Source organism: Cnephaeus nilssonii (genome assembly GCF_951640355.1).
Source record: "Cnephaeus nilssonii genome assembly, chromosome: 3".
Classification (NCBI taxonomy): domain Eukaryota; kingdom Metazoa; phylum Chordata; class Mammalia; order Chiroptera; family Vespertilionidae; genus Cnephaeus; species Cnephaeus nilssonii.
Genome location: NC_137074.1, coordinates 77,363,866 through 77,652,223, shown reverse-complemented (window position 1 = coordinate 77,652,223; position 288,358 = coordinate 77,363,866). Strand labels below are relative to the sequence as shown.

At 40.6% G+C, this 288,358-nt stretch overlaps 2 protein-coding genes and 2 pseudogenes across 6 annotated transcripts; 1 reads left to right on the top strand and 3 right to left on the bottom strand.

Annotated features, from left to right (window-relative positions):
* Window positions 1–82,072: 82,072 nt before the first annotated feature.
* DCBLD2 (discoidin, CUB and LCCL domain containing 2) lies at window positions 82,073–186,638 on the top strand. 2 transcript variants are annotated; one of them, XM_079766832.1, is made up of 16 exons: window positions 82,073–82,681; window positions 102,897–103,124; window positions 133,026–133,163; window positions 152,081–152,132; window positions 155,044–155,116; window positions 155,420–155,553; window positions 157,443–157,483; window positions 158,960–159,175; window positions 159,972–160,096; window positions 165,349–165,499; window positions 166,297–166,383; window positions 166,532–166,657; window positions 171,837–171,930; window positions 175,240–175,289; window positions 178,530–178,667; window positions 182,768–186,638. In XM_079766832.1, exons 1-16 carry the CDS (start codon window positions 82,468–82,470, stop codon window positions 183,235–183,237), a joined length of 2,337 nt encoding a protein of 778 aa, XP_079622958.1. In that variant the 5' UTR covers window positions 82,073–82,467; the 3' UTR covers window positions 183,238–186,638. The 2 variants fall into 2 exon arrangements, with proteins under 2 accessions (XP_079622958.1, XP_079622959.1); XM_079766833.1 differs by lacking the exon at window positions 102,897–103,124.
* Window positions 131,053–148,364, bottom strand: LOC307096997 (E3 ubiquitin-protein ligase KCMF1-like; annotated as a pseudogene). Its single transcript, XR_013815246.1, has 2 exons — window positions 145,868–148,364; window positions 131,053–131,426 (listed from the first exon to the last, which is right to left on the bottom strand). The product of XR_013815246.1 is annotated as an E3 ubiquitin-protein ligase KCMF1-like (transcript).
* Window positions 186,386–273,290, bottom strand: ST3GAL6 (ST3 beta-galactoside alpha-2,3-sialyltransferase 6). 2 transcript variants are annotated; one of them, XM_079766834.1, is made up of 11 exons: window positions 272,588–273,290; window positions 251,343–251,497; window positions 232,302–232,401; window positions 220,641–220,718; window positions 210,179–210,282; window positions 209,115–209,178; window positions 196,366–196,461; window positions 193,255–193,441; window positions 193,013–193,150; window positions 189,846–189,998; window positions 186,386–188,637 (listed from the first exon to the last, which is right to left on the bottom strand). In XM_079766834.1, the coding sequence occupies exons 3-11, from the start codon at window positions 232,388–232,390 to the stop codon at window positions 188,551–188,553; spliced, it is 996 nt and encodes a 331-aa protein (XP_079622960.1). In that variant the 5' UTR covers window positions 232,391–232,401; window positions 251,343–251,497; window positions 272,588–273,290; the 3' UTR covers window positions 186,386–188,550. The 2 variants fall into 2 exon arrangements, with proteins under 2 accessions (XP_079622960.1, XP_079622961.1); XM_079766835.1 differs by lacking the exons at window positions 251,343–251,497; window positions 272,588–273,290 and adding an exon at window positions 247,294–247,719.
* Window positions 224,079–224,764, bottom strand: LOC307097225 (PRELI domain containing protein 3B-like; annotated as a pseudogene). The gene has a single exon. The product of its transcript is annotated as a PRELI domain containing protein 3B-like (transcript).
* Window positions 273,291–288,358: the final 15,068 nt, after the last annotated feature.

Below are 288,358 nucleotides of genomic sequence, written 5' to 3'. Positions count from 1 at the left end.
ATTTTCAAAAGACTGGGCTTTTAAGAAAATTATGCTAGATGGTAATGAGATAAATCATGCTTTTTGAGGAGCCAGTAAGAGAACAAAAGAGAGATGTACATGGTGAGGCCCTACTTCTCATTCTCTCACAGCTTTTCAAGGGGGGTTACTGACAAACTGCCATGGTGTACGTCAGGAGCTGGCAAACTATAGCCCGGGGGCTGGCGCCTGTTTTAATAAATAAAATTTGGAGGGACACAGACATGTCTACTCATTAATATATTACCTAGGGCTGCAACTATTTTTGCAACTATTGAATTGAGTAATTATCACAGAAGCCTATGCCCATTGGCATATTTACTATCTGAACAATTTTACTCCTGGTCTATGTGAAAGGCACCCCCTGGAGTTGAGTGTTCCAAAGCCTACACAATCACACAGCAGCCCTGAAAATGTAGATACCTGGCAAAGACTAGCATGGCTACTGAGGCAGGAACCACTTCAGATTAATTGTGCACCTCTGTGGGATCATATTCGTGTGACTGTAACAGGATGTATTTTAAAAGGGGATAAAATCATGAATATACAAATATAAAATGAACACATCAAGGATTTTATTTAACCCAATAATTATTGATGGGACCAGTAAGATATATAAAAACAAGTTCAAATGGAAATTTAACTTCCAGAGATTTATATTCTCTATCTGAAAAAATTAATTTGCATTGCCATGAATAGGAATCATTTACTTAGTTATGCACAGAATACATTTACATAATTAGTAATGTTCTACAAGTTAACTATTTCTGCAGAGTTGTAAGATACATAGTCAAACACAACCAAAAGCAGAAACAACAACATGGATGAGCTAGCCAGGATTCCTACTAAATTGCAAAGTATTGCACAGTTTTCCCCTATGAGACCAAAGACCATAGACAAACCCCCAAAGATGTTGCTTTTTTATAACCCTTGGAACATTCAGATGACCCTAAGGAAGCTGTATAATGACTAAGATTAAGTTATTTGCCAAGCAGCTGTCTTGGTCTCAAATTCAGAATAAATTTGATTTAAATAAAATAAAGTATGTTGATATTTCTTGAACCTCTGAGTTTTTGGAATAAAATTCATCTGTTGTATTCAAGTTCCTTGACAGCAGCCTTGTCTAATCTACCTCTGTTTTCTTAGACCTGGCAACAGATAAGTAGGTAATTGGAAATAGAATGAATGCTAAGGAACAAGAGAAAATTGGTTATTTCACACAGTTAAATAAAACTTCAACTGGCCGGGAGACACCTCAAACTATGTACTGTCTCACATGTGTACTATGCAAATTCTGACCTAAGTACACTATGTTCTGAGCAAGGAAATAAATATCCAGAAGAATCTGATATGGAAACCCAGAGGTTGAAGAGTAAGCCTTGAATCTGCCTGTTTTCTAAGAAAACTGATAGAGAAAAGAGTTTCAAACAAAAAAAATTATCTTCTCTTGTAGGAAAAAAAATTGTGCTTCATTGGAAAACTCTGTGTTATCTGGGCTCTTGAGAACACTTTCAGGATTATCTGATTCCAGCCTTTTATTGCCCTGGAGGTAAGAAGTAACAATGCAAAATAATTATTGTCTATTGATCTACAAATTGTGCTCTGCCCAGTAGGGGTTCAATTGATTTCCCTTTCCCTCCTGTGGAAAAACCAATTTTGCCTCCATTTGCACATTCATTTCAATATTCCTGATTTATAAATGTGTTGTTTTTTTTTCAGATTCTCTCTTTTAAAAAAATGCTTTTATCGATTTTAGAGAGAGGGGAAGGCAGAGGGAGAGAGAGAGAGAAACATTGATGAGAGAGAAACATCAATTGGCTGCCTACTGCACACCCCATACTGAAAATGAGCCCTGGAATATGCCCTGACCTGGAATGGAACCCACAACCTTTTGGTGCACAGGATGATGCCCAACCCACTGAGTGACGCCGCCCAGGGCAAGATTCTCTTTTGAACCAGTTTTAACATCTATCTGATATTCTCACTGGTTAATGAGTAGAATAAAATTTTTACACCTATTAATTTTTATCCTTATGAGAGTTATGATTTTAACCTTTTTGAAAAAATTGTATTTTAACATTCTCCAAAATAGTGTTCGTTTTAGGAGAAAGTGAATATTCAATTCAAAACACGGGGAGGAGGAGAAACAAAACAAGAGATTGGGAAGGGGATACCAAGCTGTCAAAATGAATTGGGAGCTGCATTTGGAATAATTATTAGTGTGCTATAAGGATGCATTTAAACATTTATGCTCATACATGACGCCAGCTCACTGGTATAGCAACAGTATTCAGGTAATACTCTGAAAGCTGCCTGCAGGTACACTTTTTAAAATGATGTACCCCATTACCGTAATCAAAATGTCAAGATGAATGTGGAGATGAGCCTAATCCAAAAGTCAATTTTCTATTTCTTTCTCTATTTACATTTATTTCCTGCATCCTCTGTGTGTTAAATATCAGTGGAAAAGTCACACTAGTGTTAAAATGTGTAGATGTTATAGGGCTCAGTTATCCAATTTGAATCTAATAAGTCATCTCCTCTGGGCTTTCCCAGGTGAGTCATTAGAACAGCTCACTTCCTACAGGACTGACTTCACCTTCAGAAGACAGAAATCAATAAGATAACCTCAAGTTTATGTCCAAAGGACCTTATTTATGTCCAAAGGACCCAACAGAATTTGACACAAGGTATCTATCATTTCTCATCTCCGGAATGCAACTGCACTATTAATTCTCCTGGGAGACTAAGAGCTCTCCAGGGATAAACACGGAAAGAGCTTCCTTCTAAGTTATAATTAGTTCAGCTCTGTGGAAAATAAAACTCATGCTGGAAGAGAAATGCTCATTTAGTAAATAAATGCAGTCTCTCCCCAGACACCAGAGCATTGTTTGGGGAAGAAAATTTCCAAGTTCAATATTCAGAAAATAAAAGAAGAGGTAACACATGATGTCCTTGGAGGTTTTGTCAAGCTCTGGAAACAACACATTATGTGCAAGAAAACCCCAAATGTTCCCCTAGAATCAGAAACAATAATCTTGGTTGATTACGCTTTTCTAAAGCTGCTCTAATGGGAAAAACATATTACAGACTTTCACCAGTAGAGGGGAATACTATCCTAGGGAAAACATGCCATCTCCTTATCCGCATCCTTTTCACTGTAATTTTTCTGTGGTATAGGAGACAAATGTTTCTTCCTTGCTTTTCTCATTTGTAGAATGTTTAACAGCAGGAAATTTGCTCCTCCGTGCCTAGAGCATAATTGTTTTGCAGGAGCAGGAAGGAGAATGTGGGGAAGCTGAGAGGGGAGAGTCCTCTGGGAGTTGTCAAGCATTGGAAAGAGGAGCTTCCCTTACATATTCGCCACTCACTCCTTCCTCAAATTCCCCAATCCGAAACTTAGTCTAGAACCTCTGTCGTTCCTACAGAGCTCCTCCCTGTGGGAGACTATTATCTATTCACAATCATATGGGTGGATAGGAATTCATACTTTGTCCTACAAGAACTATAGATTTTAAAATGTCTAGCTGTTTTCCACTTAGAATCACCATCAGCTGATGGCTTTCTTTTCCAGCATTTCTAACACTGCATGGATTTCATGGAGGGAAGCTGTATCCTGAGTGGAATTCCACCGGGAGTGCCCTGGTGCTGAATGAATGGGGGTGGGGGATCCATTTCCTGTGAGACCCTAGGACTGGAAAAGCTCCCTGCCAGACCAGCTTTAAAGCCCCTCCCACCGCCACAGCAAGCAGAAGTCACTGCTAATCTTGGGAAAGAAAGCAGGGCGTCCTCAGCAGAACACCAGGGCAGCATCTCAGGTGGAGAGAGACCAAATGCCACATTGTCCAGCCGCCAGTCTTCAGAGCTGAGAGAAAGAGAGGGAAAGAGAAAAGGAAGGAAGAGGGAGGGAAAGGAGGAAAAAGAGAAAGAAAACAACAAAGAGCTTTTTGGTTAAAAACTCTGAGGGAGGAGGAACGAGTCTGACACCAGAACCCATTGTATATGTTTTGTTGCACATAAACATCATGAGGCAGTTCAGGCCCAATCAAGAGACAGAAACCACAGTGACTTAAACAGACAAAGTTTAACATCACGGATTATTAAACTATGACCAAAGAGTAGCTGTAAGCTGTCTTTTAAACCATATGTGGAACCCCAGGACTGAGAGAGTACCTAAGAAAGGCCAAATTTGGACGGGGGACCTCTTCCCCAAGGCTGAGTTCAGACCTCATTGGAGAAGATGAGCTTGGAGGCAGAGAAGTTTGCTGGTTTGTGTGGACCAGAGCTGCTCTCCAGTTGCTGGGCAAGGAAGGAAGCCACCTTCTGGGGCACAGGCTTGCTGCAGTCTGTGGCCAGCCCTCCTAGCACAGCTGGAATACTGGTGAGCCACAGCCCGCAGCCTGGGATGTGAGCATGCTGAGGAAGTGGAGGTGGCTATGGGGGCCTGGGCTGCACTGTTCTATGTCAAGAAGGAAGCAGCAAATGATCACCAAGCTGGGCTGGAACGGCAGAGGGGTGGAGAGTCACGCATCCATCTGGGTTCTTGTCTGGGGCAGAGGACAGTCCTGTGTTCTCACACCCACAGCTCTCACTGACTCTGCAAACGCTGTAACAGGAGGTCCCCTTCCTCCTGCCAGGTCCTTGCAGTGCCCTCTACTGAGAAAGCTGAACTTCATGCTCACTGTAAAGAGGAACTGCTCCCAGGAAGTCCATCCTTTGTTCACAGCATAACAGATATTGGAGGGTAACTCTGGGGCTGAGAAGCAATAAATGGGTAAGTGGCACATATGAATAAGAAGCTGTATGTAATTAAATACAGAATGTGACTGTGGTGATCCTCAAAACAATATTTTTGTATTCCTAAATACAAATACTTTTTTTTTTAAATTCTTAAAGCACTAAAGGCAGATACCTCCAGGTATTGATAAATGGATTCTTGGACTGGATGGACCCTCAGTGACCATTAAAACTAAGATTCTGAAGTCTAGCAAGCCAAGCAAAAAGGTCCCACCACAGCCATATACATGAGTGAGCTCAACTGTAATTTTGTAATATCCAGTATCACAATAACCCTCTGATATGGTTATTAAAATTCCTATATTGCACACAAGGGAGGCCACTGGGATGCAGGGAAAGTTAATTCTATGATGATAGGGCTAGAAAACGTCTCATTAAGGGAAAGTTAAACGGGCTTCAAAATACTTTCAGCATTGATTTCTGGCTTATCATAATAACTGAAGACCTTCTAAACAGGAGAGGATAAAATGATCTAGATCTAAAGGCACACAAAAGAATAATCTAGTAGAATGAGAGTACTATCACCAAAGGAATGGGTAAGAGCCAGGTTTTGTAGTCAGACTGCTGAGGTTGAAATCAGGGTTCTGCCACTTATCCATGGCGCAATCTTGAGCAAGGTGCTTAACCTCACCTCTCTCAAACTCAGTTTCCTCACTGGTGAAATGGAGATGGTCATCATGATGCCTCTTTAGAGAGATGTTGAGAGGATAAAGAGGCAAATATCTGTGAAGTATTGAGGACAGTGCCTGGCACAGAGTCAGTGCTATAAAAGTGTGGCAATCCCTATAGTTTACTTTGTATAGCAGAAGAGGCAGGCAAAATTAAGAGAAGGGCTTTAAAAAGTGAAATTAAGACCATCTGTAGAAATTGGAAAGAGGAAGACTGTGACAAAAATGAAAACATATTTAGAATTCCATGTCTCTAGACTGTGTGAAGCATGAGGCTCCTCCTTTAAAGATTAGTACAGAAATTTTTTTAATTTATTCTTTAAAATCCTCACCTGAGGATAGAGGATATTTTCCCATTGATTTTTAGAGAGAGGGAAAGAATGAGAGAAATATGTGAGAGAAACACATCGATTGGTTGCCTCTTGCACGAGCCCTGACCAGGGCCCAGGCCTGGGAGGAGCCTGCAACCGAGTTACATGCCCTTGACCAGAATCGAACCCGGGACCCTTCAGTCCGCAGGCCAACACTCTATCCACTGAGCCAAACCAGCTAAGGCAAAAGATTAGTACAGAATTTTGAAGGAAGTCACAGCATCCCACACTTTCCACAAAATAAGAAAGTGCCTCAGCAGATATGAGGTTCTATTGTTCTCTCAGGAAGTTAGAGCAGAGGTGGTCAGTGAGTGCCTGTGCAAGGGCGTAATTACATGGAATGGGATGCAGTCAAGTTTAGATAAGGAACTTTACACACAGAGATTATTTATATTTATGGGGTTTTTATGTGTTGGGTGGGTTGGTTGGTTGGTTGGTTGGTTGGTTGGTTTTACTATATTGGTTCCTACTGCCTTTTGAAAGACTCTAACATTATTGAAGATAAATGTTAGAATAGGTGAACAGGTGGCCAGCAGGCAGTCGCAGGAAATGGCAAACCAGCCTCTAGAGCAGGGGTGGGGAATGCCCAGCACCTGAGCTGTATAAGGCCTGAGAAATCATTTGGTCTGGCCCTGCCAAGGTATTAGGGGTGAGTTAATTAAATGTTTGGCCAAATATAGCAGGCTAACTTTTAAGTTGATAATTTTGTATGGCCCGCGAATGATGTTACACATATCCAAATGGCCCTTTGCAGAACAAAGGTTCCCCACCCCTGCTGTAGAGTATGAGGAGTGAAGGGTGAAATTTAATGGGCATAGTAGAATCAGAGTCTCCTGATGCCCTGGATCATGGGCTGGTACTTTATAAGGTCTAATAGGTATCTCTTAATGTCCATTTCCAAGGCTTCTTGCTGAGGTTTATATTGTTGGTTTAGAATTTGTGATCCATCTGAGCTTCTTTCATATAGGAAAAGTAGTCATCTGCAGTTCTTACCAAATATTCCTTCTCCTTTCTTGATCTCAATGAGTATACCATTTGTGTTCATTTCTGCTTATTAAATGAGTGACTTACGTTCCAACGTTTTGCATCTAGCATTTAGATATTTGAAGGTAAACATACTCATTGCCGAATATTTCCATTCACTCTAACAATCCAGAAATCTCAATCGGAAATTTCTTGGTGTGTCCCCAACTATAATAATACTAGAGGCCCAATGCAGGAAATTTGTGCAAGAGTAGGCCTTCCTTCCCCCAGCTGCCGGCACCAGTTCCCTCACAGCCCCGGCTTCATCTGAAAGGTCGTCTGATCTAACTAGCATATTACACTTTTATTATTATAGATATTTTCTTACTTGGAACTTCCATTGAATAACACACTTGCACACACTGCTTGTGAAAAATAATTGAAGTTAGTCATGCTTTCTTTCTTAGGCAGCCTCATTTTCTAGGAAGCAAATGAATGGAATATAGGTCCTGCCCTTAATTTTCTCAATCCAACATGCTTGAAATGATTGCATAGTCTTTCGTTCTACTAGGATAATTCCATCAACTGTTTAATTCTTTATTCTGTAAAGATATTAAAAATGAGTATTTTCTTTCTTGTGCATGTCTGTGCGCCTATTTTTGTTCATTTCTACTTTTCAGTTTTTCCACTAAAATTTCATCCTTTAAAACTTGTTAAAATTCTGCCCACTTACTTTAAATCCTGATAAAATTATATATTAGCAATGCACTTTATACATATTAAAATAATCATTTCTTTCTGCATGGTGAGGAAAACATAAATATACACTTAAATTTAATTTTTTTAATTAAAACAGCTTACCTCAGGGATAATTCTATTGAGTCATTAAAGGATATTACATGTACATATAGCCCCTGATAAATAAATCACAGGCACTATTAGGAAGTCCAAATCCAAGCCCCTACTATTCATGGATTTAACTGCCCTTTGTTCACCAAAATGGTAAGTTTTAATAAATGGTACCCATTATTATTCCACAGATTCAAACTCTAGCCAAAGACAGGGCTAGGGTGGATGCTCACACAGGAGGCACAGTAACTCTCCCTGAGCATTCTGCGTTTTGAGCTCATTTATGAGGAAAATATGTTAGCATTATGGTTGTTAGCACCATAATGAAAAGACAACAAAGAAAAGTGAGTGAAAGCAAGACTCCAAATAAGTAGAAGAGGAAGTTAAATTGTAGGGTATCTTTTTAAGGGGTTGTTTCCTTGTTGATTTTAGAAGCTTACTGCCCAGCCAACTACCAATCAATAAAGACTTTGCTTTCTTTCCCGTCCCCCCCATCTCTTCCCCCATCCTAGGCTCCTTCCCCTGAAGTGAGAGCCACATTACATATTTGCCTCCAAATTTGTCTTGCCTAAAGTCTCACAATCAATATGTGCCGAAACAGGATCTGAACCCAGGTCCCCTTGGCCTCATTGGTCTCTGATTGGCCTTTAGGTCTATCATACAAATGCCCAATGTGCGGCTGGCCTGGAAAATAGAAGGCAAATACCACCTCAATCCCTTATCTGGAGTTCCAAAATCCAAAAAGCTTTAAAAACCAAAACAAACTTTTTCATAGTTTTTGGTAAATTTCTTTGGTGGTAAATCTGACCTGAACGGACATAACAATATCGATGGTGTTCATTTATCCCGTTGAGTGTGAATATTCATACATTTCACTAGAGAAATGTTCATGTGTCTCATCACTGTCTCCGCCCTTTGCTGTGGGTGCATGCTGAGACACTGTGTAAACAGGGCACTCACACAGGGCCCCACTCCAAGAAAGGTCCTGCCCTGGGCTTGAAGCTCTGCTGTCAGAACTTTAATCATTTTCGAAACGAGGTGTTGCATTTTTTATTGAGCACAGGTCCCTGCAATTATACAGCTAGTCCCGAGTATAAGCAATGTAGTATCTTTCTAAAATCTGAACAGTTATGAATTTCAAAACACATCTGACCCTAAAGGCTTTGGTTAAGGGGACCAATACTACACTACCGTATTACTGCTATTTACACTAACACCACGGATTGAATGCCTTCTGTAAGCAAGTGATTTTCTAAGCACTCTATACATGTTAAATATAACGCCATGAGATATTTTCTACAGGTTAAACATTTGAGTAAAGTAAGGTTCGGAAAGTTCTCCTAAAGTTTTTCAAATCACCCATCCAGTAAATGGCAGAGCTGGAATTCAAACTAATATCTGCCTGACTCCAGGACTCATGAAAGAATACTTACTCTCCTTGAAGGCAGGCGCTTTGGCAGTATTGGGGTGAAGCATGTGACATGGCCAATATTCTATCGTTTTGACCTAGAAAAACTGCTATTTCATCTGGCACCTTTTATTTCATTTATCTTTTTCTTTTAGTTTGAAATGATGACCAAACTAGTCTTTCTGCAAAAATAAATAAAAAGTTGCAGTGAAGTCAGAAGAAAAATTTATGTAGTCCAATTTAAAGCAAGTTGCATGTCTCATCTAGTCTCACCAGAGATGACATCACTGCTCCTAAATGGGGAGGACCGGTCACATGGGAGGCCCTGTTTTTATTGTGATCAGCTGCAGATGATCAGCAAGGATGACCTCATCTGCAGCTGAGGAGGTTTGACCTTTGCCCCTTTAGGCATGTGAAGCAGAAAAAAAATGCTTCGCAGGCTGAGGAATGTAAAACAGACAAGCATCCTTCAGCCTGGCAGAGTTTATCAAGCATGTGCTGAGTGCAAACGCTCAGACTTGGACATGATGTAAAAGCCATTAAGAGAAAGAACAGTGAGTAGCCTGGGAATTGGGTGGGTCCTTTGGCATTTCTTGGTAATACTAGAATAATATATTTTTCATTTTCCAATAATAAAAGATAAGAAGTGAGCCTTTTAAAAAATTATGCTTTTATAAATCTTCCATAAGGTGATGGTAGAATTTAAATTCTCATTGTAATCAGCTTTCATGAGACTATCTTAGACCTAGTCCAATCAATTACGAAGAGGTTAATTGCCTAGTTAAAAAAAATTATGACATACTCTTCAGCTAAATATTTTTACTATTGCAGTGATAGTGAAGTATTGACAATAAGAGCCTGGGTTATCCACTCACATATGCCCAGAAATGTGTGGAAGGCCAGTGGGGGAAGTTGTCTACTGGGCATTCTTTCCCTGGTCGGCTTACTTCACCGAACAACTCACGGACAGAAAAGCTTCCAATGCTACAGATTTTTTTCCTGTTCCAGAGCCCCTTAATAACCAGAAACTGTGTAATACTTTAGGATTTTTGACATTTTCCCCTTGATATAGCACTCACGGGCACCATGATTGGAAGCTCTCAAAGTCATCTTAAAAGAACAGTGAACCAGAAAAATCAGAAAAGATTGTTCCCATCTCCTGGCTGGTAATTGTTCCTCAATATCTCCTAAGTCATACAGCCTGTGAGAAGCATGTTGTCTGTGTTTCACTTGCAACTAATTGGAGAGATGGAAGTCTTCCAAAAGGGTGCTGAAATCTGAAACATGAGATATATTTCTCCCAGGTTAAAAAAAAAATGCAGTTCATTATTCTCATTCTAAGCTGGGCAGTTGCCCAACTAAACGGGCCAAGTCCTTTATGTTCCCTGAATGATTTTTATCTTACCTCCTGCGTCCCACTGTCCAAGGGGAATGTATCACATTCCTTCAAACTGAGAACCTGAGAAGACCCATTGCTTTAAAAGATGAGAGAAAACCAGCTGATTTAGGAGGTTAGTGTTCTAATTATTCACTCCATTTTTATTGTTTTTGTAGTGCTAGTGGTAGTAATTGTAATATTTGTCCAATATATTTCCATTTATAAAATCCTGTCCAAAGTGAGATGTCAAGTGTTGTAAAAAGTGCTTATATTACAGCAATAGTTTTGATAAGTAGAGATTAGAATTTTAGAGAGTTTTCCTTGGTTTTCCCTCAGCATACCAGAAAACAATAGTCACTACAATTTATCATCTGGGACTAATGGGCCCTTTTAATTTACATATTATAAATTCATTTTTGAATACTTATAGAAGTAAGCATAAAGAGATAGTGTAAAACTTTATTACAGAAAAAGAAGTTCAAAAGGTATTATTATACCTTTACTAGGGGCCCGGTGCATGAATTTGTGCACCTTGAAAGGAACTGTGGGCCGAGAGGCTGCAGTGGGCACAGGGGCGGGTCTCAGCCCATCCTCCGCACCCCTGCGTGGCTCCTCCAGCCTTGGCCCCCAGTCCCATCTCTGCGGGCCGCCCCGCTCCCTCCTCTGAAGGTGCTGGCCCCACTTGCATCCCCTGATGGCGTGGAGCAATTGAGTCCGGTGCCAGCAGCGGGTGTGAGCGTCAGCTCTGGCACCAGCAGCGGGTGTGAGCTCTGGGCAGGACCACAGTGAACGGGAGCAAAGAATTTTCAGTAACCACCAAAGGCTTGCCCTGATGATAACAACCGGCACCCCACCTTAGTCTGGTGCCCCCACTCACCTGCTCCACCATCCTGCCGTGGCCAACGCCCACCATGTTCTGTGCACACCCCCTGGTGGTCAGCGCACATCTCAGTGACCAGTTATTCAGTCGTTGGGTTGTTCAGTTGTTCCGCCATTTGGTCTATTTGCATATTAGTGTTTTATATATATGTCTTCCCCCTGCCCCTCACTCTTTAGAGTTTATTGGGTTTATAACTGGATGAAATGAATGGATAAATAAATTGTGGTTTATCCATGCTCAGCATAAAAAGGACTAAGCTATTGATATACTCAACAACATGAATATATTTCAAAATAATTATGCTGAGTGAAAGAAACCAGGCCAAAAAGAAAATACATTCTGTATGACTCTTCCAGTTATATAAAATTCTTAGAAAATGCAAGCTAATATATACTGACAGGAAGCATATCAGTGGTTGCCTGAGAATGAGGGCAGGAGGCAGGGAAGGACAAGAGGGAGAGATTACAAAGGGGCAAAGGAAACTCTCCCTGGTGAAGGATATAGTCGTTATCTTGATTGTGGTGAAGGTTTCATAAGTGTATACATATGTCAGAGCTTACCAAGTCATACACTTTAAGTATGTGCAGTTTATTGTCTGTCAATTATATCTCAATAAAATTGCTAAATGTATTAATGGAAAACAAAAGGGTTAGGCCCTGGAAGAACAAGGACTTGCATCAGGCCTTGACACAAAAGCCAGAAAAGAGCAAAAGGTAACTCTGCCAAATGACAGGCCTGCGGTTAATGGGTTAATGCGGAACCCTTGAAGGGAGGGCTGCCTGTGGACAAGGAACTAGGTTAGCCAGGTCAAGGGTATTTCACTGGGGAAGTCTTCTAGGAGAGGATTACTCAATTGGGAAGTTTAATGTGAGAGCCTGTCTTAGGCTTTGACCTTTAAAATTAAAACAGTGATTTTAATTCATCAGAGAAAAATAAATATGAATGATTTCATCTGGTTTATGCCTATTTAGCAAGTAAGTTTAAAGGATCAGGAAATAAACAGATACCACAACATGGAAAATTCTAGGGAAATCTTCACATTCTTTTTTATACATAGGAAAAAACAACACACAAGGATGAGGGAGTACACCAGAGTTTCTCAGCTTTGGAATTAATGACATTTGGGGTTGGATAATTCTTCCTTGTAAGGGTACCTGTGCATTATAAGATGTTTAGCAGCATCCTGTCCTCTAACCACTAATACCCTTCCCCCAGCTATGACAACCAAAAGTGTCTCCAGAGATTGCCAAATGTCCCTTGGGGTACAAAATTACCCTTGATTGAGAACCATTGCATTAGATTCTGTAATATGTGATACAAATTCAGAAATTTTAAAGACCCAAGCAATGAATTTAGAAATATTATTTGCTTAACATCAGAGAAGGTTGATATCCTTTATATACAAAGAGCTTTTTGAAAACCAATAAAAATGTACAGCTAAAGAAAGAAACAGAAAACCAATAATAATTTTTAAAATTTCAGGTCAGTTTACCACTGGTAAAGAGTTTTAAAATTTAGATTACTTCCAAGTTTGGTCCTCTCCACTGTTTAATGTGTTAGGCCAATATTCTCAGATCTCATTGCCTGAAGCATACAGTATGTCAATCAGTGATAGCAGCTGATCATTTCTCAGCCAATAATCATCTGGTAGCATCAAATCTTCCCCTAGCATTCAAACAATAGTAGCCAGTCATTAAACAGTTCTAATGCCCCTTATATAAAATCTCTTGGGATAACTTTCTTCAGTATTATATTTGAAATAATCTTATGTTAACATTAATCAAATGAGATTTGAGTGACCCTTCCTGATTTAGCCTGGACTATAAATAACCCAGAACTAAAAAAAAAAAAAAAAAAAAAAAAAAAAAAAGCTCAGTCATATACCCATGTGAATAGAGTGTGTGAGAATTATAATGATAACTTCCTGGTTTGTTGGCTTGCGTGTTTTTTAAACTCAAATTTTAAACTCAAGTAAAACAGGCTCATCACTGTTTAGGTTATTTCTGAGTTGCATAAATTCTCTCCATGTTTTTCCCTGCCCCCCTCCCCTCCCATTCCACCATTCAATCTTGGCTGCCATAATCAGATCGACAGAAAGTGCAAGCACACTGTTTTTGCATCTGTAGTAGAAACCTTGGCAGCAGACAGTAACTGCTCCGGGTCTGTCAAATAGATGCAGATATTTTCTTTTTGTAATTTTCATTTTGTACTTAAGTCTAAAGCTTTATGGTATACATATATATCAATGCAAACCATATTAAAACGTGGGGGAAACATAACGAATACATTAACTAATTAGTAAATCTCCTTTTGTTAAAATTACAGTACCAATCCTAAATAAAAGAAGCACTGTAAATGTTTGGAGAAGGCCTCTAAACGTGGATTCTTCAAAGGAACATTTGTACACAGGCCATTTATAAAAGATATATTGTAGACGTAATCATTTCAGGCCCTTCCACAATGCAGAGAAAGGATTTATCTGCATGCTAATGTGTGCCAAAGGGTAAGTAATTCCTCCCCTTCTTCTCCTGATAAATACTGATCACAAAGCTTAGATTCAATGTCAAATTAATCTCTGTAAGCTGGTAGTCAAAGTCACTGCTGGGGAAGAGAAAAGCTTTATGCCTCTAGCTGGGCAGTGGACAAAGCCAAGGTTTCAGTCAAGTACGAGGCTTACATTCCAGCTGTGCAATCATCTCCCTCTGTGACCTCAGTCTATTGATTGCACTTCCACATTTCTATTTCTTCATCTATAAAAAATGACAAGAGAAGTTCGGTGGATGAGGGGGCGGATCTCCATGTTCATATTCAAACTATAGATCAAATGTTATAATTAAAACCACAACATTACCCAGTCCCACAAACCGACAGTAGATGCCATAATATTATATCATTTGTCACTAATTATCTGTTTGTATTCTATCTGGTCCAGACACAAAAGCGATGTGTTCTTTAACCGGCACAATAAATTCAACTAGAATGTGCTGCTGACATTGTTCTCTCCCTGCATTCTTTTAACTCCTTCAAAACAGAATGATCTGTGAGCAGCATGAAAAAAAAAAAAATGACTGGATATACAGACTGAAATTCTTCTTTTAAGAGTGAATAAGTTTAGTTTTAATCCAAACTCCAATTATACTTTTAATATTACTCTTCATCTGAGAATGTGGAAAACAAACTTACTTGGATTATGATAATTAGCTGAAAAGAGAAAGTTGCTTTTAGTGCAAGTTCTGTGAATAACCAGCTATGTGAACTTGGACAATTATGGCTGATTTATAAAGGAAAATTATATAATATTATATATATATATACACACATATATATATATGAAACTTTATAAAAACATTGAGAATATGTATAAGATAAAGTTAAAAATCCTTAAGAACATTTTTTTGCATTTTTATTAACTTAGGAACATATTCGCAGAATACTAAGTGAAGAGGCAAAAAATGAGTACAAATTATATGTTTAGTATGAGGTCATCTGCCAAGACTAAAAATGCCGAAACTAGAAGAAAATTCACCAAAATATTAGCAATAATTGTTTTATTTATTGCAGTGGAATTGTTAATGATGTTTTCTTTTCACTTTTCTCCACATTATAATATTTTCTAGTACCCATACATTACTGTATAATCAGAAAATAACAAACTATTTCTATTAAAATATAGTTAATATACAATATTATATTATTTTCAATTGTACAGCATAGTTATTCAATTTATATACCTAACGAAGTGATCACCACGATAGTCTAGTAACCACCTGTCACTGTACAAATTTATTACAATATTATTGACTATATTCCCTATGTTGTCCATTATATTCCCCATGATTTATTTATTTTATAACTGGAAATTTGTATCTCTCATTCCCCTTCACCTTTTACACACTTCCCCCCACCTTCTTCTGGTCTGACAATCATCAGTTTGTTCTCTATATCTATGAGTCTATTTTTGTTTTGCTTTGCTTTGCTTGTTCATTTGTTTTTTAGATTCAACATATAAGTGAAATTAAACAGTATTTGTCTTTCTCTGTCTGACTTATTTCATTTAGCATAATACATCTAGATCCATCCATATTGTCACAAATGGAAAAATTTCATTCTTTTTGTGGCTGAGTAATATTTCATTGTAATATATACCAACTTTTTTTTTACCTATTCACCAACCAATGAACAGTTAGGTTTCTTCCATACTGTGACTATCTATCTAAAGTAATAAAAGAGTACTATGCTAATTAGACCAGGAGACTTTCTGGATGTCCTTCCAGACAAAGCCATGGTGGCGGGGCCAAGGCAGAGGTGGTTAGGGGCAATCAGGCCGGCAGGGGAGAGCAGTTGGGGGTGATCAGGCAGGCAGGTGAGCAGTTAGGAGCCAGTGGTCTCAGATTGCGAGAGGGATGTCCAACTGTGGGATTGAGCCTAAACTGGCAGTCGGACATTCCCCGAGGGGTCCCGGATTGGAGAGAGTGCAGTCCGGGCTGAGGGACCACTTCCCCCCCACCCCCACCGTGCATGAATTTCATGCACTGGGCCTCTAGTATATATATAAAAGCCTAAGTGACCAGCCAGAAGCTATGATGTGCATTGACCACCAGGAGGCAGATGCTCAACACAGGAGTGGAAACCACAGACATGGAAACATGGAAAAGACTGATGAATCTCAGAGGGAAGTGGGGGTAGGGGAGGGCAGAAAGAGATTAACCAAAGATCTTATATGCGTACTAGAGGCCCGGTGCATGGACTCAGTGGGGGTCCCTCAGCCTGGCCTGCAGGGATTGGGCCAAAACTGGCTCTCTGACATCCCCCCAGGAGTCCCGGATTGCAAGAGGGCACAGGCCAGGTCAGGGGACCCCACCAATGCACGAATCCATGCACCAGGCCTCTAGTTATAAATAATACTGCAGTGAAATTAGGGATACATAAGTCTTTTCAAACTGGTGTGTTTTTTTTCTTCAGAGAGATACCCAGAAGTGGAATTGTTTGGTCATATGGTACTTCTATTTTAAATTTTTGAAGAATCTCCATAGTGTTTTCTATAGTGTTTGCATCAATTTACAATCCCGTCAACAGTGCACACACTTCCCTTTTCTACACATCTTCACCAACACTTATTAGCCACTGTCTTTTTTATAATAGCCAACCAGATATGTATGAGGTAATATTTCATTATGGTTTTGATTTGCATTGCCATGATGACTAGTCATGCTGAGTATCTTTTCATGTTCTGTTGGCTATCTGTATATCTTCTCTGGAGAATTATCTATTTAAAACCTTTGCCCATTTTTAATCAAATTGTTTTTTTATGTGGATGTATAAGATCTTTATATATTTTTGCTATTAATCCTTATATGATATATCATTTGCAAATATCTGTTCCTATTCAGTGAATTATTGCCTTTTCATTTTTCTGATGTTTTCCTTCACTGTGCTATTGCTTTTTTCTTTAATGTAGTCCCATTTGCTTAGTTTTTGCTTTTGTTTCCCTTGCCTTGGAGACATATCCAAAAATATGCTTCTAAGAGCAATGCCAAAGAGTTTACTGCCTATGTTTTCTTTTAGGAGTTTATGATTTCTGGCCTTACATTTCAGTTGTTACTTTATTTTGAATTTATCTTTATATGGTGTAAGAAAGTGGTCAGTTCAGTTTAATATTTTTGCATGTAGTGTCCTGTTGTCTGAACACCATTTACTGAAGAGACCGTCTTTTTCCAGTTGTATATATTTTTCTTCCTTTTTCATAGGGTAATTGGCCATATAAAGCATAGGTTAATTTCTGGGTTTTCTATTCTGTTTCATTGATACATGTGTTTGGTTTTGGCCAGTACCATACTGTTTTTATTACTATAGTTATGTAGTATACTTTGAAATCAGGGATCATGGTAACTCCAGCTTTGTTCTTCTTTCTCAAGAATGCTTTGGCTATTGGAGATTTTCGTGGCAATATACAAAGTTTAGGATTATTTGTTCTTGTTATATGAGAAATGCCATTGGTATTTTGATAGGGATTGCATTAAACCTATAGATTGCTTTGGGTAGGATGGACAGTTAACAATACTAATCCTTCCAATTCACGATCACAATATGCATCCATTTATTTGCATCCTATTCCATTTCTTCCTTCATGTCTTAACATTTTCAGAGACAAGTCTTTCATCTCCTTGGTTAAATTTATTCCTAGGTATTTTATTCTTTTTGATACAATTATAAATGGAAGGGTTTCCTGGATTTCTCTTTTTGATAGTTTGTTAATGTATAGAAATGCAACCAATTTCTGTATATTAATTTTATATCCTACAATTTTACTAAATTCATTTATCAGTTCTAATAATTTTTATCTAGTTTTTAAGGTTTTTTTATATGTAGTATTGTGTCATCTGCATATAGTGATACTTTTACTTCTTACACCAGAGAACAAATAAGATAAACCCCCAGAATGGGGTGCCACATTGGAAGGTGCTTGCTGGCCTGGGTGGAAAAATTGGGCTGGCTGGGTCATCCGGGGAATGTCAGGTGGGGCAAACAGTGAACAGGTAATGCAGAGTGTCAAACCTGGGACCCCCATGGGCCAGCTGAGTATAAATAAAGTAAAACAAGGAAAAATGGTGTCTGCCAGTGCTTCCATCTGTTGGAAAGATTCCCAACTAATCTCTGCCAGCTCTGGCTCATGCCCTAAAATTAGTCAATATACCGTTTGACCCAGGTCCTTGTCAAGCTGATTTCTCGGTGCTGGGACTCAGAGTGAGTGAGTTTGTGAAGCCCTTTAAGAGAGGATTCTTGGTTTCATACCCTCCAGTATTGAGCTTTCCAGGATGTAAGCCTCACTGGTTTTCAGTACCACATGTTATGGAGTCTTTTCTTACAGGTGCAGGCCACCTAGGCTGGGGAACCCAAGGTGGGTATCAGACACTTGCTCTTCAGGTGGGGGCTCCACAGTCGTGATTTCCCTCCTGCGTGTGATACACCGTACCACTGCCACTCTTACCATGTCAATGTGGTTTTTTCCTTATATCCTCAATTGTACTGAATCTGCTTTGCTAGTCTTCAGATCATTCTCAAAGGCCATTGCTCTATATGTAGTTGTTTTGGGTGTTTCTGTTGGAGGAAGTGAGCCCAGGATCTTTCTACTCCGCCATCTTGACCCCCTTCTGAAAATAACAAATTACTTATGACAGAGAATGTGTAACTCCTATGCAGAGAGAATACTTTAGCTTCCATCTGTTAATTCTTCAAACAGTGGTGCAATTATTCCTGAGAATGCTCAGATAATCTTACATACGGCCAACATTTCAGTATCAAAAGATTTGTGATAACCCAAGCCTTACAAAAATCAATTCCTAGTTATTATTTGTTTCCTCTGCTAATGACTACAGTCAATGATGCAGCGATCAGGGTTGGTAGTTAGAGAACAATTGCCCTTGCTGCAGACCAGGAAGCCATCGACTCCTGTAGAAGCAGCAGCAGGGGCATGCTGGGAAACACTTTTTAAAGAAGCCACAAAATGACTTCCTAAATGACTAGAAGTTGTGTCTAGCAAATGTTTCAGCAAACCTCTGTGGCTTTATTACCCAACCCCCTTCCCATAGCAAACCACCTCCTTCTCACACAGAGGAGTGATAAGCAGTCAGCTCGGGAGCTGCCACAACTGCACACATGCTCCGAAAGAGCTCTCCAGTGTCTTTCTGAAATGTATGCACGGAGCTCTTTTCTAGTATCACTATGACCCATTTCCTCACTTATAATTCTGTGTTTATCAAGTACCAAGTACGTGCCAAAGCCAGGAAATGTATTTTATGTATTTTATGTGTTTTATGTATTTCTGACAGAGGCACTAATTTTAGCATACAAGCTCCCCAAATAGGCTACTGACCTAAAATAGGGTATCCTACCAGAACCACTTCTCTATGATTAATCCAAACTACTGGGGGGGGGGGGGGGAATCTCACAAACTATTGAATTTTGGCTAAAACCAGAAATAGGCAATCAGCTCAACCAGCTTGAACCATCCTCATCAAGGAAACAAGTAAGAAGATTCTCCTGTGTCCTCAATCATTGTTATTTTACATGGCACGAGATAACCCATGTGTTTCTGAATGAAAATAGAAGAGATACTTTCTGAAACAGAAGAGACACATTCCATATTTAATGCTATTTGATTTTGTTGAAGGTGAGAGTACATAGAGCAATGATATAAGACTGTGTCGTGGAGAAGACTGTAGATTCCAAGCTGAAATATTTGTATTTATGCCATCATTATTTCATTTAAATCTTGCAACATATGACCTGAGCATTTTAGAGAGGACAACAAAATAGATAATTACTAAGGTACTTGACCAAATTTACCCTGCACGAAGGCAGAGTTGACACTCAGTTTCCTGATTCCCAGGCCAGGGTTGATTCCCACCATCCCATGTAACTTAACAGACTTCTTTCCAATGGACTAAGTTCAATATTTGGCAGACTGAAATAGAGAAATTTTCTTATATTTATTACATTGTTTTGTTATACAGTCCTGTGGCATGTGAAATGACAAATTTGTTTTGGTAACTGCCTTGGAGTTAGTATAAACAATAGATGTCAACAGGTATATGAAAAAATACACAAAGAAATCATATGTGGATACTAACTAAAGATCACTTGGATGATAAAGTAAATCATCAAGATTTCCGTTTCTAGCAAAATGAGCAAACAGGAAAATATGGCTTACCAGGTTGATGGTTTCCCCTCACCTGCAGATGAATTATTTTACTTCCCAGATATTTTCTGCCATAAAATGCTTGATATTCAGATTAATTAAAATGTGGGATGCCCACTGTTTGCTGTGAGTAGAAGAGAATTATAACTCTGTTCACAATTCGTCATCTGTGTTTTTCAAGCAATGATAGGATCTAGAGCAAGGAAATATCTGCTAAGACAGTGGTCGGCAAACTCATTAGTCAACAGAGCCAAATATCAACAGTACAACGATTAAAATCTCTTTTGAGAGCCAAATTTTTTAAACTTAAACTTCTTCTAACGCCACTTCTTCAAAATAGACTCGCCCAGGCCGTGGTATTTTGTGAAAGAGCCACACTCAAGGGGCCAAAGAGCCGCATGTGGCTCGTGAGCCGCAGTTTGCCGACCACGGTGCTAAGACATTGAAGTGCCATCTATATGCCCCTGTATATACTGTTTCAGGAAAGTCAGGCCCGGACTATTCCTGACCTATATAGCCTTCTTTTCCTCATACATGAAATTGCTTGTTCCCCATCTGCAGACTCTGCTTCTTACTCCCAACTAAGAGGCCAATCCTTATATTTAGCATAAAAGACATACGGAATGCCAGCTCTCTACCCTAGCATTCATCATCTTGTGCTATTTGTTGCCAGTTAGGTCATAAACTTTTGTTCCAGTCTCTAATTGTGAGCAATTAGAAGGCAGCAACCATGTTTTGTTTTGTTTTATTTTATTTTATTTTATTTTATTTTATTTTATTTTGTTTTGTTTTGTTTTATTTTATGTTATTTTTCGTACCCTCAGACCCTAGTATACTAATGGCACACAGTAGTTATTTAGTATATGTTTGTTGACTGACTGACTGGACTGAGCCTGTGTCTTGGTGAAACTCAGCCACCATCAGTTTGATGACTCAATCCCATTTGTTACCTTCCTAGTATTCTAGCTCTTCCAGGATTCATGGCCTTTCTTTACTCCTAGAAATTCACTCACAGACCTTAATTTCTATCCTTGAGCCTCATAAGTGACACATTTTGGACAAAGGTACAATTTGCTATCTTGTTGGCTCCCCAAATGTCATCTCTTCCTATCTTCAACATCACTCTGACCTTCTGACTTGCCAGGACATTGCATCAGCCTAGGTGAAATCACATGAGGGCTATCTTCTCCAGGGTATCACTTTGGTGAATGTAAGGTATACTACTAGATGTCTTTTGCTTATCAATTTTGCATGACAATTGATAAGCAGAATTACTCTTTTAAAAAATGATTTACATCTTACCCATTCCACTTACTCATAAAACCTGTGACTATCCAAATTATATCAGAGTTTCATGCAGTAGTCTGTCAAATGCTGCAAAGAAATAAGCAAACTACATTTTATTTATCAAAATAGAACAATTAAGTCACCTCAAAACTTCTCATTTTCCTTAACAAAGTTGTTTGTATGAACGTGTGTGTGCATGCATGTTAGTATGTATGTTTGGTTTTTGTTTGAATGAGTTAAACAATTATCTCTACCCTCTACATTTTTTTCCAGTTTAAACAACAGGTCAGTCAACAAATTACCTTATATTGAAAGTTTTAACCTTAAGCTCTTGCTTAATCTTATTTTCCATAGAGTCAAATAGCCTAATGGGCTGAAGCAAATAAGTTTGGAAAGTTCCTTTAGTTTAATTCATCAATGACTCAATTCATCAAGGAATTTGCAAATCCCAGTGTCTGGGCCATGACCATTAGAAACTCACCTCTAAGAAAAACCAAACCAAAGAATAACCTCTGCTAGTTTGCTAACTATAAACAAGACAAATGCTTAGAAAAGTCCCCGGGAACTTGGGGGGAAAAAATCAGAGAAATTTGTTACCTTCACAAAATAATGGACAACATTGTCATCCGTTTTTCAAAATTATTTCTGAGTCATTGAGTGATGAGTTGTTTTAAGAGCATTTTTGCTTGCTAAGAGGAAGCTGACTCAGGGTTTCACAGACAAGTTGGTGCCAAGGTGAGGCAGGGCAGTGCTTCCATTTACCTACCTCGATGCTCCAGTTCTTTGGAAAATTGGCTTAATCTTCCTCAAAGGTTCACATTAGCAGAAGGGTCACGAGGTCATGTTTGTTCATCTAACACTACATCCTGCTGCTGCAATGGCAAGCAGAGAATTCCTCAGAGGAAAGGGTGATGTTCATAACATTTCTTGTTAACAATGAGATGAAACACTCCAGTGAAAATATTTTTTCTAACATTTCTTCCCTGCATGAGAATATATGAGATTACATTTAATATTTAAGGATAAAGGAATATTACAACAATTTTCTCCTCTTCAACTTCAAAATCAAACTGGGTCACAAAATGTTAAAACTGGGTAATTTTGGTTAGGTCAGCTTTTGCCAGTATCTTGATTTAAAGTGCAGGGAAAGTAAACTATTGAGTTCATATATAATTACATTTAAATTTATCTTCATAACTAATTAATATAGCAAGTCATAAGAGGAGAAAGATGGATGTAATCATTTGATTGCTTTTAAATGCCCAAATGCTTCCTTTTGAAATAGATCATACTCTTTTCTCACATGTGGAGGAAAGAAAGCCTCCTTTTCCCTTTTTCTGGGAGTGTGAGGTGTCTGTCACTGGGGCTGGGCTGGAGGAATATCCTGAAGCATTTAACCGTGGTTGCCCATGACCCACAAAGCACAGGAACTAAACAACCACAATCTATAATACTTTGTACAATTTTGCCAATAATATTACATCAGTACATATTGTTAAATACCTTTATACTGCTCATTCAGAGAGTGTAACAAAATTTTAAAATTTACCCACTGATTGATCCTTGGCCTTTACCCTTGAAATTGAGCTAACATGCACATTGGCTTCCTATACGGGGGATCAGAGGCAGCTCTGTAACAAGCAGCTGATAGTCCCTCTCCAAAGAAAACGATTTGAAGTGCTGAACAAATAAATGACACCGACATCTCTCAACTGTAACAGGAATAGGAAATGACTGAGTAACTTTCAGGTTCTCTGAAGACAGAGGCAGAAAGGTAAGGTCAGGACTCGACTTTTAATGTATCCCACCTTTTCCCTCAATGTTCCAAAGGAAAAGCCTGTTAGAACAGGAAGAAAAATTAGGACAAGATCAGAGATGATTAAAAGAATGGACCTGTGAGAACATAAGGAAAGCACTGGTGCAATAAAAGCAGTGTGGCCATGTGTATTTAAGAATATAAATGGAAAGGAGACAAAAAAAACTATCATATGTAAGAATGGTGTGACAAAAAAAAGGTGAGATTTATTAATAATAACAATAGTTAAATTGGTGTACTCTGCTAAATGCTATACAGGCACTGTCGCTTTTAATCTTCATGACAACCTGGAGAGGTAGGTGTTACTATTGGCTCCATTTTGTACGTGAGGAAATAAACACATAGAGAGTTAAGGTGATTTGCTCACACTGCAGGGAATTAGTGTAGCTGGGATTCAAACCTAGGCTGTCTGAACACAGAGCCCACTCTTGTACTAGTAATCACAGCACCATATTGCTTTGGAGTCTCGCTTTTTTTGTTTAACTAACAAGCTATGTGATAACATCCACCTGCCTCAGTTTTCCTCAAAAAATGCAGTGTGATACATTCTGTGTGTTTGTTTATGAGCTTGACAAGGTGGAGCACTTTTCTGAAAGGTAGTGTTGCATAGTGGTTAGGGTAGATCTGAAGTCAGAATGGCAGTGTCCAATTTCCAGGACTGATCTGCCCTAGCTATCTGTGTGACCTTGGGCAAGTTACATAACCTCTCTGTGCCTCATCTTCCTCCATGGTAAAATGAGGGTGTGAATAATTCCTATACCATGGGTGCATTATGAGAATTAAGTGAGTTGTTATTGGTAAAGTGGTTAAAACAGTGACTGGCACATAACTAGTACCAAAACATTTTGGTTAAGTATATTTTAAAAATCTGAATAGGGTAAGGCAAAAAGTGTTTAAGCCAGTACAAATTGACAGCTTGCTGCTTAAGAATCAATACTGACTCTCTATATAGCCCATGTTGGCCCTCTGCTAATTGTTTTAACCAGAAATCTGACCTAAAAAGCCAGCATCTTCTTAAAACAACTTCTGTAAAGCATCTCAAATATGGTCATCAGCACTCAGTTCTTTTCCTCCTTTCAACATCACTTTCTTCTCTGTTGTCTCTCTTCTCAGGCTGGTTTCACCTGTGGGGTGGTTTTCAGTACCTACAGGTCTCCATCATTCTTCAGCTATACCAGTAAAGGAGATTCTTACTACCAGTCTATACAACCAAGTCCCAGAACTGACTCTCATTGACATGAATTGTGTCACTTGATGAGCCTGGAACCAAATACTGTAGCCAAGAAATTGAATGTGCTGATTGGCCAGGCCCAAGTCACTCAGCCAAGGAGAGGTAGAGTCAGTCTCACCCAAACCATATAAGTGGAGAGTGGGAGAAGGATTATATCTTAGGGAAAATAAAGGTGTTATCATGAGAAGATGGGGTAACTGATGCTAGGGAGATGAAACAATAAATCTCTATCCCAATGGTCAATAATATTTTTTGCCACAAAAAAAATTTGCACTGAGAAATAAAAAACTTGTGTACATATTTTGAAAAATTATTACAAATGCTTATGCCAAGGTTAAGAAACTCTCATGATTTTGTTCCTATGGAATTTGCCCCCTGCTGAAAGAAAAGATGCCTTTCATAAACTGAAACTTTTTAAGAAATTTTTCACTTTTTAATTTTGTTAACTATTTGCAAATCTTATTTGGAAACTCCATTAACCTTGTTCCTTTTAGTTCTCTTATTAATGGCAAATGAAAGATAAACTCAATAAAAGCATGGAAGACCAACAGACTTGTTGAAAGTGCAATAAGTTTACTGTTTTGTTTTGTTTTAATTTTTCCATGATGACTCCTGGGAAAGAACCACTGGGATTTATGTTTCTTTCCAATCCTTCCCTCCCCAGAGTGAGATCATAGCTTATTCTGTTCTTATGCATTTTCTTTACATTAATACCCTCTTTCCACTCAAACACATTAAATACATCCACAAAAATCTTAGTTAGGGTGAATAAGCAAAACCTTAATGTCAAAATTCATATAGGAGAAATGTTGCTATTTTATCTTCTTAAAATTGAAAGGAATAATCATTAAAAAGCCAGTTTTAGTTTCATGTCATGAAATCTTAGTGTAGTTCAACAGAAGCACAAGATAAAAGTGGTATTTGCAAATTCCCTGTATTTCATACTGTGGTTAATGTTGTCATGCAGTCTTATCTGGGAATTTTTCTGTACTCTCCAATGGCAATCGTCACATTTTAAAATGCTATCTTCTACAGTTGTTTACCTCATCCTTTTGCTAAGTCACTGGAATGATATTTCTAAAGAGTTACTTTAGATAAAACTTGTCATTGACCTTATTTCAAAAAAGTGTAGGCCATTTTATAAGCCATGGTAAATTCTTCACAGCACAAAACCAATATGACATATTGTCTTTGTGCAATGATGACCTCCAAGCCTGTGAAGTGTAATAATCTGCTCACAAGTCCTCAGCTCCCTACTGAGCCTCCCTGATGAGCATGCACTCCCACATGCACACTCGGGAGGTAGTCCTTGCTCTGACCTTCTCCATATCTTGTTCTCAAGTGAGGTGTAAGAATTGTTGAGTGCAGAGGTGTTAGTCACCTGGCTCTGATGTGTGTGTGTGTGTGTGTGTGTGTGTGTGTGTGTGTGCGCGCGTGTGTGTGTGTTATCTCCCTTACCATACACATCTTTCCACAGGCAGAACATAACAAATCCTATCTAATAAAGAGGGAATATGCAAATTGACCATCATGCTATCACAAAGATGGCGACTCCCACAGAGGAGGCAGGGTTTCCGTAAAACAAGATGGCTGCGCCCATAGCGGAGGCGGGGTTTCCAAAACACAAGATGGCTGCACCCACAGTGGAGGCGGGGTTTCTGAAACACAAGATGGCTGCACCCACAGCAGAGGCAGAGTTCCCATAACAAGCCTTAAGGAGCAATCAGCAGGGACCTGAGGCTGTGTGGTGCTGGGCCGGAGCAGGGGACCTCAGGCCATGTCCCCCACCCGGCGGGGCTTGACTGGGGACCTCAAGGTGCACCCCCCGCCCCAGTGCTGGGCCAGGGGACCTCAGACAGCTCCCCCAGCCCCAGGCTGGGAGACCTCAGGCCACACCCCCCACCCCAGTGCTGGGGGACCTGAGGCTGTGCCCCCTGCCTGGCGGGGCTTGACAAGGGTGGGGCTGGCTAGGTCTGGATCTTGCCCAATGGGGGTGGGGCCACCTGGGTCTGGGTCTTGTGTGATTTTGAGGCACCGCAGGTGGGCGGGGACTTGACTCTGGGTCCCACGGCACGCCCCAGACTCTGACAGGAGGAAGATTTTCATATACATTTTACTAATTTTCTTTCATCTCTGACACTTCTATTATAGAGAAAAGGCAAATAGCAATATTGAAATATTTCCTCTAATTAATTCCCTTTTAATGTGCACGAATTTCGTGCACCAGTCCACTAGTATGTTTATATTTTCCTATGAACAGAGAAAAAAACTTATCCAAATTTCTCAACCTCATGCAATTCTGTAGGTGGTTTAATCAAGCCCAACCTCCAATTCCAAATCTTGCCCCCAGAAAGGTCCATTATCCATTATCCCTCTTTTTTGTTGAGGGCAAAATGGCTCAACTACTTGCTCAGCCACAGTTTTCTCCCTCTGATGCCTCTGGAATCTCTGTTTCATAACCTTCAGCAAATGCCTCATCTAGAAAACCACCTTAATCCTTTGCACTCGCTTGCTTTTTTCTTGATTCCTGCTACCGATGCTAACTGTGTCGAGTCACACTCGACATCTGAGTGCAAAAGGTTAACTTTCTTGGGGGATGAAAGGACAAGAGTAGGAATGATGTTTTGTGTGATTTATTGGCATGCAATTCACAGAAAGTAAATGGTTAGAATAATTTTAAATGATGTGTTGGGAATCCTGTCTTGCCTCTTCATATTTCTTTTACAGAAACTGAGGTCCCCAGGTCAATAGCAAGTTCTTCAGCACAAACACAGGAATAATCCTGATGTTTTGAAAATTCTATTGCCATGTTCTCTAAGTAAGCAGTCTTTTTTGAGACAGAGAGCTTACCTGGGAAAAGTCATTCTAAAATATGTATTCATTTTTTTAAATGAAGCAACAAAGGAGGTTTGCTTTTTTAACACCACACAATTAATAACCTCAGGGCTGCTATGAGAAAAGCAATGCCCTTGAGTGTGCCAATTGATATCAGTGACAAGCTGGAAGCAAAGGCAACAAAAAAATGGAAGAGGATGAAGGCTGTGGGATCTGAAGAGGAAAGGGAAGTAAAGGGAAAGGAAGAGAAGAGTTTAAAGGGAAGAAAAAGGAAAGGGGAAAAAAGGAAGCAATGAAAGGATGTAAATATAGCCTACATAAAAGTATCCTTGGAAGTTTAAAAAGCAACTGTTCACAAAGGGAGGGAGGGCCTGACCTCTATGCACAGGAAACATGACACAGTTCTCAGACCTATGTATAGATATGGCATTATTTTTCAGTTTAGATTAAGTCTAGAGATTTGTTTCTATAGTCCAAATCTAAATATATAAAGTCGTTCCACTGTCACATTACAATTCAAACACACACACACACAAAATAGTCATACGTACTTATCTTCCTTCCTGAGTAGGAAAGAATAACTTCCTGAATAACTCAGTTCACAAACCATTATATGGGGTCTTAGTGAGCTAGTAGTTCATGTGGGGTGGGTGGAAGGATGGGGTGCAGGTCCTGGCAACTGGTAATAGCTCAAGTGGCTAAGGGGAGCATTTCCACAGAGGGTGGTAGTAACTAGGCATAGGGTCAGGAGATTGAGTACATACAGTAATTAAGTAAATATATTGAGAATATATGAGAATAATGGGAATCAACTTTCTCACTGTCATATAAAGGCCAAAAACTAGAATGAATCCTGTGGTGTTAGATTGAATTTGGAGGTGTTGGCATAAACACTTATAGAAAAAGAGACGGAGAGAGGGAGAGAGAGAAAGAGAGAGAAAATATTGATAGATGATAGATATGGATAGATAGATGATAGATAGATAGATAGATAGATAGATAGATAGATAGATAGATAGATAGATATGATAGATGGATTGATAGATTGATAGACAGACAGATGATAGATAGATAGATAGATAGATAGATAGATAGATAGATAGATAAGATAGATAGATGATTGATAGATAGGTAGATATGGAGAATGAGATGCTGTTGTAGCCTGCCTCTAAAGTGGCCTCAAATGATCTTGCCTCCAGGTATTAATACCTTTGTGAAGTCCCCTCCCATACTAAATGGAGTTCACCTGTGTAAGCAACAGCATATAGTGGAAATGACATAGTGAGACTTTTGTCGTTAGGTATAAAAGACATTCTGGCTTCCTCACTCTGGGGGAGGCAAGCCACCATGTTCTGATGACACTCAAGCAGCCCTGTGACAGGAGCAAATGAGGCCTCCTTCCAAGAACCAGTCCCAGGCTGCCAGACATGGGAGTGAGCCACCTTAAAGGTGGATCCTCCAGCCCCAGTCAGGCCTGAAGATCACAGTCCTGGCCAACATTTTAACTGCAATCATCTCATGATAGGCTCTGAGCCAGAACCACCCAGCTAAACCACGTCTGAATTCTGGACCAACTATGAAGTAACAAATGTCCATTGTTTTAAGATGCTAAGTTTTATGTGGCAATAGATAATTAATACACTTGTGAATGTGTGTATGTATTCAGAGCACATACTTACATCTGTTCCCTAGCTCTATCCATTGACAGGGTCTGGGTTCATTGACATGTCAAAACCAAAGAGCATATCAAATGTCCAGATATTGGTTTTTAAATACAATTTTCCACTAAAAGGAACCAGGAATCCTTGGAGAAGTGACTGGCTAGCGCAAGAAAAATTAAGATCAGCATGAATATTCTACTCAATAGAATAAGAAAATTGTCAAGCAATTATGGAAGCTATCTTGAAAGGGTTCACACTAGCAAATCTGGGCCAATCTGACCATCAGAATGGATAATGTCAGTAAAAGATTATAACCCATTGAATAAAACAGGAATTCATAAGTCCACACTGATATAAATAAATAAGTGAAAAAATAAATTTGAAGGAATAAATTCCTCATAGTAGAATTCCAACCAATAAACCTGGGAAGAATGATTAAATTAGAAAATAACTATTTGGCAACTACCAAAATAATACTTAATTCAGCCAAGAAATAGCAATAGGTGCTAATATTAGTGAGTGCAAGTTTGATGAGGAATGGAATGTTTACACAGTCTCAACTATCCACAAAATGCTTATTAATCACAAAAAAGCAAAGAACAGTTTTTCAGAAGAGAAATCTGGCAGACACTGCTAAAACAAATAATTAAAATTAACATCACCTTATAAGGGGACAAACTGAACACATGTGCCACCTAGTTGGCTGCAGTAAGAACACAAAATCATTACTGTAGTATTCCAGCCCTAAAAGGGGCACAAGTTGAATCTAATCAAAAGGAAATATTAGATAAACCCAAATTTAGAGACATTTTGTAAACTAATTTGACAAATTGTCGAAGTATAAAATTTTAAAAAGACTGAAGAACTGTTCCTGATTAAAGGGGACTACAGAGATATGACATCTAAGTTCATCATGTGATCCAGGATTAAATTCTGTTTACTATAAGGAACAGTATTGTGACAAATGGCACAACTAGAATGATATCTGTGATTTAAGTGGTAGCAATGTATTACTGTTAATTTCCTGACTTTGATGATGTTACTGTGGTCATGGAGTACATTATACTTATTTATAAAAAATACACACTAGAGTATTTGGTGGTTATAGGGCATCTTATCAACCACTTGCTTAAATGGTTCAGAATGAAAAAACTCTTCAAACTATTTTTGTATGTTTTTAATTATTTCCAAGAGGAAAAAAAAAAAACATAATACCAATCTGAAAATTACAGCTCTCATTTGGCAGAAAATATAAAGGCCGTTTAGAGAGATACACAATACTAAATTTTTAAAAAAAATCATAGAAAGGTTCTGCATAGCAGATATCATACGCAGGTAAAGTGCCAACAGCAACAGCAGCACCAAAAGAGAAAGCACATACCTGGAGAGAAGATTCAGAGTCATCCACTGAATTATTAGTGTCCCAAGAGGAAACAGGTAGTGTGTCAAAATTGATTAATTTAATGAGAGTTTTTATGTATACAAAGCAACATTTGCAATGATGTGAATTATGTCTGTAACCATACTTGTAAAAGTTAGTAATAGCCTAATACCCACACTATTATGAGGGGAGAAAGTCGTACAGGAATTCAGAGAAAGAATCATGCCTTGAGAGAATCATGACTCTCTGTGGAGGGACACAGCAACTAGAGGAAACCTTGCAGAAAGGGTGCCAGAGCCTCCCCTCCTTCCCTCCCTGCAATCTACTGCCAGAGCTACCCACTGGCAAACCTCAACCAGAAAACAGTGGGCATGAGTCAGCCTGTCTGGGCAGAAAGCCAGGTATAGAAGAGTTGAGGGTAAATGGGGGGTGGGAATGGAGTCAATGGAAGAGATCTGGCCTATCTACCTTAAATATATGAAATTAAGATCAGCAATGTGTAGCTCTGTAAAAATAACTATTGACAAGGACTCTCTATTTAAAATCTTTGAGAAAAATTTAGAAAGAGATACTAAAATTTTTTAAAATATATTTTATTGATTTTTTACAGAGCGGAAGGGAGAGGGATAGAGAGTTGGAAGCATCGATGAGAGAAAAACATTGATCAGCCGCCTCCTGCACACCCCCTACTGGGGATGTGCCTGCAACCAAGGTACATGCCCTTGACCAGAATCGAACCTGGGACCCTTCATTCCGCAGGCCAGCGCTCTATCCACTGAGCCAAACCGGTTAGGGCTAAAATGTTTTTTAATTGAAAAAAATTAACCATTCCAATCCCATTAGGTAGGTCATCAACATCAAGGGACACAAAAGTCATTGGATGGCTCAAACCTGTATGAAGAAGTACAGCTGTTTAGTGGGTCAGATAAAACTCTCCCTTCTTTCCCCCTTCCCCTCCTCCTGCCTTAGCAGCTATCTTTCCTGCCTAGCATTCCCCAAGCGATATTTGTCCTTGGGTTTAGCTGGTGCAAATAGTATTAATGGGTCTTTGTTCTATTTTTTTCTCAGGCCAGGGTGATTTAAGCTACGTATTCTCTGCTTTGGAGAAGATAAGGTCTTGTGATTCACAAGCTGGCTGCCCAAATTGTTTGGCCTTGTCTAATTTCCTTGTCTCAGTTTCTCCATTCCACTTGCCCAGGAATTTTCCTAGCTTCTTACTATCCTGCCACAGTACTATTGCATGCAGAGACTTGGAAGTCATCTCCTATGGCTCTTTAGCCAGGAGTTTCAGAATAAAATGGTGGGAAGCAGAGCATTAGTACTATATATTGGTGGCTTTTTGTTGCATTTACCAAAAAGAAGTGAACTCAAAAAAAAATTAACCATTTGAAAACAGCCTTAAAGAGAATTAGGGGCAGACAGAAATCTGAGGTCTCCCATGTTGGAAAGTCAACTGCTCCTACGCTTGCAAAGTAAGTAACAGGACTAAAAAACGCTTTGAGTGACAAACATGGAATAAACATTCTTGGTTGAAGAAAGTGCTCCCAGGCAAAGCCAGATTAAAGTTGTAATTTTCCCATTTAAATTCAGTAGCCCTAAGTCATCTAGAGAAAGAAAGATGTTTACTGGAAGTAAACAGACCAGAAGCCTACTTTTAAGGCAATGAATTTCCAAAGAATTAGGAACATTGACCAAAAAAAGCATTTGACTTAAAGCAGTTCTTGGTAAGACTTCCTTGACCAGAATGAGCTGAGAAAGCTATTCAACCCCCATTTCAGATTCATGAAGAATAAAGAGAAAAGTACACATCCTATAAAAGACCTGTGGACAAAGAGGTTCCTCAAAAGAATAGCGTCACAGACCAATGAATTAAGGAATCTTTCTACTACTCACAAAGTCCGCTCAGTGGGATTTCAAAACTGCCACATCTCATTGCTTGCTGACTATCTTCATTCTCTCCTCCCCAAATCAGTGTGTGTGCTGCCGTTATCATATGCTTTTCCCCCATTGTTATAATATTAGGGAATAGAGAGAGAATGAAAAAACTGTTTTGTGATTTTTAAGTCTCCAAACAATAGCAGTCGCATGTGGACCTGATGGGCAGACTTCACTATGGCGGCACACACTCTGAGTCACCACTGAGGTGACACAAAGAAACAGCAAAAGTCTCCACATTTTAAACGTCTTGCGCTCTCTCACTGCTAGAATTTAAAACATTTGTGTTTTGATTTTTAATGGTATTTTGAGAAACATTTAGAGATGGTAGGGAACCAATGTGGATTACCCCTACTTTTGTGTCCCTGATCAAGAATGAGGGAAATTTTCTGTAAGAGCTGATGCTTCAAATCCCAGTCTCATGCTAGATGCACATTCCCCATTGTATTACACCCTTAGCTAAGGGATAACTCTGAGTTAAGATTTTTTTGGTTACATATGACCACAACCCAACAAAAATTAAGCATAAAAAGGGAAGTGAGTTGAGTCCTCTGGTTAGGAAGCATACTGAGATAGGTCATGAAACTGGAAGAGAAGCCACAGAAACCAGTCATTTAGAGACTGGAGCCGGGCCCCCAGTGCCACCACAACCTTTGACATCTAGTTCTTATTTCCATTGGTCCCTGTTTCTGTTTACATGTTGACGTCTCTATTTTCTACTCCATGCATCGTCTCTTCCTGTATCAGAGAGGATGGCCACTGACAAGCCTGCTCCATATCCTTACAGTTTACTAAGTAAAGAAAAAGATTCCTCCCACCTCCACCTGTAAAGGTCTGGAGAAGAATTCTGATTGGCCTGATTTGGTTGATAAGCATGCTCTTGGGAATAACTGTCCAGATAGATGTGGTACTATGATTGGCCCAGCCTGAGTCATGTGTTCAAACATGTGCCTTGGAAGGAAGAGGATAGAGGGCAATGTTCAATATATCAGGATCATATAAAGAAGAGAAGAATTCCACCCCCACCCCCACCCCACCCCCCGGAAAGGAAATGCTGTAGCAGTAAAAAGAAAGATGGAAAAGATAAGTTAACAGAAACAAGAGCTACCAGACTCCTGTATGATAAGGATTATCATGCAATGCCCACCATGAACTATATTAAGAAAGCATGCCTCTGAGGAGAGGCACAGACACTTTCATCCAGATATGCCTGACTTTGGTCAGTTCTAGTGGCTACCAAGTATCCCTGTCATGGTTTCCCCACATTGATCCATTCCCACACTTCTGTAGAATAAACAAATGCCCTGGGACAAGGAGTATGATTATAGCAATGCTCTACTGCCTCCTTCTCATTATTCTTACAAGCTTGGGAGTGACCCCAGATTAAGTTCACATGCTCTCTTCAGCACTGAACACCACAATATTTACATAAGTCTCATATACATTATGATTAAATGATTAAGTGCTTTACAATTACCAAACACTTTCTAATACCTCCACCAGATTAATGTTTCTACAGTACCACTTCGTGTCACCCCCTTGATTTAAAAAAAAAAAAATTATAGTTTCTCCTAAACCTCCCAAATAAACCACTAACTCTAGGCTTCTAAAGCTATAATCCAAGCCCCAAATATCTTTACAGTCTGACCTTTTACTACTCTATCGTTCATGCCTTTCTTTCCATTTAAATTAGATTATTCCCCATTTCTAGCACACATATAATTTTTTCATCCCTCCTTATTCATTTATTAAATTAATATATATTGGGGGTTTTTATATGCCAGGTATGTGATAAGTACCAAGGATGCAGAGATGAGTAAAACATGAACCCTGTCTTCAAAGAACTCACTCTAACTGTAGAAGAAATATACATTATAAATAATTATAATTTTCTGTGAAGCATGTTGTCAATGAGGTATGAGGAAATTGCTTAACCAACTGATTATATGGAGAACTAAGAAAATTTTCCCCTTGAATATGGTATTTAACCTGGGTTTTGAAAGATAGGTGTAAGTCTGCCAGGTGAAGGAGTAAGAAAGAGAATTCCAAGTAGAGAGGAAATTGTGTGCCACAGTCTAGCAATAAGAAGAGATGTAGTTTGTTCGGGAAAATACTAGTACAAGTAAAAGCTTCCTTAATTAACATCCACTAAAACATCAATCAGAACGTCAAACCTCAGGGAAGGTAGGGGATGGTGGGGGTAAGGAGAGATCAACCAAAGGACTTATATGCATGCATATAAGCCTAATCAATGGACACAGACAACTGGGGGCGGGGGGGGCATGAATGGGAGGTGGGGGGTAATGGGGGAATAAGGACACATATGTAATACCTTAATCAATAAAGAAATTAAAAAAACAACAACACTGGAGATTAAACTGTATTGACTGTGTTAACTACTGATGGGTAGAACATGCTAATGCTTATACGCTAATAGGTTTACTATATTATACTTATATTCTCCTATTTACCCATGGAATTCTATAACTGCTGGTTGGGTTTTACATATATTAAGTGTAAGTGGTCTCTTACACAATTGAATTAAGTGTTATGTAAACCAGAGTTTTTCAACTTTGGTACTATTGACATTTTGGACCAGATAATTCCTTGTTATGGGAAGCTATCCTGTGCTTTGTAGGATATTTGGCAGCACCCTTGACCTCTCCCATTAGATGTTAGGAGCATGCTTCCTTTAATTGTGATAACCAAAAAGGTCTCTACAAATCGTTAAATGTCCCCTGGAGGGTACAAAATCATAACTGGTAGAATTGGGCCAGATTATAAAAGGCCTTGTAAATAGACTTTATTTTTTAGGTATGCCATGAAAAACATTTAACGTTTTTTAGTAGTAGAGTAACATATTAGCAATATATTTCAGAGGATAAATTAGAAGAGGCGAGACTGGAGACAAAGAGACCTATTAAGGAGGTGATTGTCATAGGGAAGCAAGAAGGAATAAGAGTATTGATGAATACAGTGGCAGTGATTTAAGAGGCAAACTAAAGAGAGATTTTTGTAAGATAATAGATGTCTTTCACTCTACTTGTGATTCCCCTGCACTTTCTCTTTCTCACTTGTGTTCACCTATTAAGCCCAACTCAACCTCAAGATTCAGCTCAAATTTCATGTCCCCAAATCAAGCCATAGGGGAGAAAAACAAGTCGGGGGGGGGGGGTGTCAATGTAAGAAAAAAAGGGGACAAATGTAATATTTTCAACAATAAATATTTTTTTAAATAAAAAAATAGACCAATATTCAGCACTTGAAGAAGAAGAAGAAGAAGAAGAAGAAGAAGAAGAAGAAGAAGAAGAAGAAGAAGAAGAAGAAGAAGAAGAAGAAGAAGGAGGAGGAGGAGGAGGAGGAGGAGGAGGAGGAGGAGAAGGAGGAGAAGAAAACAGGTCCTCTTTTGAACCCTTTAACTCATTATTTCAGCTTCTCTCAGGGCACTTTGTGACATTGTTAGTTCAATACCTAGATTATAAACTAAATTTTAATTCTAGGTTATAAAATTCTTAAATACACGACCCTGTTTTCTTCATATTTGCTTTCAACTCAGTGCCAAAACCATAATTTTCATATAGCAGACAATGAATATTATTAAGTGAATTGATCCAATAGATTTGTGTATCCCTTGAATTCTCCTAACTATAAGCATTGGGAGAGTCTGGGCTTAACTTAACCAGTACTGCATTCTTATATTTTTTTAAGATATTTTATTGATTTTTTACAGAGAGGAAGAGAGAGGGATAGAGACTTAGAAACATCGATGAGAGAGAAACATCGATCAGCTGCCTCCTGCACACCCCCTACTGGGGACGTGCCCACAACCAAGGTACATGTCCTTGACCGGAATCGAACCTGGGACCTTTCAGTCTGCAGGCTGACACTCTATCCACTGAGCCAAGCCGGTATATTCTTTATAGATCTGTTTCTCACAGTTCCTATCTACTCACATTACTGGAGGAAGTTCATATTCATTAATCTTATAGCTTTTTTAAATAAATCACTCCTTGGAGAATCTTAGCAAAAGAACATCTACATGCCTTAACAAAAACAAACAAAAAAAAACAAAAACAAAAACAAACACAGAAACAGTAACTAGAGACTATATGGTATCAAAGTAGTGAAAAAGATACTGAACTATGTGTTAAGAGATATGAATGAGTGTTAAGCAAACACACCCACCTAGATTTTTCTCAAGGTAAGTCTATCTTCCTGCCCATGTAAGTCACCAAGACCATTACTCACTCTATCCTTTCAACTATATTCTTATTCAGTTATCCAAAGCTATCCTCTTAGTTTCCACCAACAATTGGCAGGAAATATTAATGGTGAACAAAGCTTTAATTACATATTAGGAAATCAGGTACCTGAAAGATACATATCTAGTGATAGGGGTTAGGAGAGGTATGTAAAATGAAACTGGAACTCAGCCAAAATGAACCTCAGTTGTCTTTCTGCATTAATGAAAATGTCCTTATTGTTCAAATAGATATTTTAAAATATGTATTATGAGCTTCATACTCTATTGGCAAAGCAGGAAGTATAAAAGGAACAAAAGTCAAAATCTCTGTTAATAAGGATTTTACAGGGACACAGAAAACAGATATAACTCATATCAATGGTAGCAGGAGGAGTAAGGGTGGGGTGGCTCTCCTGGTTACATCTGCTTCAAGCTCCTATTTCAACTTATGAACCAATTTGAGGTGTTACATATGTTGTCTCTACCCCACACCAGGCAACCCACACATCCTATCTATATGATTTTTACCAAATTAACTCCACTCACATCATGTGTTTGTGCATGTTGTAGAGTATCCTATATAATAAAGAGGTAATATGCAAATTGACCCTCACACCCTCACAAGATGGCTGCCTACGACCAGGCCAGAAGGGGGGTTAGTGAGGGATGACCAAATGACTGAACAAGCAGGCTGTGTGGGGTGACCAGGCCGGTGGGTGGGCGGGCAGTTGGGGGCAACCAGGCCAGCAAGGGGGGCAGTTGGAGGCAACCAGGCTGGCAGGGGGCAGTTAGGGGTGATCAGGCCAGCAAGGGAGGCCATAAGGGGTGACCAGGCTAGTGTGGGGGGGGGGGTAGTTAGGAGCGACCAGGCCAGCAGGGGAGGGCAGTTAGGGGCAATAGGGCTGGCAGGGGAGCAGTTAGGCGTCGATCAGGCTGGCAGGCAGAAGTGGTTAGGGGCAATCAGGCAGGCAGGCAGGCGAGCGGTTGGGAGCCAGCAGTCCTGGATTGTGAGAGGGATGTCCAACTGCCCTCGAGGGGTCCCAGATTGAAGAGAGTGCAGGCTGGGCTGAGGGACACCCCCCACCCGTGCATGAATTTCATGCACTGGGCCTCTAGTAGTAATAATAATAATAATAATAATAATAATAATAATAATAAATAGTTACTATTATTATTCATTGAAAATATCTAAATGTCAGACACAGGACAGGTTTTTGGACAGGATCATAAGACCAAGTTTGCCAAAACCACTAATTGAGACTTTAAAAAAGTAAGATTTTTTTTTTATATAGAAGGATATTATATGCCAAACCAACCAGGGTAACCATGGGCCATTTGTAACCATAAACCCAGGCAGTTCCATTAGGCTGGCAATAGCAAGCTGTCAGAGAGGGGTTTCTTATACATGTATTAAGACAAGATAAAAACAATCTTAATTCTGTAATGACCACCATGAACATTTTTTTACTAGGAAATTCGTCTTGAAGGAGATTACAGATTAGCAGATAAACCAAGCTAAACAAGGTTAATTACTCAAGTCCTACCATGAAATGTTTTCTAAAGAGAAGCAAACCTATTTCTCTATCATTTGCCACTGCTTCCTAACCTAATTATAGCACTTTTGCTCAGATTTTTCTGGACACCTACAGTGTACGTGATGGTGTACAAATTTCACCACTTCTCAGTATATTTACACAGTAGATTAACCTTTTCAGAAATTATAACACCAGGATTCTGGTAAGTACAAACTGAATAAATCTTAAGGAGAAGGCATGAAGGACCCCTTTAGGATGAGTTCCATGACACCTGCCCATTACCTTTCTAAGTCCACCCCAGTTTGGGGGCATCAGATGATGGTTTTTATCCTGATATAGATTTATCCAAATTACTATTTGACTAGAACACAAGGTGTTATGTCACTGAGACAAAATGCATTGCAATATTGGGGATAAGGCATCCTCCAGAATTTAAACAATAAAATGGGGTTTAATTCACAGGAAATATGCAAATAATTACATCTAGTGGTCTTTTGATGGTCATTCAGGGAGCACATTTTTTTAAATATGATTTTATTAATTTGAGAGAGAGAGGTATAGAGAGATAGAAGCATCGATAAGAGAGACACATCGATCGGCTGCCTCCTGCATGCCCCTCACTAGGGATCAAGCCCACAACCTGGGCATGTGCCCTGACAGGGAATCGAATCAGGGACCTCTAGATTCATGGGTTGATACTCCACCACTGAACCACACCAGCTGGGCCTAGCAAGCAAATCTCTTGATTGTTTTTATTTGAAAACAAAAGCAAATGTCTTTATAGTGCATGCAGATCCAATAGTAGGATTTCCAGTTTATTATATGAAAGTGAGAATTATGTGATTTAGAGGCTAAGTATTTTTTAGGATAATGAGTGATTATTACTCTAATGGTCAGACTCTAAGAAGAGGAAAACTCTGATATGTGAAATTTATTGAAATATCTTATTCACATTAATAACTAATGCTAATAATACTCAGGCACTAATTTAAATACTTTATATGTATTAATGTAGTTAATCCTTCCAATAAAACTTCATAGTAGTACATTATAATTATCCCATCTTACAGATGAAGAAACTGAAAGTTTAAGTAACTTGCCTAATGTCATACAACTAGCAAATGTTAGAGGCAGACTTTTAACCTGGACAGTCTGGGGCCAGCCCCATACACTTACCCACTATGCTGGGAAGCCTCTCTATTTAGTGATACTTTAGCTGCTGCTGCTACCGTCTCCATAATTTGTTGAAACCATGAATTAGCATGCTGTTTCTTCAATTCAATCCATTATTCCAATAATATTTAATCAGGGATTGTCAGGCGTACTGCTTCCCATTTGGTCATGATTATCATAAATTGGTCTTGGTGCCATCCAAACAGGAAGTCCCCTGTATTAGTCTTCTTGGACTGCTATAACAAAATACCACAGAGAGGTGGCTCAAACAACAGAAATTAATTTTCTCCCAGTTCTGCATATTCTAAGTCTAAGATCTGAAGGGGCCAATAGGATTGGTGTTTGGTGAGGCCTCTCTTCCTGTGTTCTTGCTGTGCCTTCATGTGGCCTTTCTTCTGTGCAGACAGAGAGAAAGAGAGCTCTAATGTCTCTTCCTCCTCCTCCTCCTCCTCCTCCTCCTCCTCCTCCTCCTCCTCTTCTTCTTCTTCTTTTTTTTGTTTTGTTTTGTTTTGTTTGTTTTTTGTTAATCCTCACCCCAGGATATTGTTCCATTGAATTTTAGGGAGAGTGGAAGAGAGGGAAAAACAGAAACATCGATGTGAGAGACACACATCGATTGGTTGCCTCCCGCATGTGCCCCAATGACCAGGGACTGGCCAGGGAGGATGCTGCAACCGAGGTACATGCCCTTGACCAGAATCAAACCCGGGACCCTTAGTTCCACAGTCTGAAGCTCTATCCGCTGAGCAAAACTGTCTAGGGCCTCTTCCTCTTCTAACAAGGATACCAGTCTTATTGGATTAGGGCCACCCCCTTTGATCTTATTTAACCTTAATTGCCTCCTGAAAATCCCTATCTCCAAATACAGTCATTTTAAGTGTTGAGGCTTCAGCATATGAATTGAAGTGGGAGAAACAATCCTACCTAATAAAAGAGTATATGCAAATTGACTATCACTCCAAGACACAAGATGGCCACCCCTATGTGTACAAAGATGGCTGCCCCCATGTGGACACAAGATGGCCACCACAAGATGGCTGGCAGGGGAGGGCAGTAGTGGGCAGTTAGGGGTGACCAGGCTAGCAGGGGAGGGCAGTTAGGGGTCACCGGGCCTGCAGTAGAGTGGTTAGGGGGTGATCAGGCTGGCAGGCAGAAGCGGTTAGGGGCAAGCAGGCAGAGGCAGGAGAGCAGTTGGGAGCCAGCAGTCCTGGATTGTGAGAGGGATGTCCAACCACATTGGGATCGGGCCTAAATGGGCAGTCGGACATCTCTCAAGCAGTCCCAGATTGGAGAGGGTGCAGGCTGGGCTGAGGGACACCCTCCTCCCACCCCCCCCCCTGTGCACAAATTTCGTGCACCAGGCCTCTAGTTAAGTCTATAAAAGCCTCCTACCAAATATGCCTCTTGAAATGAATGAAATCTCTCTATTTCTGGTGCTCCCCCTGGTCTACCCTTCAACATAATGTTATCATTTTAATCATTTATACCATCTATATATTATTCCCAACTTCCAAGTTTTTCACCTGTTGGAGTAATATAGTCAAAACACGCATACAGACATACACATGTACATATTCATAACCAGACTGAAATACAAAATGGGGCCCACTCACTTTAATATTCAAATAAAATGATTCTGAGTTCTCATCCCACTTGTTGCAAGGATGCCCCTTTTCTCCTCTCCAGATCTCCCTATTTGTGATAACTCTTCCGCAATTTAAGAAGGTAAGAAACTCAGTTACTGTCACCTAAAGGAGAGAAATCAGAAAATATGATCAGATAACTGAGGATTTCCACTGCTTTCTACTATTGCTGTTGGAACACAGGATTCTCCAGGTTTAGAGTGGAAGAAGTTTCCGTTGAGCATTATTTATGATCAGGCTAATAATACTATAGGTTGGAACTCTCAGTGTTTCAGCAATTTAATCCCTAAAGCTCTTTCAGGTAATACCCACAGACATGTTCCTTAATGCTAATCTACATTAGTGCCAGGGTGTTTGGCTCCAGAGGGGTCTTCACTGCTAGGTCCACCTACTCTCTCTCCACCTCCATCGCCTAACTCCAAAAGTAGAAAGATTTCCTCTCATTTTTTGTGTTCCTATACCCATCTCTCTCTCTCTCTCTCTCTCTTTTATTTTTTATTTTTGTGTGTGTGTGTGTCTCAGGATGAATGACATTTATTTCCTGGGAGAACTCTGTTATTAGACTCAATCCTTTTAAAAAAGTTTTTAATCTTTATTGTTGAAAATATTACATATGTCCCATTTCTCCTCCATTGATTTCTTCTAGCCTGCCCCCACCCCCTACCCCAGGCCTTCACCACCCTATTGTCTGTATCCATGGGTTATGCATATATGCATACAAGTTCTTTGGTTGATCACTTCGCACCCACCCACCTCCCCCATCTTCCTTCTGAGATTCCGCAGTCTGTTCTATGCTTCTATGTCTCTGGATCTATGTTTTTCATCAGTTTATGTTGTTCATATGAGTGAGATCATGTGATACTTATCTTTCTCTGACTGGCTTATTTCACTCAGCATAAGTAGAGAAAGATCTGTTATTATTATTTATACTTAAGAAATAAGAAAACTGGAGGTCACAGAAGTTAAATGACTCACATGAGGCCATAACACCAGTCAATGACAACCTAACCTCAAACATAGGACCTCTAACACCATATGCACTGCTCTCTGCCACAACTTCATATCTCTTTTTATTGTGGGATCCTGATGTCAGTCAATCCTTCTGATAAGTCCTATCTTTTCTCAACAAAATCTCGTTTTTTTCTTTGATATTATCCCACTCCTCTATACTCTGTCACTGTTAATCTTGTGAATGTAGATGGTCGAATTGGAAATTTTAAATAATCAACTTCTAACAAAATGAAACTAGCTATCAAGCTCATATAACTGTCTTAAAAAACACTCTACATTTGATGTTATTGTTCTATGTCAGGTTTCCAAAAGTTCCAACGGACCAGGTCTATATGCCCTCTGCAGCATCACTTACCAAAGTACCATTCCATTTTACCTGCAAAGAGAAAAGATTCTGCACGCCACATTTTTATCAGGGAAAGAGCCTTTCCAACATTTTATGTTGGCAATATGAAATGCTTCTGCATGTTACTGTGATATGCTGCCTCTGTCTCAAAGGGTCTGTTATCAACCCAAAAGAGAATCTTAGAGTTTCTACAATTACAATAACCATCTTTTTTTTTTAGTCTAACCAAGAGTTTTTGTGATTTCTACATTTGTAAGTAAAAAAAAAATTTTTTTTTCTTACAAAGATATAAACACTAGGCAATTTTTGACAAGAACACTAGATAATTTGGCTACAGTTGTCCAAACAATTTCAGTAAAAGAAAGTTAGTCAACATTATAATGTAATCTTAGTAATGACTTATTTTTAAAATAGATATTTTCAATGTTTGGCATCTTGTTCAAATTTTGGCTAATTTGCACTTCTTTAATCATTTTGGTCTGCTTTTCAGAATTTGGCAGTAGTGGGGAGCAGTAGAATTCTTTCACAATTCACTTTCAGATAATCATTCCTGCTCTAAACTGTTTATAGAAATGGAAAGCTGGAACATTAGTATCCAAAGAACCGCATTATATAAATGTGATAAGTATTTGTTTAATGTAGAGATCATCCAAATACCCACCTGACCAAAAGCATTTACTGTGAGTCCATAATTTTATACACACATTTTAATTTAATTCTATAAAATAATATGATAGTTCACATACTCTTAGGTAATTTGTTTTATTTTATTTATTTTTGAGAGAGAGGAAGGGTATGAAAGAGAAACATCAATTTATTGCTCAACTTACTAATGCATCATTCATTGATTGATTTTTGTATGTGCTCTGACCAGGGTTCAAATCCACGACCTTGGCCTAGTGGGACAATGTTCTATCCAACTAAGCTGCCTGGCCAGGGCTCTGTTTGGTGATTTTTCATAATTAAAATAGCTCACTCAATTTTGGATTAAAACATTTTCATCATAATTTTATAGATGAAGAAATCAGAGGTTCAGAGAACTTCTTACTTACTACCTGTTTAACTTTTAGCAGCTTAACTTCAGTAATTTGTTTCAAGATTTAAAAGGTTAACGCTATTTCCATACTACTATTTATATAACTCCTATCTTGTTAAAACTTTAGTATTTCATGAACTATTTCAGTCTAATATCTATATTCTCTTTATGTTCTTGTGGGTGTCTAGCTAAAATTAAAACATAATTCAGACTTGGAAACATTTTTCTTCAACTCTGTAAGATCAGATATACCATATGAAAATTAATCTATTGTCTGATCTAATTCAACTTAATTATATTCAACAAGTATTTATTGAATGCTTACTATGTACTTAAGTCTGTATTAGATACTGTTACTATAATGTGAGCATTACTACCACATTTTTATATATTTTAATATTTTTATTATATTATCAAATTTAATTTATACTTCTTATACTCCGATTTCAATACTTTTTCTTTTTTTATTTAAATTCTTTATTGTTGAAAGTATTACATATATCTCCTTTTTCCCCCATTGACCTCTCCCTGGCCGTCCCCCTGCCCCCACCACCAACACATGTCTGTGTTCTTTGGTTATGCTTATATGCATGCATACAAGTCTTTTGGTTGCTCTCTTTCTCCTCCCCCACCCCACCATCACCCTCCTCTGCCTTCCCTTCAAGGCTCAACGGTCTGTTCGATGCTTCTCTGGATCTATTTTAGTTCGTCAGTTTATGTTGTTCATTATATTCCACAAATGAAATCATGTGATAATTATCTTTCTCTGACTGGCTTATTTCACTTAGCATAATGCTCTCCAGGTCCATCTATTGCAAATGATAAGAGTTCTTTCTTTTTTACAGCAGCATAGTATTCCATTCTGATACCACTGGTTTTTAATCCACTCATCTGCTGATAGGCACTTAGGCTATTTCCAAATCTTAGCTATTATAAATTGGGCTGCTATGAACATAGGGGTGCATGTATCCTTTCTGACTGGTGTTTCTGATTTCTTGGGATATATTTCTAGAAGTGGAATTACTGGGTCAAATGGGAGTTCCATTTTTAATTTTTTGAGGAAATTCCATACTGTTTTCCACAGTGGTTACACCAGTCTGCATTTCCACGAGCAGTGCAAGAGGGTTCCTTTTTCTCCACATCCTTGCCAGCACTTGTCCTTTGTTGATTTGTTGATGATAGCCATTCTGACAGGTGTGAGATGGTACCTCATTGTCGTTTTGATTTGCATCTCTCTAATCATTTGGATGATTAGTGACTTTGAGCATGTTTTCATATGTCTCTTGGCCTTCTGTATATCCACTTTCAAAAAGTGTGTATTTAGGTCCTTTACCCATTTTTTGATTGGATTGTTTATCTTCCTTTTGTTAAGTTGTATGAATCCCCTATAAATTTTGGAGATTAGGCTCTTATTCAAGATAACTTGGCAAATATGTTCTCCCATGCAGTGGCCTCTCTTGTTGTTTTGTTGATGGTTTCTTTTGCTGTGCAGAAGCTTTTTATTTTGATGTAGTCCCATTTATTTTCTCCTTAGTTTCCATTGTCCTAGGGCAGTGGTCGGCAAACTCATTAGTCAACAGAGCCAAATATCAGCAGTACAACGATTGAAATTTCTTTTGAGAGCCAAATTTTTTAAACTTAAACTTCTTCTAACACCACTTCTTCAAAATAGACTCGCCCAGGCTGTGGTATTTTGTGGAAGAGCAATACCCAAAGGGCCAAAGAGCCACAAGTGGCTCGCGAGCCGCAGTTTGCCGACCACGGTCCTAGAGGGATGTATCAGTAACGATATTGCTACAAGATATGTCTGATATTTTGCTGCTTATTGATTCTCCTAAGATTTTTATGGTTTCCTGTCTCACGTTTTAAGTCCTTTGTTCATTTTGAGTTTATTTTGTGTGTTTTTATAAACAAGGCATGCAGCCTGCTGGCCATGAGTTTGACATACTTGCTATAGTCTAAGTTGGTGGTCTAGTTTCATTTTTTTGCATGTATCTTTCCAATTTTTACAACACTATTAATTGAAGAGACTGTCTTGACTCCATTCATGCTGTTGCCTCCTTTGTCAAATATTAATTAAGCATACTGGCTTGGGTCGATTTCTGGGTTCTCTGTTCTGTTCCATTGGTCTATATGCCTGTTTTTGTGCCAGTACCAGGCAATTGTGAGAAAAGTGGCTTTGTAATACAGCTTGATATCTGGTATTGTGATCCCTCCAACTTTGTTCTTTTACTAACACATTTTAAAAACTGAGACAATATAACTGAAGTTGGGTTGTATAGATAATTAATACACCTCAGAAAGAATAATAACAGCATAAAAATATTTTTAAACTTTTCTGTAAAACATCCCATTAAATCAGACTATGGCAATAGTCAATCCTAAAATTGACCAGTGTTCTTAGGTTTTTTTGTTTTGTTTTGTTTTCCATTTATAAATCATTTTTATTTTTCAATTACAGTTGACATACATTATTAGATTAGTTTCAGGTGTATACCCCAGTGATTAGGCATACATAACTTACTAATTGATCATCTTGATAAATCTCATACCCACCTGACAGCATACATAATTATTAGAATATTATTGTCTATATTCTGTAATAACCAATTTGTACTTCTTAATTCCTTCAACCATCCCCCCAACACTCCTCCCATCTGGCAACATCAAAATGTTCTCTGTATCTATGAGTCTCTTTCTGTTCTGCTTGTTTTTTTATTTTGTTTTTTAATTCAGTTGTTGATAGATATGTATTTATTGCTATTTTATTGTTCATATTTATTATCTTTTTTTTTCTTCTTCTTCTTCTTCTTAAAGAAGACCCTTTAATATTTCATGTAATACTGGTTTTCTATTGATGAATTCTTTTAGTTTTTTGTTATCTGGGAAGCTGTTTATCTGTCCTTTGATTCTAAATGATAGCTTTGCTGGGTAGAGTAATCTTGGTTGTAGGTACTTGCTTTTCAGCACTTCGAATATTTCTTGACACTCCCTTCTGGCCTGCATAGTTTCTGTTGAGAAATCAGCTGACAGTCATATGAGGGCTTCCTTGTAGGTAACTAACTGCTCTCTTGCTTCTTTTAAGATTCTCTCTTTGCCTTTAGCCTATGGCATTTTAATTATGATGTATCTTGGTGTGGGCCTCTTTGGGATCATTTAATTTGGAACTCTCTGCACTTTCTGAACTTGTATGTCCATTTCATTCACCAAGTTAGGTAAATTTTCTGTCAATATTTTTTTAAAATAAGTTTTCAATTTCTTGCTCTCTCTCTACTTCCCATACCCTGGTGATGCAAAGTTAATATGTTTGAAATTGTCCCAGAGGCTTATTACAATATCCTCATTTTTTTAATATTCTTTTTTATTTTGGCTTTTCTGTTTGGGTGTTTTTTGCTTCCTTATAGGCCAAATCACTGATTTGATTCCTATCTTCATCTACTCTACTGTTAATTCCCTATAAATTATTTTCAATTTTTCCTTCATTTCTGACTGATCCTTTTTTTATGCTGTTGAAGTTCTCACTAAATTCATTAAGCATTTTTATAACCAGTGTTGTGAACTCTGAATCTAGGAGATAGTCTCCATTTTGTTTAGTTATTTTTCTGGAATTTTTTTCTGTTGTTTCATCTGGGACATGTTTCTTTGTCTCTTCATTTTGGCAGACTCCCTGTGTTTGTTTCTATGTATAAGGTAGAGCTGCAATGTCTCCCAGGCTTGTTAGAGTAGCTTAATTTAGTGGGTATCCTGTAGGATCCAGTTGCACAGCCTCTCCATTCACCTGAGTTGAGCACTCCACATGTGCCCCATGTGGGCTGTGTACATTCTCATGTTGTAGTTCAGCCTTGATTACTGTTGGAACATCAATGGGAGGGATTTACCTCCAGGCTGGTCAGCTGCAAGGACTGGATGTGACCACTGACCTCCAACCTCTGACCACTGTGGAGGATCACCTGTGCAGGGACCCACCCTATAGGACTTACTTCAGTGGGTCTCTGGTGCTCTGGTGCCTACCGAGTCTGCCCCATGAGTGTGTCGCTTATGGAAGTGGTTGAGTAGTGATGCTTTGACATAGTCTGAAGCTATCCACTAGGTGTGCTGGCCTGGTGCCTCCAGGGAGGGGCAGGCTAAGGTCAGCTGCTGCCTGTGTTCTGCCCAGGGCCACCCAGCATAAGCTACAGAATGGTCTGCAGATGTCTGCTACTTGTGCTGGGCTTGAAGGTGCCAAAGTGAAGCCAACCTATGAACTAAGGCCAGCTGTTGCTAGCGCTGGGGCTGAAGCCACTTAATGGGAGGCACAGGGCATGCTGAGGCCAGGTGCTGCTTGTTTGAGAGATTTTAGGAAAATCTGAAGCATGAGTCAAGACAGGCCATTTGTATGGAAGAGCCACTGGAAACAGCGTGGGTGAGCCTGAAAGTTGGGTGGGGTGGAGCCTACGGAAATCACCAAAGTGGGGCAAATAATGTTGGCCAGGATCTCAGATACTGTGCCTGCCTGCCAACTCTATGGCAGGGAGGGCTCAACAAAAATCCCATGGCCTCTGCCAGCACTTTTGTCTGGAAGAAAACTACCCCCCAGCTCTCACCCTGATTCCGGACAATTCAGTTCCTTCCCATATATCTCTGGTGCCTTTCAAACTGCGGCCTCAGTGCTGGAGCTCAGAGAAAGTGAGTCCAAGTAAGTCTGTGCCCTCTAAGAGGAACTGCCTGAGACTCCAGAAGCCCTCAACCACAATTCTCTCTGGTTTTTACAGTCAGAAGTTATGGGGACTTTTCTTCCTGGCACTGGAACTTTGGGATTGGGGGCCTGGTGTGGGACTAGAACTCCTCACTTCTCAGGGAGGACCTCTGCAGCCATGACATCCAATTTTTATCTGCCACACGTGGGTTTGGGACCAGCTTATTCTGTGTTTCTGCCCCTTCTACTAGTTTCAGTGTGGCTTCTTCTTTATTTCCCTAGTTCAGTGGTTGGCAAACTCATTAGTCAACAGAGTGGCGAGCCGCAATTTGCCGACCACTGCCCTAGTTCTAGGACTTCCATTCAGCTAGATTTCAGGCAGTTCTGAATGATGGTGGTTCTGTAATTTAGTTGTAATTTTTTTTTTTTAATTATGGCTCGAGATCTACTCTTTCTTTTTTATATATATATTTTATTAATTTTTTACAGAGAGGAAGAGAGAGGGATAGAGAGTTAGAAACATCGATGATAGAGAAACATCGATCAGCTGCCTCTTGCACAACCCCTACCGGGGATGTGCCCGCAACCAAGGTACATGCCCTTGACCGGAATCGAACCCGGGACCTTTCAGTCCGCAGGCTGACGATCTATCCACTGAGCCAAACCAGTTTCGGCTTAGTTGTAATTTTGATCTCCTAAAATTGATCAATGTTTTATGTTTAACATCTGTGAAAAAAAGTTTGCCAAGCAAATTCATGTCAATAGAATCCAGTACATAAAAGCAGCAGCCTCTTAAGAAAGTTGTTTTAAGGAAGCACATGGTGGTGTCATTTGCAAAAACGAGTTGAAGCCTTTAGACTTCTTGATGTATCTGAGGAATTTTGTGGCTTCTATTTTTAACCACTGGCTTGCTTAACCTTCACAGAAGAATGGAATTGCACTCATTTCAATATAATCTGTGACAAAACCTTTTAAATTATTTCTCCCCTGTTCTCCTTTCCCCTCTTTCCCTTGTATCCTTTTCTCACTTAGCAACAGTACAAAATCATGAGATTTTTACCATATTTACTTAGCAAGCACATTACTCTGTGTGAGGTACACTGGTCTATTCAGCAAATGCATTTTGAGAATGACTCATTCTGGGAGGTCATGGGGTTATACTAGAAATAGTGAATGAAATTCTCAGAAAGGTAATCTTAGCTTTAACATAAGACAAACTTTCTCATTGTCAGAGCTCTCCAAAAACAAAATCACCAGCACCAGTAGAGAGAATTTTTTTTTTATGAGAGGTATTAAACTACTGGTGGGAACATTGAAAGGAGAATTTAAACCTCAGAAATAATTGTACTAAATGATTCTTAGAGCCAAGAATGTATAATGTGGATGAGGTTGATGACATAAGTGTGAGGAGGAGAAAAAGAAGGAGAAAGTAATAGAACAAAAAATAATTCCATAACTCATATTAATAAGTAGCTATACTCTGTGCTGGATGTTATTCCCAAGAATAGTGATGAGCAGTAATAAGATAGCATTGAACTAGAATCAAATCTTGCTCAGTTTAAATAATTCTACTTAAAAGGCTTATACTTTTAATAAATAAGGAGTAATATTTGTCCAATTTCTATTACATTGCATGTGTGTACATGTTTTGTTGCTAGGCAAATGCAGATGCAAATCATTGCTAAGTGACTTTAGACAAATTATTTGGACATTTATACACTGACCTCAGAGTGTAACTGTAATCATTAAATGAGAAACATTTAGCACAGAGCCTGATACTTAGCAGGTAAAACACTTAGCAGTGTCTCCACATAGAAAACATTTCATAAATGATGTGTATTAAATTTTTTAAAGGTAATAAAAAATACCACCTGCCACACCTGGATTTCAACAGAAAGTGACTCCTTTCTAATTTTCTTTCACTTGGGAATTCTAATAATGAAACAATGGCTTCATGTGGGACTATTTTACTAAACTGTTTCCACTGCAGGATAAATTATTTATATCATACTCTGTAGGTTCATTAAGGGGTGCCTAATTCCTCTAGATTTAGTTGCTGGTCACTGATTAGTTTTCAAAGAATTAACTTTCTTTTTTAAAAAACAAACCCACAGAATAATATTTTCTCCTGAGCAATCTCCATGTGGCATTAAATCAAACATAAATTTTTCCATAAACTTTAAACCTTTGTCAGGTATACAGTAAAGAAAGATAGTCAATGCAATTTTGGATTTCCAGAACATTTACAGATTATTAGAATAATAATCATTGGATAAAGTGCCATTCATTCAGATTGTACAGAAATGTTTCAAATTTCCCTTTCCTCTTTTTCTGTGCATTTAAGTTTGGGGTGTTCATGTTTCAGGCTTAAGTTTTTCTCATCTCAGTCATTTGAATTAGATGGATGCACCCGAGTTCAAGGATTCACTTCTGGACCAGAATGAACACCGTTGATGTCAACTAATTCAGTCAACTTTGTTGGAGATGGAGAATAATTCATTTCAAGGTTTAATGTTTTCCTTATAGAGGTTTGACTTATACTGAAGGCAACTGGTAACTCCTCTTTTATCAATTTTAATAAATTGCAGAGAAAAGACCAAATGTTCCCAGTGTGCCTCTCCCTTGCATATCCCTTATTCACCACTAAGTTTTAGCCTGGGTCATTTTTTCTCATTCCTAAAAATCCAAATGGTCCATAGACATCTCCTATTAGAGTTCATCTTGACTATTTATTGCATGTGACTCAGCACCCAGGAGTCCAACACAAGCCTGGGTGTGTGGCTGAATTGTTCAATAAATGAGAATTTCTAATGAGAAAACCTTGTAGTAGCCAACCCCCCACTGCAATCTGTAGCTCTCACCCTGACCAGCAAGGCACAAATGTTTTCATTCATCCTGGGTGAAATCAGCCTTAATTATTTGCAAGATGAGAGGGACAGGCTCCACTTTGTAGAAATGATTCACATGCCTCTGTCATCTTGACTATGCATGTTACTCATCTGGCTTCCTTGGCGCCATTTCCCTAAATTAGCTAATTCATCAAGACAGACACATTCAGATAGAAATTTAAAAAAATTTTTTAGAAAATGTCTTACACCAGCTTTGTACGTAACTAACTAACTAGTTGGTCAGTGAGGTCAGCACAGTTTAAATGTGTCAGTTTGCTTTGCACACTGAGCAGAAAATTGAGAAATTTACTTCCATATTTTTATTATTAAAAAAAAACAATCTCTACTATAAATCTACAATATGAGGGATTGTATGGAAAAGTAATGCGCATTTGAAGTTACACAACAGTCTCTAAAAAAGAAAACAAAGAATGACTTAATGGAATTGAAATTTAATTGGCTATATCCAAAGGAACTGCAAGAATCACATTTTAAACAAGGAATGACAAACTGACATTTACTGTCGTGCGCTCCAAAGCTGTTTAGTATGATGATAGGGTACACTGGCATGTAACATTCTTTTCACAGTTCATTATATGACTTAAAGTATAATAAAAACAAGATGGGATGTACAGCTATTTTGTGAGCAGAAAATGTATTCTTCAAGAAGAACAAATTGGTTAGGATATGTTGATATTGTTTTAGTCTTTTTTTCATGTAGAGAAAAAATATTGTTTTATTTCAGGTAATGTCTCTGTGATTGATTCTGTATTTTAAGAATATTCCTCATGATCAAGTTAATGAGAAAAAACAGTGAAGCAAATGAGTCACCAGGAGGTATTCAACTTGCTGAATAAAAGTCTGATACAAATTAATTTATTGTTTTAAGTTCAAAATCTTATCACTCTCAATTAAAATGATAATAGAAGGATAAGATTATAATTACATTAATTTATAAACAAATACATATATACAAACTAAAAAAATAATATTCAATAGGTTTGCCCTGGTGAGGTAGCTCAGTTGGTTGTAGCATTGTCCTATACACCAGAAGGTTGCCGGGTCAATTTCCAGTCAGGGCACATGTCCTGCAGATTTGCCCTGAGTTGGAGCACATCTGGGAGGCAACAGATTGACATCAATCTGTTTCTCTCTCATGTCAGTGTTTCTCTGGCTTCTTTCCTCTCTCACTAAAATCAATAAAAAGGTCCTTAGGTGAGGATGGATATATATATATGTATATATACTTAAGGCCTGATGCACAAAATTTGTGCAAGAGTAGGCCTTCTTTCCCTCTGCTGCTGGCACCAGCTTCCCTCTGGCACCCGGGACCCGGACTTCCCTCACAGCCCCAGCTTCGTCAGGAAGGTCATCCAGAAGGACTTCTGGTCTAATTAGCATATTATACTTTTATTATATACTAGAGGCCAGTGCACGAAATTCATGCACGGGGGGAGGGATCCCTCAGCCAGGCCTGCACCCTCTTCAATCCAGGACCCCTCAGGGGATGTCTGACTGCCAGTTTAGGCCCATTCCCACAACCGGCAGTTAGACATCCCTCTCACAATCCAGGACTACTGGCTCCTAACCACTAGCCTGCCTGCCTGCCTGGTCACCCCTAACCACCTCTGCCTGCCAGCCTGATGCCCCTAACCATCTCCGCCTGCCAGTCTGATCACCCCCTAACTGCTCCCCACTGCCGGCCTGATCACCCCTAATTGCCTGTGCCTTGGCCCCTGCCACCATGGCTTTGTCTGGAAGGATGTCCAGAAGATGTCTGGTCTAATTAGCATATTATCCTTTCATTAGTATATACACTGAGTGGCCAGATTATTATGATCTCTGAACACATAATTATCTGGCCACTAAGTGTATATCCTATATAATAAAAGGCTAATATGCAAATTGTCCCCTTGACCAGGAATTCGATCAGCAGGCAGGCTAGCCCACCGCCCATGTCCCCTCCCCCTGGCCAGGCTGGCCGGACCCCACCCATGCATGAATTCATGCACTGGGCCTCTAATATATCCTATCTAATAAAAGAGTAATATGCAAATTGACCATCACTCCAACACACAAGATGGCTGCCCCCATGTGGTCAAAGATGGCTGCTCCCATGTGGACACAAGATGGCCACCACAAAAAGACCAGCAGGGGAGGGCAGTTGGGAGGAACCAGGCCTGCAAAGGAGGGCAGTTGGGGGCAATCAAGCCTGCAGGGGAGGGCAGTTAGGGGTGACCAGGCTGGCAGAGGAGGAAAGTTGGGGGCGATCGGGCCTGCAGGGAAGGGCAGTTGGGGGGGACCCAGGCCTGCAGGGGAGAGCAGTTGGGGGGGGACCAGGCCTGCAGGGGAGGGCAGTTAGGGGTGACCAGGCCTGCAAGGGAGGACAGTTAAGGGCAATCAGGCTGACAGGGGAGCAGTTAGGCATCAACCGGGCTGGTAAGGAAGTGGTTAGGGGGTGATCAGGCTGGCAGGCAGAATCGGTTAGGGGCAATCAGGAAGGCAGGCAGGCGAGCAGTTGGGAGCCAGCAGTCCTGGATTGTGAGAGGGATGTCCGGCAGTCGGACATCCCTCAAGGTGTCCCAGATTGGAGAGGGTGCAGGCTGGGCTAAGGGACACCCCCCCCATGCACAAATTTCATGCACCAGGCCTCTAGCATACACACACACACACACACACACACACTGAGTGGCCAAATTATTATGTGTTCATAGATCATAATAATCTGGCCACTCAATATATATTCAATAGTTTTATTTGGTCCTGGTATCAGTGTTTCCTTTTCAGAGATCTGATAAAAAAGCTTAGCCAGATATAGCTAAAGAAAATATATCCGAATCCTTCGTGCATCTCTCTCTTTAAAAAAAAAAGGTGGGGTGAGAGGGAGAGAGAGAGAGAGAGAAACATCAATGATCAGAGAGAATCATTGATCGGCTGCCTCCTGCATGCCTCCCCTGGGGATGGATCCCACAACCCTGGCATGTGCCCTGACCAGGAATTGAACCCTGACCCCCTGGTTCATAGGTCGACACTCAAATGCTGAGCCACACAGGTCGGGCATTGATCTCTCTCTTAATTTTTCTGGTTGCTTATTTTCTCATGCTAGACTGAAAATCTAATAGCAAAATATCCTTGTCCTTCTCTGCACATGTTCAGTGTTCTGATGTGAAGTACAAAAAATGTTTTCTATGCCTTCTGAAAATGTTTCCGAACTGGTGCAGACATCACTGGCTCAATGTGACTTCCAATAGCCCTGTTAGCTATTCTCCCTGGCCATGACAGGTGAAATTTTACTCTTTAAATTTCTCACACCTACTTATATGTGGGGTACAACTGTAGAATACTATTTTTAGTTAGGCTAGAAATTTCCCATTAGAGTTCTCAAAGACATCATTTAAAACAACTTTTCACTTTTGGGGCAATAGATCCAGATATTTTTAAAAATACTATCATCTATATTCTAATTTATTTTGTCTCTTGATAAATGTGATCACAGCAATAGAGTTTATAATAAAGTGCATTTTAGGTTATTCTTATAAACTTTGTTTTTCTGTAAGTCCAGTCTATTGTTAAAAAAAATGGGGAGAGATTTAATTACTATAAAATATATAGAAATATTCTTGAAGATATAAAAACACTTTTAAGACAATAATGAATGTTATTTTTTGAGAATCCAGCTTAGCCCTTAGGTGAGGAATTATAAAGAATTTCTAAGGTCCCTTTCTGCTCTAAAATTATATGATTCTAATTTTAGATTTTATTCCATTTTAAAAAAATCTTTATTCAGCTTTGCAAGTTTCTTAAATTCATTCTCAGCTTGCAATCTTCTCCGAGTTTCAAAATTCAGATTGTTATCAGCAAGATGACGAGACCTAGGTTCCTGTGTTCTTGAAGGAAAGATTTCAATCAAGAGACAAAGTGCAACAAAGCAAGCAAGAATTTTTTGGCCACAGCGAAAACACACTTAGGGCAGTGAGACAAGGAAGGGCACAGAAGAAGCAACAGGAGAGCCCAGGCTGGGCTGCTTTGGCTCACTGGGGAGTCAGAGGAAAGGGGGCCTTGGATATAGATTCAGAGGGTTAGCACAGGACAAGCTGCCACTGCCAACTGCTCCCTTGGTTGCAAGTCTCATGGGGTCCAGGTTTGCCTCTTGCTAAGCACTCTGGGTTTTCTGCCCTGGTGACCTTCTCTACCTGGCCCAACGTCCTTGCTCTGCGCATGTCTGTCTAACTGCCTATAACAGAATCATTAAAAAACTGTGGTTATCTATAATATCCTGTCATTTCAGAGAAAAGAAAATTCCTGAAAAAAAATACCTAAAACTAATTAATCTAGTTTTCCCAAGATCCTCAGAACTGTGGCTGGTCAATGCCCAATAAGACCACCGTCATCTGCAGTATACTTCCTAATCTTCATAAGACAGAGTGATGGTTGTCAGTTCATCCTCTGCTTAGAATGACTAACTGATAGACATGGGGCTGGCACCTCCTAAAATGAGCTTTAGACAACCTAGCCCTTTCTATAGAAAAAACTATAGCCCTTATCACAACCTTCTCACTTTGCCCCTGTCACTTTACCTTCTGGTTAGATCTTGTCTTTAAACAGCTTTTTAAAACTTTATCTCTATTTCTCAGCCTCATACTTTCCCCTAGACCCTGAAAATAGATTTGGTTTCTTGAATTTTGAACTCTGGAACTCTTATCTCTTCTGATTGTTTGTTTGGCTCTGTCTTATCTTACTACCCAAGGGAACAGCACTGACATTAGTCAGCTTGACTGACATCCCTTTAGAAGGCAGAACAATCCATCCTGTTTTATATTTGCTCCACACCAGAATTTATGCTTCAGCCTCTTAACCATTCTCCTAATTTAAGGTTGTCCCTTTTCAAGCCATTCTCCATGTCATTGCTATTATTATTCTAAAACACTTTAACATATCCTTAAAGTCTCATAATTCTGTGTTGCTTTAATATATGGTTTAAATTCCTAAGACTAAAGTTATCCCAACTACCCATCTAACTGTTCTCTACAATCTTTTGTTTCAGCCACAGCTGTCTCCAGAACTTACCAAACTGCTCCTACTTTAGTATGCCTGCTCCACCACTCTCTTAATCTTATCCAGCATTCTGGTCCTAGCTCAAGCTTACCTCCTTCATGAAACTTCTCATCAATAGCCCACGTTTTTCCAACCCTGCTTGAATACATCTATCAAAGGGATTAAAATGGTGTGATGTCTATAGTATTCATTGTGACACTTAACTAAATAGAATTTCCTTATGTTGTTTTATATGGCTATTTAATGTGTAATGTGAATGACCACTTTTCCTAACAGAGGTTCCATTGAGATAAGAATTATATCTTAAAATTATTTTAACTGTTCATAATACTAACAAGTAAATATTGGTTGAGAAAACCCCCAGAAATTCAAATGTCTCTCAAGATTATTGTTCTAGTCATCTTTGGTTTAGAACAAAGAATGGACTAGATTATCTTATAAAATGTTTTCTCTCCCCTATTTCTCAAATAATATACTCTCAGGTTTTTGTTTATGGAAGCTATAATCACAATTTTTGCTTGCAAACAACCAGATAAACTAACATCTCAATATCTGCTTAATTTATCTACCAACTATACAAGTTGCATATATTAAGCAAGTTATTTAAGCTTGCTCTGCTTTGACTTCTTCATCTGTAAAGTGGAAATATTAATAAATGGAACTACCTTATTGGGTGGTATTAAGGATTAAACGACATATACATTAAGCAGCAATTATGTATAGTAAACACAAAATATATGTTAGATCTTATTGTTGTTAATGATTTCACTATAGGCCAAGAATCAAACATGGAGGCAACATATAGACTTGATATAATTCTTTCTGGGACAGACAGCTGCTATCAGTATTTTTCATAGGCTGGTCTGATTCACAGTTTTGGAGCAGACTGAAGATAATGAGCGTGATCCTTCCCTTAGTGACAGAAAGGGAAAGAAGTGAATCCCCCTTATCCACATGATTCCAAAGCACAGAGACAAAGGGGGAAAGCCAGGGTGAGAGCAGAGAAGGTGGTTGTCTGGCATTTTTTGGAGGTACCTCTCCCCATGCTGTGTTGAAGCATACACAGTAGAGCCAGTAGAGCACTGAGTAAATAAAACATCAATAGTTTGTACTCCAGCCATCCAATTTGATTGGGCTTTATTTAACTAGATTGGCATGTTGGTTAGCATTTGTCTTGTAGCTGAACATTTATTTTCAATCATATATATTTAATTCAGAGTGAATGCTAAATACAGTAAAGGCGAAGAGATTGATAGAGTTAGGAACAGTAGTTAAAGCAGTTCTCAGGTAGCTGGAATGTAGCTAAGAATAATATCTGTAAGAGTGGTTGAGTGCTGCCCAGGAACACTGACATCAATTCAGTCGCATCGTTTAATCTGTAAAGAGATTAGAGGAGGGCAAATGGCTCTGTCCCCTGCTGCTAAAAGGAGAGAATTCTCTGGATACATTGAAGCAGGAACTGTGCCTTACATGATGCTGCTACAATGGGAGTAAGTAAAACTTCGAATTTCACAGAAATCAGTCTGTTTGGTGAAAATCACGCCAAGAGCCTAAGGAAAACTAAGCCGTGACACCGAGGAAGTGCAATGAGCTGCTTTTTGCCATTCCACCCAAAATGGTGGCTCAGCACCTGAAACAACGGGGCAGTCGAACACGAGAATTGTTCATTCTGCCATCTGTCTGTCCAAAGAGAATGTGATCAGCCAACCCCGGAGGCATGGAACCCGGAACTCTGTGTTTCCACAAAAAGCTTCTCAGTGATGGTGATGTGCACTCCAGTTTGAAACCACATCATAGGAATGTCCGTTTCTCCTGGCTCTGCCCCACCTCCACCCCACAAGAGCAGCAGCCTTAAACTGCCTGGGGAGATTAGATCCAGTTTCTCATTTCAGTTAGCTCTATTTTATTAAAAGAATCACAAAAATGATATGACACGTTGGTGTTTTAATCATTATTAAAATCCTCTAAAATATCACTATTAAAATCTAAGTATTCTTTCCAATCAATTGAATATTTCAATAAGTATCTGTTGCTTGTAGCAACTTTATCTTCCAGGCAATTCTTGAATTAAAGAAAAAGGTAATGATAATGAGTTTATTCATTCCTATTGAGAAGAACCCTCGCAATATGCCATCCCAGATGTGAAAGGAAGAAAAAAAAAAACCTTTCCTGTGCTCTCTCTTTTGCTTCTCTGAAAGTAGCAATAATTCTCCAGAAATGTAAACTTCTAGACAGTGGACAAAAGAACTATGTATACAGAAATAATATATTTTCATCTATATGGTAAAGACTAAAAGGAATGATGCATCAGTCAAAATAAATTCAGCTGTAGATAGATTAAACAAGTTAGAAGTGTATTTGTCTCCCATGTAACAGTCTGGAGGCAGGCAGTCCAGAGCTCACAGTGCAGTTCCTGGTGTCAGGGACTCGGGCTCTTTCTATCTTGTGGCTACACTACGTGTGGCTTTCAAACTGTGGCAATCCTGGTCCAAAGTGACCCATCTGCCACGTCTACATTCTGAGCAGCAAGTATGAAGACAAGTAGGGGAAGGACATGCCCTGCACTTAGAGAAAACATACCCTTACTTTTAGAGCCCATTATTTTTATTTACACGTACCATTATTTTTAGATCCCAGTTTTAGAACTTAGTTATATTGCCACATCTGGCGTAAGAGGTGGTAGAAGAAGAAATCATTATTCCAAGCAGCCTTGTGACTGAACCACAAATGACAATAAACAGTGCTGCAAAGGTGTCGGGAAATGGGCTTTTTCTTTTTACATTGCTGGTAGGAGTGTACATTGATATACTGTACTGTTTCTATGAACAATTTGGCAATATGCATCAAACACTTTAAACGTGACCCCAACACTTTAAGGAAGTTGGCCTAAAATACATATATTACTGTAATATTTACTATAGTGCTTGTTTAACTGTGGTAAAATGCACATAAAATTTATCATCTTCACCATTTTAAGTATGCAGTTTAGTACTATTAATCACTTCACATTGTTCTGCAACCAATCTCCAGAATGCTTTTCATTTTGCAAAACTAAAATTCTACTTATTAAACAACAACTACCCAGTCCCTGCCTCTATCCCAACCCCACCCATCTCCAGTCCCTGGCAACCATCATTCTACTTTCTGTCTCTATGAATTTGAATACTCCAGGTAGCTCATATAAGTAGAATCATACAATATTTGTCCTTTTGTGTCTGATTTATTTCACCTAGCTTAATGTTCTTAAGGTTTGCACATGTTGTAATATGTCAGAATTTCCTTTCTTTTTAAAACCAAATAATATTCCATTGTATGTATATACCACATTTTGTTTATCCATTCATCTGTTGATGGTCACTTAGGTTGTTCCACCTTTTGTGTTCTTTGTTACAATGTCTGTTCAAATCTTTTGCCCATTTTTAATTGGGTTGTTTTCTTACTCTAGAGTTTTGAGAGTTCTTTATATAGTTTCAATGTTGGATATGTGATTTGCAAGTATTTTCTACGAGACTGTTGCTTGTTTTTTCATTCTCTTAACAGTGACTTTCACAAAGCAAAAGGTTTTAATTTTGCCAAGTTTAATTTATCAGTATTTCCTTTGGGGGAGTCATGCTTTCTGTGTCACATCTAAGAATTCCTGACCTAACCCAAAGTCACGCAGAGTTTCCTCTAATGTTTTCCTCTGAAAGTTTTAGAATTTGTTATTGTATACAGCACTTAAAATATATTTTTTATTGATTTCGGAGAGGGAGAGAGAGGGAGAGAGAGATGGATATAACAATTGTGAGAGAGAATCATTGAGAATCCTACACCACCACCGCCCTCCTCCCCCGCGCTGGCGATGGAGCCCTGAAACCTGGGCATATGCCCTGACTGGGAATTGAACCCGTGGCCTCCTTATTCACAGGTCAACACTCAACCACTGAGCAACACCAGCAAGACTATTGTATACAGTATTTAGATATATGCCCCCTTTTGAGTTGATTCTTGCACAAAGTAGAGATTTAGGTCAAAGTTCAATTCTTTGCCTATAGCGGTCCAATTGTTGTAATGCCAAATGCTGAAAAGACTATGCTTACTCCGTTGAGTTACTTTTGCACCTTTATTAAAAATCAATCAATCATACATGTGTGGGTCTATTTCTGGCCTCTCCATGATCTATGTGTCTATTCTTTTGTTAATATCACACTGTCTTTATTACTGTAAATTTATTATAAGTCTTAAAATTAGGTAGTGTGAGTCTTCCACTTTATCTTTTTTTAATTGTTTGAGATATTCTAATTTTTTTCCCTTTTCATATAAATGTTGAAACCAGTCTTTTGAAGTCTACAAAAGTCCTGCTTTGGGTGGTGGACACACAGTGCAATATACAGATCTTGTAACATAGAAACACACACCTGAAACCTATATGATCATGTTGACCAATGTCACCCCCCAAAAAAATAAATTTAAAAAAATCCTTTTAGAATTTTTATTGGAATTGTGTTAAATCTACAGGTGAATTTGGGGAGAATGGATGTCTTAATTATATTTTCTATCAATCTACAAAAATAATGTATTTTCATTTCATTAGTTTTGTAAAATAATTTTTATCATTTTGTAGTTTTCAATAAAAGATCTTGCACATCTTGTTAGATTTATATACAAGCAGTTATTTTTTTTATAAGGCTGTCATAATGTTATTTCCAATTGTTCATAGCTCATAGATAGAAATACAATTGATATGTTGATATTGTGTTTTTAGCCTGTAAACTTGTTTAAGTCACTTAATATATCCCAGGAGCTGGCTTTTATGTGTGTGTAATTTTCTTGGAATTTTCTACACAGATAATCATGTCATCTATAAATAGGGTGATTTTATTTCTTAATATCCAATTTATATGCTTTTTATTGCTTTTACTTGTCTTATGGCACTGGCCAGAACTTTTACGGCAATGTTGAATAGAAGAGTTGAGAGTAAACATTCTTTGTTTCACTGACTTTCTCTATTGTTTTTTTCACCATTAAGTATTAAGTTAGCTGTGACATTCTTATAGATGTCTTTTATCTGGAGGCTAAGGAAGTTACCTTCTATTCTGAGTTTTGATTAATTTTATATTAAATAAATGTTAAATTTATCAAGTGCGTTTGCCTGGCCGGCATGGCTCAGTGGTTGAGCATCAGCCTATGACCAGGAGGTCAAGGTTCGATTCCTGTTAGGGCACATGCCTGGGTTGCGGGCTGGATCCCAGTGTGGGGCGTGCAGCAGGCAGCCAATCAATGATTCTTTCTTGTCATTGATATTTCTATTTCTCTTTCATTCTCTTCCTCTCTGAAATCAATACAAATACATTTTTTGAAAAATTTATCAAATGCTTTTTCTGCATCAACTGATATAATCATGTGATTTTCCCTTTGTAGTCTGTGAATATAATGAAATTTATTTATTGATTTTCAAAAATTGAACCAATATTGCACTCTTGTAATTAATCCCACTTGATTATTATTTATTAACTTCTTTTGAATATTGCTGAATTTGCTAATATTTTATTAAGTATTTTGTGTATATGTTCATAAAGGCTATTGGTAATAAGTTTTTAAAAATCTTGTAATGTCATTACTGGGTTTTGATATCAGGTTAGTAAATGATCACATAAAATGAATTGAAAAGTGTTTCCTCTATTTTGGGGAGAAAGATGTATAGAATTGGCAATCATTCTTCTTTAACTGTTTGGGAGAATTTACCAATGAAATTATCTGGAACTGGAGATTGTTTTTTGGGGAGGGATTTAAATTATGAATTCAGTTATAGGATTATTCAAATATGTATTTCATACTTGGTTTGTGCTTTTTGAAGAATTGGTCTAGTTCAATTAAGCTATGAAATTTATGTATGTAGAGTTGTTTGTAGTATTTTCTTACTACCCTTTGATGTCTGTGAGGTCTGTGATATCTTCTGTTTCATTCCCAATACTGAATAGGTAATTTTTTTCTCTCTCTCTTTTTAATGCTATTAGTTGTATTAGAGGTTTACCAATTTTATAGTTCTTTTTAGGTAACCCATTCTTTGTCTCAGTGACTTTATCTATTGTTTTTCTGTTTTCAAGTTCATTGATTTCTGTTCTTTGCTATTTCATTCCTCTGCTTAGTTTCAGGTTATCTTGTTATTCTTTTTCTACTTTAAGATGGGAGGTTAGGTTTTGATTTTAAAATTTTCTTCTCTCCTAAAATTAGTATTTAGTGTTATAAATTTCCTCTCAGTTCTACTTTTGCTGCATCTTACAAATTTACATCTGCTGTATTTTCATTTTCATGGAGGTCAATATACTTTTTTAATATCCTTTGAGATTTAGCAGCATGGAAGATGTTAGTTTCCAGGCTATTTAGTCTACACTTATAATAATTTACACAATAAATAAAATTATAAAACATACTGACAATTATTTCTTGGTAATAAGATTATGTTTTCTTTAAAATTTAGTCTTCTTCTATAATTATTACCATATAAATTATGAAAATAAAAATGGGCATTATATAACTTGTGATGTTGACCCATTTTAAATTGTAGTATTTGCCATACAAAATTATTTAACATACAAAAATATTAGTTTCATATGGTTCAACCTAATAATTCTTATAATGTGATACATATAGTTCTCCTTTAATAACTGACTCTCAATATTCCATTTCAGGACTTAGCATAACAAAGAAAGCAAAAAACTGTGATGCAGATCAGTCAGCAATATGACTCAGGACCAGATGAGGTCATAGTTCCCCTAAGTCTCTCAGAGAAGAGAATTAAATTCTTGAGAGTGAGTTAAAAGAGAAAAATTAAGCCTTGACTGGCCAGTTAAAGTTTTCTAGAGTGTTCAGAAGGTCATGGTGTCAGAATAAGCAATGAGACAATGTCAAAAATGAGGCCTCAGGTAAAGGTTACACACTCCATTTCCAGTTGTAGATAAATCCATTTCTGTGGCTTACAGTATAATATTAGGCAAATTGTTTTTTAACCTGTCTGTAAATTATGGATAATAATGCCTAACCTGTGGTGTTGTTGCAGAGATCTAAGTAGGTAAAATGTTGAGTACCTGGTACAATTAGAAGCCAGTATATTTTAGCTCCTTCTTCCTCAGTCTCCAAGGAAGTCACTGTTTTGGAAAGCCCTAGCTTTAGAAGAGGAGTATATGTCTCTAGTTCAAGCACGAACTTTGGAACCACAGTGCCTGTGTTCAGATCTCATTAAACCATTGAGACTGTTGGCAAATTATACAACCCCTCCATGCCTGGTTTTCTTCCTATGAAGGGGTGTAGCAGTACTATGTACATCCTAGGGTTGTTGAGAAAATTAAATGAGCCAATACAGGTAATGTGCTCAGAACACTGCCTGGTATATAGCAAGCACTATATAAATGGTATTTTATTAGTAGTATCAGAAAATGGATTGGGATTAAAGAAAATTTTATTTTGAAAAAATATATAAGTTCCAGAGGTGGAAGAGAAAGGAAAAGGAGAAGTGGGGCGGGGGGAGAGAAATGAGAAGAGGAGAGAAAGAAAAAGAAGGGAAGGCAGGGAAAAGGAAAGGTGGGGAGGAGAGAGGGAAGAAGGGGGGAAATAAAAGAGAAAAATATTTTAAGACATTCCATTTCTTTTTCTAAAATGTTGGGAGGATAATTCTAACGTTGTACCAGACAGGATGCTTGCTCCATGACATGTCTCTGGTAATGAAATCTTAGAGTATTTTTATTATTTGTTTTTGAGGGGGGAAAAAGCAGCAGGTAATGAGGAAAGGTGAGAAAAAAAAGAGGCTTTCACAATCAATGAGTGAGACTGTAGGTAAAATTGAGAGCAAAAGGAGAGGGGAAAGCTGCTATGCAGCAATGTCACAGCCAGTGTGGGTTCTGTTTCAGAGAAGCGAAATCGTGAGTGACAGATAATCACTTCATTTACTTCTTAGGTCTCTAGAGACAGTCCCTGATGCAGGAGTATCTTTGAGGAGCTCCTCAGTGATTTCCCCCTTAATGGATTGATGTATTTGTAGTACACATTGTAAAAACTGGTTCTGCTTTGTCTCCCAAATGCATAACCTTTTGGTTTTCTTTTTAATAATTGTTGGCAACTAGCTTTGCATGACAGCATTGAACACAAATACCACTGATGATGATGAATGGATGCAGGAATGTGGGATGCATTGCACTGAAAGGGTAACACATTATGTCTATGTAATTGCTTCATCTCCCTTAGGATAGACAAAGTTCAAAGAAATGTGAACGTAGATGACTCACAGACATGTTCTTTGGAGCTACCCAGAATTCTTTTCTCTAATTACATTGACCTTTTCTCCCTTCCTCACTCATCACATGTGCACTCGCTGTACAGGGCGTCTTGACAGGGTGTTCAGCCACTTAACTTTCACACTTTTATTTATTGCAGCATCTTCCTGAAGACAGAGCACTTAAAAATACTACAGTGGATGGAAAACATCTTTAAATCGTGCTTTCACATTTTTGCAAATACATGATAAGCAGTTTAGAAGTTTCACTTTAAGCAGTATTCCTTCAAATCCCATGTTAATATTTCCATCAATATGTGCTAATATGAGTTTTGAGAAGGCTGTTCTAATTTGATATTTTCTAGTTAATAATTGTGTGGGAAACTGTGTTTTGGCTTTAAACTACCTTTGAAAAGCCAGGTTCCTAAAACAGCTATCTTGGCATGGTATTTCAATTAATATTATTTCCCAAAAAAATGTGGCATTAAACAAATGGTCATTCAGAAAAGTCCTGATACTTCTATTGCCTGGACCTCAATGCAGCCCATCAAATAGTGAGGCAGCCCTGACTATGATAGAAGATTTTGAACATTTAGATGGTTCTTCTTAGTCTTGAGCTGAAACATTAACCTGGTAACCTCACAGGCCATACCTCTTCCTTAGACTATCTGGAAACTGCTACTACATTGCCCTTTTTGACAAGCTCCTGTTTCATTTCATAAGAAGTGGTCACTGAACTGAACATTTTGGCTAGTATCTTAGACATCTTAGGTCTGATAATGTTGCTCGTGAACTCTGACACCAGACTTAGATGAAATATTCCAGCATAATCTATTGGTCAGAGTAACTAAATTTCAATGGAACATTTACATCCTCTCTGCTGAATGATACTTTTCTTTGTCATAAGTCTAGGGTTGTGTTAACCTTTTTAGAAGCAGCTTCTGCCTGTTCAAATCCAGATTATGACCAACGAAAAACCACTGTCATATAAACTATTGTAAGGCCAGTCCTTTCCCTACCTGTTATTTTCTGTCCCTTGTTTTAGCAAATATAAAGAATCCATTCTATTGGCTTAACTATTACACCATGCTGAGAGCATCACAACATGTACTTAAGAGTACTTAAGAGCAAGTGTACTTGGGTTCAAACCTTGTTCAACTTGCTGTGTGACTGGGCAAGCGACTTGATATCCCTATGCCTCAAGCTCCACATCTATGGAGTAAGAATTAAGTGAGCTAATATAGTACATAGAAGAATGGATATAGTAAGCACTAGATAAATGTTTGTAGCTATTATATTCAGCTGTTTCTCTCAGCATTGGATCATCTTCGGACTAGAATACCATGATGTCTGTTCATTAACCTAAGTCACTGATAAAATACAAAGAGGATACTAGCAAGGACAGACCCACAGAATTTCTCTCAGATTTCATTTTAAGTTTCAGTTCCAAGAGTAGGGTGGACATTTGCCTAGCCCTCTGTCAGGAATTTTGGAAGAAGCAGCTTCACAAAGAAATGTGGAGGGCTACAGACATGGCACCATAGCAGATGTAGCCATGAGAGGGCCACAGATTTCCCTCCTCATCCACACAAGTCCCCCATGACTTAAAGTGGTACAGAGAGTCTTTGAAAGTTTCCCTGGGCTTTGAGCAAAACGTTGGGTTTTGGTGATAGTACTCTAGAGAGAAAGCAAGATGATGTGCCTACCCAGAATTCTGCAGTCTAGATGAGGGGGGTGCATATTGGAAAGATGCAGGCTCTAAAGTTTGGATTAGGACTTAGCTGTGTCTTTGCAGATTGCACAAACTGGTTTGATGCCTACAGATTATCCAGGTGTCAATGAAGTGAGAGTACTATAGTCACCCATGCCAGGCACTAAACCAGAAGTGTTACCACTGGAGCTAAAGGCTACGAAGGAGGACCATAGATCAAAACCTAAAAGCAATCAGCTCTCTCCCAGTGATGCCTCAAGGCACTTGCACAATAGACCCTCCCAATCACATTTTTTTTTGTACACCTGAGTTTTTCTGAACTATTGCAAGTCCATAAAATTAATACACTGCATAATTAAAGACCTCACACATACACTCCCTACACATCACATCTTTTTATACGATAGTGCTCTTTTGTCCCCTTACCACTATAAAAAGGTTCAAGGACATTCCTACAATTGCATCAAAGTGAAAAACACACATTATTTAACCACTGTCTATAAAATAAGGTATGAAAATACATAATTATCCAGTTATACTGCAGTGGTTTAAAATATTAAACAACTCATTTAAGTACTGCCTAGAACTCCTCTCCTTTTAACAAAGTATAAGGCACTGACTCTCAAACTTTGAGGGTCCTTATGTGTTCAGATGTGATTGGTTAAAAGTAACCACAAAAACATGTTCAAGATCCTTTAAATGAAAACATTTATTAGTTACAGGAGAGGAAGTCCAGATGTAGGCCAGGCTCAGGACATTGTTGAACCAGTGCCTCAACAATGTCATGAGAACTCCAGTCCTTTCCATCTCTCTGCTCTTCCTTCGATTCATCCTCCCGTGGCTATGAAAATTAGGTATTAGATGCTACACGGCATCAAAATATCCCAGATTCTACAGTACAAATTAGTTGAGTAGGCATGCTGGTCGGCATTTTGTATACATTAAAATTTTAAATCTTGACAACTTCAGAGGGAAAGTATTATTGGCCTTGTTCTAAGATCACCAAGTCACTGTACAGAGAGGTTAGTTAGCAAGGGGCAGAGTTGGGATTTGAACCCTGGTTTTCATTTGACTCTAGAGCGTATATTCTTTCCACAGCCCCACCACATCCCTCGACTTGCCGTGCTCCCTTTATGCCTTTTGCAATCTCAGTTCTGGGCATGACAAGAAAAGACAACATCTTCCCAAAGAAGTCCTTGTCAAGTATCTCTTGGCGTTTTAAATATTTCAGATCTCACATTTATATAAAGTCATGAAAATGTCAGCTTTTGATACAGATCTCATCCTTGAATTCATAATTACATAGGGGAGAAAGGAATTTCATCCTAGTTTAGTATTTGATGGTCTCAAAATAGGAAGATTTATTTCCCATCAGTCACAAAATTTAAATTTTGTTCTTTTTCTTTACTGCTTCTGGAAAGGTCTTACTTTGACTCAATAATCTAAAAGATATGGCATGTGACTTTTCAATCCTCACCCAATGATATGTTTTTTACTTTAGAGAAAGAGGGAGGGAGGGAGGGAGGGAGGGAGAGAGAGAGAGAGAGAGAGAGAGAGCGAGAGAGAGAGAGAAAGAGAGAGAGAAACATCGATATGAGAGAGAAACATGAATCAGTTGCCTCCTGTGCCCTGACTGAGGATCAAACCCACAACCTGGGTATGTGCCCTGTCTGGGAATTGAACCCACAATTTTTTGGTGTATGGGACAATGCTCAAACTGACTGAGCCAGTTGGCCAGGGCTGGCGTGTGATTTTTAAGCAAAAGATACAATAATTTTCTACTCTCTTTTAGTCATAACTCTCTTTGAAATTTTCCTTTGGTTTTTCTATTCTTTTTCATGCAGACCAGTCATCCTCTCCACATTCCAATCAGAGGAGTGAATTCACAGAGAGAAACAATCTTTCTACAATGCTGTGATTATGAAGAGAGACAGAGCTCTCCTTTCAAAGCTGCTTCGTAAAGTAATCATAATCACACTGTAGTTCTGTGATGTTGATAACAAAACCAAATACGTTCTTCTCCTTGGAGCAGAAAAATATCTTGCTATTTATGATGTGTAGAAATAACATCTACGGAATTGAATATGACACACATGTATGTACGGTTGAAATAGAAAACTGAAATGGGTATATCCACAGTCCTGGAACTGGACTCCGATAGAATGACAAAGAAAAATAGGGACTTTGTAAGGAGCAGGAAAAGTATTTAGCAACTGGTATGACACAGTCCTCTATCAAAACAGAGCTCTAGAGGCCTCCAGGTTACCAGTTTAGATGCTGGAGAGGAGGGAGGTCTGTAAAGTCCTGGGGGCAGTGCCATGATGGTGAGGATACATTCAGGGACATTAGCACAATGGCTACCTACTTGCTAAAGGATATATTTCAAACTATGGCTTCTAACTTTAAAAGTGTGAACCTGCTTCTGTCTTTAAAAGTATCACCTTGGAGAAAGAGGAGGGTAGGTGATCAGACACCCCAGGGGGCCCAGGACAGTTCTAGTTTCTACCTGTTATTCTAGGGGCATTATCAATAGCTCCTTCTTAGATAATAACCTTAGGTCATTGTGCCCTTATATTAGGATGACCATACAATACATTTTAAAGTGTCCCTGATTAGACAATATATGATGTAGTCATCCTAATAAAAGGACCCAAAGACAAGATATATTTCTGTTTGAAACAAAAAGACATAGGCAGGGAAAGACCTTGGCATCAGAAAGGAGGAAAAAAAATGGTAACACAGAAAAAACATCCTCATTAATTGCCCAACAAAGACTACGGATATGTGATTGCCAATTTTTAGGGTAATCTAGGGAGTCAAGGACATAATCAAAGACAGCTCAGGATAACAAACCTGCCAAGATGCCCCATTGCCAAGGCTCCAGGAAACGGAGGAAAGGCAGAATACTAGTACATTAGGGAAACTTGACAAGGAAGACCTCTTCAGCCACAATAAGCAGAACAAAAGACAATCCAAAGAATGGCCTGGGCTGCCTTGCATGGCCTTGGAGGTTGTGCACCACTCAGCTATCAGAGCGCCATTCCACAGACTATGAAGTGAATGCCTACCTCTAGGGTGGAACAGTGCACGGTCTACATGTGGCTCTCACAAAAGTTCCATTATTCCAGCTTCTCTGTGCCCACACATTGGTCTAACTTTTTATATACACACATTTTATTAAAATTCTTTTCTGAAGCCTGTAGAGTCTGCTCAATCATTTGGATGATATCTTCAGGTTATGTGCACGAAACTCCAACTCCATGGTATTAAGTACTTGATAACCTTGAAGAAGAGTAATCTCTCCACCCCACCATCAAAGAACAATGTCATAGACTGCATTTGCACAATAGGGAGATGACAAGGCAAACAAAGACTCATTAGGGATTCCCCCACACTGTGGAACAATTCACAAAGTGCCACTCTTATCAGTTCACAGGCTCTACCACTTCCTTTTTGTAATATTTTTTTCTTGACAAGGAGTGCAATTCAAGAGCATCACACATTATACAATGGGCAAGGGTAGTCAAGGAGATTGCGTTTATTATAATTCTGATATCATTAAAATAGGCATCTTTCAAATCATCATGGAGAATAAAGATGTATTAATATATTCCAAACTCTTCCACAGACTGTGGGTACAAATAAAGAATTCATTTACATTAATACCCTCAAATTGCAATGTCTTCAAGTCCCTAATTTCATTGCTAGAACTAAAAGGAGAAATAAAAGTTTTTCTCTGACAGAAGGGCCTGAGGTGGCGGAATTAAAATGTAAATGAAGGATCTCAGTGATCTAAATGACATTTTGACAATTGTTGGGAGCTGAAAAAAAATAGAATAGTTCACATGGTAGGTAGTAACTCTGAAGTTTATACTTTGCATGCTGCCGTCTTCATGCCTTAGTGTACACCATTCTCTACTTTGATAGTGTCTTTACCTTTCAACCTACTAAAACCCTCTCTATTCTTTAAGGCTTTCTCTATGAAGCTTTCCAGATTCCTCCAACAAAATTCAATGTCTCCATTAATTACATCTACACCTGTTTCATAGTATGCACTAGACTCCCCTTTGTATCATATATATTTGTTGCTTATCCAGTCATCATAAAAAACTTCTTGAACTTATTAGAAAGTCATCCCTAACTCATATTTACATCTATGGTATTAAGAACAATATTTTTGACATTTTAGAAATTAGTAATTATCTAATTAGATTAGGGAATAAGGAATAGCAGTCTATTGTAACTCTATACTCTGCATTCATGAAAGGGACCGCTATACCAATTTATAACAAACTAAAGGCCTGGTGCACAAAATTCGTGCACTGGGGGAGTGGGGTCCCTCAGCCTGGCCTGCACCCTCTTGCAGTCTGGGACCCCTTGGGGGATGTCCGCCTGCTGGCTTAGGCCTGATCCCTTTGGAACTGGATCCCCTTGAGGATCGGGCCTAAGTTGGCACTCAGACATCCCTCTTGCAATCCAGGATCCCTTGCTCCTTACCACCTGCCTGCTTGCTCCTCACCGCTTGGCTCACTCTTTCTTAGTGCTGCTGTGGAGGCAGGAGAGGCTCCCGCCACCGCCACTGCACTAGCCAGCCATGAGCCCAGCTTCTGGCTGAGCGGCGCTCCCCCTGTGGGAGCGCATTGACCACCAGGGGGCAGCTCCTGCATTGAGCATCTGCCCCCTGGTGATCAGTGCACATCATAGTGACCGGTTGTTCTGGTCGTTCCACCATAACGGTCACTTAGGCTTTTATTATATAGATATTTTCAATACAAAGTTCTCTTAGAATTTGTTGAATATGAATATGCCTTATATTTTGTTTCAGTGGGATTTTGGTACCGCTGTCCTTCATAAATACACATAAGGTCTGCATTTGGCTCTAAATAACAAAACCTAAGCATGTAGAATTAACTAAACAGAGGTTTATTTTTTATTTTTATCCTATAACATTGGTCTTATGACATATGCTAGTAGCAAAGACTGGAAATAGAAGGGTGATACCTGGATTCCAAACAATAAGATAATTTTTCTGAGTCCTAAAGACTCACAATTCTTTCATCCATACATTATTCATTCATCAAACCTTTATTGTAAACCTATCATGGTGCTATTTACTGTCAAGAGACACCAAAATTATGTAAAATAGTCCATACTGTCTAACGAGAAAATAATTTAGGAATTTAGGATGTAAGCATGTACATAGGATAACATTCACAGTTAAGTTTGGATCTTAAGATCCCCATGATCTTAAAGCAATGGTCTGTGAATCATTACCCAAGATTATTTCAAAATCAAGCTCCTGGAAGAGATTCTCTAAACCCTTACACGTATGCTAAGACAACCCAACAGTATCACTCTTCATAGGTTGTACCATGCTATTCACTCATGCTGCGGAGAAGTGTGGGCAAACTTAATGAAGTGAGATGTAGCAAACCATGTTGAAAGCATGGAGGAGGAGGAGATGGGACAAAGCAGAGACACAAATATGATTTTTGACAGAGAAATTGTCCTTTTTGGGGTTATGGTAGTGAAGGGTTATTCTAAGATCTACCAGTGGCTGAGAAAAAATTCCATCAGGGCTCAGTTAATTTTATCACAACAATTCTTGCATGTTTCATTACAAAATTTCACATTTTTTATGTTGCCGAACTGGCTCAGTAGAAACTAGCTTGCTACTTCTTAGATTAGCTTGATACCAAGTCATACATGCTCTTGCCCACCTAGAAAGTACCTGTTAAAATGCAAACAGGGCTTTGTGACTCCAGGGATATGGGATGAAAGTATCCACTGACCAAGCCTGGCACACTGTGAGTCAGAGTATGTCCAAGACAAAATTTAAGCAGCATGATAAGTAGTGGGTGGCAGAATGTTACAGAATCTCAGTGAAGTTTCAGAACATGAAGTTTCAGAACATATCTATTTTTTAGGTACCCAATGTGACCTGGTCTTTGGAATTGTGAAAGCTGGATGATAAAAGGGCACTAGAATCCTATAGTTCTATATATAGGTATTCAATTATTTGTATCCTCCAATTCCATTTTCAGTTCTGATTCTTAAATTCCAGCTCTCTTGCCTCAATTTAGAAAACTCTAGCCCTTGTCATTATTGGTACATACCTTCTTAATTCTTCTAAATCATTTTAACAACATTTTTTCAGGATGGGAGGAGGGAATATATTTTTATTTTATTTATTTTTTCCCTGAAATTTTATTTTTTTACTAGAAGCCCGGTGCACGAAATTCATGCACGGCGGGGGGTTGTCCCTCAGCCCAGCCTGTACTCTCTCCAATCTGGGACATCCCTCTCACAATCCAGGACTGCTGGCTCCCAACTGCTTGCCTGCCTGCCTTCCTGATTGCCCCTAACCACTTCTGCCTGCCAGCCTGATCACCCCCTAACCACTCCGCTGCCAGCCTGGTTGATGCTTAACTGCTCCCCTGCCAGCCTGTTTGCCCCCAACTTCCCTCCTCTGCCAGCCTGGTCAACCCTAACTGCCCTCTCCTGCAGGGTTGATCACCTCCAACTGCCCTCCCTTGCAAGCAGGGTGCCTCCCAACTGCCCTCCCTTGCAGGCCTGGTCCCTCACAACTGCCCTCCCTTGCAGGCTGGGTGCCTCCCAACTGCCCTCTCCTGCTGGCCATCTTGTGGTGGCCATCTTGTGTCCACATGGGGGCAGGATCTTTGACCACATGGGGGCAGCTATATTGAGTGTTGCAGTGATAATCAATCTGTATAGTACTCTTTTATTAGATAGGGTAGAGGCCTGGTGCACGGGTGGGGGTCAGCTGGTTTGCCCTGAAGGGTGTCACAGATAAGGGTGGGGGTTCTCTTGGGGTGTGGGGCGGCCTGAGCGAGGGGCCTGTGGTGGTTTGCAGGCCAGCCACGCCCCCTGGCAACCCAAGCAGAGGCCCTGGTATCTGGAATTTATTTTCCTTCTACAATTGAAACTTTGTAGCCTGGAGCGGAGCCAAGCCTGGGGCTCCAGCAGCCATTTCTGTGGCAGTTAATTCACCTTCTACAATTGAAACTTTGTAGCCTTAAGTGGGTGAGCCCTGCCAGGGTGTGCGGAAAGCTTTGCTTCCCCTGTTGCCGCCAGCAACCCTGGCCTGCTCGCTCAAGCTCCATTCTGCTGCCATTTGTTTGAATTTGTTTACCTTCTATAATTGAAACTTTGTAGCTTGAGTGGAGGCTTAGGCCTGCAACGGCTATGGAAAGCTTGGCTTCCTCTGTTACCTGGGAAACCTTGCTCTCTCTGGCTGTAGCCATCTTGGATTGGGGTTAATTTGCATACTCGCCCTGATTGGCTGGTGGGCGTGGCTTGGCTGGTGGGCGTGGCCTGTGTAGCACAGTGATGGTTAATTTGCATATTACCATTTTATTAGAGAGGATTTGTTTTTATTGTTGAAAGTATTACAGATGTTTCCTTTTTTCCCCATTGATCCCCTCCACCCACCACACACCCTTCCCAGGCCTTCACCACACTGTTTGTGTCCATGGGCTATGCATATAAGTTCCCCAGTTAATTTCTTCCCACCCACTCCCCAACCTCCACCTCCCTCTGAGATTTTCCAGTCTGTTCCATGCTTCTATGTCTCTGGATCTATTTTTTTCATCAGTTTATTGTGTTCATTAGATTCACATAGGAGTGAGATCATGTGATACTTGTCTTCCTCTGACTGGCTTATTTCTCTTAGCCTAATACTCTCCTGGTCCCTCCAGCTATCTCAAAGGGTAAGAGATCCCTCTTTTTTACTGCTGCATAGTATTCCATGGTGTAAATGTACCACAGCTTCTTTATCCACTCATCTATGATGGGCACTTGGGCTATTTCCAGATCTTAGCTAGTCAAAGTCACTAATCATCAGAGAGATGCAAATTAAAATGACAATGAGGTATCACCTCACACCTGTCAGAATGGCTATCATCAACAAATCAAAAAGTGACAAGTGCTGGCGAGGATGTGGAGAAAAGGGAACCCTAGTACACTGCTGGTGGGAATGCAGACTGGTGCAGTGACTATGGAAAACAATTTGGAGTTTGATCAAACAATGAAAAATTAAACTGCCATTTGACCCAATGATCCCTAGGATTTCTAGGAATATATCCTAAGGAACCTGAAACACCAATCAGAAAGAATATATGCACCCCTATGTTCATAGCGCAATTTTCAATAGCTAAGATCTGGAATCCACATATTTTTTTTATTGGAAATTAATCTTTCAGATTCTTTAAGCCTTTGTGAGACTACATTAGGCAAAGATGAGGAATAACAATCCATTCTCTGAACACTAAATTCGATCCTATACAACTCTAAAACCTGGGCCTGTGCACCTGGGCCTGTGGCTCAATTGGTTGAAACACCTTCTGTGTAATGGAAGGTTGCAGGTTCAGTTTCTGGTCGGGGCACATGCCTAGGTTGTGGATTTGATCCCCATTAGGATATGTATTGTAGGCAACCGATGGATGTTTCTCTCTCTTTCTCTCTCTTCCTCCCTCTCTAAAAATCAATAAGTTGTAACCTTTAAAAAATATTCAAGGCTTGAATTTTTTGATGAAATTTCAGAAAATGCAAGAAATAAAATGGACATTTGCTAGTATAGTTTTCAAACTAGCCATTTGTAGCAAATAAAAATTTTATGACAATAAAATAATGCACTTTATTAGGTACTTGTTACCTGCTGGTAGCAGACTTTGGAAAGAATCCAGGTCAGTGAGTAATGTAAGCAAAATTCCTAGAATAACGTTGAGAAGGCAGTGTGGTCAAGTGGAGAAAACACAAGCTCTCACATTAGACAGGCCTGGAATCTCAACCCAGCTGAGTCCTGGCCGAATCAGTGAACCCGTGTGAGTAATTATACTTACCTGACTGAGATGCCATGAGACGTCAATAATTGACATGTGCACAATGCCCAGCAGAGGCGGGTGCTCACTAAACATGAATCCCCTGCCCCTTCTCTTCTGGCCAGGGTCCCTAAGCATGGGAGGTGACCCAGTATGAGAGCCCATGATTCTTCAGTTGTGAGAGAAAAGTACCTCATGCCCGTCACAAACAGCCTTCTGCGGAATCTTGGTGACAGGAAATTGTGTGCAACTAACTCCTACAACGAGAAAGCTGTACCCTCGGTGGCAGGCGGTCTGCTTGCTGAAGACAGAGGGGCCCATTAAGCAAGCACCACCATTTGACCTGTTCCCAGGGTTTAGACACTATCTGCAGCCTGGCTTGCTGCCCATTGCTCCTTGTGGCTGTGAATCAACATTGTGACAGAGAGGGCACTGGGTCAACTACATTCCAGTAATAGATCAAAGTGTTTCATTTAGACACTTAGAGCAAACGAAAGGGAATATGGAAGATAAATAGCTTAGGATGGGTATAAACTTGGCGGAAACAGATACGTAAGAATTTTAAAATATAAATCTGAAAAAGCCAAAGACACTCACACAGTTTAATCATCAGAATTAAATCTTCTAACTCAATGGTTCTCTATATTTTTCCATTACTGAAAGGTCACAGGTTTCCATAAGGGGCTCTCAGAACTTCTAAAGCCCCATCTGGAGATTCTATTGGTACTTCCCATCTAAGTAGAGTAGATGGGAAGTACCAATTTTATTCCCTAGTCCACAAAATTATGTGTCACAATTTTTATGCAGTTTGTTTTTAATTCAATATGAAAACCCGATTGGGGGAGAAGGGGATAGCATTTGTTGGGTAAGATGTAGATTTCTGAGCTTCTTTGAAATTTTTTCCCCCAAGGACATTTTACAGTCTCAAGGTATTTTCAGAAACAATTCATATTGTCTTCTCCTAAATACAGTTTTCTTATCATTTCTTATCTACATTAAGGCCATGAAGACAATTTTTAAAGAAAGCTATTTAGCAGCTACTAATCCTATCTTTAACAAATGTTAGGTACCTCATGTATCATTTGGGTTGGGAAAATTAAGATGGGGGTTATTTAACATGATAGAATGGAACGAGACCCACAATTATGAAGATGATGCCAGGACCATGAAAAATTATTGGTAGGTCAAGAAGAACTTAAATTGTCTACATATAGAATTTTTCAGATATAAAGTTTGGGAAATAACCTTTAGAAGCAAGAATATGATTACAAATGTGATTTGAGTATAATATTTTAGCATATCTTCAAACATGGCTTGTTTGTTTCATTTTGTTTTCTATTAGGGCACAGATGGTGTTAAAAACTTTGTTCTGGCCCATGAATAACTATTAATTCCTTTAAATGGATGGCTGCCATAGCCATAAGCATGAATGAATGGCTGTATGTTTGTTCACTTGAAGAGAATTTCAATGTTCTTATACACACTATTGTAGTTATTAAAATAAAATCTAGGGGTTGATACAGCATGGCTCTTTGGTGGTGTATCATTTTGCAGTTGATTTAATTAATTGCATGTATATTCGACTAACAGTATCTAGAGTAGAGTGGCTATATTTATGCTGTGATAATGAAGTACTTCCTTTGTATTAGTTGTTTGTCAATAAAAGAATAATAGCAAATGACAGAAAGACTAAAGTGAATCCTGAGTTACTTTATGTCTGGTAATTGATTTTGGAGGAAATAAAACCACTTTTACTCTTTCAAATCAACAAATGATTAAATTTTGTCATTAGATGGGGCTAATATCTGGGTATCTTCCAAATGAGTCCCAAATAAATAGGAAATTCATGAATTTTTTGACTCAATAGTTTATATCTTTTATCAAGGTCTGCTCTCACCCTATATTTTAGTCAAGTCAGAATTATCAAATTAACTGATTATAATCACAAAAAATGAATGGATATATCTTCAGATCTACAGATGAAAACTAAGCATTGATTTATAGAGATCACCAATAATGTCAGATATGTGATGAGAAAATTGCCCTATTTATTCAAAATTCTAGGAGCACAAGGCATGTCTTTTAAGATTAAAAAAAAAAAAGTAGGGTTAGGGAAACAATATTCTCCTTTGTTTTTCTCCTAGGAGTTATATTGGTCTGCAATAAATCCTTTAAAAAAAACTCTCCCATTTTCACTTTTGTGCTGTATGTTAACTATGAACAAAATGATAGCATATGTCAGTCAAATGTAAAGTATTATTTATATTGACATTAAAACCTGATTATTAATGCAGAAGCTCATGGAAAGTCAGATTAATCTGAACAACATATTATTTCCTTTTGGCCCACAATCTGTTGTTTCACAAACCATGGTTAATAGAGTGCTAAAAATAAAAGGATCTGTTTAACTAAGTTTATAATATATTCTGCATCTCATTTACATCTTATTATGTTAAAAGGCAGACTAACATCAGCCTAGTCTATGACTGTAATATCAAGGAGATGATATTCTTCTTTGTTTTTTAAAAAAACTTAGGTATTTCTTTAAAATTTCTGAATTTTCAAAGTCTTGCTATTATTTAAAATATTAGTTCCTATTTTATTGATTTATTAAATTTAAAGGCTCTAAACTAACATTTAATGAAATGATTCAAAAGGAATCATTGAAAAATGTGATCTGCACATTTACAAAAATCTCACCTTCTATTTCTTTTCTCTTGGTTCTTAGAAAATAAAAAGTGGAACTATTTTTCACTTGTCCTTGCTTAATAGATGGGAGCTGCCTGGATGACTCCAAACCCAAGGATGGAAACCTAGCTTCTTGTCAAGAGGATGGGGAGTTGCATGGTAGTTTAGATGTTTCAAACCTCTGGTTCAGGAGTCTCCTGCTCTCTCTGAGTGTTTGATGTCTGCTTTCATATCCCTTCCTGAGGATGCTGCCCTTTCCATGTAGAATCTTGAAACTGGACACTGCCTTACTGGCGTGGCTCTGCAGTTGAGCGTGGACCTATGAACCAGAAGGTAACGGTTTGATTCCAGTCAGGGTACATGCCTGGGTTGCAAACTCCATCCCCAGTGTGGGGTGTGCAGGAGGCAACTGATCAATGATTCTTTCTTATCACTGATGTTTCTCTCTCTCTCTCTCTCTCTCTCTCTCTCTCTCTCTCTCTCTCTCTCTCTCTCTGTCTCTCTTTCTCTCTCTCTCTTTCCCTTCCTCTCTGAAATCAATAAAAATATATTTAAAAAATAATAAAGCTGGACACCCACCTGATTGTCCCTCCCCACTTGCATGTTCCTTCTTCCCCAAAGTTTCACTGGATCAAGCCTGTGACATGGTAAACTTAATGGGGAGTTTGGAAGGCAGGCAGAGGAAGGTTACAGTATAGCCTATACAGCAAACAGAATTTATTTATTAGCTATCTCTATCTATCAAGCATCTTTGCATTCCAGTCACTGGGGACTTTGCACTCTTTCTCACATCTCCCCTGTTCCAGCTTCCAGCCACTGTGCTGGCCAGCTGACCTCCCCCATCTCCTTCCGGATAATGTTACCCTCCTCCTTCAAGGCCCTGTTTACTTCTTTCACAGAACAGAACTGGGCTCTTCATCTAGCTCCAGTTCATAAAGACATTGCTGGGCTGGGGTTATGGGATGTGAAGCACACGCTTTAAGGTGCACTTCTGTTCAGCACAATGTTCTCCCAGAGAGGAAATCTGTATTCACAGCTTTTTTGTCCTCTCCCTCCATTAGGTAGCAGTTTAGGCATCAAGGACTTATAATTTGACAGTGAGATAAAAGGGAGCAGTGGATAGTGAAAATTTGGAAGAATTGTCACAACTCAAAATCTACAACAAGATCCAACCATCTTCAGTTGTAGACAAACCGAGGCCTACGAGACTTGCAGTAGGTTATACAGCACTTTCAAGTGGAAGTTGGATACAAGAGTCTGGTCTGGGGCTGTTTCCATGATCTCATGAAACAACAACTGAATTTCTCAGAAGCCAAACAGCATTTCAGCTCTGTATATTTAATTCTTGATTATGTTGCCAGCATAGGTCCCACAGGAAAGAATAGCAGGAGAGGCACACAGCCACTGCACACCTAAATAACATTATCTCAGATACTCTGGTATGTTTGTTATTCATTTTTTAGTTCTCATGTATAATTAATTTTCTAATGGCTTGGCATGATGTTTATGTTATGGAGGGCAGTTTTCATGCTTTTACTAAAATCTCTTGCAGCCACCATCAGAGATAAAATACCAAGCTGAAGCCTTCTTGTTCTGACAAGTGAAATTAGTTAAATTTATTTTATTATGTTCCTAAAGAAAAACAAGGGGAGGGAGGAGAGGAAGAAAGAGAAAAAGAAAGATGCTGTAGAAGGCAAATGGAAAATTATCAATGTCAGTCATGTTGTTGAAATACGCCAAGAAAATGTACGCAATTTTCACTATCCACCAGTAGAAATGAAATATCTTCTAAAATAAATTAGGTTCCTAACACATACGTCTTAAATTTGCTATAACAGAACCTAAAGAAATTGTTTATAAATGTTAAGAAAATATGAGTAATAAACCTGAGAGCTGGATTTGACTGAAATTACTAACTGAAACAAGTTTACAAGATAAACAGCAAATGTATCCAGAAAATGTTCACAGTAAGGAAGAAAGCCTCCCCAGGAGAATTCAGACATTTAGCAACAAACTTGGCTGTAAACATTTGTCCAAACAGTCAACAGGACAGAGAAAATGCTCCTGGGAGAACAAGAACCAGATTTTAGAGTCCTGGGCTTTGAAGTTGAAAATATTTCCTCAGAAATGCCATGTTCTTCTTTCTCTCCCACCCCAGTGGATCACTAAAGTAAATTATCATTTGTTCCCTCGTTTTGTTATCCTGCCAAAATATACACTCACTGATAAAGCCCACCAATGATTCATTACACACCATCATCCCAAGGTTTCCAGTATAAATTCCATCTTAAATGAGCCTCTTCTGTTTTTATTAATGCTTAACAGACATTTAACAGCAATGATAGTGCCAATGAATTTTACTGTATCTTACCATTAAAACCCAGATGTTTCTGTATGAAGCAAAGGCCCCAGGGTCTTCTCCTCTATTCTCATTTTCTTAGCAGCGGCTGAACTGAAATTCATTTAGAAGCAGAAATAATGGGATGTAAACATTCTTTTCATATTTCTCCTTTTCTCTACAGATCAATTCCAATTTCTCTAACCCTCCACTCTTTATCTATGAAGAAAGAAAATGAGGAAAAAGGAAGACACAGAAAGTGGAAAAAATTTCTGGTGAATTGAAATTTAGATTGAGAACCTGTATTTATGTTTATCATGGGGTGAACAAACAAATGCATTAAAGTGATACACAGTTTAATTTCCTGGTATTTTATATATAACGGCTCTACTCTTCCCCAGAGCCTTCATCCAAAGCATTAATTCATTTACCAGTCAAGGAACGGAGCTGACTATGGCTGCTGCAAGTCCTAGCAGATACAGCTCCAGCAACACCATTCACCTGTAATCCAGCTTCCTTTGCCTCTGGCCTGAGATCACCTTCCTTACTTTGCCATCTTATTCACTACAGCTGGAATTTTATACTTACCATAATGGGCTTCTTAAAATCCTTCCAATGTGGTTTTGTGGCATCAGTCCTTATCTCCAACATGCAGCTGGTTATGGATGGATTTGCTTATATGGTCGCCTCCCTCTCAGAATGTAGGCTCCTCTGATTGAACTTTGTATGCACACTACCTACATTAGGCCTAAAGCATAGTAGGGTTTAGTAGGCATCCAATAAATGCTTTTTAATATATATGTATTTCTTATTGATTTCAGAGAGGAAGGGAGAGGGAGAGATAGAAACAGCCATGATGAGAGAGAATCATTGATCAATCGGCTGCCTCCTGCACACCCCCCACTGGGGGTTGAGCCCACAGCCCGGGCATGTGCCCTGACCGGAATCAAACGGTGACCTCCTGGTTCACAGGTGGACACTCAACCACTGAGCCACACTGGTGGGGCTCCAATAAATACTTTTTAAATAAATTTGGTAGGAAGGTTTAATGTATGAGGGATTTGCAGTGAGTTGAAAAAGATGGCCTCCAAAGTCTTTTACAAATTTCAGATTTTGAGGCTATCAGTCTCTTCCATGATTTTGATTATTGCATCTATTCATGAGTTTCCCCCATAACTTCAAGGCATTCCTCATTCTAAGCTTTAGACCAACATGTCCACCTGACTGCTACATAGCTTCGCATTAGTGATTAACTCATTTTCCCACACAACCAGCTCCACCTTTACAGTTTTCTGTATTTATTAATGACACCAGACTCCTTAGGAGCCCCTGTGGAAAACATCCAGGATGGGACTTCTCTCCTCTCTAAAACCAATCACTTCCTAGTAGGGTGGATTCAGCTTTCCCAAAACCTAGTTCTTTTTGTGACTCTATCCTGACAGTCTCCATCACATTGTGTGTGACTCTAATTAGCACCTATTTTATTCTGACTTTCACGATGTATTTCCATCTCTGTCCCAACACTAGACCCTGGAATATGTCTGTGTAATAGGCTGCAACTCCTACAACTCATAACACAGGTTTTGCAGGTGCTCAACTCTAGAAGGGCTGAATGAATGTCAGCATGCTAGGTTTAAATTACTTTGGCGGCATGAATCTTGCTATATCCTTTTTTTGTTTTCCCCTTAATATAATATAGTAAAAGGCATTGGAAACAGGGTACATTTATCTGTTATTGTTCCTGGGAGTGGCCCCAACAATTGGCAGTAGCTTTTATTTTAAAAAAAAAATCGCTGTTTTTTATAAAAGAAAGAAATGGAAAGAAAGAAAGAATGAACGAAACAAAGAAAGAAAAAGGAAGGAAGGAAGGAAGGAAGGAAGGAAGGAAGGAAGGAAGGGAGGGAGGGAGGGAGGGAGGGAGGGAGGGAGGAAGGAAGGAAGGAAGGAAGGAAGGAAGGAAGGAAGGAAGGAAGGAAGGAAGGAAGGAAGGAAGGAAGGAAGGTTCTTTAGACTCAGCTCCCAGCTAAAACCATCCAGAATCCAGGTTTCCCACCCCTTCCAGTGGCCTGATGTGCAGCGAGGGAGGAGCAAAGAGCAGGCACAGCCCGAGGAGCCGGGAGAGCGGGATGGGGGAAGTCCCGGAAGTCATTGACCAGAGCAGACGGCCGCCCCAGCGGGATCTGCTTGGGCTGAGGTCCCAACAATAACAAATCTCAGGGTCTGGCGGGGGCCGCCGGGGGCCGGAGCTTGGGGGCGGAACCCAGATGGGGGGAGGCGGGTGGGACGCTTCCCAAGGCCTCAGGGGATTGGAGGAGAGAGATGCGAGGCGGTGGAGCTCGAGTAGTGGGTAGCGGAGCTAACTGGTCGATTGAGGGGAGAGCGCGTTGATTGGGTGGCGCGGGGGAGACGGACCAGAGCTAACGGCGGATTGGCCGTGGCGACCGAGGAGGCGTGGCCAGAGCGCGCTGGAGGGAGCGCGAGGGCTCTGTGGCCGGCCTGCCTGCCAGCTAGCCGGAGCGGCGGGAGAGCGCGGCGAGCGGGGCGTAGGGTCGAGGAACGCGGTGCGGGAGGCTCGCTGCCCAGCTCCGTCGCTGCCGTCCCCCGCGCCTCGAGCACTCGCTTCCTTCCCTCCCCTCCCCTGCATCCCGGCCTGGGGTCTCGGGCGGGGAACGGAGGGAAGGGACCTTAGAGGAAGCGAAAGCGGAGTGAGGGGCGGAGGGGGTCCCGGCGCGGAGCGAGGCGCGCGCCGCTTCTTGTTCTCTCTCCGCAGCCGCCGCCGCCTCCTCGCCGGGTGCCGCGGCCCCGGGCGCGCGGGACTCCCGGGGCGCCCGCACTATGCAGGCGGACTGCCGGCCGCCGCGATGGCGAGCCGGACGGCGGTGAGAGCCGGGCGCAGCCCTCACCAGCCCCGAGTCCGGGCCGCGGCCGCCGCCCCCGCAGGGGCCGCGCTCCCCCACTCCCATTCCGGCCCGCTCCCTCCCCGCTCCAGCTCCTCCTCCTCCCCCCCTATGCCTCCGTTCCTTCTGCTCCTGCTTGTCCTGCTCCTGCTGCTCGAGGACGCTGGAGCCCAGCAAGGTGAGTGGTTCCCAGGGAATGCGCGGTGCGTGGAGCCCCCCGGGCGGCGGGGGAGGCGCGGGGAGAGCCTGCGGGGCGCCAGGGCTGCGGGCCTGGAGCCGGGTCTGCCACACGCCGGGAAGGTGCGGGGTGCCTGGCGTGCGTGGGCAGTCCGGGGCCGGCACTCCCCAGGTGGAGTTGCAAAGCTCGGATCAGCCTGTTGTCCCCCAGCTTGGCGCAGCTTTACTTTTTTGGCAAGGCCATTCATTTTCCTGAAAAGAGGGGAGCGAGACCCTGCTATCAAGGCCTCCTTTTTGGTGTTGGATTCTTTTTCTAGGGAAAAATCTTTGGGAGAAACACGATGTATTGGAGACGTGACGCCTAAAGTTAAGCTAAATGGCTGATGAGTAGACAGTAGAAAGGCAAGGTAATAAAATAGCACCTTAGACCTATGAAAGGCAAGTGGCGATAACTACTGTCTTTTGTGGAAGTTCTCAGGTTCAACAGCGAATGAAATTGATTCTGGTTATCTTTGAGTCTTGGATTTAGGAAGTGAACTTTACAATCCCTGATCATTAGTCTGGATGGTGGTCTAGAATCTAGACTCTGGAGATTGCCTGGGTCAGACGCTGGCTCTGACCCGGTGCAACCTCCTGTGTTACCTGAATGGGACGTTCCACGTTAAAAGGGCAAGCTGGTCCAGAAAGGGACAAAACTTTTTTTTTTTTCTATCTGCAATCCTTGGAAAACCTATTGAAGAAGCAAGCAAAATTGTTTATTGAATAATCACTATGATGGAAAGAGAATGCAGAGCTGATTCACCCTCCACCCTTTTTGTACTATTTTCAGGCAGTGAACCGTAATTTTTGAATCAGTGTGACATCATTATTGAACATACTTTCCATTGCATTTCCCAGTGAGAAGGATTGTTACTTATTTCTGGGAAGGTTATTTTTTAATTGATCTCCACGTTTAAGTCCAGCTTACTGTTGCTCTCATAGGGTTTTCAGTAGAGTATGGAATCTTGGCCATAAGCCTGTCATTATGAGGATGCTGAGACTTTGACAGGCACATGGGAGTATAATATCTCTAACTGTAAGGAAAAAAGCATATTTGGTAAACCGACCTCTTTTAGATTTAGGCAGTTCTATGCAATGTAGATGCTTAGCATTCAGGTTTTAGATCATCTTCAGTAAATTTTTGAACATTGGCCCTTAATAAGTGAGAGTGTGAAATCCTTCTTTTCATGGAAGTCTTGGAGCCTGTGCTTGTAGTTTCCTCCTTGTAGGGAAAAACGCACACAACAAAAAAACAGGCTTATATATGGCTAACACTTATTGGGGCTTACTTTGTCGCAGGCACAGTACCAAGTGGTTTACATGTATTAACTCAATCCTCACCACAAACGTTTGAGATAGATATTGTTATCCCATTTCAAACATAGGAAACTGAGACCAAAAAAATGTAAGGTACCTTGGTGTAGAAAGGAATATAACTACCTAAGCAGAATGCTCTGTTTTGCTTATTTCCGAATCAAAGTGTTTATATCATGTTTTTTTAAAAAAAATATTTGAACAGTGTAGAATGTTACATGTCTCCCCACAAATGAGACAGTTGCCTTGGTTTTTAGAATTTCACAAGCCTGATCTAATTAAACACGCAACAATACATTTTAAACAATATTTTATTTCAGTTCTTACCACTATTTTAGCAAATATTTGTTTGTCTTTCACAGTGTTATCTTTTTTTGAACATTTTTTTTTTTTTTAAATTTCAGAGAGGGAGAGAGAAATAGAAACATCAATGATGAGAGTCATTGATTGGCTGCCTCCTGCATGCCCCCCTACTGGGGATTGAGCTTGCAACCCAGGAATGGGCCTGCAACCTGGAATGGAACTGTGATCACCTGGTTCATAGGTCTATGCACAGCCACTGAACCACACCGGCTGGGCTCACAGTATTATCCTATATAATAAAAGGCTGATATGCAAGTTTCTCCTCAGGAGTTCCACCGAGAGACCAGGAGTTTGATTGCTTGCTATGATGTGCGCTGACCACCAGGGAGTGATGTGGAACATTGGGGCGATCAGCAGAGGTGGCAGGGTGCTGAGGGAGTGAGGGAAGGAGGAGGCAGGGAACCTGATTGGCCCTGATTGCTGGCCAGGCCTAGGGATCCTACCTGTGCATGAATTTCATGCACTGGGCCTCTAGTCCTATATAATAAAACCCTGATATGCAAATTGACTGAAAGATGGAACAACTGGTCACTGTGACTCACAACGACCACCAGGGTGCAGACACTCAGCACAGGAGCTGCCCCCTGGTGGTCAGTGCGCTCCCATGGGGAGCACCGCTCAGCCAGAAGCCGGGCTTACAGCTGGCAAGCACAGTGGCGGTGGTGGGAGCCTCTTCTGTCTCTGGTGCAGGCAGGTGGTAAGGAGCGAGGGGTCTCAAGACTGCAAGAGACCCGGATTGCTAGAGGGATGTCTGACTGCCAGCTTAGGCCTGGGGATCAGGGCTAAGCCTGCAGGCAGACATTCCCTGAGGGGTCCCAGACTGGACTGCGAGAGGGCACAGGCCGGGCTGAGGACCCCCGCAGTGCACAAATGTGCCCCAGGCCTCTAATATAAACACCAATGTAGATGAAACTCAAATAGAAATGCTGTTGATAATTTAAAAGACCTAATTTCTAGTTCTTCAAAATTGGTTGGATAAATATTAAGTCATATCTCATGGTTGATAGGAGAATGCATACCTTTTTTCCTTAAAAATTTTATTTTTCAATTACAGTTGACATTCAATATTATTTGGTATTAGCTTCAGGTGTACAGTGTAGTGATTAGACACTTTTGTCCTTTACAAAGTGATTTTTCTGCCCTCCCATCCCCCCATATTTCCAGTACCCTACCTGCCACCATATATAGTTATTACAATATTTTTTACTGTTCCCTATGCTGTACTTTATATCCCCATGACTATTTTATAACTACCAACTTGTACTTTGTAATCCCTTCATACTTGTTTCATAATTTAATGAAAATGAAATGATAGTACACAGTTTTGCAAAGGGGAAAGCATAACTTAGCTGTAAATGATTATCATTGCTAAATTATCGGTTAAAATAAGGACCAGTTAGGTATATATCACCTGAAGACTCGGGAATTGTGTGGGATTTCCACTCCCTGATTTTTAAAAATTGTATTTTCTTACCCAAAGGACCCTTATACAGTCTGTGGTGGAAATGCTTTTAAACCTGTCCGCGTAGTCTAACATGTGCTTTTAGGGTCCACTGGTGTTCCTTGCATAACCTGAAAAGAAGGCAATTTTAGAATGAGAAGCAGTGCTTTACAACACCTATAGAATTTTTAATAATGGAAGTGTCTACATAGTATTAGGAGAAATACTGGAAGGAAATAAAATGGTAACAGTTGTCTTTTGCTAACACAGTTGCGGGTAATTTCTTCTTTATGATTCTTCAAATTGCTTGCAGTTTGCATATAGTCAGAATTAAAAAATATGCTATGTAAAATGTTTTTGTTAGATTTTTTTTCTCAACCAGCCTAAGTAGAATGCATGTTATATGCAGAGTGGGGCAAAAGTAGTTTTACAGTTGTTCGTATGGAAAATAATACAGTAATTAGTAAATTATAATACAAGAATAAAGTCGGTTTGGCGTACTCACAATTGTAAGCCCACTTTTGCCTTAGCACCTATAGATGTGGAGGTAGAATGTTGCTTCAGGGTTTTTTTGGTTTGTTTGTTTTATCTTTCAGACATCATTTTGAATTAGAGATCACCTTCATTTCAAATAATGCCATACATAGCTATTCCTCAGGTTTTCTGCTGACAGAGTGATTTTTCTTTTTATTTGGCTCAGTAAAACTTATCAGCCTTTCAAAACAGCAGAGATGTAGTTTGACCAATTTCATGTCATTAACTTATTTATTCATATCTGTTTTACTATTGTTTTTTACTAGTAGATATGGGTTATAGTGGTGTATTTTTTTATCTGTAAATTTGATATTACGTTCCTCTTCAAACTTTATTTTTATTGAAACCGTTTTTTTCCCCTGTAAAATGTACATCTTTGTAAAACACTTAAATTGGTGAAACTTATGCTGATTGCATATTGTCTACTGTAATACATTTACTTAATATTAATAGAAAAGCGAGGGTCTCCTATGAATGATTTATGTCTCTGGTTTACATTATGATTGTAGGAATTTATGTCATTTCAGGAGCTCAGCTTCCTCATTTGTATCATGGGAAGGCTTGCCTACCTTTGGGGTTAGAATATTATTTGAATGTGGAGTGAATTTTAAAATCCATTAAGAACTGACCTGTTTGTTAATATTAATGTGAAATATTTGTGAAGATACAGATTTTTGCTTGCTAATTTAGTAAACTTATAAAACAAATCAGGTTCTTTCATAAAAAGATTTCAGTTCCACAATGGTATTTGGAACTAATGTGTGTGGGGGGGCATTATATAGTGTCAAGTAATGCTTTTATTTCCTTATGATGCAGGGAAATATTTTTGAACAATATTTGTAAATTGTCTAAATTGCAGCGCACATCTCCCTTTGCAAAGAACATTTGTAATTATTTCTGGTATTAACATTTTAAGTTAATTTAGAATTTTCCATTGTCTTTCTTGGTGTGATAAAACATTAAGATTCTTTATGTAGTTTTGTTCAGAGGCAAAATCAAAGCATCTTTTTTCTGCTATATTTATGATTAATTTTGCACAGTGGATATTAGAAATATAGCACATATTCCACATATGCTAATGATCAGATTAAAATCATTTTTTAAACTTATAAGTGAAAAATTAATTGTAAAATTGTGGATTATAGAAGATCAATATAAAAAAATTTAAAATAGTGAAGTTTGTATAAATGAAAGTACCAGTACTAGAATTAAAATGACAAATTAATTTCCAGAAAGAATAATGGTATTTCAGTATGATGAGGAAAAGCTAGATTTACATAGAGGTAGATTTTAAATTTAAGGACTACATTTAATAAAGTGCAGGTGATAATATTGGGCATTAACTGAATACATGCAAATAGGTAGTTTCTATTTCCACTTCTTGATTAGTTAGAAGGGTGTGGAATGATGAAAAATTAGGAGGATTAGGAAGAGCTCTATAGAGATAATGATATTTGCTAAATGTGATTGTTGAAGTATGAAGTGGAGTGGACACCTTGGTAGTTTTTCTTGTGTGGTTCTTAAATTTACTTTATTTTAGGACAACATTATGGCCTTAGTACTTTATTTTTAAAATATTGTGCAGATGACAATGATTATTACTCAAAACCAAAAAAAAACAACTTAAATAATTATCCATAGTTCTACCCCCTAATTTATTGACCTGTACTTTTTATGTTCCTTTCTATTCCATATTCACATACCTACATAATCTTACATGGATGTACTTTTAATACTGTGTGTTATGTTCTGTAGACATAGCATGTGAAAGTTAATTTATGCCCAGCCGGTGTGGCTCAGTGGTTGAGCATTGACCTATGAACAAGAGGTCACCAGATAGATTCCTGTCAGGGTTGCTTGGGGGCTTGACCCCCCAGTAGGGGGCCTGCAGGAGGCAGCTGATTGATGTTGTCTCCCTCTCATAGATGTTTCCATCTCTCTGTCTCTCTTCCTCTCTCTTTAAAATCAATAAAAACAAATAAAATTAATTTATAAGCTAACATGTAAGCGTACTTACAAAATACAAGTCGAGAACTTCAAAATGTAAAAATTCCTTACAAGACATTTATTATTTATGAAGTAACTAGAGGCCTGGTGCACGAAATTCATGCACGAGTAGGGTCCCTAGGCCTGGCCAGCAGTCAGGACCGATTGGGGCCTTCTGGCTACTGGCCGGGGCCTTCCTTCGTTCTGCGCCGTCTCCTGGTGGTCAGCGCACATCATAGTGAGCGATTGAACTCTCGGTCTCCCGCTGGAACTCCCAAGGGGACGCTTTGCATATTAGCCTTTTATATATATAGATTACTATATTGTTCAGAACTGCTATTACATTATTTTCTTTATTCCACTGGATTAAATTCTTCACTCAGGATACACTCTTTGAGAAAGTACAGTAAGTCCTTAATGATGTTGATAGATTCTGCAACTTTAAGTGAAATGATGTATTAACAAAACCAATTTTACCACAGGCTAATTGGTATAAACAGTGTTAAGTTTTGGCATCTCATCAATGTTAAAACGATGTTGAAAGAAAAGATGTTATTTGAGGACCTGCTGTATGTCAGTTCAAAATATTAGTTTAGAAACATACATCATGCTAATTTTCCAGGTTACGTGGATTAAAGCAATCAAATCCATGAGGACAGAAAATGCCTGTAGTTATTCAAATAAAGTAGTATTTAATTAATGCTGGTGTCTGTCAAGCAGGTGGTATAATGGGTGGTATTAAAAGGCTGCTAAAACTTCAGCTAGGTCTGAAGGGTATGTAGTTGGGAGAAAAATTTTAATTGTCATTGTTTTCAGAGAACCTGTAGTTTGGGAAATAATCTCCAAGTTGGAATATATATAGAAATGCTGTGGGTTTATGAGGGAAGGAGAGCTCACACCACCTAGGAAAGTAGGAGAAGCTTTGCTGATAAAGTAGTTTTAAGTGGCTGAGGTTTAAAGAATTGCTCAATTCCTAGTCCACAGTGATGGCAGACATTTGAAGAGTAAAAATCACATCATCAGAACAGCAAAAAGTCTGGAAGCAGGCCTCTGGTCTGGGCCTACTGCTTGTTCCTTGAGCCCCATGTCCTGTACCCCTGCCCAATTATTGGGCAAATGTTTGTGTGCTATGGTTCTGTGCACTGTGGTACTGCCTGTCCTCTTGGAGCCAAGTTAATATTACCATAGTGTGGCTAGCAGCTCTTTTGTCACCTATAAGATAAAATCTAAACCTCTGCATATTACAAATATGGGGTAGGCAAAAGTAGGTTTACAGTTGTTTGTATGGAAAATATTAAATAATAAACTTACACATGCTCACAACTGTAAACCTACTTTTGCCTACATCTGTATAAGTTTTTCAGTCTGGTCCCTCTATTCCTCTTTGACTTATTAATCTCATGCCAGCAACCTTCATGCTTTATAGTTCAGGTGTAAGACTGAACTACTTTTTATTCTCCTTAAATATAATGTTATACTTTTTTTTGCTTTGTTCCCTCTATTGACCTATTTATATATGCCATTCTCTCTACTTGGAATGCCTTTACTTTCCTTGTCTACTTGGTAAACTCTTAATCATCCTTCAGAGATCCTTCTTTGGTCTCATTCCCTCTGTAACGAGTTTTCTAACCATCACCAAACATGCATTTCAAGATAGTACTTTCCAGTTATTTTTGTTCATTCATTAATGACACTATTTTAAATATTGGTTCCTGGTACGGAGTTTTATTCATTTTCTTATTTTTAATGATTAGTATGCTGTCTGTCATTCAAGAAATGTATATTAAAGGCCCATTTCTAGAGTGAATCTGCTGCCCTAAGCACATTATTTGGTGTTAGTCCCTGGACACCTGCATGCCCTTCACACCATTGTCCTTTGTCTAATCCCCACACTTAGTGAGCAGTCCAAGAGACTGGCTTCTCAGATTCAGGGGAATGGAGCCATTTCTTGAGCCTACTTGCTCAGGGTCTAACATTTGCCCAGCATTTCCCAGCCATCCTCTTCCCAGGAGCTAGACCTCTGCTGCACTTCCTTGAGGTGAGGGGTCCTCCTTTAACTGGAACTCTGAATATACCCAGGGCTAGTTCTTAGAAAGCACTCTTGTGCCCACCTGTCAGACCATCCTTAAGAAGAATGACAGCCTAAATCAGGGGTCCTCAAACTTTTTAAACAGGGGGCCAGTTCACTGTCCCTCAGACTGTTGGAGGGCCGGACTTTAGTTTAAAAAAAACTATGAACAAATTCCTATGCACACTGCACATATCTTATTTTGAAGTAAAGAAACAAAACGGCAAAAACACCCTCATGTGGCCCTCGGGCCGTAGTTTGAGGACCCCTGGCCTAAATCAATGTCAGCAAGTTGGGTGCACTCCTTTGTTCTTTTTCAAATTCTCATTTGAAGAGTTACCTCCACAATTACAAGAGTTTCCTATTTTTGGTTCTAGTCATTGCCTGCTTTCTTTTTAGTCACCAGCTAAAATGCCTGGAAAACGCTCGGGGAGCTTTAGTAATCTGGTGTCAGGAAAATAATGAGAAACAACGCCTGGAAAGGTCAGTGGGAACATTAAGGAGGACTTTCCATGGTGGGGCAGACTGAGGAGTTAGTACCTGAGATATTAGGTGTGGCATCAGCCATAGGTTCCTCCATCCCACCCAGTCCATTTGTCCATCTGTAGGTTAGTTGTCTCTTACCAACCTAGTCTGTCATCTCAGTGATGCTTTTCCCCTGGTCCTTGACAGAGCCCATGAAGGCTCACGTGCCAATCCCCAATGTCTGCTTTCTCAGACCTAGATATCTCAAGATTACTGGAGAAAGCCATGTGTCGGTTGTGATTAGATAGGCCACAAATGAGGACTGGTAATCAGATCTCAGATGGGAATTACTGCTCAACAGCAGCATATGACTGTCCCACTTTGTAGAGCTAAACTCTTGCCCTTGGCCTCATCCCTGCACAGTAGATCGTTGCCTCCTGCCTCACCTCTCCTTTTTCCTGAAACTGTCTCCCACCTTTCCCAGAGCACTGCTTCATCAGGGAATATCCGTTGTGTTTTAGTATAATTTAAATTTCTGTGGTGCTTCTTATTCTATGCTTGGGAACATGCTCAAAACACCACCTGCTTTTGTACATCTTTCTTTTGAGCTGTTTGCTTTTCAGGTACCTTATATCTCAGCTTTTTTTTCAGTGACAAGCTTCCTAAAAAGTAAGCTGCTCTAGTGCTTGTACATTTCTTAGTGTCCGGCACACAGCAGGTATTTCTTATTGATGTCTTCCTTTTTAACCCTTGCAGGCTAGCTTTTACTGTACTGTAACTGTCATTTAAACTGTCAGTTTTGTTTTGTTTTGGCTTGTTTTTTTGTTTTACTCTCCAAATCCTGAGAGCTCTGTCTGTCTTTACTATTTTTTAGCATGGTGGACTTTGAAAGTATGGAGACTTTGGAGTCAGACACACCTGGATTTAAATACTAGCTATGTCAACTTTGGGATTTACAGTACTTACCAGTTACCAGTGTTATTAAATATGTAATGCATCTCTCTAGAATGTCTGAGGGCTGGGATCAAATCTGTTTGGGTAGCTGGTAAATATTTGTTCAATGAGTGAATCGATATATGAATGAAAATTTTGTTTCTCTTTTTCCTACTCTAGTTAAAATCTCCATCATCAAATGTTTGCTTTCTAATGAGACCCAGATCTATTCCATCTTTCTGTTATCCCCATCCCAGTTACTGTTTAGGGAAGTTCCACTTCTAGTTCAGTGAAAGGGGTCAGACTGTGCAGTAGAGGAATATGACCGCAAGGTGTGATTGTTCTCCTGAAATATATTTTTTACCTGGCCTTTGTAACCCACTCAGACCTTAATGCTGGCTTTGACCTTCCTTTTCACATCCGCTTTCTCCAACTTCTGTTGATGGGTTGTCAGGTTCATGGCTTATCTCTTTCTTTCTGGCATACCCTTGTTTCTAGTTATTCGTTGGATCCTTTATAGGCCTGAGAGAGATATTCTGTTGCATAGGTGGAAGAAATGTGTTTTAGTTAGGACTCTCGAGGTCGTAGGGAACAGAAGTCTAAATCTGCTTACCGTGGAAGGGAAAAGTATTCGGAGGATTCTAAGATCACATTGTGGAGTCTTGGGAAGAGCTGAACCATGCTAAGCCAAGGGGAAAGCAGGAATGCAGCTGGGCCTCAGGCACCAAGGATTCAGCTTCATTTTGGTCTCTTGGTTCAGTCTGGCTTTCTGTGGATGCACAGAATCATGGCTTTGGCAATTCTCCAGGCTGATAGCTTCAACATTGGAGAGATTTTGGAATTTCCCCTAATATACAAGGTCCAGAAATCGGAGGGAAGGGTGAGTTGGCCTCACATTGGCCACTATATTTTACAGAAGTTGTTACCAAACCCTCAGCGGTACCTTGGTATATGGGAGGTATCCCCATGTACAGGTGAAGATATGGAGGCTTTTAGAGGCTAAGTGCCCAGGATCTCAAAAGTTGGCATGGCTAGAATTTAAATCCAAGTCTGTCTGATTCCAAAGCCTGTGTACTTTGTACTAAATTACTTGCTATCAAGTGCCTACCACTGGCTTGGTTGTGTTTATTATTTTTCTAAATTCAATAGCATGTGTTAAGAGCCTAGTATGACCTATTTCTGTGTGTATGCCTGCCTAACAGGGTTTTACAGGTTGGTATGGTAAACTGACATAGAAATGGATTTGTTCCTGGCTGGCATGGCTAAGTGGTTGAACATTGACCTATGAACCAGGAGGCTGGTTTGATTCTCACTCAGGGCACATGTCCAGGTTGCGGGCTCGATCCCCAGTGTGGGGCATGCAGGAGGCAGCTGATCAATGGTTCTCTATCTCTCCCTCTCCCTTCCTTTCTGAAATCAATAATAAAATATACTTTAAAATGCATATGTAATTAAGCATATTAAGTACAGTAAAGAGATTCTGGTAATAGAAATAGAAAGACCAAGACTTTCAGGATGTTTTACAAAAGAGGTAACGTTGAATTTGCTAGGTGGGTGTTGTTCTTGGCAGAGTGGAATAGCATGTGCAGTGGCTCAGAGGAGAGAACTTGGAGCATGCAGTCACCCATAGTTCTGCAGCTGGAGCAAAGAGGTTGTGGGGAAAGTCAGGAAATGAAACTGGAAGGGGAATAGGGGAAAGATTATAACAGACCTTGTATCCTTGCTGGAGAATCTGACTTTTATTGTATCCTCGGTGGAAAATAGTGGAAGGGTTTTTAAATAAGGGACCTACATGACCCAGTTGGTGTTTCAGAAACACTGGCAGGAGTGTGGACAATGGGTTAGAGGAAGGAAAGATTAGGAAGTGTGGAAACAAGGGCCTGCACTTGTTCAGAGGGACTAAATTTAGAGATACTGAGGAGAGAAGGTATAAAACATAATGACCAGTTAAAGTTGAGAGAGCAAAGGTTAAGATGCTTTTTTTTTTTTTTTCATTTCTGCAATCATGTTCTCCCTGCTTTCCACCTCCTTCACCCACCAGGTTTTCTACCTAGTTAACTGCTATTTATCATGCACAGACACACATGCATAAAGTTCTCATTACTTCCTCGTACTACTCACCATCCATGAAAATTACTTGCTATGTCTGTCTTTCTATATTGTAAACTTTAAGGACAGAGGCTTTGTTTCTCATTTTTGTTGTTATTCATAGCACCTACTACAGTGCCTGGCATGTGGAAGATGTTCCTTGAATACTTGGGACAGGATGAGTTTGAATGCAGTGGAACTTCTTAGCAGAGGTGCTTAATGTTTAAGTAGGTGACAAGTTTGAGGATTAAGAGAACAGTGGTTGGAGGCTTTAGAGCTTCCTCCATTTCAGTGGTAACTAAAATCCTAGAATTAGGTGAGGATGCTCTGGTAGAATACAAAGAGTGGGGAAAGAACTCTGAAGAACAGCATCATCAGCAGTAAGAAGCCAGGTCAGCTAGGATGCCAGAGAAGTTGCAAGGACAGAGTTGGAAGAGCTAAGAGAGGGAAGGAGAGTTTTGTTTTTTTAAATATATTTTATTGATTTTTTTTTTACAGAGAGAAAGGGAGAGGAATAGAGAGTTAGAAACATCAATGAGAGAAACATCAATTAGCTGCCTCCTCCACACCTCCTACTGGGGATGTGCCTGCAACCAAGGTACATGCCTTTGACCGGAATCGAGCCTGGAACACTTGAGTCTGCAGGCCGACGCTCTGTCCACTGAGCCAAACTGGTCAGGAAAGGAAGGAGAGTTTTAAGAATGAGAGAGGGTGCCCTAACTGGTTTGGCTCAGTGGATAGAGCGTCGGCCTGCGGACTGAAGGGTCCCAGGTTCGATTCCAGTCAAGGGCATGTACCTTGGTTGCGGGCACATCCCCAGTAGGGGGTGTGCAAGCTGCAGCTGATGGATGTTTCTCTCTCATTGATGTTTCTAACTCTCTGTCCCTCTCCCTTCCTCTCTGTAAAAAATCAGTAAAATATATTTTTTAAAAAAATGAATGAGGGAGGGAAGGTATGAAGGAAGGAAGAAATATGCGAGGGCTGGAAGGGCCAGCAATGCCAGTTGCTGTAGAAAGATCACAAATGATAAGTATAGAAAGGTATCCATTGAGTTTTGATAGCTCGGAAACTGCTTTAGTGAATGGTTTCATTAGAGACATAGGCCTGCATTTCGTAGGGCTGCCATAACAAATTACCACAAACTTACATGGCTTAAAACAACAGAAATGTATTGGCTCATAATTCTAGAGGCTAGAATTGTAAAAAATTAAGGTATCGACAGGGCAATGCTTGCTCCAAGGACCCTAGGTGAGGATCCCTGATTTTCCCTAGCTTCTGATGGTAGCAGTCTTCAGCGTTCTTTTGCATCACTCCATTCTCTGCCTCGTAGCTGGATGGTATTCTTGTCTGTATCTATGTCCAAATTTTCCTCCTCTTAAAAGTCATTGGATTAGAGTCTACCCTGGTTCAGTATGGCTGTATCTTAACCTGAGTACATTTGCAAAGACCTTATTTCCAAATAAGGTTGCATTCACAGGTATCAGAAATTAGGACTTGAACATATCATTTTGGGAGGCACAGTCCAACCTACAGCTGTCTGGAAGCTGAATTACAGTTCATTAAAGCTAGAGTGGGAGGCAAAGAAGTAAGATATGAAGTATAAAGAACTAAAGAAATCCCTGTAAAAGAAAGAAAAGTGAAAAAGAAGATGGTAAATGTCAAGGGACACTGGGTGGAAAGGTTTTTCTTGGTACGGTTTTTGTTGTTATTGCTGTTAGTATTTTAAGATTTGTTAAAGTACAGATCCTAGACCCCACTGGAGAAGTATCTTACAATGTCAAATTTGTTAAAAGAAAAAAAGCCAATCATAATTGTCATATAATATAAAATGAACACATATCAAAGATTTTATTTAACTCATTCATTAATGAGGGAACCAGTAAGATATCATAACCCGTCCAAAGAATATTTGAGAAGTTAGGTGTTTATAGGCAATCTTAGGATATGATTGCTAGGCTAGATGGCTAAATTTGGTTAATGGTCACTAGGGCCATAAACTGTCACCTTTGGGATTACCTTTTCACCTGCACAGAAATTAATATGCATCTCTACCAAGCAACAATTTACCAGTTAACATGTAACCAAGACTGGGACCTTTAATCAGTGATAAATAGTAAGTCCAACTAAGTATTTTGCCCTATAATTCTTGGATGGCTTTTGGCCTCTATGACATTATAGGATGTGCTGCTTTCCTTTTGTGTGTGTGTGTGTGTGTGTGTGTGTGTGTGTGTGTGTGTGTGTGTGTTTTCCCTATTTACAAGTTCCAGGTAATTTTAAAAAATATATATTTTTATTGGCTTCAGAGAGGAAGGGAGAGGGAGAGAGAGAGATGGAAACATCAATAATGAGAGAGAATCATTGATTGGCTGTCTCTTGTACGCCCCCTCCTGGGGATCGAGCCCGCAACACAGGCATATGCCCTTGACTGGAATCGAACCAGAGACCCTTCAGTCCACAGGTCAACTCTCTGTCCACTAAGCCAAACCAGCTAGGGCAAGTTCCAGGTAATTTTTTGACATTTTTTAGAATTTATGGGGATGAGGGCCTTAGAACCTTAGGTGTTTCTAATGGAGACTACATTTTGAGAACCACTGAATAAGAGACTACTGAGTAGTTTTAGATTACTCTAATGACACATATCTTTTGGATTTTGTGATTCCTTTTATTCCAGTGGTGCTCAGTTCCTTGACAAAGCGAGATCATTTGACTCAGGGTCGGGGGAGTTGCCGGGTTACTCAAGAAGGACATGGTAGCTAGGAAATGAATGTACCAGAAGAGTGTAGTTAAGTCCAGTGGACATGAGGTCCAGGCTGGCTAGGAAAAGAAATGAGGCCAGGACACAATTAATAGATGGGGCGAAAAGAGAGATGCCAAGTTCAGAAAGTACGCAGTCGGTGTAAGAGAGCTGAGAGGTCAGGAGGCTGACCAGTAGAGTAGTCCATTAAAGTTTTTGAGATTTCAGAGGTGGAAGCAGACTTTGATAATGGCAGAAGCAAAGTCCAGGTTGCGGTCCTGCAAGTGAGTAACTGAAGTGAAGTAGATGTCATAGGGGAGAGTGTTAATGAGAATTACTTTCTAATGGATATATACTTTGCATAAGATACGCTTGAAGCTTTAAAGCTGCTATAAATTTTCTAAAATTACGAATGGTCCATTTTTCTTTTACTTTAGTTAGATTTTGACCAAGCGTGCTGGCTCTACATATGATGGGCAAAGCCTTTCAGATCTTTTAGGATGATACTAATACTCTCAAACATTTATTGAACACTTATTATGGGTTAGCCTCTTGATACTACGTCTTTTCATACACTATCTTATTTAAGTCTTACCCTATGTGGTTTGAGTTTTTAGTATCCCTGTTTTTTAAAACTGAGGTTTCACAACAATAAATTACCTTCTTGAGGTCACAGTGAGTGGTAGATAGGGCATATAAGTTCATTGTATGACACCAGAGACCATTTGCTTCACATTCTGTTCTAAGTAGTTTATGATTTGGAGGTTGAAGAGGATTTATACATATCACATTCCTTTATGTTACTCAGTTTTATAAATTATCTATAATGCAGAGTTGAAGTTGGGCTTAAAAAATAATAAAGCTGGGAGCTATTTCTTTTTCTACAAAGGTACACAGTGACGCTTTTTAGGCTCTCAATGCATATCTATCCTATGCAATATTGAAAAATGTTGAGTAAAATTAAAGTGATACCTTGAATTATCTATATAAGATTTGTAGTCATGCAACTTTAAAAGTCTTACAGTAATAGGACTGATATAATACTTCTGGCCTAAAATTTCATAGTGCTAAGTAATGCATTAAAAATCTTCATTTTTAGTCAAATGAAAAAGGATATATTAGTTAAGACTTGGAAGTTATTCTTTTGAACACCTTTCTACTCTCTAATTGTCTCTTTTTCAATTGATTATAAGATTTCACAGATGTATTATAAGACGTAACAGAAGTGATGCTTACTTAGAGGAAGTGAAATCAGACATACTAGTTCACAGTGGTAAAGAAATTCTTGAACACCCACTGGAAAAGTATAAACCTTTCATAGTTTACAGTGACTCTAATGAAAGTTACGTTGCTCTACAGTTTTGACATTTGTGCAAGCATTCTGCATTTGTATTTGCTGTTATTAAAGTATTTTTAGAAGGTACACCATGTTCATATTAACATAATTCAGCAAATAAGAATTTATATTATTTATTAGTAGTAATGTGACTAAGATATGGGGGTGGTTGGAGGGTCACATGAAATCAGCATCACGAGCACATGTTTATCAAAAAACCCCAGTTGATTCAAAGTTTAAAGCAGCCTAAAATAAGCCATGTGTTCTTTGTTGTATTAATTCATTGTCATTTAAATGTGTTTAATGTTCTTTTTGGTTTCTCTGGGGATAAGAAGCAAAAAAAAAGGTATTCAGTTATTTTTCTGGAACAATATCAAAATTTATATCTGGCTTAACACATCTGACCTTACACTCTTCAGAGGAAGTGAACACATGTTCTGTGAGTAATCCCCTGGTTAAATTTGCAGCCAAGCAAAGGAGCAGTAAGATCAAATTCCAATGTTTTTTCTCCACTAAAATAAAATTCAGAAATTACATTATCAGGCTTCTACCTTTATGGTCAATTATAGTTTTCAAGAGAAGGAGGAGAAGTTGACAGGTGGTGGTGGTGGTGGTGATGGAGTTGGAAAAAGAGTTGGTGATACTGGAATTGCTGATGAGAGTGTATGGATTGTTCCTATGATATCCATTTGGAAAGCTATGCTTTCAGTAGTAGTGATGCTCTTTTTGTCATTTCTGCCTTGTGAAATGAGTAAGAGTAGGTAATACAGCCTGGCCATAGATCATTATTCTTCTCACTGTACCAAGCTAAGCAGAAAAATTAGGGACTGTTTATTACTCGTGACCTTATTAGCAGTAGAAAAAATCATTTGAGGGTTGTACACTAATAAAAATTATTTTTTTTCTTTAACTTAAAGGAAAACAAAGCATTCCATTTATTTGCTTGGAAAATTGGGAAGTGGAAACATAAAACTCTTTAGTATAACTGCTGACCTCTGAGGGGAAACTATTTCCTGGGTTGTACCCATAGCAAATAGAACAGCATAACCCTTGGGCCAAATGAAACCCAGCCAAGAACTAACCCGGATCTTCTAATCTTTGCTCTAAGTCACGTTTCTCAACCTAGGCACTGTTGACATTTAGGATGGGCCAGTCTTTATTCTAGGGGGCTGTCCTGTGCATTGTAAGATGTTTTAGCAGCATCCCTGGCCTCTACCCACTAGATGCCAATAGCACCCCCCCCTCTGGTTGTGACAACCAAAAATGTCTTCAGACATTGCCAAATGAGAGGTACAGTCACTCCTGTGGCAGCCTCTCCCCATTCCAGTTAAGAACCATTGCTCTAAGTATAGGGTGCGGCAAAAGTAATAATACAAGAATAAACTGTGTTTCTCTTAGAACTGTAAACCTACTTTTGCCCCACCCTGTAGATTGGTGATTTGTTGATAAAGAATATTTCCAGATTTTGGTTTTACTTTATAATATTTTGTCACATTTTAAGTATTTTGGTATAGAATAGGCTTTACTTTTAAGAATTGTAAAAATAACCTGGGAGCACATTTTCTAATTTGGGGGTAAAAGTGAGGTCAAGATCTTTCTTTGATTGTAGAGTTGAACATTATGACCTTTGGATGCCTAGTGTAGTGTTGTTGTTTGTTTTTGTTTGTTTGTTTGTTTTTCCAGACTGTCCTAGGTTGGGACTCTTTAGTGAGTCAAGAATAGAGTCAAGACCCTATACGTGCTAGAATGTTCAGAGTCACAGTCACAATGTAAAATAACAGAGAAAAGCATTTGAAAACTGGCCTAGTGAGTATAAGCCCAGCATTCCCTTTCTAACTAGAATATTCTAAACATACATCTCAGCAGTAGGTGTTTAACCTGGCCAGCTAAGCCACTAGTATTTATCTAGTCAAATTAAACTTACCAAGTAGTCTTTGAAATATGCAACATTCAAACTTGTTCATTGCAGTAGATTTAAGACTTTTAACTTTGGTTTCTGGTGCATATCATCTTGTTTGCAAGAGGAGGAAGCTCTGAACTCCATCACATATTTTAAAACATTCTTGGCACATTACTTGTGGACTGTTGGTGCCCTCCCCCTACATAAGATAACTGAAAAAGGACAGCTTCAATTGTTTTCTTCATCAGCGTGCACACTAAAGTCCTGTTTTTCATCAAGTAGTAGTTATTGTGTTAACTTGTGTAGAAAGTATATGCTTTATGGAGGAGAGGACAAGAAATGTTTTGTGTATTATTGAGACTCAAACATAAATATGAACATAAAGACAAAAATTACTACTAACACACTGCTTATACTTTCTGTAAAATCCATTTTAAAATCACAACCTTAAGTTAAGTAACAGCCTATGGGGAATACATTAAATGCAGCAACCTGCCATTACTAAGTCAAGAATTCAGCTGTTAATAGGAAATTCTTGGCTTTCTGAAATCCATCAACACTTCCAATCACGGAAAAAGCTGCCTTAGTTTCTGTTTACTAAAAAAAATACATTTATATTTTGAGTTACTTCATTTATTCAGTGGCTACATTTTAAAGATCAAAACACTTCCAGAAAGCATGTATTTATCTTTTCAATGGTAAGAGAACATTTCAGACTAGTTTCATGTTAGAAACTCTATCTTAGGGTAGTTGTTTTTTTCCTCCAAGGAAAAATGTTAATGATTATTCAAAACTTAATTATATTACAGTTCTGGATATAATATAATCTCACTCATCTAGGGGAAATAATGAACAACATAGACTGATGAACAAGAACAGACCCAGAAACAAGGAGGCATGGATCAGACTGTCGGGCCTCAGGGGGAGGGTAGGGGAGGGTGGGGGTAAAGGGGAGAGATCAACCAAAGGACTTGTGTGCAAGCATATGAGCCTAACCAGCGGTTAAGGACAACAGGGGGGTGGGGGCATGTGTGGGGAGGGGTGTGGGATGGGAATGGGGGGATGAGGACAAATATGTGATACCTTAATCAATAAAGAAATTTTTAAAAAAGTTAATTATATTATAATTCATTTATTTTCACAGTGAGGGTTTTATATCCCTATGTTTCCAATTTAGATAATCTCCAACAGATATATTCAAGGTATTTTCATGATAGTTTTAGGAAAAATCTGTGGTTGTTTTTTTTCCTCTGATTTATATCACATTTTAAGATTTATATTTGTAAAATATCAGTGGGTGTATCACACAAAAATTTATATGTTTATTTTATGGTGCTTTCATGCATTATTATATTATTGAGCTGCTATGCCTAGTTCTTATGTATAGGATGAAAGGAGGTGTAGAAGATAAAGTTTCACATTGATTAAAAGCTAAGCTTTATAGGAGAGAGATTTATTTAGGAAGCCAGATTGCAAATACTGACTAACCTTTAAAAGTAGCTTAAGTAACAGTATTCATATGGATTTGAGAATAAAAATTATTTATCAACAAAGGATTTGAAGCATAGTCATCAGAATCTAGGTCCAGTGTTGTTGGTTCTTCATTAAAGGTAGTTTTGAGACTAGATTGAAATTATTTATTTCATCAATAATAAAAAAGCATAATATGCTAATTAGACCGGACGTCCTTCTGGACGAAGTCAGGGCTGTGAGGGAAGGCTGGGTCCCGGGTGCCAGAGGGAAGCCAGTGCCTGCAGCCAGGGGAAGGAAGGGCTACTCTTGCATGAATTTCATGCATCGGGCCTCTAGTAGGTTAATAAATATTAATAAAATTTTACTTTGCAACTACTACTTGCTAGATACTATGTTAAGTTCTTATTCATAGGCCTTTAAAGCTTTCATCTGTTCTAGTAAATGATACCACTTCTACATTGTTCGTAAAAATAATAATTCAAGATAATGGCAAGATAACAGAACATTCTGTGACAGCCATCTCTATCCATATTAAGATTAAAACCCAGCAGTGTCACTTTCAATATTGTTTTTTTGTGCAAGCACCAAACTGTTCCAAACAATGATTATCAATAGCTCTTTTGAAGGGGAAAATACTGTCATTTTAAAAGGATGTATTAATCTTCCTATTAAAAAGAATGTATTTGAATCCTGTCATTAAGGAATGCTAAACTATACAATTGGTGCAGCAGCTAAAACCTTTTCATCAATAATGCATGTCCCCTGCCCAGTAAAATAACACATTTCATAAGAAAGGGAAGGATGTACATATTTTATTTTTATAAACAATAATGTTAAGTTACCTGAGTTTTCATATCCAATTTCTGAAGAAATTTCTAGAACAAATAATGCTACTACCAAGATATGAAGGTCATTTTCCCTAATCTTTAAATAAGCATTTTCTCATCATTTTGTAGGGAAACAATGAGGCTTTTGCAGAGGGGTTACTAAAAAGTCAAATTTCAGTAGAATATAAAATTAAATTTCAATAAATAGTGCTTTAATGCCTTCAAGAAGGCGAGCTTTGCAGGGTGTCATATAATCAGTGATTGCATTATCTTTAGTATATGTTAATCATTCACCTCACAGAATTTAGAAGAGGTTTGTGATATTTGTAAATGAATAGATGAAGCTAGTCACATACTTTTATTTTTATAGTTTACATTTACTTTAAATAATTATTATGAATTGATATTCTTAAAGTTTGGATTTATGACATGTATATGTATTTTTTGCCAAATTATGTTTACTTCTAATTCAGATTGGAAGGTCAGTTGAACTCAAAAATTATAAAGTTAATTATTGATTATTTTGACCTAACCTGGCTTCTGTTGGCTCCTGTATGTAGATATCCTAAAAACTATGTCATCTTTTTTATCTTGTGTAAAGAAAGTATTGGTGATATAAAATATATAATAGAATACATTTTAAAAAATCCTATGTATTTGTAGTTTAAGTTAAAAATGTAAGAATAATTTATTGTTCTTTTAACTCTTTTTAAAGGTGATGGATGTGGACACACTGTACTAGGCCCTGAAAGTGGAACCCTTATGTCCATAAACTACCCACAGACCTATCCCAACAGCACCGTTTGTGAATGGGAGATTCGTGTAAAGATGGGAGAAAGATTGCGCATCAAATTTGGTGACTTTGACATTGAAGATTCTGATTCTTGTCATTTAAATTACTTGAGAATTTATAATGGAATTGGAGTTAGCAGAACTGAAATAGGTAGGACATTTTCTTATAAATGTATATGTAATACGTTATTGCCTGAGTTTTACAACTAAAGCAATTTTTGATACTTACGATTGAATAACTATGCTGTATGGATAATATGTGGGAAATTATTAAAAGTATGTGTGAATCTCAAAAATTTGAATCTTTTGGGAAGACACAATATTTATGTCTGTTCATTTACTTTTGTAACAAGCCTGTGCTCCTACCCTTGCAACAAAATGCCGTTGTAATATTTCTAAGAAGGAGAAAGTTAATTATCTAATTTTTTTTGTTTTTCTTTGATCATTTTATTTGCAATTAAAGAATACAAGTATAATTCATACTTAGGAGGCAGTATATCATGGTCATTAAGAACAAGGGCTTTTGATCCAAACTTCTTGATATTTAATCCTAACTCTGCTGTTAGCTTGCTCTGTGACCGTGGGCAAGTTACCTGACCTCTCTGTTTCCTCACTTGGAAAATAGAAAATGAACTCATACATTTAAAGTACTTAGAACAGTATGTAACATACAACACATGCTTAGTAAATGTTGCTGCTATTGTTAACTTTAGCTAAGAGCAGTGGTTCTCAATTACGGCTACATATTAGAGTCACCTGGAAAGACTTTTGAATAATACTGTTTAAGTAATACCTGGTCCTCACCTTGGTCGGCAAACTCATTAGTCAACAGAGTGGCAGAAGCCGCGGTTTGCCGACCACTGCCTTAGACCCATTGAATCAGAATTGATTGGGTGGGAGCCATGCCTCAGTATTTTAAAGTTCCGAGGATAATCTACTTTGTAGTCTAGTTTGGAACCTTTGGCTTAGAGAGCAGCACCTTGCTCTTAAGCAAGTGAAGTAGAAGTTTTTATAAGGTTGTTTGGTAAACTAACATAAAATAAAGAATTCTTGGGTTTTCTGAATTTATTTGGAAACATTTATTGGTACAAGTGTGTAAAGTATCTTTTAGAACCGTAATTGGGACCCAGTATCTTGTTCTTTGAGCATCTTATTTGTCCTCTGCCTTCCTCTCCATCTATAGTCAAATCCTTCTCTACTTTTTGGCCTCTTATCTACCAAAGGAACTATTCCTTCCCTGCTTCTCTGACCATTAATTGATAACTTCTGTTGCCTCTCAGTTAACTCTGGATTAACCTGGTAGCTTGATCACCACGTGCACATTGCCATGAATATGTATTATCCAATAAGCTTTTAGGAATGAAAATACCCAGTGATTTAGAAACACTATTACTCTAACACTAATAGAGGACAAGTGGATATCAAATGCCTCCTGAGGTGATGCAGTAGAGAGTAAACAGTACCACCTGAGCAATCTTGCAACAACAATGAAGAAAGGTGAACAACAGTGTAATCAAGCCCACAGCAGTTTAAGGGAATAAAGGAGCTAGAGAAGCACATGCTATCAACCGTAAAGTCTATGTAGTCATACCTTGTTTTACTGCACTTCACATAGGTTGCATTTAATTACAAATTGAAAGCAAGAACCTCTACTAGCAAAAAGATTGTGACTTACTTTATTGTAATTCCTGCTTTGTTGCAGTGGACTAAACCCGCAATATCTTTGAGGTTTGCCTGAATAGAAATGCCATTTATAAAAGGAAAGGGGAGGCTGTGGAAGGAACTGTCATATACAGGGTGGGGCAAAAGTAGGTTTATAGTTGTTTGTATGGAAAATAAGGTAATAACGAATAAATAATAACACAAGAATAAAACCTTGTACTCACAACTCTAAACCTACTTTTGCCCCACCCTTTATTGAGCTACATCTCCAAAAGTAATGTGTATATCTTGTTTGTTTCTTGATTTAAGCTAACCAACTGCAAAAAGATATTTTTAAGGTAATTAGAGATATTTTAAGAGGAATTGGGCATTCAGTAATAGTCAAGAATGATTGTTTTTTGGTGTGATAATGTTATTATTTAAAGATCTAATTTTTTAGAGATATTCTGAAGTCAAATGAAATGTCTTAAATTTGTTTTTAAATATTTCAGGGAGAAAAAAAGGTAGGTGACACAAGAATGACATATAGGTGCAGCTGAGCCATGGTCACACTAGAGTTGTTACATACTCCTCTCTCTACTTTTATATATATACTAGAGGCCCGGTGCATGAAAATTCATGCATTGGAGGGGGGTCCCTCAACCCGGCCTGCCCCCTCTCACAGTCCGGGAGCCCTCAGAGGTGGGAGGCGACCCGGCGATCAGGGGAAGATGACGCCCCATCACACCTCTGCTGCTGCCACTGAAGGCAGCACAAGCCTCTGCCGGCCCTGGTTACCTGAGCCGCGGGCGGCCCTGGGCGGCTGGGCAGCCACCATCTGTGGCTTGCCTGCACCTCAGGCCTGCCCTGGGAAGCTGGGCAGCCACCATCTGAGGCTTGCCTGTGCCTCGGGCGTCGGCTGGGCAGCTGACATTAGAGGCTTGCCTCGCCTTGAGCCGGTCGTGGGTGGCTGTGGGACTGAGGGTGGGTCCGGCCACACCGTGCTCCTGCTGCCCCCCGACGGGGCTGAAAGGGCTGGGGGACTCCAGCGGGGCCACCATCTTTGTGATGGCATGATGGTCAATTTGCATATTCTCACTTTATTAGATAGGGCTAGAGGTAAATTTGTGCCATGGGGAGCGTGCCTAAGCGGCAGTCTGGTCTCCCTCTGTGGGAGGTGATCTGGCTGATCAGGGGAAGGCGCCACCCCCATCACCCTGCCACTGCTGCTGCTACCAACGCCACTGCTGTTGGCCCTCCTAGCCGCTGCGGCTTTGTCTGGAAGGACGTTCAACTATCCGGTCTAATTAGCATATTATGCTTTTGTTATTATTATTATTATAGACCAGGGGCCCAGTGCACAAATTCGTGCACCTTGAAAGGTACTGTGGGCCACGAGGCTGTGGTGGGCACATGGGCAGGTCTTGGCCCATCCTCCGTGCCCCCACTCGGCCCCTCCCGCTGCGGCCCTTGGTCCCCTGTCTGCTGGCAGCCTCACTCCCACATGCTGACGGCGCCAGCCCTGTCGTACCTGCTGATGGTGTGGAGCAATTGGGGCCGGCACCAGCAGCAGGTGCGAGTGGGACTAGTGCTGTCAGTGGGTGCAAGCGGTGGCTGCTGTCCTGATTGCCCCTCAGGAGCAGGGGTAGGTGGAGAAGCCCTCAGGGGTGATGGGGGCCGGCAGCTGCCACTCGCACCCGCTCACAGCGCCGAGCGATCAGGGCTGGCACCAGGTGCTGACAGCAGGTGCGAGTGGGCCGGCGCTGACAGCAGGTGTGACTGCCAGGCGGGACTGTGGCGCGCGGGAGCAAAGAATTTTCAGTAACCACCAGAGGCTCACCTCGATGACAGCCACCAGTGCCCTGCCTTGGTCTGGCACTTGTGATCACCTGCTCTACCATCTTGCCACAGCCAACACCTGCCATATTTCGCGCATGCCCCCAGGTGGTTAGTGCATGTCAGAGCGACTGGTTGTTCGGTTGTTACGCTGTTTAGTCTGTTTGCATATTAGCCTTTTATTATATAGGGCTAGAGGCTCTGTGCATGAAATTCGTGCACTCGTGGGGGGGGGGTCCCTCATCCCAGTCTGCGCCCTCTTGCAGTCTGGCAGCTCTTGGGGAATGTCTGACTGATGGCTTAGGCCCGCTCCCTGGCAGTTGGACACCCTTAGCGCTACCGCAGAGGCAGGAGAGGCTCCTGCCACTGCCGCTGCACTCGCCAGCCATGAGCCCAGCTTCTGGTTGAGCGGTGCTCCTCCTGTGGGAGTTCACTGACCACTAGGGGGCAGCTCCTGTATTGAGCATCTGCCCCCTGGTGGACAGTGTGTGTCATAGCAACTGGTTGTTCCGCCAGCCAGTTGATTTGCATATTAGCCTTTTATTATATAGGATTTTAAAAGTTTCCATAATGAAAAGGTTTTTCTTTAAATAAAATAAAAGGATTGTATGCTGAGACTGCTATTACTGTTACTAGAGAGGTTGAGTGATGTGAGAAACATTTTGAGCACCTGTTTTAAATCTCTTACTGGGTTCTCATCGCAGCTCTAGGACTTACTTGCTGAAAGTTGACCCTGCCCAGACTTCAGAATCATCCTCTGTACTGTAGGAAGATTAAATGCAATAATACTTTGCAATGCTTGGGATGTAGTAGGTATTTAATAGCTCTCAGCTTTCCCAGGTTTCCATTGTTTTTGTTTTTCCTTATTCTCTCTTCACCTGGAGGAATAAAAAGCTGCAGAAAGGTAAAAGGGCAGATGTAGTAGGTATACAGTAATTCTCAGCTCTCCCTTATTTCCATTGTTTTTGTTTTTTCTTATTCTCTCTTAAACTGGATGAATAAAAAGCTGCAGAGAGGTGAAGGGTACTGAGTGATGATGGTTCCTGTTGGGTTTTAGTTTGCTCCTTCCCCATAACATCACCTCCTGTCACATACCCTGGTCCTCCATTTGGATAGCACTCTTTGTTTAGCGGGAGAAAGGTAACTAACTACCTTGACAATGCAGAGAAATGAAGATCATTTAACCCTTTGCATTCGCTAGCTTTTTTCTCGATTCCTTTATTCTACTCGGGATTTAATTTTTTAAATACCCCAGATTTTACAAAGCGCGGCAGTAGAATAAAAAACTGAAGTTTCTTTTCATACAAACTTATTTATTTGGATTTTTTTATATTTCAAATTATTGATACATTCAAAGAGTAATTTTAATCTCTGTGCTAACCGTGTCGAGTCACACTCGACATCCGAGTGCAAAAGGTTAAGAATAATTGTTTGATGTTTAGATTAATGTAGATATGTAGAGAATTACAGGATAGAAACAAATACATTGTCAGCATCAAGATTCCCGTGTTAATGGTAGTAAATCTTCTTTTTCCTGTATCATCTCTTCTCAGTGCCCCTTTCAAAAAGAGGCAGGCCCAAGTATGTTGTATTTCCCTGTAAAAATGGTTCCCATTTTTTGGTGACTTTGACATTGGTATAAAGCTTAAGTTAGTGGATTTTGTCTATAACTTTTAATTTTAGGAATATTTGCCCCTGAGAGATAGTATTGTGGAATAATAAAGAAAATGAAAAGGAGAATGGTTTCTTAAGGAATTATTTCTTCAATCCTAACTAAATTCATTGGGTTGTGTTTTAACTGATAAGGTACTTTCAGTTATTTGACAGTTGGACAGTTATTTTCTGTTTTCTTAGAAATGTGTAATATTTTTTAAATAAATGAATTTATTTTGATTTTATATAACTGTATTCTAAACTGATAAACTTTCCAGAAATCTTTGTGAAATTAACTCTTTGTAGTAGTACTCACTTCACTGACAGATAGGAAGTGTTTAATGATAGAGTGCAGATTGGCTCTGTAGATCTGAATTCTGTTCTTTTTTTAAGGCAAATTGAATTGAAATGAGAACATTCCATTGTGCCTGGAATATTAAATTTCCTTTTCGATTATTCTTTAACTAGAGGCCCGGTGCATGAAATTCATGCATGTGGGGGTGTCCCTCAGCCTGGCCTGCACCCTCTCCAATCTGGGATCCCTCTCGCAATTCAGAACCGCTGGCTTCTAAGTGCTCACCTGCCTGCCGGCCTGATGTCCCTAACTGCTCCCCTGCCAGCCTGATGGCCCTAACTGCTCTCCCCTCCTTGCCTGATCCCCCTAACTGCCTATCTGCTCTCCCCTTCTGGCCCATCTGCTCTCCCTTTCTCTCTGCACCTTCAGACTGCAGCACAGGAGTGCTGAGAGCTCTCCACCGAGGCCCCACTTCCCATCCTGACGCCCCCCTCTGGGTGGGTGGCATGGCAGGCCTGCGCGCGCCTTCTCCAGGGGGGCCGCCGTGGCTGGTCCTGATGCCCCCCTCTGGGCCGGGCGACGCAGTGGGCAGCCTCATGTCCCGGTGGTGCACCAGCCCCGTCCCTGCCCACCAGCTCCTGTGCGTGCACAGCCTGTTGAACGGTCGTGACTGGAACACTGTTAGAACCAATTAGCATATTACTTCTTTATGTATATAGATCCTTTGTGTTTGAAACATAATAGTTGCTCCATAAAGATGGAATGTAAAGTAAAAAGTCCAATTGCTATTAATATTAACCTTTTCTATACATATACAAATATCTATCTCCAAACTATTTTATAACATGTTTCTTTTCTCTCAATATTTAGACATTTTCTCATGTTGATCTATAGACATCTGCTAGTATCATTTCCCCATGGAAATTAATTCTTGCCAATTAATCCAAAAATGAAATTTAGAAACAAATATTATTAAAAAGAAAAGCCTTTGCTTATTTGTAATCTTTTCCTATTCTGTATATTTTCTTCCTGTATTTTGCTTAAAGTTTTCGTTTTAAATGGAGAGAATAGGGAGATTGTAGGTGGATTTCTAAAAGAGAAGCTAAATATTTTAAAGCCTCATAGGTATTAAAGGGAAATGCATTCTGTAGAAGAAATGTAAAAGTGTGTTTGTATATGTATTCAAAGTTATGTTTAAAGATATACATTCTATCTTATACCTTTAGCCAAAGTGTCCTTTTAAATTATGTCTCTTAAATCCTCATGATATTTATAAAGAAAAAGACTGAGGTCCTTCGTAAATGACTCCTTGGCTCTTGCATTTTCAGTTTTTCTTTCTGGATCGTTTGTCTCCTGTCTCTATAATGTGCTTGGGTCTTCCTATTTTAAGAGGAAAAAGATTAATTTTCTTTCTCTTTACCACCAAACCTCTTGAAAAAGCTGTATTGATGATAATATTACATATTTAACAATGATAATGATAGCTAACATTTTTCTGAATTCTTATTCTGTAGAAGCCTTCGCTGGTAATGCAAATAACTGCCATGTATGCAATGCTTGCTATGTCAGGTGCTATTCAAATCACTTTTATCAATGAACTTACTTAGTCTTCACAAGAACCCTTGGGATAGATACTGTTATCACCTCCTTCCCCCCATTTATTGATAGGAAAATGGAAGCAGAGGGGTTAAATAACTTGTTCAAGGTCACACAGCTAGTAAATTGCTAAGCAGGATTCAAACCTTCACAGTCAGGCTCCAAAATTGGGGTCTCGTAGGGCAAGGGTTTGACATGCTTGATTTTATGGAATCCTATTAGAATTCTATACATTATTCCCATAAAACAGAAGATCAGAGAAGATAAGTAACTTGTCCAAAGTTACATAGCAGAGTTTGGACTTGAACTGAAGTCTGGCTGATAGCAAAGTCCATAATCTCAACCACTAGGCCTTTTAGAGTAATAAATGCCAGCTATTATTTCTTAATGTTTTACTGTATGACTGTTGAAATTAGCAACTTTTAAATTTAAGTTGAGTTTTACTTGATCTTTAGAAAGAGATGAAGGGGCCGAGAGAGAAATAAACATCAATGTGAGTGGGAAACATTAATCGGCTGCCTACCACAGGCCCCTACCAGGATGGAGCCCAGGCATATGCCCTGACCAGGTATCAAATCCATAGCCTTTTGTTACATAGGAGGTTGCCCAACCAACTGCGCCATACCAGCCAGGGTGCAGCTTTTTTCTTTTACTTGTTTATTTTGACATAATTTCAGAGCTATAGAAGAGTTGCAAGACTTGGGTAATTTACATATCGTTTCACCCATAGTTTCCAAGTGTGAACAATTTTACCATATTTTTGTACCCCCCCAATTTTTATTACCCCAATTTTTTTCTAAACTGTTTGAGAATAAGTTTCAAACATAATGTCCCTGACACCCCCTCCCCCGTATACTAAAGTTTTTATTCCCTAGAAATTTACGACATTCTTTTTTTTATCTTTATTGTTGAGAGAATTACAGATGTCCCTCAGAGCAGTTATCAGAATAGTTTAACTTTGATGTTATACTAACCTACAGATCTTATTCAAATTTCTCCAATTGAATAATGCCCTTTATAGCAAAATTAATTCTAAGGTTCTGTATACATTCAGTTGTCACATCTTAGTCTCCATTATTTTAGAGGTTGAAGGTGAGGGCAGCTTTTGTTTCTCCTTCTATTTCATGATGTTGACATTTTTTAAGTTTATGGTTAATTTGTAAATTCCTAACTTGGTTTGTCGGATGTTTCCTCATGATTTGATTTAGACTTTCGGCAGGAAAACCCCAGAAGTGATGTTCGCAGTGCTTTGTATCAGGAGGCACTTTGTCCCATTTCCTGGTGACATTAACTTTGATCTCTTGGCTAAGTTGGTATTCCCCACATTTCTACACTGTAGCTATGTTATTGTTCATCAGTTCTCATCTTGTGGGAAGACTCTTTGAAATGATGTAAATACCCTATTTACTCACCAGGCTTGTATCCATTAGTTTTGGCATCCACTAATAATTCTTGTCTGAATCAGCTGTTGTTATGACAGTTGTCATCAAGTGGTGATTTTCTGATTTCATCATTCCCTTTATGTTCACGGGTTTTTTTTTTTGTTGTTGTTGTTGTGTTTTTTTACTGAAACAGTGATCTTTTCCTTCATTTGTGTCAGTGTGGACTCATGGATTCTCATGTTAGTCCATGGTTTATGATCCTTTACTTATTATTTATTTTGATGCTCGGATTGTTCCAAATTTCCAGTGGGAGCCTCTTCAAGCTAGCTCCTGTGTTCTTTTGTGATGTCCTCATCATTCTTTGAGTACTCCCTTCTGGTCTGTCATAGGATATTCTAGAGTTACCTTGTATTGGCCCTGCCTCAGCCCTGAAACCAGCCATTTCTTCAGGGAACCCTGGTTCTTTTTTGTGGAAAATAGTATTAGAAATCAATCTCTGATCTCTAAGTTTAGACCAGTGAGCTGCCATGCCCTTTCAGCAGATAGATTTAATAAATAGATGTATGTATTTACAAACTTACATATGTACATTACACATAGTATATTTTTAATTATCTATGATATTTATTAAAAAGCATGCATTCATACTGATACCTTTAATCCTAATCTAACATCACAGGGTTTATTCTGTCCCTTCCCTTTTCATAATGGAAACCACTCTGACAATGAGATATCTAGCTCCTGTTATCTATAGTACTAGAGGCCCAGTGCACAAATTCGTGCGCCAGTAGGGTCCCTTGGCTTGGCCTGTGGGATCCGGCCGAAACCGGCTCTCCTACCTCCCCTGAGGGGTCCGGATTGCGAGAGGGCATAGGCCAGGCCAAGGGACCCCACCGGTGCATGATTGGGGCTGGAGGAGGGACACGGGAGGGCTCCAGAGTGTGTCAGGCCCGTCTCGCTCAGTCCCGATCGGCCGGACTCCAGCAGCAAGCTAACCTACTGCGTCTGCCCCCTGATGGTCAGTGCACGTCATAGTGACTGGTCGACTGATCGACTGTCTACCCCGTGGTGGTCAGTGCACATCATAGCAAGTGGTTGAGTGGCCTTAGCATATCATTAGCATATTACACTTTGATTGGTTGAACGGACGACCAGACACTTAGCATATTAGGCTTTTATTGTATAAGATAGGTGTTTATTTTACTTGTTTGGTGCTCTAATACACAGAAAGTAGTTTCAGGATTGCTAACCCATGCCTCTAAATCAAAGAAGCCTGCTACCTAGAATTCATATTTGGTTAGTCTTAACCTGAGGACATGTAGTCTAAATACTACGTTCAGATTGCCAGGGCTAGTTTTCCCCCACCACCTCCTACCTGTGCTTATGTTATCCATTTCTAATAAGGTTTGGTTCATTTACTTCTGTTCATATTCCATTTTAGGTTTTTTCTCTGTTCTTTGTTTTCTTTTTCCTTTGTTGAGTTTCATATTAACATGGTTCTCAAAGTTAAAACTATACAAAAAGATAGTGACTTCACTACACTACATTTCTATCCTTTCCCACATCCACCCAACCCTTGTAGCTAACCAGTTGCATTAATTTTATTCTACATTTCTTTTTTGTACAAATTATACATTTGTATTTTATTTTCCCTTCTTATACAAAATCTAATATACTATTGATATTCTTTGCTACTTCCTTTCCCCCACCCTTCAACAATGTATCTACTAGAAATCAATACACATCAATTCATAGAGATAATGATCATTCATTTCACAGCTACATAGAATTCATAACCTGGATGTACTACAATTTGTTTAACAACTCTTTTATGTATGGCTATATAGGTTGCTTCCAATATTTTACAGTTACAAGCAATTCTGTAGTAAATAACTTTATACATAAGTGTTTTTGTATTCTTGTAGGTGTATCTTCAAGTCAATTCCTAAAGTACAATTACTGATTCAAAGGTAAATATATATAGCTTTATTAGACATTGCCAAATTCCCCTATACAAGGGTTGTGCCAATTTGCATTTCCACCATAATGCATTAAAATGCCTGTTTCCCCACAGCCTTGCCAACAGAATATTATGTTTTGTCAATTGATAGGTAAGGAATGGTATCCCATTATAGTTGTATTTCTCTTTCTATGAGTCAGGTTGAACTTCTAAAAAATAGGTTGAAAGTTCATTTCTTATTCATCTTTTTATCTGTTCATATCATTTCCCATTTTTCTGTCAAGTTTCTTTGGTCTTTGTTGCTCTCAGGTATTTGGAACTTTCTTATTGTCTTTTAGTGATATTAGCCTGTATGTGATATGTGCCGCAATTTCTCTTAGTTTGCCTCCTAATGTTTTAACTTTAATTATGGAGCTTGTTTATAGTGGAATTTTGTGTGTGGGGGGAGGGGTTTGCCATGCAAACTTTAAAAAATGTATTAAATTATCGCATCTGGATTTGAGTTGTAATTAGAAATTGGAAAGCCTTTTTTTACCTCCTAATTAAAAATAAACTTATCCATGTTTTCCTTTAGTATTTATGTGTTATATTTAGATCCCAGATCCATTTGGAGATATGCTTTTGTACCATATGAAGTGTAGATCTAATAGTATCTTTTCCAGATGACTAATCTCTTGTCTCAGTAGCACGTATTTAACAGTCTATCTTTGCCTGAAGGTTTGAAAAGACTACCTTTATCATATACTTAAGTTTTGTATGTACTTGATTCTATTTCTGGACTTCCTATTGTATTCCACTGGCCTATCCATGTGTCAGAATTTCAGTTTTAATTATAGAGACTTTTTACTGTTTTAATATCTGATTGAACTACTCTCTCTTTATAGATGTTCGTTTCATATGTATATTTATCCATATGAAATTTGGATACCTGTCCAACTTCATAAAAAAGTTTGTTGGTATTTTTATTGGGATTATGCTGTTTATAAATTATTTTTATGGTGTTAAGTCACCCTGTTCAAGAACAAGAGCTGCTTTTTTCCATTTGTTCAAATCTAATTTTGTTGTCTTTTAGGAGTGCTTTAAACTTTTTTTCATGTAGGTTTTACACATTTTTTTGTTAAAATTATTTCAAAACTAGAGGCCCAATGCATGAAATTAGTGCAAGAGTAGGCCTTTGTAGCCGCAGCAGCTGCCTCAATCCCTCCCTCGCAGCTACAGCCGCTGCCTCGATCCCGCGACTGCAGCCCTGGCTTGGTCCGGAAGATTGTCTGGAAGGTCATCCGGAAGGATGTCTGGATGGCCATTCAGTCAATTTGCATATTATGCTTTTATTATTATAGATATCTTCTTTATTTCTGTAGTAAGTGGTGGTGCTTTTGTTTTGTTTTGCCATATATCCTTTAACTGGTGTCAACCAGTGGTCATTGGTGCAAGTTCAATGCCAGCAGGAATCTCCAATTTGTTGCACTAATTTACAATTCTACCAACAGAATACGAGGGTCCTCTTTTCTCCATATCCTCACCAGTACTTATTTGTTGACTTATTGATGATAGTCATTCTGACAGGGATGAAGTGATACCTTATTTTAGTTTTAATTTGCATTTCCCTGATGATTACTAATGTTGAACATTTTTTCATGTATCTGTTGGCCATCTGTATGTCTGTTCTCTTTGGAGAAATGTCAATTCAGGTCCTCTGCTCATTATTAAATCAGATTGTTGTGGGGTTTTTTTTGGTGTTGTGTGAGTTCATTATATATTTTGAATATTAACTCCTTATTGTACGTATCATTTGCAGATACCTTATTCCATTCAGTAGATTGTCTTTTCATTTTGTTGATGGTTTCCTTCACTGTGCAGAAACTTTTTAGTTTAATGTACTGGTACACCCATTGTTTATTTTTTCTTTGTTTCCCTTGCCCTAGGACCATGGTCGGCAAACTGCGGCTCGCGAGCCACATGCGGCTCTTTGGCCCCTTGAGTGTGGCTCTTCCACAAAATACCACGGCCTGGGCGAGTCTATTTTGAAGAAGTGGCATTAGAAGAAGTTTAAGTTTAAAAAATTTGGCTCTCAAAAGAAATTTCAATCATTGTACTGTTGATATTTGGCTCTGTTGATTAATGAGTTTGCCGACCATTGCCCTAGGAGATAGATACAAAATGATATGGCTAAGAGTAATGTCAGAGACTTTATTGCCTATATTTTCTTCGAAATGTTTATGGTTTCAGGTCTTACATTTAAATCTTTAATCCATCTTGAGTTTATTTATATGGTGTAAGAAAATGGTCTGATGACATTTTTTGCATGTATCCAGTTTTTTCAACACCACTTGTTGAAGAGACTCTTTACCCCATTGCATCTCCTTGCCTTCTTTGTTATAGATCCATTGACCAACTAAGCAAGGATTTACTTCTGGGCTGTATTCCATTTATCTGTACATCTGTATCCTACAACTTTACTGATTTTTTTTTTTATTCTTAATAGTTTTTTGGTGGAGTCTTTAAAATTTTTTATATATGGCATCATGTCATTTGCAAATAATGAGTTATGCTTCTTTCTGATTCGGATCTCTTTTATTTCTTTCTCTTGTCTGATTGCTATGGCTAGGACTGCTGATACTATGATGAATGGAAGTGGTGATAGTGGGAATCCTTGTCTTCTTTCTGATCAAAAACAAAAGCTTCCAGGTTTTCACCATTGACTATGTTATTTAGCTGTAGGTTTGTTATATATAATCTTTATTATGTTGAGATATGTTCCTTCTGTACCCACTTTATAGAGGATTTATCATAAAAGGATGTTGGATTTTGTCAGATATTTTTTCTGCATCTATTGTGATGATCATGTGCTTTTTATCCTTCATTTTTGTTAATGTGACATGACATTGATTGATTCATAGATTTTGAACCATCCTTGTATTCTGGGATGATTTCCATTTGTATAATCCTTTTAATGTATTGTTGAATCCGGTTTGCTGATATTTTGTTGAGAATTTATTCATCTATCTTCATCAAGGATATTGGCCTATAATCCTATATAATAATCCTATTTAATAAAAGGGTAATATGCAAATCAACTGAACAGCGGAACGACTGGTAGCTATGATGTGCACTGACCACCAGGGGGCAGACGCTCAACACAGGAGCTGCCCCCAGCCTGCAGGACTTGATCGCCAGATCAGAGCCTGCTGGCCAACCTCTCAGTCCCTTCTTCCAGCCAGCAGGCTCTGATCGCTCAATGGTGAACGGGGAACTGGGGGAGGGTGGTGGAGGAGGGTGGGACTGGCTGCCGGCAGCCAGGGAAGATGGCCCTAATTACAGGTCAGGACAAGGGACCATACCCATGCACAAATTTTGTGGGCCGGGACTCTAGTTTCATATATATATATATATGTATGTAATTTATTTTTCTGGTTTTGATATCTGGGTAATGCTGGCTTCATAGAATGAGTTTAAAAATGTTCTATCTCTTTAATTTTTTGAAATAATTTGAGAAGAATAGGTATTAATTCGTTTTTGAATGTTTGGTAGAATTCACCTGTGAAGCCGTCTGGTCCTAGGCTTTTATTTCTTGGGGAAAATTTCAATTTTATGGAATATGCTGATATTCTCTTTCTAACCTAATATATAATTACTGGTAGCCCTGCACACGAATCCGTGTGCCAGTAGCTCTCTGCAGGGCCTGGCTGCTTCGCCTGCGCCCACAGCCCAGAGGCCCATCCGCAGCCGGGCGCGGAACGCTTCCCTCGTCACCACGGCAACGAAGCAAGCATTCCGCCAGGCCGCTCACACTGCCTGCTCTCAGTGGCCGCCCCCCCGGGACTGGGGGACTCCGGTGGGGCTGAGAGGACTGGGCGCCGCCATCTTGTGGCTATGGGCACCGCCATCTTTGTGATGGAGTGATGGTTAATTTGCATATTACCCTTTTATTAGATAGGATTTTTGTGAATGTCCCATATATGCTTGAGGTTTATTCTCTCAAATTAAGATGTAAAGTTTCATATGCATTCAAAAGGTCTAATTTATTATTCTGTTTAGGTTTTCTGTATCCTTATTTTTATCTACTTGATCTCTTATTAGTGTGTTTCTCTTTTTGTGTTACTTCGTCTCTGTGGGGTTTTTTTTTGTAAAGGGGACTGTTGTGTTATTGCATGGATATTGATATTTTAATGTCTTCAATTCAAATTGTGATTTCTAGCATTAGAAAGTCCCTCCTTTGTGAAATGTGTTGCCTTTAAGTTTGAATTCTCCTTTTTCTGGCATCAAGATCACACACACGCATGCGCGTGCGTGCACACACACACATGCACACATGCACACATGCACATACCATCTCTCCACACCCTTCTCCATCTTATTTTGCCTTGTATACCTGCTTTTGCTCATCCCTTTATTTTTAGCTTTTCTGAGTCATTTTGTTTTGGGTGTATTTCTTGTATTTAGCATATTATTGGGTCTTTTTTTATGAACCAAGTTGAAAATCTTTCTTATTAAATACCTAAGTTGATCCCATTTGCACTTATTTATAAAATTGAAAGGTTTGGTCTCAAGTCTCAAGTCTGTCATTTTATATTAAGTTACTAGAGGCCCGATGCACAAAATTCATGCAAGGGGCTCGGCCCTTGCAGCCCTGGCTGCCTCGGCCCTCACAGTCCCAGCTGTCTTGGCCCTGCAGCCCTGGCTGCCTTGTGGCCCCGGCTGCCTTGTGGCCCTGCCCCATGCCCCCTAGTCATTCCAGAAGGTTGTTCCACTGTCTGGTCTATTTAGCATATTAGCTCTTTATTATATAGTATAATCATGGGTATAATATTTGCTCTCTTTATGTCTTTACTTTATTCCATCTACTTTTAAAATTTCTTTTAGGTTATAGTAAATTTTATAGCTTTGTTGTAAATGTTACCTTTTAATTTATACTTTTTAAATGCCTCTTTCCCTATTGTCTCAATTCTTTACTATCTGATTTGTCTATTTTTAATGGTGTCTTTCAAACTCTACCAATTACCTATAATCCTATTGTTCACATAACATTCAGTAAATTATTCTACTTTTCTCTCCCTTTTCCCCCATTTTATTTGTCAGAATATAAGTTAACTAGAGGCCCAGTGCATAAAATTCGTGCAAGAGTAGGCCTTCCTTACCACATTGATTGATTCACAAATGTTGAACTACTCTTGAATCTTATTCTTCAACCCACCTCTAACTTTTCTAAATCTATAAGGAAACATTAAATGCTCACTGTCAGTCTTTCTGCTCAAGTTCTCCCAGTCATACCTTGACTGGATAAAGTTCATCGTTGAATAGATTGATTCCTTAAGAAGGTCTTATGAGTGCAAAATCTCTTGCATATTTAAAATGGCTTACTTTTAAATCTTTTACAACCTTGAGATACAGCTTGATGAAGTCATTGATTCACATGTTCTTTCTTTTTTGAGTTTTAAAAAAATAGTCTTCCATCATTATCTTGCTTTTTATTTTTTTACTAGAGGCCCAGCACACGATTCAATCGTGCGGGTAGGGTCCCTAGGCCTAGCCTCCTGCGATCAGGGCCATCTTCTGCCTGTTCGCCAGTCCCCAGGCCCAATGCTGCCTCCGCCGCCGCCACTGAGCTGCCAGGCTGTTGGGATCCCCAGCTCATCCCCAGCCGCTGCCGCTGCTGCTGGGGCTTGAGGCGCTGACGAAGGGGAGCACGACAGGGGATCCGGGTGCGGACAACCGGCTCCCCGCCTCCGATGGCAGTGGAGCTGGGTGTCCAGGGTGTCCGAGGCAGCCCCCCTCAGCGGCCGCCAATCCAGCCATTGAGAGGCAGGGGGGGGAGGGGCGGGAGTCCCGTGCCTCTCAATGGCCGGATATGCCACCCCGAGTCCCGCCCCCCAGCCTCCCACTGCCCAATCGTGGGCGTAGCGGAGTGATGGTTATTTGCATATTGCCTTTTTATTATGAAGGATTTCATTTTTTTTGAGAAGTCTGATAACAGTTAAATTCACTTGCCTTTAAAAGTATTTGGTCTTTATATAGAGGCTGTGAGAATTCTTAATTTACCTTTAAAGTCTAGTAGTTTTACAAGAATGTGTACTGAAGTTGATTATTGTGGGCTAGTTTTAATTGGTACCCAATGTGCTCTTTCAATATGCAGATTCAGATCTTTTATTCTAGAACATTATCTTGGGTAATAGTTTTGATATTATTTCTGTTCCATTATCCTGTGTATCTTTTTTAGACACCTTAATTATTAGAAAATTGGACCTTCTTTGCCATTTCAACCATGTTTATTTCAACCATTCTCATTTATCTTTTTTACGTTTTTATATTCTATTTTTCTTCTTTTCTCCAACATTCATTACCATGTTTTCATTGAAATCTGTTATACCTTGTGCACCTTGTAATATGGTCTTTATTTCTGATATAATTTTGTTATTATTTTGTATTTTCTCAGATCCACTAATTTCTTTATGTTTTTCTTTGTCCATTTCTGTTCTTAGTTTTTGAGTTTCTCTTTTCAAGGTATTTTATCATACTCCCAATTGCTTGTTTGAGGGCATTTAATTAATTTGGTGTGGTGTGTTCCAAATTCCTTCCACTTTACTATTGGATTTTTTTTGGGGGGAGATGTTGTTCATAAATTGAATTGTTGGGATTCTCATTTTTGCTTTATTTTTATATCATATATTTTTAAGCAACAAAGACTGTGCTTCAGTTTCTGTGAACAGGGCTGGTGTTTTACCATGTTTTACAAGCTGTCTAGTTTGTGGTAGGCCTCTTCTTATCTATATGTTCTTTTTTATTGAATTTATTGGGGTGACATTGGTTAATGTGATAGCCCTCTTCTGTCAGTGTTGTAATTTTTTAAATTTTTAAATAAGTTTTGGAAAACAGGTTATAGTGGAGAAGAAATTCTGTATCCTGTGTGAATGTGTGTGTGTGTGTGTGTGTGTGTGTGTGTGTGTGTGTATCCTGTCTCTCCTTCTTGCTTTGTTTTTAACCCCTTTTTCATGCAGTTTCCAAAGTACGTATGTAAGAAGTATTTTTAACCTACTTCTTCCACCAAATTGTTTACTTTTCAAAATTTGCTTGGTCAGGATTTCTGCATTCTTATATTTCTTCCATAAAGTCAGTATTCTCATCTACTAGTGGATGTAAAAAAAAACCCCCAAAACTTTCTTATGGTACATGGGATAGCTTGATCATCTTTTCCTAGCCCCAGTGGGTCTTTCATTAACTGTGCCATGTAACTTAGACTCTACACATCTGTTGATATACTTCAGGGATCTATAAACCTAATAAAAACAAAATGATTTCTGTTCTTTAGTTTCTTTCTGTGTGTTTTTTTTTAAATAATTTGTTTAGAAAAATAATTATTGTATGTCAAATTAAAGTGTTCAGTATTGTTTCATTTGAAAGAAGTGAGGGGCTTCCCAATATGATCATCATTGTTTTTTCTTTTTTTTTCTTTATTGACTAAGGTATTACATATGTGTCCTTATCTACCCATTGCCCCCACCCCACCCCCAACTCATGCCCACACCCCCCTGGTGTCTGTCTCCATTGGTTAGGCTTATATGCATGCATACAAGTACTTTGGTTGATCTCTCCCCCTTACCGCCACCCTCACCTACCTCCCCTCTGAGGTTTGACGATCTGATAGATGCTTCTCTGTCTCTGGATCCGTTTTTCTTCATCAGTTTATGTTGTTCATTATATTCCACAGATGAATGATATCATGTGATATTTATCTTTCTCCATCTGACTTATTTTGCTTAGCATAATGCTCTCCAGGTTCATCCTTGCTGTTGCAAATGGTAAAATTACTTCTTTTTTACAACAGTGTAGTATTCCATTGTGTAGATGTACTACAGTTTTTTAATCCACTGATATGCTGATGGACACTAAGGCTGTTTCCAAATCTTAGCTATTGTAAATTGTGCTGCTATGAACATAGGGGTGCATATATCCTTTCTGTTTGGTGTTTCTAGTTTCTAGGGATATATCCCTAGAAGTGGGATCACTGGGTCAAATGGGAGTTCCATTTTTAGTTTTTTGAGGAAACTCCATACTGTTTTCCACAGTGGCTGCACCAGTCTGCATTCCCACCAGCAGTGCACTCCACAGCCTCTCCAGCACTGTCATTTGTTGATTTGCTGATGATAGCCATTCTGACAGCTGTGATATGGTACAACATTGTCATTTTGATTTGCATCTCTCAGATGATTAGTGACTTTGAGCATGTTTTCATGTCTTTTGGCCTTCTCTATGTCCTCTTTTGAAAAGTATCTATTTAGGTCCGTTGCCCATTTTTTGATGTGGTTGTTTATCTTCCTTTTGTTAAGTTGTATGAGTTCCCTGTAAATGTTGGAGATTAAACCCTTATCGGTGATAACATTGGCAAATATGTTCTCCAATGCAGTGGGCTTTCTTGTTGTTTTGTAAATGGTTTCTTTTCCTGTACAGAAGCTTTTTATTTTGATGTAGTCCCATTTGTTTATTTTCTCTTTAGATTCCATTGCCCTAGGAGCTGTATCGGTGAAGATATTGCTACGACATATGTCTGAGATTTTGCTGCCTATGGATTCCTCTAATATTGTTATGTTTTCCCGTCTTATGTTTAAGTCCTTTATCCATGTTGAGTTTATTTTTGTCTATGGTGTAAGTTGGTGGTCTATTTTCTTTTTTTTGCATGTATCTGTCCAATTTTCCCAACACCATTTATTGAAGAGACTGTCTTGACTCCTTTGTCAAATATTAATTGAGCAATAGAGGTTTGAGTCGATTTCTGGAATCTCTATTCTATTCCATTGGTTTATATGTCTGTTCTTGTGCCAGTACCAGATAGTTTTGAGAGTAGTGGCTTTATAATACAGCTTGATATCTGGTATTGAGATCCCTGCTACTTTGTTCTTTTTTCTTGGGATGTCTGCAGGTATTCGGGGTCTTTTTTTATTCCAGATGAATTTTTGGAGATTTCGTTCTAGGACTGTGAAATATGCCGTTGGTATTTTAATGGGGAGTGCATTGAATCTATAGATTGCTTTGAATAGTATGGACATTTTAATGATGTTGATTCTACCAATTTATGAACGCAGTATGTTCTTCCATCTGTTTATGTGTTCATCTATCTCTTTTTTCAGTGTCCTATAGTTTTCCAAGTACAGGTCTTTTACCTCCTTAGTTAAGTTTATTTCTAGGTATCTTAATTTTCTTTGGTGCAACGAAACTAGATAAAAACACAATGAAAGAGAATTACAGGCCAATATCCCTCATGAACATAGATGCCAAAATCCTCAACAAAATTCTAGCAAATCGGATCCAGCATTACATTAAAAAAATCATATACCATGACTAAGTAGGATTTATCCCGGGGATACAAGGATGGTACAATATCTGCAAATCAATAAATGTGATACATCACATAAACAAATCAGAGATAACAATCACATAGTCATATCAATTGATGCAGAAAAAGCATTTGACAAAATCCAACACCCTTTCTTGATAAAAACCCTCAGCAAATGGGAATAGAGGGACCATACCTCAACATAATAAAAGCTTTATATGACAAACCTACAGCCAACATCATACTCAGTGGGCAAAAACTAAAGCCATTTCACCTAAGAACAGGAGCGAGACAGGGATGTCCACTCTCATCACTCCTGTTTGACATAGTTCTGGAAGTGCTAGCCACAGCAATTAGACAAGAAGAAGAAATAAAAGGTATCCAAAATGGAAAAAAGATGTAAGACTGTCAGTATTCGCAGATGGCATGACACTGTACATAGAAAACCCTAAAGACTCCATCAAAAAATTATTAGACTTAAACGAGTTTGGCTATGTAGCAGGATATAAAATTAACGCCAAGAAATCTATGGCATTTTTATATACCAATAGAGAACTTAAGAATGATCATCATTGTTAACATTTTTACATTTAGAGTTTTTCATGGGCAGAAGTTAAAGAAGTGTTATCTCATTTTAATCTTTATAGGTGTTTTGCATGGTAGGTGTAATAGCCACAGAGTTTCATGAGAGATGCAGTCCTAGACTATGAAAACATGAAGTCAGGAGAATAAAGGCATCTCATACATGTTCATGAGAATACAGTAATTACTGTGGATGTTTTTCATGAAGAGACTTGATGGGAACTTATGCTTAAGAAGTATCATGTGATGTGGTTTGTTGCATTGTCATCTACAGGAGCCATATGCAATTCTAAAGACATTGGTGGATCTTTGTGCTTTAGAATAGTCAGACTGGTTTGTGGACTGGAACAGAGAAGAAATATTGAAGTTTTGTCTCTGTAAATGATGTCATCACTTCTAAATGTTTCCTCCAATATTATGTGGCAGGTCAGTGAGGTATTGACACCTGTCCCATTTCTTGTCAGTATTCAAAAGGGTGAAACTTAATTCACTGTGTGATGCTGATGTAAGCTCTTCTAGGAAATATGAAAAGCCTTTGACATCTCCTAAGTGGTGAAAAGTTTATTTTTTCAGAAAAGCTTTGAAAAAAATTTCTTGGTATGCGGTGTATGTCTCACCTGTGATGCTTGGCAACGCCTCTAATTTTGCTGAAGTGTACACATTATTATGACTCACAGTTTTTACGTTACTGTACTTGGCATGAGAAACTCTGCCAGCTATCTTGAAAAAAGTTGTCAACTTAATAACAGCCAAGGCATTGAGTCACCATCTTTTTAAGAGTTTATATTAAGAAATAGAAACAAAATGAAGCTTTCTTCTATCCTGAAGTTTGCTGGCTTTTTAGAAGCTAAGTCTAAAAGCTCTCAAAGTAGAATTTCACAGGAAAACCCACTCAGAAGTAACTAATGGGGATGAATGGTATTACCTCATGGATATTTTGGTTTCTTGAATGCTGTAAAGTTTTCTATGGAGACCCTTTGTTCATCATTATGGATAGCAATAAAAATCTGTGTGCTCTTTTGTCCACGCCGCTATTTTGAAAGAGGAACTGGAGGAGGCAACTCTGCTTATAATAAAAAAATGCAATTTTTCTAAACTAAATATGCCCCCCTCCCTGTCTTTTGGATTAGTGAAAAATATAAAATGTTAATATGTTTGGTATGGTTGTGGTGAAATTGGTACCTTTTTCTTTTAATATTAATGATGTATTAAATGGTATAGTTCAATTGGATAGCAGTCTGGAAGTATATATTAAGAATCACTAAGGAAATGCTTCAGGTAGGCAGAAGAGGTTGTGCTAGGAAGATGTTTATTGTAATACTAGTGACCCTGTGCACAAAATTCGTGCACATTAAAAGGGGATTAATTAGAGAAAATAAGTTAATATTGCTATTTGCCCTTTCTCTATAATAGAAGTGTCAGAGATGAAAGAAAATTAGTAAAATGTATATGAAAACCTTCCTCCTGTCAGAGTCTGGGGTTCACCACGGAACCCAGAGTCAAGTCCCCGCCCACCCACATGCACCTCAAAATCGCATGAGACCCAGACCCGGCTGGCCCCCCACCATTGGGCTAGATCCAGACCCGGCCAGTCCCACCCTTGTCAAGCCCTGCTGGCAGGGGGCGTAACCTCAGGTACCCTGGCCCGGCGCCAGGACGAGGGACATGGCCTGAGGTCCCCCAGCCCAGACCGGGGCGGAGGGTGTGCCTTAAGGTCCTCCGTCAAGTCCCGCCAGGTGGGGGACATGGCCTGAGTTCCCCTGTCAAGCCCCATGGGGGTGGGGGAGGGCATAGCCTCATGTCTCTGCTGATTGCTCATTAAGGCTCCTTATGGGAACTTGGCCTCAGCTGTGGGTGCAGCCATCTTTGTGATGGAGTGATGGTCAATTAGCATATTCCCTCTTTATTAGATGGGATTATTCACTATACAAAAAAAACTGGAAGCCAATCTAAATTTCTAATAGTGATAAATTTAATAAGAAAATTAATGTCTATCTACCATATAACCAGTTTTTGGCTATCACTAATTGTCTGCTATGAACATTCTACTACCTACATCAGAGGCCTAAATTTTACAACCCAACTCACTCTGGCCCACCAAGCACAAGGCAGTGTGATCCTTGAAGCTGGACTGTACAGAAACAGTACTGATGGACATTATTTAATGACAGCATTTACTCTAAACATTTTCTTGGTATTGTAATGGCCTCTTCAGTCTTCTAGGGGCTTCAGCTGTGTGTTTGCCCTGTCCCACTACACTGAGCTCTCTGAGGGCAACGCTGTGAATCCCCGGCACATAGCTTAGTGACCGGCTATTCAGGGGCTTGTTAGTATATATTCAATAAACAAATTTCTTTGAGAATTGCACACTTTGTTTTTTAGATTAAAGACGTTTCTGTACATAGGCAGTAAAATAACTCCCTAAATATGTGTAACTTAATTAAGTGATATTCTCTAAGCAAGCTACATTTCCATCTGTTGGAGGTAGACAGGGTTGACGTGCTTTTGCTCTAGCAACCTGGTCTTTCTAACTTGCCACACCTGTCAATAGGTTAAGTGATCTTCCAATTACTTGAGAACATAAACCATGTTTCGTGTTTCATGACGATATTAACTCCACATCGTAGTCTATCCGAAATCAGGTGCCTGTACTCTATATTTTTGAATATAGAATATTTTCACTTGACATCTTCCAGAATTTAATGTGTTATTTTTCATAATCTACCTAAAGTGTCTTTGATATGGACACAGGAAAGAGGCATGAGAACCTGAAGATCTCTAAGCTCTATATAAGTGGATACAAATTCACTACCAACCGGAGTGTGACTTTTTCAAAGAAGACAGTCATTACTGGCCCAGGTTTCCTTTGTTTTTTTCTTGTGATTTTCTAAAGGAAGTTAGAAATTCATACTTAATATGAAGTTTCCAGATTTTTAAAATTTTGGCAACTAATTCAAATAATTTTGAAATAGTGCATGGCCCCATACTGCTGGCCAAGAGGCCAAGTAAAATGCATCTGTCTGCTGGTTCAGACCCTGAGCCATAGATTCCAGCTTGTGCACTACAGTTCTTTTAGATTTGATGATCCAAAATCAGTGTATTCTCACTATACAACCAGAGTAAATTTCTGGTTGTATTAGTTTTCTGTTGTTTCATAACATTACCACAGACTTAAAACAATACAGTTTATTATCTCAGTGTCTGTAGCTCAGAAGTCTGAGCATGGCATGACTGGATTCTCTGCTTAGGGTCTTGCCGGGCTGAAATCAAGATACCAGCTGGGGATGGGGATTCTCTTCCAAACTCACTGGTGGTTGGCAGATTTCACTTCCTTGCAGTTGTAAAACTGGAGTTCCCATTTTCCTGCTACTTGTTGGCCAGGGACTGCTTTCCGTTCCTCGAGTCCTCCTGGAGGGGTAGTTCATGGCGCCTCCTGTTTGTAAAAGATCGCATCATTCTTTGAGATTTATCGCCACCCTTCCATGCCAGTTTATCCTGGGAACTGCCGGATGCTGGTTAGGTTGTTTGTACATTTCAGCTATTATCAGTAATCTGCTGTGAGATATCAGGTCCAACTCTGTGTGGACATATGTTTACATTTCTCTTGGATATATGCCTAGGAGTAGAATTACTGGGTCATATGGTAACTCCAACTCTATATTTAACCTTTTGAAGAACTGCCAGGCTGTTCCCCAAAGCGACTGCACCATTTTACAATCCCACAAGCATTGTATGAGGGTTCCAGTTTTTCAAGATCCTTGCTGTTTTTTTTTTATTCTAGCCATCCTAGTGGCTGTAAAGTAGAATCTCATTATGAATTTGATTTGCATTTCCTAATGGCTAATTTTGTTGTTGTTGCACATTCCATGAATTTGAACAAACATATAATGAAATCATTGTGGAATCATACAGAGTATTTTCACTGCCCTCAAAGTCCTCTGCTCCATCTAGTCTTCCTATCTTCATAGTTTTGCCTTTCCAGGAATCAGCAATCTGTAGCCTTTCAGATTGCATTCCATCACTTAGTAATATGCATTTTTAAGTTCCTTCTTGTCTTTTCATGGCTTGTAGCTCTTTTTTTTTTTTTTAGTGCTGAATAATATTTCATTGTCTGGATGTACCACGGTTTGTCCATTCACCTAATAAAGGACATCTTGGTTGCTTCCAAGTTTTGGTAATTGGGTATAAAGCTGCTATAAACATCTGCATACAGGTTTTTGTTGGACACAAGTTTCAGCTCCTTTGGATAAATACCTGGAAGTCTAATTGCTGTGTTTTACAGTAAGACTACTGAATTTTCAACGAAATCCCCAAACTGTCTTCCAAAGTGGCTGTACCATTTTGTTGTCTTCCAAAGTGGCTATACATTTTGCTTTCCCACCAGCAATGGATGAGGGTTCTTGTTGATCCACATTTTTGCCAGCATTTGGTGGTGTGAGTGTTCTGGATTTTGGCCATTCTAATAGGTACATAGTGCTATATCATTGTTTTAATTTGCATTTCCAGGGTGTAGAGCATCTATTCATATGCTTATTTGCCATCTGTATATTTTCTTTGCTGAAGTCTGTTAAGATACTTAGTCTATTTTTAAACTGGGTTGTTGTTTTTTGTTGTTTGTCTGTTTTTGTGTGTTTTTTAAAATATATTTTTAACGCTCCCTACTGGGGATCAAGCCTGCAACCCAGGCATGTGTCCTTGACCAGAATCGAACCTGGGATCTTTCAGTCCGCAGGCCAACACTCTGTCTGTTGAGCCAAACCTGCTAGGGCAGGTTGTTTTTTTATTGTTGAGCTTTAAGAGTTCTTTGTATAGTTTCCATAAGAGTCCTTTATCAGATGTGTCTTTTGCAAATATTTTTCCCCCCAGTCTGTGGCTTTTCTTCTCATTCTCTTGACATTGTCTTTTGCAGAGCAGAAAATTTTAATTTAATGAATTCCATCTTAACAATTATTTCTTTCATGGATCTGCCTTTGGTGTTGTATCTAAAAAGTCTAAATCATACCCAAGGTCATCCATATTTTCTCCTATGTTATCTTTTAGAAGTTTTATAGTTGTGCATTTTTTACCTTTAAGTCTAGAGCTCCATTGTATTACCTTTGCTTCCTTGTGAAAGATGAGTTAACTATATTTATGTGGCTCTATTTCCAGGCTCTTAATTATTTTCCATTGATCTATTTGTCAATTCTTTCACCAATACCACACTGTATTGATTACTATAGCTTTATATAAAAACCCTTGAACATAGTTTTAGTGCTCCAACTTTGTTCTTCTTCAATATTGTGTTTACTATTCTGGGTCTTTTGTCTCTCCATATAAATTTCTAAATTTGTCAATATCCACAAAATATCTTGCTAAGATTTTTTTTTTCTTTAATTCTCACCTGAGGTATGTTAATTGATTTTTTTGGAGAGAGGAATGGAAGGAGGAAGGGAGGGAGGGAGGGAGGGAGGGAGGGAGGGAGGGAGGGAGGTCTATTGCCTGTTGTACCTCCACCTTTTGGTGTATGGTATGACACTCCCAATAGTTGAGCCACATTGGCGCCAGGGCTTGTTGGGATTTTGATTTTGATTTCATTAATCTATAAATCAAGTTGGGAAGAACTGACATCTTGATAATATTTAGTTTTCCTATTCATGAACATGGACCATCTCTCCCATTTATTTAGTCCTTTGATTTTGTTCTTCAGAGTTATATGGTTCTCCTCATACAGATCTTATGAATATTTTGTTAGATTTATACGTTAAGTATTTCATTTTGGGGGATGCTAATATAAATAGTATTGCGTTTTAAATTTTAGTTTCCACTTGTCATTTTTTATATATAGAAAAGCAATTGGCTTTTGCATACTAACCTTGTGTTCTTCAACCTTGCTATAATCACTTATTATTTATAGGAGCTTTTTTGTCAGTTCTTTTGTATTTTCTACATAAACAATCATGTCTTTTGTGAACAAAGACAGTTTTATTTCTTCCTTCCCAATCTGTGTATGTTTTTCCCCCCTTAGTCTTACTGTGTTAGCTAATACTTACAGTATGATATTAAAGCAATGGTGAGAGCAGACCTTCTTGCTTTATTCCTCATCTTATTGGGAAAGTTTTAAATTTCTCACTATGAAGTATGATGTTAGCTGTAGTTTTTTAAATAAATATTCTTTATCAAGTTGAGGAAGTTCCCCTTTATTACTAGTTCACTGTGAGTTTTTATCATGAATGGTTATTGATTTTGTCAAATGCCATTTCTGCATCTGTTGATTTGATCATATGATTTTTCTTTTTTACCCTGTTATTATGATAGATTACATTTATTGATTTTCAAATATTGAACCAACCTGCATACTTGGGATGAATCACACCTGATCATGGTATATAATTCTTTTTATACACTGTTGGATTTGATTTGCTAATACTTCATTAAGGATTTTTGCATCTATTTTTATGAGAAACACTAGAGGCCCAGTGCACGAAATTCATGCATGGAGGGGTTGTCCCTCAGCCCGGCCTGCACCCTCTCCAATCTGGGACATCCCTCTCACAATCCGGGACTGCTGACTCCTAACCGCTCGTCTGCCTGCCTGCCTGCCTGCCTGATTGCCTCTAACCGCTTCTGCCTGCCAGCATGATCGTCCCCTAACTGCTCCCTTGCCAGCCTGATTGATGCCTAACTGCTCCCCTGCCAGCCTGATCGCCCCCAACTGCCCTCCCCTACCAGTCTGATCTTGCCCCCAATTGCCCTCCCCTGCTGGTCTGGTCGCCCCCAACTGTCCTCCCCTGCTGGCCATTTTGTGGTGGCCATCTTGTGATGACGTCATGTGAGGGTGTGACGCCACCTAGGGTTTTATTATGTAGGATTCGTCTGTAATGTCTTGTAATGTCTTTGATTTGGGTTTTAGGGTGATGCTGGTCTCATAGGATAAGTTAGGAAATATTCCCTCTGCTTCTATCCTCTGAAAGAGATTGTAGCGAATTGGTATAATTTTCTCCTTAAATGTTTGGTGAAACTTACCAGTGAACTCATTTATGCCAGGTGCTTTTTCTTTTGAAGTATTATTAATTATTGATTTAATTTCTTAGATATAAGCCTATTCAGATTGTTTGTTTCTTTTTGTTTGAGTTTTGGCAAATTGTGTCTTTCAATGAACCTGTCCATTTTACCTAGGTTATCCAATTTTTGGACATAGAGTTGTTCATAGTATTTCTTTATTATCCTTTTGATGTCCATGGGATCTGTAAGGATGTGTCCCCATCTTCATTTCTGATATTAGTGATTTGTGTCTTCTCTTTTTCTTATTTAGACTTACTAGAGTCTTATTAGGTTGTTTTCTTTTCTTTTTTTCAAATGACCTGCTTTTGGTTTCTTTTCCTAGTTTCCTAATAGATTTTAAGCATTTTTATTTTCCTGTAACATGGGTTCTTTTATATTAAAAACCAGTGTTTCATGGATGTTATAATGATTAATAATTTTAATGTTCTATATATATTCACAAAATATTTTTTCAAATACCTTTCTTATTTAATCATGAGAAACTATAGAGATTTCTGCTGACTTAAGAGCCATCAGCAGAACTTATAATTGTTGGCAATTAAATGCTTTATTTTGATTTAGGAGTATCTTTGAATGGCCAAACTGGGGGAATGGCATTAAAGAATTAGCAACTGTGTTGCCCAGATTAGGAATGGTTTTTCTTCTTCCTTTCCCAGAGTGTTTTGCCAAGTGCTTTGCATTATTTGTATAGCGGGTAAAGCCTGTGGTTAAAGGAGAGCCAAGTGAGGAGAAGGAGGGTCATCTTGCTGGGAATAACAGGTGAAGGCAGGTGTTTATCTTGTATATTTGAACTCATTTAAGCACTTATAAGGTCAGCTATTGTACTTTTCTTTTTTATTTCTGTTTTTTAAATTGTGGTTATCCATTCTTCAGCATTGCCTTTTGAGTTTCACAGAATAAGTGATTTTTAAAAAATGTTTTGTTTCTACCACAGATTGAATTTACTCACATTTTAGAGGATAAGTCCAGATAAACAAATAAACAAAAGATGAAACTGCCATGCTAATAAAAAAATTTTATTATTTTTTATTAAGAATAGTCTTATATAAGACTAGAGTCTTATTAGGTTGTTTTCTTTTCTTTCTTTTTTTTTCTTCTTTTTTTCACATGACCTGCTTTTGGTTTCTTTTCCTAGGTTCCTAAAGAAAAAAACCCCATGTTCAAATGACCTGCTTTTGGTTTCTTTTCCTAGTTTTATATGGTTCTGTCCATATAAAAAGGGTTAAAACTATTTTTTGCACATTGTTTCACTTTAATAATATATTTTTTATGAAGACATCTTTGTATGGCATAATAGTATTCTTTAAATAGGATCTTTTTCCTTTGTACCTAAAAGGATTTGAAAAGTCAGTATTTGTACTCAACATCTTAATCAGGCTTGTAATAAAATCACACCTGCATATATCCTTACATGGCAAAGAACAGCTAGTACTGATGGGCCCAGATCAAACTGTTGTTCACTTTTACAAAAGTTAATCTTGTGTAAAGATACTAGTGACCATAATTTCTCTTGCCTTTACCTATTCCCTTTGGGCTTTAAGATTTAATGTGATGGGCACTGGTTCTGCACATAGTTGGGTTTGCTAACAAATTATATAGCTTTGAGATAATTAGAATAATGTGAAATATATATTACTCTATTTTTAAATATTTTATGTTCAAAAGCAACACAATAATATCCTCTTTACTAGACTATTTCTGAGTTACTTGGTATTAAAAAACAAGTCTGAAGATTTTATCACCTTCTTATATATTCATATAACTTGTAGTGTTATTTGATAATGTGTTATTTTGCTTAAATGTTAAAAATATGGGTAGCCAAGCCCTAACTGGTTTGGCTCAGTGGATAGAGCGTCGGCCTGCGGACTCAAGGGTCCCAGGTTCGATTCTGGTCAAGCGCATGTACCTTGGTTGCGGGCACATCCCCAGTAGGGAGTATGCAGGAGGCAGCTGATCGATGTTTCTCTCTCATCGATGTTTCTAACTCTCTATCCCTCTCCCTTCCTCTATGTAAAAAATCAATAAAAAATATTTTTAAAAAACATGGATAGCCAAAATTACATTCCATATTTAGAAATAGAAGGTGGTGTGTGTTTTTTTGTTTTGTTTGTTTTTTTGTACAGATGAATAAGATATATTTTATATTGAAAACCATAGCATCTAAGAAAAATGCATGTTTACCTTGATGTTTGGTATTAACTTATTAAATGCTAAATAAATTGAAAAGTTATAGACTGAATTTTTTTAATTTTAATATAAATGATCACCTAAAGGGGTTGACCAGCAGTTCAACAGGCCTTGGCAGAAAAATTGAGAAGGTTCCTAAAAGGTTTGAGAGGTATCCTGAGGCCAGGAATCTAGGGGCATCCTGTGGGGTTACTGATTGGACTGCCAATTTATTTGTGGGCCACCTGCCTGTCTGCAATGTTTTCATTTTTTAAAAATTCCTGGTTATTCTTTTAAAGAGTATACACATGTATTTCACAGGAAATTGACTCTTCGAAAGGTCAGTGATGCTTGTACTGTTGTTGTTTTTTAATCATTTGAACAGTTATTACTTGACTTTTTTCTTTTTCCCTCCAGAATAATGGGATTTTTAATCACTAAACGTCCTACTTATCATTTTACACTATTTAACATGCAGAGTTTGGTATATTATTCTGATTCTATTATCTACATGGTAAATATTATTGACTTCATAAGAGTCACAACAAAGATCTGCTTTTCTTCATTCCTAGGCAAATACTGTGGTCTGGGATTGCAGATGAACCATTCAATTGAATCAAAAAGCAATGAAATTACAGTGCTGTTCATGAGTGGAATCCATGTTTCTGGACGAGGATTTTTGGCTTCATACTCAATTATAGATAAACAAGGTAATTTTCACTTTATACCATTTTATATTTCCTAAAAGCAAAAATTAATTTTTTCTTTACATACCTGTTGCGTAAGCTTGGGATAGGATAGAAGGACTGAAACCGTTAAGAACACTTACATAAATTTGACAAGTAAAATTAGATCAGTATTAGATTCCAATAATTTAAAATATATTAACTTTTATATAAAGCCCATATACTTTCCTTTCCTTAGTAGAGGAAAAACTGATTTTTCACTTTTATAATATTGGAACACAATAATTACTTTAAAAAATCTGTCAATTATTGAAATGTAGTATAACGATTTAAAGCTTTATTATCCACATTTTACCATTTCATAGTACTGTGCTAAAGACCATATTACCATTTTTCTCAGAGAATACAATCTCATACCACCAGGAGTACCACGAGTGCTATCTGAGACACTGTAAAATAAACATGCGATATTTTCTAGATTGTTAATGTTTAGAATATAAAGGGGGGAGGGCGGCTAAAATCAAGGCTGTTAAGTGGAATAAAATGTACAATTTATCTGAATCACTAAGATAAAATGCAAGACTTGAGTGAAATCTCTCATGTATTTTGACTGCTTGGCATGTATTTATTCCTCTGTGCTATTAGGACTACTGTGGTGAAAAAAGTTAAGATATGTTGCTAGTACAAGGATATATCAAAATAATCATTTAAATTATTTCAATATTCAACAGTTTATCTAAGTTCACCATTAAAAATTAAAAATTGGGTTTTTAAATTGTATAAATAAGAAAATTGTCAAAAACCTCCCAGGTGTGAGAATGTTAGGCACTGAGAGGAGTCTGCTTGCCTTAGTTTCTAAGTGATGGATGCGATGGATCAGGGTGTGGAGGCTAATCTCAGAGAGAGTAAGAAAGAACAATCATTGGATGGAATAATGGAAAGAAGAAAACTGGAAAATTATGCTAATGAGCAATTAAAAATTTTTATACAACCAGGAAAACTAGGGCAATGTAGTGTTTAGAAGGGGGACTTAGGTAGCCCTGGAATGGAAACAAGGTGACCCCTAGCCAGTCAGTTGAACTTAATCTGCAACTAGATTAGTTGTGAGGAATCCTATATAATAAAAGCCTAATGTGCTAAGTGTCCAGTTGTCCGGTCGTCTGTTCAGCCAATCAAAACGTAATATGCTAATGATATGCTAAGGCCGCTCAACTGCTCGCTATGATGTACATGGATCACCAGGGGGGCAAACAGTTGACTGGTTGACCAGACACTATGACATGCACTGACCACCAGGGGGAAGACACTCCAACAAGTAGGTTAGCTTGCTGCTGGGGTCCGGCTGATTGGGACTGAGTGAGACGGGCCAGACATGCTCTGTAGCCCTCCTGTGGTCCCTCCCCGGCTGGCCAACCTCCTGCATTTCTCCCCAACCCCAGTCATGCACTGGTGTGGGGTTCCTCGGCCTGGCCTGCGCCCTCTCGCAATCCAGGACCCCTCGGGGCATGTCGGAGAGGCGATTTCGGCCAAATCCTGCAGGCCAGGCCGAGAGACCCCACTGGTGCATGAATTTGTGCACTGGGCTTCTACTAAGTCTAATAATACATGTGTAGTGTCTGTAGGCACACAACATAGTAGGCACAAACAAATACTAGTTTTGCCCCTTTCACCACTGTACACACATACTCATGTTCCCCCACCCCCTACCATCAAAGCAGTAAGGTAAAAGAGAAAGATATGATGATAGATTTCCATCTTTTCAGCTTTATTTCCTAAGAATCTTGGGCTGATAGGTGAGAGGATAGAAAGTAAGCAGTTTGCTTCTTACTCTTAAGTTCCTTGGTCTTAATATCAGGTTTAATTATTTATTTTGCTTCATATGTTACCCTTCTCTCTTTGTTATTTATTGAATTGAAGGTTTTTGGAAAATAAGTATTCTCTCTTTAAAAAAATGTTCTTACATCAAGATGATATTTAAATTATAGAGCTTCTTGATCCATAGGTGTCCTGCATTAAAGTTTCTTGAGAATTGACAAATTCCAAATAGCTATGACTTTATTTTACAACTTTCAAAGTTTTTAAAAAATTGGTCCTCAAAATCTTGAAGTTTTTATAATAATACTTTCAAAATTCATAATCATCTTGGGAAATCCTCATTTCAGAAATTTCTCCTGAGTTTTTACCTTTAAAAAAAGAACACACACATCTTTGTGCCATTCATCAAGTATTTGTTTTATTTGAAGTTGAGAGAATTGTCAAAATTCAAATGAACATAGGTTGAATTTCTTATTACATACTCTTCTTGGGTGGCCTTTTAGTAATAATTTCTTATGACTCATTCATTTGAAGGCTGGTTGGCTTTGGTTAAGAGCCTCATTTTATTTCCATCCAGGAAACTTAGCTGCCACACTGAATTCCATGAATATTTTCAAGGAACATCACTCCATGTCCCCAGCTTAGCAACCTAGTTGAAGGTTTAGAGCATTTGGGAATGAAGATTGTGAAAAATCTTGCTTCAATAGCTTCTTTAATTGTTAAACTCTCACAAATGTGTGATAGAATCCTGATTTTGTGTGAGATAGATTAATTTTCATTACTTTGTGCAAGAGCACATTGCAAAATTATATTTCTTTTAATGTCTTATTTCCTGCTATATGCTTGACATTTAGGAAACAGCAGCAAATAATACAGACACAATCATACCTTCATAGGGTTTTCTGTACAGAGTTGGAAAAAAGATATCAAACACATGGTTACTTAATTGTAGTGATGAAACAATGTACAATTAAGTCCAGTAAGTACAATGCAGGATAAATTCAACAGATAAAAGGCCAGAGCAGAGTGGGGAGTGGAAAACTGATAAAAGAGCAAAGCTCTCCTGAGGAAGTCACCTTTAAGCTGAGAACTGAAAGATTAATTGAAAGTTCCAGACAGACAAGGAATGAAGAACATTCTAGGGGAGAGAACAGCGGGTATAAAGGCCTCGCAGTGGGAAGGAGGTCTGGAGGAAGCAGAAAAGAAGCCAGCACATCTGGGGTGAAATGAGTGCATGGTGAGTAGGTCATATTATTATTCAGGACTTTGTAGAAAATGTAGGGGTTGAAGCTTGACTGGATTTATGATTTTTATAACTTTTATGGTTTTATTCTCTTATTTTTAATTATCTTTGAGCAGTAGTTTCCAGTATTTTATATTAACTACTATTTTTAAAATTTTCGCCTGTGAACCTCATTTTGAAAGATTATATCTAGCATTGAAAGGATAAGTTTTCCCATTGCCCCATTAAGTACCAGGCAGATTCATATAAGTACGAATCAGCACTTGTAGTAATTATGAGAAAACTGGGATTTCTACTTGGAATTGGTATAATACCATCAAATTCCAACTAGACTCTCTGAAATTGAAATTTTCACCTGAAAATTAAAAATGTATGTGGACCTTAGAAATAGTCTGGACATCATATTAACAACCACTATTTAGAAGTTCTGTAGAGAGAAACTTCTAAGTTACTGCCAATCTTACTGAGAGAGGCAGAACCAGCCAGCTACTCAGAGGTCCAGACCTAGTAACTCAGATCATTTAATCCAGTACTAGAGGCCCAGTGCATGACATTTGTGCACTTGGTGGGGGTCCCTCAGCCCAGCCTGTGCCCTCGCAGTCCAGGAGCCCTTGGGGGATGTCCGACTGCTGCGGAGGCAGGAGAGGCTCCTGCCATCGCTGCTGCGCTCGCCAGCTGTGAGCTCGGCTTCTGGCTGAGTGGCGCTCCCCCTGTGGGAGTGCACTGACCACCAGGGGCCAGCTCCTGTGTTGAGTGTTTGCTCCCTGGTGGTCAGTCTACATCATAGTAACCGGTCGTTCCACCGTTCGGTCGATTTGCGTATTAGCCTTTTATTATATAGGATGCTGATAAATGCTACTGACATTTCCATTCTAAAATGTAAACTTAAAAACATAGCATTTACCCCTGGTCTTGAAAACTAAAATAAATTTTATAGGTGAGTGATCTCAGTTTCTAGTTTTGAATCTGTTCAACATTGGTCAGTTCCTAGGAAAAGCTCAGCATTTCTAGAATGATTCTGGGCAATGATTTTTTCAAGTTATTTTAGTTATAGGACAGGGAGCTTAGCTGACATATCTGCATTTTCATTGAAAGCTTCAAGTCCTTCAAGGCAACTTCTATTTGCCTGCCATAAATTGGGTGTTGTATGTGTACACAGTCTGATGTTTCTTTTGTGGAACATGAAATCATAACTTTAAAGGTAATTGTAAACCTCATCACTTTAGATTTCATTAATCCAGAATTTTGTAGTGGTCAGTCTAAAGGTTGCCTTTTTTTTGTGAGGAGAAATCATAAATGGTTTAAAATTTCATTTGAAATAAAATGACCAGTTTAGATATTACTGTACTTCCTAATTGGAACTCATAAACACTTGTTCACTCACTCCCCTCTGACCTCTGAAGACAATGTGCTTAAGACTTGTGAACAGCTGAGCCTGGGAAATGTTTCCATTTGACAGTTATTGTTGCTATATGTTAGATTATTTTTAGAGTTAACACCAATAGTGTTAACAATTTTCTGATTGCCATATTCTTTAACCACATTTTTTGCAAATATTTTCCATTTCTTCCATCTTATATCAGATTATATCAACTTATAAATGAAACATAGGGCGAAATAGAGAATTTCTTTGTAATAGAGTCCAGATTTCTGTAATTGTCTTTTCTTCATGGAATGTTTTTGGTTTTGAAAATAGAGCATGAATTCCTTAGATTTTTTACTACCTTAATCATACAGTAATTTTATAGACTCCTTTCTGTTTTGAGTACTATACTTAGCTAGGTTTCCATATTTAGTTTTTCTATTGTGTTCCTAATTTTTGTTACATTATTTGTGGCAAACATTTTAAAACTTTTAAGCTGTCTAGTAAGATTTTATTAGTGTATCAGTTCACATGCATATCTTTATATTTATCCTTGTTTACACAAAAATGAATATGTATCATGTTCGTAAACATAATACAGCACACATGTAGAAAAATATCTGTATTTTGGTGTCAGTTTGTACAACAAGAGTGCTAATGAGCAAAGTGTTACCAGTTTTGCAGAGAAAACATTTATAAACAAAATCTGTTAAGACAGTATTAACTCAAAGAGGCAGTTCAACCTACGGGATAGAGTTTATTTCACACTGACAGATAACCTGAGAGCACCTTAATGATTTTAGTGTTTTCTATGTTTCATTTTTTTTTTTTTTTTTTTTTTTACTATATTAGGAATGCTGTGATGGGACTGGGTGTGTGTATGTGCTATCCAGTAGATATATTAGTGGCCTAGATGCTGTGTAGGTCACAAAAGAATTGTGTGATCTTTTAATGTCTTTAATTCACTTTTTAGTATATAGCATTTAGGTGTTGATATCTATATTAATAAAAAGGTAATATGCTAATTAGACTGGACGTCTTCCAGACATCCATCTGGACAAAGCCACAGCTGCTACGAGGGCTGAGGGGCATGGGAGAGGCGGCCCGAGGCGGTGCAGGATGTGGGGGCAGCGCGGGAGAGGCAGGGTGGTGCGGGAGAGGAGGCGCCCCTTGCACAGAGGTGGCGTGGGAGAGGCCCTGGTGCTGGCCGGTCCAGCGCCGCGGCTCCTTTCGCAGAGGCAGCGGGGGAGGGTGCTGCGCGGTCCCGGTCCCAGTGCTGCTCCTTTCGCAGAGGCAGTCACAGAGGCAGTGGCGCGGGCCCGGTCCCAGCACCGCACCTCCACAGAGGCTGAATGGGGTGCAACCTGCTGTGCCTCAACCTCTCACAGCCCCTCCCCCAGCTGGCCTGGCCCCAGATCGCCCCCCGCCAAGAAGCAAGGGCCGAGGACTGGCAGCTGTGGCAGCTGGCAGTGGCAGCAGCAGTGGGGTGATGGGGGCAGTGCCTTCCCATGATTGGCCTGGTCGCCTCCTGCAGAGGGAGGCCAGACTGTGGGGGGAGCGGGCCTAAGGCGTCAGTAGGACATCCCCTGAGGGCTCCTGGATTGTGAGAAGGGGCAGTCCGGGTTGAGGGACCCCCCCCCCTTCACCAAGTGCAGGAATTTTCGTGCACCGGGCCTCTAGTCCTATATAATAAAAGGGTAATATGCAAATTGACCCTAACGGCTGAACTACCAGAATGCTGCTTGACCAGTCACTATGAGGCGTACTGACCTCTTCTAGGTCCCTTTCCCTGGCCGTCAGACTCCCATCACCCGATGGTGAATGGGGAACTGGGGATGGGTGGCGGGGGACATGGGCGGTGCCAAGCCAAGGCCCCCGCCCCACCGGTTGCCCCACACACAGAGTGCGACCTGCGGTGGGGGTGGGAACAGCCGACCTCTGGTCCCTCCCCCCAGTCTTCAGGCTCTGATTGCCCAATGGCGAACAGGGAACCAGGGGTGGGTGGCGGTTGGGTGGGGGCAGGGCCAGCTGTGGGCAGCCAGGGAAGATGGCTCTGATCGCAGGCCAGGCCTAGGGACCGTAACCGCGCACGAATTTTGTGTGCCGGGCCTCTAGTAATAAGTATAATGATAACTGGCATTTATTGAGCCATTACTATATGATTGCATGTATTATGTGATCTAGGGGCATTTTGTCATCTAGTCCTTAAAAAAACCCCAGGAGGTTGGCACTATTACCATCCCTACAATAAAAAATAGGAAACGTATTTCCAGAGGTTAAGTAACTTATTCAAGAGTCATATAGCTATTTACTGCTCAGATTACAAAAACAAAAGGCAAATACCAAACTTCAACAAAAGTTGAAAGAAAATGACAATGAAAACCATATTTACGTAACTTGAAAAAAAGATGTAACCTACTGTTAAATTTAACGATGCATTCAATTCGCCGATTAGACATTTAGTAAATATTTATTGAACATATAAATGAATAATTGAATGAATAAATCATTCCAACAAACCTGTATTGAGTTCCTACCAGGCAGAGATTTTACATCAATTTAATTGAAAGTTTGCCATAAAACCACAATCTTCAAACTGCAGATAAATTGCCAACATAATGACCCATAGTCCATAAAGGAAGATCCTGACCAGCCGCCATGGCTCAGTGGTTGAGCATTGACCTATGAACCAGGAGGTCATGATTTGATTCCAGGTCAGAGCAAATGCCTGGGTTGCAGGCTCGATCCCCAGTGGGGGGCATGAAGGAGGCAGCAGATCAATGATTCTCTATCATCATTGATATTTCTCTCTCTCTCTCTCTCTCTCTCTCTCCCCCTTCCTCTCTGAAATCAATAAAAATATATTTTTTAAAAAAGGAGGACCTAAGAAATGTCCTTCTCATACAGATCAAAAGAAGCAGGAGTAACTTGTTCTTTCTTTGGGAAGTCAGACTGTTGAGGAGTAGTCAGAGCAGTTGGCAGAAGACAGAGCACACAATAAATGGAAGCGTAGAAGAAGTGGTCTCAAAGAAAAGATGAGAAGACGTCCAAAGGAGGCAGAATCTAAGAGAACAAAGCCTGACGTAATAACCAGGAGCTTGCTGATGGACTTCATTAGAATTGTGGGGAAGGACACCAGGTTTCAAGGGCATTTGGATGAATGGGCTAACGAGGAAGGGAACGTGGTCTTTTTAAAAGTTTGGTGATGAAAAGGAGAGGGAAGCCCTAACCAGTTTGGCTCAGTGGATAGAGCATTGACCTGTGGACTGAAGGGTGCCAGGTTTGATTCTGGTCAAGGGCACATGCCCGGGTTGAAGGCTCAATCCCCATTAGGGGGCATTGTTCAGGAGGCAGCCAATCAATGATTTTCTCTCATCATTGATGTTTCTATCTCCCTTTCCCTTCCTCTCTGAAATCAATATCTACACTAATAAAAGAGGAAATGCTAATTGACCATACCTCCGCTACACCCACAGCCAATCAGGAGTGATATGCAAATTAACCCAGCAAAGATGGCGAGTAAATTTGCATACCCAGGCGGCACAGGCAGCGCCCTGTGCCGCCGGCTGGATCCAAGCCGAGATGGAGACTGTAGCAGGCGGTGGGGGCAGTGCCCGACGCTGCCTGCTGGGGTCCAAGCCACCCCGCCACCTGCCCAGGTCCAAGCCGCCCTGCGATCACGGGGCAAAGAGCCCTGGCCAAGCCGCCCCACGATCACGGGGCGAAGAACCCAGGCCGAGCCGCCCTGCAATCACGGGGCGAAGAGCCCAGGCCAAGCCGACCCGCAATCGGGGCGAAGAGCCCAGGCCCAGCCGCCCCGCGATCACGGGGAGAACAGGCCAAGCCGAGCCTAGCCAAGCCGCCCCACAATCCCAGGCGAAGAAGCCGCTCTGCTGACCAACCTGCTCTAGGAACCTGTTGGGGCGGGTGGTGCGGAGTCCAGGGCCTCTAGCCTGCAGCCATGGGAAGTCTCCTTCTCCCCAGAGTTAGGAGCACCAGCCCAGGTCTACCCAGCGGCCTGGTCCTGACTGCGGGGGTGAGTTCCTGCAGGCTGGGGTTTGATCCCCATGCATTAGCAGTAGGAGACCAGTGCCTTTGTTATTGCTGTGTGTCCGGGTTTTAATTGGACAAATGCCTGGCGGTCCCGGTTGCCAGCTTAGCACAATCTTTTTTTTTTTTTTTAATATATTTTATTGATTTTTTACAGAGAGGAAGGGAAAGGGATAGAGAGTTAGAAACATAGATGAGAGAGAAACATTGATCAGCTGCCTCCTGCACACCCCCCACTGGGGATGTGCCCGCAACCAAGGTACATGCCCTTGACCGGAATCGAACCTGGGACCTCTCAGTCCGCAGGCCGCCGCTCTATCCACTGAGCCAAACCGGCTTCGGCAGCACAATCTTTTAGGAGGAGAATTCTGTCTGGGTTTCCTCAAATTCCCTCAGCCTCTACTCACCCCTCTGTAAAGGCACAGAACAAGTGAGGCCCTTAAATAAAAATCAGAGGTCTTCAGCAACGGTGGGCCTCTCTCATCACAGTCATTTGGACTGGATGGCATTTGAGTATTTATCTAGGCACCATGACAGAGAAACACAAGCTCAAGTCATGATCTCTGCCCTTAAAATATTCACAATCTTATTAGAGCGAGTGGATGATAAAAGTGCAGTAATAACATCAGAATGTAAGGCAACAATACAGAGAGGAACAGAGGCAATTGCTAGGATGATTTTCCAATAATTAGTACAAAGAGTATGTGCTATGAATTAAATAAATAAAAAAACATGTGTGGAAGTAGCTGCTTCATGAGTATGGCATCCCTTCCTATTTTAAAGGAAGCTGAGTTCCACGTGAACTATGCTATGATATCTGAAGCACAGGATAAGGGAGACCCTAAGTGTACCATGCTTTGATATTTGAGTCATTCTTTATTGTTCAATGTAATTTATTTCTGTTCGCCTCAGTTTTGTAATAGTTAAATTACTAGAATAATACATCTTGCTATAAAATATTACATCTTCTGATCAAATAAATGATCAGGTGACATTTATTGTTATTTTCCATAAATGAACACAATCTCTGGTATGCTAAAGTGATAGGTATTATAGAAATATTCATATAGAGAGACCTATAGGCTTGATTACAAGTGAGGCTTACTATCACAACCCAAATTTATTGCTTAAAAAAAAAGCAGGGAGCCAACTAGAAACTGAACCAAATATAAGCCCTTGAAGGGCAAATGTAAATTGGATAAGCTTTGCTATTACAAGAGCAAGAAGAAAAAATTCAGATGCAAGAATGAAAACCACATTGCATCCACTCTAAGTAGCTGTTAAAGAAAAAGAATGGTATACTATGAAAATACTTAATACAGATTGTAAAGACATTTGTTCAAAGAGAATTTCCTAGAGTAAGTGATATTTCAGTTAATTTTTTTAAATGTGAAGAGGTTAGCTAGATAAGAAAAAGGTGTAGGGGTCCCGAATAGCAGAGGGTGCAGGAAGGGCTGAGGGAACCCCCCTCTCCGTGCACAAATTTTGTGCACCGGGCCTCTGGTATATATATATATATATAAATCTAATATGCAAATAGACCAAATGGTGGAACAACTGGTTGCTCTGATGTGCGCTGACCACCAGGGGGCATGTGCGGAACATGGCAGGTGTCGGCTGCGGCGGGATGGTGGAGCAGGTGAGTGGGGGTGCCAGACCAAGGCAGGGTGCCAGTCGCTGTCATCAGGGCGAGCCTGTGGTGGTTCTTTGCTCCCACACGCTGCAGTCCCGCCAGGCACTTGCACCTGCTGCTGGTGCCGGCCCCACTTACATCCACTGCCGGCGCCGGAGCCGCCACTCACACCCACTGCTGGCGCCAGGCGCCATCACCTCCCCCTGCACCTGAGGGGTGATCGGAGCCGGCAGCCGGCTTTCGCACCCACTGCCAGCAATGGCCCTATTTGCACCCGCTGCTGGCGCCAGCCCCAATCACTCCACCCCGTCAGCAGGTGTGAGCAGGGCCAGCGCCGTCAGCGCATGGGAGTTGCAGCAGTGGGAGGAGGGCTGCCGGGAGGAGCAGGGCTGCTGGCAGATGGGACCAGGGCCCGTGGTAGGAGGATCCAGGAGGGGTTGTGGAGGATGGGCCAAGACCTGCCCCTGTGCCCTGTGCCCATCGCAGCCTCGCAGCCCACAGTTCCTTTAAAGGTGCATGAATTCATGCACTGGGCGCCTAGTCCTATATAATAATAGCCTAATATGCAAAGTGTCTAGTCGGCCATTCAACCAATCAAAGCATAATATGCTAATGATATGCTAAGGCCGCTCAACCACTCACTAGGATGTGCACTGACCACCAGGGAGCAGACGCTTTGACCAGTAGGTGAGCTTGCTGCTGGGGCCTGGCCGATTGGGACTGAGTGAGATGGGCCAGACACGCCCTGGAGCCCTCCCATGGTCCTTCCCCTGCTCGCCAACCTCCTGCGTCCCTCCCCAGCCCCTATCGTGCACAGTGGGTTCCCTTGGCCTGGCCTGCGCTCTCTTGCAATCCGAGACCCCTTGGGTGATGTCAGAGAGCCGGTTTCGGCCCAACGGCAGAATGACCAGTTGCTATGATGTGCACTGACTACCAGGGGCAGTCGCTCAATGCAGGAGCTACCTCCTGGTGGTCAGTGTACTCCCACAGGGAGATTGCCGCTCAGCCAGAAGCCGGGCTCAAGGCTGGCGAGCGCAGCGGCAGTGGTGGGAGCCTCTCCCACCTCCGCAGCAGCGCTAAGGATGTCTGACTGACAGGGAGCAGGCCTAAGCCGTCAGTCAGACATCCCCCAAGGGCTCCCGGACTGCAAGAGGGCACAGGGTGGGCTGAGGGACCCCCGCCCCCCACCCCGAGTGTATGAATTTTGTGCACCTGGCCTCTAGTATCTCGATAATATCCTATCTGACTACAATGTTTATTGCTTAGCCATGCCTATGTCATCCATAAGAAAGCTTTGAGTATTTTCATTTGAGAAAAATTTTCCTGAGCTCCTACTGTGGTCTTAGCTCCCAAGGATGTCATTGTAATGTTTCTACGAGAAACATAAGATTTAGTCCTATGCTCAGTAGATAAAAGGGGATAAGATGGAACATATCTCATATGGTATCTGGGACATAGTAAATATTAGTTGACTGAATCACAATAATAATTTATATGTGTAAATTGCTCTTCACAAAAGTTCAGGTACATGCCAGGTTCCTATTATGAAAACAAAGAATTACGCACAAGATCACACAGTTATATTGATAGGAGAACTTAGCAGCAAGATGAGCTTTGTCCAGCATCCTCTAACAGTTAGAGGGTCACTTAACAGGTCAGCTGTCTATACACTACAGTGCAAGGTTCCTGACACGGTTTGAATTTGGAAAGCAAGACTTTGTATTCCTTCAGGCTCTGGGAAAATAGTTATTTAAAAAATTTTAGAGCAAATAAAGGAGAAGAATTTGTAAGAAACATTATCTTGCTTCTGCCTGGTTTCTCCTTTCTGGTCAATGAATAGAGTAACTTAGTTGTAGTACTTTATGCTTCCTTCATTTAGAATAAATACAGGCACTCAGGAATCCTTATCTGTCTTTTTTGTTCTTGCCATCCTAGGCCATCCTAGAGGGTATAAAGTGGTATCTCATTGTGGTTTTAATGATCTTGAGCATCTTTTTATGTGCTTATTGGCCATTTGTATAACTTTTCTGGAGGAATGTCTATGCAGATCCGTTGCTCATTTTTAGTTGGGTTATTTATCTTTTTCATGTCAAGATGTAATAATTCTTTATGTCTTCTGGATACTTGATCCTTATCAGACAAATAATTTACAAATATTTTCTTCGATTCTGTGGGTTATCTTTTCATAATAGAACATTTAAAGCATTTTTTTTAATTTTAATGAAATGTAAATATTTTTGTGTGATTGCTCAAATACCATTTGTTAACAAGGCTATTCTCTCCCCCCAGACACACCCCATTGAATTGTCTTGAGACCCTTATTAAAATCAATGCACTGCAAATTGAGGATTTATTTCTGGACTCTCAGTTCTGTTCCATTCATTATGTATACGTTGCCATCAGAAGTCTCTGAGCAGACGGTTTGCTTTGAGCTGTATTTATCTTCCGTAGAATGTTTCTTGTTAGTGGGGAGCCTTGTAGTAGCAGTGCTCCTCAGGAAGGCTGTTTACTTGGGAAAAGATTTCAAGAAAGACATATTTTAAGGCTTCTATAATTCCCAGCTTAACCTATGCTATTTTGCCTTTATGGAGTGGTAAAGGTCAAAGTCTGTAAGCATGACTTACTTTTTCTGTCTTGAGTCATCTTGGCTCTCCTTATAGCTGTCAATTTTGAATTCCTGTTTTCCTCCTAGGGAGCTCTTTTGAGTCACGTGGAATTTTTTTTAAGGTAAACCATAAAAAGTAGTTTTTATTCATTAATATTCATTAGAGATTTCCGTTTTCCTCTTCAGTTTGCATGTGGAGTACTAGGAGAGCCTTTTTCATGTCTGGGTATAGGAAGCCGAGACCACCCCTGCACTGCTACCTGCATTTACCTGCTAGAAGTAAACATTCGTTAAGTGGAAGTGATTATTATACATATTTTCTCTCTTAATTTTGACTACACTATGTAACAAGAGTGACAGACCTGAAATTGCCATCACCAAACAAACCCAAGATAGTTGTTGTCCACTTTCCTTGGCAAATACAGCACAGAAGGCATTGTCTGCAAATTGAGACATCAAAGAGGAGGTGGTACAGGTTTCCTTTATCACTGTCTTTTAAATTTAGGTTTTCTAAAGCAACATCTAAAGGCATAACATCTACACAGCCCATAGCACCAAAATCTGCCACCCCTCCTCCCCATTGGTCCTCGTCTAAGGGGAACTCTCTCCACACTGAGTGGACAGCAGGAGCTCCTGAACACACAGGCTGTGGTCTGCACGCTCACTTTGCATGGTCTGGTGCTCTGTGTCAGACATTTTAGGATCCTTCCACCTTGTTAAAAGAAATTGGGAATTCTGGAGAGTTTGCCATGTTGGTTGGTGCGGTGGATAATGTGATTGTAGTAGTGACTCTCCTTGTGTCAGTGCACCGGCTGGCCGCGTGCGGGCGGCAGTCGCGCTGCCTGGACATGCTGCCCTTCTAGCTGCAGCTGCAGCTGCCTTTGTTCTGAGCAGCAGAAGGGCTGGAAGAATTAAACTGTCCTCTTGCAGACTGTCTCACTCCTGATAACTGAGGTAAAAGCTCAGCTACAGGACCCATGGCTTCCCTATTGCTTGGAGAATATGAACTCTGAGAAGAAAAAGTCCACACTAATAAAGTGCATGTTTGATCTACGAGCACAAGGACTTCCTAATCCTCCGCCAGGGTGAAACATTTTGCATACATGTGGAACACTCCTCGACTCATCTAACTAGGGGCTCTGTGCTCAAGTGTAAGATGAGCTGCAGAGTCATCTGTGACATGAGTAGGACTGCCTCCAGGTAATGCTGCACATACAGGACAAATCACTTTTGCATGTTCCATATAGCCCATTTTCCCACAATAGGGACAGGTAAGGATGTGGCTGCTCTATAGAGAAAGCTTCCCCACCATAGTACAAATCAAAACCTACCTTTGTTAGTGTGGACTGCATTGGGTGGCCTGTTGTATTCATTGTTGTTACACCACTTTCATAACAAGACACAAAGATTGTAATTGTAGCAAATTAAACACATATCTGCAGCCTTGAACATTTCCTTTTAAACATGTACCACAGCTGACACCTTCATGTCGGGTGGCAACACGGCGTCTCCCAGGTGAGCTCCCAAAGAATTTGAGAGCAAGGTCAAGTGAGTTGCATACATTTGCCTGGCATAACCTGGAGTTTCAGCCCTGCGTGGACTTGTAATAAAGCCCTATTCTGATCAAGTATATCCGTAGTCGAGCAGCATTCTGGCACGTGGCCTGAAGGTAATGGGGCCAGCTGGCACTCTTCTTGTGGCTTAAATACCATGTTGGACCACACAGGTACCTTTTTATCTCAGGCTATTAATCTTAGAAGTTCAATTTTTAATCTTAGAAACTGGAAACTCTTTTGGTAGAGCAGGAAAGTGGAAAATTAATTCTTACTAATGCAATGAAAAGATTGCCAGGAATAACTAGAGTATAGGTAATTCAGTTTGCTTTTCCCAGTCAGTAAACCTGGTAGTAGTGAACCCCTCTCCAGGCATGTATCCTCTGCAACTCCTAAAACAGATTGAACCTAGTCATCATTCAAATGCCTGTGGTATATAGATAATAACCCATATAATTGCTCTCAGAATACCACTTTTCTGTTGGTATAACAATTGTTATGCTCTAGTTCTTTCAAGACACATTTCATTTGGCTAACATGGTTTCTTCAGAGTTGTGGATTAGCATCAGCAGCTATCCTTTCATTGCTGTGGTGGCCATTAATTTAATGAATATTTGAGTACCATCAGTACTCGGGGACTCATGCGAGGTATTGTCTCCCTTAGCAAAGTTGTTTCGCCAAGAGTTTCTATGTGAAGTCACTTACCTTCGTGGTTGCCATAGGGCTTTCTTCCAGGCTTTTCTCCCTACCGGTTAGCACATGCTTAGACTTGGCCAAACATGCTAACAGTTATATACTCATCCATGTATTTAATAAATGGTAATTAAAAGCTTCCTGTTGTGCCACGTCTCTCAATCTCTGAGTGTAGACCTGGCATTATCTAATGACTAGAAGCCCGCACACATATGGTCCCTAGGCCTAGCCTGCGATCAGGGCCATCTTCCCCGGCTGCCCACAGCTGACCCTGCCCCCATTACCACCTACCCCCGGCTCCCCATTCGCTATCAGGTGATCGGTGCCTGACAGAGAGGGAAGGGAGTGAGAGGTTGGTTGTTACCACCTGCTCGCTGGCCCCGCCCCCGCCGTGGGTCGCTGTCTGTGTGTGAGGCGACCGGCGGGGTGGGGGCCTTGGCCTGGCACTGCCTGCATCCTCCGCCACCCAACCCCGGTTCCTGTTCGCCTGGATAGGAGCCTGCTGGCCAGGGAAAGGGACCGAGAGGTGGTCAGTGCACCTCATACATGTTCTGGATACATGTTCTGGTCGTTCTGCTGTTAGGGTCAATTTGCGTATTACCTTTTTATTATATAAGATAGAGGACTGGTGCATGGGTGGGGGCCAGCTGGCCTGCCCTGATGGGGGCCCCAGATTGGGGTAGGGGTGTCCCGCTAGGGGGCGGGGCTGGCCGGGACAAGGGGCCACAGGGCAGTTTGCAGGCCGGCCACACCCCCGAACAGGGTAGGGGTCCTTGCTGGGTCGTGGGGAGGGCCTGGGTGAGGGGCCATGCCCCCGATTGGGGTGGGGGTCCCTGCTGGGGGGTGGGGCCAGCCTGGGCGAGGGGCCACCAGGGGCTTGCAGGCTGGCCACGCCCCCGATCGGGGTGGGAGTCCCCATGGGGTGGCGGGGCTGGCCTGGGCGAGGGGCCGGTAGTTCTGGTCTCTGGTCGTTCTGGTCATTCTGCCGTTTCTGTTGCTGGGCTTTTATTATAAGGATGCTGCTTGTAACTCTGTAATGTATCAACAAATCGTTCATATATAACACACGCTACTACGAAAGCATGTGATAGTCATCAATTCATTAAAACAGACAAAACAAGCCTAGGTGCCTACTATGTGCTAAAGGTGTTTAACCTGCCAAGGTCAGGGGGAGCCTTTAGGAAGTGGCAGTTAAGCTGAGACCTTAGAGGGGAGTCAGCTTACCTAAGGGTACTTGAAAAGACTCCCAGACCAAGAGAACGGCATGGTCCAGAGAAGACTAGTGTGGCCAGAAGCCATAGGGGATACAAGATGAGACGGAAACAGGACCAGGCACTTCTAGACCTTGTGAGTCATGTTGAAGATTTGTCCTATGTCCTCAGAGTAGAAAGAAGCCATTGAAATGCTCCAGCCAAAAGCCACCTTACATAGCCTGTGAGCTCGGTCTCTATTAGGCAGCTCAGCTCTTACTCAGACGTGTTGGTTTCTAAATAGAAATTGTTAAGCTTTTAAAGTTTTGTTGTATTTAGAGAGGTGTTTCTCTAACTGTAGTGTGTTTAAAAATTACCTGGAGGACTTGTTAAAACAGCATCCAGGAATTTGAATTTCCTTTTTTTTAATTTAAATTATTTATTCTTTAAAGTATTACATATGTCTCCCTTTTCCTCCATTGACCTCTCCCTGTCCATTCCGACCCCCCATTCCCCAGCACATGCCCTCACCCCACTACTGTCTGTGTCAATGGGTTATGCTTATATGCATGCATACAAGTCTTTTGGTTGATCTCTTAACACCTCCCCTCCCCTGCCTACCCTCTGAGGTTGGATGGTCTGTTTGATGCTTCCTATGTCTCTTGATCTATTTTTGTTCATCAGTTCATGTTGTTCATTATATTCCACAAATGAGTGAGATCATGTGGAATGATATGGCTTATTTCACTTAGCATAATACTCTCCAGTTCCATCCATGCTGTTATAAATGGTAAGAGTTACTTCTTTTTTACCACAGCGTAGTATTCCATTGTGTAGATGTACCGCAGTTTTTCATTACACTCATCTGCTGATGGGCACTTAGGCTGTTTCCAAATCTTAGCTATTGTAAATTGTGCTGCTATGAACATAGGGGTGCATATATCCTTTCTGATTGGTGTTTCTGATTTCTTGGGATATATTCCTAGAAGTGGGATTACTGGGTCAAATGGGAGTTCCATTTTTACTTTTTTGATAAAACCCCATACTGTTTTTCATAGTGGCTGCACCAGTCTGCATTCCCACCAGCAGTGCATGAGGGTTCATACAATCATAGTAGGGGCCTTGAATACTTCATTGACACCACTGTATAAATCCTCTAAACAAAAAAAAATCAGCAATATCACCAAAGAAACAGCAATCCTAAATGACTCATTAGATCAGATGAAATTAATTGATATCTTCATAACATTTCACCCCAAAGCTATAGAAAATACATTTTTCTCAAGTGCACATGGGACATTTTCAAAGATAGAACACATATTGGGACACAGGCAAAGTCTCTTCAAATTCAAGAAGATGGAAATCATGTCAAGCATCTTCTCAGATCACAATGGCATAAAATTAGAAATCAACTACAATTAAAACAGTGAAAAAAAATCACACTTGGAGGCTAATTATCATGCTACTAAACAATGATTAGGTTACCAAAGAGATCAAAGAAGAAATAAAATGCATCCTGGAAACAAATGACAATGAAAATACTACAATCCAAAATTAATGGGACACATGAAAGCATTCTTGAGAGGGGAGTTCATAGCTCTACAGGCCTACCTCAAAAAACAAGAAAAACTGGTAATAAATTATCTAACCCTACAACTCAAAGAATTAGAAAGAGAGCAACAAGAAAAACCCAGAGTAAGCAGAAGGAAGGAAATAATAAATATCAGAATGCAAATAAATGATATAGAGACAAAAAAAATATATACAAAAGATCAATAAAATCAAGAACTAGTTCTTTGAAAGGATAAACAAGATTGATGAACCTCTACCCAGACTCACCAAGAAACAAAGAGAGAGGACCCAAATAAACAAAATCAGAAATGAAAGAGGCGAAATAACAATAGACCCCACAGAAATACAAAGGATTGTAAAAAAAATACTATGAACAACTCTACTCCAACAAACTGGACAACCTAGACGAAATAGACATATTCCTAGAAAAATGCAATCTTCCAAAACTCAATCAGGAAGAATAAAAAAACCTGAATAGGCCGATAACTACCTATGAAATTGAAGCAGTAATCAAAAAACTTCCAGCAAATAAAAGCCCTGGTCTGGATGGCTTCACAGCGGAGTTTTACTAAACGTTCAAAGAAAAACTAAAACCTATCCTCCTCAGGCTATTCCAAAAAATTCAAGAGGAAGGCACACTTCCATGCTCTTTGTATGAATTTCTAATTTCCCAGAAAATGCTGATGCTGCTGGTCCATCCATGGGCCAGATTTGAGTTGCAGTTATTCAGAATTAACTCACCTCTCTTTTGTCATCATTTTCCTGTTGTAACCAGCAAAGGATCATGTTTAGTAACACAATAACTAAAATATTTTTGGGGGGAGTTACATTTTATAGAAGCCATTTAAAGGCTATAAATTATACTTATCTGTGTACCTTCCATATACAGGGTGGGGTAAAAGTGGGTTTACAGTTGTTTATATGGAAAATAATATAAAAATAAACTCTGTTTCACCTACTTGCAACTAGAATCCTACTTTGCCCCACCCTGTATATATGTGATTGAGGTGATGTAGTAAACAGCATTGGGGATGCATAGCCCAGAAATCAATATACTTAAAACAGAAAGAAATCTTGATTAACAAAAATTTGTAAAACGTTATTAGTACTACTTTGATAGCTGTTGAGAATTTTGAAATTTAGAACAATATGATTTGGGATTTGAAACTGTTTCAGCAAGAGTAAATCTATTACTGAACCCTTTTTTTATTTTTGTTTTTCTAGATCTAATTACTTGTTTAGACACTGCATCCAGCTTTTTGGAGCCTGAGTTCAGGTATGACTATATTTGTACCCTTTTCCCCCCCTTAAATTTACCTTTATCTACTTCATCCTCATTCTTTATACACTTACGATTAATGTACATGGTGACATAGACATTGTTCTAAGACCTCACTCAATAAACCAGAGTTTATTTAAAGCCTTGAGTTACCATGTTTAAATTTTTCATTAATTGTGCATTTGGATCCTCTCCACAATGAAAATATAATTGTAATGTACTTTCAAAGTAAAACTAGTTGCTCTTCAAAATCTGGCAAAACTGCTAATAAAAGTAGAAGAGTTATCTATATATTTAAAAGCCTAAGTGACCATTATGTCTGAATCACCAGTCAACCAGTCGCTATGGCGCACACTGACCACCAGGAGGCAGAGGCTCAACCCAGGAGCTACCCTCTGGTGGTCACTGTGCTCCCACAGCCAACCTTCCATAGCCAGCCAACTTCCCCCATTCCCTCCCCCGACTGGCAAATCTTCCCCGTCCCTCTGGCCCCGCCTGGCAGTCAGCAGGCCCCAGCCGTCAGCTGGCAGGCCCTGGCCTGCCCAACCCCAATCGAGACTGGGCAAGACGGCCCCAATAGGCCCTGATCTCCAGCCAGGCCTAGGGACCCCACCCGTGCATGAATTTCATGCACCGGGCCTTTAGTTTATCTATATATATTAGACCCTAAGCAACAGGTCACTATATTGTGCACTGCGGGGGGGCAGGCCAGCCGGCCAACCTCCCATGACCCCTCCTTTTCCCCCGGCCCCCCGCACCCCAATCGGGGCGGGGCCAGCCGGACCCCACCTGTGCACCGGGCCTCTAGTCTTTTCTATAAAAGGACAAGAGAATGGTTTAGGCCAGTGGTCGGCAAACTCATTAGCCAACAGAGCCAAATATCAACAGTACAACGATTGAAATTTCTTTTTGAGAGCCAAATTTTTTAAACTTCTTCTAACGCCACTTCTTCAAAATAGACTCGCCCAGGCCGTGGTATTTTGTGGAAGAGACACACTCAAGGGGCCAAAGAGCCGCATGTGGCTCACAAGCTGCAGTTTGCCGACCACGGGTTTAGGCTATTATGAAATTTCAGTGTTCTTACCCAAGTAAGCATTTCTACTACGATTTCCATGCTTTATGCCCTCATCCCATGCTTAGACTAGAATGAACCTCTAATTGATTTTTCATTCCATTTCTAACCTTTGCTGCTGGCCTTATGCTGCTATTGAGATTGCTGCCAAGTTATTTTCTAAAGTACATACCTCCTCATTCCCCAGCTTACAAATCTTCAGGTGCTCCTAATTAAGACAAAAGTCATCCAGATTCCTTAGCTTGGTGTTCAGGATCCTGTCCCAGGGTCTTGGGCCATTTTTCTAATCTCATCTCATGCATTCATTTTGAAATGGCTGTGGATTGCTTTCACTGCTCTGAGCTCTCAGAACTTTCACCTGGGATCACTTTACACCACTCTGCTTGGCAAAGTCATTCTCATCTTCTGAGACCATCTCACTAACCTCCCTGCAACTCGCTACCTCTTCACAAAGAACCTTCGCTTTGTCTTCAGAAATGGTTCTGTCTCCGTGGGATGGGTCGCTCTTCGGCACTTGTGGGGGATCCTGGTCTGCAGAGGTAGCTCTGGCATCAGTGTATGGCACACAGCCCTGAAGAGGGTGCGCTATCTTGTGCCCTCCACTCTCTAGCTTCGTTGTCACTGCCCACATGCGAGCTTCCATTCTCTCTCGCCTGGACTTACTGCACTGTCTGCCTAACTGTCCCAGCGTCCACTCATGGTTCCTTCCCAGTGGCCACAGTACTCTCTTAAAAATATGAACCAGATTATGTACAGATACTGCCAAAAGCCTTTATTGACGTTCTATTTTTACTTAGAATTGTATTCCAGGCTCCTCACTGTAGCCCACAAGGCCTGATGTGGCCCCTTGACCCTACGTTAGCCTCCTCTCACACTAACCCCCTTGCTGACTGCAACCCACCTGCCCTGGTCATCCTCAGTTCCCCGCACGCAGCCATCCTGCCTCAAGGACATGCAGGGCCTTTCGATGGGGGGTGCGTTGCCCTTCTTCAGAGCCCGTTCCCTGACGCCCTGACCCAGGCAGTGCAGAGCCTGTTGTGAGCAGACCCTGGAGGCATCTGCCACCTACCAGCGATGTGACCCAACAGTTCCTCAGTGTCCTCATCTGTAAAATGAGGATAATAATAGAACCTACCAAGTAGGGTTCTCATGTGGATTACCAGAAGCACTTAGAATGCTGCCTAGCACATAGTAAGTCTATTCAAAATGTGTATTACTTTTATTAAGTTAGATTCCTCCCAATTACTTCATAGAGTTCCTTTTCTTCATAGCGGGATCATAATCTAATTAATTATTTGTGTATCACTTTAATGTCTTCCCCACCACTGGAAGGTAAGCACAGTGAGGACAGGAGCCATGTTTGTTTGGTTGACATTTGCAAACCCTGTGCCAGCACTTAGACCAAAATACACATTCAAGTAAATGTCTTGAGTGCGTGGGTGGGTGAGTGAGTGAATGAAAGAATACAAAACATTTTTTTAGATCAACATAAATTTGATCAATAGGGGATGGGTAAAATAAATATGTTTTATCCACAGACTAGAATATCATGTAGCTATTAAATATGGTGAATGGACTTTACAGTAGAAATGTCTGTATTCATTATGAAATGAAATAATCAAAGCTGCATGTAAATAAGAGACAGTTGTAAATCTGTGGGTAAAGATGTGTGTGGGCGGGTCGGAGAAAGCAAAGGGCTTTTTGGGAGTGCTGGTTCTCAGAGTGGTGAGATGGTGATATTCACATTGAACTGAAAATGGATATGTGATGCTTTTGTGTTTTTTTCCCCAAAAAAGCACCGTGGTATGTGCCCTTTAACTTGTTTTTATTTCACAGTAAGTACTGCCCAGCTGGTTGTCTGCTTCCTTTTGCTGAGATATCTGGCACAGTCCCTCATGGATATAGAGATGTAAGTTGCCTATAGACTATGTTAAAGTTGTAATAGGACTTTGTGCTTTTAAATTTCAGAATAGGTAAATGTGTACCTATTGTATATTTTTGTTTTGATATTTTTCTAGGAATTATTTGTTTTTGGTAATATGTAATGTCTTATTATTTTTCTTCTAAAAATCTATGTTATGGCATCAATAATCTGTCCCATGTTTATTGAGAAAACTGCCCAGATAAACTAATTTCTTGAGGAAGTGTAAGTCTTATTTATGAATTATCAAAAGAAAAGAACAAAACTGACTTTTTTTTCCCCTTCCTCAAGTCCTCGCCATTGTGCATGGCTGGCGTGCATGCAGGAGTGGTGTCAAACACCCTGGGTGGCCAGATCAGTGTTGTAATTAGTAAAGGTATCCCGTACTATGAAAGTTCTTTGGCTAACAACGTCACGTCTGTGGTGTAAGTATATATGCTGTTTATAATAAGCATGCTGGGCAGGGGTGGGATGGGACGGGTAAGGCCTCATCAATGTAACAGTTAGTGGTGTTCAGGAAATACCGTTTGTGCACTTAGCTCTTATATTTTTGTGTGCTCAGTGTCTGAGTGTACTGGGGAGGACAGGCAAGGTCGTACTACTTGGCTTGTTCTCTGTCCAAAAGTAGTCATTTGCAAGCCTGATTGGTTTGTTTCTTCTTTTCTAAGTGTTAAAAAAGCATAGAATAAGAGTCTAGAAGTATTTTGTCAAATCCATACTTCCTTTTAAAGACCAGAACGCTAACTACTGTGTTCCTTATAGCCTGTGTGACCCAGGAGGAATTGAGAATAATTGAAACACTTTGAATGTGAATTAAATTTTGACGTTAATCAGAAGTGGTAATATTATGAATCTCCGTCTCATTCTCAGAGAATATTTTCAGAATGTATTTTCATGGTTCCCATGACATTCCACTATTTTACAAAACTTAGACTAGGCATAAATAAGCAGAAGTTCGGACATTAGATAGAAATGCAGTACTCCTCATCTGTGTCTGTGAATCCTAACTCTTGGGTATGCTCAGTCCTACACACAGTACTAAGTCTATCTGAAACCAGCTTCTCTTCAGAGGCCCTGGGCCAGTTTCCATGTAGAAGACAGGAGTGGACCACACCCTCAGCAGTAGAAAGCAGGAGTCAGCAGAGTTTTTCTGTAAAGGGCCAGCTAGCAAATATTTTAGGCCTTTCTGGGCCACATGGCTCTGTCATTTATCCCTTTTTTGTTTCATTTACAACCCTCTAACCATGTAAAAACCATGCTTTGCTCACGGGCCACACAGAACAAGCCATGCCTGGGCTATCGGCCCATCACTAGTATGCAGTCAGCTCCCTTTCCTTCTTTTGATTTCTTCTAGATGCTTTTATGCAGATCCTTTCATTCTTTCTCATGTTCTACCTTTAGACAGAGTTTTTTTTATGAATTCTCTTTCTCCTCTATACTAATAAAAGGGTAATGTGCTAATTAGACCGGGTCAATTGGCCATCTCCTGGATGTCCACCTTCCTTCCGAACAGTTAGGGGGCGACCAGGCCAGCAGGGGGGCAGTTAGGGGATGACCAGGCCGGCAGGAACCAGTTAGGGGGCAATCAGGCTGGCAACAGAGACAGTTAGGGGCGATCAGGCAGGCAGGTGAGCAGTTAGGAGCCAGGGGTCCCGGACATTCCCCTGAACGAACGGTCCTGGATTGGAACGGGTGCAGGCCAGGCTGAGGGAGCCCCCCCCCCACCCCCTGTGCATGAATTTTGTGCTTATTTAGTACTTAAATAAGGACAAGTTGCATCCACTTGTAATGACCTGGATGTTATGCTTAAGGCAGAGCCACATACTTTGAAATCGAAGTGCAGTGCTGCCCTGCAGCACCGTAACTTGTTCTAGACATGCTCATTTCCTGTAACAAATGCAGTCTCAGCAGTAGCCTGTTGACTCCAGGAAATTGGAACCTCCTTGTCTGAGACTTACCCCTTGCAGTGCTCTTCACCAGAAGCAGTTGCCACAGGAAAGGCTTAGGAGTCTATTTCATGAAAAAGAGATAAAATAGAAATATATACTCAAGGTTACAAGGACACATTTGCACAATCATATATGAAACTAGGAACTAGATACTTGTAGAGAAAGTTATTTATGCTGATGTCAGAAGTTCTGATTAGAAATGAGACTTTTTTAACTAGGAGTGTATCCGTTGTCTAATATATAGCCAGAGAATACTCAGTTCTTTATACAGTAAAATAAAAACACAAAAAGGTTTACTAAAGACAAATATGGGGAAGTCATGTGTTCTGTGATATGTCACCAAAAATAATTTTTCTCTCTTTCAGGGGACACTTATCTACAAGTCTTTTCACATTTAAGACGAGTGGTAAGCCTTTCATGGACTTTATAACTTACTATCCTTTCTAATAAGAGAGTAATATGCAAATTGACCATCACTCCAAAACACAAGATGGCTGCCCCCGTGTGGTCAAAGATGGATGCCCCCATGTGGACACAAGATGGCCAGCAGGGGAGAGCAGTTGGGAGGAATCAGGCCTGCAAGGGCGGGCAGTTGTGGGTGATCAGGACAGCAGGGGCAGGCAGTTATGGGTGACCAGGCAGGCAGAGGAGGGAAGTTGGGGGTAATTGGGCCTGCAGGGAAGGGCAGTTGGGGGGGACCCAGGCCTGCAGGGGAGAACAGTTGGAGGGGACCAGGCCTGCAGGGGAGGGCAGTTGGGGGGGACCAGGCCTGCAGGGGAGGGCAGTTAGGGGTGATCAGGCCTGCAGGGGAGGGCAATTAGGGGCAATCAGGCTGGCAGGGGAGTGTTTAGGGGGTGATCAGGCTGGCAGGCAGAAGCAGTTAGGGGCAATCAGGAAGGCAGGCAGGCAAGCAGTTGGGAGCCAGCAGTCCTGGATTGTGAGAGGGATGTCCGACTGCCCGTTTAGGCCCAATCCTACTGGCAGTCGGACATCCCTCGAGGGGTCCCAGATTGGAGAGGGTGCAGGCTAGGATGAGGGACACCCCCCGTCCCCATGCACGAATTTCATGTACGGGGCCTCTAGTAATTTGTATAATAGCTAATTTTTTTGAACACTAGATGCCAGGCATTGTGCTAGTTGCTGTTTGTTGTACTTTCTTATTTAGTTGTCACAATAGTACCTATGAAGTTAGAAGGGCATTTAATAACATAATGAATGAAATAAATGAAGTTCTATGTTAATAGGAAAATGATCATGGAAGCAAGGAAAATTTCTAGGAAAGGTGATTTTTGAACTTATTTGAAGAAGTAATTCCTTCATTTGACTGAAAATATTTGAGTGCCTTCGTTTATTTGTCAGGTACTGTTCTGATCTAGGAAGAAAACAGTGAGCAGAATCAACAAGATTTTGCTTTCCTGGAGCTTACATTCTGGTAGTGAGAGATTGACAATAAACAGTGAATAAGTCAATTATTACTAGTATTTATGTGTTGTTTATAATATTATAAAATATGTAGAAAATGAAGGAGAAAGGATAGGCAATGATGGAGGGATTGATGGGATCAGGGCAAGCCTCAGGGAGAAGGGAACATTTGAGCAAACACCCAAAGGAGTGTGAGTCACCCATTGACCTGGGAGCTTGTTCTGGGGAGAGGGTAATATATCACCTTTAAACTAATGATTGCTCATGAATAAATATACACAGTTCCTGACAAGACACAAAACACAGACCCAAAAAACATGTGCCTAGTTTTGAAATTTCTCTATTACAGTGTAGTATTTGCTTTAGTGTGTAAAGATAAAATAGAAAGTTCGTAGTGAGCAAGTTTGTATAGATTTTAAGTTTATAGCTGGAAAAGCAGTGACTTTCTTTTTTGTTTCAGGTTGTTATGGAACTCTGGGCATGGAATCTGGTGTGATTGCCGATCCTCAGATAACAGCTTCGTCTGTGCTGGAGTGGACAGACCACACAGGGCAGGAGAACAGCTGGAGACCCGAAAAGGCCAGGCTGAAGAAACCGGGGCCTCCCTGGGCTGCTTTTGCCACTGATGAGTATCAGTGGTTACAAATAGATCTCAACAAGGAGAAGAAGATAACAGGTTAAGAGATGTAATTTTTTAGAACAATTTATTATTTTTTTAGAACAACTTAACGATTTTATTTTAAAACCTGCTGACATCTAAGATTTTTATAGAAACTTAAGTCACTGCAAATTTAATTATATGGTTTTAAGTTTGTTTTTTTACTGGTGTTAATGTTACTAAAGATGGTTTTATAAAAAGCATGACAGAGGAGAGGAGTTGGTATTTGAGTCTTATTAGCTTTTCTTATTGTAATAAGATTCTTTTAAGGTAGTGTTTCAGTAAAGGGATCTGGAGACATCTGAAATAACCATCTATTATAGTCATTAAAAGAAATTTATGTTCAAGGAGTGTACTCTAAGTGCTATAAATAATATTCCATATGTGTTGAGTATGAATTTAATTATTTAGAGCAATCTAGCAAGTAATCAGCGTAATTGGTTGGGGTTGGTTTCGTTAAAGATTTATTTTGCTTTGGTACTGAAAATAATACTAGTAATCATCTTTAATCTGTTCATTCCTAGGAAGTCATTTTTACTCTGTAGGTGCAATATATTTTACAATGATATGAACACAGGCTATGAACACGGGCTGCTAAAATAAAATGGTTCTTTCCTTACGTGTGCTCATAATTCTCACAGTCTCTACCAGAGAACAAAGCCAAGGATTTCAGTACTATTATAATGAAACCTTGCACTTAGATGTGGTAATGTGTAATGGGCAAAAATGTTTGAACATTGTTTATGTTTCAATGGTGAACAAACTTCAAAGACCAGACCATGTGCATTAATGAAAGCAACTCTCCATTCCGCAGGCATTGTGACCACTGGCTCCACCATGGTGGAGCATAACTACTATGTGTCAGCCTACAGAATTCTATACAGTGATGATGGGCAGAGGTGGACTGTGTACAGAGAGCCTGGTGTGGAGCAGGATAAGGTAAAATGATGAACAAGGTATTTTTAAAAACATTTTTTTAATGAGCCTTTGCCAAAAGTCACAGGAGCTCCTGTGTGATCTAAAAGTAAAATACCATTTGGTCGTACTCTGCCCTCTTCTGGTCATTTTAGCATGGTTAGGAAATTCTCAGTGGTTCTAGGTTACTTTCGATGATTGTGAGGGTTAAATACTTTACTGATTCTTTTTTCACTACATTTTAATTCAAGTTTTAGATACTTTATTAGGAAATTCTAAAAGGGAACTTATAATTTCTTGTCTTTAAAAAACTTTTCATTTCAATACACAGGATGATGGAAAAGCCTAATTTGTTTCCGGATTTCTACTCTGGTACATAAATTAACAAACATGACAGTGCTGAAACGTGCTAGACCAGCTGAAGGGGTTGAGAAGGGTTGAGAGTAGGCACAGGTGGCTCCCATCTAGATGTTTATCATTTTCACCTGGCTCCTGGCCCTTGATCCACCACAAGGATCTTGTAATTGCAAGAGTCCATGTCCCGAGGATGGAAGAGTCCTCTCATCTAGAATTGATAGATGAGTACATATTTTAATGAGTTTTGATTGTTACATGATACTATTAGTTCTTTGTGAGTTTTTTTTTAGTTATATGATACTATCAGTTCTCTACCAGATATATAATACTAGAGACCCAGTGCACGAAATTCATGCATGGGTGGGGTCCCTAGGCCTGGCCAGTGATCAGGGCCTATTGGGGCTGTCTCTCCCAGTCCCGATTGGGGCTGGGCTGGCTAGGGCCTCCTGTCGCCTGCTGGATGGGGGGAGGGACCGCGGGAGGTTTGCCGGCCACGGGGAGGGACCAGGGGAGGTTGGCTGGCCATAGGAGGTTTGCTGTGGGAGTGCACTGACCACCAGGAGGCAGCTCCTGCTTTGAGTGTCTGCCCCCTGGTGGTCAGTACGCGTCATAGCTACTGGTCATTTTGGTCTTAACAGTCGTTTAGGCTTTTATATATAGAGATATTAATATATCTTTATTCACCACTTTTCTCATCTGTTCAAAAACTGCAGGGGCTTCCTGTAGTCTTTCATATGGATCTAAACTCTTCTGCTGTTATTCAAGGCCTTCTTTCCTCTCTCCTACTTGGTATCACATGAACTTCATATTTGGTGAGCCTCAGCCCATTGAAGCAAATAACAATATTGTCTCCATTTCTATCTTCTAATGCCCCCAAACTTGACTACCTTTTATTCTTAGCACATCCACATTTATTTGTATAATATTTATATTTATGAGGTATAGTGAATTTCTTGAAATTGTAAAAATTGTCCATATTTATATTATAAAAACATCTAAGAACATTGAGTTATATTTCTGAAAAAGATTTGTTTGGTTTCATTTTGAAAGATACTTTCACTGAGTTGATAATTCTAGGTTGACAGTTTTTGGTTTCAATACTTTAATTATGCTTACATTGTTTTCTGGTTTGCATTGTTTTTAGCGAGAATTCTGCTACATTCTTAATCATTGTTGCTCAATATGTAATGTGTCTTTTTTTTTCTTGGCTACTTTTAAGATTTTCTTTTTATCATTTGTTTCAGGTAATTTGATTATGATGTGCTTTGTGTAGTTGTCTTATTATTTCTTCTTGGGCTTTGAGCTTCTTGGATCTGTGGGTTATAATTTGCATCAAATTTGGAAAATTGTAGGCCTTTTTGCCCCCAAAATATGTCTCCTCTTCAGTTCTAATTACATGACTATTATGACTTCTGAATATGTCTTACAGTTCACTGATGCTATTCATTGTTTTCATCTTTCTCTATGTTCTAGCTTCAAACATTTCTACTGTTTTGTCTTCAAATTCAGTAATCTAGTCTGGAATGTCTGATCTGATATTAATCCTATCCTGTGTATTTATCTTCAATATTGTATTTTCACCTCTAGATTTTCAGGTTGGGGCTTTAAATTTTCTTCCATGTCTCTCATTAACATGCTCATGCTTTATACATTACCTCTGAAACATGTGGAGTATATAATAACTCAATGCCCTTGCCTACTTATTCTGTCTACTAATATGTCCTAGATCTTTTTATGTTGATTGATATTATGGGTCATATTTTACATGTCTGATCATTTTTGACTGGTAAACTATATTTACATTGTAGAAATTGTAAACTACATTGTTTGGTGCTAGATTTCATTTTGTGTTATTCCTTTAATTTTGTTTGAACTTCACTCTGGGACACAGATTACTTGAAAACCTTTATCTTTTCAAGGCTTGCATTTTTGCTTTATTAGGCAGGACTTGAGCAGCCTTTTCTAATTTTTTCCTACTACTGAGGAAATAGTGTTCTAAATATTCAATCTAACATCCCATGTATTTCTTCATTTTGGCTGTTGGCAGTGTGAGCTGTTCCCAGCTCTCCATGACTCTCAGAATTGTTCTACTGGCTCCTTTCTGGTGGATTTTCACTGGTCCTCCCTCAGACAGTTTCTTCATACACAGCTGAAGATTTAAGGGCAATCTTCCTACAGATCTTAGAAGTTTTTCTGCAGTCTTCTTCCCTCCCATACTGTACCCTGCAAATCCTAGCTGCCTTGGCCCCTCATCTCTGAGCTCTGTCTCCTTGATTCAGTGAAACACCAGGCTCTCTCTAAGCAATATTGGGACAGGAGAAGGGCTCACCTCACTTGTTTCCCTTTTCTCAGGGATTTTCGCCCTATGCTGCCTGTTGTCCAGTGTCTGAAAACCATTTTTATTTGATTTCATATATTTTATTTGATTTTTCAGAAATTTAAAGAAAAAGGTTAAATCCAATCATGGATAGAAATGGAAGTCCTGGCATGGAACTATACGAAATAACAGTCTTTTACCTCACTTATGTTAGCCCATCAGCTCCCTCACCTGCCCGAACTCAAGGGTAATTGGTGTATTCATTTTCACACCCTTTCAAAGCATGCAGATGTGCATGAGCCACATACATGCAGATTGAGAGAGTTTTGAGTTTTGTTTTGAAATGGGAATGTGTGTACAACTTGTTTTATAATATGTTGCTTTTAATAGTAGGCCATGTTGGTGTGTGCTAACAACCAATAAATTTAAGTTCCCTGAGAATAGGAACTTTGACTTCCATTTTCATTTTTCCCTCATGACACCTTGCAAACCTCCCTCAAATAGGAATTTATAATAGGTGTTCATAGGTTAGCGATAGTAAATCTTTTTTTTTTTAATTGATTTCAGAGAGGAAGAGAGAGGGAGAGAGATAGAAATATCAATGATGAGAGAGAGTCATTGATCTCCTGCATGACCCCCACCTGGGACCAAGCCCCCAACCCAGGCATGTACCCTGACCAGGAATTGAACCATGACCTCCTGGTTCATAGGTCGATGCTCAACCACTGAGCCATGCTGACCAGGCTATAGCAAATCTATTTTACTTCGTTTTTGTTTTGTTTTGTTTTGTCTTGTTTTGTTTTGTTTTGTTTTTAGGGAGAGTGGAGAGTGGAAGAGAAAGGGAAAGACAGAGAGAAACATCGATGTGAGAGAAACACATCGATTGGTTGCCTCCTGCACAAGCCCTGACAGGGCCTGGGCCAGGGTGGAACCTGCAACCGAGGTATGTGCCCCTGACCGGAATCGAACCTGGGATCCTTTGGTCCACTGGCCAATATTCTATCCACTGTTATCTACTGTGCCAAACCAGCTAGGGCTTACTTAGTTTTTATAAAATCTGTCTCCTTTAAATTTTTTATAAAAATGAGACTGCAGTCTGGAGTAAAATCTCAGGGATATAGTTTTTATGTTTATTATTTGTTCCACTAATTCAATAAACTGTATATAATATTGCCTTTATTTTATTTCAAAGTAATATTTGAGGAAATAACGGAAGCTTACTAGTGTGGAGATTATTGTAATTTCAAAATAAACCTCTTAGAAAATGAAGGCTATTAATACATCCTAGAAATTTGCAATCTAATGTCATGTGAATCAGCCAAGAAAAAAAATAGCTATAATATTTGGAAATGGCTTGATTGAGGAAGTAAACATTTACTTGCTCTTACCTTAACTAGTAAAAACAAACCACTCTGATTTTAGGCAGGTGCTCACTTATTGATGGTCCTTAGAAACTAACTACAGATGATTTGGCCTGAAGGGACAGGAGGGCTCTTTTTTGCTTAGTAGAGCACTGAGCATAAATCAGAAGACCCAGATTCAAGTCACTGCTCTATCACTGACTGGCCGTGGGATCCCATTCTGAGCTTCAGTTTCCTGGGTTCTGCCTGATCATAGGGTTGTCATGAAGAGCAACTGAGTTAATCCTATGAAATGCTTTATAATTAAGAGCTTTTCCAGTGTAAGGTACTGTCATTTGCTTGAATAGTTGAGGGAATGAGATGTTACTTGAAATCATATTTTTACCTAAGGGTTATATAATGCATTTGTTGCTGTTTAGTGATGATTGTTAAATTAGGCAAGTAACTTGTCACTTTTCTGGCTCAAAGAGCCAACAAGAAAACAGAATATGGGAACTGTGTTTATATAGTTTATCCACTAGGTGGAGGTATATATCTGTTGTGTTAGTGTATGCTCACTTTCAGTCTATTCATTGGGAGAAAAATTATGAAAAGTTCACAGTAAAGCATTTTCTCTAAGATCTCATATGTTCAGTTAGGCTTTATTTTGAAAATAAAGTCAACATATTAAAACAAATATGGAATAGTTGGTAATTCCATAGGACTGGAGTTACTAATTTATTAATAACAATATACCATATTATTACAGTTGAAGCTCTCTTCTCAGATTGCCAAGTTATCATTCTTGGTATGTTTGCATCATCTTAAAATCATTTTTATATTTCATATTTTTCTTTTATAAAAATTTTTGATGAAAAATGTGCAGCTTCTTAAAATAGAAACAGACTCTAGATAGAGAGCAGGCAGACAGTTCCAGGGAGTGTGGAGGGGAATCGAGCAAAAAGGAGAGAGCTCATGAACATGAACAACAGTGTGGTGATTGGGGGAGAGCAGGGTGGGAAGAGGGCACAGAGGGGGTAAATGGTGATGGGAAAGATTAAATTCTTTTTTTAAAAAAGAAAGAATGTGCAACATCTTAATGGTTTTCAAAATTGTGATTCATTTATTTTCTTAAAAATTAATTCTTATTGTCATACTTTGCAGATCTCATTTAAGGCCCAAAACAAAAACATGTTTCAGTGGAGCAATTTAGCCCTGGCCTCTGTTGATGTAAAGTACCAATTTTTTGTTGTTTTTTAAAGATATTTCAAGGAAACACAGATTATCACCAGGATGTGCGTAATAACTTTTTGCCACCAATTATTGCACGTTTTATTAGAGTGAATCCTACCCAATGGCAGCAGAAAATTGCCATGAAAGTGGAGCTGCTGGGGTGCCAGTTTATTCTTAAAGGTAAAGCAACAGTATATTTCAGACATGATATTTTCACTGGATTAATTAAAAATGCAAATTGAATGCTGTTCTCAGGGAAGGTAGTTAATAACAATGTGTTTAACCTCTAAATTATATTATCATCTTAAAGGAATTTTTAAAAAGAAACAGTTGTCCTCATAAAAAGTTAAACATCAAAATTATTTTCAAATTACAAGTTGGATAGAGGGCATCATTCATGAGATGATGTAATGAAATTGCTTTCCAAATCTATTCTCAATCTTAATTTTTAGTCAGGACTCATGTAATATAATATTCATATCACATAAACACTAATGATTGATTATAATAGTAACCTCAGTCTAAGTGACTTTTACTTTGAATAAATTAAAAGTGGGAGTAACTTCCTTCAATATTATATAATGTCTTAATACTTCGTTTACTGTTGTATCTCTAAGAACTACCACAGTGCCTAACATATAGGGGGCCCTCCATAAATATTTCTCAAATGAATTGATGGGTAGTCTATCAAAATGCAATGAAATTTTTATAGCTTTAGAGTTCAACATCATTTGCCTTCCCATTATTTTCCTTCTTAAGAAGATTACTCTCAGACAATTTGTTTAAAAACTGAGAAATCTCAGTATATATGTGCTTTCAATACAGAATATATTTATCCTTCTGACATATTTCTCTGAGATTTAAAATTACTGTGCAGTATTAAGTATTCTAGGAAATGGTAAAGACATTTAAATTACTACTTTTAACTATGGTTTTTATAAGCAAAGCGTGTAAACTTTTCTAAACCATTTTTCAAGGTCGTCCTCCAAAACTTACTCAACCTCCACCTCCTCGGAACAGCAATGACCTCAAAAACACTACAGCCCCTCCAAAAATAGCCAAAGGTAGGCCTCCTTTGAACGTGAAATGTTCATATTTCCTGGGTTTATGATATAATTTTCCATAAATATGTTAAAAAGCATTTTAAAATAACTTAATTTTAATCAAGTTTATGTAGATAAAAGAATAAAGTTTTAAAATCTTTTTTTAAAGGTCGTGGCCCAAAATTTACTCAGCCACTACAACCTCGCAGTCGCAATGAATTTCCTGCACAGACAGAACAAACAACTGCCACTCCTGATATCAAAAACACTACCGTAACTCCAGATGTCACCAAAGGTGGGCGAACCCAACGTTCACACCTGTTATGTAGTCGTGTTTTACTGTTTGCAACTTAAGTTTTCAAGAACATTTCTAGCTTTTAAACCTTTTCCTCGGACTTGTGTATTTTAAGTATAGCAAAAAAATTGATTCCCTTCCTTGGGAAAAAACTGACTGCTTTGCTCAAAGTTCTATTCTCTCAAGCCATGTAGAATTGCTCTTTAAATATTTACAGATGGCTGCTGTATTCTAAGCCTCCTCTTGCAATTTTTGTCCCTATACAGCAAAACACATGGAGTCTTGTGCCTAGAAATATTTCTAGAAATAACTAAAAGCATAGCAGAAAACCGTTTTTTTTTTTTCTTTATTATATATTAATTTTCTGGATAGGGAACTTGGTGGCAAAAAAAAAAAAAAGGAAGATTAAAAAACAAGTTTTGGTGAAACTTTCGGTTAGGGTTAGGGTAATAACTTTTTAAAAATATTCTGATTTAACATTCATAAAAAAAGTGGTCTCTGTTCTTAAAATGTTTACTATTATAATTTTTTAGATTATCAATATAAATGTATTAGTAGAATTTACTTTCAAATTTTATTAATGATAAGTAAGGTATTAACATATACAAAGCATAGTAGCTCTTTGATTTTATAGCTTGTCAAGAAACAAAATTTCAGTTGAATACAGAAAACAAAGCCTCGGTGTTCTGTAGGAATTAGTTTCAGTGCTGGCAGACAAAGAAAGCACACTTTTTCAAGACAGCGCAGAGAAGAGAAAGCAATTCATCCGTAGTAACTTGTGTCATATAGAACTTGAATCATTCTCATTTTCTGAAAATTTGTCTGGATTCATATAAATTTCTCCAACTTTCCAAGTGTCAGTTTCTTTCCTATCTTCCAAACAGACTGATTTCTTTCTCGTGCCTCAGGAAAATCTAGAGGGAAGCAAGAATTCTCAGAGCCAAGAGATCTTAGCATCCACAGAGTGCTTCTTACAGCTTGCAGAAGGCATGCAAGAATCTCAGGCCACATGCCTGGAGGGAGGAACAGTCATTTTATTGTTCAAAATCTGATTATAGCACCTTAAAATCTCAAACTAAAAGTGTCCTTAAAGCATTATCTTCCAGAACTAGGATGCCTGTAAGATTAAAAAGAATTAACAAAGAATGTGCAGGTCTTTTTAATTGAAGAGCTCTTGTCTCCTTTTCTCTGGAAAAGTGATGTATAGACCCAAATCTAAGTAGGTGGTTTAGCGCCTCTGATTAAATCAAACTGTATCCATATGAACCTCATTCTTCTCTCTCCAATTTCACAAATTTTAGAAATAAAAAAGCATATTTACTTTCTGAAGGTTTAATGCTGTCTAACCTGACAGGATTTGTTTTATGCACGCCTTCTCCATTTTCACATTCAGACAGCAAGTGATGACAGAGGAAAGCAGCTCATAGTCAGGTTTGTGCCACGATAGCTTCCCGCTCCTCCTCCAGAGGGCCTCAGCCCCAACCGTAGCCTTTCTGTTTTCCATGTTACCTCTTCTGACTGTTCTCAATAGTTGCCTCTGTATTTTTAAAACCTGTGACCAGGGATATTCACTCACTCCCAGTAACCTCTTCAACTTCACAAAGAAAGTAGAAGCCATTAGAAGGAAACTCCCTTTTTGTGGAACCTACAAACTCACCTGTACCTCTGTCCACTTCAGTAAAAAAGAGGGGATTCCTCATATTAGCCAAGACTGGTCACTTCACCTGAGCCCTGGCCCCATTCATCCAGCTTCTCAGAAGCCCCCTGTTATTGATCATCCTCTGCCTGTGCTGTTATTGTCAGCCTCTTTCTGTCTTGGATACAGTTATAAATGCGTAAGGCGTGGCACTCAGCCCCCAGTGGACATCAGCAGCTGTGCCATCCTCATGCCAGGAGGGGTTGACAGATGAAGAAACTAATGTTGCAAATGACTTTAGGCAGCCCATTTTCTGGATCTGGGCCCAGGATTCTTTATCTGTGGAGTGAGATAAAGGGATTAAATGAGCTCCTCCTCCCTGTAGGATCTAGCACTGTGTCAGTTCCTGCCCTGTTGATACACACATTGGGTTTCTATACTTAACTTGACATTGTCACCCTTTCTGTATCTATAAATATTGTGCCCTTGTACTGCAACATCATTTCCATTTGCTGGGAATATTTTCCTGTAAGGATGTCCTTACTTCTTTTCATTGTTGGGTATTTGGATTATTTCCAGAAGCAAACCTCTCTAAAGACACATCCTTGAATGTCATCTTTATTTTTTCCTAAGAATAAATTCTAGATGTGGAATTGCTAAGTAATTGTTGTTTATACGTATTGCCCCAAAATGATACAGAACGTATTATTTTATATTCCCATAAAAATACCTTTTTCCTAATATCCTCTTGAACAATTAGTTATCCTCTCTAATAAAACGGTAATATGCAAATTAACCATCACTCCGCTACATAAGCCACGCCCACCAGCCAAGCCACGCCCACCAGCCAATCAGGGCGAGTATGCAAATTAACCCCAATCCAAGATGGCTACAGCCACAGAGAGCAAGGTTTCCCAGGTAACAGAGCAAGCCAAGCTTTCCATAGCCGTTGCAGGCCTAAGCCTCCACTCAAGCTACAAAGTTTCAATTATAGAAGGTAAACAAATTCAAACAAATGGCGGCAGAATGGAGCTTGAGAGAGCAGGCCAGGGTTGCCGGCGGCAACAGGGGAAGCAAAGCTTTCCGCACTCCCTGGCCGGGCTCACCCGCTTAAGGCTACAAAGTTTCAATTGTAGAAGGTGAATTAACTGCCACAGAAATGGCTGTTTCAATTATAGAAGGTAAACAAATTCAAACAAATGGCGGCAGAATGGAGCTTGAGAGAGCAGGCCAGGGTTGCCGGCGGCAACAGGGGAAGCAAAGCTTTCCGCACACCCTGGCCGGGCTCACCCGCTTAAGGCAACAAAGTTTCAATTATAACCCCAACACAAATGACTTCGGGCCTCGGAGGGAGCCCCAGGCTTGGCTCTGCTCCAGGCTACAAAGTTTCAATTGTAGAAGGAAAATAAGTTCCAGATACCAGGGCCTCCCCTTGGGTTGCCAGGGGGCGTGGCCAGCCTGCAAACCACCACAGGCCCCTCGCTCAGGCCGCCCCATGCCCCAAGGGAACCCCACCCTGATCCGGGACACCCTTCAGGGCAAACCAGCTGGCCCTCACCCCTGTACCAGGCCTCTATCCTATCTAATAAAAGAGTAATATACAGATTGATCATCACTGCAACACACAATATAGCTGCCCCCATGTGGTCAAAGATCCTGTCCCCATGTGGACACAAGATGGCCACTACAAGATGGCCAGCAGGAGAGGGAAGTTGGGAGGCACCCGGCCTGCAAGGGAGGGCAGTTGGGAGGCACCCGGCCTGCAAAGGAGGGCAGTTGAGAGGGACCAGGCTTGCAAGGGAGGGCAGTTGGGGGCGATCAACCCTGCAGGAGAGGGCAGTTAGGGGTGACCAGACTGGCAGAGGAGGGAAGTTGGGGGCAAACAGGCTGGCAGGGGAGCAGTTAAGCATCAACCAGGCTGGCAGTGGAGTGGTTAGGGGGTGATCAGGCTGGCAGGCAGAGGCAGTTAGGGGCAATCAGGAAGGCAGGCAGGCAGGCAAGCAGTTGGGAGCCAGCAGTCCTGGATTGTGAGAGGGATGTCCGACTGCCTGTTTAGGCCCGATCCCACCAGGATCGGGCCTAAACGGGCAATCGCACATCCCTCCAGGAGTCTCAGATTGGAGAGGGTACAGGCTGGGCTGAGGGACAACCCCCCGCCGTGCACAAATTTCGTGCACCGGGCTTCTAGTCTATATATATATTAAAAGCCAGCAACCGTAACGCTGTAATGACCAGAACAACTGGTCACTGTGATGCCCACTGTGGCCAGTGAACCAGCCCAATCTGGGGATGGGGCTGGCCAGCCAACATTCCGCAGCCCCTCCCCCCAGCCAGCTCTGCCCCCGATCACCCCCCACACACACACCAATTGGGGGTGGAGCTGGCTGGCCAACTTCCCACAGCCCCTCCCCAGCCATTGACCCCTGATTGGCCCCCTCACCCCAGTCAAGGGCGGGGCCCACTGGCCAATCGCCTGCAGCCCCTCCCCCTAGCCGGCCTGGCTCTGATCAGTCCCGATTGGGGTGGGTTGGCCAGCCAACATCCCACTATCTCCTCCTCTTAACAGGCCCAGCCTCAATCCACCCCGATTGGGGCCGGGCCGACTGGACCCTACCCATGCACGAATTCGTGCACTGGACCTCTAGTTTTAAATAATTGCCAATTTGATAAGCAGAAATATGATCTTATTCTTGTTCTAACTTCCATTTCTCTGATTACTAGTGAGGCTAATATGTTGAATGGTCACTTGTTCTTTTAAATGTATTATTCACTCATCCCCGCTAACTTTTCTATTCTTTGTTTTTGACTTGTATATCCTGTCACATCTTAATTATAGTAACTCCTTATCAATATGCAGAACATATTATCTTCATTTATCATTTGTCTTTCAGTCATTGTCTTGGTGATTTAACCCTTTGCACTCGCTTGCTTTTTTCTCGATTCCTTTATTCTACTCGGGATTTAATTTTTTAAATACCCCAGATTTTACAAAGCGCGGCAGTAGAATAAAAAACTGGAGTTTCTTTTCATACAAACTTATTTATTTGGATTTTTTTATATTTCAGATTATTGATACATTCAAAGAGTAATTTTAATCTCGACATCCGAGTGCAAAAGGTTAAGAAGTTACTATGGCCTGGCCAGTGTGGCTAGGTGGTTGAGCATTGACCCATGAACCAAGAGGTTGAAGGTTCGATTGCGTGTCAGGGCACATGCCCAGATTGCAGGCTCAGTTCCCAGTAGGGGCATGCAGCAGGCAGCTGATCGATGTTCTGCTCTCACATCCATGTTTTTCTTTCTCCCTCTCCCTTCCTATCTCTATAAAGATCAAAAGTTACTATGAAATTTTTAAAACATAATATAAAGGTGGATCAAATAATGTGATGAACTTTCACAGATCCATGAAAGCTCCTGAGGTTACCAACTCATGCCTAGTATCGTTTCATAAGTAATGTTTATAGTATTTCTTCAGATAGAAACCTCTGCTAAAATGGTTCATTCTCACTGTTTCCAGTCATAATTTCTGCCTTTGGCCTATTTCAGATGTAGCCTTGGCTGCAGTGCTTGTCCCTGTGCTGGTCATGGTCCTCACCACGCTCATTCTCATATTAGTGTGTGCTTGGCATTGGAGAAACAGGTTAGTATGTAAGCAACTCACCTAATTGGTCCTAGAAGGGGGTGTTTTCAAATGTGAAATAGAAACAAAATACAGAAGATGAACTATAATTTGTCCTTTAGAGAAGGGAGAGTTAAGATAGTCATTAAAATAAAAATACATGTTTCTTCCATATTCCCATAAAAAATGAGTATGTTCAGTTACAGTCAGTTACTGAGTACCTTTATTGCATCAAATTTTGCAATGCACACTGGCATATACAGATTAATAAGAAAAATGTCTAACACATAGGTGCTTAGTAATATTTACTGAAAGAATGAAACATAATTACTATCTTCAAGATGTTAGGAAGGATTGACTGGCACAAAATGAGGAACTATAATGCAGTTTGATGAGTTACTTAGGAAGTGCCAGAGGACACAAATGCAAGGACCAAGAGAGTTTTCTGAAATTCTTAAAATTAGCATGTTTTAGTAAAAAGAAAGACTTGGATTTGGCTAGATTGTGGAAGGTAGAGACCGCCCAGACTGAGAGAACTATTTGAGCAAGGGCACGGAGATGTGGGATGTGGGCAGCATCGCGAGTCATCGGACGTGGGTTGGCCTGGGAGAGCACTGAGAAAGAACCTAGACGTGCAGCCTGGACCAGGATCAGGGAGAGAGAAATCTAGATTGCATTCTCTAGATGGGGAAATCATTGGAGTGCATTAAGCAGATAATTAGACGAAGAGTGGCAGTTGTTTTCGCAGAGTGGGTTGAAGGGGAGAGGTTAGAAGTGGCAGAAAGATGAAGTAGGAAACTGCTGAGGCCTGGCAGGAACATAGCAATTCTAGGAAAAAGAGACATGAGCGGGAGAGATGTCCCAGTGGCATTAATGGGATGCATGACCGGCTGTCATGGTGCGGAAGTAGGAGGGATCTAGGATGACCTGAAGTTTCTGGCTCGTGTAGTTAGATCGGTAGGGATTCCAAGAGATGAGGTAATAGCGGGAGGGACAGGTTTGGTGGAGCAAGGGCATGACTTCTTTTGTTCCGTCAGTCAATATTTGAGTTTCTGCCCCGTGCCAAGTATTGAGCCTAGTGGTAGGAGGTCAGTGAGGAACCCCAAAGTTTACAGAATGGGAGAGGATACAGTGCAGAAAACTTGCGGCTATGGTACCAGCATGGATCCCAGTGGATCCCAGATTCATGGTGTTGGGAAAGTTGTCTGAGCAGAGACCCAGTAAGCTAGTATGATGGCAGCAGGGAAAGGACTTTAGGGACATCTAGGAAAGGAAATTCATGTTGTTTTCAGGGAACTGGACAGCAACAGTAGTAATGATGAGAATAGCAGCAACAACTAATTTTATAGAAAATTAAACTATTTCAAGCATTACTCTAAACGCTTTACATGTTTTAACTAAGCCTCAAAATATCCTATGAAAAGGGCACTGTTGCCGAAACCGGTTTGGCTCAGTGCATAGAGCATCAGCCTGCGGACTAAAAGGTCCCAGGTTCGATTCCGGTCAAGGGCACGTACCTTGGTTGCGGGCACATCCCCAGTAGGGGGTGTGCAGGAGGCAGCTGAAAGATGTTTCTAGCTCTCTATCCCTCTCCCTTCCTCTCTGTAAAAAATCAATAAAATATATTTAAAAATTAAAATAAAAATAAATTTCAAAAAAAGGGGCACTGTTATAAATCCCATTTTACAGAAGAAGAAAGTGAGAAGGGAGCATAAATAACTTGCCCAGGTTCACCTGGCCAGCACATGGCTGAGCGGAGTTTTGGACCTGGCTGCAGAGCCCACGCTCCTAACCACTGCTGCCTCTGAACGTACCGTCAATAAAGTCTAATCCTCTTTGGTCAGAGCACAGCTATGTGGGAGTGAGGATGGAAGAGTAGAATCGTTGAGAGGGGGGCAGGAAGCAAGTCTAGAATCAGTTCAGGATGGTGTTTATAGAACCCTGTAGTCATTCAGACTCCCAAGAGGCAGATGGAATACACATCTGTTCAGGACCAAAGGTCTGAGCTGCAGAATTGAAGTCACTTCTAAGCGACTTTGGTCATTGAAATTGCTGACGACCAGCTTCACAACAAGGAGTAAAGGTAGAGATGCCATTTGAGGGGTGTGGAAAATAGTGAGGAGGAGAATAATAAAAACAGCTGCAATTTATTGAAACCTTAACCGGTGCCAAGCACTGTTCTAAACACTTGATATGTAATGAATAAATAACCTGAAGCTTTGTCACTTGAGAGTCTACAAAATCTTATAGTACAGCCCTGGGTAATAATTATAACATTCAATTAATTGTCCTCGTTGTATAGGGCATCTCACTTCCATTTAGGAAAGGTTATTGATTTCCTTTTATTTAGAAGTCTTATGGGAGAGGATTTTCAAGGATAAGTAACTAATTATAGAGGAGTTTTTAATATCAATGATAAAAATCTAATACTGGAGAAGAATGTTTCCAAGTAGGAAATGCATGTAGATGTAGCTTGGGCTCTTTGATAAACCACCATTTGTGATCTTGAGCAATCACATAGCCACCTTGTCCTCTTTTATGCACTAGAGCATGTCTACTTTCTCTCTAGCTTGCAAAGCATAATATTAATTAGATTTACATGCTTGGACCAGAAACTGTCCTTTGTACAAGTTTCTTGGTAGATAGTAATTCTTAGCCGAGGGATGAGAGACTTCTCCTGGGGAGGATATGTCAGAGTTCTGAGGGTGGACTGGGCAGAATCTTCTCTGTTGTACCCGTGGCTCTCACCTCCCAGGCCTGGAGAAGCCTTTTCTTCCCTCGGCCATTTGTCACTTTGGGATGGATTGACTTATCCTGGGACAGTTGGGGGAATTCAGTCTATACAACGAAGGGTATATGACTCTTGGAACTTGTTTGGGACAAAGGACCATAGAAAAACGGAGAAACTTGGAAATATAACAATGCAGGAGAAAATGTTGGATTTTTTTTCTTGTTGTTCTGTGAAGTTTGTATTTAAAACCAAATCAAACCTGACATGATTTCCCATAAAAACCCACACGTCATGTCTGGGTCTTTGATTTAATTCAGTCTTTTTATCTACAGACTGAGCCTTTTTTATTTCTTTATTCATTTTGAAATATTTGGGTAGCCAGATAACTGTCCCAGGAGGCAGTTAATGTTTATTGAGAATCCAGAATTTATGAGCCTCGACAAAGTCAAATGAAATAGAGGCCTCCCTTGGGTAGATCAGCAAGTGGGAATGTGTACTCTTGACTAATTATTAACTTTGGTGTTTATCCTGCACTTTCAGAGCTGTCTTACTAGTGAATTCATTCTATTTGCTAACTTTCTTTTCCTGTATTTTTCCAGAAAGAAAAAAACTGAAGGCACCTATGATTTACCTTACTGGGACCGGGCAGGTAACTCATGACTTTGCATCTCTTTCCGTCAGCGGGAAGCCCCTCCCCTCCAGATGGCAGCAGGGGAAGAGTGTTTTCAGGCCCACTGAAATGTCCCAGCACTGTTAGGAAGGTGGCATTCCTACTCTCTTCTGATCATTTTTACTCTTCTGTCAAATCTCTTCTAGTCAATAAGTAGTGAAATGGAAAGGAATTGTTTTTCTTCTGGAAAACTTGTCTGGTTTTTACCATTATCGATTCATCTTGAGGAGACCAGCTTTCTTGGAGGCCTGTGTGAACACTGTCAGAGGCAGAGGGTTTTGGTTCCAGTAAAAGTATGTGTGTGTCACTCTGCTCTGGGTATTTAAGTGGAGTCCAGCAGTTTAGGAATCCTGAAGCCTGCCATGTCTGCTGTGATAAGTTGTCATCTTCTGAATTCCAACTCTGTGGTAGGTGGCAGATTGCTGCAAGTTACACCAGGGGTCCCCTATGGGTCCCCCACTTCCCTGTCTCACTACCGGAACAGCTGTTAGGAGCCAAAAGGGTTCACCACTGTGACCAGGGTAGACAAGAGCAGTGGTGGGAGCTAGTCAGGTGCTGCTAGGGTAGATCTTGGAAAGTATTTAAAAAACAACCACAACATTTTAAACCACCCCTACCACAGACAAACTATATCTGACCAGTGATCTGTTTCTGTATATGCTTTTGATAGAGATTCCTACCATACTCTGCTTTACACTGTATATCCTATCAAAGCAAAAAATAATCTTGAAAAACTTAAGGAACTAGAAAAAGAAGAATAAACTAAACCCAAAGCTACCATAAGAAAGGAAATATAAAGATTAGAGCAGAGATAAACAAAATAGAGAATAGAAAGACAATAGAGAAAAATCAATGAAATCAAAAGTTGGTTCTTCAAGAATATCATCAACAAACGTGACAAACATTTAGATAGATGGACTTAGAAAAAAGGAGAGAAAATTGAAATTACTAAAATCAGAAATGAAAGTGGGAACTATCAATTCTATGAAAATGCAAAGGATTATAAATCAATACTATGAACAATTGTACACCAAAAAATTGAATAACCTAGATGAAATGGATAAATTCTTAGAGACACAAAACTTACTAAGACTAAATCATGAAGAAATAGAAAATCTGAATAGACCTATAACTAGTAAAGGGATTGAGTTAGTAATAAAAAATTTCCCAACAGACAAAAGTCCTGGACCTGATGGCTTCATTGGTAAATTTTACCAAACATTTGAAGAAGAGCTAAACCTTAAAGATTCCACACACAGAAATAGCTGTTACAACTAATAAATACATTCAGCAAAGTGGTAGGATACAAAGTCAACACAAAAATCAGTTGCATTTCTATACACGAATAATCAATAATCTGAAAAGGAAATTATAAAAACAATTCCATTTATAATAGCTTCAAAAATAGTAAAATAGTTAGGAATTAACTTAACCAAGGAAGTAAAAGACTTATACAATGAAAACATTGCTAAAAGAAATTTTAAAAGACAGAAAAGGAAACATCCTATGTTCAGGGGTTGGAAGACTTAATATTGTTAATATATAGGACTACCCAAAGCAATTTATAGATTCATTACCAATCTCCATCAAAATCTCTGATATTTTTTGCAGAAATAGAAAAATTCATCCTAAAATTCAGGGACACCTAATAGACAAAATAGTCTTGGAAAAGAACAAAAATGGAAGACTCACACTTTCTGATTCCAAAACTTAATTACAGGGCAATCAAAATAGTGTAGTATGGGCATAAAGAGAGACATATAGACCAATTGGAATAGAATAGAAAACCCAGAAATAAGGCCTTACAAATATGGACAAATGATTTTGACAAGGGTGTACAAACTATTCATCGGAGAAAGGAGACAGTCTTTTCAACAAATGGTGCTGGGAAAACTGGATATCCACATGTCAAAGAATGAAGTTGCACCCTATCCTAACACCATTTACTAAAATCAACTCAGAATGATCAAGGACTAAAATATAAGACCTAAAAACAATAAAATTTTTATTAGAAGAAAACCTAAGACAAAAGCTTCATGACATTGGATTTGGCAGTGATTTCTTTGATATGACACAAAATGCCCAGATAAAAGAAAAACTAGACAAATTGAACTTCATGAAAAATTTGTGTATCAAAAGACACTATCCACAGAGTAAAAAGGCAACCCATGGTATGGGAGAAAATATTTGCAAATCATATATCTGATGAGGAATTAATATTTAGAATATGTAGGATATTTCTAAAATTCAACAACATATAAACAGCTTGATTAAAAAATGGGCAAAGGACTTGAATGTGCATTTTTCCAAAGAATATCTACAATTGGCCAATAAGCACGTGAACAGATATCTTTAGGGAAATGAAAATCAAAACTATGGTGAGATACCACCTCACACCCATTAAGAAGGTGCCTATCAAAGAAAACAAGTGTTGGTGAAGATGTGGAGAAATTGGAAACCTTGTGCACTGTTGGTGGGAATGTAAAATGTTACAGCTGCTGTGGAAAACAATATGGTAGTTCCTCAAAATATTAATAGAATTACCATATGATTCAGCAATTCTACTTCTGGGTATACACTCAAAATAATTAAAAGCAGGGTCTTGAAGAAATATTTTCTACACCCATATTCATTAGCAGTGTTATTCACAACAGTTAAAATGTAAAAATATCGACTGATGAATGGATCTGTAATGTATATATGTGCAGTGGAATATTATTCATCCTTAAAAAAGAAATTCTGTATTATGCTACAACATAGATGAACCTTAAAGACCTTATGCTAAGAGAAATAAGCCAGTCACACACAAAAAAACAAATACTGTATGATTCCACTCCTATGAGGTACTTAGAATAGTTAAAATCATCCACACAGGAAATAGAATGGTGGTTGCCAGTATCCAAGGGTGGGGAGACTTAGGGAGTTACTGTTGAATAGGTATGGAGTTCCAGTTGTACAAGATACAGAGATGGATGGTGGTAATGGTTGCACAACAGTGTGAATGTATTTAATACCACTGAGCTGTATACTTAAAAGTGGTGAAGATAACAAATTTTGTATTTTACCACAATAAAAAAAGGACACTTGAACATAAAGGCTAGTTTGTTTAGATATTTGTTATAGACATGTAAATACAACAGGATTTCTGTTAATTCACTGTTACGATTTCAGACACAGGTTTTTCTCTAATGGTCTCTTTTGCTTACCGCCACAATGAAGGTTGGTGGAAAGGAATGAAGCAGTTTCTCCCGGCCAAATCCGTGGAGCACGAGGAAACCCCCGTTCGCTACAGCAGCAGTGAAGTCAATCACCTGAGTGCGAGAGAGGTCACCACCGTGCTGCAAACGGACTCTGCAGGTAACTCGCGGAGCCTTCAGCCCCAGGTCGAGGGCGGAGCTGCTCTGCTTGCTGTGAGGCGCTTCGGGATTTACAGTATCTTTTATCTCTTTCATGTGTGAGAGAGGAGCTGTTTTCCAAAGTAGACCACTTCTTTAAAAGATTGCCTTGAGAGAGTAATTTCTGTGCCTCAGAAGTTCTATCTGTAAAACTGAGCCATTCGTTTCTAAAAACTACAGGCATTTTTTTGTCTCTTTAACTGGAAATCTATTTTTTTTGTTGTTGTTTTTTTTTTAAATATATTTTATTGATTTTTTACAGAGAGGAAGAGAGAGGGATAGAGAGTTAGAAACATCGATGAGAAAGAAACATCGATCAGCTGCCTCTTGCACACCCCCTACTGGGGATGTGCCCGCAACCAAGGTACATGCCCTTGACCGGAATCGAACCCGGGACCTTTGAGTCCGCAGGCCAACGCTCTATCCACTGAGCCAAACCGGTTTCGGCTATTTGGTTTTATTGAGGATATAAAAGTATTAAAAGAAGAGCAGGAGGGAATCAAACGTGTAATGTTTTGGTGTATGGGATGGTGCGCCAACCAACTGAGCCACCCGGCCAGGGCCCAAATATTACTCTTGACAAGCAAAAATTCTGGTTAAAGTTAAACTGAATGGGTTATATTCAGAGTCAGAAGGCCTACATTTTTAGAGAGACAATCGGTTGCCTTTCTCACACACCCCCTCTGGGGATCGAACCCACAACTGGGGCATGTGCTCTGACCGGGAATCAAACCAGCAACCTTTTGGTCTATGGGACAACTCTCAACCAGCTGAGCCACACTGGCCAGGGCAGGCGGCCTAAATTTTTCAAAGGAAAGCTACATTCTGCCCTTTTTTCTTGTTAGAGATTGGGCAGCACAAACAGTAACACAAATAAATGAATCTCTTTATAATTAGCCCAGCATGGGCAGCTTCGAGCCTCTGCCTGTCTTGGTCATTCGTTGTGAATGTATCTTTAAGCGCTTAAGCCGCCCTTCTGTGTATTGGTGGATTAGCAATGCAGTATGTCCAGTCACCTTCCCCTCAAGGGTCTAACCCACTGAAGTGGTTTTAGTTTTTAGTGGAAGTATCCATTGGTAGCTTTAACCATGGATTTAGACTATGTTTCAAGTCTCAGAGTTTTATAAACTTGATTCTTTCTTGAAGCTAAAAAGGGCTTTTGGAGTTAAGATCTTCACGTCTGCTAACATGATCTCTGCTATTCAAACTGATTATAAAGCACGTGAAATTTGACTGTTCTTTAATGAAGTCAGATTTACAGATGTAGAGTTGCTTCCAGTGATCTCAAGTACTATAGCCTCAGCACCCGATGAAACAGCCGAGTGTTCGGGAGACTGTGAGCTCCTTCCCAGGGCACTGCGGTCCATCAGAGTGAGGACTGTTAGCTGGTCGATGGGCTGCGGCCTCCCAGGTGCACATATAGTTTGTTTTAAGACAGGGCTGTTTCTGAAAACTTGGTGTGAAATTAACAAATTTAATAGGGAAATGGCTTAAAGGTGTCCTGTGAAGAAGTTACTCCTTTTGGTGTATGAATATTTCTACCCCAGTCTTTATCCAGTTGGGTGGCTCAGCTTTTCGTAACTTGCCTTTGAGTTACAACTGTACTCTGGTGGGGAGACTTAACACACCATCTGAGGTCCTAGGGAGTGAGCTTAGTTAGAGCAGTACTATGGGGATGCCAACACGGTGACTTTCGTTCATTCCAGGCTTGGGAGGAGTTGAAAAGGGACAGGTGGAACTCTCGTGCCGACAAAGCAGAGGTGTAGGCCGTCTGGTTGAAATACTGTAAATGGGTTGGGAGAGTTAAATTTCAGAACTCTGAATAGTATGTGTATTTATAAGGTAAAAAATTGCTTACTTCGCCATCATGAAATCCTGTTATTTTCACAGGAAGATCCTGCAAAGTGGTGGCATTAGAGGATGTAAAAGGCTGTAGTGGCCTTGAGGCATTTCAGCCTTCATCAGTTTGTCACTTGGCTAACAGACTGGGAGGGTTTAGGGCCGTGGTCGGCAAACTGCGGCTCGCAAGCCACATGCGGCTCTTTGGCCCCTTGAGTGTGGCTCTTCCACAAAATACCACGGCCTGGGCGAGTCTATTTTGAAGAAGTGGCATTAGAAGAAGTTTAAGTTTAAAAAATTGGGCTCTCAAAAGAAATTTCAATCATTGTACTGTTGATATTTGGCTCTGTTGACTAATGAGTTTGCCGACCACTGGTTTAGGGTATTTATTTGGTTTTGGTTTTGGTATTAGATAGAATTAAATGCAAAAATCAGTTAAGTCTTTTCAAGACTTAGATTTGTACTTTAATGTATGAAAGGAAAGGGAATATCAAACTTGTTTATACAAAAATAACACTGTATAGAAAAATAAGTCTGTGTTGTGTGTACTGATATATACTTTGTTTACCCAATGCCTTTGCATCTTTGTGTTCCGCTTTGAATTTTTGTATGTTTACATAGGACATTTTTTGAGATAAAAAGAACAGGCATCTAAACACTTGAGGTTGTAAAAGAAAGATTTTTTTTAAAAAATTTGCCATTTGATTATGTGGTGTGTTAAGGCTTCGTGTTTAAATGATAACTTTAAGAATAACACAGCACCAGCTGGTTTGACTTAGTGGATAGATCGTTGGCCTTAGTGGAAGGATCCCGGGTTCGATTCCGGTCAAGGGCACGTGCCCAGGTTGCAGGCTCGATTCCCAATAGGGGGTGTGCAGTAGGCAACCAATCAATAGTTCTTTCTCATCCTTGATATTTATATCTCTCTCTCCCTTTCCCTTTTTCTCTGAAATTAATAAAAATATTTTTTTAAAAAATAACACATTTTGCTTGGAATATCCCGCCATCCAGAAAAATGGCTGCTGTTCTCAATTGCACGTATGTACATAGTGTTCATTATTAGATGGTAAGCTCCTCCAGGGCAGGAACTGCCTGTTTCGTCTTGGTACTTCCAGCAGCACCGAAGGGCAAGTGCCTTGCATGGGGAGGTGCTCATGGTATGTAGAGTGAGTGCGGAACTTCTTGCCACCTTTAAGGTGGAGCATGGTTCACTTTTCCCGGAGTGTTCAAAGCTCCAAGGAACCTCATGACCAGAAGAGGGTCAACTTCTTTCTTGGGTTTGAACTGAGCTTCTTGGGTTGAACCACACTGTGCCACATCCTCAGCACCATTCAGCCTTCCTTTCCTGAACATAATGCACCAGCGAACTGAGCTTTTATCTCATATTAGGGCAGAGATTTCTGGGAAAGTTTGAAGTGGGGCAGATTATAGAGAAAATGTAATAGAAATCTCGGAGGGTGTTTGTCAATGTGTAGCCCTGTTATTACTAAAGAAGGTGTAACAGGCCCTCTGTCTTTACCAGTCAGCTGCCGGCCAACTCTCTAGCTAAGGAAACACCACTGGTTTTTAGCTTTTCTCCATTTTGGATTCTCCTGTTGCTCATCTGATTCTGGTTCTTAGAGTTTAATAAAGTTGCTGTGAATATCAAGTGCAGTACGTAACGGCAGTTTTGTAAAAATGTGATGAAATAACCTCAGATATGTTGTGTTTTGTATACAGAGCCACTAGTATTGTTATCCCGGCCAACTTTTTATTCAAAATAAATAAATAATAGAATTATTTGTAAAAAAAAAAAAAAAAGAGCAGAAAAGACATAATGAGACTTACAGTATTTATTACATTAACCTGGCCTGTATTTATTGTAAACATTTCCTCATATTTGGGGGGGGGGGGGGGGAAACAACTCTGAAATTATATTCTAATACTATTCCAACAGTGGAAAATTTCTTTTCTATTGAAAGACTGTATGTATCTGAAGAACATATATAAACACTCTTTATGCAAAATTACATGGACAATGAAGTTTTCTGGCATATTATTACCATGATACACAAGATAACATCTTTAATTTTTGAAGTTGGTCCTTACAGGGTCTGTGTAGATAGCAACAAAAGTTCCATGGAGACGTTTTTGCTTTGGTGTAAGTCTGTAGCTTGCACCCTAAATTATATGAGGCCTGTATCAAAGAGGTAACATTTCTGTTGTCCTTTGTGATACCCGCAGAGTATGCCCAGCCACTTGTGGGAGGAATTGTGGGCACACTTCATCAGAGGTCTACCTTCAAACCAGAAGAAGGAAAAGAAACAGGCTATGCTGACCTAGATCCTTACAACTCCCCGATGCAAGAAGTGTATCACGCCTACGCTGAACCTCTCCCAATTACTGGGCCCGAGTATGCAACCCCCATTGTCATGGATATATCGGGGCACACCCCAGCTTCAGTTGGTCTACCCTCAACGTCCACTTTCAAAGCTACAGGGAACCAGCCTCCTCCTCTAGTGGGAACATACAACACTCTTCTCGCCAGGACTGACAGCTGCTCCTCAGCCCGGGCCCAGTATGATACCCCGAAAGGTGGGAAGCCAGGTTCAAATGCGCCAGAGGAATTGGTGTACCAGGTGCCACAGAGCATACAGGAGGTATCAGGAACAGGGAGGGATGGCGACAGTGATGTTTTTAAAGAAATCCTTTGAAGGTGATGCTGCTTTTTACAAAGCATCGTTTTAAAGCACATGGCCTTTTTTTTTTTTTTTTCTATTAGTGGTAGTAATATATAGAATGTATTACATATCTGTCACGGATGTAGTAGGGGAAGTGTGATGACCGAGGTACAGGAAACTACTAATCTTGCCATCTTGCTTTAGAAGTGTTGTAGCTTGCCTATTAAATTTCGAACATCCTGTTTGTTACTACTGTAAAACACTATTTTTAATACAGAAAAAGCTCCCTACTATGCACTTCAAAGAAATTAAAAATCACTGAGAGTAAGTATTTATTACCAATGCTGCAGGTACATTTGATGAACTCGATAAGGCTTTGTAAGCCTGACTGGCAATAATGCATGGTACTGTTCTTGAAATGTCTAATGGCTTGAAATTCTGCTTTGTGTGAAGGTGGGTACTATCATGATTTCCTCCTCTTCTATTCCTGTATTCCTTTTTGGATTTAAAAATAATAATTAGTGATACATAGTCATTGTTTTGATTGCAGTCATACACACTTATCCATTTTTCCTTAGGAAGAGTACAGGTGAGAAACTCTGATGTAATGAGCAGGGTGATTGTCACTTTTTGACACTCAGGTGCTTTGACACCCGCGGTACATGACTTGGCCTGGTCTCTGCTTATTTCGCCTGGGGCCTTGATGGCCAGCCCTGTTCTTGTGTTTGTAAAACGTTTTGAGTCTTTTCAGTGAGTTATACTTGCTCTATCAAACTTCATGAATTCAGATCCTCTAATGTGTTTAAGTTTACTTCTGACTATGGAAACAGGAACTTTGCAATTTAAAAAAGCTATGTAAGAGATTCTCCTCCCCTCCAACTTTATTTGCAATAGGATTTTTCCTAGGAGGGTTGTGAAAAGTTGAGGGCTTCCAAGTAGACGCTGTAAACATGCCCCACTTAACATTTAGCACAGCGAAGGCAAAGTCATTCTTCAGAAGTCCTGTAAATTACCTTTAAAAAAGACAACCAGAATTTGCCCCCCTTTTAAATAGGTAGATTTTTTTTCTTTTAATCTCAAGGTATGTTTTTCTTTTTAGTGTTTTAGTTTTCCAAAGCAAACTATAAACTCAGTGTGCATTCTTCAGCTCCGCGTGTTTGTGCCTCATCCGTGTGTGAGAGGGTGAGTAGTTCTTTATCTCATACATAGGGAAGAGATGTTACAGCATCCTCACACGTGACTATTCATGTGTCTTCTTTTATTCCCCTGGGCACCTTGCTACCATTTACCCAGAACAGAGCTAAGTTTAGATGGGTGAAATAAAAATAATCTGTAGGTTATCAGCCTAGAATGTAAAAACCATGGTTAAAAGTCTTTAGGCTGGCAACACGACATAAGCTGCCCATGTGATTAAAATTTGAAGTCCCTTCTGTATACTTTAATTTGTAGTCTTAATAGAAATGTACTTTTCCATCAGGTCCTACTCATTTCTGTTGGCCTGAGCCACCAGATTATGATGTTGCCAGAACTTGCTAAATTTGAAGGTGAACAGTCTTCATTTTGTTGCTTCCACAAGTATATCAGTAATCTAAAACATTGCTTCCAAATAGAACTGTTTATTTCTACAGCCTCCCGCCCTCTACTTGTATGATTTTGTTGGTTTTCTTTTCATTTGCTTTTCCTTTTCCATACATACTATGAGGCATAATTTTATTCATTGAAAACCCGATACATATTTTGTTTCAAAATATTTGAAACAAAAAGCACAGGTGTTGAACTTTTATTAGAACATATGAATGTGTAAAGCACATGTATTAATGCAGCCATCCCCTTTCAGGTGGGAAGAGAGTAAACCAATCGCTTTATTTTTTTATTCATCCTTAGTATAGAGAGAATATACCTTTCCTAAAGTCATATACCTGTTTGAAGCTTTAAGAGAAATGTTTTCAATAACTGTTTTGTTTTCCCAAAGATGCTTGCTATTTTTGTGTAACTGTGTGCACCTCCTTTCCCCATGGAACCTTTTTTTCTTTTTTTTTTTTTTGAGAAGCAAATGTTTTCTTAAATGATGCATGTTTTAAGACTTGATTCAAAATGCCACTGTGCTGTCCTTGAATTGCCAATGATTTTTACAAATATCTAGTTTTTACTACTTTTATATATTTTACTTTCAAAATGAAGAGCTGAGCCTGATACAAAGTGTTGTTCTGGTTTTGTACTTTTTCTTTTAGTTTGTTTTCATAGTAGTTTTTTAGTTTGGGTTTTGTTTGTTTTTTTACTACATTTTATGTCTGATATATATATATATATATATATATATATATATATATATACAGCTTTGGAGACAATCAAGTAACAACTGAAAATGTGAAAGTAACCATTTTTTACAAAATGTCCTTGAATTTTTATTCTTTGCTTGAAATATGTAAACGACTTAAGTCACTGTGGTTTATTGGTTTAAATTTTTTTCCTATTAATACAAGTATAAAAGAGTCAGACAGTGGTGCAGCCAGTGTAGCCATTACATGTTTTGTAAAATTACACTGACTTCGCTGTTACTTGATCTTAGGAACCAGCACAGTTAGAGGTAAGATATTGTGAATGCTGACTTATATTTTATTAAAAGCTGTAAATCTAAATAGATCCTATTGTATGAGGGTCTAGTCCAGTTATTTAAGTTCATGTTTCACTATTTGCACTTTGCATTGAACAATGGGTTTAGTTTGCTGATGAAATGGTTCGAGTAGAGAATTTATACAGTAATTGAAATTATGACCTTGTGTATGTACTTGCCCTTCCTCCCACAGCAGGGAGCAGAAAATGAGCTCATCTAAATATGAATGCAGCTCTAATTGTATGGAAAGTGATAAAGCTTTAAGGTACTTGCCTTGGCTCCTATTGTCACCTGGAGAGCAGGATGGCTATAAAAGCACCATGCCATGTGATACGATTAAAAAGAACTAACAGATTGTGCTTTCCAGACCTTTTTAAGAGAAATTAATGAAGAACAAATTACCTATTAGTTTTGCCTTTCAGTTCTGAACTTGAAGTCCCTAAACTGCAAAATCCAAAGAGTTGGATGGTTATTAAAAGTACTTTTTAGGTCAAGTGTGGCACCAATTCTCATTTAGTCACACCAGCTCATGACTAGTTTCTTCATCTCTCTCTCCCTCTCTCTCTCTTTTCTTTTCTTGTCTTTTTTTTTTTTTTTGGCACTGGGAAGGGTGGAAACAAAACACGTATCGAAATACATATTGGAAACAAAAATTGCTTAAGTGTCAGTGAAATTCTCCCAGAATGTACTTTTCTTACCTCGGCATGTACTGTAGTCACTCAGTATTTGTATATGTTGCTAGAATTTAGATTGTATAAATAGTGAGATTTTAATGTGTTCATGTGTTTTTAATAAATTGTATATATGTGTCTTGCTCAGATTTTTTTTTTTTTTTTGGCTTAACTAAAACCACCTTGAGGTTTATAGCCTTTTCTTACACTACACAAAATGCCAGATTCCTGAATTTGAACATCAGTCAGAAAATTTAATGGCCATTGTTATACTATTCACAGTAACATTAGGGAATGCCACCATTGGTTTTGACTTTGATCTTTTCTGTAGCCACAGTATCCTTTTTGAAACTGGAGTTACTTTCCATCGAACTCAACTCCAGCAGCCCCGCTGCTGTCTCCGGCTGTGCAGTGGGAGGGAAAGGTCACTGAACAGGGGGACTTCGGTCTGGCTCCTGCCTTTTCCACCTCAACGTTATTAGAAGAATCAGATGAAATTGGTCCTGCGCAAACGTATGCTATTAGGAGGACGTCATCCATATTTAATGTCTAGATCTGGATTAAATCTACTACTAGTTTTCTCCCCCTAGCCTGCTTTCCAAGTACCTTGTTTATTCCTGTTTCTGGTCGTCTATTCCACCCTATCTACACTTTCTTTAGAGAGGCAGGTTGGTAGTCAGTGACATCAATGTCTCCCAGTGATAATTAATCAAAAGATAGTAATTCTTGCCCAGCCAGCGTAGCTCAGTGGTTGAACATCAACCTATGCTATGAACCAGGAGTTCGAAGGTTCGATTCCCTGTCAGGACACTTGCCCAGGTTGCAGGCTGAGGTCACAATAGGAGGCGACCAATCAATGATTCTCTCTCATCATTGATATTTCTATTTCCCTCTCCCTTCCTCTCTGAAATCAATAAAAAAATATTTTTAAAAAAGGTACTAATTCTTCAACTCATACCTCTTCTGATACTTTTTATTCCATCATTCTTATACCTTCTGTTGCCTTCCTTTATCCTTCACCACTTACTCTACCCCACCACAGCCCATAGCCGTTAGTTATATTCATTAAACTGGAAAGGAAGACCAGCTCACCACAGTTGTAGGGACGGGCTTGTTTGCATCCGTAGGATTCTTCACTGGAGTACCCTAGATTGTCAGGTGAGCTTTCCATAGAAGATGAGAGATGAAAATACCATCGAAATCCAAGAACACCTTGACACTCCTAAGGATTTACTTACTTGTGTCTTTTTCATCTTTCCTAATTTACTTCAAATAGTAAAGTTTTAAAAGTTAATGAATTAAACCAGGCAAAACATAAACTTTAAGAATTTTCTCCTTGAGCATCTCTTACTCAGCTTTCTTTGTATAAACTTTTTTAAAAATTTCAACATAATGCAGTCATCAGACTTTAGTAATTACACTCTTTGGTTATTTACTCATCTAGATAAACTTAAAAACAAAAAACACCATCTTCATTCTACCTAATTACTCATCATAATGGTTTAGTTATTTGCAAGGGGGGAGCCTAATTATACCTGTATGACCTTAGATTTCTATAACCATCCACGCTGCTGTATTCAGAGCTGGTTTAAACTTCAAATCAGGTTCCTTATTTAGAACAAAAAGACACTAAAGTCAACCAGATATAGACCTGGTGTGCTTCCAGTTTGCCAAATCAAGGCACAACCACATGTCAATTCCCCACCATTTTATAGTAGCCAGATATGTCATCTTACATTCAATTTTGTTGCAGTTAACTTAAATCCCCTTATTAGGAAGTCACATCTTTTCAAAAGTCTAAAATGAAAAAACTAAAAATATTTTTAAAAACACAATGCACTTACAACTTTACCTTGACATGGTAACTCAGTGTATCTTGGTTTTCATAAATTAAATATATTTACAGAAATTAAGCTGGTGGTTATGAAATCACCAGGCAGCAACAGGCTTAATATACATAATTTCTTGACAAGTACATCCAACGTTTTTTAAAATAAACTATAAATTGCCAGTATAAAAATAAAACTAATACTGTCAGCATTATCTTCTCTGTCTGTAGGGTCAATCTTGAGTCAAATTGATTACAAAGTTCTTTTCTATAATGTCCTTCAAAAAGAGCTGCTCTGCAGTCACGTTGTGATAGGCATTCTAAAAGATAAAAATAAACTAACATCACCATTTATCCCAATCTCAACAACAGCAATAGAATCTAAAAAGCTTCTGAATGAAAGCTTCAAGTATAACACGTGTCATGGACTTGGTTAACCTTTCTAATTTATTTGTCTTTGCTCATTTTTGTGCCAGAGCTTTCCCTAAAACCCACTCTTTCCACTCAACCCAGCACGTAGGTAAGAGGCTCCCTCACATCATCTCCTGGTCTGCTGAATCGTGGTGGAAGAAACCAAAATTGTAAATCCAAACGGGTTGATCGTTGTTATAAATGCATCGCCTGGAACTCGGGTTTTAAAAAATTGTTCCAGTCTGTTGATGGGCATCCTGATTTTAGGAAGGTGTTTTAGCGTGTTGTTCTTTAGATGACTAGAAATGCCAAAGGTGCTGCAGGAGCGATTAGGGCGGAGGGGAAGTGAGCCTGAAGTCTGTCCCCAAGAACTACTCAAGTCTCTGTCGCACCTTGTGGGGAAGACACAAGTCAGTATCATGCTCTCCCCTGACATAGCATTGGGAGATGATGATTTCAGGGGACTGGGATTTCATGGGATACAGCCATATACATTATAGCAAGTCATGTTTCAATATTAAAAAATGTACAGATAATGTTTTAATCCTACCACTTGTGCTGTGCCACTAATCGAAGATAGAATTCGAAAAATAGAAAACTCCTCAGTCAATTAAAATAAAAACCTGAAAGATCCAGTCTGCTGCCACTGATCCCTAATTCAAGAGAAGCATGAGCGAGCTAGTGTCAAAGATGACAACCTTTCTGACCATAAAGATTATGTCATGGGGTTAAAATGTTATAGACCTTGTCTACGTAACTGAAAAAATAAAAATACATGAAAATTATTACTATGACATGGCAATGCTTTTAGGTGAATATGTAATATCTCCAACAATAGGCTATGTGTATATTTAAGTTGTGCAAATAGGATACAGTATCTAAGATAAGGCTTGATCCCTGTATGGGTTGTCAGTACTTGACAATAACTGAGATTCTCCCAAGGGTCTGAGGCCTACAAATTGGGAATTGCTGTAGTAGAGAACGCTGGACTTGATTTTGGCATTTGGTAGCTCTGTAACCCCTATCAAGCCCTCAATCTCTCAAAAGCTCTTCGCCAGGTAAAATGACAGGGTGAGAAGAGAGAAAATCAATGATTGTAACAAAGTATCTGTATTACCTTGTTCATCAAGGACATGGTGGCGTTCCCATAATAGTGCAAAGGACTCTTGAGGTCAGAAAAGTTGTATCTAAAGCCAGCAAGGTGGACTTCGTGACATATGTGAAAGGCCAAGGTGATGGCAATAATTCCTGTCGTCGGGTGTTTGGGTTTCTGGGAAAGAAGGAAAATTTTTCTTTAAAAATCCAAATGAGGTATTTGTTCCCAAGGCATATATGGGAGGCCTAATCTTACGAGTCTTATCATTCAACTAGTTCTAGGAAAAGGCTAACTTTAACCAAGTAACTGCAGTGATAAACTATACTAGCAAGTACCTGACTAGAAAACAAGGATTCCAGATATACACAGAGTGTCATCACAGACTCAACTGGATCCTTATTCATTTACAGACAGAAATTCTACATCCCCTTCACATGTGCAACTACTGAGAGAAGTGCTGTCACAGCTGTTTGACAGGAGGATCTTGGCATTCAAAGTTGTTATGCTCAGTAGGATGGCCTTCAAAGGAATAAACAAAATATATCAACGTTTTATCAACAATTCAAGATTTCCTTTCGGTTAAATATTTTTCACAGATCCCACTGACATTATATGTGATTAATTATGATTTTGAGGAAAAGAAAACAATCAAAGAAACAGTAAAATCAAGTAAACAGCAGAAGGCAAAGAAAGCCTGACAGACTTTTGTATATGTTTTTCTTTGCCCCGGGCACTATTTTGAACATAAGATGCTGGAAAAGGAAGTTAATGGTTGGGTTAAAACCTAGGAGTCACCCAACTCACTGATCCATCACTGTTTCGGGCTCTTGTACCTCTTGATGCCATGTACTTCCTTTTGCCACTCCTTAAGATTACTTCATCGTTATAATCATTTCCTTATGGGGACAGACAATTCTCCTGCACCTATCACCCACAGAACCTATATTATCTCCTGACAATCTTAATCCTGGATAAAGCCACACCCAAGCCGCAGAAAGGGCAAGAGAAAACATCATACTTGCCTGGTTGCAAAACATACTTGCCTGGTTGCATGTTACATTTATGACCAATGTTTCCCCGAGTAAATTTCCATTCCTACTCTCCAAGATGACAATTTTATACCTCTCTATGCTCCAACAGCCCTAGCCTCCTTCCTACTTCAACAATCAAATCCTCATTTTTCTAAGAAAAAGAGCAATTGTACAAAAACTACATCATCTTCCCAACTCCAAATCTACCTTCATCTTTACCCAGATTTCCAGGATTCACTTCTCTTACAGGGATCAGATGTCCTGTTTCTACCTACAGCCGACTTCTCCATGAGGGCACCATACCATATCTCTCAACTAGTTTGCTTCTACAGTTACCCATTTTCTGCCCTCATCGTCAATATTTTCTTTTACTGAATCATTTCCTTCACCATAAAAACATCTTTAAAAACAAACAAAAATTATCCTTGATCTTATGTTCCAATCATTTTTCTGCTTCCTTTTATAGCAAAACCCTATTACAGATTTGCCTCTGTTGCTGTGTCCCATGTTTTCTTTAATCCATTTCAAACAGGTTTTCTTCCTTTCTTATTCTTCACTCATATGACCTCCATGTTTCCAGAACCAGGGTTTATTGTTTGTGCTCAACCTCTGAACGGCATCTGACATGTGTGACCTTTAAAATGCAGCCATGTCCTAATTTGGCTTCTGGAACGCCATGTCCTACCAGAACTTTAATGTAGTTACAACTAGTTCCAGTACCATCTCTAAGTAAAACCAAGGTCTTCCTCTGCTTTTGGAGTTAGGAGGCCACCTAAAATAAAAGGGGTAATGCCCTGGCCGGTGTGGCTCAGTTGGTGGTGTCCTGTGCATCAAAAGGTTGCTGGTTCGAGTCCCAGTCAGGGCACATACGTGGGCTACGGGTTTGACCCCCAGTAGGAGGCATCCAATCAAAGTTTTGCTCTCACATCAATGTTTCTCCCTCTCCCTTTCTCTCTAAAAATCAATAATTTTAAATCTCTTTTTTTAAAAAGGGTTAAACCTGATGGTACCTCTCTTAGGAAAATTATCTCTTACCTTTTCACCTCAGAATTACTAAGAATCTGTGCTTTTCTCTCAATACCAAGAAGAAGGGTTTAAACATAAGACATTTATGTTGTTTGACTTGGGAACTTCACTTTCAGGCATCTATCCTACAGAAATCATACAAGTGTGCAGAAGATCCCTAAAAAAGCACATGCATTTTTATGTTACTTATGGAAGAAAAAGCTGGATACAAACCTAAATGTCTCTAAACAGGAGAATTATTAATTAGGTAGAGGGGGAAATAGCAGAACATTATCTATTGAACAAACAAAATGTTATGTGCTTTTAAATGCATAGGGAAGTCTAGAAGGATATAAAGCAAAAATTCTTGGGAGATAATGTGAGTTATTGAGGAAGGAGAAGTATGTCCTTTTAAAAATATTCCTTTGTAAGTTATTTCATTTTTAGCCTGTAATACTTTAGAATTGTTTTTATCGTGCTTAAAGTAAAGGTACATGAGGTGTGTTTCTTGGGCCTTTCCCTGATTACAAAAAGCATGTACACAAGTTACCCAAGCTTCAAATGGAAAACATCTCTGCCCCTGGACGGATCTAGTCATTATTGTTTTCTAGGTGTTATAGACAAATAGGCCTGCAAAGTCACAGTCGGTGAGATTTCTCTTCACTAAAGAATTGGGAGTTTTAAGAACTGTCAATATTGCTGTAACTACCATTTGCTGAGAATTCAGAGCCCGTGTCTCCTCTGTGACTGCAGAAATATTTCTGGGCCGCCTTACTGTGCTTCTCGCCCTTCCTCTGGTTTCCCTGTGGGATTTCTATGGCAGATTGCTTGAGACCACTCCTTTTAGCCGAAAGCCGTGCATGGTCCTGAAACTAGCCCTGCTGCTCAGGACACAGCCTGCCCCTCAGCCCCCGCTGCAGAACACGGGAGAGTTGCAAGAGATGAGCCACCTGGGCATGCAGATGGAGACCCCAGAAAGGCCCTGCAAGGGCACAAAGAAACCTTCACTAAAGATCCTTGTTCTTGCTAACTGGAAACATGAAGATAATATCCACAGGTGCCTAATTTCACTGACTCAGGCGAGACCCCTAAGGTTCCCCTATTCTACTCCAGCCGGATCCTTAGTTTGAAAGTATCAAGAAAAATACATACCTGATTTTTGGGAAACACTTTTGGGAAATTAAGCAGTTCATAAGCTGCTGTTCTGATAATGAAAGGATCTAAGATTCTGATTTGATATGGTTTATAGATCAGGTTTAAGGCTGGTTTTTTCCAGAAACCATTAGTGTTCTGAAATAAAGCAAGAATACAGAAAATAAAACACTGTGGTTGTCTTTTGTTACAGAAAAAAAAAATTAAGGTAATCAGAAGGGAGATCAGTTTTGCTAACTTACTATTTTGCCACCTGTCAACAATTCCCACAGCCACTTTAAATCATGCGGCTTAAAAGCAGTGAGAATCGCTGTGGTGTTAGGATCATTGTGTTTGGGATCTGAAAAAACAGATTCTGGATAAAAAAGTCGGAAGGTTGTCCTTCTCCCAACTTCCTCTTCATGTCCTAAAACAGGACCATTATTCATCCTGTGGACAGAAAAACACAAGATATGTAGACCGAGTGCAGTATGAGCCGTTTCCACCAGTTCCCAGAGGTGTCTGTCCGACAAACATCTGCCATGTGGCCAGTGCTCTTATGGCACAAGGCAGTCAATCAGTCTTTCACACATAAGGGCCAAGGAAATAATTCCCTTTCATGAAACAGCTACTTGATCAAAGCAGAAACTTGCATTTGTATTTGAAAATTTGTTGTGGCGTTACTGGTAGTTCAGTCTTATCTCCAGGGAAACTAAGGCAAATAAAACATGGGAACATAAGAACCACAATAGTAGGGTTAAAAGAGAACTTGAAAGACATCCCAACAAAACACCTTGGATGTACAGGTAAGAGACCTGAGGGGCAGAGAAAGTTACGTGCCCGAGGTGACAGTCATGTAGCACGTGGGCATGTGTCTAAGTGAATGACAGTCAAGAATCACATTTAAGGTGAAGACCCATCAAAACCGATGCTCTGAAATAAAGTAACAATATAAAATTGCTGTATTATACCCAACCACAACCAAATGACTGTCTATTGCTAGAACGAACTAAAGAACCACAAAGAATTGGTTGGGTTTGTGTGTGCTCAAAGCCAAGGTTAGACATGCACTATTTATGCAGACACTATGAAGGCATGCTATTAAGAGGAATGCTTTGTTTCCTAAACAGTGTGCCCTAGGAGAATTAATACTATTTTACCCTTTGCTACTGTCTGTGTAATAAGACAGTCTTCACACCTGAAATGACTTCAGAATGTTGTGCCCATGGCATTTTCCCACAAGGGCTTGCTGTAGTTCTAGGTGATCAAGTTTTAGACAATTATAGGTAAAGAAATGTGTAATTCAAAATTGTTTTGTGGGTAACTTTTCACAGCTTCCTCAAAATGGAAAAGAAACAGGAAATAAGATGACATCACTTGCAAACGCCTTCGGCAGCTGTGACCCAGCAAACCCCCCCCCCCGGCACTGCCAGGCCATCCCAATGCACTGCCCATGGGAAGCGTTCCACTCTTCAAAGACTATTCACAGCCTCCCAACACACCCAAACTTACTCCAGGGTGATGACCTTCCATTGACCTTTCCATGAGGGAAACAAAATTGTCCTGCTTTTCCCACCACTCCCTCTATGGGACTCTGGGTAGCTGTAAACCACAATCCCAATCGTCCTTTCCATTATGAATGACTAACAACACCTGTGCTCTGGGCCCCATTCCCCTCTTTCTTTCCCACGCCGACCTCTTCATTTCCATCAGCATACCAGTATGCTGTAGACTCTCCTATCTTTATAAAAGAAAACCACACAGGAAATCCTCCTTTGATTCCATAACCATCTCTGGCTACTTCATTTTTCAACTTCAGAGCGAAAGTCCTCCAGCATGGCCTATAGTCGTTTCTCTACTTTCTCACCCGCCATTTTCTCCTCAACCCATTCCCACTGGGCTTCCCCCACTGCGATCTGCTTTGTCAAGAAGGTCAGTGAGCTTGAGGCTGCCTGTCCAGGGTGAACTGTTATTGTGCTTGGCCGCTCACCAGCTTTGGACATGGAGGTCCCTGCCTCTGTCTTAAAACACTGTGCTCTCCGGGCTTCTGTGAGCTCCTGACTCTCCCGACCTCACTGGTGGATCTTCTCCATCTCTTCTACTCACCCTTGTTCCTTGAACAACCTCCTAACTGTTGAGTACTGTAAGGCTCAGTGCTGGGCCCTCTCTTCTCTCGCAGTCTCTCCCTGGGAAATCTCACCAACTCCATGGTTTCAGTACAGCTTATCAGCTCATCAAGACTTTAGACTGCTTAGCCAACTGCCTACTGGACTTACCTGCTGCAAATCTAATAAGCACCTCAAACCTAACATGTTCATCCAGAAATCTTGATTCTCCTCTAAGCCTGTTCCTACTCTAGTCTTCCCCAACTCAATAAATGGCACCACTATCCAGCCAGTCTCTTAAGGTGAAAACCCAGGAGGAGGTATCCCTGGTTCCTTTGTTCCCATCTCTGCTCATATCTAATACATTAACAAATCCTGATAACACTACTTCTAAAACATGTCCCATCTATCCAACCTCTTACCTCCTCTGCCAAGACCCCCCTGATCCAAGTCCCCATCATCTACCTGAATACAGCAACCCACCTGGCCTCTTCATTTCCACCCTTGTCCCTCACATTCCATTGTTTAGGCCTTGGCCAGACTCTTAAAGATAACCAAGTCAAATTGCGTTCTTGCTTAAAAATCTTCAAACGTTTCCTGCCGTACTTAAAGTAAAATCTAAGCCCTCATCCTAGTTTACAAAGTCTAATCCCAGCTTACATAGCCTGCTCCTTGCCCACCTGTTGAGCTTCTGATTGCAGCCCCACTTCCCCAGCCCGCTGCCCTTCCACCTCACTGGTTTTCTTGCTACCTACTTCTCTCAAACCCGGGATCATATCCTCCTAAGGGCCTGCGGCAAACATCCTCTGCCTGCATTGCCTTTCCCTGAGTTTAATGTGGCTGGCGTTGACAGTTCACTCAGTCCAGCTTAGAGGTCTCCTCCTCAAGGTGCTCATCCATCTTAAAGCAGCCACTCAATCATTCTCTATCATCTATTTTTAATTGTATGTATGGCATTTATTATTATATTTCCCTATTCAATTACTTTTTTCTTCCCCTCATTAGAATGTATGCTCCACAGAGAAGGAGAGCCTTGTTTATTTACTGCTGTAACCCCTGGGGCCAGAACTGCCTGGCACATGAAGGGGACTTAATAAGCATGTGCTAAGTGAATGACCTGAAGTCTTGAGCCAACAACTGAGAGACAAGGTTGTGTAATGTACTGAAAAATATCAAAGCAGCTCCTCCGCCTTTTAAAACACAGCTGTTCTAAAGTAGGAAGCCACGTTTTGAAACAATTCCAGTTTAGCAAATGAGAAATATATTTACCTTATTATTACATCATAGGAGTCAATTCTTTCTCCTAATGTCTTGTTCTTCAAAACTCCTCCATTACCAACCACCACGCACCTTTTACATGGCACACTGTTGGCAAACGGACAAGTGAGAGATTGAGCCATCTATGACAGAATGAGTGATTCCCACACCCATTCATACTTTCAGAAACCCAAAGCCACATTTTACTTGTTGCACAAATAGAAAAAGAGCCGATTGTGACATATATAGGTCTAAGGATGTAACAGAAAGGTACAAGAAGAACATTGCCTAGGAAGTGGTATCGTCATTAGCAGCTATTAACCCTTATCAGCCCATACAAGTTCCCTCATTTGAATCTCATAACCACCCACAGAGATAAGTAAGCCTGACAGTTCCATTTAACAAATAAAGAGGTTCAGAAAACTAACATTTCAAAGTCATACTCCAAAGAGATAGAGAACTTTGGATGGAATTTGGATACAGATCTTTGAACTACAAAAGCCCCCTTTGACACAGGATTTTGCATGTTAATACTGATGCAAGTGTATTTATGTTACCCATATATATATTTTATGTCCTTTATTTTTTTTTCTGTGTCCTTGGGGGTTTTTTTTTCCTTATTGATTAAGGTATTACATATGTGTCCTTATCCCCCCATTGCCCCCCATCTCCCCGCTCATGCCCTCACCCCGCTAGTGTCTGTGTCCATTGGTTAGGCTTATATGCATGCATACAAGTCCTTTGGTTGATCTCTACACCCTTCCCCCCATCCTCTCCTACCTTCCCTCTGAGGTTTGACAGTCCTATTGATGCTTCTCTGTCTCTGGATCTGTTTTTGTTCATCAGTTTATGTTATTCATTATATTCCATGAGTGAGATCATGTGATATTGATCTTTCTCCAACTGACTTATTTCGCTTAGCATAATGCTCTTCAGGTCCATCCATGCTGTTGCAAATGGTAGGAGTTCCTTTCTTTTTACAGCAGCATTGTGTAGATGTACCACAGTTTTTTAACCCACTCATCTGCTGATGGGTACTATTTTTTACCAGCATTCCCCATTCCCCTGAGATTCTAGCTGTGATTACTGCTATATCTTGTAAATGTGGAGACAGACAGATGGAATCAGATGAGGACAGTGCAGCTTCCTTGTACCTGCCCATGCTCACTTAAATTCCAAACATGTACTGGTCCTTGGAGCTTAACCAATACAAACTAAAAATTCACTCTCTGTTCCTGGTGAAGGGCTGTAAAGCAGGACATGAAGTGGGACTTCTGTTGCTGGCTGGGATCAGCCAAGGACCACGCATTGTGTACCGTCAGCTTTCAGCAAACAGCCTGGCCCATCTTTCTCCTGGCTCCCACCCGCACCCAGACAGACCTGGAGAAATGACAAAACAGATCGAGTCCTTCTCCTCCAGGGGACAAAACTACGGAGGGGAAGACTGGTGAGACTGCCCTCATGACATGGAAGTATAGAGAAAAAATTTACTCTAAGAACTAGGAAATCGACAGACCAGATGAACTGGGATCTGTCAGGCCCTTAGGAAATTCATGAGTAGCAAAATTGCACAAATGCTTAGAGTAGTTAACCGCAGAGAATGCAGAAGTACCGGAACCACTGCAAAGAGCCAAGCATTGGCCCTGTCAGGTTAAGAAGAAACAATGTACACATTCCTATATGCATGAGATTACCTTTTTGACTGAGAATTTATTTAGCTCATCTAGTTCATGTTTTTAACACTACATATTTTAAGACTATTTTTACATGTTTTAATTTGAAACTCTTAGCTCCCGAAGTTAAAGAGTCATGTCCAAATCAGTGTCTACTTTGTCACAAAAACAAGTACTGCAGAGTTTCACAGGTGGGAGGGTCTGGTGGGCGTGTCCCACAGGCTTGAGGACCTGCCCCAAACCTCCACCGTGGGCATGGCACAATGCGTTCTAGAGATGTTTCTTCTAAAAATGTCTGTCTTTAACTATGAAAGTAACCTCTCCAGGTGCTTTTCTATGCAAGCTTGACATTCATCCTAATTCCAGGAAGGCAACCTTATGTGCAGCAGATGGAGGAGCTGGGAGCCCCGGTAAATGGAGCGCTTCCCTCTCCAGGCATATGGCCGTCGTCCTCCCCAGGTCCACCCCCATGAATGCTCTGCAGCAGGGGCAGTTCCCATACACAGGCTTATCTGGCCTTTCCTTCCATAACTTCCGGGTCAGCTTAATGCAAATTGGAGGCTGAATTTTATTTTATTTTTTAAAATATATTTTATTGATTTTTTACAGAGAGGAAGGAAGAAGGATAGAGCGTTAGAAACATTGATGAGAGAGAAACATCGATCAGCTACCTCCTGCACACTCCCTACTGGGGATGTACCTGCAACCAAGGTACATGCCCTTGACCGGAATAGAACCTGGGACCCTTGAGTCTGCAGGCTGACGCTCTATCCACTGAGCCAAACCGGTTAGGGCTGGAGGCTGAATTTTAAAGCTGGCTCCACCACCCCAGTGGAATGCTAAGCAGATGGGGCGATGGGGAGCAAGTGGCTAGGATTGGACAGGATGGAAATAACAGCTCTGTTCCTGACAGATAACGTCCAGTGGGGTGGAGGAGGCTTCTCTACAATTACGGTAGCTAGACTAGTTCTGTCCTTTGAATGAAGGCTGGAGGCCACTTCCCTGTCAAAGGCCACCTAAGGCCAGGTGGCCCCGGGGCTACAGCTTCCATCCTGGCATGGGGACCCCAGCCTGACCCCAGGCTGCCCGACTCCATACCAAACATGCCAGGACAAGCACTCCAGGCCTCAGAGTTCTTATCCTGGAGTCTCAACATAGGACTCCGACCCACAAACCTAGTCTCTGAAGCTGACGCCAGTAGCAGGATAACTCAGCTCAGTCCTAGACATAGCCAGTCACATAATCACTGCTCAGCAGCGAACAGGCCAGCTGAGCCTCCGTGTTCACTGCAGTCCCTTCTGTGTTACCTGTCGTCTCAGACTGGGTTACAGCTGGTCATGGAGCCCGGGAGCATGTGTGGCCAAGAGAGCCCCACGTAATGAATACTGCTACCTGTCATACTAATACGTCCCACCCTGGTCCCCACTCAAGGCCCTGCCCCTCCTCCCACACCACGCTTTCCAGCCTAGACAAAATGGGGGAGTGGAGGGCTGCAGGCAAATCTCTTTCACTTTTCCTCCAGTAAGGGATATTGCAAAGACCCACACATGTTCCTGGTGATCATATATAACACTAGGAATGGTTTGGGGTACCCTTAGGACTCCCCTTTGGCAATATCTTTTTAAAAATTGATTTAGAGAGAGAGGAAAGGGAAATGGGGGGGGGGGGAGAGAAACATTGATCAGTTGCCTCCTGTATCTGCCTGACCAGGGATCGAACCCCCAATGTAGGTATGTGCCCCAACCTGGAAACAAACCCAAGGACCTTTTGTGATACAAGATGGTGCTCCAGCCAACTGAGCCACCGGCCAGGGCTGGCATTAATGGCTTATCTACAGCTGGTGTTCACAGTGCCACCAAGACTTGGAAATATGTGAGATACTCATGCATGGTCTGAACCACACACACACCTTGCAGCTCACTGCTTCCCTCTCCCCGGCAGATACCCTTATACGACTAAAGGAGTGATTCGTCCTCTCCTCCGTTTCATCCAGTTGGTCCAGGTTCTTCCTAGTTCCTGAGGTACGAAGCCATGGCTGGCAGTGTCCCTGCGGTGACTGTGTAACTTCACCATATTTCATTAGCACAGCCTTCATGCACAAATAGCTGCGGTGAACTCGAGTCTCCAGGGGCCAGAATGGTGTCACTTCTGTTTCTGTATTCCCCAACCTAAAGCATCCGACTCACAGGCTGTGCGGTTAGAAATCGGTTGGGTTGTTACATTAAGTGTGGTGGTCACTGTCGGACTTTTGAGTCTGGAGAAGCAGATAGCGGTTCCTCCTTTCCCCATCCTGGAAGCAGGGAGGGAGAAGCACAGGCCCAAACTGCTCATCTGGAAAACAAACTCATTCCAGGGGGCCTGGCCCTGCGAATGGAAAATCCGGAAAGCTGCTGAAAGTGCAGTGGTCAGAGGTTACACGCCCCCAGGTGAGACGCATGTTCCTCATCGGGTCAGGCCGATCCAGGAGAGGCACTACCTCACGCAGAGGGAAACAGCAACGCCATCATGTAGAGAAAGCGAACTTGAATTGCCCATTTCACATGATCTGTGCCCAAAACACTGTGCAGTGCGCTGCGGGTGGAGCCCTGACTGCTAGTTGTGCCACCCCTTACAGCATCCCTGGGACCGTGGCCTAGTGACCTTTCACCTTTCACCTCGGTCTGCCCTTTTGCGAGTCACTGAGGTCTTCAATGTTGTTATTCTGTTGCCCGGGACCATTTTCTCCAGCATGTGTGCGGGGTGTCTATAGCTCTACAACAGCTGACTGCGTCACTGCTGCGCCCGTCACCACACACCACTCACTCTGTCGCTAGAGAATCACAGCCTTCCCTCCTCTCACACTCCCCTCCCGGCTGAAAATGCTGCCATGAAAAGAAACCCTGCAAACCAGCAGGGTGTCCAGAGTTTGATGCAGGCGTGGATACCTCTAACAGAGCCCGGCTCTTTTTACTCAAGAGCCAATAAATCGTTTTTCTTCTTTTTAAGTTGTCCACAAGGCCATGTGCTCGCCCTGGCTGGTTACCAAACTAACCAGTCTCTGCTGACACTGACACCATGGATTCTGCCTGGTGAGCAACCTGGAAGCGTTCACGAAACCCTGCTCATTTAGCACCGGTGCTTCCGTCAGGTAAGATGTTTGTGTCCAGTTACTCTGTAACCACCTAGGCAGGACTCAGTCTTCCGGGACCTGGCATGCTTCCAGAATGGGATGCTGGCGGCTGGGGGTGGGGAGCGAGTTCCTGCCTTTTAAGTGGGAGCTGAGATTTTGTGATTTGGGGTTGCTGCTGCTCTGGTTGTGGGAGAATGTACTCCCACCGAGGAGAAAGCAGCAGTCCCGGGGACCAGGATGCAAGCTGGTGCTTAGAAGCTACATAGACAGCCGGGAAGTGTCAGGGCCTTGCAACATGGGCACGTTTTAAGAATTGCTTTTCCGCCCTGGCCGGTTTGGCTCAGTGGATAGAGCGTTGGCCTGCGGACTCAAGGGTCCCAGGTTCGATTCCGGTCCGGGGCATGTACCTTGGTTGCGGGCACATACACAGTAGGGGGTGTGCAGGAGGCAGCTGATCGATGTTTCTCTCTCATTGATGTATCTGGCTCTCTGTCCCTCTCCCTTCCTCTGTGAAAAATCAATAAAATATATTTTTAAAAAAGAATTGCTTTTCTGTGATGTGGTTCCCTTAAAGTATTCCCAATCTTTAGTTAAGTTTTTTAAAACAATATTTTTATTGATTTTTAGAGAGAGAAGACGAGAAAAGGAGAGAGAGAAACATGGATGGGAGAGTGAAACATTGACTGGCTGCCTTCCGCATGCCCCCCACTGGGGATGGAGCCCACAACCCAGGCATGTGCTGACTGGGAATCGAACTGGCACTGGATGATGCCCAACCAACTGAGCCACAGCTGCAGAGCTTTCGTGAAGTTTGTAAAACGTGGCCACCTTGTGTGAGCTGTGCTTTAGAGAATAAAGAAAGGAACCCAAGGCCTGAGAAATCATCCGCAGCAGCAGGATACAGATAAAATGTCAAGAGAACTAGAGTTGTGTCACTCCAAATGGTTTGTCCCAGGCATGGCCTCACGGTGTCCTGGGAACAAGGTACTGTAAAGGCTAGAAAGGAAACTAGGTCACCTCCACCATCACCCTCTTTTTTAAAAGCTTTTTATCATTGAAATGTAATTCACACGGCATAAAATTCACCATTAGAAATAATAAGATTCAGTGGGTTTTGGCATATTCACAAGGTTGTGTAACAATCACCACTATCAAATACAGAACGTTCATCGCCCTGCAGAGAAACCCCGAGCCAGTAGCAGGTGCGCATCTCTGGCAACCACTCATCTACTTTTTGTCTCAATAGCTGTGTCTGTTCTGGCTCTTTTGCATAAAGGGAATTGTATAACATGTGGTCTTTTGTGGCTGGCTTCTTTCATGGTTCATAATGTTTTCCAGGTTTATCCAGGTCACAGCATGAGTCAGTACCTCATTCCTTTCCACAACTGAACAACAGCCATTACATGGGCATACATTTATTTACCTGCTCTGCAGCTGTTGGGCATTGGGGGCTCTTATGAATGCTGCTGCTTTGAACATAGATGTGTAAGTCTTATGTTTCCATATGTCTTCAATTTAAGCTTTCTACTTTGAAATGATTCTAGACTCACAGAAAGTTGCAAAATAGCACTGAGAAGTCCTGCACACCCTTCACCCACTTTCCCTGGTTACACTGACTGAGCTATTTCCTATTGAAATTGGCATTGGTATAACGCACGTACATAGTTCTGCCCTCCCTCTGTTACATGAAACCGAGATTTAGAAACTCAAAAACTTGCCCAGGTCACAGGGCAGCGAGTGCTCCCCCCACCCCTCACAAGTACCAACCCCTTCTACTTAGATGGCTCCATGCCCCCCCCCCTCACCCCCTACCATAAAAACAACAGCCTGTTTTTCAAGCTATCCTTTTCTAGCAGGTTATCAGTCCCCTGCTGCCAAAGTTCTGGTCTGACAGCTAATCTATAATAATAAAAACGTAATATGCTAATTAGACCGGACAGCCGGAAGACCTTCCAGACGTCCTTCTGGACGATCTTCTGGACGAAGCCGGGGCTGCGAAGGCTGAGCCCCTTGCACGAATTTCGTGCATCGGGCCTCTAGTATATCCATAAAAGAAGGAACATGAAAAAAAAACAACTAATAATTGTTTTTAAATAATTTAGGTGGTGGTAGCACAACATTGTGAATATACTAAATGCCACTGAATTGTTCACTTTAAACGGTTCATTTTATGTTATGTGAATTATACCTCAATTAAAAATACGGTTCGTCAACGTTTCTGAGAGACTTGTTTTCTTTCCCAAACTCGGTAGGATCAGCTGGCGCAGAGGCAGCACTGGGGAGAGGGCCAGTTCGCACACTGACTCTGCCCGTGTGATCTTATCTTCCGGGTGAGAGCTGAGGGGAAAAAACAGGTTCTGTGGTATCTGTTCAGAGAAGAGTCTATCATGATCAGGCATCTTCAAGGGGATAAAGAGAACCTACTTAACATATTTGTGTTTTCAATGAACTGACAACGGGTACTCTGGGGATGTTTTAGTTGAACCCTGTGGAAGTGCTAACCCATCTGGGTAAACACGGTTTGAGGCTAAGGATGAAAGCATAAGCTACATTAAGTAATGAATGGGGCAATGGACAGCCCTGGAAATCCTAAAGAATAGGACCTAAAGAATGAACAGTTCCCGAATTCTCTTCCCCTTCCCTCTCAGGACGGTGCTCAGGTTAAGAGAGTCAATCCTGGAGTCTTTTCTCTGCTTATTAGAATGTGAGGGGGCACTGGAGCTCCGTGGGAGGCTGGACGCCTCTCGCCTCAGACTTCCATGTCACCTTTCCGGGCCTCAGTTCTCATCGTTAACATGCGGGGGCTGAACTAGATGATCCCCATCTGTCCTGCCTCGGACCATCTCTATGACTTCACCACTTTGCTTCTGGGCCTGGCTCGTTCACACAACACATCAAGGGCAGGTCAGCTCAGGTAATTGCGATTCGTTAGGAAACAAGTCAGCAGCCTTAATATTGACCTTACCCCAACCTGCTGGGCTACTGCTTGGGAGAGAAACTCAGAAAGAATATAAAGGAAAAGGCCCAAGATTGCATCCTCCTATCATGCAACAGGACATGTGCATTACCCATTTTATTTTTTATTTTATTTATTTTGGTACAAACACATACCAAAGAGGTTCATTAAATTAAATAAAATGGGTAATGCACATGTCCTATTGTATATCTTTTCACATAGAACAGAGAGAACTCCAGTCGAAAAATTAGGGGGAAAGGCGATTTTCTAAAATGTGAATGTTTTTCTAAAGGTGATTATTAAAAGAAGACAAATTATTATAATTATTACTAGGTGACAAAAAAGCTTTGGAAAAACACACACACATGCGGTTTTTGTTGAGGTTATTTTGGAGGGAAGTGGGGAGTGGTTATGGAAGGGAGGAGGTGAGAGCAAAGAACAAGCATGGAGTTGTCACAGCTCCAAGGCTCTTTCACACAGGTTTTTGGCCAAACACACACACTCCTGTTCCCTTCGCTCTTTATTTCTGGCCCCAAGTTCTCCATGGTCTTAACTTTAGAAAAAGGCTCTCTCTGCCTCGGGGTCACTTTACTAACATTACCTTGCAAAGATGGCATAAGTAAGACCTTCATAAGCGATGCCGCCTCAGAATGGTTTACAGCCCCAGTATGTTTCCACAGTTTGCACAGGGTATCCGTTCTCCGAGGGAGAAACCACAGTCGGCTGCTTCCAGCACGAGGCTAGGTTGCTCTCCAGTTACCGGGTAACTGATTCAGGATCCTGACGGTTCCCAGGCACAAACAGGTGGGGACAAGGACAATGGTGGAGAACGCTGATGAAGGCTGCTAGTTGCCTTTCAATAATCATGTTTCCTTTGTTCAGTAAAATAGGACTCTTTGGTGTGTTTTTTTAAGGTGGGCACACAGCCAGGTGGAATAAAGGCTACAATTCCCAGTCACATTTACAGCTAGGTGTGGCTTCGTCATTATATTCCTAGCCAACCGGACATAATCAGCGGTTGCTACTAAATGTTTAACAACCAGTTCTTTTAGGGAGGGAGAAGCGTGATGAGAGAGGCCAGGGTTTGGGGTGTTTGCGTTTGTAGTGTTTGCCAATCACCGTGGCATAAATCATCCCACCCTGGGTCATTTCAAGCTTCCACACTGGTGGCACAGAATGCGGCGTTGGGAAAACCTGCAGCTCTCACACGCATGCAATGAAGTAGTATATGTGATTTCTGGAAAAAAGCCTGAAAAAGGAGGCCAGCCTTTCTGGGTGGGGCGTGCCCTTCCCCCTCCCTCCTCCCTGCTGGCCAGAATGCAGACCCTAAGGAGGAAACCCTAAGGAGGAAACTGTGTATAGAGAAATGCAGAGTCACAATGGAGAAGCCGCGGTCCCTGATGCTCAGCTGCTGGGCTGGCCCTGGAATGCTCACCTGCCAACTTCATTTACACAACACCTGTGAGAAAGAACAACACTCCTATCTTGTAAAGGCGACTGGTATTTGGAGTGTTCCCATTCCCAGTGGAACCTACCACAACTGAGGGCATCATGCGTGTTAAATAAGATAACTAAACAAAGCTAGGGTCATATCTGGTGGGATCACAAAGGATCCAGGTTTGAAACGAACAAAAAAGAAATGTCTGAACCTTTCTAGAAGGGACTAAGAGGATGGAGGGAGAATCACATATGGGTGAAGAGAGCAGCCAAAGGAAAAGAGATGAGCAAAGATGGCTCTCACCTCTCCGCACCCAGTCCCTCCTCTCCGGCCTGCAATGACTTACTTAAAATATAGGTAAAATTTATTTTTTTAAAATACATATTTTATTGATTTTTTACAGAGAGGAAGGGAGAGGGATAGAGAGTTAGAAACATTGATGAGAGAGAAACATCGATCAGCTGCCTCCTGCACACCCCCCACTGGGGATGTGCCTGCAACCAAGGTACATGACTTTGACCGGAATCGAACCTGGGACCCTTGAGTCCGCAGGCCGACGCTCTATCCACTGAGCCAAACCAGTCAGGGCTAGGTAAAATTTATTACCTGTGAACCCTTCTCAAAAGTTAATATGCAAAGAGAAGATAATGTCACAGGTATATTCTTATTGTGGGCGAAAAGGGGGCTCTGCAGTAACCCTGACAGGCTCAGGGGGCCAGATGGCAGGCCTGACAAGCCCAGTGACCAAAAATAACCGCACAGGATGGTCCGATCCCAAATCCCTAACTGGGTAGAGGTCACAGCAGGTAGTCCCGACCCAGGCCTACAGCTTCCTTAGCAAAGGTCAATCCTCACAAGTGAGCTCTGTCCACTGTTCTTATGCATCTGGGATAACATACCTTTGAAATGTCAGAGTAATTTTCTTTTCTTACCCTTCAAAGACACAACCACCGGCGCCAGAGCACCAGACCACAGAACCCTCACTGTTATCTTATTCCCTGCATACCATCTGTATGTGCCGTAGATGTTCATTATTAACTATCCTGCACCCACCAATGCAAAAGTATGTGTTTCTTCTGTCCCCTAATCTACTACTAATGGATTGCATGCACCTTCCTTAGATCTCCTTTGATTCTTTTTTTTTTTATTAATTTTTTTTTTAGAGGCAGAGAGAGAGGAAGGGAGGGAGGCATGGTGGGAAGGGGGGGGAGGGTGAAGGAAAAAGAGGAGGCAGAGGAGGAGAGAGAGAAAAAAAAAGAGAGGGAGAGAGAGAAACATCAACCCATTGTTCCGATCATCTATGCATTCAGTGGTTGATCCTTAAATGTGTGTCCTGACCAGGGATCGAACCTGCAACCTTGGTATATTGGGACAACACTCTAACTGAACTACCCAGCCAGGACAAATCTCCTTTGATTGTAATGTATAAAATAAACTTCAAGAGTACCATTCTCCAGACCAGCTGGGATCTTGCTCTCCAGTATCTGTTGTCAGCTTGGCAAAAATAAACTCATAAAAATTCTCTACAGGTTTGGGCATTTCCTAACTCAGCCAACATTATCAAATTTCCAAACATTGTCTGTAGGGAACAGGTGTGCACATGTCAAGCAAGCAGCTCAGCAATGCTGAGTATCTGAGTGCATGGCTATGCCACTGTGCGGGGATCCAAAATGGAGTTTTCCATTCGCTCTCCACCTGATGAGTCTCTGACTGCATTTATTCGACTTCAGACTGAAGGACTCTTGTGCAATCTGCATGACTTCCAATCTCTCCTTACCAACCATACCCACCTCCCTCCCAACACTGGAGATGCTGTGAACCTGACCTGAGTTGGAGGTGCAAGTGGGGGGGGCACTCTCAGTGAAAAACGGGGGTGGGGGTGAGGGAGGCGGGGCAGAGTGACAAGCTCAAGTCAGCAGAGAGGAAGCAGCCTGCCAGTGCATACATGATAAACACCTGTGCCTGAGAGGTTCTGAAAGCAACTCAATAAAGCACAGTCTAGTTCAGGCGTCCTCAAACTACGGCCCGCGGGCCACATGCGGGTGTTTTTGCCGTTTTGTTTTTTTACTTCAAAATAAGATATGTGCAGTGTGCATAGGAATTTGTTCCTAGTTTTTTTAAAACTACAGTCCGGCCCTCCAACGGTCTGAGGGACAGTGAACTGGCCCCCTGTTTAAAAAGTTTGAGGACCCCCTGGTAGTTCTAAAATAAAAAAACAGAAAGGAAACTTTCATTCACATACCCTCAAGTCTCCTGTCAGTAGTTCACATTTACAGGCCAAGAATTTTTTCAAATATCTGCAGATACTTGCTGCAAATAACTGAGGAATGATCATTATCACTTGTAAATCAGAACTCTAGGCACTGGATAAATCAATCTAGGTCACATCCTGGCTCGGGCATTTAGCAGGTGTAACAAACACATACGGTTGTCTGCCTAGCCTCAGTTTCTCCAGTTAAAATGGAGATCATCAGGGATACTTTTCAGGGTGGTGGTAAAAATTAGAGAGAATTGACATTAAGCACAGACAGATGCCCAAGGTCTGCACAAAAAAATATTCTACAAATGAGAGCTATCTAAACTTTAGGTGAGAGGAGAATATATGTGGTTGTTGTTGATAGACAATCAAAAACTGAAATTGAGATAGTTTGATGGCATCGTTTTAAATGATAATTAGTACAAACTGAAATGAACCAGCATATAGAACATAATCCACACATCAATAATCTGGGCCCCCAACAGAGGCAGGTGAGATGAACTCAGTCAAAATCTAGCAGTGTTCCCCCCTCTCTGTTATGTAAACTCTATTTTCATTTTCACACCTCTGTCCACTAACCCATTTCTGCACCGCCCCCTCCCCCCCCCCCCCCCCCCCGCCGCTCCCAATAGCACCTCTGTTCTCTTGTGCAAGAAGGGAAATTCTGCATTCTACTTTTCAATGGAGGTCAGACCATTATAGACTATCCATATCATCCCTCTGTAGCTTAAAACTTTGTGAAATAAGTCTACTTCTATAAATCCAACTGACAATTCAATTTCTAGGGGGTGAACTTGACATCAAAATTTTCTAAAAGCTAAATTACCATGTGTAGTCAGAAAGTGTGTATCTAAGCAAGCTGTTTGCTTCGCTCAAATATAATTCTGAATAAAAGGAAGAGAGCTGCTTCTGAAATCCAATATTCAAACGAAACAGAAAGGATCCTTAGGAACAGTTCAGAAAATGTGGGAAACAGCCCCCAGAGGGAGGCTGTGAGCTGATTAACGGGGGTGAGAATTAATTCTTCAGTAACAAGTTAGAAAAGATGAATGTGGGTTAAAAACACCCTGACTTTGCACTGGTATCACCCATCGTATGACTTCTGCAAAGGTTTGAGCCAGCCAATTACATTACAAAGCCTCTAAATTATTTTTGTAGTTTGTTTATTTCAAGTGTTGTTTGTTTATTCAAGAAATAACTTCTAGATGTTTTAGTTATGTACCAATGCTGTGGAATTTTCCCAAGTGATGACATTTTACATCAGGGTGCATGCTTTGAACCACTTCAGCTAAAACTAAAAGTCAAACAGAGGCAAGAAATGAACTCACTTGTCAAACTCATCAAAGAGGTCACAGCTCTGCAGCTTTGAAAGAGCAAGTCGAAAATATTCCGCTAGAAAACAAATGGAGTACTGTGAGTGAAAGGAATCATGGCTTCTTGGGTACATAGGAAGCCACCTTTACCCCCACTGGTCCCCCAAAGCCATTACAACTGGTGTGGCTACATTTGATTTCTCCTGGGATGAAGATTCATGATACAACTGCATTTAGCCAGCACTACTTAATAGGCACATCACAATGGTCAATGCTCTAAGGACACGAAAAATAAGGGGCTTAGTGGGAAAGCAATCATAAAAAATAATCCCCAAATTAGCAGAATCAGATAATTCTGAAACTAAAATCAGTATAGAAATCAATATGCAGCAAGCTTAACCTTATTGAATTACCAAATTCTCTGCAAAACCCTTTTAACACACACACACACACACACACACACACACACACGATCAATAAGCAAAATCTAAGTCAGAAAAGTGTAGGCTTGTCACCTTCTGGGCTTTTAGAGTCTCCCCAAAATGGAGAACATAAAGTTGTGTAAGCCAATCAGGTGTCAGGCAGAGGGGAAAGTGTCTCATTATTAGTGGATGGAATATTTCTCTCTAAATTTAGCAAAAATAAAACATCCACTGATTAAATTTTTAATTTTTAATCTAGCTCCTAGGTCAAGGAGCTAGAACTTGCTGATGAAATAAAACTCACAAGTAAAGAGATGAAATGGGAGATAGGGAGGAAGTTAACACACAGAGTTATCCTGCTAATTCTAATTGGAATAAAGTAAGGCATCAGGACTCATTAACAATATGGTGGCAGAACAAAAGTATAAAGCAGTGTCTTAACAACAACAATAAAAATCTACCTTTTTAATCCTTTTATTCTATCCTGCCTCCAAAGGAGTTATATACTAAAATGGATTCCCTCTTCCCATCCCAAAATTATATTCTTTAGAAATCACTATGAAGCAGAAAGATGAAACGGCCTTATTTTTAACATAAACAGTTCACATCAAACACCACTCATTTTCAATAGGGCAAGGTAAGAATAACATTACTGACCTGATGTCCTTATCCCATAGGGCAAATCAAACTTATCGCTACCATATAAGGAAGCAAGCTTTTTAAAATCAGCTGCACAAAGAAAAGGGTGAAACTGTTGAAACCTGGAAGATAAGGATAAGAAGTGATTTTCCCAAGTGCACATGACACTGGTAGGCTTTTGAAGTCACAACTGAAAATAACTGTAGCATATTACTCATATTGTTATATAGACTATATAAATGTATAATTATTTTTTTAAATTATCTAAAATCACCTTAAATAGTATTTAAGTATTACATAGAACAGGATATGCAATGGAACTACATGACCAGCATAGAAACACTTTCTAGGTAGTGGAACCAAAACTATGTAACAGCTAAGGGGGCGGGGCTTGGGGGAACAAAATTTTAAAACAAACCAACACCAAGTGGTAAAATGTTAGCTGCCATATACAGAAAGGAACAAAGGAACTAATAAGGGAAAATAAAAATATTGACGCCAACCTATTCCCAAATGTAAAGGCGCTGTATGTATGAATGTGTCAACCATGAAAATAAAGTATACATTAAAATTAGATATAGCTAGAAGTAAATTCCTGATGTCATTAAATTAAGATTTCCTCAAGAACAAGAACCACAGGCATTTTTCTTCCTATTGCCTGTCTGTCCGGGTGCTCTCTCAAACAAAAGAATGTTTGATGAGGGCAGGGGGTGCCTCTGCTCTTTCTCACTTTTAGTGGCTGGCACAGAGTAGGCAGACAACAGACATTTAAAACATGACTGAATGAATTCAAACTCCAAACTAATGCTTTATACAACCATTATCTAATAGAAAAATAAAAAATAAAATTAATCAAAGAAAAGGAGTAGGTAACACTCATACTAAAATGCTATTTTTATCTACCAGAAGGACTGAATGCTACAGAGCAAATCAAGCTAATCCTCCCCCCAACCCCCACACAGAGCCCCCTCTTTCCAGACTCGTCACCTTTGCTTTCTCTTAGTCTAAAAACTACAGGTGGAGATCAGCGTGCCCCTTACAGTATATTTCAGAGGCTACATGACAGAATGGAGTAGGGGTGAACCGGCTTCCGTTTATCCTGGCTTTGCCACTCATGAGCCACTAACATTTTTCAGAGCCGAGCTAAAACCTCACATGTACTCAGGCTAAGGAAACAGGTGGGAGACCAGCCCTTCCTGCTTTACACACGATGTGCTTCCCAGATTTAGTTGTCATAGTGATAGCAGCCTTGCAGGTCCAGCCAATCTTGAAAGGTCCTACGTATACCAGGATGGATGCCCAAGTTCAGGATCGGCTCTGAGAAGATGAAGTGTCAGGTCACCTGACTTAAGATTGAGAGGAGACACGAGATCTTCCTAACTTGGGAAAGTGAACCACAGATGACTTTGCATCCAGAAGGCAAGGCAATAAAGGACTCTGTTCTTTGGAGTCGGTAGGGGTGATGATATGATGACCAATGACTAATGTCTATTGCCAGTCAAGCCTTGTGCTAGATGGCTTACATTTTATTTCTAAATGAAATAATAGTTTGGCACTATGTCACAAGCACTGTACGTGCTCATTATCAGCCTTATCTGTAATAATTATACGATATATTATATAGTAAATCAAGCTATATATCGTATAAACTCGTATATGTCAAACTCGAGGCCCACAACAAATTTTTGCAGCCCTGCGAATATAACAGTATGTAAGAAACTTTTTAATAGGAGATTAAAAATGGGGGCAGAGTAAGTGGATGCTGCATAGACAAGCTCCCAGGAACAAACTTGTATTACAACTAAAATACAGGAAAAAAAAATGCTGAATAAGCAACAGAAAACTCGCAGGAGAGAACCCTGATACCCAAGGACCGAAAGTGGAGACCACATAGAGACTGGTAGGAGGGGCTGAAGCGCGACACAGCTGGCCAGGCGCCCACAGACAGCAACTGAAGTCCCAGAGAGATATCTCAGCTGTGGGGGGTTGCAACTGAGAACTCTGGGATCTAATCCCCAAGCTGGGCCCCCCCAGCAGAGCACCAAAACTGAGGAGGGTACCCACATAACATCTGGCTGTGAAAAGCAGCGGGGCGCTATCTGCCAGAGAGGAACAGCTGAAAATTCAGGCACCCTCTTAAAGGGCCAACACACAAAATTCCCTGTGAAGCCACCCACCTTGTGCTCTGGCAGAGGGAGGGTGAAGTGGACTGGAGCTGTGAGGGCAGAAGCCATGACTAGGGACTTAGGGGATAGAGCTCAGAAGGCAGACACCTCAAGTTTCCTGGGCTGAGTCATTCCCTCATGCAGCAGAGGACATCTTTCCCACATGGACATTTGCCTTTCCTGGGGAGAAGACAGATAACACACCTTATTGGAAAACACCTTGCCCTGAGGCCACTTAAGAGATTAAAATTAACAATTAGCCTCCGGGCAGAAGCAACTGTCCCACCCTGTTGAAAACAACTCTCGCCACACCTGAGGATGATTGCCTGGGGGGCAATTGAAGTCAGAATCCTATCAGTCTGTAAGCAGAGGTAGTCTCTAGAGGCTTTGAGTCTTTGCCTGATCTAATTAGTCAGAAACAACCTTTAACACTGTCCTGCACTAGAGATTGAGAGGTGTAGAGGATCTACCTAATACATAGTCACAAACTCAAACAGAAAGGCAAAATGGTGAGACAAAAAAACAACCCCCAAGTGAAAGAACTAGAGAATTCTCCAGGAGAATAGATAAATGAAGCAGAGATAAGAAATTTAAATGAATCAGAGTTCAGAGTACTGATGGTAAAGATGCTCAACAGCATGAATAAAATATAGTAACTATGAAAAATAACAGTCTGAGATAAAGAATGACATAACACAAATGAAGTACACATTGGGAGGAATACACAGCAGATTAGGGGAAGCTGAGGATCGATTCAGTGAATTAGAAGACAGAGTTGAAAATATCACTCAATCAGATAACCAAAAAAAAAAAACACAAACAAACAAACAAAAAAAAACAACAACACAGGAGGACAGCTTAAAGGAGCTGTGGGACAATGTTAAATGTAAAAATATTAGAATAGCAGGTGTACCAGAAGAGGCAGAAAAGTAAAAAGGCATAAAGAAGGTGTTTGAAGAAATAATGGCAGAAAACTTCCCTAACCTGGTAAAGGAAAAAGTCACACAAGTCCAGGAGGCACAGAGAACCCCAAACAAGAAGAACCCAAACAGGCCCACGCCCAGATAAATCCTAATTAAAATGCCAAACATTAAAGACAAAGAGAGAATCTTAAAGGCAGCAAGAGAAGAAAAAACTGTTACCTACAAAGGAGTTCCTATAAGGCTGACACCTGATTTCTCATCAGAAACCCTGCAGGCCAGAAGGGAATGGCATGAAGTACCCACGGTAATGGAAAGCAAGGACCCAAGACCAAGATTACTATATCCAGTAAGGCTATCATTCAAAATAGACGGTCAAATAAAGAGCTTCTCAGACCAAAAAAAAAAAAAAAAAGCCTAAAGGAGTACATCACCTACAAGCCAGCATTACAAGAAATGCTAAAGGGATTGCTATAATGAGAAGAAGAAACAGAGAGAGAAACCTAGCCATATAGAAGTACAATGGCAATAAATGAGTCCTATTAATAATAACCCTAAATACAAATGGACTAAATGCTCCAATCAAAAGGCATAGGGTAGCTGAATGATACAAAAACATGACCCAACTATATGCTGTCTACAAGAGACCCACTGAAAAACAATAGACGCACACAGAATGAGAGTGAAGGGATGGAAAAAAAATTTCCATGCAAATGGAAAAGAAAAAAAAAGTTGGAGTAGCAATACTCATATGCGACAAAATAGACTTTAAAATGAAGGCCATCACAAGAGACAACAAAGGTCACTATATAAATCTAAAGGGATCAATACAACAAGAGGATATAACCCTGGTAAACATATATGCACCCAAACAGGAGCACCTAAATATATAAAATAAACTTCTAGAGGACTTTAACAGAGAGATCGACAACAATATGGTCATATTAGGGAATTTTAACGCCCTTCTGACTTCACTGGATAGATCTTCCAGACAAAAACTTAACAGGAAACAGAGACTCTAAAGGACACACTGGATCAGATGGACTTAATTGACATTTTTAGAACATTTTACCCCAACGCAGCAGAATATACATTCTTTTCAAGTGCACATGGATCAGTCACAAAGATAGACCACGTTAGGACATAAAACAAGTCTCCACAAGTTCAAGAAGATTGAAATCATATCAAACATCTTCTCAGTGGAATGAAATTAGAAATCAACGACAGTAAAAATACCCCAAAACATTCAAACACATGGAGGCTAAATAGCATGCTATTAAACAATGAATGGGTTACCAATAAGTCAAGAAAGAAATCATAAACTTCCTGGAAACAAATGAAAATGAACACACAACAACCAAAAATATCTGGGATACAGTAAAAGCAGTCCTGAGAGGGAAGTTCATAGTACTACAGGCATACCTCAAAAAGCAAGAAAAATCAGCAATAATCTACTTAACCATACAACTTAAAGAACTAGAAAGAGAACACTAAGAAAAGCCCAGAGTAAGTAGAAGGAAGGAAATAATAAAGATTAGAACAGAAATAAATAACATAGAGACTTAAAAAAATACAAAAAAAATCAATGAAACCAAGAGCTGGTTCTTTGAAAGGATAAACAAAATTGATAAATCATTAGCCAGACTTATCAGGAAACAAAGAGAGAGAGGACCCAAATAGATAAAATCAGAAATGAAAATGGAGGAGTAACAACTGACACCACAGAAATACAAATGATTGTAAGAAAATACTGTGAACAACTATATGTCAACAAGCTGAACAAGGTAGATGAAGTAGATATATTCCTAGAAAAATACAATCTCCCAAAACTGAATCAGAAAGAATCAAAAAACCTGAATAGGCCAATAACAACTGATGAAATAGAAGCAATTATAAAAAAAACTCCCACCAAACAAAAGCCCAGGTCTTGACAGATTTACAAGGGATTTTTACCAAACATTCAAAGAACTAATACCTATACTCCTCAAACTATTTCAGAAAATCCAAGAGGAAGGAACACTTTCAAACTCTTTTTAATGAGGCCAGTATTATCCTAATTCCAAAACCAGATAAAGACACTACAAAGAAAGAAAATTACAGGACAATATCCCTGATGAACATAGATGCTAAAATCCTCAACAAAATATTAGCAAATTGGATCCAGCAATATACTAAAAAGATCCTGCATCATGATCAAGTGGGATTTATTCCAGGAATGCAAGGCTGGTACAATATTCACAAATCAATAAACCTGATACATCACATAAACACATTGAAAGACAAAAATCACATGATCATATCAAAAGACACCGAAAAAGCATTTGACTAAATCCAACACCCATTTTTGATAAAAACTCTCAGCAAAGTGGGAATAGAGGGAGCATATTTCAACATGATAAAGGCCATATATGACAAACCTACAGCCAACATCATACTCAAAGGGCAAAAACTAAAACCATTTCCCCTAAGAACAGGAAAGAGACAGGGATGCCCACTTTCACCACTCCTGTTCCACATAGTACTGGAAGTGCTAGCCAGAGTGATCAGACAAGAAGAAGAAATAAAGGCATCCAAATTGGAAAACAAGAAGTAAAATTCATTATTCTCAGATGACATGATATTGTACATAGAAAACCCCAAAGACTCCATTAAAAAACTATTAAACAATAAATGAGTTTGGCAATGTAGCAGGATACAAAATTAACACAGAAATCTATGGCTTTTTTATACATCAATAATGAACTCAAAGAAGGAGAAACTAAAAAAACAATCCCATTTACCATTGCAATAAAAAAATTAAGATACCTAGGAATAAACTTAACTAAGAAAGTAAAAGACCAGTACTTGGAAAACTACAGGACATTGAAAAAAGAGATAGAAGAAGACAAACAGTTGGAAGAACATACCATGTTCATGGATTGGTAGAATCAACATAATTAAAATGTCCTTACTACCCAAAGCAATCTATAGATTCAATGAAATCCCCTTTAAAATACCAACGGAATATTTCACAGACCTAGAACAAACTCTCCAAAAATTCATATGAAATAAAAAAAAGACCCTGAATAGCCACAGCAATCCTGAGAAAGAACAAAGTTGGAGGAATCACAATACCAGCTATCAAGCTATATTACAAAGCCACTGTTCTCAAAACTGCCTGGTACTAGCACAAGAACAGACATATAGACCAATGGAACAGAATAGAGAACTCAGAAGTTGACCCAAACTATTATGCTCAATTAATATTTGACAAAGGAGGCAAGAGCATACAATGGAGTCAAGATAATCTCTTCAATAAATGGTGTTGGGAAAATTGGACAGATACATGCAAAAAATTGAAACTTGACCACCAATTTACACCATACACAAAAATAAACTAAAAATGGATAAAGGACTTAAACATAAGACAGAAAACCATAAAAATCTTAGAAGAATCCATAAGCAGCAAAGTATCAACATATGTCAAAGCAATATCTTTACTGATATAGATACTAAGGAAGTGGAAACCAAGGAGAAAATAAACAAATGGGACTACATCAAAATAAAACACTTCTCCACAGCAAAAGAAACCATCAACAAAACAACAAGAAAGCCCACTACATGGGAGAACATATTTTTCAATGTTATCTCTGATAAGGGTTTAATTTCCAACATTTACAGGGAACTCATACAACTTAACAAAAGGAAGATAAATAATCCAATAAAAAATGAGCAAAGGACCTAAATAGACACTTTTCCAAAGAGGACCTACAGAAGGCCAAGAGACATATGAAAACATGCTCAAAGTCACTAATCATCTGAGAGATGCAAATCAAAACGACAATGTGGTAGCATCTCACACCTGTCAGAACGACAAGTGCTTGAGAGGATGCGGAGAAAAAGGAACGTTCATGCACAGCTGGTGGGAATGCAGACTGGTGCAGCCACTGTGGAGAACAGTATGGAGTTTCCTCAAAAAATTAAAAATGGAGCTCCCATTTGACCCAGTAACCCCACTTCTAGGAATGTATCCCAAGAAATCAGAAACACCAATCAGAAAGGGTATATGCACCCTCCTATGTTCATAGCAGCACAATTTACAATAGCTAATATTTGGAAATAGCCTAAGTGCCCATCAGCAGATGAGTGGATTAGAAAATTGTGGTACATCTATAGAATGGAATATTATGCTGCTGTAAAAATGAAAGAACTCTTATCATTTGCAACAGCATGAATGGATCTGGAGAGCATTATTCTAAGCGATATAAGTCAGTTGGAGAAAGATAAATATCACATGATCTCACTCATATGTGGAATATAATGAACAACATAGACTGATGAACCAAAATAGAGCCAGAGGGAAAAAAAATAAAAAGAAAAAATATTTTAGAATAGAAGTAATCCTGTTATTTGCAGATTTTCAATATTTCCTACAACTTTTTTGATATTATACTATGTTAGTACAGTTTTGGTAATATTATTATATTTAAAATCTTTTTTCTTGAAATATTAATGTTTATTGCATGTAACTTTATTATATTTAAAATCATTTTTCTTGAAGAAAATTCTCAGTTAAAAAAAGAAACCTTTAAATAAAAATTTTGTAACTTAATTTTTACAATATCCTGTTATTTATAATTATTAATAACGAACTACAACATTCACTAATGACTGATTACTATAATCGCAGGTGCACCATTTCTCTCTACTAATACTAGCAGCGAAGATTTTAGCAGCCAATTGCCCCGTCATTAGTCTTGAACTGACTTGTTTGGCGTGTGCAACATGAAATATTTCGCTTTCGGAGATCAAGAAAAATAGGTTTCTTTGCGTTATGCTTATTAATTTGTGCAGTTATCTGGTGTCTGGTAAGTTAATGTTCAAGAAACAATATTAATTTTTATTAAAATGTTGTATTATTTTATGTTAATGATTACTCATTTATTTCAGCCCTTTGTATTCAGCATGTCTATCGCAATAAACCTACGTTTCTATGAAAACTGAAGCTGTTTTTTTTTTTGCAGCCCACATAAACTTAAACCTTGCTTATTTGGTCTGTGTTAGCCTTTGAGTTTGACATGCTTATAGTACATTGTATTATATTACTGTGTATCCTATATAATAAAGAGGTAATATGCAAATTAACCCTCACGTCCCCACAAGATGGCTGCCTACAACCAGGCTGGCAGGGGGGTTAGTGAGGGACGACCAAACGACTGAACAAGCAGGCTGCGTGTGGTGACTATGCCGGCAGGCGGGTTAGCGAGGAATGACCAAATGACTGAGCAGCAGGCTGCATGGGGTGACCAGGCCCGCGGGGGGGTGGGGGGACAGTTAGGAGCAACCAGGCCGGCAGGGAGGGGGCAGTTGGGGGAAACCAGTACAGCAGCTGGGGGCAGTTAGGGGTGACCAGGCCAGCACGGGGGGCAGTTAGGGGCGATCAGGCCAGCATGCAGAGGCAGTGAGAAGTGATCAGGCCAGCAGTGGGGGGGCAGTTAGGGGCAACCAGGCAGGCAGGCAGGTGAGCGATTAGGAGCCAGTGGTCCAGGATTGTGAGAGGGATGTCTGACTGCTGGTTTAGGCCCGATCCCCATATTGGGCCTAAACCGGCAGTTGGACATCCCCCGAGGGGTCCCGGATTGGAGAGGGTGCAGGCTGGGCTGAAGGGACCCCCCACACACACACACCCCATGCATGAATTTTGTGCACCAGGCTTCTAGTTATATTATAATGTATCGTTATTACATTACATTTCTGCTATTGTTACACCTACAAACGCTTGGAATGGCAGGTAAAGTCTATGAATCAATTTAGACAGAGAAACTGAAGCTATGAGAAGTGAAGTAACTACACAGTTTTACGGGGGTCACTGACCCGTATCTGACAAAGCTGAAATCCACATTAACTGCTTACAGCACTGCAGGCAACACCTCCAGCTTTCTCAGCAGAGCTGCTCCTGATTCCTCCTTGCAGAGGAGATCACACTGCCCCCAGCAAGTACAACACACAGAACAAATGCCAAGTCTACTGTCCATTAAACTGCAGACTTCTGCACCTGCTGAACAAAGCTACATAAATACTTTAACCCTTTAGGGTTTTCTCAGGAAGGATATAAAGTTGAAGAATACCTTGATTCTAGAGTAGCATTTTAAAGCTTCAGTCTGCAACCCACAGATGGTTCATGAAATCAATTTTGTGACTCATGATCAACATTTTTTTTTTACTGATTTCTTAGAGGAAGGGACAGAGAGAGAGAGAGATAGAAACATCAGTGATGAGAGAGAATCATTGATTGGCTGCCTCCTCCACACCCCCTTCTGGGGATGGAGCCCACAACCCTGGCATTTGCCCTAAATCGAACCATGACCTACTCATATGTCAAACACTTAAATATTAAATAGTCTCTTTACTATTTTTTTAAGTAAATAGAACAGAATATACGGCATCTTGAGTAAGAAAGGTAAAAATTCTTCTCATTGTAAATATGCATGTATACTAAATTATAAAAGTAAAATGTACTTCTTCCTATGGGTCATGGTCAAAAAAGTGTAAGATCTTCTTCAAGTCTTTCAGTGGCCCTAACCAGAGATCTCTCATGGACAGACTACAAGCAGTGGTGGCTCACCTATAACCGTATGCAGAAATAGTTTATATATCTGCAGGTTTCCAGAGAGTTGGTTGATTTTAACCAGATCTGCAGCTTCCAAAAGGTAAAGAACTAGTATCGGAAAGGTGCAATAATATAATAAAACAAAATAAAAACAGAAAATGTGATTTTTATCCTTAATAGATAAGATGTTAAAAAAAACAAACACCTCATGCCTGTTTTATACAATTAATCATGCCCAGACTAGATAATTATTTATTGCTCTTTATCTAGAATCATCTTGACTAGCTTGTTAAAATTGAGGTGACAGAGGCAAAAATTATTTGTGGACGGAAGAGTAAATTCCCTACAAGTCCTGACAACCATAATGAACAATCATTATTTACATTCTATATAGATGAATGTGTAGTTCATTAATAGTCAGTGCAAGTTTTAACTGAAAAACTTAACCTACAGGTGAGGGGGGAGAAGCCACAAATAAGGATGGAAAATAAAATGGGGATACAAGGTGGGGGGATAAAACCCTAAAACACAGGTCACTTTTCTATGATCAAACCAAATAGACCTCTCTAATCTCACCTGTGTGAAAGCAACACTGGTCTGATTGCATCCTTCAATGACTTTTCTTAAAATGTATGCAGGGCTCTGACTAAAGCACAAAAGGAGACGGGAGATCCAAGCTCTTCCTTAAATGTAGGGTGTCCACGTTACATCGCTAAGCTTTGTGTGGGAAGGAAGTAAGCCAGAGTAACTGGAAATGATTGCAAACGCATGCCAAACACTTTGCATGCCACTTTGCATGGGTTTACCTCAGGAGAGAGGCAAATGCTGGCTTTGATGAACACAGCTGGATCTTATTTCTTCGTTTCATTTCCACAGGTGGCACCCTGCAAGACAGAAAGCACTGGTCAGAAAGCAGCGCCGGGCAGCAGCCTAGAGGGAAGCCAACGCCCTGGGAGCTTGGTGCCACTACTGGGCCGCCTCTCAGGCAGGAAATAAATGTCCTCACAGCAGCCCCGAGCTGTGACAGCACCTCCTCCCAGTCCTGCGCACATGTGAGGATTTCTGGATGCACGGCAAGGGAGATGGGAAAGGCGAGGTACTGGGCGGCCCAAGGTGAATTGAAGGCACTCTAGAAGGGCTTGGATTACTGTGCTGTGGAAGCCACAACCGGCTCTTTTCAGACATCCCCCAATGCCTGAGAAACCTAGTTGACACTCAGTGCACACGGCCATCTGGGTCCTCCCTACCACACTGGGGACGCTGGCCAGCAGCTGCCACAGAAACACTGACCTGAGCAGGTGGCACTCACCCTGCCTCGTGATCTGGTGACTCCACAAGTCACACTGCTTAGAGTCATGTCTAACCCTCCTCCGTGCTTGGCACAGGTGAGGCCTGTGTGTCTCCTGAATGGAGCACTTGTCTCCACAATTTGAAAGGGCATTGTGAAAGGCAGAGAAAACCAAAACAAATGAAGGGGATAGGGTGGCAGGTGCCAGGCTTCGTCAGGAAAGCAGAAAACAGCTTAATATAAAAACATTCATGGTCGTCCATTATGTGATGAATTAATCTAACAAGAAAACTAATCCATTTTCTTCTATAATTCACAGGATTGAGACTAAAACAATAGCCTACACCCCTCATGGATAGACTCAATTTTCAATTTTGAGGCAATACCAAATCCTCCTAGCTAGCACTGCGAGGTTCCTGAGCTGTGAGGCCAGCAATATCCTTATGCAGAGGGGCACTTTTGTGAATACCATAAGTGGCAGGAATTCCTTGACTTATATGTAAGGAAGATACATAAATATGGTAGACTAGCACATTGGGTCATAAAAACTTTATTCAGACAAAATGAAGTATACTGCTTGATTTCTAAGGTTACCAAGAGATACAGACGGACCAAACTGTTTTAGATCAAGAAGAAAAACTTTGGATGACTTTTTTAAAAAGACAATAATCTGTCTTAATAGTTGTGTGTGCGTGTGTGAAATCTTTTTATCATCAGGGCACTCGTTACACCTTTTTCAGAACAAGTATAATTTTCAGAAATTATACGAGGCAATGTTTTATTAAATATCAGCATTTAGCAATGTTTTGTTTAGCTGAAATGTTATTTCAATTGTAAAAACCATCTCTGGTTACCAAAAAAATCATCAAAAATCTTATTCAATTTCATTTGCTTTTACAAATGCCCTAAGAAGTCTTAAGCTAAACAAATTTTAGGTAGAAAAACACTTAATTTTTTAAATAGTTTTGTATACTATTTCTGTGGTTTATGTACATTTTCACCTGGATTCTTTTATAGGAGACCTGACTAAAAGTTAATTACATTAATCATTGTAAAATAAAGGCAAGAGCTAATCAACTTAGAACAAAAATACTCTATAAGCAACAACTGCAAGTATCAAAGATATTTTTTTAACTGGTTGATAATTAACTGCTACAAAATATGAAACAAAATATATTTACTGGATTGCTTTTCCGAATGCAGCTGCCCTTTGCCTCCCGAAATGAGGATTCCCCATAAATAAAAGCCACAAAGTAATTCATGTGGTGGTTCGTTTAGATCAATGCTTTCTTCCCCTTATTGTTCTTTTCTTCTTCCTTACTGTCCCAATAGCACAGTGCACTCTATTATTAAAAAACCTGGGATTTGTAACTCAGATCAAAGACATTATTTGAGTAGTTTCAAGTGATGTACAGCTCCTCATGTAAAAACAATGTTTTATGGTCACAATTACTTCCAAAGTAATTCTATTAAATAACCTGGCATATCATGCATTAGCAATAACAGAACCATGATTTTGACACATGGCCATTTATAGGTTAGGTCAGTGGTCGGCAAACCGCGGTTCGTGAGCCACATGCGGTTCTTTGGCCCCTTGAGTGTGGCTCTTCCACAAAATACCACGTGCAGGCGCGCACGTACAGTGCGATTGAAACTTCATGGCCCATGCACAGAAGTCGGTTTTCGGCCCTGGCGAGTCTATTTTGCAGAAGGGCATTAGAACACTCAAGGGGCCAAAGAGCCGCATGTGGCTTGCGAGCCGCGGTTTGCCGACCACTGGGTTAGGTGAATGGGAAATGCTAAAAGATGTGAATAGCTGCTCTTCTGTTTAAGTTTACAGTACTGCAAACTTCTGGTAATGACTCATTTTTTTCAGTTAACACAACCAGCCCACAATATAGCATGGTAAGTTAGAAAGTACAAATCCAAGGGAGATAATACCTTCACTAAGTTATAAAACTTTGGCAAATCAATACAGTACTCTTTGATTATTAAAAAAAACAAACACACACACCACATTTTTGTTGGATATATTACGAGTGATGATTTTTCACTCCAAAAAGGTCATTTAAGTGCCAAATTAAAACACTGTGGATTTTCATGATGGTTTATAGCAGAGCAAGTTATTTTATACAAATTAATGTAGCTTTTAACCTTTTGCACTCGGATGTCGAGTATGACTCGACACGGTTAGCATTAGAATAAAGGAATCAAGAAAAAAGCAAGCGAGTGCAAAGGGTTAAAATTATAAAATTCTCCTGTTGAAATGAGTTCCCTCTTGAAGTTTCCCTCAGCAGGGCAGTTGTGTCAATTTCCAGGGGCCCTGCTTTGCCCTGGGGTTGGTCCACAGCCAGGTAGAGTTCCAGTGATGAAAAGCTTTAAAATTCCACCTTAAGGAGATTTAATATGCTAACACCAATTTCCAAGTACTTTTCAAAGTGTTAAATCTTCACATAAATACTGGAATCCTCAAAACCAGGCAATCATTTCCAACACTAACAGTTGCAGATGTTCCCTTTCATTTAGAGACCCTGTACCTCTTTGTTTTGATCATGTCACATAGCCTTTCTTCAGCTTATTAAAAAAATTTCTGACCTTGCTGGTGTGGCTCTGGTGGTTGAGCATCGTCCCATGAACCAAGAGATCACCGGTTCAATTCCTGGCTGTAGGCTTGGTCCCCAGTAGAGAGCATGCTTGATCCCAGTAGAGAGCATAGAGAGCATGCAGGAGGCAGCCAATTGGTGTCTCTCTCTCTCTCTCTCTCTCTCTCTCTCTCTCTCTCTCTCTCTCTCTCTGTCTCTCTCCCCTCCCCCTCCCCCTCTCCCCCTCCCTCTCCTTCTCCCTCTCCCTTCCTCTCTGTCTAAAGTTAATAAAAACATTTTAAAAACACACAACCTACTTTTAAGAAATTCTACCAAAGATAGAGTTGTATTTTTTAAAATAACAAGTATAATGTCTACAGATGTGGGGACTGGGTATTGTATACCAACTTCCATAATTTCTCTACAAATGTGGCTGCTGCCATCAGTGGTCTTATGCTCCCTCTTGCTGAAGCCATCAATTCCTCAGTCTCAGCTTTTAATTTATGTGTTACCCATTCCATTGTTTCTTGGCCTTTATTAGCATTTGAAGATACCCTACTTGCCAACTTGAAATAACTACTGACTCCTTTCACAGTAATTATGGTCTCTCGAATCAGAACAGCCTTTTTAGGTCCTGAGAATGTGGTTTGAATGCCAGTCTCTTATCTAAGGAAACCATTTTTGCAAATAAAATATTAGTGGATTTAAGTTCCATTGTTTTCTGGACAGGATAAACTCCAGAATGTTCTTGCACCCATGGATTGGCTCTTGCTGCACCGGTAAGATTTCACAATGGAAAGCAGTCCCCACTCTGTGCTGAGAAGTCTATGGCTGTGAAACTTTCCAGAAGGATCTGCATGTCTGTCCAATACATCAACTGCAGCCACACTTGGGTTCATAGGGTTTACATATTTCTGCATTGCAGCTGTTGTAACAGTTTCCCAGGGATGGTCAAAGACATGCTTCAAAGTCAAGTTCTTCATGGTGTCAGCTTGCTCCAAGGTATCAGCAGTGCAAAGAGGCCACACGGGCCCCTGCCCCACCCCCTAGTAGCCTCTGCCTTCATATAGTCAAACCTGTTCTCAAATGTCTCCCATCGCAAACAATTTGGTTCTTGCCCACATTGTTCACAGAAAAAAAATGTCTCCATTGTTGAACAAACTTCACTTCTCAACCTGACAACATCAGCATGACAAAACGCATCTCTCAGGCCACAGACAAAGGAGAGAATGCACCAGTATGCATCAGTTTACCACTGAACCTCATGTTGTTAATATCTCAGGAAATCATGCTATGAATATTTTTGTGGGTTTTTTTTTTTTGCTTTTGTTGCTGGAAAAATGCACAATTAGCACGATTTTAAGACATAAAGAGGCCATCAAGAGTGTTAATGTTGCTAATGGTGTGAAAGAAACAATGATCACAGGTAATTGATGAGGTAGAAAAACTGCTGTTGATTTGGGTAAGTGAAAAGCAGTTAGCTGGTGACAGCATTTAGGAGGCAAAGTGAAAAAGTGAAGATGCCTTATACTGACCTCCTGAAAGACACTCTGGCAAGGAGGGCTGGAAGTGACTCATTTAAGTCTACAAGGGGTGGTTTGATAAATTTAAGAAAAGAAGTGTTTGTATATAAGGAAGGTTAAAACAGGGAATCATTTGGGGGTCTGCACCAAATTAACTCAATTTACATTTTTTCTACTGGGAAAAAATGATTCAGTTTCGAACAAATTGCTTCTTGAACAGATTTCCAGAATGAATTAAGTTCGAGAACCAAGGTTCCACTGTAGTTTTTAAGGAAGCAAGTTCACAGCAACATCTATTTGAAGTAATTTCCTACTGTGCTTTCTGCAACTGGAGTAAAGCATTAACTCAGGAGTGACATGAACATTCCTCAAATCCTGATGACAAAAGACTGTGCTGGCCCTAGCTGGGTAGCTCAGTTGATTAGAGCATCATCCAGATATGCCAAGGTTACAGGTTTGATCACCAGTCAGGGCACATACAAAAATCAACCAATGGACCCTGTAGAATTATGCCACACAATTCTGCTGAGATCTTCTGAGGAAGTGATATTTAAGGAAATCTTACTGAGAATCACTGAAGAGGACTCTAGAAGCTGAAACAGTTGATATTCACAGAAGGTTTTGTAAAAGCAATACAATAGCTGGTGACAATTCACAGCCGAGAAGGGCAGAGGACGCCTGGAGAATGGTAGGATCAGGATCTGGGCTGGAGAGAGTCTCGTGAGCACCAGGATGAGAGGGTTAGAAGGAACCTGCGTTGCATCAAGTCCGTGTCCCTTGAGGACAGGCATAAAACCTGACTGTGGAAAGAAGTCCACAGGGCTGATGGCGGCAGGGGATTCTAGATCTAAGTCCATAGCTGCAAGAGACTGAGCCCATAGGGGTGGCCTGAAGAACTGCCAGAGCCATGCAGTGCCGGGGAGAGAAACTAGCAGTCATGTAGTTGTTTTGCCTCTGTTTGGTCTTTGCTTTTATTCACTAAACCCAGTTCATAGGTCCTTTCAAATGCAAAAACTCACCCCTGGCTGTGGTTCAGGTGGAGGTGTGGACTTGTGGAATCTGGGGAGAGATAACCAGGAGTTTGACACTGGGACATTCCTGACCCTCCAAACCTAAGCAGCCATTTTTCTCCCGAAAAGCCAGCCCCTCCCAGCAGCCTCAAGGGAGATAATACAGCCACACAGAGACTAAACCCTGAGTGGAACAAAGGACACAAAAAATCTGAATAGCACTGAAGAGCCCTCAGGGACTGGGTTGAAGAGAGTCCATTCAGTAACGGAAAGTGATACAGCACCCTCCCTACCTATAGCCCTGTCAGAAACAGTCACTTGAGAGATTAAGATTGACAGCAGGCAGACAGGCTAAGTGGGAAGATTGGTCCCACCAGGTTGCAGTCAAGGCTGTGGAGATAGACACAGAGGAGCAGTGTGGATCACTTGGAACTTCAACATGATGCTGACAATGGCATAAAATTAGAAATCAACTACAATTAAAACAATGAAAAAAAATCAAACACTTGGAAGCTAAATAGCATGCTATTAAACAATGATTAGGTTACCAAAGAGATCAAAGAAGAAAGAAAAAGCATATTGGAAACAAATGACAATGAAAACACAACAATCCAAAATCTATGGGACACAGTAAAAGCAGTCCTGAGAGGGAAGTTCATAGATAGCACTACAGGCCTACCACAAAAAAGAAAAGCACACACACACACACACACACACAAAAAAAAAAACACAAGAAAAACTTGTAATAAATTATCTAACCCTACAACTTAAAGAATTAGAGAGCAACAAGAGAAGACCAGAGTAAGCATAAGGAAGGAAATAATAAAGATCAGAGCAGAAATAAATGAAATAAAGACCAAAAAAACAAAAACACAAAAGATCAATAAAAACAAGAGCTGGGTCTTTGAAAGGATAACCAAGATTGATGAACCTCTAGCCAGGCTCACAAACAAAGAGAGAAGACCCAAATAAACAAAATCAGAAATGAAAGAGGTGAGGTAACAACTGACACCACAGACATACAAAGGATTATAAAAAAAATACGAATAACTCTACTCCAACAAACTGGACAATCTAGACAAAATGGACATATTCCTATAAAAATACAAGCTTCCAAGACTCAATCAGGAAGAATAAAAATACCTTAATAGGCCGATAACTACTGATGAAATTAAAACAATGATCAAAAAACTTCCAACAATCAAAAGCCCTGGACTGGACAGCTTCACAGGGAAGTTTTACCAAACATTCAAAGAAGAACTAAAACCTATCCTTCTCAGACTATTCCAAAAAATTTAAAGAGGAAGGCACACTTCCAAGCTCTTTCTCTGAAGCCAGCATTATCCTAATCCCCAAACCAGATAAAGACACTACAAAGAAAGAGAATTACAGGCCAATATCCCTGATGAACATAGATGCTAAAATCCTCAATAAAATTCTAGCAAACTGGATCCAGCATTACATTAGAAAGATCATACACCAATAAGTGGCATTTATTCTGGGGATGCAAGGCTGGTACTATATCCACAAATCAATAAACGTTATACATCACATAAACAAACTGAGAGACAAAAATCACATAATCATATCAATTGACACAGAAAAGGCATTTGACAAAATCCAACACCTTTTCCTGATAAAAACTCTCAGCAAAGTGGGAATAGAGGGATCATACCTCAACATAATAAAAGCCTTATATGACAGTCCTACAGCAAACATCACATTCAATGGGCAAAATCTAAAACCATTTCCCCTATGAACAGGTACAAGACAGGGATGCCCACTCTCACCACTCCTGTTTGACATAGTACTGGAAGTGCTAGCTATAGAGATTAGACAAGAATCCTATCTAATAAAGAGGGAATATGCTAATTGACCATCACTCCATCACAAAGATGGCTGCATCCACAACTGAGGCCAAGTTCCCATAAGGAGCCTTAACGAGCAATCAGCAGGGACCTGAGGCTACGCCCTCCCCCGCCCCCGTGGGGCTTGACAGGGGACCTCAGGCCACGCCCCCCACCTGGCAGGGCTTGACGGAGGACCTCAAGGAATGACGGAGGACCTCAAGGCACGCCCCCCGCCCCAGTCTGGGCTGGGGCACCTCAGGCCATGCCCCCGTCCTCGTGCGGGGCCAGGGGACCTGAGGCTCTGCCCCTGCCCAGCAGGGCTTGACAAGGGTGGAACTTGCCGGGTCTGGATCTAGCCCAATTGGGGAGGGGGGCTGGCCGGGTCTGGGTCTCATGCGATTTTGAGGTGCATGTGGGTGAGTGGGAACTTGACTCTGGGTCCCGTGGTGAGCCCCAGACTCTGACAGGAGGAAGGTTTTCATATACATTTTTACTAATTTTCTTTCATCTCTGACACTTCTATTATAGAGAAAGGGCAAATAGCAATATTAAATTATTTCCTCTAATTAATCCCCTTTTAATGTGCACGAATTTCGTGTACCAGGTCACTATTAAAAAAATAAAAGACATCCAAATTGGAAAAGGAGAAGTAAAACTCATTATTCACAGATGACATGATATTGTACATGGAAAACTCTAAAGACTCCATCAAAAAACTATTAGACTTCATAAATGAATTCAGCAATGTAGCAGGATACAAAATTAACACTCAGAAATCTATGGCATTTTTATGCACCAATAATGAACTCACAGAAAGAGAAACTAAAAAAACAATCCAATTTACCTTTGCAACAAAAAGTTAAGATACCTAGGAATAAACTTAACTAAGGAGGTAAAACACCTGTATTCATAAAACTACAGGTTGCTAAAAAAAGAGATGGAGGAAGACATAAACAAATGGAATAATATACTGTGTTCATGGATTTGTAGAATCAATATCATTAAAATGCCCATACTACTTAAAGCAATCTATAGATTCAATGCAATCCCCATTAAATACCAACGGCATATTTCACAGACCTAGAACAAACTCTCCAAAAATTCATCTGGAATAAAAAAAGACCCCGAATAGCCGCAGCAATCCTGAGAAAGAACAAAGTTGGAGGGATCACAATACTGGATATCAAGCTATATTACAATGTCACTGTTCTCAAAACTGCCTGGTACTGGCACAAGAACAGACATATAGACCAGTGGAATAGAACAGAGAACCTAGAAAGTGACCCAAGCCATTATGCTCAATTAATATTTGACAACAGAGCCAAAATCATACAATGGAGTCAAGACAGTCTCTTCAATAAGTGCTTTTGGGAAAATTGGACAGATATCATTAAAAAAAAAAATGAAACTAGACAACCAACTTACACCATACAAAAAATAAACTCAAAATGGATAAAGGACTTAAATGTAACACAGGAAACCATAAAAATCTTAGAAGAATCCATAGGCCGCAAAATATCAGACATAAGTCGTAGCAATATCTTTACCAATACGGCTCCTAGCACAATGGAAACCAAGGAGAAAATAAACAAATGGGACTACATCAAAATAAAAAGCTTTTGCACAGCAAAAGAAACCATCAAAAAAACAAAACAAAACAAAAAAACACAAGAAAGCCCACTGCATGGGAGAACATATTTATCAATGTTACCTCCAATAAGGTATTAATTTCCAAAATTTACAGGGAACTCATACAACTTAACAAAAGGGAGATAAACAAATTAATCAAAAAATGGGCAACAGACCTAAAAAGACACTTTTCGAAAGAGGACATACAGAAGGTCAAGAGACATGAAAACATGCTCAAAGTCACTAATCATAAGAGAGATGCAAATCAAAACAACAATGCGGTACCATCTCACACCTGTCAGAATGGCTATCATCAACAAACGACAAGTGCTGGCGAGGATGTGGAGAAAAGGGAACTCTCGTGCACTGCTGGTGGGAATGCAGACTGGTGCAGCCACTGTGGAGAACGGTATGAAGTTTCCTCAAAAAATTAAAATGGAACTCCCACTTGACCCAGTAATCTCACTTCTTGGAATATATCCCAAGAAAACAGAAACACCAATCAGAAAGTATATATGCACCCCTATGTTCATAACAGCACCAGTTAAAAAAGCTAAGATTTGGAAATAGCCTAAGTGCCCAACAGATGACTGGATTAAAAAACTGTGGTAAATTTACATAATGGAGTACTATGCTGCTGTAAAAAAAAAAGAACTCTTACCATTTGCAACAGCATGGATGGACATGAAGAGCATTTTGATAAGCGAAATAAGCTAGTTGGAGGAAGATAAATACCACGTGTTCTCACTAATTTGTGGAATATAATGAACAACATAAACTAATGAACAAAAATAGAGGCAGAGTCATAGAAGCATCGAACAGACTGTCCAACCTAAGAGGGTAGGCAGGGGAGGGGGGTGTTAAGATATCAACCAAAAGACTTGTATGCATGCATATGAGCATAACCAATGGACACAGACAGTAGGGGGTGAGGGCATGTGCTGGGGAGTGGGAGCGGTTGGGGAGAGGTCAATGGGGGGGGGGGAAGGAGACTTAAGTAATACTGTAAACAATAAAGAATTTAAATTAAAAAAAGAGAATAATCCAATGAATGCATAACTAAGCAGAACAACAAATCAAAGTCAGTCTCCCTCTGTCTCTCTGTGTGTGTCTCTCTGTGTGTGTCTCTGTGTGTGTCTCTCTGTGTGTGTCTCTCTGTGTGTCTCTCTGTGTGTCTCTCTGTGTGTCTCTCTGTGTGTGTGTCTCTGTGTGTGTGTCTCTGTGTGTGTGTCTCTCTGTGTCTCTCTGTGTGTCTCTCTGTGTGTGTCTCTGTGTGTGTCTCTGTGTGTGTCTCTGTGTATGTGTGTGTGTCTCTGTGTGTGTCTGTGTGTGTCTCTGTGTGTGTGTGTCTCTTTGTGTCTCTCTATGTCTCTCTCTGTGTGTCTCTCTTTCTGTGTCTCTCTCTCTGTGTTTCTCTGTGTGTTTGTGTGTGTTTCTCTCTGTGTCTTTCTCGGTGTGTCTCTGTCTTGCTTTAATCAATAAATAAAAATTTTAAAAAAAGACATGAATTCAGACAGTTCATTGTCTTCACCATTTCTCCTAGGACAACAATGTATTCGTAAGTAAATATTGATCTAGTAAGCTTCCTTCTCTTTTGTTTGTCTTTCATTACTAAGTGTGGGACAGAGACAGGATGTGGTGGAGATGGAAGGCGATTCCTGTGGTATAATTTTCATATAGTATATAATCAGACTAAATTCTCTAGCTAAATATTTAAGTCCAAAGCCTAAAACGTATGGCTAAAGCCACCCACCTAGCATTGGGTCTTTTCTGGTGACCATTTATTTGTTTAATGTTCTTTCATGAAGAGTATTACAATTACTTTTCAATCAACCAGTGATGATTAAATCCAGAAGCATCAGTTTATATTTGTATATAGTAAACACAGGCTAGAAACATGATCTAGGATCTACTATAGAAACACTAGCAAAAAGAGCTAAACTTTGTCTAAGACAGGAAGTTGTCGTGTGTTTTATTTTGATAAAATCATATACTACTACCCATTCTGGATTTAAAGGTCATCAATGCTTTTTTCTCAGACAAAGGACTGAGAATGGAGAAAAGAGTAAAAATCCTATTAGAGGAGTTTTCTCTGTAATAAAACTACCTTTACCTCTTCATAGTTTTATATGTGACATTTTAACTCAAAGTTGTTAAAAAATATACAGATATCATCATTCATCAAATATTTTTAAACAAAGGAAAATGTATGTAGTATCTACATTTTATCAAACAATCTCTTATCCAAGCATTTTAGGCGGAAAGGTCGAGTATCTCTGAGTCTAAGAATCACTCCATCAATTCAAGAAGATGAAATATTAGATGAAGACAGTTATATCCCAAAGATGGTCAACACCACAGCTTCACTAGAAAGTCAATAAAAAGGTTTTTGCTTATCATTTTTTAAAACTGTTAGAGATAAAACATACAGGGTAGTAGAATGATAAAACCCTGGTTTATAATGGAAAGCTAGAAAAGTTTCAAAATGTTACAGGCGATTTTAATAGGTCCCTCTAATATCATTTGTGTGTCTGTGTGAAAGACCAGTTTGGAAGTTATTTTTAAATAGCAAAAATTAAACTTACCAATAGACATTTGTTCCCCATAATATACAATGCAGCACATAGTAGAGGAAGACAGCACTCAGGAATATAGCCACGAGGTAGCCTCTCATGGCTGGCTCTCCTGAAACACAAGTCCAAAGGCAAGACTGTCATACAGATGTGTTTATCCAATGGCTCAAATGTAAGTACTTGTGAATAAACATATAAAAAGGGAAAATCAGAAGAAAATGGTGTAGGCCGATTATTTTCAAAATGCCCACTAAATGTGCAGAAAGAGAATTTTTCTCTGTCCCTCCTCAGTCTCTTTTATCAATACAACATAATGTATGCGTAATCCAATAAACAGCTCCATTGTTTCAAAGCTAGTGGCTCCCTACTACTTTCACATGTTGGATAAGAAAGAAAAACATTCACTCAGAACAAAATTTTATACTGAAATTTGAAAGCTTTTTTCAGAAGCGTTAATGAATATTTTTCTCTTTCTCAATAGAAAGTGAATATATGCCTTAAGATGTAAATAAACATTTCATTTCTTTAGTCCTTAAAATGACTTTTAAGTGTTATGCATTACAATTTTTACAAGTCCTTTTTCTAATTTTATAAAAAATGGATAAAAGCGCTATTAAAAATATTTCCCATATCCTCAATTTTGATACACCTTTAGATGCACCTATGTGAATTCACAGGTAAATTCAGCTAATTACGTGCTTTGTATTAAATGATGGTACAGTAGTTCATCACACATTTGTAGACAGAAAAACCTTGATACAATCCTTAAATTAAAAAAAAAAAAGCCTTTAGAGAATATACATATTTTTAAAACCCAAAACATGTTTATGTAGTTCCCACTTTTACTTCAAAGACAGAAATAAGTCCTCATTTCCACATGCAATTAAGTGCAAAAGACAAACTTATTATATACTAGAGGCCCGGTGCACAAATTCGTGCATGGGTGGGGTCAGGCCAGCCCACCCCAATCTGAGCCAATTGGGCCAGGCCAGCCAGGGGAAGGGGCCGCGGGTGGTTGGCCAGCTGGGCCTGCCTCCTGGTCGAGCTCCCGGTTGAGGGGACAATTTGGATACTAGCCTTTTATTATATAGGATAGTTCCACAATAGATCTTCTATTTCAATGCCTGTGACTTTAAACAGGTATACTATTTCCCTTGCATCTCTTAATACATTTCTTGTTCATCTGGACAATTGCATGTACCACTCCTCTCACTCCTACCCTCAATCAGGGTAATGCAGTGTAGAATGTGCAAATGTGGTTTGCGTGCATTTCCAAATAATGTAATGTTGCCTCCCTTTTCATGGTAAAATAAGTGTAAGTGGAACTCTTAAAATAAATCATCCCTTTGTCTTCCTAACTAGAATACACTGAACATAATTTAGACTTTCCTTGATAATTAAGGTCTTGTTAACAAATGTCATAATTGTGCTGTACCCTATTCGAGTCAAGACCTCTGGAATTACTGAGCATGTGGGCTGTGTGCTAACCTGTAGTGACTATCCAGTCAAGGCTGACAATCTTGCCTCCCAGGTGGCAGCTGGTGCTTCCCACTGCTATTAAGACAGCCACCACCCCACATTCCACTGTGATAAATTAGTAAAAAAATGAATGCTATGTCAGGGGAGAGCAAATAAACTAAACGAGCAAACGTTAGTTTACACATACTTCTAATTTAGTATACATAATCCCTGTGAAGCGTCAACACCGGTTGGGAATCAGAAGACAGGGTTCATGGCCCAACTCCACATAATTCCCAGCTTGGGGGACCTTAGGTAAGTCTGTTCACCTCTTCCAACCTGAGGACCAAAATATGCATTTATCATCATTCCCCAAATATTTTTAAACAGAGGAAACCACATGTAGTATCTACATTTTATCAAACAATCCCCTTAACTCATGTGTTTACGCTTGAGAGCACACCACCAAAATGACAGGCATCTGGCACAACACAGGACACAAAAACATGTGCTGAGTATGTTTGTGTATTTTACTGTTGTTTGTTTTCTAACCCTAAAGTGTGGCGGAGAGACTGTCCCATGATGAGACTGCTGCCGGACGCACAAGCTGGACCCGGGACAGAAGAGGGAGGTTGCTTACTGCAACCACTCAGAGACTGATGGGAACTGATGTTTATTCTGACATAAATCAGCACCGCTTCCCCTGCCTCCACTTCATGCTGGTTCCTGGAACAGGCTGCTGTCCTGACATGGACAAGCACGTGATTTCCCATACCTGCTGGCATCCGCATACTAGTACTGTGACTACCCTCGCCCACACCCCTTTTTGCTCTATATAATCCTTTGGCACCTGCCAAGTGGGCGCAGGAATCTATTTTGCCTTGCAGTCACCCTGGTCATGTCTCCTAGGTTAAGTTTCCCTTAATAAACTCTATTAATTGCCAAACTGGAGTGGCCAGCCTATTTCTTTGCCTTTTTTTTCTGTCCTCCACTTTAGAGGTAGATTTTCTTTCTCTGGGCTTTTCCAGTGTTTGAGTATAACTAACAATTGGCAAGCCAGGCAGGAGACCAAAAAAAAAACGGGCTTTGGGAAAAGGGCATCTGTAGGGGAAATCCCAGGTTGGACATATACTAGTACATTCATGTGTGGTGGCCCCTATACTCGATATATGTGTGAGTACAGGGATGCCCCCCAAATGCCAGATGATCTCAAACATCTGTGTCAAGGCAGGAAAAGTTATGACCATAGGCTGGTCCCTATTGTGGGTGGTTTGACTGGCCACTGTCACTCAGCGAGAAGCCAGGGTTAGCAAAGTAGGAGAACTGAAACTAGAAAAAGACACTGGAATGTCTACACTCTGTTAGCGCAGGACGGCTGACAGAGGTGAGGGAGGAAAGACCCTGTGAGCAGACTACACTCTTCTATGGAAGCCATGAGGTCTCCGTGTGCTTCTGTTTGTATGTTCATGTATGTCTACATACATGTTGTATTTGTGTGGTATTTTCTACCTTCAAGTGGTGATGCTGACTGGTAAAAGAACTATGTTTAATTGGCTTAAAGGATTTAAGCACTGAATTAAGGATTGAGTATTCTAAAATTGTCAGAAATATAGAAACCAACCTAAATGCTTTTCAGGATCAAGAGATTTGAGAAAATATCTGATATTAAAACTACCTTAAGTTTGTTAGTTTAATTAAAACAGATACATCTTTACCTTTTGTTTTACCTAGGCTTATAAATTTATCAGCAAAAAATAACTTAGAATGAAGGCTGATTTTATCTAAAGTTTTATCAAGTTTTGTGGGTAATCTAAACATAATTGTTAAGAACTAATAAAATAAATAGATTTAAGTAGAATAAAAGGCCTTTAAGTGATGGCTTTAGCAATAACTGTAGAAGGTTTATGAGAAGAAGCCTTTGAAGAAAATTATTTTTAATGTGTGGTTAAGCTTGCCAAGATTAAAATGGATTTAATTAAGTAACAGAGTTTGGTTCTCTTTCTCTCAGTTAAAAAGACAAAGTTTTTTTGGATTTTGGGTCTGCTCCTGATAAGATATTATAACAAGTTTTCTGCTTAGAAAACAAAGATTCTATATTTTCGCAAAATAATTTTCGGGCCCAGCATGCTAAGTGGTTGAGCATCAACCTATGAACCAAGAGGTCATGGTTCAATTTCCAGTCTGGGCAAACGTCCGGGTTGCGGGCTTGATTCCCAATGTGGGGCATGCAGGAGGCAGCCAATCAATGATTCTCTCTCATCATTGATGTTTCTATCTCTCTCTCCCTCTCCCTTCCTCTCTGAAATCAATAACAACATTTTAAAAATAATTTTCTTTGTTTTACGTTGTTTTAATCAGGTCTTTGATTACTAAAGAAAATGGAATCTTCTCAATAGTAAAAGCTAACCTTTTGCATTTGAAATGCCCTGGACGACTTTCAGCAAAAGGCAGCAGCAGCAAAATCTATAAAGATTATGGCACATATGGATGAAGTCCACCCTGCTTCTGCAAGGATGACCCCTCATTGCCAGACTTTTGCTGTCCTGATGTCCTTGTAATATGGCAACAATCTGCTCCTGAGTCAGGGAAATTAAGATGGGCAAACAAGGGCTATGGAAAACCCGACCGCCGCTTGGTTCTTCCAGGCTCCCTGGAAAACCCCATGTCTCGGTATTTGCGTTCCTTCGTTCACCCTAGTGCCTTTAAGCAGGACTTAATTCACCTGCAACTCCGTCTACCTTGATGGCAATTACCATCCAACCATCCACCAGATGCAGTTGGTGCTGTTATCCATTACATCCTTGTTGAGTGTATATCTTCTGGATGGGTTGTAGCCTTTCCTTGCTGCAAGGCTGATGCCCTCACAGTGACAAAGAACTGTGAGAAAATGTGTTCCCACTTGGGTTTGCCTTCCAGCTGCTCCCTCAAGGCTACTTGCCTCGCCCCACGATGTGCCCGGGATGGTGGCTCTGGACCTGCACCGTCTTCCTTCCTGACCTCTGTGAAAGGGGCTCCTATTGATGACCTAATGCTAACCTGTGAAGATTTGCTTTGTGCAGAGAACTTTGCGGGCCTTCCTGAACCACCTACAGCAAGGAGGATGGGCAGGGGATATGCAGAAAATTCCAGGCCCGGGCACTGCAGTAAAGTCCTTTAGTGTCATAAGAGACCTGCACTGTCACAAAGTACTAGCCTAATCTATCCACCAAAACAATGTGAAAGAGAATGTTGTGGAATTCTGGGAGACTAGTAAACATTTATGCCCCACATAGCACAATGCCTTCAACCATTAGATTGTCTAGTTTAGTAGGGACATATGTGGGAATAGGGAGCCGAACAACAGGCTGCCTTTGAGAAGATAAAAGCACTGGTCAAATTAAAGTCCTTGGAATGTCCCAGGCAGGGTTGCCATCTGAGTTAAATGTTTCAGTAACCCTGGAGGCATGGGCTGGGCATTCTGGCAAAAACAGCAAAAGGAAAGAGTGCCCGTTGGATTTGGGTCCCAATTATAGAAGGAAGCAGGTATCAGATGTACCCCAATAGAACAGCAACTACTGACAATGAATACAGTGCTCTTACCAAAGAGCAGCCAGTCACAATAAGAACTTCCCTTGCCATTAAGGGTGGGTGGACAGACAACATGGTCCACGGAACGGGCTCTTCCACAACTCAGACTCCCACACCCACTGAATGGCATGTTTACTGACAACAGAGTAGCACCGTCAAATAGTCCTCTGCCTTCAGAGATGCAGCAATTATTAGGCCCTGTTGAATATACAGACCCTCCAAATGCTCCCATTCCTATTCCTTAGTCAGCCCCGGCAATCTGCAAAGAAGGAATATGGGAAGTTCCGGCTGGAGCTTGGTAGGGCTCTAGGCAGGATACTCCAACTTCCTGGATGGCAGTTACCATCCAACCATCCCCCAACACTACCTGGGTGGAAACAGGAACAATGGGCTGAATTAGGAGCTGTCTGATTGGTAATCATGCATGAACCTTGACCTGTATACTGACAGGTGGGCCATTTAAAGGGAGTGCCTTTAAAGCTTAGACAATGACAATAAAGAAAAAGGTGGATAATTATGAACAAACCTTTATGGGGACAAGAGATTTGGACTCACAAGAGCATGAGGAAGACCTTGTCTTCCATGTCCCTGCCTATAAGGCATCCACACCTTGGTAACCAGGAATCAGATGCCTTGATACACTTTAGCAATGAGCCATCAGTTGGCACTACAGTTGGGTATACCGGAAGAGTGGGCGTAGCAAAGGAGCAGGGCTGCCCTTAAAAATACAGTGACCTGGTCAATACAGTTATTGAACGGAGGTTCCATCTCCTATATCAGTGATTTTCAACCTTTTTCATCTCATGGCACACATAAACTAATTACTACAATTCTGTGGCACACCAAAAAATATATATATATTTTTGCCAATCTGACAAAAAAAAAAAGGTATAATTTTGATTCATTCACACTGGATGGTCCAACAAACTATGATACGGTAGAGTAGTTCATCACACATCTGTAGACAGAAAAACCTTGATACAATCCTTAAATTTTAAAAAAGCCTTTAGAGAATATACATATTTTTAAAACCCAAAACATGTTTATGTAGTTCCCACTTTTACTTCAAAGACGGAAATAAATAAGTCCTCATTTCCACATGCAGTTAAATGCAAAAGACAAACTTATTATATACAGAGCACAGAGCACCAGGCCCTATGGTCCCTGGACCGGGGACAGTGTCTGCAGTGGGATGTTCCCGTTACTTCCCAGGGTGAGTCAGATACTCCCCAGGCCTGCGTGGGGAGGAACTGCTCAGTCTCTGGTGGGATCCTGTTATCCTAACGCAATGAGGAGCCATGAAGCACTATCGAGAGAGTGGAGAAGGTAGGAGTCCTGGTCTGGCATGTTCCTCCCGTATTCACCTCCTCACTCCAGGAAGCACCACCTTCCCTCACCCACATGTATGGTTTACACAGCCTGGTCAGCTTCCAAAGACTGCGGCCACATTAACATCTAAACATCGGGCCGCAAGTGTCATTCTCACAGAGGGAGAAGATCTCCCAATTCAAGTCCCTACTAAATATTTTTCTTTCTGATCTTAGACTTCTGCTGTTCTGGTGGCATCCAGTTTGTCTTCCAACAGCCTAAAACGTGTCATATGTACGTTTCCCTTAATAAACGCTATTAATTACCAGCCTGGAGTGGCCAATCTGTATCTTTGGTCTTTCCCTGCCCTCCACTTAAGGGGGACGTTTTCATTCTCAGGATTTTTCCCTGGGTCTGTGTGCACTAACATAAAGTCAGCTGTTCTCTTGCTACACAGTTAAGTGCATGGGTTTTGAGAAAGCCAAACTGAGGCTTGGCTCATGCTTAATGCGGCCTGTGCTGTATTCTTATTGACCTGACAGGAAGATGCAGTTGGGTGTTGCTTTGGCAGAAAGCCCAGCATCGGCTGATGGCAAAGGGAACAAAGCATGTGCCTCCCTTTGCACTTTGTTCTGTCTTCCTTCACCCACTGTAATGCATGCTATCTGGATGTATTATAGGGCATTTTTTAAATGACCTTAAATTTTTTTAGTATTAAGCAAAAAATAAATTACATAATATTGACTGGGTGTGTGTGTGGGGGGGGGGGGGAAGCGTGGTTCTGTTTATTGAGAAATCATTAGCAAAATCTAAGTGATGGAGAGAATTAAGGTTTGGGATTATCCGAGTCAAAGTTCAAGCCAGTGAGGTGCTTGGGATATTAGACATATCGCTGAAGTGGCTAACTGATGGCCCAGACAGACAAGATAGCCAGCCCAGAGACTGGCCCTTCTAATATGTGCAACAAATGTTAGCTTTCCTTCCTCCTCTTGTGCTGGATGAGCAGAGAACCGTCAAGGAACTGACCTCCAGCCTGGTTCTAAAAGGCAATGCACTGTATACGTGAGAGAGGTGAAACTAGTAAACACTTTGGCCAGAGGCCACGAGCCACGCTTCATGATGACAAGATAGGACTGTCAGTGCGGACAGGGAGCTGATGTGGACTTGGCTTATCTCATCCCAAAGAGAATGCAAATTTTATTTTCCCGCCCGTGGAGGTATCACCCAAATATGAATATAGGATATGTTTAAGTCTTGGAAGGCATTTTACCATGGGCCAAAATAGTCACCAAACAACTACTTAAGTACTCAAATTAAATATTTAAGGCTCCACCCCGAATAACATCATTTATGCAAACATCCAACAAGGATGACAACAGTATCAGCAATTTTTTAAAGACATATTTACATCTAAATAAGATAGCATATGACATAGAGAAAAAGTTCAGTATTTACATTTCAATTTGTTTATCTGTCCCCCAAAACACAGTTTTGGGGAAATTTATGTATTATTTCACAGAGCACAGAAGTATGGGTAACCAACATTTTCATTCACAAATGTGGTTTAGTTATAAACAAAGAAGTATGAGAGAACGTTCTTTTTTTCTTCAGAAAGTAAAATGAGCCTACTCTCTGAGGAGCTGCTGCGTACACCACCTGAGAAAATTTAGGAAGCTGAGCCACGCTGTTGTATTTCACAGACAATTCAAAGCATCCAGATTCAAGTTGCAAAACAGACTTGGACCAACCAGGATATCCCTGTGATAAACTATAGTTCCTGTTTGCTCACAGGAAAAATCTTCCAGAAATAAACAAATTCTCTAATTATATTTTATAAATGGAAGGGCGATTTTGCTTTGAGCAAAGGTATTCAAAGGAAAACTAGTTAGAATGCCTGTTTTTGTGTTGTTGTTGTTGTTTTTAATTTATAGCCCTGGTCAGTGTGGCTCAGTTGGTTGGGCATCATCCTGTGCACTTGAAAGGTTGTGGGTTTGATTCCCAATCAGGGCCAGGAGTCAGCAGGGCAAATGCCTGGGTTGCAGGTTCAATCCCCAGTAGGGGGCATGCAGGAGTCGGCCGATCAATGTTTTGCTCTCACATCAATGTTTCTCTCTCTCTTCCTCTCCCATCCTCTTTTCCTTAAAATCAATTAAAAATCTTTTTTTTTTAATTATAAGGTCCTTCAATATAGCTGCATTTACCAAAACAAACAAGTTTTCCAGTTCTTGACACTAAACATGACAGATGCCAGCTTCTTGGCTGCAGCTGCTCCTAAGACCAGGTTCTCTAAGACACCCGTTACAGTTTATATCATAGAGGCAATTGTTCATCTAAAGTGTGACTCGAGGGCCTCAAGGGAGAGTAGGACTTATTGGCAGAGATCAAACACTTATTTCCTAAATTATATTTAATCCAATATATGAATAACCTACATCTGCAAAAGTGAGCTCAATCCTGGCAACAGATTTTCCTTCTCTTTAAAAATAAAAGTATATTTTATTTGGTGCAGAGCTTTAAAACACTTGTATGTCCACTTCACTCGAGGATCAAAACAAGCTTGATAAGTGGGTGTGCAGGCACGACTTTAATGCGTGAGGGAACTGAAAGTTTCTGAAGTGAGCTGACCCAGGTCACACAGTCTGGGAGACAGAAATAGACGGACAGTCTGACCACTTGTGCGCACGGTTCTATTCCTGGTGCCATCCTGTCTCTCAAAATAAAAGGCAGGAGGGGAACTCAAAAGAGAATTGTAATCTATAACTTCCTGACAGTGCTCCGCTGGCAGCTAGGGTTCCAAAAGGGTAAATTCAGATACTGGCAGAAGGGAAGTGGCCCCGGGGCAGCGTTCTCCAAACTGACATGGCAGGTGCCTGGGTCAGCACCAGCCGGGCTAGTCAACATTCCCTCCTCGATCTGAATCCCCTCAGGTAAGTGCTTTGAAACAAGCACCTTCCAATCTGGGTCTTACCCCTGCTAAGGTGTGAGAAACACTGCTCTGGGACTTTAGAGCCTGGAGGAAAAGAACCAGGGAGGGAAAAAGGATTTACTCAAAGACAGAGACCACAGCAGATAGTAGAGTGGTTATCCCACTGGACTGAAAGCTCCGAGAACAGGACTGTCGTCTGGTCTATCATTTTGTTTCCAGCACGTCTAACAAGGCCTGCCACATAGACGATAAGCAGACAGTTGTTGAAGATAGTTGCAGATACTACAACTAGATGCTTTGTATTAATTTTTTACCCCAAATGCTTCACATTTGGAAAATGCCCCGTGAATAATGGCTGATGAGAATCTTAAGATATAGGAGTGCTTAGCATGTGCTAAGGCCTGTGATAAGTGCTTGGGGTGTATTATCTCATGTAACCCTCACAATTGTGAAGGGTGTGGTCGACTTACAGCTCTTATGTACAAATGAGGAAACTGAAGCGCTGAGAGCAGCAGTCACTTTCCTGAGCTGATAAGCAGCAGAACCAGGATCAAACCCTTATTTCCCAGACCAGAGCCCGGCCTCTCTCCCGATGTGAGCTTTTTTACACATGCACATCCTTGTGATACCAGACTAACATCACAGAATGTTTCTCTAATTCATCTATCCCATCAGCTCCCTGAGCAGTATCAATTCTCGCTCGGGGTTGGTGAAATGGAAAGCTTATAGTCATAAACTGTGCTAAAATAAAACCCAATTACTCCCCAGCTTGTTTTTCCCGATCCCATTCCTCTGGATTTTAGTAAATCCATTAATTATTTTTCTCTATGGTTCTGTTGAATGTCCTAGACCAGTGGTTCTCAAACTATAGTATTCATAAGAATCAAATTAGAGGGTGCTTGGTTCATTCCATGCATACTTCCGAGTCCCAGAGCAACCATGAGAACATTACTTATAAAAGCAAACAAAAAAAATAACCTATAAAATGTCACTTGAAAATGGCCTTATTTTTAGGCCCTCCTAATGCTTCTTTCAACAACCTACTAGGACAGTGGTCATCAACCTGGCCGCTTGAGTGTGGCTCTTCCACAAAATACCATGCCCTGGGCAAGTCTATTTTGAAGAAGTGGCGTTAGGAGAAGTTTAAGTTTAAAAAATTTGGCTCTCAAAAGAAATTTCAATCGTTGTACTGTTGATATTTGGCTCTGTTGACTAGTGAGTTTGCCGACCACTGTACTAGGAAAAAAGGTATATTCCGCAATAATTCTGGAAGCATTGTTCTATTCACCAAGTATAGAAACCCTGTGGGCATCTCAATATCATGCAACACCAAGGAATGAAAGCCCCTCAGTTTCACTCTTCACGAAGCTGAGCATGTATGTACACACAGGCCCAGCCTGCCTGGCCTCTCTGTGCCAGTTTCCTCTAGACCTGGCTACAGGCGCTTCCTGATGCCCACATGTAGTCTCGGCCCCACTTCCAGCTCTGGGACTGATCCTGGCCCAAGGAAAGGGAGCCTGAGGAGCCCTCAAGTAGCTACTCAACAGGCTGGTCAGGTTCCTGCTGACACCACACTGTTTGGACATATCTGCTGGACCTGGGTTGTCCAGGTCCCTGACCTAGAGCGTCGTTCTTCAGTGTCTGCATTCCTCTCCTTCAGCCACCCAGCAGCTCTGCAGCTGAACTTCAAATCTGTTAGTAAGGAGGATCCCAAACCATGTCCTCATCCACTCTGTCCCCATAGGCTCTCTGCTTCCTCGGTGACAGATGTCCTGCTCCCCTGATGTTGTCTCCTCTCGCACCCAAATGCACTGCCGCTCAGCAGCAATACCCAGTAACTTGCAAAGTTGTGCCCATTAGAAAAGGACATGCCCTCTGTTTTCACATAGCCCCATGGCCACATTACCTTGGCATGGGCAGGATTTCAGCCACCACTTTCCCCTTAGCCAGGTGCCCCGCTTCACAGCTCATCTCCACAACCTTCCCAGGTGCCTGCTGACGGCCCGTGTCCATCCAGCCCTGGGAGAGGCCCTTCTCCATTCAGGTCTCCACCATCGTCAGCTCACAATGACCTCTCCTTAAGGCTGGCAGAATTTGGCCAACAGGTCTTACATCCTGCCCTCCTTCCTCTTCGTATTCATGACTTGGTTTATGACTAGTCTCTGCAATCACATGCCCTTGGGAGCATTCGCTCCAGCTCTAGCTGTGCATTAATGTCTAGATTCTGGTCCAGCCCTATGGGTGCCCTAAGCCCCCCAGACCTAGCCATCTTCATACAGACAAGCCTTAACGGAGACACCAAGGGCCCACCATGACAGACGGAAAGGCCTCAGTCCTCCTTAACTCATTTACCACCGCTCTTTTAAGTGTAGGCCTTACTACGAATTGGATGATCCAAATGTGTCCATGACCTCATTTCCATACCAAGGACCTCTACCCTCTGGTGTTGATGATCCTGTGAATAGTGGCACAGGTCATTAAGTGCCTCCTAAATGCCTAGCACCGCTCTAAGCCCTTTGCACAAACAATGATGACAGCAGGGATACTACCCGCCCCAGGCTGAAGATGCTCAGTTCCCAGAGCAGTGACCAGAATTCAAGCTCAGATCTGTCTGGGTTTTTTTAAATTGTACACTGTAGGAAACGATAATTACTGTATTTTTAAACTATGACATCATGAATTTAATATATTCACTTGATAACTTTTTGAAGTAAAGCAAGAGCATATGCATTAAATGGATGCATTTATTAAAATACACTTACTTAGACACATTATAATATGAAAAACTGTTCATTTCACAATTAAAGAGAGAAATCTTAGTGAATTGGTAGTCTAGTGGAAGGGATTTTGCTAGAAGAACCTGAAAATGCTCAATAGGGCATATATAAAGAATAAAATAGCGCATATTAAATTAAGTAATATGCAATATTACTGGAAAAGCTAAATTTAAATATGAGGTGTTGAGCTACTGCTATTTGATAAAAATTAAGGGTGGGAAATTCTGACATTGCTGGGTAAATTAATAGAAAATTATAAGTTGATTTATGTGCCCCTCCCCCACAAAAAAACACCTATTTGTATAATATCAACAAATTGGACCAACTGTACACATTCTGACTGGTTTCTAAATACATTATTATTTTCCTTTCTGCAAAGCAGAAAAACATATATAATTAACTTATTTTCTCTCCTCTTCCCCCAGTTCTGCTAATACAATGATAGGCATCTAGTGTCTATACACATATACTTACACCTTCTCTTTCAGTGTTTGAAGAAAGCTTTTACTAGACTTTCATAGACAGATATGTTCATCTGATTAAAGGTAAGCTGTCACTGTCAAAGCAGATGACTGAATCTTCCCCTGAAAACTGGATGTGCTCACGGCAAAGAATACAAAAAACGAAAGAAAGAAAGAAAGAAAGAAAGAAAGAAAGAAAGAAAGAAAGAAAGAAAGAAAGAAAGGAAGGAAGGAAGGAAGGAAGGAAGGAAGGAAGGAAGGAAGGAAGGAAGGAAGGAAGGAAGGAAGGAAGGAAGATGATGTTTCAACAGAATTTTTTTTTAGTAGCACAGTGGGACACACTCAAATCATTCAGCTAATAGCATACTATTCTGGATGCTAAAAATAAAGTGAAGTTCCTGTTTTCGAGCTTTCTCCCTTTAGATTCAGCTACACTGAAAATACACAAAGAAGTTTTTAAGGGAACTTCTTATGTTCCTACTGTTTCTTCATATTTTCTCCCAGAGGCGATATTTTCTCTATTTCCTTATATTAATTTCCCACTAATAAGATAGCCTCCAAGGAGTATTAGATATTCTTAACAGGTTAATGATTATGGCCAATTTTTTTCAACTAACTTTACTGAGATAAAAATTTTCTATAATAAAATTAGCCACTTTTAAGTGTACAATCTGATGAGTTTTGACAAATGCATATGATCATGTAACAACAACCAAAATCATACTAAACATTTCCATCACCCTAAAAGTTCCTCTTTGTAGTCAGCTCCCTTCCCCCAGTTCCTGTCTCTTTATCTGTTTATCACCGTGGTTTTTGCTTTTTCTAAAAGTTCATATAAATGTTATTTTTGGCTTATTTCAATTAGTATAATTGGGAAAAAATGTCCACGTTGTTGCTTCTACCAGGAATTCATTCCTTTTTATTGCTAAGTAATAGTCCATTGTGTGGCTATACCATAACTTATCAATTCACCAGCTAATAGACATTTGTTTGTTTGTTTTTTCAGTTTTTGGTTACTGTAAATAAAGCTACATTGACCATTTAAGCACCAGTCTTTGGGTGGGCATATGTCTTCATGGGTCATTTGGTAAATGTATGTTTAAGTTTATATGAAAATTTTATATTGCATTCTGATGCCTATTTCTAAACAACAGATTTGCGTCAATCTCTCAGTTAAAAGGAAAAAGCCCCTACCTATAACAATTCAAATTACTGACATAATTGAAAACCACAAACCCCTGACAGAGGCAAGAAATGATCCATCTGTTGATATCTATTGATATCTAGCCCTCATTATGCACGTGTACTCATCTACTTCAGGATATGGGGAACAGAGTCCAGTCTGGCGAGGGAGCCAAGTTACACTGTTTCAGACCGAGTATAATTATGTTGTGAGAAGAAAGGCTAAATATTGCAGACCCTGCTACTCCAAGTGTGGTCCATTGACCAGCAACATTGGCATCACCTGGGAGCTTGACAGACATGCGAATCTCCGCTCCACCCCTTCATCTGCTGAGTCAAACCTGCATTTTAAGGAGATCCCCAGGTGATGGGGGTCCCAGGGGAAAAGAATGATGTGCCACGGAGAGGATCAGGGCTTCACCAGAAATAGTTTTTTAGAAGAACTGGAAGACTGTTCTAAATTCCATGCTATCTTTTTTAAAAGTCCTTTGGGCTTGACCTTTTAAAATTTCCAACCAACAGAATCTTCTTGGAAGACACTAGTGAGACTCTCAGAAAAGTCACTTTCACCATCTAGGGGCTGTTGGAGTTTTCTTTGTAAATTCCCTAGGCATTTTCATTTCTGTGTTGTTTTCAGTCTTATCCTCCCATTTACAACTAGTATTGCTGTGACACTACTGGTATTTTTGAGAGGAAACACAGAGGTGGGCAACGTTAGGCTTATAGTTGCTCATATGGAAACAATACTAATTAATAAGAATACAAGAGCCCTAACCGGTTTGGCTCAGTGGATAGAGCGTCGGCCTGCAGACTCACGGGTCCCAGGTTCAATTCCGGCCGAGGGCATGTACCTTGGTTGCGGGCACATCCCCAGTGGGGAGTGTGCAGGAGGCAGCTGATCGATGTTTCTCTCTCATCGATGTTTCTAACTCTCTATCCCTCTCCCTTCCTCCCTGTAAAAAAAAATCAATAAAATATATATTTTTTTAAAAAGTACAAGAATAAACTCTGTGTTTCAACTGTAGGCCTACTTTGGCCCACCCCTGTGTAGGACGCCTCTCAGATTATGTCTGCAGGACACGCTTCACTCTCTGCATCGCCTTCTGACTTGCCTAGAAGTGCCAGCCGAATCACCACCAGCCACACCTCGACACCAACATTTCCAATGACTGCTGTTCACAATGTGGACCCCAGAATTACAGATCCCAGAGCTGGAAAGACTGCAAGGGCTCAGGCCATTTGAACCGAGTAAGGTCTTTCTTAAGTCACCAGAGTCCAGAGCAGGCAGCCAAGCTCGAGAAGAATTTAAACTTGCCAAAGGTTACCTCACTTCGAAGCAGCGGCGTCAGCAGCACAGGAGAACATTTTTCCGTGGATCCTCCTCCAGAGCGATGCCTGCCTCATCATGGCTGCGCAGTAAACAACCCGCTAATGTGTGTTTCATTCCAGGCCTCTCTGAGCTCTGTGGTTTTCCATTCCTGAAGCACCTCCCTTGCGTGGCACTGCACGGCCTGGTCCCACCCCTCCAGCTTCTCTGCCTGAGCTTCTAGGTCTCCTCGTCCCCCGCAGCACAACCTAAATACAGGTGTCCCCAAACTCTTATCTTAACCCTGTTTCCCAAACCCACGTTCTCGTTGCTTCTCAGCTACTAGCAATCATCTCTAATCTCTCTTCCCTTTAAGCCAGCCCGCACGCGGCACCTGGCAGAAGATCCGAAAAGCCCAGCTCTCTCTGTGTCACCCGCCCCACAGGAAAACCTTCCGTGGCTCTCACTGTCTGCCAAATCAACTAAAATCCCTTAGCCCTGCACTGAAGACTTCTGTAAGTTAGTACTTTCATCTTCTCATCTTCTTCTTCGTTCAGTTTCTCCTTTGTAGGCAGCAGCGTAATTAGGTGTTAAGGTTGCCCACCTGGCTATAGCCCTCCTAGGTTTGAGTCTCATCTCTACCTCTGTACAACCCTGGGAGGTTGCTTAACCTCTTTATGCCTCAGTTTCCTCTCCTGTGAAATGGGAATAATGGTGCTACCTAATAGGGCTATTGTAAGTAGTACATGTAAAGCACTTAGGTCAATGTTTGGTACGTGGTAAGGACTCTCATAATCTTGTTTTAATTCTTCTATTAAAACTAAGGAAGTATTAGCTGCGCATACACCAAGCCCTCACTAAAAAACTTCCTTCATAACATCTGGGAAAGATCCTACAGAATGCATGGCATCATGTGGATAATAGCTTCCAAAAACTAAGCTGCCACTACAGTGCTCGCTTTCATTCTGCACATGCATTTCAACATTTCAAAGTATCTGTGATGGGATACTTTGAAATGTTACTCATCTTCTTCTGAATATAAAATGAAAGGCACTCAAGTTAGTAATAATTCATTTGCAAAACTCATCTTAGAATTAAACTATTTCTGGCTCTAGAAGCCACACCCTTTTATGCTTTTTATAATAAAACTGCTCTGAATCTTCATACAAATAAACAAATAACCCAGGTTTGTAATCAGCATATCAAATTGAAGCAAGAAATGAAATCCAGAACTCTACAAATAATCTGACTTGGAGAATAAGTTTTATCTTTCGCTCTGATTTGGATCCATTATAATGTTGAGAAGGATTCAAATATTGTGTTCTAGGCTCAGAAGCAAATCCCAAGGTGAGTGAGCAATGTCTAACAAGGTAAGGAGAGCTGAGTGTTCACTGGCCCTGGACTAGAGAATGGGGGCAGAAGAATAACAACCGCCATGCATGGCAAGGAAAAGAGTGTAAATTTTCTGAACACCATGTGACAGAACTATTTGAGATGCTTTAGATGTATGATTCTTTTAATCCTCAAAACCACCCTTTAAGAAAGGCACTAGTTGTCATCCCTACCATACAGATGAAGACAATAAAGCCCAGAGAAGTTATAACGAACCTAAGAACACCCAAGAAGTAAGTGGCTGGGATTTGACCCGGCACACACCAGAACCCATGCTCTTCACCATCCTATATAATAAAAGGCTAATATGCAAATAGACCAAACAGTGGAATGACTGGGTGCTATGATGCGCACTGACCACCAGGGTGCAGACGCTCAATGCAGGAGCTGCCCCCTGGTGGTCAGTGTGCTCCCACAAGGGGAGCTCAGCTCAGCCAGAAGCACTGAGCCAGGCTCACAACTAACAAGTGCAGTGGCGGTGGTGGGAGCCTTTCCCACCTCATGACAGTGCTAAGGATGTCCAACTGATGGCTTAGGCCCACTCCCCGGAGCGGGCCTAAGCCAGCAGTCGGACATCCCTTGAGGGCTCCTGGACTGCAAGAGGGCACAGGTGGGTGCAGGCCGGGGTGAGGGACCGAGTGCACGATTTTCGTGCACCAGACCCCTAGTCTTATCTAATAAGAGGGAATATGCAAATTGACCATCACACCGTAACAGTCAAAATGGCTGCATCCACAGCGGAGGCTGAGTTCTGGTAATGAGCCTTAATGAGCAATCAGCAGGGACCTGAGGCTGTGCCCCGCACCCGGTGGGACTTGACAGGGGACCTCAGGCCATGCCCCCGCCCCGGCACCAGGCTGGGGGACTTGAGGTCGTGCCCCCCGCCCCGGTGCCAAGCCAGGGGACCTGAGGCTACACCCCCTGCCATGCAGGGCTTGATGGGGGACCTCAGGTTATGTCCCCCACCCATGGGGCTTGACGGAGGATCTCAAGGTGCACCCCCTGCCCAGTGGGGCTTGACAGGCACCTCAAGGTGTGCCCCCTGCCCCGGCCCAGGCCAGGGGACCTTAGGCTGCGCACCCCACCCCGGCGCCAGGCTGGAGAACTGAGGCTGCGCTGCCCGCCTGGCGGGGCTTGACGGGGGACCTCAAGCCACGCTCCCTGGCCCGGGCTGGGGGACCTCAGGCCGCACCCCTGCCCCGGCACCGGGCTGGGGGACCTGAGGGTGCACTGGGGGACCTGAGGCTGTGCCCCCTGCCCAGTGCCAGGCCAGGCAACCTGAGGCTGTGACCCCTGCCCAGCCGGGCTTGACAAGGGTGGGGCCGGCTGGGTCTGGATCTCACTCAATGGGGTTGGAACCAGCTGGGTCTGGGTCTCACGCGATTTTGAGGCACCACGGGTGGGCGGGGACTTGACTCTGGGTCCCGCAGTGCACCCCAGACTCTGACAGAAGGAAGATTTTCATATACATTTTTACTAATTTTCTTTCATCTCTGACACTTCTATTATAGAGAAAGGGCAAATAGCACTATTAAAATATTTCCTCTAATTAATCCCCTTTTAATGTGCACAAATTTCATGCACCGGGCCACTAGTTATGTTATAAAGATTAAAAATATTTCCATGTTTTTGATGCCAGGAGATGGAAAGGTTGACAGGAAAGGCAGTTTCACAAATCACCAAGATGATTTCAGCCCCCGTTCCACTAAAGTAAGATGCTTCCGGCAGTAAGAAACCTGAAGACCCAGCCCTACCTGCATCCCGGTTCAGTCTTAGGAGTCCTGCGAGCCCAGTGGCTCGGGACCCTGGGGGAGGGCTTTGAAAACACTCGTGAATAATTTCGGTTTGAATAACGAAGAGATCAAGAGAATCTCCAGAACTAAATCCCAAAATCATTATAAATGTCCATATTCGCCAGTACCACTGAAGCATCAAGTTCTCGATCAGTAAGTACCCTTCCTAAAAAGATTTTCAAATAAAACAGTAATGAAACAAATCTGCCAGTAGATTAACTGTTCTCTGATGAATCTTAACAAACCAGAAAGACTGTATGGATTCATGGATAAAACATCGTGCTAATTCCTGGTGGACATTTGAGCTCCAGAGCTTTCTCAGAATGTTTGTAAGTTGAGGTTCCAGGAATACTAAGGAAAATATGCCTAAAAATCACATTAAGGGGCTTTAATATACTTATTACTAATTGTAGTATTTAAAGATAGAGAATTCAAGGTCATCCTATTGAGAAAACAAGGCACAGACAGGGCAAGCATCTTGCTCAAAGTCACACAGCTTGTTAACAGCAGTTTCTACAATAGTTGTGATTCATGTAATGTTATAGTTTCAACTTCAGAGTTTTCTTACTTTTTTACTTCCAGATTGGTATAAGACATTCCCCAGGAAGACCCCTTCATATTGAGAATGAAAGTAATATTTAAAACTTCCCTAGCTCAACTTTGGGGTATGCTGAAGAGACACTGGTTATATTAACATGAGACGCTGGCCTCATGTCAGACTCCTAAGAGGTAAGGTAACAGGCAGGCCTACCTATACAAAGCAGGGGGTATTTTAAAGTCACCTGCTGGAGATGGAAACATTGTCTCATTGTATAAGAGCATTGCCAGTGTTCAAACTTCCATCTAAAAAGTCTGAGCAAGCGGCAGCGTCGCCTTCGCTTACCTGCACTTTTAAGGAATCCGTTTCCCAAAGGCCCTCTGTTCCTTAAGGTGAAGATGTGGTCAGGGTGCTGGAGATTCAGGAGGCTGTCTGCCCAGTCGTTGTCCCACTAGAAATTATCCAACACAAAGGTTGTGCTGCTCCTTCACGTGTAAGTACTGAAATGAGACACAAAGATGGCATGCTTGTAAGAATGGCTCGCTACCCGAGAACATCTTTAATCCATTAAAAACGTTTTAATGAAGATTATTTTAGCAAACTCACTCCTGACCTGTCCCCAAAATACTTGACAGGATGATGAAATTGCCAAAAAAAAAAAAAAAAAAAAAAAAATCCAACAGCACACCCGGCAGCACCTACTGCATTACTGTAGTTCATGGCTGGTTATCCACAGGATCCAGCTCCGTCTCCTTGAAAAAAATAACATGTCCAGCTCAATTAACCCAAAGCAACCTGGTAATGAAAGAACCATCTGTCTTATTTTTCAGCTTCTCTCCACACATACACACAGCTTTATTGTTACATGCGAAGGTGAGAGAAGGAGCTGTTGCTCTGAAAACCCTCTGAAGCGGAGGCGGGGAGGAGAGCGGGGAATGAGGAAGAGGTCAAGAAGAGTAAAAACAGCAAGAAGAAATGAGGGGAAAGAAAGCGAGAGGAAATTAGTAAAAACAGCAACTAGTTTAAGAATGTGCTGTGGCCACTTTCTCAAAAAAATATTTTTAAAAGAATCTTAAAATACTCCTGTTACAGCTTTTCTGACATTGTTTCAGCTTTTCTTACATAAGACTAACCCTGATACAAAAACCAACAGCAACAAAAAAGCTGCAGCCCTGTACTTCCTGTTTAGTAGAAAATGTTATTTTTTAAAAAAGATATATTGATAAACAAATATGAAAACCTACAAAAATATGCCAAATACTTTATTTCAGAAGCCACTCATGAACTCTAATGTCCTACACACAGAAATAGGAATGCTTTATTATGAAATTCACATAGTAACATGAAAAAATGTTTAGATTCTACCAAGCAAGGAAAGAAACATTTTAAAAGCCGAGTACTCTAAGGTTATTTCTGTGTGTTCGATGCGTGTGCGAACACATTACTGAAAGCCGTCAGGGAACAATGAAATCAGGTGATGTGCTGAGTTGTGGATCAAAGATAACTTTTTTCTTATACGTTTTTTATTAATTTTTTTTCTTAAACCTTAATCTAGAATGTAATTCTTAAGACTAAAATCTTAAATCTTAAAATGTATAGAGAGACAGAAAATGCTTATTTTCATGTGTTCCTGCGTGCCTTTCACTTCTGAAGTGCTAAGTAATTGGCACATTTACAAATCAGAAGGCAGCTGGCGGTGCGTTTTAGTGGCTATTATTATAATAGAAGTCTCCTCCATGAGACAGAATTGTGAACTTAAGGAAATTATGGATAATGATAAGTTTGTGCCTCGGCAGCATTCTCCCTAAATGTATAGACATACAGCTCCTGAGTTTCTACCATCTCCTACCCACTACTACTTATTACCAGCTGATGTAAAGGTGCAATCACAATATTGAAGTTGGAAGGGCCCTTTAAGATTTTCTAGCCTACATGAGTGAGTAAAGAAACCTTGATGTTATACCAGGAACAACTGGGGGAATGGGAATTTAGTTATACCTGGAAAATCTTAAATAAAGGGAAGAAATAAGATAGCCCATTCTCGTGTTTAAAGCTATTTTTTAAATATATTTTATTGATTTTTTTACAGAGAGGAAGGGAGAGGGATAGAGAGTTAGAAACATCAATGAAAGAGAAACATTGATCAGCTGCCTCCTGCACACCCCCTACTGGGGATGTGCCTGCAACCAAGGTACATGCCCTTGACCGGAATCGAACCTGGGACCTTTCAGTCTGCAGGCCAACGCTCTATCCACTGAGCCAAACCAGCTAGGGCCCATTCTTGTGTTTAGATGGCCTTCCTCAAGGAGAGGCATTGGCCAGGCTCTGAGGTTACCAGTGGTTAAGCCATGGCCGATGAATGGAACATTCAAGGAGTTAGGTTTGAGTTTGGTAAGGAAGAACCTGCTAATGAGAAGGCTAATCCCTATTTTGTAAAACTACTGTTTGAAATTCTCTGCTATTTAGATAGTCCCTTTTTCTGTAAAGTCAACTCTGCTATTTTTTAGACAGCCCCCTATTCTGGAAAAAATAACTTTGCTTCAGCCTGCTTGTATAATAAGGAAGATAAACTTAGCTGCCTGACCTTGTAGGCCAGAGACTAGATGCGCCCATACTCTCATGCCATGTCAGATGTATTTATTAATTGGGTAGAACTGTGTTGTTTTCGAGGCCACAAGCTTCCAGCAAGATAACCACTAAGCACACGTAGGGCTGGCTCTTTAATAAAAAGAAAAATTCTGCTTGTTGCTCTGCTTAGAATTTGAATTCATTTTTCTCTAAGCCCACCGGTGTATATTAAAGTGTAACTCCAAACTCTCTAAGCGTTGCTTGTTTTTCACCCCCCCGCCCCCCCCAGTCTTCTGCAACACAGAAGGTTGCCTAAAGATACTACATGCTGCATTGCTGGATAATGAGTCACTTGTTACTAAAGATATTCTGTTCTAAAACCCACTGGGGCTCTGGCTAGTGTGGCTCAGGTGTTGGAGCATCATCCCGTGCACTGGAAGGTTGCTGGTTCGATTCCCTGTCAGGGTACATACCAAGGTTGCAGATTCAATCCCCAGTTGGGGTGTGTACAGGAGGGAACCAATCAATGTTTCTCTCATACATCAATGTTTCTCTTTCTCCCATCCCCCTCTCTAAAATCAGTAAAACATATCCTCAAGTAAGAATTAAAAAACAAAAAACAATACTTGGGGATTTATCAGTGCTTACTAAACTTTAATGTTCATTGGCATCACTTGAGCCATCTTGTTAAACTTCTGATTCTGGCCCTAGCGGGTTGTTCAGTGGTTAGAGCAGCCGCCCACAGTGGCATATTTGATTCCAGTCGAGGGCACTACCTCAGTTGCAGGCTTGATCCCCAGCCCCGGTCTGGGCGCATGCAGGAGGCAACCAATGGATGTGTCTCTCTCACATCAATGTTTCTCTCTGTGTCTCTTCCACTCTCTCTAAAAATCAATGGGGAAAAAATAACCTTGGGTGAGGATTAACAAAATAAATAAATAAAATAATTAATTAATTAATTCTGATTCTGATTCAGTAGGTCTGGGCAGGGCCTGAGAACCTGCATTTCTAGCAAGCTCCCAGGTGATGCCAGTACTGTGGGTCAGTCAAGGGATCAGTCATTCTAATTTCAAGCATTAGAATGTTATTAAAACCAGTGTTTCCCAAAGCGTACAAAGTCCTCTGACCACATGACTTCAAAAGTCCTCCTGATTATCCCTGATTTCTGGGCAGGTGTTTAATAAATAAGTTAAGTGGTTATAAGCAGGGTTTTATGAGTCCACACATTCAAATATCCAAAAAAGAGTTGGTATCTTGGTATCTTGCAGTACCCACTGGGTCATACTTCTGAGCAATAACTAATTTTGCACAATTCTAAGGAAGAGATGTTTTACCTCCTTTTTAAAAAATATGCTTTTACTCCAAGCTTGGCATATAAATAAGCATGTTCTGATGAATAAATGAATGAATGAATATATGCATTCAAAATGCAATTATTTATGATGTCAGTATACTACAGTTGACAGAGAAGTAGGATGAGAGAAAATGTGGCTACATAGTAATTTTTCCTAGGGATCTGTGTTGTATAATCTCCAAAGGTGGGGAGGGGAAAGTCTCCCAAAGTTATAATTTATAGAGTTCTTTATCAATGTAGAGCCTTGCATTATTTTTCTAACCCTGGAATTTCACCTCCCTAACACCCTTCTGAGTCATAAAAATTTCATTAATGTGTAGAAAGCCCCCATTTCTTGCTTGCTCATGTTTTTGCTCTGCTCTCCCACTTAGTTAATAAATTTGGGCTTACAATCAGTTCAAAATCCCATGTAATATCTTTCCTGGATAAATATGCTAGTATCTGAACACAAAGACCTTCCTCAGATTTTAAAGCATTCTTAGGTTTCTCTCCCAGAGAAAACAAACCCACAACTAAAGGGAACTAGTTTCCTGCCTTTGCTCCAACTCTGAAGGCCCCCCTTCCACTGGCTTTACTGTTTCGTTTGCTTAAAAGTGAGAGCATTGTCCCGAGACGCCAAAGCTGTGGGGTCGATCCCAGTCAGGGCACATACAAGAATCAACCAAAGAATGCACGGATCGGTGGAGCGACAAATTGTTTCTCTTCCTCTCCCTCTCTAAAGTTAAAAATTAATAAAATATGTATTTTTAAAGTTGTAACATTCTATCTGACTTACAAAAGCCCCTTTTCAAAGTCCTGATTACATCAGTTTATTCTGATTGAGCCTAGCTTATTCTGCTTCCTGGTAAGTATCATCTTCTGTTAGTTAGTTCCTCTCTTGCTATTTTTAAAAAAATATATTTTATTGACTTTTTACAGAGAGGAAGGGAGAGGGATAGAGAGTTAGAAACATCGATGAGAGAGAAACATCGATCAGCTGCCTCCTGCACACTCCCCACTGGGTATGTGCCCGCAACCAAGGTACATGCCCTTGACCGGAATCGAACCTGGGACCCTTGAGTCCGCAGGCCGACGCTCTATCCACTGAGCCAAACCGGTTAGGGCCCTCTCTTGCTATTTTTAAAAGAAAAAAAGTGTGAGTTAAGTGGAGGGCAAAATATCAGATAAACAAATCAAACCTTAAGATTAAAGTACTGGACATTTTCCTGCTTTCCACAGCAAATGCAAATATGTGATTAACTTATACTGCTATCCATCACTAGATGAGCCTCTAAACCTCTCACATTACACAGATGATGTATTCTTCATTTGGGGTACCTTATAATTTATTATTGCAAATAAACCAATACATGCGATATATATTTTTTATGAAATTATATAATCCTAGATTTTATTTCCTAACTCACTAGTAGGTTAATACTTTAGTCAAAGTACATTAAGTCAAATTCATTTCCTGAAAGTATTAATTCTGAAAGTTTTCACCTTCTGCAGTAATTTTGTTCATTTAGTCAAAAAATAATTTCCCATGCCTACTCCAAGCCGAAGAGTGTTCTAGGTACTGAAGATACAGTAGTGAAGAAGAAAAGTAGTTTACAAACCAGGAGAGAGGCAGGAATGAGCTGGCAGTTCACAAGTAACTTTTACAGGACAATCATGGTTTGAGTAGGAACTGACCCAGGTGGGGAAGACCAGGGAGCTTCTCTGAAGAATTTGAGAGAATTCTCAGGAAACTCCTCCGAGAAAGATTTAGCCAGATGAAACTAGGGTGGAAATAAAACATAATCCAGGCAGAAGGAACAGCATTAGCAAAGACTCGGGCGTGAAAATGAAAATAATACACTAAAAGATTTGAGGCTGCCCACAGAAAACAATAGCTACTTTTTGTTGCATAGCTACTGCGTGCACAGACTCATCTAATCCTCACAACAGCGCTGAGATGGGCACTGTTAGTCTCATTCTTTGGATAACGAAGCTGAGGCTTAGGTATGTTGACTTGTCCAAGGTCTCCGAGCTAGAATATGTCGAGCCAGGGTCTGGTGCTGGGGTCTCTGTTCTTCACCTGTAAGCTATTACAGCTTCCCAAGAGCCAAGTCAGCTGGGAGTTTTTCTTGTGTTCAGATTCATTGTGTCAACTTTCATTTCTCACAGAGTAACATCATTTACTATAGATGCATTAGAATAGCTTCAGTCTCATTCCCAGCCTTGATAAATGTATGGCTCCTGGTTGGAACTTATTTCCTGAGGAAATATTACATGAAAATTTTTATCATGAAAATGTTAACAGAAGTCCCAATGTCAATATAACAAATGCCCATGAACCCCCAAACCAAAATAAACATATCTTTTCAGGGATTTTTTTTCAAATGTACCTTTAAGTTCCCCTCCCTATTCCTGATACGCTTCTCTCAGAGGCAGCCACTATCATGAATTCAGTAGGTAGTCCACATTTTATTCACACACAGGTACAAACACACATTCATAAGCATTATATGGCATACAACATTGTCTTCTGTGATGTTTAACATTTACATAACAAATATGTAATATTCTGAAGTTTGTGTTTTCCGCTCTACACTTTCGGTGTTCAGGTCCATCCATACTGATGAATAAAGGTCTAGTTCATATTTTTTGAGTTCTGCATTCTATTAACCAAATATATATCAAAGCTAACCATTCCCTACTGGTAGACATTTAGCTTGTTTTCAGAGAACTGCTTATCTGAATGTCATTTTGGAGCCAACTTACTTTTTTTCTAATCTACAAAAGCCACTTTATAAATTGCTAGAAATAGTTTCAGAGAGAAATTTCATTTTAAATAGAGAGGATTTTTCCTTAAACAAACACCTTTAATAATGGAAGTCATATAAAAATACCTAGATATTTGAAATACTATAAGTCTCAGAAAAGGGAAAATAAATAGTATTTTAAATGGGAAAATAAGTTTCTAGTTAAGGTAACCCTATAATAATCATTTTGAAACAAAATATACTGAAGAGAAAGTAGATGCAGAAAATAGTCTTCTTACAACCGCTTCCTCTTCCTGATAACCATATTGACTGGGCAAAAAACTCAGTGTTTGAGCAAGTAGATAAACCAAAGGCTCCTCTGGAATGCTTTGTTTTGTGTTCTGGCCAGAAAATAACCCAGGCCACAACCCCACAGGAAGATCACCAATTTCTTTTTTTAGAATCAAGGGGTTGGGAGGTGCCTACTATAGTATATGCCAGAGTCAATATTTGCTAAGGCAGACAACTAACCAAAGCAATATAATGCTAGTCTTTGATCTTGAAATGGTCACACCTTTAAACTGTTTGACTCTATACAATGTTCTTTTTCGTTAATGAAAGTTTTTAACTCACGGAAATCATAACGAGGTTTATTACCTAATGTAAACTAAAGTCAAGTCTACAAATATGTGAAGAACCATATGGAATTCCTATACCTCTTTAACATTATTTCCTATAAAATAAAATAAAAAGAATCTGAGGAAACTTCAAAAGGCAGATGTTTTAAAATATGGATAATTTTACTAACAGCTGTGTTCTTCATACTTAAAATAACCTACTCTAGAAAACACCAAAGGAAATTTCAATAGGGCCATTTCTCTTTGGAGGGAGAGAGAGAAGTCTCTTCTAGTAGATTTCCAAAGAAGGGTACAGCATCCCCAAGAAGGTAATTTTTAAAAAAAATCTGGGTTTCCAATGAAAGCAGTAATTCCAGCATACTGGGAGTCACAATGAAAGCATACTGTTTGGCCCATTTTAAAAAACCACTAGCCAAATATTTTAGCACATTCCATAGGCAAGCCAAAGAGATATTACTGCTTCTAGATCCCTGGCCTCCAGCCCACAAAATCCTCCTGGGCTTAGGAAATACCCACCTCCCGCCCCCCGCCCCAGACCCCGCTCTCCCCTCCCCGCCTTGCTTCAAGAGGCAGTCGTGAACTCAACTGAAATTTATCCTACCAGTAATTCAGTGAAATTGCTGGCCAAGAAGGTGGAACCACACCATCGTCCATTTATCCATCTGTCCATCCATCCATCTATTCAATACAGATATTTATTACTCATTCTTCCCATGGCACAAGATCTCAGGGTGCTAGGACTGTCTGAGCTGAGAGCAAGGTGTACAAAAGGCAAACTTATATAGCCACATATTTAAACACAGACAATTAAGTGGGGTAAAAGCCTGGGGGGAAACGGAGGGGGGAGGAGAGGGGTCATCTGTAATACTTTAAACAATAAAGGTTAAAAAAATAAACAAACACAACCTTTTGCCTCAATCTAACCTCTAAACTGCAGCTTCAAGGTGCCCTGTTTTATTATTTTTCAATTACATAATAAGTCTATTTTACAGAATACATAATTAACAGAAAACATGCAGGGTTTTTTTTTGTATTTCCCCCTCAAAGGGCAAAATATAAATATTAATATATTGCATAAACCACAGAAACTAGAAGTTGGAAGAGGGTTAGCAAGAAAATAAACTACAAATAGACCCACAACAAAAACTAGGATTATTCAAAACTTTGAAATGTCCCACGTTTGTGATATTTTTTTTAATGTTCTGAAGACGTCCCCCTAGTTACCAGCATTGAGCAAAGGCTTCTGAAGTGAAAGGAAGCAGTGCCTCAGGAGTGCACGTCCATCTGAGCCAGGCTGTGGACATGTGAGGCGAAGGGGAAGAAACTGTGCCAAGAGCATTTTAGGACAAAAGCCACCAGCGAGTCCCTAGGTCCCGAAGGAAGGACACAAAAGAAGAGCATAGGAAGTGGCCTGGGTCAATGGAGTAACCATGGGGACATCACAACAGTCTGGTCCTTGTGGTTCCCCTAACACCAGCAACTCAGCCCAGTGGTGGCGGGGGCGGGGTGGGGTGGGGGGAGAGATAGATAACTTGTAAGGCAGTGTAAAGCCAGTCCTTTGCGGAGAGGGGGGCGGGGGGGGGGGAGTGGGGGGAAGGACGGACTCAGCCATCTACCACGCTCCACAGAGCTCCTTATTACTAAAGCCTAATTGTGCTGCTTTTTGATCGGGCTTTCTTATTATCTCAGCTGAGAACTGGCCTTTGAGATGCCTCAGTACAGCAGAATGAAACCTTTATTTACAACACGCCAAACTATTTGAAAGCAGGTATTTCATGTAAAAAGTAAAGTTGGATTGGTTTTCCTATTAACGATGATTCTGATCCAGAGGAACTGGGGAAAACTACACGGAGGAGTGGCCCCAGTCTGGGTCTGGGAGGATGGGCAGGACGATGCAGCAGACACCCAAACAGGCAATAATGGGAACCCACAGAAAGCAGATTTTCAAGGTCTACTCAGGGGCCGCCAGGAAACGAAACTGGCTGCGTCTGAAAATGCTAAGGAAGGGCAGAGTAAAGAACTAAAGAAGACGCTGTAGAATGGCAATGATGCCTCTGTCTTCCTATAGGGCACATCACAGACACGGAGCGACCAGGGGCAGAAGAGGGCACTCTGTGAGCCAGTCCAGGCAGGAACAGCTTGGACAGGGACAGCCAGGGCATCGCCAGGAGCAAGGGACAGGCATGCTCTGGGGGAAGCAAAGCTGAGGCCTCAGGGCACCAGGCCCACGGCAGACCCTCTGTGTTCCTCTCCTCGGGCTACGAGAACAAAGGGCCACAAATGGGGTGGCTCACAACAAAAGTCGTCTCACAATACACTTGTCAAGCAATACACTGTCTTTGGAGATTACAGCTCCCCAGGCGCTGGCAGGGCCATGCTCCCTCTGAAACCTGTGGGAGAGCCCCTCTTTGGCTCCTTCAAGCTTCCGGTGGTTCGCTGGCACTCCCTGGTGCTCCTTGGCTTGTGGATGCATCCCTCACCCCAATCCTCCGCCTTCACACAGTGTTCTTCCTGTGCCTGTCTTCACATGCACGCTTCTTATATGGGCACCAGTTACATCGGACGAGGGGCCCACCCTACTCCAGCAGGACCCCATCTTAACTAAGTCCATATGCAATGACCCTCTTTCCAAATGAGGTCACATTCTGAAGTTCTGGGAGTCAGGACTTCAACGTGTCTTATGAGAGGCTTCTATGCCGTTCTATGGCTTCTTCTTTATTTCCTTACTCTGCCCTTCATTAGCATTTTCAGACGCAGCCAGTTTCGTTCCTTGATGGCCCCAGAGTAGACCTTGAAAATCTGCTTTCTATGGGTATGTTCACTGGGAGGAAATGTACGAACTGCACATATGGTTTGTGGACTCCTCTGTATGTCCGATACTCCTATAAAAACTGGACTTCAAAAAAACAAACACTAGAGAATCTGAGCTGCCTAAGAAATAGGGGTCTTGGCAGCCTAGGCAGACTCGCAGAGAGGGCATGACCTGGGAGGGGCCACAACAAAAGAGTTAGCTGCTCAGCCCTGCTGGTTCACGAAATGCCAGAATGGCTCATTTCTAATGAGAAAACTGTAAGTGCCAAGGAGTCTATACCTTTGAACTGGTAGATTGGCAACTTCTATAGGCAAATTCATGGGTGATCACTAAAAGGTCGTTTGATAACCACAGACCCATATTAAGGGCACGTCCTACCCTCAGCGGTGCTGACACTTCCTACCCTCAGCGGTGCTGAAAACACACCAAGACACTTCTTGCTCTTCGCTCTGTGTTCCTGGCCTCCCTGCAGACCTCTCCCGCACATTCCATTTGCAGGCTCATTACAGTTCAAGTAAGTTTCAGTATTTTGTTTTTTTTCTTTCATATCTAATTCTTCTTTGGAAATTTTAAGCTCTGGTGGTTAGCATGTTTTGGATACTACTGCTTCATTTCTTAGCAAGAGAAATCAACTCAAAAAACAGAGTTAAAATATACCGGACACCACTCAGACATAGTAGAAAACATATTTTGAAGTTAAAACACATAATATTCTCTAGAGTTAAATGTAATTCAGATATTTAACATCAGCTGTTGCATAAACTCTATTGATATGATATATTAAAAACTGAGTGATGCCTTAAAAATGAGAGTGGAGAGGGGAAGGAAGTCAGAACTTCGTATCAGAGCGAACAAAGAAAAATCAAATATTGATAAAAAGTTGACATATAAATTGTCAAGCACACAATTATAGAAAATGAAGCACTTGGCCTTCTGTTCTGTAAAATGTGTTAGGGAGACACTGAGAAGGCCAGGAATTCACAGTGGTCCCCTTGCCTGTTCTCCTTGGGTGTCTCTGTCCTGCTGACGCCCATCTCTACTCTCAAATCTCATAGAGACCCCCAGGCTTCAGAGTCTCAAATGATATTTAGTATTTCTATAGTTTAGACACTTGGGTTATTAAAAATGAGAGCTCTATCATCAATTATGCATTACCATAACTAATGTTTTCATCATTTTCTTAGGAAAACAGCAAATGGAAGAGATATAGTCCATGCCACATGTAAATCCAAGTCCAGCTTCAGAAGCAATTTGCAGAATTTGCTTGTTATAAATTGTCTATATAGACCTACATCCTATAAGGCGCATATTTGGCCTCAGGGAGACGTAAACACAGATGTCTAAGACTGACCGAGCAGACTCCTACATTCTCTCCTGCATCACCTCCTAAAAGGCTTGACTTAGAATGTTACGCTCTAAGAGCACCAAAGTTCGAGTAGTTCTCAATCACACCCTCATGCCTCAGTGCCTTTGATCATGCTACCTGAAATGGTCCCTCCCCCGCTCTTGCCTCCTAGCCTCCCCCCTCCCTGCCATAAATTAGAATCATCTGTTGGGATTTAGCTCTTCTTGGAGGACTACTCTTTCTATCTCCACTTTACATTTGGATAAGGATAGAGGAGTGTCTAAGGAAAAAGCACACAAAGCTGTTTCAAGAAGAGATAACCCTAAATTATAATTTGTAAACTATTGAAAAAACATAAACTAAAATAAATCAAGTTTTTTAATGGACATCTGAGTAGAGTAGCTTTTGCTTCTTCACTGCATCCCTCCACTGTGTGCCCACAGATCCCTATATTATAAACATTGGGCTCTATACTTATAGATCCTTGTGCCTGGCACAAGATAGGTGCTCACATATTTGTTGCTGTTCACTGAAGAATAATTTTTAAAAATACAACAACATGAACAAATTAATAGAGTCCAAAATGAAGTTAGGTGCTAAAGGGAAATAGATTTGAAAAAAATATTAGAGCTAGATAAGGTCAAACAGAAAGCCATTCTGGAGAAAGTTAACTTGTAATATTTGACGAAGAATATGGTTATAATAATAGAGTTATAATAATAATAATGGCAAGTAACATTGATTAAATGCTTGATATTTGGCAAAGCCTATGCTGAACTATTTATATGTGTTTACTATTTTTATTTTCTTATTGACTTTAGAGAGAGGAAGGGAGAGGGAGAAGGAGAGAGAGAGAAACATTAATGATGAGGGAGTGTCATCCATAGGCTGACTCCTGCACATCCACCACTGGGGATAGAGCCCAAAACCCAGGCATGTGCCTGGTTCATGAGTCAATGCTTAACCACTGAGCCATACCAGCCGGGCTCTATTTTTTTTTTTTAAGAGAGCAGTTTGAATTAGAATTCCCAAGAGGAAAACCACATTTTTAAAATATTTTATTGCTTTTAGAGAAAGAGGAAGGGAGAGAGATAGAGAAAAAAAAAATCAATGTGAAAGAGAAACATCAATTGGTGACCTCCTACACAGCTCCTACCGGGGATCAGGCCCGAAACCTGGGCATGAGCCCTGACCAGGAATCAAACTGGCAATCTTTCAATGCACGGGAGACACCCAACCAACTGAACCACACCAGCCAGGGAAATATGTGTTTACTTTTTAATTATTGTAATAACTGTAATGAGGACACTATCTCAAATTTATAGATAAGTAATGCTCGGAAGTTAAGCAACTTGTTCAGAGTCAGGCCATTATAAGCCATAAAACTAGAAAATAAATAGCGATTATAATCTGGCTTGGATGAGGGAGTGTGGAATGGAAGGAAAAGGTACTAAGTGTCAAAAGAACATCCCAAGCTGCCCTGGCTGGGTAGCTCAGTTGGTTAGAGCGCCAATCCAATACCCCAAGATTGTGGCCCTGGTCAGGAAACATACAAGAATCAACCAATGAATGCACAAATAAGTGGAACAACAAATCAATGCCTCTCTCTCTCTCTCTCTCTCTCTCTCTCTCTCTCTCTCTCTGTCTCTTATCAAGTGACCAATATATAAATTAATTAATTAAAAACAAACACCCACAGCTAAAACATCGAAAGGCTTGCAGTGACTATAGGCTCAAGTGGGAGAGTAAAAAGAAAGTCAGCAACATGAAACGGCAGAAAAAAAGCATCAAAACCGGGGGGGCGGGGGGAAATTCTCTGGATTTTTGAGCAGAAAAAATATTCCCCTAATTAAAACCACACTTGAAAGATGTTATTATAAAAGGTGCATGGGCAGGAATATTGAGCTTAGGTAAAACATTTTTATAAGAACACAGTGACATCATTTTATGATTAAAGCAGAAGCCAAATCTGTAAAAACAGGTGTGTGTGTGTTTTGCTATAGATGGGCCAGATTTGTTCTCCAAGAACCTCAGTGCCTGGAAAACATTTTCAGGTACTTCATGGTCAGAAAGTACACACAGCTCCTAACATCCTGCTTAAGAAAAAACCAATTATTTCTAACTTATTTGTAGCATAGCTGGGATCTAACAGGAGTGATAAGCTAACTTGTTTTGACATTTCCCTAAAATATTCTATTGGAAATATTTAGGCCAGCACCATAGAAGGCGCTTTTTTTTTTTTTTTTTAGAAGAGTTTATTTGAGTCAAACTGACAAGATATGCCAGGGAACAAGATCTTGAATGCTCCAGAACATGCTGCTTATATTAAAATAATAAAATAACACAAATAAAGTAAAAATAATATCACATAAAAATATAATACATGAGCCCTCATGCACTGCTGGTGGGAATGCAGACTGGTGCAGCCACTGTGGAAAACAGTATGGAGTTTCCTCAAAAATTTAAAAATGGAACTTCCATTTGACCCAGTAATCCCACCTCGAGGAATGTATCCTAAGAAAACAGAAACACCAATCAGAAAGGATATATGCACCCCATGTTCATAGCAGCACAATTTACCATAGCTAAGATTTGGAAACAGCCTAAGTGCAGATCAGCAGATGAGTGGATTAGAAAACTGTGGTACATTTACACAATGGAATACTATGCTGCTGTAAAAAGGAGGAACTCCTACCATTTGCAACAGCAGGGATGGACCTGGAGAGCATTATGCTAAGTGAAATGAGCCAGTTGGAGAAAGATAAATATCACATGATCTCACTCATTTGTGGAATATAATGAACAACATAAATTGATGAACAGAAATAGATCCAGAGACATAAAAGCATCAAACCGTCAAACCTCGGAGGGAAGGCAGGAGAGGGTGTGAAGTGGGGGAGGAGGGGCGGGGTAAGAGATCAACCAAAGGACTTGTATGTATGCATATACTAGTAAGCATAACCAAAGGACACAGATAATGGGGGGATGGGGACATGTGCTAGGGGTGGAGGGAAAGCCACTGGGAAGAGGTCAATGGGGGGAAAAGGAGACATATGTAATACTTTCAACAATAAAGAATTTAAATTAACTACTTTTGTTCAAACCTGTACACCCCTTTCGCAAGAGTCCTTCGTGCATTAAATGATGGAGGAGGCAGAGATAAGGGATTATGCACATTTTCTATGCTCAGTAGAGCCAAAGAATAAAAAGAGATTAGAGATTTATTTTCAAATTCCTTGACTCCTTTTTATGGTTAATATAAAGTTCATACAAATATAGATAATGTAATATAATATGTAATAATGATCCTATATAATAAAAGGCTAATATGCAAATCGACCGAACGGTGGAATGACCGGTCACTATGACACGCACTGACCACCAGGGGGCAGACGCTCAATGTAGGAGCTGCCCCCTGGTGGTCAGTGCGCTCCCACAGGGGGAGCACTGCTCAGCCAGAAGCCGGGCTCGTGGCTGGCGAGTGCAGCGGCAGTGGCGGGAACCTCTCCTGCTTCTGTGGCAGCGCTAAGGATGTCAGTTGGACATCCCCCAAGGGCTCCTGGACTGCGAGAGGGTGCAGGCTGGGCGGAGGGAGCCGCCCCTCGAGTGCATGCATTTCATGCACCGGGCCTCTAGTAAAATAATAATTTCCAAATATCCACCTTATTTTGAAAGCAGTGTCCCTTATCTCACAAAGATAATTTACAAGAGCATTCCTTTAACTTTTAGAATCTATCAAAATAAAAGTAAATTAGCCCTAGCCGGTTTGGCTCAGTGGATAGAGCGTCGGCCTTCATACAAAAAGGTCCTGGGTTCGGTTCCTTGGTTGCCGTCAAGGGCACAAACCTTGGTTGCAGGCTCCTCCCCAGTTGGGACCCTACTCTGGGCTCATGCAGAAGGCAAAGAATCTTTCTCTTTCTCTTGCACTTTCCCAAAAAATCAATGGAAAAATATCCACTGGTGAGGATTAACCAAAAAATTTTAAATTAATTGCTGTGACTGAAAGCAGTTAAAAATCCACTCAAACTCTAGTTGAATCCCTGGGTTATTACCTCTTTGCTCTTGTCTCACTGCAACTGAATAACCCATTCTCTAATTTTTAAATGCAGTTTTATGACATTATATTGTTTCTATTATATTATAATTATTATACATTACATTATCTAAATTTTATATGAATTTTATATTAAACATAAACAGGAGTCACAAATTTAAAAATAAATCTCTAATATCTTTTTATTATTTGGTTCTGAGCACAGAAAATGTACATATTCCCTTATCTCTGCCGCCCCTACCCCTTAATGCACCAAGGACTCTTGCTAAGGGGTGGACGGATTTGAATAAACACATTTAATTTAGTATTATTTCATTTATTACATTTTATATTATATGATTTTATTTTATATTTTATTTGATTATGTTATTTTATTATTTTAATAAAAGCAGCACCTTCTATGGTGCTGGCCTAAATATTTCCAAAAGAATACTTCCTAAGAAGAAAAGTCCACCAACCTGCCAGAAACAGTGGGCTGATAACCTCTCTGAGGACTAAAATCAGATAGGGCTGGGGGAGGGGAGATGGGCAAGAAAAAACAAATCTAAGAGGCAGAGCCTTTAAATACTTAGGATTTTAAAAATATGAATACAGAATATCTCTAATAACCAAGAGGACGCCCCCTGGAGACATTGTTCTTCCTCAGAAACATCGTCACCAGGAGTCTCACCAAGAGCCTGCCGCGGGCCCCTCTCTTATGCCAACACCTCTCTCAGTTCCCTCAGCAGGCCAGGGCTTCTCCCCACTCCGCCCAGCTCTCCTAAGCTTGCTGAGGAGAGCTTTGTACCCCAGGGCATGTTTGTGTCTCCAACTAGGTTAAATGATACCCATTAGAACCAAAAATAATAACAAGTGTTGGAACTGGAGCAAAGCAAATCTCTACCTACTCAAGGGCATGAAATTGTGTGTGTAAAGATGGTTGGGTGCTATTAAAGAGGGGATGATTTTGTTATTCACATTCCTGGCACACTTATTTCCTCAGTAATGTAACCACAAACCTGACTAACCCAACTCAAATAATCATAAATTACAAATTATGAAAATGAATTGAAAGTTTACTGTATATGAAAACAAATTTGAGTATCCATCCGATGACATTTTCAGACCAGTTTCTTACTTGTCAGTATTAATACACTATAATATTTTCAAAAAGAAAAAAAAAACTTTTCAAAAGCAGAAGCATTTTAATTAATATATACAAATCCACAGGGATGAATTCACCTTTCACCTGTTTTCTCCAGTGGGTAAAGCTTTTGAGATGAAAACCTGATATCTTAACAGTTATAAAGATAATCATAATATTTATAAAGATGTTATAACTGAGCTAATATATTAAGATTGTGAGTTAATCCATGGACATTGCATGAGTCATTTGGCAAATGTTTGCTCAATCTATAATGTTCTGGACAATGCACCAGATACAGGGGGCACATGGGTGATAAGAGGAGACAGAATCACTGCCCTCTCAAATAGAGATGTATTCCAGAGTTTATGCCACTACATCAATCAGTAAGAAACAGATACAAAAGCTGAAGGTGAGTTGTTGTTATATACAGGGTGGGGCAAAATAGGGTGGCAGTTGTGAATTCCCGAAGTACAGAGTTTATTCTTATATTATTATTAAGTATTGTATTATTTTCCACATGAACAGCTGTAAACCTACTTTTGCTCCACCCTGTATAGTAGCGATGGTAAGTCTGTAAGTTAATAAAGGAACAGAGTATCTGGCTAAAGAATCTCAAAAACAATTTTCTCTCTAAAGAGGGTACCAAGCTTCCCAGAGATTAATATACTAGTGATGATGAATTATCCTGGAATCAAAGGCTAACTGATAAAATGCTGGGGCCTGCTCTTCATTCCTAATAAACCAGCACTATTAGGATTTATTGACTTGGACATAAACTTTCATGGTTTAAGAGCTACTGTAAGACGGCCAAGAGCCTCTACAAAGACGAATGGAAATGAAATTTCACAGGCATAGCACATTACCATGTGAAATTTATGAGTCCTGCACATGTCCCCTGAAACTGTACTCTAAAAAGGCCATGAGCCTCCCTTAACCGACTGCACAGAGGGCAGCCTGGGAGAGGGAGTGGGAGTTCAGGAAAAGGCAAGACTTTGGGAATTTTTATATTATCACCTCTTGCAACAATCATTGTCTTTCAAAATATATCAACTATAATATATTTCACTAAATAATTAACTTAATTTTAAATATCTAGCTTCAGATGTCACCAACCAACCCAGAGACTTCTTAGAGACAACTAGATAATCAGTCTGGAGAGCGGTTGAGATACCAAAGCTAGTGATAGAGGGTTTTGTGCATGAAGATGACACTGAATATGTGGATTTATTCCAGAGGACAAGAGGAACACTGTGGAGGGTCCTCTGAGCCCTGCCTGCTTCTCTCTGAGGCTATGCCAGTGCCCTAGGAAGGAGGGAGAAAGAGAAACAGGAAAGTACATTGCCCACTAGGTAAAGACTGAGTTAGTCTCTAATTAAAAATCCCCAGTGTCATCCCCTTCTAATTAAAGCACAATTCAAACTCCTTTCTAAGACCTGAAGGCTTCACATAAGCTGTCTCCTACCTACCTCACTGACTGCATCTCCCCCCCCACCCCCCGCCACCACTTTTGCACTCTTCTTCATCTAGTTCTTCAAAGGCTTCGAATTCATTCATGCCTCTGACATTTTGCAGTTGCTGTTCCCTCTGCTAGAATGCTCTTCCTTCTGCTCTTCACTGGACTGGCTCCTTCTCACCATTCACATCTCAGCAAATATCACCTCCTCAGAGAAGCTTTCTGATTGTCCTAAAGTAGCTACCCAACCCCTTTCTAGGACACCCTGTGCTGTATTGTCTTCATAACACTCATTCTCTCTGAAAGGTGCTTTTTCATTTATTTGCATCTTGTTTAATGACTCTGTTTACCACGTAAGCACAAGCTCTATAAGATCAGGGGCTTTGTTTTGTTCAACACTGCACAGCCTAACCCCGCGACCAGCACCTAGAACTTCTGTTACATGGTGGATACTCAGTAAACCGGTTGAATCTCAAGTGCCACCTTATGGGTGACCATACAGAAAGTCACCCAGGATCCACTGGAAAACCACTTTCTGCTCCCTTGGCAGGCCCACCTCCCAGCACAGTGACTGTGACCCGCAGCCATACCAGCTCCGCACCTGCTTCTGCAACCCATGGAGGTGAGAGTGACCCCGCTTCCCTTGGGAGACTCTCCAGCTTCCTTGCCATCTCCTTATCTGGAGGCCTTATTCTTCTCATCTCCTACAGACCTTTCCATTGTGGGAAAGCATTGCTTAAAGAACCCTTCAAAGACCACCATTACATACTACTGAATAAAATGATGCCATGTGCACACTGAGCCTGAGGTATAAGGGGGAAAAAGAGAAAATAGGTAAGAAGAGAACCTTTCACTCAGTTTTCCAGTGTTTATGACAAGAAGATCGCCTAAGGGTTGGCTGCTCTCCTTCCCTTCTTTCCCAGGGGTCCAGGAAGAGGAAAAGCCCCTGGCCAGGTCCAGAAGGTTGTGGCAGTAAACAGCAGGCTGGCGATCCACTCTGGATAACCAAAAGCTCTCCAAGAAAAAGATATACGAACAAGGGAAAGAGACTCAGATCCTACAAGGGAAAGAGACTCAGATCCTACTTCTCCTTACTCCTTTTACCCTCATCCCCTCCCTCCAGAATCTCATCCCTTCTTATCCTAGTCGCATGGCAGCCAAGCTCCTGACCAAGGCCAAGACACTACTAATTCCCACGATGAAGAATGGTGCATCTGACACCCTGATATGAAACCGAAAGGACAGGTCCTACCGAAACCCTGTAAGGTCTAATGCACACATTCTGTTCCATACGTCAAGCTTGCTCCAAATCAAATACGTTTTTATTTTTAACCCATAAGGGTTTACTTGGAAATTGTGACGTGTGCTGTTATCCATTGCAGTTGGGGATAAACAGGAGATGTCCATGTTATCTGTGAGGGTGAGGATGTATCCCTAGGAAGACTTCTTCCAGGCAAGAAGAATACAATAGGCACTTCAGTGAAACTATATTCAGAATGAAAAGAACTTCTGGAACACAACCCATTGGAGATGACATATACTCCTGAATTTGTCCTGACACAGCACACCTAAGTGGCAGGTCAAAACCGTGGAGAAGACAGAAGACACCTAATGGGTGAAAGCCCGAAGCTGTCAGAAGGAAAGGCAAAGTATGCAGACCACCAACTGAAGGAGCCCTGCCTAAGGTGTAACGAAGAAGTACATGCTGATCAGGGGGTGGAGAAGTGGAGTGTGTAAGGCAAAGGAGAAAGACACGCACACAGAACGAAAGAACTTGTGAGCCACGTAGCCCATGGAGGCTCCTGGAATGGTACAGGGCACAGGTGAAGCAGACCTTCATAGGGTCCGTTCTAAGTCACTTAACCTGGAGCAGTCTTGGGTTTTTAACTATAAAATGGGACTAAACATTCCTGTCTTACGGTGTCGTTGGGGAGATTTAATAGAATAGCTTCTGTGAACACACTGGGGATCACAGTGGTGCCAGGGGAGTTTGGTGCTTTCTTCACCTCCTTGATAATCATAGCCTAGAATGCGCGTTAAACAGATCTCTGGTCCCAGCCTTGGGTAACCAAGTGGTAACCTGTATGGTTAGCAAGTGATGCTTATCAGAGAGATATGGGAAACAGCATGATTTCATTTCTCTGCCACAATGCTCCACCTGCGGTGGAATACATATCTCCAACAGAATAAAACGGCTGCCACTAAGTGCTGGAATGAGAAACCTTGAGAATCACAATTTTCACAAAAGACAGACTGATGTCTTTTAATGGTATGTCTCAGAATGGCATTATTCTGCCAATACTGTCCCTTTCTGAGCCTCAAAGGTTGTTTCTTGTTTGTTTGTTTTTATTGATTTGGGGTATAAGAACAAATTGAATCTGAAACAGTCAAGATAGCAGTTTCCCTTTATTGAACCATTATAAGGCAACCGTGCAGTCTGGGGCCGTGGCCAGAAGGTCACATATCCAGGCCTGCGTCCATCAGAGACCTGGAGGCCAGCGTGGACCTGAGGCCTGAGGGCCCCCGAGCGCGCCGGGCTTCTGGCAGGCCTGCAGCTTCCTCGCCGGGCTGCCAATTCACGCCGCTCACAGCCCGGGCGCCGTGTTCAGGAGCGGCAGCGCGCGTGGTGGCTGACACCCGGCATTCACGATTATAGTATTCTCCTGCCCACTCCCACACCGTCTTTAAACATTGCCTCTGAACAGCAAACACCAACCTCCCGCTCCCAACCACTCTCTCTGCCCTCTCTACCGAAGATCATAAAAGAAGGAACATTGGGTGGCTTGGTTTTTAGTTTCTGGAAATCAGTTTATATAATGTACCGTGAAAGGCAAAATAACAGCACACAAGGAAGGGGGCTGAGATCTCTGCCTCAAAATGGCAAGTTACTGCTCCCTTATCTTGAAAAGTAAAGGCTGCCTGCCTGAACACTGCAGTTTTCTTACCGCCACCCTCTCCCCAAAACCGCCTCGGAGCTCGCTTTGTTAGGTCTAGTTCTATTGTGGCGGGAAGAAGGGTTTTTTGGATTTTTTTTTAAGGTCAAAGACCAGAACCTTGCGCTTTCCCCTGCTCCCACACAGACCTTACACAAAAGAACAACAGTGAGCGAGGAACCCGTCACCTCTCAGGTGCCCAAGCTCCCCTGAAATTAGAAATTGGGTCCCAAGCTGGGTCCTCTCTGCTCTCGGCGCACCTCCGCTTGCCGGCGGGCTCCTCGCCTCTCCCGCCTTCCCGGGCGGGCACGGGGTTCCGAGCGCCCCGCCGGTGCCCCCCTTCTCCGCCCCCTAAACCCAGAATTGGGGGGCGGGGGGGTGAGAACGCTGGCCACTCTCCATGGGCTTGGAGGGAGTGCAGAGGAGCAGTCGGCTCAGCGTGCCCCCACCCCCGACCCTTCCCTTCAGAGGCGGTAAAACCTGGGGATCTGGGCAGCACAGACCCAGGCCACCCCGACCAGCACCCCTAACCTCCCTCACCCCGCAATGCAAACCCACCGCGAGCAGCCAGGGATAATTACCCGCCGAGTCCCAGGAGCGAAGACCGCAAAACCGTGCGGGGTCCCGCGGTCCGGGTCCCGCGGCGCTCACTCCGCCGCCGCCGCTGGCTCCAAGCCGGCTGCTGCTTCTCCCGCGGCGCCTGCAGCATCGGGCCGCCGGAGCGCGGCCGGCGGAAACCGGGGGAAGGTGGCGTGGGTTAGGGGCGGCGTGGGCACGACTCGACCCCCGGGACCTGGCCAGGGAGTAGGGAAGGGCGCGGTGCCGCCCGCAGGCCGGGCGCCCCAGCCGGTGCGCTGCCCTCCGCGCCCGGGTCCAGATGCCCGGCGACTGCGCCGAGCGCCCCGGAGCCGCGGGGAAGCTCCTCCTGCTCCGCGGCCGGCGCCAGATGGGCGGTGGCCTCGGCCGCCCCCAAGTTCGCAGAGGAAGGTGCACTGCGGGGAGAGAGGCTGCGGGGCTCCGGGCCCACTGGGCGGCGAGGCCGGCGCGTAGCCGAGCCCCTACCTTTCGGGCTGGGCCAGCGGCCGCGCGCCCTCGCAGGGCGTTCCGCACCGGAAAATCACCGCGGAGAGAAGGTGGCTGCAGGACAGGGTAAGAGGATCAAGTTCCACAGCCAAGAAGACACTCCCATACCGCCCCGGTTTGTTTGGAAAACTGCCCAGGAGAACGAGAGGGGCAGCCCGGATCCCCCCCCTCCCCCCTTCCCCGCGGCTGGCAGGCGGCAGAAGTAAACACGTTTGCTGGGCGCTAGCGGAGACTTCGGTGACCCTGGGCGGAGCGCGCGGCCCGGTCCCCAGCCCACGGGGACGGTGTTCGGGGAGCTCTAGAATTCATGGACTCCACTCTTCAAGGGCAAATCTTGTTAGTGCTTTTTGTCTTGCGGAGATGCTATTTTAGGGAGAAGAACGAAGGTGGGACGTGCATTTTAACCAGTAGCTCTCCCTTGAGAAAAACATATAATGTCCTCATCCTTGGGTTGCTCTGAATACTTTTTTTAAATTTCAGTGTGTGAGATAATTCATTGTCTAACAACATTCAATTAATAACTCCAGCCTTTGGACACTGAGCATCATAATCACATGCTATCAAATGACGCCAGAGAGAAGGGGCGCGGGCTTGGGTGTGATTCAAAGCGGGCACTGTGTCATGCGCTGGAACCAAGTCCTTCTGTATTTTAACAACAGTCCTAGGAGGCAGCACTTGTTACTGTCTTCGTTTTAGTTAAAAATAAAACAAACAAACAAACAAACAAACAACTGAGAACGTTCAGAAAATCCTTCCTAGACCTTTTCCTTTCTTGAAGTTGCCTTTGAAGTAACACACACAGGTATGGTCATCTTAAAGGTGGCTCCGGAGACAACAGGGTAGTGAAAAACATTTAAAAGATTTATCCTTCTGGGCCAGTTTTTCTTGAGGCTACTTTGATCTTTTAGCTTCTCCTGAATTCCTTAGTATCCTTCCCTCATCCAGATCTTCAGAGTCAATACCGCGGAGCAGGAGGAACTTCCCCGCAGCTCCGGAGGGACTCCGCCTGGTCGCTTGGTCTCTAGGCCCCAGCGCGGAGGGCAGCGCACCGGCTGGCGGGCGCCGGGCCTCTGGGCGGCACTGCGCCCTTCCCTGCTCCCAGGCCTGCGACTCAGCTATATATTTGCATATGTAAATAACCATCCTGTTGATTACGGAATTGCGAGTGCGTGAAAAAGGAATTCAGGTTTCCCGGGAAGCTTACTTGAAACTTTGTAAATGATAGTATCTCCATATTCTACTCGTCCTGTCCTGGCTTCACAGGTGTTAGCAGCCTAGTCTCAGGAGCTACATTTACTCTCCTTCTAGGGGCTGGAAGGGTGGTGGGAGGGTGGGACTAGGGATCCGTAAGTCCTCAGCACATGAATGTGTAAAATATCTCTTTGGTGGAAGCCATAATTAAGACAAATGAAAGAAAATAATTGCAGCATATTATTTAAGAGGGTTAATATCCAGAATATATAAAGGATTCCTATAGACCAGTTTTAAAAAAATGACTATTTAAAAATAAGACCCTTGTCTATAAAGCAAGCAATTCACAAAAGAAATACAAATAGTCCACAAACATGCACAAAGATTCTAGTGTCTTTTTATAACACTATTTAGGAAAATGTAAACAAGGATGAGAAATCAGATTGACAAAACCTAAAAAGATTAACGAGATTAATGAGTTTTTATCGAAGGTGTCAAGGGAACTATTCAAGGAAGTGTAAAGTGGTACTTCCTTTTTAGAGAACAATTTGGTGATTGCTATCAAATTTACAAGGTACTTTTGGGTTTGAATTTCAGAACCCTAATTAAGTTTCCTTAACTTGCTTCCTTTGAAGACAGTTTGACCTCATGCCGACAAGCAAGGTAGGAAAGAGGACAAGGAAGGGGAAAACAGGAAATCTCTTAGCAACTCCCTGCACAGAACACACACACACACACACACACACACACACACACACACACACAATGATAGGGCTTCCTCAGGAGTTGGGGAGGGGGACAGTCTATAAAACTGCCCTGTCTTGGAGCAGCTTGCTCATTCTCTCATTCAGTCAAGAGCGGTGTTAGAAGCCTGGACCCCTGTCCCAGCTGATGGGTCCAGGAGAGAAGGGAGAAGTCCCACTCTCCCCTTTTGTCTGTGGAGATGCTCTCCTAATTTCTACTCCAGGACTGTGACGGACAATTCCATCAAAGCATTACAGATAACTTTATTCAGCCCATTTCTGTAAGTACCACATTAGCTAACATCTTTGTCTCCCTAGGTGGTTTGCAGAGAGAGCTATACTGTTGGGAGTATACTTCATGGGAGTGTTTTTGGAGGATAGATCTCTAAAAGTGAATTGCTGGGAAAAGCGTATGTGAACCTACACTCCAATAATTTCCTAATTTATTTTTCATGTTCATAAATTCACACTTTTAAAGAAAACTCTTTCCACCGCGCTCCTGAAACAGACTGCAAGGCGGAGTCACCATGGTGAGCTGTGAGTGGTACAAAAGCTTCTCTACATCTTCCAAACTCCAGTCTGCGTGTATCCTTCAAACCAGCAGTTTGATTTTCTAGGACTCCATCCTGTAGAAATGATTACATATAAGCACAAAGATAGATATAGGGATGGTCACAGCAGCATTGCGTATGTGGGGAGGAACAAACTGCCCTCTACCCTCAAGGTTCTGGCTGGCCTAATAACCAAATAGACAGGAGACAGACTAGCAAGAGAAAATCAACGAATTTAATACATACGTCTGTATGGGAACCCCATGTACATGAAAGAGTCAAAGACCCCACATGCAGGAAAGGTTCAGAGATACAAAGGGCACATCGGTATATAAGACATCCTGAGCGAGGGATGGGGTCAGGTGCCTGGGGAGTTTGGAAAGCAGGCATTGTCCTGGCCGCTGTGGCTCAGTTGGTTGGGCGTTGTCCCCTGCACCAGAAGGTCTCTGGTTCGATTCCTGGTCAGGGCACATGCCTGGGTGGCGGAGATCCCCAGTGAAGGAGGCAGCTGATTGATATTTCTCCCCTTCTCCTTTCCTCTCTTTCTAAAATCAGTAAAAACATATTAAAAAAAAGAAGAGCAGAACTTTAGTAAATAGAAGTTTGCCCTGCCCTATAGCTAGGTTAAAAAAAGTTATATCTGATAATCTCTTATGGCCTCTAGTTCAAATTCTTCTAGGGAGTAGGGGGTAGGGGGGCTGAATTCTCTCTTGAGCCTTCTGCTAAAAGTTGCCCTTAGCTCAATACATTCTGCATACCACAAAGGCACATCTTGGGGTGACTCATTCTGTTGTGGGGTTGAACCCTGGAGTCAAAAATAAGACCACCGGAGGCTGCTGATGGATTAAAAAGCAGGCAAGGATTTATTGAGCTGGCCAGGACGGCCGCGAGGGCACCACACGCAGGTGGCCACCCTCACGACCGCGCTGTCCCAGGTGTAGGCAGTCCTTTTAAAGGTCCAAACCACAAAAATTTTCCTTTGTTCTAAATTCTGGGAACAGCCTGCAGGGGGGGTCCCAGCCCGTGCTGGACATTATTGGAATGTGGCCCTATCTTGCGAAAGCAGGTTTTTACAGAAGCAGACCCAAGCGGAGTCAGTAATCTCTAAAGGTTATCTACAGTTTATACTCCAGGAGCTACTGAGTCAGTGGGAATCAATCTCCTGTAGTCCTGGTCCACAGGCACAGGAAAATTACCTCTGTGTCTCCAGGTCTCAGTCTGGAAGCTGAGGTAACCACCCTATTGTCCAAGCAAGCAAGTGCGTGCAGAAGCCAGAATAGCAGGGTTAAAATTCAAACAGCAGTTTTTACCTAAGTCTGGTTGCTACCATACTTCAATTCTGGAACCTCACACTTGTAATTCTAAAAAACAGGAAAATAGTGCCCAGGAATACAGTGACTGATAAGATTATGGTATATCCTACTACTGAATGAAGCTATTACAAAGCTATTATAAATGTACATATACATATATTGGGATGATAGCTACTGTATATTGGTTTTAGAAGTTTTACATTTAGGAAATATTTACTGTGTGACTCATTTAGATCAAGCAGAAAAATAAAGAACCAGTGATATGTGTGGATATATTTGTGAAAACATAGGAAAAGGTTCTCAAGGCTACACACCAAAATGTTGACAGATATTTCTTCTAGAGAGTGGAATTATAGGGGCAGAGAGGGAGTGAGGGAGGACTTTTGCTGTTTACTCTAAGTATTTCCAATAATTTGAGCTTTTTATAGTGCACATGAATAACTTTTGTAAGTTTTTTTTTAAAGATGTGTTTGGGAAAAGAAAATACAAAAACAAGAAACAAAATGAAAACGCACTGGTGTTTTGGCAAAATTTTGAACTCTAACTTGGTGATTCTCTATCTGCATGCTCATCATCCTATATAATGCATTTTTTTTTTCAGTCAAGAAAGATCAAGATAGAAATACCAGGTGAAGACAAAACAAACTAAAACCCTTACAGCAACATTGAAAGAATAACAAGAAAATCTACATGAATCTTGTTTTTATTTTGCAGTGGGGAAAAAACTAGGTGTGAAAGAAGCTTGAAGAAAAAAGTAAAACATTTTACTTCATAAAAAATTGCAGTTTCTGAATGACAAAACACACCAAGAAATAAAAAGACAAACTGGAAAAAAAAATATTTGCAACACATGACAAATGTTTAATTTTCATATTATACCAAGAGCTCTTTGGGGAAAATAATATAGAATGTAATAGAAAAATAGGCCAATTACATGGACAAGCAGCTCTCTGAAGGGAAAAATAATATAAATATTATTTAATTAAACATATATGTATGCCTACTCTGTTTTAGGCACTAAGTATGTATGCGGCAGTAAAGGAAGAAAACAGATAATAATTCTTGCCCCTATGGAATTTTCATTCTAGTGGATTTGAAGAGTCTTCACTTCATTAATCAAATTTAAAGTTATGTATGACTTGCACTTATTGGTAAAAATTATGATTATTAAAACGAATTGAGGCCCTGGCCGGGTAGCTCAGTTGGTTAGAGCATCATCCCCATATGTCAAGATTGTGGGTTCGATCCCCAGTCAGGGAACATACAAGAATCCATAAAAGTGGAACAACATATCAAAGTTTCTCTCTCTTCCTATCACTCTAAAAATAAAAAATAAAAATTTTAAACTCATTGTGGAGATACAGGTACTTTCCTGTGCTGTTGATGGGAGTACAGATTGATGCAGCATTTTTGGAGGATATTTTAGCAATTACAACTTTAAACATTTATATACTTTAATGCAGAAATGCCTCCAAAAGAAACGTCTGTAACAATTTCCTTGCACAATTATACAAAGTTGTATATAAGAACTACCATTTAGATATTGCTTATAATCTAAAGGTAAACTAAATCTAAATGTAATCCAGTAAGGGGTTGGAATTACAGTGTCATGTATACCATAGAATTCTGTTTAGTTCTATACCTAATGACTTGGAATAATGTCCAACATACTACTAAATTAAGCAGAATGCTGCAAAACAGGTTAGCTTGTAATCCTGTTACTGTTACATGTAAAAAATAATAGAAACAATAATGATAGTTATAATGAAGCTTACATTAGCACACAAACAGACCGTATCTGAAGGAACACACACAGCTGTGAACTTTAGCCACCTCTAGAGGATGCACTCAGGGGAGACTGAAAATTATACATTTCTGAATGTTTTATTTCCACAAAAAGCACCTACTATTTGTAACTGTATAAAAGATAGAATTTTCAAAACATTTAGGTTTTAGGAATTTTCACATGGATTGCTCAGAGATATGCCTAATTGAGCCTGTTGGGGAGTGGGAGGTCAATGGGTTTCCTGAGAAGGCATGGCAAAGGCTATGTTGTTAAGGGCTGGTTGTGCACCATTTTCATCAGAACCTTGATACAGTGACAGTGGTTTTGGTTTCTACTGTTCTCAACCTCAGAATTAAAGGAAATCCCCCACTGCCAAACTTCACATCACCAATAGGTATTTATGAGAGAGTGACTTGTTGAGCCAAGAGACATTGGGATACAAACTTGGTTCTGGAGAGTCCACCGGGATCCACTGCTGGTGCATATCTAGGAACCTCTCCCTTCCTTTTGCCATTATACCTGAAGATAAACAGAGGGAAAAAGAAAGGCAATGAGGAGGCCACTGGATACACTTAAATGTGAGCTCATATTTATTACTAGAGGCCTGGTGCATGAAATTCGTGCAAGGGTAGACCTCCTTCCACCGGCTGCCGGCACCAGCTTCCCTCCAGCTACCGGCACCCGGGACTCGGGCTTCCCCCAGCCTGGCCTGGCACTGTCCGAGTCCGCCACCACCCCTCCTCCTTCCCCCTCAATTGATTGCCCTGCCGGTTGGTGGCCTGGGCCTCCCTCTGTGGGGTGATTGTGGGGCAATGGCAGGCCCCCAGACCAGTCACATCATACCCGCCTTGGCTGGCCTGGCACCAGTGTGTGTCATAGTGTGGTGGACCAGAAGGTCATCAGGACGGTCGTTCTGTTGTTTGGTCAATATGCATATTATGCTTTTATTATTATACCAGAGGCCCGTTGCATGAAGATTCATGCAATAAGCCTTCCTTCCCCTGGCTGCCGGCAACGGACAGCACCCGGGACCCAGGCCGCAGCGGAGCCAAGCCTTCAGCCTTCAGGCTTGGCTCTGGCCACAGCGGAGCCTTCAGTCTTCAGTCTTCAGTCGTCAGTCTTCGCTCAGGTGGAGCCTTCAGTCTTCGCTCCGTGCCTGTGTATGCAAATTAACCCATCATCTTTGTTGGGTTAATTTGCATACTTACTCCTGATTGGCTGGTGGGTGTCATGGAGGTATGGTCAATTTGAATCTTTCTCTTTTATTAGTGTGGAAGAATATAGGCCTGGTGCATAAAATTCATGCTTGGGGGTGCGGGGCGTTCCTCAGCCCAGCCTGCACTCTGCGGGATCCCTGTAGGATTGGGCCTAAACCAGGAGTCAGACATCCCTCTCGCAATCCGGAACTGCTGGCTCCTAACGGCTCGCCTGTCTGCCTGCCTGATCACCCCTAACCCGTCTGCCTGCCTGCCTGATCGCCCCTAACCACTCTGCCTGCCTGCCTGATTGCCCCTAACCACTCTGCCTGCCTGCCTGGTCACCCCTAACCACCCCTGCCTGCCTGCCTGCCTGATCACCTCTAACCACTCTGCCTGCCTGCCTGATGCCCCTAACTGCTCACCTGCCTGCCTGATTGTCCCTAACTGCTCACCTGCCTGCCTAATTACCCATAACAACTCGTCTGCCTATCTGATCGCCCCTAACCACTCACCTGCCTGCTTGATCACCCCTAACTGGTCGCCTGCCTGATCACCCCTAACCACTCACCTGCCTGCCTGATAGCCCCTAACCACTCTGCCTGCCTGCCTGATTGCCCCTAACCACTCTGCCTGCCTGCCTGATCGCCCCTAACTGCCTCTGCCTTGGCCCCCACCACAGCAGCTTCATCCAGAAGGACATCCAGAATGACATCCGGAAGGTCGTTTGGCTGTCTGGTCTAATTAGCATATTATGCTTTTATTATTATAGACTAGAGGCCCAGTGCACGAATCTGTGCATGGGTGGGGTCCCTCGGGGTGGTCTGTGGAGATCAGGCCCCAGCTTGTGCCCCCAACCTTGCAGCCCCACCTGGCACCACCAGCCTCACAGCCCCACAGCCCCACCTGGCACCCTGCCCTGGCCTGGTGTCGACCCTTCACCTGCTCCACCATCCCTCCTGTCATAGTGAGCGGTCAAACTCCCAGTCTCCTGGTTGAAGGACCACCCAAGGGGACAATTTGCATATTAAGCTTTTATTATATAGGATACTCTTGCCAGACACTAATTGATTTTACATAGATTATATTTATTACACATAGCACTCCTATGAGCTAAATATCATTATCCCCACTTTCCAAATAAGGAATTAAAGACTCAGGGAAATTGCATAATTTGTCCAAGGGCTTAGAACTATTATATGTCAACGCTGGGATTAGAACCCAGATTATACTCCAAAGCCCCGTTTTCACACCAGGCCATGATGCCTTCATCTCATTCAAGAGATGAAGGATGTGAGAAAATCAATGAGTATTATTGCTAGGGTGTGACTTTTCGGGCAAACACAACCATGATAAATCAAATGGGAATTTTTTGAAAGCTTAATTTAGCCTTTTGTGCATGGGTATCAAGCTAGCGACTAGGATGGAATTGCAGTCAATTCCAGCCCCCTTTGTTCCCATTCTGGTTCCCCAAAACCAGAATGTTTTCTCCAGAGATATAGAATGTGGATTCCTGAAACATTTCTTCAGGACCCCAGTCATCTCTTCTCCTCCCCATCTCAGCTCTCTCTTTTACACCTGGACTCACTTTGGGGGATATATGCCGTTTTTAGGGAAATGATAGCCTCAGAAGCAGTGAAATGGCATCAGGGTCATCACAGAGAAGACACCTTCAGCAGCCTCCAAAGAGCATGCAAACTCAGTACTTCAAGTCTTCATTTATCTTCCTCATCAGGAAGAGCTTATTACACCACAGGACACCGTGAATGCAAGAGAGCCAGTGAAGAGCTCTAGATACAGGGAGCACTTACAAATAGCTGAAGTAGAAATAAAATGAAGAGTTAAAGCTGACCAATGTTTCCCAGTGGTTTAAACTAGTAATCTGTTTTACTACAATTTTTGTTTTTACAATATCCTTTTGTAACCTTTTAATTAATTTATATTCTGTGGTCAGAATGCCAATATTGGCAGCAGATTTTCCAAATCTTGCACATACATGACAATATACTAACCATCCAAGCAGCTATCTGCAGTGCTTCAAAGGTGGTAAAGTAAATACTGATAACCTTTGTCTTCATCATCAGTTTAGCATTATTTCATAAAATTGAGGTCCTTCTGAATCCCTGCCTACAGGACTAAAAAGAAGCAAGTATAATTTTGTTTTTGCTTGGAGAGCGGGAAGGGAGTAGGCAGAATTTAACTGTATGCCTCTGTGGCTATCACATGACAAATTAATTTAACCAAGACTTGGGACTCACAAAATTTTGTGTAACTTTTAAGAGTTTTATTGGATATAGATTAAAAAGCTTAATACCATTGACTTTCCTGGGCCCTGAGAACTGAGTCCTGCCACGGAGAATCTAATTTCTCATACAACATCCTAATCCACAGGCTGGAAAACAATAAAACTCCAATACCAACTATTTGGAAGTTGTCCCTAAAGTTTACTTAATTCCAAGACGATCCACAAATTCATCTGTACATTGCTTCAAAAAGTGTGCAAACCCCTTACAGTTCAGCTCCCTCCCTCCCTCTCCCCTACCCCCTTCCTCCCTACACACACTATATCTGAGATCTCTCCACTCACCACTTCCATAGAGGGACTTGGGAGTCTTCTATTTCTAGCTCTGACTACTTTTTGAAATCTCAGTCTTTTTTTTTCAATAGCAATACGTTTACTTTTCACACAAGGTGCCATTGCAGGTAACCACCAGAGAACAGTTTTCAGACACGCAGAATTGGACAAAGGCATGTTAGCGTGCTGCCTCATGGTACATGGAAAACTGGGGGACATCTCCAGATGCAATGTCTAGGAAATAAAACGGGCTAATGCCATTTGTTGGTATGTTTATGAATCACTTAAGAGTGTTGTTACAGGCTATCTTTACCTGAGAGCAGAATTGCAACCACTCTGACAACTCCTAAATTCAGGTCCTGTGAAGGGTACAACAGGCAAGCAAGAGACAGATACCATGTCCCATTCCGAAGAGACACTGAATCGCCACCCGGCTTGGCACATTTCAAGAGTTGATAAAGCCATCTTAATAGCTTCAGGTTGAGTTTCACTTGCCCCATAGGTTGGCCATCAGCATAACTTGGAATTTCTGAAACAGTAGATGAATAAGCCTAGGGTTTAAAAAAACAGTGTCCATATGACAGAATTGCTACTTCACAACTTAGCCCAGTTTCTACCTGTTGTCCTGCAAAAACCTCTCATCTAGTGAATTTTAGTGAAAGCCTCTAGCAATTGTAACAAATGTTTCCTAACCCAGTTCTAGATCCTAAGTATCAGAAACATGTCTGGTTTGCGTTCAGAGATCATAATAATCTGGCCACTCAGTGCATGTATTAAGTACTTGCTATATGCCAGGCACTGTTGTAGGTGCTAGGAAAAGTGTAACAGTGAGAAAACAGACACAAATTCTTGCTCTCCTGGAGCTTATCTTCTAATAACAGTGTCCCAAAAGAGTCCTCAAACTTCACCTGTTGAGCCTTTCATCTCCATTTCACCTGTGCGTCCCTCTCACATAGCGTTCATTCCGCCCATCCCAGGCCCAGGTTCCCTGAGCCACCGCATCAGACGTCCCAGACCTAGAACTGCTCTCTGTGATAATAGCTGAGGACCCATGACTCACTCTTCCACTTCACATTCTTAGGCAAATCTCCCAAACTCCACTCAAGCTTCCTTCCCTTTCTCTCTAGAACACCCTGCTTCCCTGCACCCTGCCCCCCAACACAAAGACAGTAGTGGACTCCACCTTCCCTGCCTTCATTGGTCTAGGCTTTGAAAACAAAAGTGACATAGGTTAAGTTCTCATCTAAGGATCTGGTCTATGTGTGCTTTCCCCTGTGATGAAAAAGGCAAGAGCCAACAGAACACCAAAGCTTGGGTTCCTTCTTTTTTTTTTTTAATTAATTAATTTATTTTTAAAATTTATTTATTGTCTAAAGTTTTACATATGTCTACTTTTCCCCGGCTTGACTCTCCTCCCCACCCACCCCCCCCAGCCATTCCCACCCCGGGCAAGCCCCCTTGGGTTCCTTCTTGAGATGAAGGAGGGATCAATATTTACAGCAGGGGTACAATGGGGCAACATAAAGAGGTTTAGGACAAATTCTTACTAACAGGGATCTAACAACACAAGGCAGAGTGTGGCAGCCCCAAATGAATAAAAGGCCTGGACAGACGTGGGAGGCCAGGTGCAGCAGAAAGAAAGTAAAGTTTGCTGAGCATTGAGGAAGAGATTCGTAATTATTCTCACATTTAATAGTAACAACCCTGAGAATTAAATATTATTAAGATAATATGGAGATTTAAAGAGATAATCACATTCAAACTTGGGTCTGGGTAGGTCCAAAGCCCTTAACCACACATTCATTTGACAGAGGGAGAGGGATCTAATGCTTTTGATAGAAAATCTCTCAATTGACTCTGACATACACAGGAAAAAATTTAACTGAACAGAACAAATAACAATTAATTCAAAATTTTATGTTTTTAATTCTTTTTAAAAGTTTTTAAACTAAATTTCAAATTTTCTATTACCATATTTTCCAGCGTATAAGACAACTGGGCGTATAGAAGATTTTCCTGGGTTAAAAAGTCGTCTTATATGCCGGAAAATACGGTATATTGGCATTTCTATTTTTTTTTCTAGTACAAATTATGCTCTTCTTACTGTCCTTAAAAATTCATTTAGGCTCTGGTTTTATGACTAAGTTGGTTGGAGTGTTGTCCCATATACCAAAAGGTTGCAGGTTTGATTCCCAGTCAGGACACATGCCGGAGTTGTGGGCTGGATCCCCAACAGGGGGCATACAGGAGGCAGCTAATCAATGTTCTGCTCTCACATCAATGTTTCTCTTTCCCTCTCCCTTCCTCTCCTCTAGAAATCAATAAAGTGTTCTTTAAAAAAAAAAAAAGAAGAGAATGAGCACCAGTTATTCATTCACTTAAACATTTGTGAAGCATTCACCATGTGCCAGGCATGTGCCAGGCACTAGGCAAGGAGAACTCCACGTGGGGGGCAGATAAGAACTCTATAGAGTGTTGTGCTTATGAGCCAGGACTCTGGAGTCTAATCATCTGGTTTTGAATCCTGGCCTCATCATTTATTCCCTGTGTGACCTTACCAAATTGCCTAATCCAGTGGTTCTCAACCTTTCTGATGCCGCGAACCTTTAATACAATTCCTCATGTTGTGGTGACCCCCAACCATAAAATTATTTTCATTGCTACTTCATAACTGTAATTTTGCTACTGTTATGAATCGTAATATAAATATCTGTGTTTTCCGATGGTCTTAGGCGATGCTGCTAGCGGTTGAGTGGCTACACAACAACACTGCACTAAGGTACAAGGTCCAACTGGGCAGAGGCAACATCCTGGTGGGAGACAAGCAATCACTGAAGAGGATGTTGCAATAATCTGTTAACCATTCTCTGCTATTCTTTGTTGAGAAAGGTGAGGGTGTGGGGTGAGCAGTAAATTATGCTCCACATTCTTCAAATGAGTAAGTGCTACAGGGTGGGGTTGACGGTCAGTCAAGCAGTAGAAGAGGGTGAAAATCCAGGCTGGTTATAGACCTTCGTGCCTATGGAAAAGCACAGCGCTGGTAGAAGAGAAAGGGAACATTAACATGCCCACAAGCAAGTACAAGAAGGAGAGCCTTCTTTCTTTTTTTCTTACTGGTAAGTAAGACCGGAAACAGCATGTTGGTGTGTTCCTTGTTGCAGTGGCAGCCGCCGCGCTGGCTTTCACAAAGCACGATTTCTGTAATGTGGTCTATTGGTTAGGCTGCTCAGTGCGGGAGCACAAACGTGAGGCTGACCATTATTGCTGGAACCAGGTCTCTCACAGAGGCTCGAATAGGTGGCATCGGCACCATCAGGTGCTTCGGTTAAAGCTTCTGGAATATGCAATGGTGTGATTGACAGGTTTTTGGCTATGATGTTCTTGTACATGTAAACTTTCGAAAAAGCTGGAGATACACAGATGAGGAAGATTTTGGTTTAGAGCCACAAAGTTCCTCGCACCAGCCACAGATACCTCTGCCTACTTCCTTACACGTCCTTTTGCTGAGAAACCATTCCAACGCTGAGTTTACGTCAGTGATGGCGAACCTATGACACGCGTGTCAGCACTGACACACGTAGCCATTTCTGATGACACGCGGCCGCTGAGGCAGCCGCATGCCGGGGATGAAACATTTGCTGCTCCTGAAGATGAAACATTTGCGACTAGAGTCTTGGAGTTAGACTCTAACTCCAAGACTCTAGTCGCAAATGTTTCATCCTCCCCTATTAGACACTATGTGCCGGAGGTCTGTAGGCCAAAACAACAGAAGTCTGGCACAGAGCGTCTAGTTCTGGGACTTCCGGTTAAGCCGGGATTTTTGCCCTCACTTCCGCCGGCAGAGCAGGGAGCAGTGGAACACAGCAGGGGATGCATCTCTGGGGGCCCTGCCATTACCAGTAACCAAATAACAGTTAACCACAGCAACCATTATCTACTGTTCTGGGGTGTCATGGATTTCTAATCCATCATTACTGAGATAAGTGACGGGGAGGCTGGGAGAGGCGAGGGTTTGTGGCGTGCTATGGGTGCTGTTTCCCGCCATTAGAAATAGCGGCAGCCATTTTAATTCACATAAGGAACACCATCTTGCTCCATAGTGCAGACTCCATTTCACCACTGTTACTGTTGTGCATCCTTATTAACCCCTATTTCTGCTTATTAACCCTGCCCTTTCCTAAAAGACAGTTATATGCACCATTTTGTGGTTAGTTAGGCTAGTTAACCCCTAATTGCCTGCAGGCCTAACAAGCTATCTATAATTCTATCTTCTGTCACTGCCCCCCCTGATGGAGAACCCAAAAAATAAAAAAACTAAGGTTAAGTAAAGGAAGTGGTAGTAGCAGTGGCCGACCCTTTCAAGAGACATGGACCGAGATGTATGGCTTTATAGAAAAAAATGGCAGATCATTTTGCGTTCTATGTACTGAAATGGTAGTAAGCAGAACGTGGAATATAAATAGACATTTTGAAACTAATCATTCCCAGCTCTTGGAAAAAAGTGAGGATGAAAGGAAGGAAAACATTTCCAGGCAGCTACACCTTTATAAGAGCCAATCTAATTCCATCCTTAAATTTATGAAAGGCTCTACAAATTTAACATCTGCAAGTCTGAGCATTGCTCACTCTATAGCTCAGCATGGAAAAGCGCTCAGTGAGGGAGACTTTATTAAAGAAACTCTCCTAAGATGTGCACCAGTTCTATTTCACCATATGCAGAATAAAGATGCAATTATTAAGAGAATATCTGAGTTACCACTCAGTAGAAATATCGTAAAAGACCAAATAATGAGACTGAACACAAACATACATCAATTAAAGAGAGACATAAGGAAGTGTAAATATTTTTCGATCTCTCTTGATGAAACTACTGATGTCACATCACATGCTCAGTTGGCCATTATTGGTCGATATTCTGATGGTCTCACAATGAGAGAAGAGTTGATAAAGTTAGTATCAGTGTCAACAAGTAAATCAGGAAGCGAAATATGTAAGGTTGTTATTCAAACATTTCGTGACCTAAGCATTGATATCTCTAAAGTTGTGTCAGTGATGACAGATGGGGCACCAAATTTGGTGGGGGGAAAAGTCGGATTTGTCAAATTGTTTACAGAAGCTATTGGACATCCGATTGTGCCTTTTCATTGTATTATCCATCAAGAGGCTTTATGTGCCAAGGCAGGATTCACCAACTTAAACAACTTAATGTCAGTTGTTACAAAAATAGTTAATTTAATAGCTGCTCGCCCCCTTCACAAGCGAGAAATTTCAGCACTTTTACTGGAGGTTGATTCCACCTACAGTGGACTGCTGATGTACAATAATGTAAGATGGCTGAGCCGAGGCAAAGTTCTTGAGCGCTTTGTGGAGTGCTTTGAAGAAATTAAGGTATTTCTTGACGATAAGAATCTGGGAAACTTTTCTCAGCTTAATGATGATAAGTGGGTCAACACCGTGATGTTTTTTACAGATCTCCCTGTTCATATTAATGAACTAAACTTAAAGTTACAAGGTTTTGGCAAAAGTATTGACATTATGTTTGGATACATAAAAGCTTTTGAAAGTAAAGTTAAAATTTTCAAGCCAGATGTAGAAACTAAAACTTTTAAGTATTTTCCTCGAGTAACAAAGTATTTTGAGAAGGCCAGTACAAAGTGAAATGGAACTCTTGCATATGAAGTATCAGCATGTTTTAGACTTGTTACTTGACCAGTTTAGTGATAGATTTAGTCAATTTAGAAGTCTAGAACAGATCATGAAAATAATTAAGTATCCTGATGTAGTAGTCTACAGTAGTTTGGAATTAAATGGTTTCCAATGGATGCAAATTGATGATTTGGAGATGCAACTTGCAGAATTTCAAGACAGTATCTGGGCTCAGGTGTTTGTCGACTTGAGGTCAAAGCTTGAGAAT

What these genes read in the sequence shown, in the direction of transcription:
- DCBLD2 (XM_079766832.1), top strand. Translation starts at nt 82,468, where the DNA reads ATGGCGAGCCGGACGGCGGTGAGAGCCGGGCGCAGCCCTCACCAGCCC. An exon ending in CTCAATTATAGATAAACAAG is followed by an intron (nt 133,164 to 152,080) that starts GTAATTTTCACT and finishes TTGTTTTTCTAG; the next exon opens with ATCTAATTACTTGTTTAGAC. An exon ending in TTTCACATTTAAGACGAGTG is followed by an intron (nt 157,484 to 158,959) that starts GTAAGCCTTTCA and finishes TTTTTGTTTCAG; the next exon opens with GTTGTTATGGAACTCTGGGC.
- ST3GAL6 (XM_079766834.1), bottom strand. Translation starts at nt 232,390, where the DNA reads ATGAGAGGCTACCTCGTGGCTATATTCCTGAGTGCTGTCTTCCTCTAC. An exon ending in CTATGGGATAAGGACATCAG is followed by an intron (nt 209,179 to 210,178) that starts GTCAGTAATGTT and finishes TTTGTTTTCTAG; the next exon opens with CGGAATATTTTCGACTTGCT. An exon ending in TCCTATGATGTAATAATAAG is followed by an intron (nt 193,442 to 196,365) that starts GTAAATATATTT and finishes TTCTGTCCACAG; the next exon opens with GATGAATAATGGTCCTGTTT.